Here is a 288,358-nt window from a genome sequence, read left to right as displayed (position 1 = left end):
CTTTCTTTAACAATAAACTTAATGCCTCATATGACATCTTTTTCTATTTTAAAGTTGATAGAGACAGTGAAGTTACCAACACAATATCTGTGTGAGGCTACAAAAACACTGGGAGCCATTAGCAGGATGGGAAGGGCACAGAGCTGCTCCATGTGAGGGTGAGACTGGGTGTTAGGTAACATTTATTTCATGCGAGGGTGGTCAGAATAGGCTTCTATTCTGACCTCTGGAATAGGCTTCCTAGAGAAGTGGTTGATGCCCTGTGCCTGTCAGCATTCAAGAGACATTTGGACAATGTCCTCAATAACATGCTTTAGCTTTTATCTTTTTTAGATGGCCTCTCTCAACTTTTTTTTTTAACGTCTGCCCTGAAGTGACCAGATCTGGGATCAGGGTTTATGAAGATCACTCACAACTAAACTAAATCATTCCATTCCTGAAAGAGAAAATACATATGGTGTTTTCTTACAATACTAATAAAGATAATAATTATTCTTGGCAAACATTCTTAATAGGACCATAAATACATCCCAAAAGTACACCATCAATATTTATGAATATACACAACGAAGTACAGAAATATTTTATTTCCCGATTTCATGCTGATTCAATACATTGCACTGGGATGACACAATATATTTTCTACTGCATTTTGCTAGGATTGTAGTAATTAACATTTGGCTTGTCTTTTTTATTACAGAAGAAGTGGTTAAGTGCATGATAGTGCATGAGATTATTAATGACTACTGAGCTTTAGAACTGCGCACAGTACTGTTCACATTTGAAACACACACCAAATTCTTTATTTGTTCTGGTATTGTATGTATTCAGGTGCTGCTAGTTTTCCATACAGCTCTTCATTCAGTGAAGCTGTGTTCTCTTTCAGCTCTGTCCATGTAACCAAGTTCTAGCTTACCTTCCATAGGGGCTTGCTGAGAGGTGGTGACTCACTGCTCAGTCGGAGTCTCTAGAAATTGGGTCTGCTTCCATTTGCTCCTGTGCAGTGCAGAGTGAGAAGGTATGTCCTCATTTCTTCTCTTGAGTTTAAACAAAGGGCTTTTAAGTTAAATTTTTGGTGTGTTTTTATTGCTTATTAAAAACAAAGAGTTTCTTTAAAATGAGTGGTTAGACCATCAGGAGTTTGAAAATATATCTGAACAGCCAGCACACAGAGCAGGCGTTAGATCCAGTACAGATGGCTTTGGCCTGCCATTTCTAACTGTTTTTAGATACTTAAATTTTGGTCTTGCTGTGTGAGCACGCACAAGAAACAAGTTAGTGGCCACTGTAATGGAATGTGAGTGGAAAAGCGAAAGCCTGCTTTCACCTGCCCTCATCCATACAGAACCTTTTCTGGGAGAGTGAACTAAAGTAATAAGGTAATAAAACAGAGCAAATACCTGGAGCATAATGTCATTTCCCACATAATAAATGACTGCACCGTCTTCCAGTAGTTGAGACTGTGACTTCATGGCCACAGCAGAATAGAATTTGGATGCACAGAAATAAAGTGGGATTGAGAAATGGTTCTCTCTGCTTTCTGGGGAGGAACTCTCCCTGTGGTTTGCCACTTCCTATCTGGGAGAGATCCTCTGCTCCTTTCCTGCTGATTCAGTTGTTGTAAAGAAAATGTGACCTTCTTCTTGATGTTATTCTGTGTTGAAGAAATCCTAGTAGCTTCCATTTTCTCCCTCCATTCCCTTGGGTGAATCAGATGGGCAAAGAATAGCCAACACCCTTAAACTGGTTGTTATAATCAAATTTGTTGTGGTAAATGCTGTGAAATGCTTGGGCAGATCATCCTGGAAAACAACAATTTTCAGAATGCACTGGGAAAGTTGGACTTAATATATATTAATGAAAATAATTGTATAGAAACAGGAACACGTTCCAAATTCTTTCAAAAGGGAATGCAAATGTTTTGCTCTTTGGTTATTGGATTTTGAGCCATCAGACTTCGGGAAGATATTCTTAGGCAGAAGCAACTCAGTGCTGTGGTCCTAAGAGCTTCACCAACACTGAATGTCTCTATACATCTTACCCTGTATCCTCCTGCTCATGGCCCAGGACCCGTTTTCATTGCAGGCAGACCTGGCTGGAGCTATATCAGAGCAAGCACCAATCTTTAGCCCTGCCTGTTAACTCCTCCATTCTGGAGTTCCGTTGCTCTTGCTGCTTCCTAGCACTTTCAAGTCAGGTCCTAACGCTAAACAGCTTAGGGATGATGTAGAAGTTATTCAGAAATCTAAAATACCAATAAAACGTGCAAACAAGCCTCACAGCCATGACCTTACTTGCTTAATAGAAAATGATCTTTGTTCTGAAAGGACTCATGTTGTGTCCTTTACAAACAAATTCCTCTTCTGAAGAATTTTGCTTAAGTCTTTATTTTTAGCTATTTCTGTCTGACTAAAGGATTTTCCCAGTAGATTTGCGCACGCAATAATAATGTTCCAGGGGCTGTATCTTTTGCTCTGAGACAAACAAAATCATTCTGGATTAGGCTGGCTCTGTCCAGTAATACAATAATTCAGTACTCGCTGAACCAAGCAAGTAGTCTGGATGTTTGGTATTTTGGTATGAACTGTTTGGATACTTCCTTTTGTTGTTTTTTTTTTCCTAATGCTTGAAACTCCACATTGAAATTCTCAGGTGTGACTTAATAGGAGAGATGATTTCTATCGGGTTTCCAGGCACGGAAGAGGCAGAGAGATTAATAATTCAAAGATTTCTGCTGCTTTTGGAATTTCAGAAGCCAGGTGCACTGTCCGATATTTTCCAAGAGGTCAAATGCATGTAGTTACTACCAATGAAAGATTTCAGATTTGGTTATTATGACAGCACTTTATACCAAGCGGGCAATAAAAACCTGACAGCTAATGAATATTTACAATGTTGCGTTCAACTGGATTGCACTGCAGTATCTCTAGAATAGCTAGTTGTATACCCTAATAGTATGATCAAGGGCAGTTTTTCTCCACATTGTGGAACTACTCAGGAAAAGGAGCAGTCTAAGTTTGAAGTTCCATGGTGTCTGTCAAAGTCTTCCAAACTGTATTGCTCCCAAATAAAAGAAAATTTTCATCGTGTTTTCAGAGTAACTCTAAGGAAAGGTGGATGGATTGTTCTTGTAGGATGGGAATTCTTGCTCAGAAAAAAGAAGAATCTATTTTTCTTGGTTGTTGAGTCCTACAAGCTTACCTACAGCTGATTAGCTGAAACCGGATTTTTCTACTGAGGCTGAAAATTAGTACAGCAAATATTATGCTTTCTCACAATCTGAAGCTTTTTCTTTTTTTTTTAATAATGGTAACAGCACAATTCTCCAACTTCAACATAGTAGGTAGAAAAAGAAAATCATCTTAAGCTCACTTCATAATTGAAGATTTTAAATGGTATCAGATTCAGAATCCCAGAAACTGCCCAATGTTCTAATAAATATTAATCTGTTCTCTTCCTATAAGTAGGTGACTGTGGTTCTTGATCTCTTGCAGCAGGCACTGAGTTTTTCAGTGCGTTATCTATCTATCTATATAAACGTCTCTTTTGTGGTTAGGGAGCTGGATTTGGTGGCCTTGATAGTCTTGTATACATGTTGTGCTGAATTCCACAAATAAGTTACAGTGGAGAAGCTTCATGCATTTGGTTACAGTGTCTGAAAGCAGAGATTGGAATGTGAGAGAAAACAACCAAAAACAACGAAAAGCTTCTCCATAGAAGAAAGTGAAAAAGATGTTAAAGAAAATAACACTAAGTAGATAAAATGGTAGATAAACAGCAAGAATGCAAACAAAGGCAAAAAAAAAAAAAAAAAAGAAAATTGTCTTCTCTAGTTTTAGACTAAGAAATTATGTACTCTCACCGCATTTTCTATTTCCTTGCCAGGCATTATGCAAATCTGTAACATATGGCAGGGGACTTATCGGATAACCAGCACTACCTGAACCCTGATGCTTCAGTGTGTAGTAGCATACAGATGTTCAAAACTCAAGATTTCCTGGAGCCTTCTGATTTATTATGCTATCCATTTCACTATAGTATATCGAAGGTGTCAGAAGCTAATCTAATTCTATTTTCTGTCACAAAAGAAAATTTCTAAGTGATGGAGAGCATTTTTGAGATTCTTTCTGTTTCTTTGAACATATTGGACCTCTTAAGGCTTAGAAGACCACTTAGGATCTTCTAAGCACTTAAATTTATTTGCATGTTTCTTCTTCCTCTTCTCTAAGACATGTAACCAAATCTGGAAACCGGGTTAGGGGTAGCCCAGTGCCATGCCTAAACACATAAGCTCTGCTCTTAGCTGCGAATTTTGGTTAATGATAGGGCAAGGAACACAAAATTTTTGCAGCAATGGCTACAGCTGTGTTTAAAAAATTAATCTCTATATAACAAAGAGAATGAAGAATATAAATTTGAACTGTAGGGTTGGTTTAGCTGTGGATGTACCTAAAAGGACAAAGTATGGAAGTGAAGATCATCAGTTTGGTCTGTTTTTTTAATCTGAGTCTAATTAAGCTAGATTTCTTGGAAGATGGGGGATTCTTGCAAGATTTCCAGTAATATGTGGGTTTTGGCTCAGGAGGAGAACAGTCTTTCTATGGAAGTTTAAGAAGTAAATTTTAGTTGGAGTCAGAAGCATAGAATGTGATGAGATGCTTGCCAAAAGGGAATCAGAAAAGACTAAAATCTTTGAAATGTTTTTAGGCAGAAAAATGATGATGGGACTTAAGCCACGAAGAAAATTTAAACTGGTTCTTATATTATCTGAACAAGTTTCCTTCCCTCTTGAAGATGATGGTAGTGTCACTACTGCCCATGTTGTGTTTTGAACTGGATCATTAAGTACTATTATAGTTCCAGTACAGCTGTTCAGTGTGAGTATTTTAAATGAAGATTTTGAGAATAAATTTTTCTCTTCCATAACATAATTATATCTTCACTTCCTTGATACGCTTGCTTTTCTCTTGAGCTGTCTTGTATGTTCATTCATGAACACAACCACATCCTTACAGGTGTTAATAGGCCTTTGTATGGGAACTGCTGAATCACAGCCTGATTGATCACCTGAGGTGAGCAATGAGTCAGCCCTGGGAGCACAGGTGAAGACAATTCAGCTGTGCTGCTGGAAGGGGTGGAGCCTGGCTGCACCTCTCCTACACCCGTTTAAGAGCTGGCTGCCAGGGGGGAAGGATCTCTTCTGGAGATCCCTCCTCTGGAGTTTCACAGGGAGCCCAAGATACGGGTAAGCATTCTGTCTATTCTGTTTTGATATAATAACTGCTTTGCCAAACTCTCTGGTATATTTCATAATTATAGTATCTGTACTTTCTTGGATTATACAGCCTTCTTTTGGCTTTCTGGCACTATTCTTCCAGAAAAGATTATGGCTTGTATCTTAGCTTATAATGCTCACTGTGGAAGGGAACTAATTCTCTGTAGAGTGGGACTCTATTGGTGTCATATTGTGGAGAACTTTCTTTGAGATTGCATCAAGGCCTCAGAAGTACTAACTTTTACAGTATTATTATTGAATGTTAGAAGTCTTCTGCTTTACTTGAAGTGATGGGGAGAAAAGTGTTCCTTCTCAGAACTTGGGGCATATCAACAGTATGGAGCGACTAAATCAGTTCAATAGAAATATGGCACAGGGAGTCTTGGTCTTTCCAGGTAGCATTTTGCGTAACTGATGGTCATTGGGATTTTCAGCTTGAAATTTATCTTGGAAGAAAAACTTAGGCAAAAAAAAAATATTCTAAGCTGTATCAGTTTACTTTATTTAGTATCTTGGTTTTTAAGCTAAGGATAAGTATTTTCTTCTCTTGGTTATATGATATGTTATGCTCTGCTCTTCTGTATTTCTTTGACCACTAAATTAGAGTACTTTCAACTGTAAGATGAAATACATTTCTGTCTGCTCTATCCAGTAGGAGAGAAAGCATAAAATGTTCATTACAGCAAAGTTGTATCACTGGAAAATATTTTCCTGGTTTGGAATGGTGTTACAGCACATTGGCTCTGACTGATTGTTTAGTCTTCTTTTAAAAGTAAATATATGGTAAATCTATTTTGGTAAGGCCAAGTAGCTTTTAGCTACCTTTATTATCTATTAATTAGATAATTCTAGGTTTTGATTGTTTTATGAAAATAAAACAAAGGCCTGATGAAGGAGGGGCTTTCATTAGGCCAGTCTTTGGGAGTTTTCCTTTAGTTACTAATGTTAGATAAAGGCAGGTAGATTAAATCAAATGACTGCTGACATCACAGATCACATGGAGTCATGCAGTTCCTTCTGTCATTCTACCAGTTCAGGTCTACCATGACTTTTTCACTCCATAGTGACAAACTGTACTTCAATGTATTGTCTGCTAAAAGTGTGCTTTGTCTAGTTCCCTGAAAGAATAAGCCATAGATAATTACACTGTTCCCAGCCAACTGTGTCCCTGTTCTCTTTTCATTCTTTGTCAGGCTTCAACCAAACTTACTTGAGATGACCAAGATTATAACAACAATCAGAAAAGTGACTCAGGAGATTCTTCTTGGATACTTGCTTTATATTTTTCGTTTCATTATAGAAGATTAGAAACCTCATTCAAAAGAAAAACTCGGAGTTAGGAGCACAAGGAGCACTCCTGTAAGAAATTAAACTTCATTAGTGCTGGTTCTCACACCACTGGTTCTTAAGAAAGAACAAGCCAAGGACTGATATTTGTTTTTGTTTTCTTCTTGACTAAGATCAGAACTATTGAGAAACAAGCAACACAGCTAAGAGAAGTTTCTTGTCTTGCTAAGGAGAGCTAAGACCATCGTACTACTCACATTTATATTTTTAAATTCTTAATGAATAAAGATGTCTGGATTTTCATGAATTTGCGCATTACCTCAAAATTATGCATCCAGAGAGGTGAATTGTACATGCTTTGAGACTGAGATGTTTTCCTTCTCACAAATACTATTTTCCTTCATTTTGTGAGATGTTAATTTATGTATTAATTCATGTAGTAGCAGAATTGCCAGGACAAAAGACTCTGCAGCCCTCCCCCAGTTTTTTTTTTTCCCCATGCTATGCATATTTTCTAATACTGGATTTAGCATGATAAATTCCCCTAATGGCTTTGACACAATCCTAGCACAAAAATAGCTTTCATCACTGTGCAGTCCAATATAAACAGCCCTGGAAAACACCTTCCAGACTTCCAGCAGTCACTTGATATTCCCTTTGGACAACATTTTTGCTTTACTGGAGTTGCAGAGAATCTACGAATTCATCATTTACTTGTTTGAATCTTGCACTGTACCTTTAACCCTGCAAGTAATAATATTCCCTCTGCAAAGTGTGGTTACTGCTATAAGCATGACTTAAGCAAGCAAGATTTTCACTCCCCTCCTTCCCCCAGCACTATATAGTTTCTTACCCAGGCTATCCTGGATTTTTGTACAGTCTTGTCCTTATCTCTCTTAAATTAACAGGCCCTTCACTGATGTTGTAGTCCTAAACTAAGTGTGTATGCAAGCATTCTTGAACTGCATGTAAATTCAAGTTTTGATTCTGAAACAAAACAAGATCTTTTATGGAGATTTCATTCTTGGGAATAAATTTAAAAGTGGTTAGAGATCAAACATACAGATTGTTAGTCTCCTTTGTATAAGCTCTTTGCATGTTATGAATATTAAGACTTCCTCCCTTTCCATTTATTTCCTTTCTCCTGATGTCTTTTGCGGTGTTGAAGACCTACTGGAATTAATAAAAGAAAAGAAATAATGATGAGAGAATCTGAAAAATTAAACTTTCATACCTTTTAAATGAAATATCTTCTGTTGCCATAAACTGGTCAGGTACCTTTTTCTTGTCTATGACTCAATCTGGAATTTATGTTTTAAGTATTTTTTGTTGCAGTCTTGTTTCTGATCTGGCATTCTTTCTGTACAAGGGCTTTAAAAAGATGTAAAATTAACACAGTAAAATGAAGTGCTGAACTCGTACCATTGAAAAACTAAGCTGTTACACAACCACGTAAATCATATCTCAAGATGAAGACCAAAAATTACATTAGTCGAATTTACAATTTCTTGTTCATTATTATTTCACTGCTAAAAAGATTTGGATGAAGGTGTTGGAGTTGTTACTATCTTCTGAGGAAAATTACATTTTTAACACAAAACCAGACAGAAATCGTCACAAGGTAACGATGTTGCATTTGAAATGATTTTTCCATAATGGGAGGGACTATCTTTTAGTATATACCTTGTCTTAGGTACTATGGCAAAGAACACCCATCTCCCTTTTGACTGTGTCTGTTAGCATATGAGTAAAATACTTCCTATCATGTTTGGTCTCAGTGCTGCCTAATTATCTGGAAATGCAGCTAGATAATTGCATTCTACAACTGCGTAGGAGAATTTTCAATCCCATTTTAGGTGTATAGAAAGAGTGGATTATTTAACATCCTGAGTTTGTTGTTGGTTCCTATCGCAACTCCTCAACAAAAAAGTAAACAAACAAAAAGGCCACAAAGAGAGCTTGAAGAGGTGTTGGGTGGGGATATACAGGATTTTAGAAAACTGGGCATGTAGTGGGAAAAAATTGCATGGCTGCTAGCTAGCTCTCATTATAATTTCTGATAGGCTGGCTGCTATAAGGCTTCTTTAAATTCTAGAGTCTGTCACCTGTCCCCAGTTTAACAGTTAATATTTTACCTGCTGAAACATTAAGTCTAGGCTCTTGTGCTTTTAACTGCCCTTTCACTCCCTACTAGTCACTCCTGATTTAAAAAAAAAAAAAAAAGCAAAACAAACAAACAAACGAAAAAACAGAACTAGGAGTCCCTGTTATAATTCAAAGCTAAAACCATCAACTGCAAACATTTTCTGCTGTGTCATTTTATTTGTTTGTTTTTAACATACAGTAGGAGCTGGTGAAGGAGTAATCACCAAAATACTTATCTAGATCTTAGGATATCTGAGAGAAATTTTTCTTTTTTTACTGCCTAGAAAGGCATTCTTGGAAGCCTGGTGAAGCCTTGGTAATTGACGGCCAGCAGAGATAAGAACTGTCCTTGCCCCAGATCTTCAGCTACATGGAGCCCCATTTAACCCCAAATCTATTGATAGAAGAATGACTTGTGAACAGCTATGGAGAATAAAGGAAAGTAATTGCAGTAGCCCAAGCTTTGACAGGCTGGACAAATATTTATTTGCACAGCGCAGCCAACAAGCTGCAAATTGAGAACTAAATAGTTTAGCATTATGGAATAAAAGATAACTTCTTCAGTATCAAGATGAGTTTTGGTTTTGCTAACTATCTACATTTGTGTTTCTGTGAAACTGGTCAGTGCTTTTAAGAGATCACAAGGTAGCAGGGTCTTAATTCTCAGTGCTTTGATTTGGTAGCTGAAGTTAGTAAAAAGGTATAGGTAAAATTGGGACCTGATGGCAATTATGTACAGACAGGTTTGGATAAGCAGAAATATACTCTAAAAATGTAAGGGTTATGCAATTTCCAGCTTTGGCAGCTTTTTTTTTTTTTTTAACTTAATTAGCAATGGTGGAAGGCTGAACATGAACTGTAGTTGTTACTGTGTTGTTTCTTCCTTGATGCGTTGAGATACCTTCATTCTTTGAGGAATGCTTTGTTCCTGTGTTTCTGTGGACTGAGAATTTCTCAAGGAAGAACAGGTCCTGTACTATCATATCTTTGGCATAAACTGTGTTGCTGTCTGTCATAGAGCAGCAAGACCATTTATGGCCAAAATCTTTATTGAGATAAAACCTTCAGAGGTAGCCAAGGCAAATCAATAGGGATGACAAATGTCATAGTGCGGGGCTTGGTTCGACTGATAATCACTGTATAGCTATAAAATGGCAAATACAGTGTAACAGTTTTTTTCCCCTTCACCTTCTTCAGTTCCCTTCCCTGAAGCTGTCTCTTGATAAGAGTATTACATAAGTCTTACTCTTCTTTGTGAGCTGGGTCTCTGTGTTTCAGAAGCTCAGTTCCATGAGTCACTGCCAAATAGAGGGCTGCAAAGAGAACCTCATATTCCTGTATTGTGGTATGGCAGTCATTCTCAAACTGCACAAGCTAGAGCAAAAGTTACTCGGGAAAATATCTTCTTCTAAAACTTATAAAGTAAAATACAGGCCAATTAAGAAATATCAAATATAATTTATATTAAGTTGGTTGTGGGAGGGCTTTAAAGCTGCAGAAACCATGCTATCTATTTCTTATGGATTGAGTTGGAATGAGACTAGAGACTGTCACCCTTGAGTGAACCTAACTGTGTGAACCTTTCCACCAACAGTGTTCAAATACTTCTTTTTTTTTTCTTCAGCAATAATTAAAGTAACAGAGTAGGTCTGGGCTGTGGAAGCTCAGGAAGCCTCAGCTGCATCATTTGTCAGTTCTCATTGCAGAAATTCTCACACAATCAGAGAAGTATTGGCTGGAACGGGCATCTGGAGGTAATTTACTCCAGCACTCTATTTAAAACAAGAGCTATCACTTTCACTGAATCACTACATCCATCACCAGCTATCACTGATTATCACCAAGAGTGGAGCTATGGCCTTGCTTAATTCAGCGTTGTAAGCGTCCAGGGTAGGAGAGTCCAACCACTGTCTGCCTAGCTGATTTCAGCACTGCGCTATTCTCTAGTGAAGAAGTTCTTCCTAATTTTCAAGCTGGACCTTCCAAATCAAACCACATGTCCTTTGCCCCTAGTTATGAATGTTATCCAGAGAATTCTTAGTTATCTTTGTACCTTACCTTCACATAGTCATAAATTGTTATTTGATCACCCTTTATTCTCCCCTTCATTATACAACAGCTCCCTTTGTTTTTTCTCAGAGTTCTTGAGCTCTGTGACTCTGGCCAATTTTATAGAACCCTGATAAACTCATCATATACACTTTTAAAAGGGATGTTAAAATGAAAAATCCCACACTAACTTAAAGTCAAGACTACAGATGAAACGCTGGATAATATTAGTTCCCATTGACTCCTTGATCTACTTTACTTCTGCTTGCATTTGAAGCAAAGAGAGATCCTTCCCAGAAATGGACTGTTTTCTTGAGAATTCGCACATAAGCCTGTGGAAAGGGTATGTTGAATAGCAGCATCAGAGTAATGCTAGAATTGTTTATTGGAGGAAATACAGAAGTATATTATATTGCTATTATTTCCTTGTTGTAGAAACTGTGCATATGTAAATGGAACATAAGATGCTGTGTTTGCATGCTTCATAGAAAGTTTTTAGTATCTTTAGTTGTTTCTGCTATCCTGCAGCTTGCCTGGGAAATGAAACCTTGTCCATGTGACTTTTTTGATTGCTTAAAGAGATGTACTACATCTGAATTCTGAGAGTTGATCCTAAGTTCTACTCCTGTGCATTGCAGATCATCTCTCCAATATGGACTGGATTCTGTGAACGTTGCAGGGAGGAAAAGTTGACTTATAATACTCAACAGATGGCTTCAGCCCACACTATACTCTTAGAAGAGGCATTTTCTCTGATGCTTTCTTACAGGCTGATCTACTTTAGCTACTCAGAAAACAGCTGTGATAGTTCTTAAACACTATTTACTGATTGAAACCATGTAATATTATTAGAAACCTTTGTAAGTACTATAAAAATAACAAGGTTGAGTGATCTAGCATCTTTGTGTAACAGCTGGTATTCTAGTACAATTCACTGACCTATGTTTTTCAGCTGTAAATTGGGATTAAAAGAGGAAAAAAAAAATGAGTACAACAGTGGGAACTATTCCAAGAGTAGCGATAAAGATCTCCTTCCTTGTCTGGAATTGCCCTTTAAGCCCTAGACTCTTAATCAGCAGCAAAAGGAAGCAAAAGCTTCCTTCCCTGACTGGACCTGATTCCAACTAAGGTGTGAGAGTGTCTTTCACAAAATACTCCCATCGCAATCTGTGTAAGAGCTGCCTTAAGGAAAAAAATACTGCCTTGGTCTTTGGCTTCCTTCAGTTGTTAGACCAAATAATAAGAGAGCAGCACCCTTTCTGATGGTCATTTCACTGAGATAAAGCAGCTTCAGCAGTGTGTGTTCTGCTTTGCCAGATACAGTTTTCTTATTAAGATGATGACATTCATGCAGGTAATCTAGATTTAAAAAGTGAAATCTATTCATTTTTATAGGAAAATAGTCCAAGTGAAGTTTGCTGGTTGGTTAATTTCTTGAAGCATCTGATTCATTGGGAAGTTTTCCAATATCAAATTTGCTAGAGAATTAGAAAAATTGCCCTACAATAGATTTCATATCATGTCATGGGATATATCAGAGTTCAATTTGATGAAAATCATATAAAAGGCACAAACTTATAATTTCTTTGCTAGGGACAAAGAATGAACAAAGAAGATCTGAAAACTGAGGTATATCCATACCTCTCTAATGAGAAATAACCTTTGGCCTTCCCGATGCTAACATAGCCCAAAGACAGAGAAGCATAATGAAGATGATGATGGTGTGAGGAACAATAATGTGTGAGGAATTGGTCTTCATGAAGGAAGTAGAGGAAGAATGACAAGAACTGAGATCAGATACAGCAGCAGAAGTTAGTCAGCTGTTAAGTTAGGACAGAAGATGTTATGTTTCGAGTGTGTAGGGTAGGAGGTTGTTTAAATACTCTTCTGAAAACAAAACAATTGAGTTAAAATGTATATAAGTGATCCAGGCTAAATGAATAAAGACTAGACGTTATCTGCTATGGCTTCTGCATATTAATATTCAGGGGAACTTTGCAGTGTCAGTGGAAAAAATTTGGAGGCTTTCAAAAAGTCTCTTTAACCACTTCTGTGAATCCTGCCTAGTGCTGACAACAGGTTTAGATTAGCACTTGAGAAGTTTCATGAAGTCTCCTACGGAGAATGTTTTAGTGGCTTATATAGGACAATCATTACTTGGGATATAATGAGATGGTCTGTAGATCTACATGAAGAGCTTTGAACACATAGCAAAAAGCTTTAATATTTAGCAGTTGCATTTTGAAAAATTTACTTAGGACTGCACATTGACCAAACAATTGCACAGAATAAGAGGTGCCCAATAAGAGTCTGGTAAGACTGTAGTAAGTATTGATCCTGCTTTTTTTTTTTTTTTTCCCATCAGTCACTCAGCTCAGAACTAGAGTCATGAATAGATTTCCCTGGAGGAAAAACGCAGTTTTGTTTTGTTTGCTGTCTTTGCTACTTGTATGACCTTCTTTGGGTTCTAATATCTGTCATGTGGAAGACAAAAGAGCTATAGTCTCTGATGTATGACCAGTGAGATAAGAACCGTAGTCATATCCATAAGAGCCGGAGAATGGAGTTGTATCCTACTTCAAGTACTTCTATCTGGGGCACACTTGAATATTACACTGAATTCATTTGGCTGCTGAGTACCTCAGCCCTGCCTGTGAAGCCTCTTTTCCTGTTCAAGTTTGCTAGCTTTGATGTTCTTATCTATGGAACTTCTAAAAGGTAAAGTCTGCCCAGAAAAGTTCAACATCTGAGATTAAGTGTGAATGTAAGAACAGTAAAAATACCCTCTTTTTCATGGAACAGTTCCAGCGGTCTTCAGAGTAGCTATTTTTGTCTTGCAAATATGGGTGAAAGTGGTGGACTTGTTTGCACAGTCTGCATTTTTGTTCCTGACAAATTCTTTTAGCTTGCAGTTGTTATTCAGGTTAAGTGCTGGTAAAAACACTTTATTTAAATATTAATTGGGCAGAGTCCAAAGAATACATTTCAAGCAGAAGAAGCTGACACTTTAAGATCCTGACCCAAATAAAATATTTAAATTGTGTTTGTCAGTGTAATATGGAAAGATTTTTAACTTTGCAGTGAAAACTCGGACAGAAAATGTATTCACATGATGGGAACAAATTTGGTATAACTGAGATGCTGATGTTCATTATTCTGGCCGTGCCATGTATGATACTTTAGGCAGACTGCACTGTTCAGCATCAACAGAGTGCAGAAGTAAACCTTTTCACATCTGCTTGTGTTTGTCCTTCAGCTTTAAACCAATGGCCAAATTACAGAAATGGGGTGTTTGAAAGCTCTTTGGAGTCGATGAAGAAAATGCAGTGAAATAATGAGTGAGCAGGGCAGTTTTCAGCAGGAAACAGAAGGTTTTATAGGTGGCTGTGGGATATTTCTTATTTTTGGTTGTGCTTTTTGGGTCAGTAGGAAGGAGCCAAGATTAGAGTTCCAGTGGGCAATGAGTTCTGGTCAGTGCAGGAGAAATGCTGACAGTGAGGTTTACTTACACAAGTGGAATGTTTTGGTGTTAAAATCAAGGTTGGGCGTATGGATACAGACATCACTAGGAAGGAATGTGAACTATTCAGATTGCTAGAGGTTATGAGAGAAATTAATAAAGGGCAATAATGTGATTGGTCATGTGTTTGCTCTCAAAGTATATTTTCCCAAGACAGCGTTACTCTGCATTCATCCTCCTTCCCATGGTGATGAGTGCCCATGATTATTTTGACTCCGCAATGTTCAGTGTGATGCAGGGCTTGATTCATAGCAAAAATAATCCACTGAGGGTTCTTGTACCCATGTGTTCAGCTTTCATTCATTAGTTTTGGATTTGCAAGGCTTTTCAGGGGAGCAGAACAACATACAACAAAATGAAATGGAGGCTCCTCTGTTTGTCCATGCTTTTTGAAATTACCTTTCAGAACAAAACACCTATTTGCCACTTTCTACATGGAAAATAATGGATCACACAGACGTCACTGGATGTGACGGAGGGAGCTGGGAGAGATGGTTTATAGAGGTGGCAATGCAGCTCCTTGAATTCATTTTTAGTGACTTGATCCCAGGCTAAATAAAGAGGGTCTTCTTTATTATAGGCTTTTCTGGCACTGGAAAAGGGTTAGTTGTGTTCTACTGACAGTTCAGTAGGGTTTTATATAAGCTCCTATTTAGCAAATGCTCATCTTTGCTAAGTGCTACTGAGATTGAATTTCTTTTGAGTATATAAGAAAAGTTCTTTAAGCGTTAGCTTAATTAATGCTGTTGTTTCTATGTCTGATACCAGAGAAAAATACATCTGTTTCCATAAAAAATAAAGCAAGTTAGATAAAAATAGAGGAGACAAGGAAAAAAAAAAAAAGAGGAAAGAATTGGGGAGTGACAGGGATCAGAGTGGGGCGAAAGAACAGTAAAGGAAGGGACAAGGGAAGATGTGGATATGAGCAAGCAGGCAAGAGTAGCTGCAAGGTAGTGCAGGAGAAAGAAGGCAGTAGGGAATGTGAGGAACTAGCAACAGAATTATGCTGTTGCTCTTTGTGAAATGTTTTGGCAACAGCCATGTGTGTCTCCTCTGATGATCTGCCTGAACAGAGAAGAGCATTTGGCTGTGAAAGTCACTGAGGTCTGTGTGATGATATGAAAATTCCAGATCTGCTTATAGGTACTGCTAGGATTTTCATTTATAAGATTTGGAAAATGCTATTAAGAATACTGCACATAAATACTACTAAATCTGTAAAATCAAGCTGTCTTCAACCAATCCCAGAAATATTATTGTATCTCCTATTTTAACATGATAATCTAATTTGGATACGTGATCATATTTTCTAAATAGAACATAACATGATTTTTTTTCCCCCTTCCATGACTCTACAGGTTTTCCTAATGCAAGTTATACGTTAGTGACTTTCAGAGGTTTTCAATATATTGAGAACTATTAGTAGAACCTACTGTAGACATTCTAGGCATTTTTAGAAGGCTAATAATTTCTCCAACCATCATGTAAATCTGAGCCGAATTTCTCAATTTTTTAATTTTTTTATTTTTTGTACTAAAGACAAAGCTCTATTTGAATCACAAGACCAATGTTCTCAGTGTGAAATAAATTAGAATTCCTTCATTTTCCTCACAGGGTTCAACTTTGAAAAAGAGAAGTCTTAAAAAAATAAATCTCTCTTGTTAAAAAATGGTTCTTATAAAAGTTATTTTGATCTTTTCAAACTACCATGTCTTGCAGACACACCACAAGATCTGGACAGCTTGTAGGGATTTAGTAAAGTCTCAGCTTAAATAAGAGGTAAAGAATGCTTAATGTCTCAGCTTTCTGACAAATTACTGTATATTTTTAGTGGTTCCCTTTATTTTTACTAATTAAAATTGTGGTTGACGTGCTTCAAATAACATGTACAATATTAATAGAATTGTTTGTGTAGTTTAAAAATGACACCATAATGTAAATGGCAAAAGGATATTGTTCTTAATTACATAAACTATTCTTTAGCTTGAAGGCTTACAATAGTTCTAATATTAGTCCATTGTGGAAATCACTTCTATAAATTTTCACTACCTTTGACTTTCATCAGGCCAAAGTCCTTGAGTAGATCTTAATCACATCACCAATTTTTAAGTGGTCTTGAGATACCTTTAGAAATTATTCCTTTAAAACCCAGTGAGTCCTAACCTGTAATTCTTAATTCATTCCTGTGTAGACACAGACAATGTTGATCCTTAATGGCAACCTAAATATAAATTCATCATCCTTATAGATGTAGAAAGTCCATCCTCACCCTGCACCATCACCACTCATTTAGTGCAGAACTTCAGAAATGGGAAATATATGATAACTTGGTTAAACATAAAGGAAGGCACAGGTTGGCTACTGAAGGACAGCATACTGGAAGCCAGGCAGTTGTGCGTATCACCTTGTTGAATAAGGGTAAATAAGAAGCAGGTATAATTAATCAGCACAATCGGGAGATTGCGATGAAATGTCTTCTCATTTCAATAATTGTATCCGAATGAGGAAAAGAGAAATGTAATTAAACTGAGAGAATTTATTATCCTAAATGCAATTGTGCATGTCAACATAGATTTCAAGAAACAACGAGCAAAAAAAATTCGAATGAATGCTAAATATTTCTTATTTAGAAATAAGAGTGGAAAACGTACCACAGAGGCTGTGGGACCAAATGGTGCTCATAGCGTTAAAAGAACACTGAGACGACGAGACCATTCCTGTGAAGCTAGATGACTTATTTACACAAGCTTCACCTATATTCTAAATTGTAGATTTGTGTTAGATTCCTTTAGATAGGGAGGATATTTCTCAGAGAGTATATCTGATTTTGTGGTAGATATGGGCTTATGGATGTTGCCAATACAAATATTAACAGATTACCAGTGATGGACAGTAGCATGACATTTGTACCCCTATTTTTTTTTTTTCTTACCAGGAAAACATTAAGATGTGAATATTTGGGAATCTATGTGTGAAGAGACAGTGTGTCTGATTGATACAGCCAGGTTTGTTTCCTTTGAAGATTCCTGGGAGTCCAAACAGCTTTGGGGTCAAGGATGACTATATGACAGGAAGTATAAAAGGCCAGTTGCAGCAATGGGGAGAGGTCACAGAAATCTAGGGGTGTTCATGCTCAAAATTGTGCTGCTGAAATAACTGGGAAGGGAAACAAGAGAGAATGAGCAGTCAAGTAAGATGATTTACTGAGGACATGATGTTCAGTTTGTAAGGATGAAGACATACAAAAGATACTGTGAATATTAAAATCAATGTGAGTTGAAAGGGACTGTGTTCTAAAGAAAAAATTATTCAGGGCTGATAATTGGACGAATCACCTCAAATCCCAGACCCTGAACCTGTATGTGCAAGCTTGGAATATTTGAAGTAACAATCCTTTATGCTTGCCTGTTCTCACTCTTCTCTGGCATGTGTTGATTGCCACTGCTGAAGAGAAATTATAAAGGACTTTTGGCCTGAATAGGGTTTGCCCTGAGTATGCTTTATTGTATGCTTTCCTTTGTGACTATTCTTGAAGGAGAAAATATACTGTTGTGATTAAACTCTCTTGTCTGGAGACTTAATTTAATAACCTGCACTGAATCAAATTTATCCTGTGGTTATAAAGGATATTCTTAAAATTACAAAATCATTCAGACAACACTCTTTATTGTGGTCATGTTTGCCTGGGGCTTGAAACTGTGTCTAATGCTCTAAAATTCAAATTACATTCATTATTTAACTGTTGCATAATGATAATTGTTGCAAAAAAAGTAATTCTTTAATCACAGATGAAATTAGATTGACCACATGGAGTTAGACTCTTCTATGTGATTCAGGATCTGCTTAAGAATATAAGCACGTATGCTGATTCATGCTAAAGGTCCATCTAACTTTTTGGCTGTGACAAAAAATAGCAGTGGATACCTGGGTAAAATTATACTAAGGCATAAGTGATGCTACCCTGAAGTAAACGTGTCTGTTCTATGCTAAAATTGTGATTAGAAATTTGTCTGGGTCTTCCTGAATCTGTTTACAATTTTAGATAACATGCTGGTATGGAAATGTCTATACTATGTTTCTAAGCTTGTATGTGGGGACAAGTGATCAATAGGTGGGTTGACAACTGTCTGACTGGCAAAGCTCAGAGAGTTGTGATCAGGAGGAGAGTCTGGTTGAAGGTGCCTAACTATCAGAGTTCCTCAGGGGTTGGTACTGGATCCAGTCTTTTTCATTATCTGCATCAGTGATATAGATGAAAGGATAGAGTCTATCCTCAGCAAGTTTGCTGATGATACAAAACTGGGAGAAGTGGCTGACGCACTGGAAGGCTGTGCTACCATTCAACAAGACCTGAACCGACTGTATAGTTGGGGAGGGAGGAACCTGGTGAGGTTCAACAAGGGCAAATACAGAGTGCTACACCTGCAGAGAAATAACTGCATACATCAGTACAGGTTAGGGGCTGACCTGCTGGAGAGGAGCTCTGTAGAAAAGGACCTGGGTGTCCTGGTGGACAACAGGTTGGCCATGAGCCAGAAGTGTCCTTGTGGCCAAGAAATCAATGGTATCCTGCAGTGTATTAAAAAGAGTGTGGCCAACAGATCAAAGGAGGTTATTTTTTCCTTTCTACTGTGTCCTGGTGAGGCCACATCTAGAGTACTGTGTCCTGTTCTGTGCTCCTCAGTTCAGGAATGGTAGGGAGCTTGTAGAGAGAGTCCAGTGGAGGGCCACAAAGATGAGGGGCATGGAGCATCTCCTTTATGAGGAAAGGCTGAATGACCTGGGCTGTTCAGTCTGGAGAAGAGAAGACTGAGAGGGGATCTCACCAATACTTTTAAATATCTAATGGGTGGGAATCAACTGGGTGGGGCCTGGGTCAGTGGTACCCAGCAAGAGAAAAGGGGATAATGGGCACAAAGTGGTACATAAGAAATTCCATACAAACATGTGGAAACTTCTTTATGATAAGGGTGATAGGCTATAGGAACAGGTTGCCCAGAGAGCTTGAGGAGTCTCCGTCTCTAGAAATATTTAAAACCTATCTGGACACTTTCCTGTGCAACTGTGTTTGTTGCTGATCACCAGACAAGATTTTCAGAAAGCTGTAATGCCTGATCTTGTTACTGAAATAGAAATAGTAGGAATTTTGAGTTCAGATCCTATAAAGTTGTGAATATGAATTTCTCTACATTTATCTGGAAGGTACTTCATCTACTCTATCATCACCCGCTAAAGCTTGTAACTTCTTTCAGTTCCTTTATTGTGCTGAACAACTTGCTTTATAAGGTAATGCTTTGTTTTATACTTCTTGTGGCCTTTCACAGTGACCTTTCCAAGAAGATCATGCATGTTGCGTTTAGAGATCTGCTTTGTGTAAGTCTGCCATGACTCTGCTACTAACGCTATGTTTTCTTAGGGCACTCTGCCAGAGGTATTTCCTCTTTGAACACTGTGCTATCATACAATAAGTACACATGTAGTGTAAAACAGTGCCATTTATCACTGGTTTCATGCTTTGTTTTTCTATAGCAGACCAGCAAATACTCTGAAATACTTTCTTTGTGAGAACTTTGGGACTACATTGCTTATAGCTATGAAGCTTCTGATTGTTTTATTATGGAAGGAAAGCCTCCAATGGGAGTCTTTGATACTTCCCTCTAAAGTTAAATACTTTTTTTGAATAGCATTGCTGGGCAGATCCCTTCAGGATCACAATGTACTGAACTAGGTGCTGCTCAGTAGTGTACTTCTCATTGCTTTCCAATATGTCTTAGTGCGCCACAGTGAACTTTGCAAAGAAAGCAGTATGCAACATGTTCATTATTCCCCTTCAAGAACTCTTATGGTAGGTTAGTTTTTCCATCAGATGAAAATCAATGCTGGTGCAACTGTGGAATCAAATGGAGATTGGCAGCTAAGTTTGCATGCAGTGGAAATATTGTAGTCTGTGGCTGGGACATCAGCCATAGGGTATGGTTTTTGAAGTTAGCCTAAATTTATCTAAACCAACACTACTACAGTCCTCATTTGCAACAATAGCACTCAGGTAATTTCTTGGTGTCAAATCAATCAAAAAAAATCTGGCTGAAAAAAGAGAAAATATCATTTTTATTCTACTGTGGTTTAACTTACTGCTAGATGAAAACATGCTACCGCAAAATGGTAGTAGAAGAGGTCTGGGAACACGTGGCTAGAAAACAAGGCATGTCTAGTAGTTCACCGTTTGTATGTTCCTTTTTCAATACATTCTTGACTGTATGATCTCTGTTTTTACACTGGTTCTTTTCTATCTCCTGCAATTAATTTTTAAATCAACAAAAGAATATTTCTTATTTTGTATATAGGTCATAGAACTAAGTCCTGCTAAATATTACTTTTCTAATCAAGTCATTTCTAAAATTTCCACATAAACAACTGGCAAATACTGTAGTCTCCCACCTGGAAATCATCAGCCTTGAAGGATTTTCCTCTGTACTACTCATGTTTGTGAGTAGTATGCAACATCCAATTTAATTACAGGGTGACTAGCCTTGCCATTTTGATGGTTGTGTCTTGTGAGAGGTATAGCTTGTAGGTAAAGGGAGAACAATTACACCTGTAGATACAGTATTTCCTTATCAGTGCTGATTTTTAAGGGAGAACGGAACAGGTCCACTTTGATTGTAAGGTGAGTTTGGTAGTGCCCAGATTTGAAACATAGCACCATCTGTTTGCTCTGTTTTTGTCTTTGTTGAACTTACTAAATTTGTCATAAGTAAGTCTGGAAAGTGTGGTTAGAAGAGCATTTAGATGATTCATGTTATGGTCACATTGTTTAGCCGCTTATTTTTAGAACTGAAGAACTTAAAAACTGTGCTCTTCTATACCTATAGCTTGGCCTTAATTTCCTTTGCTTTTCTAAACCCATTTGTTTCCTGTGAAGGATGGTGAATTTTCCACTTCGTAAGAATGGTGTTGATAACACGCTTTAACTGAATGCAAGGTACGAGATGCCACGTGGACCCTCAACATGTGGGTTTCCTCGATGGGTCACGGTAAGGCGCAGCAGTAGGGCTCTTCCCCCTTCTCACCTGGGAAGAGTGAATGAATGGCTGTGTGGTGCTGAGCTGCTGCCAGGATTAAACAGCACCTGGAAAATGTATTCTTCTCCATGTTTTCCCAGTTCTAGCATTACTTCAGCTCCATGACATTTCTGACTGAAAGTAATCAGAGTCTCATGAAGTGTGCCTAGCACCACCACTTTTGAGTCATGGGTGTGTAAAGTTATACCACTTCCCTGCATAGTGGGGTGCCACTGTACTAGGCACTGTGCTAGAACTGCTGATGGTCTGATAAGAAGAAAATGAAGTTAGGAATGTTATCTCTCCTCTGAAGAATCTGTACAGCCGCTTAACTTGATATCTAACATTTTTTTCATTTGCCATATGTGGTTTTAGAGTGAGGAATGTGAGGGGTGGTTAGGAAATCAAACAAGCCTGTATGGATTACAAATGCATTCATCCCTGGTGGTGACTGCAGGACCAGAACTTCTAGTCCTGAGCTTTGAAAACGGAATGAACAAAAATCAGTTACAGTAAAATCTGGGCAAACTCCAATTTTGTTTACTTTTTTCTTTAGTATCTGTTTAACAGAGGCCTTGCAGTGTCATCAAGAAATTTCAAGTATGCTTCAAGAATGCTAATTTGTGTAGGCTGTAACATACTGTAAAAACACAACATTCTGAAATTAAAATACAACATTTCTGTGTCAATAACATGAACAATTGAACTCACTTTGAAACTTGCCTCTGATTTGTGCTGTGAATTTCATCTCTGTGAGCTTCACCTCTGGGCACTGAACTATGGAAGCCTTTGTATGATAATGAACACTCTCTATCCAGTCTCTCCATCCCAGCATTTCTGAATAGGATCAAGATTCCTCTTGACCATACTGTTAACATCAACATAAGATGGGCCTTTTTTCCATGAGCCTCTACTTCCAAGATTCCACAACTATTTTTTTTTTCCATCAACAGCAGCTTTTCCCAGCACTCATGAATTTTAGGTTTTCTGTCAAATTTAGCATGCAAACTTTGGTTAGGAGCACTTTTCTTCCTGATGCCGTGTATTAATGCTGCTAGCTAGTGTCAAAGTTTCGCTATTAAAGTACACTGCATTAAGTAACCCAGTAAAGGGTTTTTAATGTTAGTGTTCTGTTATTCACATAAATATGTATGTTGTGGGTGTGATTTTTTTTCAAGCTTGCCACAACAATTCTGGTTTTTGTTTTTTAGTAATGTTGTTTGATTTTTTTTTAGCTATGAAGTACAGGTCTTTTTTTACAACTTTCATAATGCCAGAATAAATATCCATATGAACTTTATCTCCAAATCTGAGGTCAGAAGAGTGGATGATGATTAGATTTATTTACACAGTACTCAGGACTTTCAAGGCTGAGCAAAGTACAATTATGTCTTTGTATGTCACTCAGTGCTTTTCAAAAATTCTGATGTATATTTGGTCAGGTCTTATATTGGGAATACTAACTCTGGCAAATTGTTGAAGAATTCCCAGTGAAATTTTTTAGAAGTTAAAGGGGTTAGAGTCTTAGAGGTTAAAGTTCATGGGGGCGAATGTGTACTTAACCATTTATATTGTGAACTCAGAAAATTCTGTCAAGCACTTATCTATAATTTTTCTTGATTGAGAAAGTTGAGGTTGAAATTACTCATTAGAGAACTTATTTTACTAAAACTGACAGGATCAATTTTGTATATGGCATCACTTGTGTCAGTCTTCACAACAACATACTCCATTTTTTTCCTCACCAAGTTATTGGATAATAGCCCTTACAAAAAGGACCTGGGATGCTAGTGAATGGCAGGCTGGACATAAGCCATCAGTGTGCCCTCATAGCCTAGCAGGCCAACCATACCCTGGACTGCATCAAAAGATGCATGGCCAGCAGATCATGGGATGTGATCCTGCCCCTCTGCTCTGTGCTGGTGAGACCTCACTTGGACTACTGCATCCAGATACAGAGTCCTTGGTACAGGGGCGACATGGACCTGTAGGAGCACAGTCACAAAAGTGATCTGCAGAGTGGAACACAGAGGACACACAGAATACACAGAGTGTCCTCTTCTATGAGGACAGACTGAGAGAGCTGGGGCTGTTCAGATTGGAGAAGAGAAGGCTCTGGGGTGACCTGGTAGCAGCCTTTCAGTACCTAAAGAAGGAGTACAAGAAAAAAGTTTACTGACTCATTAACATGGGCTGTTATGATGGTAAGGGGAAATGGTCTCAAACTTAGAGAAGATTAAGGAAGAAATTTTTTACAGTGAGGATGATGAGGCGCTTGTACAAGCTGCCCAGAGATGGTGGATGCATCATCCCTGGAGATATTCGAGTTCAGTCTGGGTAGGCCTCTGAGCAACATGATCTAGTTGTAGATGCCCCTGTTCATTGCAGGGGAGTTGAATTAGATGACCTTTAAGGGTGCTTTCCAATTCAAATGATTCTACAATGAAGGTACTATCAGTATTTTGCCACCTACTGACAGTATACTTGAGTTTACTTTTCATTAGGGAAGTTTGTTCAAACTTCGTCAATATTACAGAATTATTGTGAAAGCCATAAACCACTTTCTTAGATGCTAAGGAAGCATGAACTTTCTTGCTCTACTCTACTGTTCACTGAATGAGGATAGCACAGCAGGTTGAAGCAGTGCTCTCTTTTATCTTCACTTTCTTCAATGAGAAGTCCAAAAGAGAATGAGACGGATGTCTGCATTGTATCAAAGAGTGGCTTAATGTCTTCATCATGAAATGGAGTATGGTGTAAGGAGTGCTGAGAGCTCAGTATATCAGCTTTGGTAGCAGTGTGATTCCTCTGAAATGACACTGATTGGAAGCAAAACAAGCATATTTCTTGGATATGAAGTTCCCTGGCTCTTGAGCACAGAAATTCTCCAACACATCAGTACGATTTCCTTTTCTAGATAATGCCTGTAGAATACATAGGCACTATTCCATTGTATTCTTATATGCCCTAGTAGAACTTTTCTACAAAATTCTAGGCACCTCAGTCCTAAGGAAAGGCAATTCCATTTGACTAAAGGCAAGGAAGTCAAAGATTGAATTTAATGCAGTTCCTTGCCTACTATAATAGAAGAACGACTTAACAGACATTTCCCATCTCATTCACAGTAAAATAAACCTGAGAAAATGCAAACTCCTTATCTGCATTCTATAAAACTGCTTTAAATTGCTTACCATCATGTCCCACTAACAGACTTAAAGAGTCTCTAACTATTCACTCCTTTGAGAGTTTTGAGCCCTTCCATTGTGTGACACTTTTGGAGACGAGATGACCAGGTGAGGTTGCATCTCTGGTTTATGGGCAGCTGTATCTCTCTGGCACCATTTGCCCACTGCCTTTTACACAGGGTGTCCTGCCAATAGCTTAGCATCTGGCACAGAATGTTGCTGTGTTGTTCTCAAAGGCCAACTGGTAGCCAGCTCCTCTTCCTGCAGTAATTTACAGAGCTGTAGGCAGGGGTACATCTGTAGAAATACCACATTATTCCTTGCAAAGAAGCAAAGTGGAGCCTGTCTTCCCAGCAGGTTTTCAGCTTGAGCTTCAGTGGAGAAAGGTCTGATGTTGCCTGCGATCAGCTAAGGAGAAGTTTCTGAAGGAAAGAGGGAAGAAAGCAGAGGGGACGAACACAGGCCTGATGTAGTGATTGAACAATAGCTCTGCTGTATCTTGCCTTTACACAATCAAGAAAGATGTGAATGTTCTAAACTTTATCTACCAGTCAGTACAAAATTATATTTATCAACGTGTTGTCTCTTTACTGATGTCATCCTAAATTTTCTGACTTCCTTCTTTATTCTTTACTGTCACCTGAAAATATCACTATCTCAGTTTCATTTTCTTCTTCACCACATGCACAATGATAGTAACATAGTAATTATGACACTAAGTGTGGTGTTTGAGACTTTTGTTAGTTCTTTTTCATGATAGAAATTAACCATTTGTCATAATTTCACTTCTCTCCTAGGAACTTTGACCAAAAGCAATACTCTGATTTTCCTTTAATGATTGCTCAACTTCTCACTTGGCATTCATAGCGTTACACTGATAAGTTTAAAAGCTGTAGAGCTTGCGTATCTACTGCATAGCTCATTTCTCTGTTAGAAATGCACTGGAGTGAACAGTAGAAAGAGATGGCTTTCAAAATAGCTGAAGTTGAAAGAAAATTTTTGAAATAGTATTCAATTTTGCTGCACAAGATAAGGCACAGATTTCAAAAAATATTTTGAGTTAAACCATTTTCTTACAGCTTTCAAATCAGGGAGGAAGGAATTTAAATTACTGGGGAAAATAGTAGTGAAATATATGGTCATATTGGCTCTTCTCTGAGTATTACTTTTTGCCCACTGAATGTATGAGCAAAACCCAATTCTTTGAAATTTTTCTCCCATAATATGGAAGTAGTGGACTTTTGGAAAGCTTACTATCTTTCTGAGCTGGCCCTATTACAGAAATGGACTATGGTTTGTATTTTTTTTTTTAATGCCTGAAGTCTTAGTAGTCTTTAAGGAAGACTATTTGAGAACTGTGACATGAGTTACGCGTGAGACTTGACCATTTGTCAATTTAGGTTTATCTTTGTTCTTCGTAAGTTTACTTTAAAAGCTCTCCTATAAGGTTAAAATATGAGTTTCTGTTGCTAAATTTAGAGATACTCTCTGATAGAAATATCAAACACTACACAGCATGAAGGAAAACTTAAGATTTCTTTGTACAGTATTCTTAGTATACAAGGAAAAAAAAGACGAAAGGGAGACAAAAAGAAGAGATGGAAGGAGGGAGGGAGAAACTTTAAATCATTTAGAGAATCACTGTATATTTGTTCCACAAGAAATTCATCTTAAGTGCTACCTAGAGTGGCTAGAGGTGAACGTCCATGCTCACAGGAGCTTGGAGGAAGAAGCATGGAGAAACAGAGCTTGCCACACTCCCAGTATTCCCTGGGCATGCCTTTTGCATCTCTGCTGGCCCTGCAGGTCTGGGCTTCCTCACTCTCTGAACCCTACCTGTAATGACAGAGGTGGATGCAAATTGGGCATTGCTGTTTTGGAGAAGGATGTGTTGAAAGAAATCTTGCAGTATGCCAGAGCTTCGCTTGGCTTTTTTTTTTTTTTTTTTTTCAGACTCCCTTAAACTCATTGAGCAAGTCAGAGGATGACAGAGCCTGGTGCTCCTGGGGCCATGAACCTCCCTGACACCTGCTGGAAGGGAACATGGCAGGACAAGCAGTCCTGGGGATTTCTGGAGAGCATAAGGGACAGTGGGATAGGGCCTGGCTGGGCCAACCAGAGTGCTGTGCTGAGAGATCTGCTGTCCCTGCCAAGGTGACACAGGTGAGCAAGATAGTGATCCATGTCAGCCTTGGCTGTAGTGATGATCCAAAGAGGAGAGAGGAAGGGAGCGGAGGGGAAAGAATAGCAGAGCCCAGATACAGGCATCAGGAAAGCAGCTTGAGGACCGCCCGGGGAGCAGGTACTAGGATCATCCAGAGGCAGCTCTGAAAGGCAAAGGGAAGGAGGTGGACAACAGGTTGGCCATGAGCCAGCAGTGTGCCCTTGTAGCCAAAAAGACCAATGGCATTCTGGGGCACATTAAAAAGAGCGTGTCCAGCAGGTCAAGGGAGGTGATCCTCCCCCTCTACTCTGCCCTGGTAAGGCCTCATCTGGAGTACTGTGTTCAGTTCTGGGCTCCCCAGTACAAAAAAGACAGGGATCTCTTGGAAAGAGTCCAGTGGAGGGCCACAAAGATGGTGAAGGGCCTGGAGCATCTCCCCTATGAAGAAAGGCTGAGTGAACTGGGTCTGTTCAGCCTCAAGAAAAGAAGACTTAGAGGGGACCTGATCCAGGTCTATAAATATCTAAGGTGTAGGGGGCAGAGTGGCGAGGCCGGACTCTTTCCAGCAGTGTATGGAGACAGGACAAGGGGAAACAGCCAGAAACTGGAGCATAGGCAGTTCTACATAAATGTGCACGAGAACTTCTTTACGGTGAGGGTGACAGAGCACTGGAACAGGCTGCCCAGGGAGGCTGTGGAGTCTCCTTCTCTGGGGATATTCAGGACCTGACTGGACACCTACTTGTGTGACCTGGTGTAGGGGAACCTGCTTTGGCAGGGGGTGGACTCGATGATCTCTGGAGGTCCCTTCCAACCCCTATGATCCTGTGATTCTGCAAGACAAGCGTTCAGGTCTTTATGGACCATGTCCTGCAGGTGCAAGAAAGAGCCATCCCAGTACCCAGAAAAGCAAGCAGATGGGTCAGGACTCTGGATTGACTAAGCTGAGAATTACTGCCAAGGCATGCAGAAATGGGATTAGGAAACTCAAAGCCTTTGAATTTTAAAAACTGTTTGTATATCCCACATTCTAAAAACAAAACTTAACATGTTAAATATCAATAATATGTTATCTGACACTTTCTCACCTACATATCAATATGTAGTCCAAAATAAACATTTATGTAAGGGCAGACTTCACATGTATGTTTATCATGTGGCTGTTCTCTGGCTGAAACTTTTAATTCTTAAGGTCATGCAGGTCTTAGAGCTAATACTGTGTTAATCTTGTGATATTATCCAGGACAGGTGAAGCAACAGGTACAATCTAAAGATGTAATACTAGAACTAAAAAAAAAATATTTTCAAATGAAATGTTATGTGTCTGTAAATACAGAGGAAAAACTTGAAAACATTAAAAAATATCTCTGGTAGAGTAGGAGGCTAAAAGAAAAAGGAGTCCAAAATGATTACTCAAGTCTTGAAAGATAATCTTATCACCTGGATTTTTAAGGATGAAAGTTTATGATGAATGGTTTGAGTTGTCTGGTACAAAGCTGGATTGTATCAATGCACAAGCTCTCATTACTTGAAGGGGCATCTGCAGTAAAAGGAAATTTACAAAGCTGAGGTATCCTTTTTAAAGGACCATTAATAACTCTTGTTGAAACACCTTCCAGTTCTCTGTTGCTATTAAGCAACATATCATGTTTGTGGCTGTGACTTAAATATAAAGAAGTTTCAAATATTTTTATGTTTTGCAACAGAAAGAAATCATTCCTTTCATCATAATTAAATAAACTTAAAAGTCCTGTGGAATGCAGGGAAGCTTAGGATTCTTTTAAATACAAGGAAACTGACGCATGACACCATGTCCCAAGCCAAAGTCAGATGGGAATTCCACCGTATTACTGGGATTAGGAGATTGATCACTTAATTCCCAGTTCTGCACTGAAAACAAAGTTATCACTTGCTTCAAAAAAAGAATATATGAGAGAGTGCTTTGACACACAGGATGCTAATGATGTTAGATGATGATCTAAAAGAAGCTGGCAGCGATTTGTTCAAATGGTCCTCTGAACTGATGAAGTTGTGATGTGTCAGAGATTGAGAAAGCTAGACTTCGTCATCCTGCCCACTTCAGGCAGCGTTGCAGGAGGTAAACATTCCCCATCTTTTCGTCATTTATAACCACAGTTCTTGTAGAATTCAGTGACTAGTAGTACTGAGCTGATTCCGACTCAGCAGACATGATACATATTTTCTTCCGCCCTGCAGTTCCTTGCTGGCAAGCTTCACTCATATTTTGCATTGCAAGTTCTGTCTTTCACGTCTCCTAAATAAAACAGTGCCATGTCTGACATGTGCACAAGGGCTGGAAATGGAGCCCCCTTTTTTTTTTATGTTAATGATATGATGACCCTTGTTTTTCCAGCAAAATAAGGCTGCAGTGTTTCTCCCAACTCACCTGTTTTGTACAATGTGTATCCCATCTTAAGCACTTCCTCTGCATTCCCTTTTTAAACGCCATCTGTTCTAAATGAAAACTGATTCGGGATGTTGTTTTTATAATCAGGTTCTCCAATAGTGGGTGTAGATCCTATCGTATGTTTTTCTTTCACTTCTAAAAGGAAATTTCTTCAGGGTCCACCTGGAGAACAGCTGAATAGCAAACCGTTTTCCAAATACATTACTTCCTGCCCAGATTTCCCCACAGAAGTCCTTCAGACCTGCAGGACCCATGTTCAAAAGCACAGTCCTTGTTTGCCCTGTCTCCCAGCTTGTCTTCCTCAAAAAGCAAGGCTAAACTAAAACCCACCACCTGAATGATGTAATAAATATTGCAGGATGTAGGCGAGAGAGGAAGTTCTTCAGACTTCTTTTCATGGCACCAGTGAGCAGGGCAGTAGGGCCTTGAGTAACATCAATCCATGACGTTATTGCCCTACAAATGTTCCTGTGCCCACAGGTACAGTGAGAGCCATGCTTGAAATTCTGAGATCACACAGAGGTGGGCTGGGCAAACTAGAATTAAGTCATGTGTAAACTTTCAGCTCTTCCCTGCACTGTTTCTTCTGCAGGTATCCAAAAAGACACAACCAAATTAATAGCAGTCACAATGCAGGAAACAAAATACAATTTTAAGCTAATTTTGTATTTGCCTAGATTTGAAGGCCTGGGAGCCAGATGAGCTTTTGGTGTGACTCCATATAGCCACAGGAACTTTTGTTTTACCACAAAAATTTGTGTTTTAGAACATATTTCCAATCCATGAAGCTGGTGAGGGAAGTTGTCCGAGAATAGCTAACCTGCCTTGGGTGGTCTGGGTGACTTAGAGTCCTTGCTCTCATGTCTTCATTGTCATGGGAACCTGTTACCCTCTGAGCTGGCTAATCTTGGAAGGAATAGAAATGGGAAGGATGATTCAGTTTCTCCCTTTGAAGCTTTTCTGTGTTAGAATTAAATATTTGTGCAAGCCCAGTTGTGAGGACTGTAACTTAGGATGGTGGAAGCTAAAATTCCACTCCTTTCTTCACAGAAGATTGTGAAAACAGTAGAAGTGAAACATTTCAACATAAGAGTCCAGGGAATTTCCCTCAGCATGGCCTGCAGTGTTGTAGTTAGGTGGCAGAGGTAAGATGAAGGAATAATATGTAACTGAGCCTACCTTATTGACTGATTCACTGTTATTTTCCATCAGTTTGAACAGAAAAATCCCATTCATCTCTACTGGATGTTAATTGTGTTGCTGTATAAAGATGATAGCCAGAGATTGATAGGACCAACCGAGATTAATAAGAGCTGGAGAAAAGGAGGTGTGCTGCTAAGAACAACTAGCAGAAGGCCATCCTGGCAGCTTTGCACCATCTGCAGCAGCTATATTACTGTAAGGCGTTCCCTAAGAAGCCTGTAACTTCCCACCACCTCCAATAGTCTGTTAGCATTGATTTGTTTATGTTGAAGGTTACTTGGAATTAACAGCGGCATAAATTTCCTTAAAATACAAATCTAAGATGGATTGGACCTAGCTCCTAATTTTAACAGAGATTTGCCACAGAACAGGAAGATATACATTATTCTATGTCTGGTAGTGACCAAAGGGAGTTAGTCACAATGCTAGCCCAGCAGACTCAATCCAGGCAAACCTAGATAAAGAAAATCGACCTTAAAGTTCCTTATGAGCCATTTAAGTCTTGACGCAGACAGTATTCAAGCTTGACTATACGGGCACTTGTGTTGAAAGATGTTTGGCAGTCAGAGCATTCCAAGACATGCAAATACATCTGGGATATCTGGATCCAGGCTAAATTGAAACACTTCATGACTTTTTACCTTTGTGTAGACCTGCTTACTCTTCAGTCCTTTATGCTTGACTGTACTTCGCATAAGGAAATGTGTGCACTAGTATAGGATAATCTTGAGAAACAGAATATGATAATGTGGAGAGCAACTTAGTAATTGAAAAGTAGTCATAATAAGACTATGTTCAGTTTAATTTTGCTTATGCCAAAAAAAAACAAGGTGATTGTGAGTCATTACCAGTGTGAACAGAGAAAAGAGAGGCTTTTGAGGAGCACAAGTCAGAGTCATTTTGGTTGCTAATTCTAACTTCCCTTCTAACTTAATTAAACTGTCTTGCATAAAACCATAATATCAATAAATATGTTTATCTGATCATAAGAGTAATATTTTATGTAGGTTTGGATAATTTTATGTTGTTAACAATACAATAAAAGAAGAGATTGTTAAGCTGTGTTTTGGCCTACCGTTACTTTCAAATCTCTGAAAATTAGTCTTTGAACTTAGGAAACACATAATGAGTCGTAACACATAATAAGTCAGCTTCCTGCTGGCTTTGGAAATCCGGCTGGTTTTCGAAATAACATTCTACATTTTATATTTCAGCTCAGTTAATAACTAACTTTACGTATTCAGCATTGCTGTCATTATCTGTTGCTAAAACCTGTCAAGAAGCATCTTTTTTAAAAATTTATTCTTTATTTACCCAACATATCATGCATGTTTGAAAATTCACTTAAAAAACAAACAAACAAAAAAGCATGTGTTTCTATAAGAGCTTACATTACAGGAGATGGATCCACCTGCAGTAGTTCCCTGATTAATGTTTCTGATTTTTCTCTTGTATGTATGGTCCACATGTACACATTTTGCTAAAACAAATTACTCCTTTTTTCTTTTTTTTTTTTTTTTTTTTTTTGTGGTGAATGGTAATCTATTGGTGAATTGGTGAGTGGTGAATGTTTTTTTTTTCTTCATAGGCATCACAATCCAGGCACGCTTTCAAGTGTTATAAACAATATTCATCTTACAGGTCTTACTGAAGCATTAAGTCTCTCACTTTGTAATCTTATTAATTAGCTAATTTTAGTAGGGTAGACTGAATGCCTATTCCCAGTAGAGTTGTCCCCTGACTAAGGCATGAGTCCAGGATGCCTGTGGTACGTGTCCCTTTTTGCCAAATTACCCAACCTCTTTGTGTGTCACTTTTTCCTTAAAATGGGAACAACACATGGAGTACCGAAGCACATTTAATAATAGAAAAAGGCTTTGAGATCTTCTCATAAAAGATTCCCTGCATCCCTTCAGAAAATTATAAAGGTGAGACTTTATAGGATCTTCACTGTGAGTAGTTTAGTTCCAAAAACAAGGAAGAACTCCAGTCTCCTGCATAATGTGAATCAACTTCATTATGTTTTACAAACAGGGCAAAAATCCAACCCTGAAACTACTTAAATACATTATTAGTTCTCATCAAGCTTATTATTATTAAAAGCTTTTTCTCTGTCTACAGAGATACAGCTGGAGATATAGAGATAACTGCCAGAGAATGGGAAAAGCAAAAAATCAGCCCAGACAGCCTCAGTGATGTGGTTGGGCTGTTTCCCACACCTCAGAGTGCATCTTCACAATGGCACTGCAGCGTTCCTGCAGTTTTTCCGCAAACTGCTCACACGTCTCCACACTGGTTCCTTCTGTCCTGCTGCTTGCGTGGGGCTTGCGGAAGTGGGAAAGAGCACTGGCTCCTTCTGCACCTGCCCTCAGTCCATCGAGTTACATTTAACATAAAATCCTAGCTAATTTGGGGGAGAATTTGTATTGAAGTTGCTGTACAAAATGCTTTGATGTGCTGTTCAGCCTGTGTTAGCTGAGAAAGTCAGCTTGACTTGTATACCACACCACTGAAAACTGCCTCATTATTCAAAGCAACATTCTGATGTGTCAGTTCTAAACTGATGTAAATGTTTTAGAGTACCATTAAGCTTCAACAGAAGTTTTGAAGTCTTGAAGAAATAGAAGAAGCAGGAGGATGCCAGCAAGTGTGTGTAATACCAAGATTAATGAGGAATGCAAAGTGTTGGTGAGTTTGATTGCTGACCTGGAGAATGAGAAGCAGAGCAAAAAAGCTGAATGAACAGTGGGGATGGAAGCTCCAAATCCAACATATTTGTCAAGATATGTTAATCATACCCTGCACAGAATACCCAAAGCATCTCTACATTTTAATTTCCCTCTGGGCCAAATCCCGCTGCTATTTTCATAGTAAAGAAAAAAAACTCTATTTCACTGAATGGGAATATTACAATTGCTGCATTCTCATGGGGGAATAGGGAGAAGAATGCAGAAAGACAAATAGTGGTTATGCAAAAGGATGTAAATTTGGTGGTAATTCACTTTCCCATGTTTGGTGGTTTTTTTTTTGTCTGTTTTTGTGTTTTTGCTTTTTTTTTTTTTTTTTTTTGTGGCCATTTGGTATCTAGTGAATATGATTCATACACTTACAGCTTTGGAAAAAATGGGAATAGAATTATTAATTATTAGAAAAACATTTTTTATTGTTTCTGAATTGATCTGTTCCCAAAGTCAAAACTGCTTATTTAATATAATCATAGATTTTCAGTAAGAGGAAAAAAATTGATTTGAGAATTTTATCTTTTTAATAACATTATGCACGATGAATAATTCAGTCCATTTGCAAGAACTTTAAATGAATTTTGACCTCCCAAAAGTAAATTTAAATTTGCTCCTGGCATGAATAAGAAAACAATTAAATTAATATCAAGAAAATCACATTCTGTAATTTAGAGTGGGATCTGGACTTCATTATCCCACACAGCAGATGGATGAGCTTCCTTAACCACCAAACTCTTGGCTTTTTTGGCACACCTTCATCATTTCCACTGACTTTATTCTGCTCAGAAATTTTAATTAAATACATTCCACTGTTCTTCTTTAGTGGATGTCTTACAAAAATCATTTTGTCCAAAGGAGGAGAAAAAAAAAAAAGCACAGTGCCATTTTAAAGCTTCTGGCAGGCTTGTAATCATATGACTAGAACTATTGAAGTGAATCTCTGTTTTAATAACCTGGCGGGTACACCTTCCCTGGATTTTGCCTTTGACTGACTTGCATGGTATTCTTCATATCCCCATAGGAGGTCCTGTGCTGCTCAGCAGTGTTTGGAAAAGCAGCTCGAGGGATAGAATGAACCTCCCACTGCTGGATCCAAAAATCTGCACTTTCCTGAGCAGACCTCAGAAGTAGAATAGCAATGCCATTAGGTATCTCTGGGCAAAATCTTTTTGTGTGTTTGTTTTTAGTGCAAAGCTCCTAGCAGTTCCTTGCACTTAACAGGAGCAACAAGAAGAACTAATACAATACTTGATCTTTTTGTTTAAGTGTTTAGCTATGGGGGTGACATCTGTATTCTAGAGGGATACTGGTAAGGGGTTCTTCCAAGAATTTTACATTAAATTTCAGAGTTACTTATGATTACTTCATGGACTTGGAAGAGCATGCGAATGTCCATGCTGAGCAAAGGCAGTCAGTGGTGGCCTGCTCAGAGTAGTCACATTGGGGATCTGAAAGAACCCTCCTCCTGACACCATAGGGCAGGATATAGTTTTTGGAGACCAGGACCTCTGGGTCCAGAGGAGGGCCACAAAGATGATCAAAGGGTTGGAGCACCTCTTCTACAAAAGCAGTCTGAGGGCCATGGGCTTGTTCAGCCCTGAACAGAGAATGCTTCATGGAAGCTTCACTGCAGCTTGCAGTACATAAAGGGGGGCATAAACAGGTAGGGAGTGATAGGACCAGGGGCAATGATTTTAAACTAAAAGAAGGGAAATTTATATTAGATGTCAGGGAGAAGTTTTTCACTGAGAGGGCAGTGAGACGCTGGCAGAGCTACCTGTAGAAGTTGTGGTGCCCCATCCTTGGAGGTGCTCAAGGCCAGATTGTATGGGGCCCTGGGCAGCTGAGCTGGTGAGTGGCAGCCCTGCCCATGGCATGGGGTTGGGTCTGGCTGGGCTTTGAGCTCCCTTCAAACTCGAGCAAACCACTCTGTGATTCTATCGTATCCCTGTGAATGGTGGAAGCCCCAGCCTAGGGAAGCAGTAAGACAAAACTGCCCAGTGCCATCCCCTTCCCATTCATGAATACTTCACTCCAGCCCATATTATGATTTTAAGGGAGCAAAAGTAAAGGCAGAGTGTTGGAAGAGAACTTTGTCTTCCCCTTCTTAGTGGAAAACTTAGAAACAAACATTGCAAATATGCAAACAACCACTCCCACATTTCAGCCTCAGGTGGCTTGTAACCCCTATCCTTTTGTTTTAATTAAGTGGACAGAATATATTTGGGCTGTACTGATGCATTCAGTTGATTTTAAACTCCGTATTGAAATTCTTATTTCAAAGTAGCAAGAATGCATTTGCCCTTGGGTATGAAAGCTGTTGCATCCTGTTGTAGTGGGAGATAAAATAGAGCAAAGAGATTGTCTTAAATACTTCTGAAACCCTTTGATTAATAACCTGATTTAGTTTTAAGGCTGACATGCCAAATTCTAACTTAAGGTCTGTTGCGAGGGATAGCTGACTGCGAAGGAGATTAATGGATGCCTGTGATCTGCTTGCTTCGTTCTTCAGAGTCTTTAAGTTGAGAAATTGAAATTTGGAGGAATTTTCCAGATGTGGGCAGAAGGAAAGCAGACTCCTGCTTTCCCTGCAGTACTTTCACAGTGGCTTGCAAGGTTCTTAGAGACTTCTGTGTTTGATTTATTATTATTTCATCTTCTGTATTTCACTTATTACTCTTGCTTGTGTACTTACCCAACTCCGTTTTCTTGCTTCAACAGTGATGGATCATTGCCTGTCTTCTGAGTTAAACAACAGTTTTACTGCTTTAGAACTTGCAAGTGAAAAATAGTAAGTTTGACACATACAGAATCCTTGTATCAACAAATAAATAACAAGGTTGCTAGTTATTCAGAGAGCATCTGATGAATGCTCCAGTTTAGACAGCATAGGTGAACAATTTTTCCTCTGTACCATCTTTACTTTAGTAATTGTACGTGGGAGAATTTATCTGGGATAGTTTAGAAGTTGACTGACTCTTTACTTCTTGATATTTCATAAATGCTGACACAGATACTCCTCAACTGCTCCAGAATCTCTTCTTAGGCTGATCACTAGCTCTGTTGGTTAGGGGGAAGGCAAGATGACTCCAAGTTTAATCCTGGGGAACGCTACAGTTGGTAGTCTCCTCAACAACAACAACAACAACAAAAAAAAAGCAGTGTAACTAATGCCAGGGGAGTGGGGAGAAAAATCTTACTGCATTTCCAACTGTAGTCTTATTATAAAGCCAAAAAACCAGCAATTGTGTTTGCTGAAAATAGCAACAAGTTAAGTAATGTTAACAGATGCTGTTGTTCTGTTGCCTCTGCCTTTGTGAGATCTCAGGGGGGTGACTTCTCTCAAAAGGCACTTGATAAAGAAGTTTGATTTATGTTTGAAATTTTTATATATCCAAAAAATTAGTTGTGTATTGAAAATCAATACTTAGTGTAATTAAAACTACCAAAACTACCAAAACTACTATCTTGAACTTCAAGAGGGCGGACTTTGACCTGCTCAGGACGCTTGTAGCGCGGGTCCCTTGGGAGTTGCTCCTCAAGGGTAAAGGGGTCCAGGAAGCCTGGACGCTCCTCAAAGTGGAAATCTTAAAGGCGCAAAAACAGGCTGTCCCTGAATACCGTAAGGCAAGCCGTAGGGGGAGAAGACCGGTGTGGATGAGCCGGGAATTACTGTCAAGACTCAGGAAGAAAAAGAGAGTCTATGTCCTGTGGAAGAAGGGACAGGCTACTAGGGGAGATTACAAGGAAGTTGCAAAGGTATGCAGGGAGGAAGTCCGGAAGGCGAAAGCCCATCTTGAACTTAGATTGGCCACTGCAGTAAAGCAGAATAAGAAATCCTTTTACAAATATATCAATGACAAGAGAAAACCCAAGGATAATCTCTCTGTCCTTTAATTGATGCGGCGGGGAATGTGACCACAGATGACAAGGAGAAGGCTGAGGTCCTCAACGCCTTCTTTACATCTGCCTTTAATAGTCAGACCAGCTATCTTCAGGGTACTTTGTGCCCTGATCTGGATATCTGGGCTGACATGCAGCGTATCTCCCCGGAGATCGAGATGGAGACAGTTAGAGAGCTCCTCCTCCATCTGGACAGTCACAAGTCCATGGGACCGGATGGGCTTCATCCTAGGGTGCTGAGGGAGTTGGCGGGGGTGATCGCTAAGCCGCTCTCGGCTATCTACCAGCACTCCTGGTTGACTGGAGATGTTCCAGAGGATTGGAGGCTTGCTGATGTGACTCCCATCTACAAGAAGGGCTGTAAGGAGGATCCGGCGAACTACAGGCCTGTCAGCCTGACATCAGTGCCAGGGAAGGTCATGGAACAAATCCTCCTGGGAGAGATCACACAGCTTGTCCACGGGATCAGGCCCAGCCAACACAGGTTCATGAAAGGCAGGTCGTGTTTGACCAACCTCATCTCCTTCTATGACTGGGTGACCAAACTGGTAGATGAGGGAAAGGCAGTTGATGTAGTCTACCTAGACTTCAGCAAAGCCTTTGACATGGTCTCACACAGTATCCTTCTGCGGAAACTGGCTGCCCATGGCCTGGGCAGTTTTACCCTCCATTGGATAAGGAACTGGCTGGAGGGCCGTGCTCAACGGGTGGTGGTCAATGGAGTGAAGTCCAGCTGGAGACCTGTTACAAGTGGTGTCCCCCAGGGGTCGGTACTGGGGCCCATCCTGTTTAATGTCTTCACTGACGACTTAGATGAAGGGATTGAGTGTACCCTGAGTAAGTTTGCAGATGACACCAAGTTGGGAGGTTGTGTCGATCTGCCTGAGGGCAGGGAGGCCCTGCAGAGGGATCTAGATAAGCTGGATCGCTGGGCTGAGATGAATGGGATGAGGTTTAACAAGGCCAAGTGTCGGGTTCTGCACTTTGGCCACAACAACCCCAGGCAGCGTTACAGGCTTGGGGATGAGTGGTTGGATGATTGTGAAGAGGAAAGGGACCTGGGGGTGTTGGTTGCTGCTCGGCTGAACATGAGCCGACAGTGTGCCCAGGTGGCCAAGAGGGCCAGCGGCATCCTGGCCTGCATTAGAAATAGTGTGGCCAGCAGGAGCAGGGAGGTGATCATCCCCCTGTACTCAGCACTGGTGAGGCCGCACCTCGAGTATTGTGTTCAGTTTTGGGCCCCTCACTACAAGAAAGACATTGAGGCCCTGGAGCGTGTCCAGAGAAGGGCAGCGAAACTGGTGAGGGGTCTGGAGCACAAGTCTTACGAGGAGTGGCTGAGGGAACTGGGATTGTTCAGTCTGGAGAAGAGGAGGCTCAGGGGAGACCTCATTGCACTCTACAACTTCCTGAAGGGAGGTTGTGGTGCAAAAGGGTCTGGCCTCTTCTCCCAGGCAAATAGTAGGACCCGAGGAAATGGCAAGAAGTTATACCAGAGGAGGTTTAGGTTGGATATTAGGAGAAACTTTTTCTCTCAAAGGGTGGTCAGGCACTGGAATGGCCTGCCCAGGGAGGTGGTGGAGTTGCCGTCCCTGGTAGTGTTCAAGAGGCGCCTGGATGAGGAGCTACGAGAGATAGTTTAGTAGCTTGTGGCACTGATAGGAATGGGAGGGTGGTTGGACTGGATGATCTTGCAGGTCGTTTCCAACCTTGTGATTCTGTGATTCTGTGTGATTCTGTGAAATGGTTGGGCTCTTTTTTCAGTGAGGTGAGCTGGCTCTTGTTTGAAAAGTGAATGTGATGGCTGGAAAATCTTGACAGATGGAGCTTGGCAGTGGTCAGCAGAGGGCTTTTAGCAACTTAGCTGCTTTATAGGTGTATTGAGGAGTTGGATAAACTCTTTTCAATATCTTATAAGCATTGTTTGTATGTAAGATGGACTGTTTATGTATTTTTCTGTGCTTCTTTCCCTTCTTTTTCCCCTGCCTTACAGGAAATGCAGGGTTCTTGTCAGAATTCATACATCAGTAAACTTTAATGCAGGCTTTACCCCCTTTTGGGCTTCCCACCACAGACCTCCTAGATACCTTAAACCTGGTGGTTGCTTGCACTGCCATAAACATCTGGCAGAGCAGTCTGCTGAAGGCGAGCCTTTGCTGTGTGATGACAAAATTAAGGGCTGCACAAATGGATAAAATTAAGGTTGCCTGGGTTACCTTCAGGCATTTCCTGTCTGTTCCTTGCTTAGCTCTGCAAACTTGTTGCTTGTTCATTTTGGTGCAGCATCTGCATGTATGTAAGCTTCAGGACTTTAACAGCGCAAACAGAGCTGTGTGCTGAAGTGAGAGATCTTGTCACAGCCCCAAGGGTAATTCTCTTACCATTCTTCATGTGACAGCTTCCCAACTGCTCTCACTAGGGATGAGAAGCTGGTGTGGTGTACTTGGGAGGCTTAGCATACTGTGACGCTTCAGATGTGTTTCGGAGCCTGACAATTGTTTCTCTCTGTCTTTGCTTAGGTTGAGCTGAAGGAAAAGATTCTAGCTCTTAAACGCTTGTTAGAGACACCTTTACAAAGGTAATCTTTATTCTGAGGATCCAGCAATGGATGTAGAGACACAGCACAGAAGGCCTGATCCTCCCACGCATCTTTCTAAATCCTGTGGGATTCAAGCAGGTTGGGCAGCAGGCCAGGATAGCTTCTTAGTGAGTTGTCTAAGGTCAAGATGGAAATCACTGGGAAAATCAGAAGGAGAACTCAGGTACCCACAGCTCACGTTACACAGAAATTCTGCAAGATGCTGAGGCCTTCTTAAGGTCAAGCAGTTCACAAAGTGCAGTATCTCTCTGCACCATATAAATGCATGTGTCATGCCAAATTTGACGAGTTGTTGAGAATATTATAAACACCATATTGCATTAAAGAAAGGCTTAAATTTCTGCAGTCTCATGGAAAACAGTGTTATGAACCACACAAAAAGATCAAATTAATAGCTTTCATTCAAGACTTTCCTGATCTAGAGATCATATTTGTTATTTGTGTATATTTTTACACATATTTACAGTGTTTGAAATTGAAGATGACACGCAGGAAGAGGGGCTGACAGATTTTTTCTAACATGCACATTTATAAAGGTGACTATAATTCCTCTTTCATAGGCCCTCCTGACACTGTCATCACTTAGGGACTGTGATTTTGCCTTGTCTATGTCAGTGTACAGTGCTTTTTAATAGATATGGCTTCCACATATTTATCAATTTCTTCTATTGGAAAGGTAGGGATGATACTACAGTCAAGAAAAAATGAAGACAATATAGCACATGGCCATCTTAGGAGGAGTTTTAGTATTGCATTTGGTGACTTGACTTTAGTTGGCTATGTAAATAGTGAGTTAGTTTAGGTTTTATATGCTATACATCAAGAAAATCCTTTCTGAAAACCTAAATCATAATAATAATTAAAAAAAAAGGCAACAACTGTTTGTGTAAATGCAGGATACAAGTTAGACCGTGACTTTATATTCCTGTGACCAGTCATACTCTGGAGGAAATAATTCACTGGAATTAGGTTACTCTCTTACGCCAGTTCGTCTTCTTCCTACTAGAAAAAATCATCTGCAGATAAGCTGGTGGTGAAAAGAGAATGCCATCAGTACAGGGAAATTGCCTGAGCTGCGCTAATCCGCTTTGGCTAAGGGGGAATGTCCAGCAGGCTGTTTGTTATGTGGATGTTTACAGTCTCAACAAGTGCTTTCTATGAAAGGTTACTACTGCAAATCCAATGGATGTGGCTTCCACCTTAAAACGATGGTCTGCGTGTTCTTTGAAGTGCTTTTCCACATCAGGTTTCAAAATGAGGCCGAAGGTCTTCTGCTCTGCACAGGCCTTCTCTGCTGTTTAATCACTGCTAATCACACTGAAACATAGCTCGTGTCACGAGCATTCATTTCACTTTGTGAAATCCTGGACATGTGAGCACAGACTTTGATGATGTGCAGTGTCTCTGCACTAATTGCAAGGGAATTCCAGGAGTAAATTTAATTTGTTCCCTGGCTATGATCATACACAGCTGTCATAGTTCTGCACCTGTATAATCTGCTTTCAAGAGCCAAATTCTACAAGTTTCAGCTTTTTGCAGCTCTGGATTTGGGGGCTTCATTGCTAGCCATTAGATTTATTTAACCCTTAGTAGCTATTAAATTTACTCAACCTTGTCAGCGTGGAAATGTGCAACATTTTCTGAAAGAAACACAAATTTTAAGTTGTGAGCACTGGGGAGGACAGACCAAGAAGCAGCTCACCCAGGTGAAAAGTATCTAAACGGTATCCTTTCATTTGTGGACATTTCATCAAAGTGCATGAGGGTTTTAAGTGATATGGTTGAGTCACGCTGATATGACATGCAGAGTGCATTGTGTTTTGAGTCTGTTTGGCTGGCTAGCAGTGGGAGTCTTGGAGGAGCAATGGCTTGCTGGCACTGGGCTACACTTACCAGCATACTGACCGGTGACACGTCCCTCTTGCACAGAGATTTTGGGCAGGAAAATACAAAATATATCATTCAAAAGGGCTGAACTTAAGAATGACTTGGCTTGTTTTCTCCTTTGAATAAGGCACAAATCTTCTGTCACAGGGCTGTGGATAACCAGAGTGGGACAGACAGTCAGTGCCTCCTAGGAATTTGCATCAATATGAAAAAGAAGTGGCAGGGCACGAGATTTACCATGCCCCAGATATACCATTCCTGCACCCAGAAAGAAGCACAGCCTCATTCTCTGATAGGTTAAGCCAGTCCTCTGACCTGTAAACTGGTCTGTCATGAGTTGTCCTGTGTTTACTTTTCCTGATGTTTCTGCAAGGTGCAGTTCAAATAGTGATAAAGTAAAATAAAATAAAGAATTGGACTCATGAGCCTTAGAAGTACAGCTCAGCCAGTGATTATAGCTGCCACTCAAAGCAAAGTTGCTCAGTATGACAGGATCTGAAGAAACATGAAAAGGAGAGAATGATGGGGCAGGATGAGTTGAGAGAAGGGAATCTAGGCAAGGAGGTGTAAAGGTATTAATATTTCCTCACATACATCTTGCATGTAAAATTACAAGTGAGGTGGAAGTTACAGATCTGTAATTCCACTGGGATTTTAGTGGATCAGACTCCTGTGGTTTATGACATTACCTGAATCTTTCGATAGAAATGCAGCCCTATAATTCACAGCTGGTTGTAATTCATTCATAATATAAACCTGTCAAGAGCTTTCAGTGATACCATAAACTATAACAGCACTGTTCAAAATTTGAAATAAAGATTTTGACATTGTTTATAATTGGACAAGGAACTGACATCCACTTATTTTCATAATTTATGAGGAAAATGAAAAGCTGTACTTAGATGTTACGTGCATATGTCCAGTATATTCCTTTGATTGTGACTGTCATTTATTAAGAGATCATCCTGTGCTAATTCAGAAACTTCCTTTTTTTTTTTTTTTTCTGGCATAGATTTGTGTGTTTCATATCATAGACTATTGCATCTCAACTCTGCATCATGGTGTTTTGAAGCATCACATACATACATAGTCCAGCATACTATGGTACTTATATATAACAAACATTAAAGATATCGGTCACGCTAGCTGTCATCCAGCAATAAGTAAAAGCAGTAAACAACTGCTCTGGGAATAGGCCAGTGGGTATTTTGTTTTCCCTGAGCTAAATCAATAACAGCTTGTTTGCTGTATGTCTTGTCATCTTCCCCAGAGTCAGTAGTGTGCTTTATTGACCTTAATAACTACTGTAATAAATCCAGTAGAAATGAAAAAAGCTCTGTTTTGTAATGAAAATCTGTAGCTTATCTGTCATGCTGTCCCATGTAAAGAGCTGTGTTCAGTCTGCCCTATTCCCCAGGACTCTGACATTAGATATACTGCAAGATTATTAACTACCACAGAGCTTTATGTGAAATTCATCTTAACAGTTTTTCTATGCAGTGGTATTTCCTCTAATCTCAGCTTTGATCTTTAATTGATTGAATTTTGTTCGCATCTGTCCGATATTTTTATGACTTCTTTAACTGAGTAGACTTATGATTACAGGAGTCAGCTTTCTATGTAAGTAAAATTAATTGATCACAAAGTGTTGTGATCCGAGACCAGTTTCTCCATTCCTGCTGTGTAAGTTTTAGCCCAGGAATCAGCTCTAAAGTGTACATTTTCCCTCACTGGCTAACAAAAGTACCTAAAGCCATTGATTTTCAGAGATCTTTTAAAGCCTAGTTTACCTTCAGAAATATTTGGACTCTGAATCATTGGTGATAAGTATGGCAGTACTAGTATTATAAGGAGAACACTTAAGGGTTCTTTCAGAATTTATTGATTTATTGTCAGCATTTTGCCCATTTCACCCTGGTTTAGTAGGAACAGAGACCATCTGCTGAATTTATATAAGCCCTGTACTTAAACACATAGTAAAAATCCAGTGGTGTTTGACAGTCACTACTGGAGTCACCTATTCATGGCTTTAGACCTTGTTCTCTTTACCCTCAGTGTAGACTGTGATGTTCCTGACAAAGCATAGCTCTCTCAGGAAACACCAGATGCTTTCCAAGCTACATGTGTGCTCATAAGCTACTGTCAAGACTACTGTCAGGTACTGACTCTTCGTGGCAGGATTCCAAATTTTAAAAATGGATTATATTTGTGATTTGGATTGTACCTTTTTCAGTGAAAATGCCTTAAAAAATGCTTTATTTGGAAAGATCTTAATAACTAAACAAATGCTAGATTCTGAGTTAAGAAACAGTTTGCAGATATGAATTTCTCCATTGCATAATGTCAAGCTAAAGTCAGGGTAATTAGACATAATGTGCCCTTTTTGGTTCCTGTTTTATCATGGTAAGCATAAAGACTGACTGCAAAAGGTCCTGTGAGATTGCTGTGAGTTCTAATGCTGTTCTGTCAGCATTTCAAATTTTGTTACAGAGCAACGTATAGATAAGTCTAATGCTCAAGTCAAAGCAATTTGACAATAAACTTTTACAAAATGAAGACAACAGTCCTTTTGTTGGCCTGTTTCTCAAGATGAGAATGCTTTAGTCTGCATGCTGTTTCCTGCTGCCAATATTTGTTGGAATATCAATTATGCCTTTGTGAATTTTTTAGGAGTAGTGTAAGACTGGAAGAAGGAAACCTCATGAATGGATCTGATGTAGTTTGGACAAAAGATGCTGGGGGAGGACTACAGAGGAAGAAGTGGTCAGTGTGAGCGTCCTGATCATGCCATCCATTGTATAGTCTGGGTAAATTAAGGTCACTCTGAAAGCATCTCCCATTCCTCCAAAACCAAAAAGAAACCCATTCTGAGTAAGAGTTTTAAAGCAGTGGAGAAGCTTTTTAGCTACAAGACTCCCTCAATTTGTACAGCCTTGTATTGAAGACATGCTCTTACAGACTAATCCATTCCCTCGGTGTGCCAAGATAGCATTTCACTTTGCACTGAAACTGCACTGTTATGCTGCACAGGTAAAAACGCTGCTTGAAGAGCTGAAATGGGTGCAGAAGGATACCAGAGTACATCCAGCATCCCACAGCACAGTTCAAAACCTTTCCCTGCAAGGGTTCTCTAAGCTGCAGCCTAGAAAACGGGTGAAGTGAAGGACGGGGAAGTGAAATGAAAAACTTTTCCACATCTATGGAGCAGAGTGCACCAATTAGCAGTTGCAGTGTGAGACTCAAGCAGCAGTTCCTGGGTTCCTTGGTTTTATCACTAACAGTAATTAGATGTTTCAGGCAAGGCCACTGGCACCCAATTCAGTTCAGTGAAGAGTGAGCACAAGCTCATCTTCATGTACCCGAGGGAACATGCCAAATAAGACACGTAATGTGGTGTGTGTGTCTGTGAGCCACTGCTCTGACTGCTCACTGAAACATGTGCACAGGGCTCCCCAGCTTAGCCAGGTGACTCCAAACATCCAGCAGTAGTTTGGAAACCAGCAGCAACAAAAATGTAGAGGTGAACATGGGAGGAAAAAGAAGTAAACCATATGAGGGCCCATACAGTTTCCTAGCTAGTGAGCATCTTGAGGGAACATTTTACTGCATACATTACTAATTTGCTCTATAGAACCCTGCTCTTTTCAAACTGAGATAACATATTACAATACTGAAACATTTTTGTTTTCAAAGTTCAATTGTGTCCTTTTAGAATCACTTAGACTGTTGAAGAATGATTAACTGTTTCTTTACAGCCAAGTGTAAAATTAAAAATACATATTTTCTGCATGGAAAAATGTATTTGAAGCTGGTTTGCTCTCTTACTGAGGTCAGGGCAAGTATTGGGAAAACAGAAAAGGAATTCTTACTGGGGAATTCTGACAAGGAAAGTCCTTTATTGCCTTGTCGTTCCTATTCACCAGGTATATAGCACAGCATGAAGGCAGAGGATGGCTCACAAATGCTGGCTCATTTCAAGAGTGTCACACAGTGGAAATGTTAGGAAGGTTCTGGCTGCTAGAAGTTCCCAGTAAACACCAAGCACAGTGGTATAAGGTGACTTTCAGTAGTAAATTTGAATTATTTATCTCTGTTCCCTAAGGGCATGTGCTTTCAAAACAGTAATCCTGCTACATGAGTACTAGGAAAACCTGGATTTCTAATCAAGCTAAAAAGCACAAGCATGAACACAGCATGAGGCAGGAGATGTGCAGCCATTTAATGTATCACTTCCTAGGAATTAAAAAATGATAGCTTGTTCTGCTTTTACAGAGCACCAGCTTAGGTTCTTTGCTACCCATCCTTCATGGGGTCATAGAATCATAGAATCCTTTGAATTAGAAGGGATCTTTAAAGGTCATCTAGTGCAGCTCCCCTGCAGTGAACAGAGACATCCACAGCTTTATCAGGTGCTTGGAGCCTGGTCTAGCCTGGCCTTGAGTATCTCCAGGGACAGGCCTTCCACATCTCTGGGCAACCTGTTCCAGTGCCTCACTACCTTTGTTGTTAAAGTCAGCTTGATCTGGAAGCTTCCTTATGTAAGGAAAACTTCCCTGGTTCCAAAATTATTGGCTCAGAATGGGTCCCAAACCACAAGCACTTCAGTCATCGAATGAGTCAGTATCCTCTGAGGATGTTATTAATAGCAGGAAAGACAAAACACACAGCTTTAATTTAGCCCACATTTCAGGACACAACAACACCCAGCTTAGTCTTTTGATGTTGTTTTTCTTTTTATGTTTACTTTTTCCTGAGAAGGGGTTCACCTACTTTTCTGAAAACAAGAGGAAACCTTCTCCCATCACATGTAGCAAACATCTAGACAAAAGCAGATTCATTTAACCTTCAAAGCGGAACTGCTTATCTGTTTTCAACTCATGAAGTTTAGTTTTAGCCATGCATTTTTATTTTTAGTCCAGACAAAAAGATCCTTCAGGTTTGCTATCTTTTCCTTCAGAAAGGAAACTGAAGTTTGTTGCTGTGTTATCAACTTCAACTTTATAACTTAGCCTAGATCGGGCTTTAGAAACTGCCTCACTTTGACAAGGCAGAGCCATTCTGCCAAGTTACTGTTCACAAGCTGAATGGCTGCAGTACTTTACCTGTACACTGAGCAAGGGCTTGATTGACTTCCTGAAGGTTTTACTCTGGTAACGGGAAGAAGCAACACTGTTATCCTGTTCATCTTCAAGATGTCAGTGAGTTATTCTGCCAGGTCTTCCTTTAGATGATTTCCCTCCATCTCATCTGATTCAACTAGGATTGTCATGTGAGTATGTTGGCCATTGCTTCCTCTCTAAAAAGGTTTCCATTTGGTTTTGAAGCCCTTAAACTTGAAATTTTCAAGGTGGTGACGCACTGGAACAGGTTGCCCAAGGATGGATGCCCCATCCCTGGAGGCATTCAAGGCCAGGCTGGATGTGGCTCTGGGCAGCCTGGCCTGGTGGTTGGCGACCCTGCACATAGCAGGGGGGTTGAAACCAGATGGTCATTGTGGTCCTTTTCAACCCAGGCCATTCTAGGATTCCATGTTTCTATGAAACATAGTTTGTGCTGAGTGTAGAAGAAATAAGCTGTGTTGTAGAGCTTCTAGGAGACTTTGGGAAGCTTTTGAGTAAAAGTCTCTTCCAAAGACATAGGAATTTTCTAGCAGAAAAATTTACTGCTATAATAACTGAAGCAGAAAACACACATACACCAACGTGCTGTGTTTAAACTTCTGCCCACAAGCACAACAAAATTTTCCATTTGTGGTTAGAAATAGACAAAATGAGGCCATTAGTCAGTATATTCCACTGTAACTGTAATTCCACCTATTTGTAGCAACTGGGCAGGAGAGCCTGGTAGTCCACTTGACTGGATGTGCCATCACTGGTGTCACTGTTTCGAAAAAGAATTTGCAGAGTTCAAAATGCAAGTTATTTCCCTGTTTCTCTTTGACAGCCCATTGGAATTAAGAGACTCAATACCACAAAATCATTTAAAAATACATACTTTGCTACCTTGTTTGGTAGTGTAATGTTAGCAATTGTATCTGTAGAAATGTTTTCTACTTTATTTTTTTCTATTTCCAGTTTGCTGCTGCATCCTGTGCAAATCCTGTAATTCATAGAGTAAGAAAAGAATGAGCCTTGCCACAGTTTTATGGGTGTTAGGGGAATGGTTCACAGTTGAGCAATCCAGATAAGGTTCAAGGGAAATAGAAGATACGCTGTCGTATATGTTTTAACGAGCCTGAAGCTAAACATCACGACAATGTCTTTCAGTCTATTAATTGTCATGTGTTGCAAGTAAACACAAACATCAAATACTGCTTCAGACAGACTGCATGCCAAGAATGTAGGTAGTGCTGTGCTTGCTTCCCAGCTTCTCTAACGTCTCAGGCTGAAGTGCGTAGTATCTCTGTACACAAAACAAAGGTTTTCCTATTTCTAAGTAGGGACATAAACTACCTCAACAGCCTTTGATTCTATTCTGGGGCAGCAAACTGATGTAAGCCAGGAATTTTGCTTTTGTTTGTACTAAAGGAATTGCAGGTTTATTTGATTGAATGCATCCAATAAATAAGCAAACCTATAAAGTTACAGTTCCACAGAAACACTTCCTAAAATTATCCATGGATAATATGCTAGAGCAAAACAAAAGTATTTAGGCAAAGAAAATAAGCTACCAAAAATGAATGTATCACATTAATGTAATGACAGAAGTTTTGAGAGGATTTCAAGCAAAATTTAGGTTATAAATGTAGCTAGAAAAAGATACAATGAACAAATTTCATTTTATTATTAAATTCAAATCTCTTTTTAAGAACACACCCTTCTAGAATGTGTAGATCTGCAGCATTCATAAGTCTGAATTGCTGTGATTTTAGCTTTGTCAAGGTTTGTGAGAAATAATGTCTGCTTTAAAATGAACATTGTTTTCTCTTGTGCTATGATAAGATTTCTTGATTTCAAATGCAGGAAGCAATCTGGGGTCAAGGGAGAGTATTCTACTTAGCATGGCAGATGCACAGAAAGAACTTCTAGCAGAAGAATATTGATGGATAGTATTAATTATCCTGCAGGCTGATCATGACTAAATATTTGGAAGGCATAAACATTCCCTAAAGCACAAGGGAAAGTGAAGGCTGTTCCTCAGGGCTCTCTGAAGCTGTGATCAGGTATGGAAAATAAATGTGAAGAGCAGTGCAGAGCACCCTTGTCTTTGTATCTCTCTCAGTTGCAACATTTGCTTGCAAAGTACATTTCTAAACCTACTCAGGGAGTAGTTCATAATTAAAACTTTTTTTCTGTCAAAGCTCTTCCAAGAAATAAAAACTAGAACCCAAGCCAAAATAAAATGCTTGAATCAGTTTCCCTGTCCCACTTGCTGCACTGACCCATGGTGGCACAATGGCCAAGCTGTACAAGCAAATAGTGCAGAGGAATAGGAGCGTATCCACAGGGTGAAATCATGCTGAGGACCCATTGTCTACACTAAGTGCATTCCAGGAGTCTGCATTTCACACTGGCTCTAATCTGGCCCTCTGTTCTGAATACCTTTTTTGTTGCTAGAAGAGTGTTTCTGGAGCATATCTTTTAGCTTAATTTCAGAGGGAAGCTGGCGTGCATGTTTTGGGACTGCTCCCCACCATGAATCTAAGCAGGAAAAGTGGGAGGGATCTGGTGTCAACCTACAGCGCTATGGTAGGCTTACTCTTTGCACTTACTATGGCAGAGGGAGTAATAAGAAGTGGAGATAAAGAATGGACACTATTTAAACCAACCTGACACCACAAGTGCAAAGGAAACCTCAGATTTATACTTGCTGATTGAACAACTACAGTAGTGTATGTTATGATTGGCATTTGCTGCAGTTTGCTGCCTTTGCACCAAAGATTTTTCCTTCCATTGCACTGCCAGTAACAAGAAAAGTGTGGGTGTTCCTTGTTTGTCTCAGGAGAAATGTGGATGACCTACATTAAATTGCTAGAGGGAGTGTTTTGAAGCAACCTAGCTTGCTCAGCCCTGAAACAGCAAAAGGTGCCCTCATATTTCCCATCTCTGGGCTCTGCTTGGATGGAGGTAACCTTCAGAGAGGGGCAACAATATTTCACACAGGTTTAGCTACTTGGTAAATAAACAGCTGCATAAGCTGTGACTGAGGCTTTTGAATCACAAGTTGCCATTAAACACATGGCTTTAAACAAGTTTCTTAGGAGAAGGCAAGGGAAATATACTTGTAAGCTGATTCTTAAGGAGATAAGAAAAACTTTGATTGCTTTTTTTTTAACATTTTTCTTGTGTCTTCTTTGCATCTTTATCTCCTACCTGATTCCAACAGCTTTTGTCTTTCAATCCTCTCTTTTTCTTTCAGTAGATGCCTTTTTGGGATAAACAAATACAAATGTACAATACACAGTGATATCTTCTGTAAAAACTGTATACCAAGCTGATGCACAGAATCAAAATGAATAGGTTGCAAGAAAGACTGTAAGGCAAGAAGTGCTGAACTGAGAGATGTTGGTGAGGAAGAAATACAGCAGTGACCTTAAATGGGACGAGTGAGATGAGGTGCATGAGGCTAGAACAGCAAAGAGGGACAGAAGCTGAATCTGGGGAATAGCCAGCCTCCGTGAATAGTAATACTGCCAGAAGTTCCCCAAGGGAAGCAACGTCTAGGAGAATTGTAGAATTCAGGATCATAGAGATCTAGAAAACTGTCCATCTTGTTATGTCTGTTACTAATGCAGGATCTCTAAAGTAGAGATGGTGAAAAACTGTGTAAAACAATCCAAGCATGTTGTGGAGTGACAATACTAAACAAGCAAGCCAACAGAAGAGAGATAAAATCACTGGCAGGTCAACATGCACTTAATGCCTTTTGCCAGGCCCCAGACTGACAGGGTTAAATGGTTAAATGCATTGTTATATGGAAATCCAGCTCCAGGAAAACAAGGAATGAGCTTGTGATTTTGGCTATGTGTTCAGCTCAGAAGTACAGAAGGTATTGCATCCATGGTGTCTGTGACTGCTGCGGGACGTTTCCAGAGTTGTTATTTTTTTCTGATCCAGGACTTCCTCCAAATACTTGTGCTGAAACTACAGCCAGGGGAATTATGGTGTAAAAAAGGTCAAAGTGATGGAAGAAGCTGATGGAAGATCCGTAAAAAGGAGGGAGGCTGAAGCCAGGAAAATTTCTTCCAGCTTTTTTTGCTCATTCCTGTTGGAAGCTTGTTTACATAAAAAGGAAATGTTTAAATGACTCACTGTCACAGTAGCTATAAACGAAGCTGTTACAAAAATCTGCCAGCTTTTCACTTCTTATTTATTACTTCTAGATATTAATAACTAATGTTCTTATATGAGCATGAATAATTAGTTTGATCCATTGCTTGGCACACCTAAGGGCTAGGTTTGTCCTGGCATGATATAGCTCCACATAACAGGACCTAACGCTTAAATTTTGAACAATCATAGAATCATAGAATTCTTAGAATTGGAAGGGACCTTTAAAGGTCATCTAATTCAGCTTCTCTGCAATGAACAGGGATATCCACAGGTAGATCAGGTCATTCAGTGCCTGGTCCAGCCTGGCCTTGAATGTCTTTAGGGATGGGGCATTCACCACATCTCAGGTCAACCTGTTCACCCTCGAGCCACCCCCTGGGGCAGCCTCATCACCCTCACTGTAAAATACTTTTGCCTCTTATCTAACAAAAATCTCTGCTTTTTAAGTTTGAAAGCATTTTTCCATATCCTATCACTACAGACTCTGCTAGTTAGTCTGTCCCCTTCTTTCCTGTAGCCTCTCTTTAGGTACTGAAAGGCCGCTATCAGGTCACCTCACAGCCTTCTCTTCTCCAGGCTGAACAGCCTCAGCTTTTTCAAGCTGTCCTCATAGGAGAGGTGTTCCATCCCTTGGATCATTTTTGTGGCCCCTTTCTAGATGTGTCTAACAGATCCATGTTTCTCCTGTACTGAGTACTCCACATCTGGACATAGTAGTCCAGGTGAGGTCTCACCAACACAGAGCAGAGGGGCAGGATCACCTCCCTCACCCTGCTGGCCATACCTCTTTTGATGCAGCTCAGGATACAGTTGACTTTCTGGGCTGTGATGGCACATTGCTGGCTCATGTCCAGCTTGCTACCCACCAGAACCCCAGGTCCTTTTCAGCAGGGCTGTGCTCATCCGTTCATCCTCCAGCTTGTATTGGTAGTAGATGTTTCCTCAACCCGGGTCCACTTCAATTTGTTGAACATTGTGAGGTAGCATATCATGCTCCATGCTAGCAACTTGCATGTGCTTTGTCACCCACTACAGAAATATTGTCAAGACTAGACACTCCACTAGTGTCTTGTCTTTGAACTTTGAGATTTTTTTGGATAATGTCAATGCCAAATATCTTGTATATCACAAGTCAGCTGAAATCTGACAGAAGCTCACAAGGGCAATAGCAGCCCTTGTGAAATAGTAAACAATAGTTAAAAGGCCTCCTTTATTTGGGTTAACCTTAAAGAATAAGGGATTTGTATCAGCAATACAGACTATATGCAAAGCCACTCTGAGTATGCCATAAACAAAGACTCCAAAGGGAAAAATACAAGAGAACATTTTGGAGATAGGATTGAATAAAATGAGACCTTGAGCTGGGAGCAAAGGAATGCAGTGGCTCTCACTGGTGAGAAGAAAACTGTAATTTAGGCTCCTTTTAATTAACAAGACTGAATTAACAGACTCTATCACCATTTAATTATTCAACTGAAAACAATCTGCATGTCCCACTGAAGGGGGGCAGTGCTGTGGGGTAAGGTAGACAACCAAGCAACCAAGTGCCAATACAGGGAAAGGCAAGCTTCTCCAAAGAGCAATGCAGAGGGAAAGCTTTTGTGCAATAAACCTGCCAGGCATGCTAAAGCTAAAATTCACTCTGTTCAGTTATACTACTGTGGAAAAAAGCAGCAGCTGCAAAACTAAAGTAAGCCAGGCAAGAACAAACTATCACATACATACAAAGAAAATACATCATCTTTTTTTTTTTTTTTTTTCTTTTTTTCTTTTTTTTTTTTTTTTCTTTTAAGAAAAGGGAGGTTTATAAAGCTTTTTAGTATAAAGATGGCTCACGTGGTTTTTGCGGTAAGGTTTGGGCAGCTGAATGAGTATTTTCTTATTGAACCAGGGGCAGGATTTGCCAAATGCACAGAAACCATAACTGCACATAAAGAGCTGAAAAAATAGCTGAAAGCTGTGGTAGTACAGGCTGGCAACAGAACAACCTAACTGGTTTCATATATAGAGTGTTACTGGCTGCACCAATGCCTCTGCTGCCCTGCTCCTGGCAAGCCACCGGCAAGTCCCTGCCTGCCCTGCCTGGGGACACTCTACAGTCTCAGCCCTGGGGTGCTGCTGCCCCTGAGGAGCTATGAAAGCTAGCATAGATGAGAACAGGGGAAAATGTTTCTTTTCGGAAATGGATGTCTGAAATTCAACTGAGTGTGTTTGAGGTAGTGAATGAGTTAACGGTTTACTGGGATGCAATTGTATCTATGAACTGTGTAATAAATGCAGGTGTAATAAACCTTTTAAAAAAATTCTACAGATTTGATCTGTGGAAATTCCCAGTGAAGAAACAGGGCTCAGGTGAACCCTCTGATTTACAGGTAACTGAGCTGCAGTCAGTACTTTGTTTTTGCCTCTAGGGCAGAACAGAGCCGCCTGCTATGGGAGATTTTTACTAGTTGATAGCGATGAGCGGTTGAAATCTGTTCTAAATGTCCAGTCTTACAAAAATTGCAGCTGCTAAGATAGCCCAAGATCTTTGGGAGGAAGAAATGCCTGTCTTTTGTGGGACATTTTGGTAGAACATGGGGACTTAAGCTACTATTGGTAGAGGGAAATCTGGTCACGAAAGATGTGTGAAGATGCAAGCCGATCCAAACAGGGCAGCAAATCTCACTGTGTACTACAACAGGCTGGTGGGCTGGCTGAGCATGAAGTGGCCCAGCACATGCCCAGGTTGTAGTGCATGGATCCAGCGGGCTGCTGGGGGCAGGGCCTGCTGAGCAGCCACCCCACCACCAACAACCACACCAAGCAGAGACCTTTGGGGTCAGCGAGGAGGTGGAGCTGAGCGTCTGTCCCTTCCTGACTGAAAACTGAGCCTGCATGTATGTGAGCAGCTTCAAAAGGAAGTAATTTACCTTAGGCACACAATCAGTGAAGGAATTTCCACCGATTAAACAAAAACTGGAGCTGTGCAGCATGGCCAAGTCCCCAGATGTTCATAGATGTATGGAGCTGTGTGAAGCATATCTGTGGGGGTTTCCAAATTCCAAAACAATTGCATAAAATGAGTAGGAAACCAGTTTGGGGTCATTTTCAGAGCTAAGAAAAGTGCTTCAAAACCTCCTTCCTATGAAATACAGATGCTGGAGCTAACAAACCCCGAGCAGGGCTGATTCGAAGAATGGGAGAGGAAGTGGCTCGGTGGAGCAACAGCATGAACTGCTCTTCCCCTTTCCCTCTGCTCCCCAAATCCCTCTTCCGAATCCCCTCCTGCTGACAGCTCTTTGCAGTTGTTCTAAGAAAAATCTTAAGCATTTTGCAGCCTTTTGTAATGCATTCACATCGCAAGAGAATGCCCGTTCTTTCTGTGATACATTTTTAGGCAGCAAAAATTTGGTCTTCTGTAATGTAGTGTGATATTTATTTTTAAAAAAGCACAGGCTGCTCTTATTGGATGGTAGATTCAAAATTCTCTTGAATTTCTGTGGTGCTGTGCTTTGTAGACCTCCATACACAGCAGCTAGATATTGCAGTGCATTCCAATAGCATGGTGTCAAACAAAGTACTCAATGAGAAGTCAAAGTAACTTCATAAATACCCCAGATCTGACTCAGCCCTCCCCAAATTAGGACTTGTCTGAGTGGGAAAGCTTTCTAGAGCAGTGGTTGTGGAAAAAAACTATTCCCTTGGAGCAACTTTGGAAGCACGGTAGCTTGGATGAGAGCTGCAGAGCTTCCACGTAGGGATTTTCACAGTATTAATGGAGTAATCTAGGCTAACTTCACAGTGAGCTGGCACATTCAAGTGGAATCCTCTGCAAAACTTGAACTGTGGAGTGATGCAGGGAGGTGTGCACTGCACACTTGGGTGGAGAGAACCCGGGAGGCTGCAGGGCATCCTTTGGGTTGCCTCACGGCCGGAACAGAAACAAAGAGAACGTTTTCCCCTTAAGCTCGCTTTTATAGCAGCTCTTGTAGCTGCAGCTGTGACACCTTGACAAGCTGAGCTGCACACTCGCGCTTACTTCTGGTATCCAGGGCATCTGCATTAGCACTCCCATGCTGGAGCTCCCAAAGCAGAGCCGGGACCTGCCTGAGAACAAAAGACTGTAATACTGCCTTTACTTTCTTCGTGGCTTAACCTTTTCTGCACGGTACTTCCTGTAAATAAAAATAGGTGTTTTCATAAATGAGTATTTCCCACCAGCTTTGCGGAGACGTGCAAAAGGTGTCCCCAAGCGGAACCCATTGTGCTCCTAGGTAAGTGGCCCGAAGTCTGAGCCGCACTTCTCGGCCGGGACACACCAGGGCTGCTGCGAGATGCGTTCAATACAGAGCACACCCGCCTCAGAGCCCGTGCACAAAATCGCAACAAACTTAAATAAGATCCTGCTGCATACAACGAAAGCCTGCAGGTACACATTCTTTAAAGAGGCTCTAACTTTGTCAGGAACTCCTGCCTGACGCCTGCTTTGCGTTTCAAACCGAGCGATCGAACAGAGCGATTCGTGACTCCGCGCCAGCCCGGGGCTGCGCTCTGGGGGTCGCTGCCCGAGTTGCGGGCGGGGCTCGGCCCCGGCCCCGCCTCTGCCCGTTTCCCTGCCCCGTCGGTTCGGGACGAGGCGGCCCCGGGCGCGGGGCTGGAGCGCGTTGTTGGAGCTGCTGCTTCCTCCTCCTCCTCCAGGCGCGAAGGGGTGGGCGGACAAAGGCTGCGGGCTGCCGCCGGGCTCGGACGCGATGGAGCGGCGCAGCGGCTGAGGCGGCGGAGGGCGGCTCGGTGGCGCCGGGCCGGGCCCGGCACATGGTGCGCGACGGAGTCCCGGCGCTGCGCTCCGCGGGCGGCCCGGGGGGCACCATGGACAACTTCTTGGCGGAGGTGAGCGTGGGGCGGGCGGTGCGCCTCCCGCACGGAGCGGGGAGGCTCGGCGGGACGGGATGTCCTGCGGGGTGCCCTCGGCCGGGGCGCTCCGCTCCCGGGGCTCGGCGCTGAGAGGCCCCGAGACCCCGCTTTGTGAGCCCCTGGGCCGGGGGGCAGCGCAGAGGAGCGCGCGGCGCTACGTGGGGAGCCGGCGGGCACGGCTGCGAGCTGCGGGCAGCTGTGGCCCCAGGGGTGGGGGAGTTTGAGCAGCAAGTTTTAGTGGGCTCTGACCGAAAATGAAATGCTTTTGGAGAATATAATCCGGTGGCGGGCTGCCTGAGCCACGCCGGAACGGAGGCGGTGGAGGAGCGGTGGGAGCGCCCGGGCGGCCCAGCGCCGCCTCCCGGTCCGGCACCGGGGGATCGTCGTGCCTCGACTCGGTGCCCAACGAGAGGTGGGCAGAGCGCTGCTTCTACTCGACGCTGGGCGTGGGAGCCCTGAGGTGGCGGAGCTGCAGGAGAGGGCTGGTGTCAAGCTGCCTGTGCTTGAGGGCCGTTTGTTGGGTGCGTGGTATTAAGTAGATGTAAAATCTTCCGATACAAAGCACAAAGGAGCGGCAGTTCGGTCTTGGAAGTAGCTGGAACTTTGCAGTTACCTCGTGCAACTTTAATGGCTTTAAATTAAAAGAGGGGAGACTTAGGTTAGATTTTAGGCAGAAATTCTTTACTCAGAGGACAGTGAGGTGCTGGCACAGCTGCCCATAAAAGCTGTGGGGCCCCATCCCTGGGGATGCTCACAACCAGGTTGGACAGTTGTGCCCTGTGACCCAGTGGGTTGCAGCCCTGCCCACGGCACAGGGTTGGGGCTGGCTGGGTTAGAGGTCCCTTCCAACCGAAGCTATTCTGTGATTCTGTAGTTCTGTGATCTTCACAATTTTGTTATGCCAGGTGAGGAAACGGAATCAAAGGCACACTGCTGCTTGCTCTTAGCAAACACTACAAGCAGAAGCTTGGCTCTTCGCTGCCTGAGCTGGCTGTTTTATGTGGTAGTGCTTAACTAACTGCAGCAGCCTGCCTTGTAAGTGTAAGGCATTGGGTACAAGTGTGGCTGTGTCCACATGCGTGCAGTGCTTGTGGATCACTGGCACAGCCTGCAGCCGAGCTGGGACTGCCGGTGGATGGTGTGCAGGTGTTTTAATGACATCCCTCAACGAAGCAATCCTGCTGTCAACATTTTAAATGCATGCTAGGCATCTGCTCACCGGGATAGCGATTAAGCTGCAGAACTCTCCTTTGCCCTCGTGGAGCAGCTGCCTAGTGCTCTCTGCATTTCTATAGTCCCACAAGAAAAAACTAAAGAGAAGCGATCTGTTTACCAGAATGGCAATTAGTCACATAAAAGCAACCCGTACACCTTGCTGCTTGTTAGCTCTTCATTTGTCTGACAACAAAAGTTCTGTCAGGTGCAATAAGAGGGAAGAAATGCAGGATTAACTTTCAAGAAGCCGGAGTTAAGCAATAATGGCTTTTTAACCCGTGGAGGATGCAGCCCTCACCTTTCAAAGCTTGCAAGCCATGAGCAGTGTGCCGGCATTAGCTGAGCCCTGCAGAATTAATCTGGGGAGTCATTCGCTCTGACACAAGGTATGGTAGCATGCCCTACATAAAGATGAAGAAGGGAGCTAATGGCTTTGCCTCCCCTGTGAGCCAAAATTACTTGCCCGCAGCAAAAAGCAAGTAAGTTTTGCTGGGCTGTGTTGGTATTTCAGCATATATTTATGTTAATCTGTGGCTGCCGCATGCAAACTTTGATCTTTCTTAAGAACTTTTGCTCCCTTTCAAGGTGTTGATATTACTTTAAAAGATCAGTAAATATAGCACCTTGACTTTAATCTGCATCCAGAGCCCCACCCAGGAGTATAAACATTTTCCTTCCCTCGCATATGGAAATTGCACATGGAGAATATAACGCACAGTGGCAGAAATGCACTGGGCCTGACCCAGCTACCACAGAACAACTGGTGTTGGAGAGGCTGGGCTGAGCTGCTGGCTGCTGGTTGAGTTTGTGCGAGGCTGACATCCTGCAGCTGCTCTTTATGAAAATATTTACTGACTTATCTGAGAGAATTATTGTCCTAATTAAAATAGGTTCTGGTGCTCGCAAGGAAGAGGAAACTGGATGAGAGGAGCAGGTATTGGGGCTGGTCTGCTCTTGCTTGACAGTGACATATGTCTGCTGATACAATTGCCTGTTTGGTGAGAAGCTGCCAAGTGAAAAGGTCTTAAAGAGAATTAACCCGACACTTAGCAGGGAGTGTTGCTTGGTGTTACCAGGGAGCTCTGCTCAGTGCACTGGAGATAGGAGTCGAGTGTGGCTGTTGCATGCAAACAACTAGCAGGTGTTCCAGGGAAAAACCTGCACGTATCTTTTTTTTTTTTTCCTCTGTATTTTTCCATAGCTAAGTGCTGGTTGTACCTACTTATTGTGTGTTATGATGCTCACTGGAACAAAGTTGGAAGATTGCATAAGACCTTGCTTGAGCATATGTATGTGTGAGTTGTAGAGAAAGCATTCCTGTTGGTACTTGCTGCAGTAAATAAGTGGTAAGGCAGCTCCCAGCTCATGCTGCTCAGCTGACACCATCCACAGCACAGCAACCTTTGCTTATGAATCTTGCTATCCCATTTCTACCCATTACTAGTTCCTATCTCTGGCTTTTAGTCTTACTGGGTGACAAGTGGTGCTCTATCTCCAGGTGAACCTTGATGTACATCTCCACACCAGTTCTCTAACTCAGCCGGCCAAACAAGCAAAAATGTAAAAGTTAAAAATTGCTCTCAGTAAAGATTATGGCTCAGTAAGTCAGCCTGGGAATGTAGCTTCCAAAATGCTTTTATTGCTGGAAGATATAAAATGACTTCATAAAATTGCATTTTAAATTCAGAAGAGAAGTTTTTTGAGAGATTACTTAAAAATATCTTGGGCTGCTGACTGATCTGTGCAAGCTTTTGGTGTTTGAAAGGAGATACATGTTGGAATCTGAACTTTTTCAGTGTATTTAGAGTCTTATTTTCATGTCTGAAGTGTTAAAAATGAGATCCCTAGTGAATGACAATACTGAAAATGTGGATGTGTGCAGTAGAGCCATTTGGATGCATTGCTCAAAACAGCCTGAGCAAACAGATCTTGTATGTTTGATAAACAACCAGGTTGCTGTCTTAAAGTAGAAGTTGGGCTTCTGTCTTCATTGGAAAGTGTATCCCTGCTAATAGGGGATGTGTGGCATGAAGGAAGGAGGAAATGCATCACAAGATGAGAAGCAACACAAGGAAATTTCATACAGAAAAGATGGAAGTTCAAACTGCCTTTTCAGCAGCTGAAGTTCCCACGCCGGGAAAGTGGATGGAGAAGTTGAGCAGGCCCTCTTCTCATGGGGGAGCTGCTTTGCTCTGCGTGTACAGCATGTCCCACTGAGCTGTGGTCACTGGCCTGGTTATGGGGATTGACTCCTTAGGGCTGCCAGCACCAGTGTGCAGACTGCAGGAATTGGTTCATGTCATTGCTGCTGAGCTTAGAAGACAGGTTTTTTTCCTGTTATTTATCAAAGCTGAAAGAGTGGGGGGGGAGAAAAGTTCTGTCTCCTGCCTTCTTTCTGGATCCTAGAAGTACAAGGTTTTAAAAGCATCATCATCATAGAGATCCTGCTGATGTTTCTCTCATGTTGTGCACAGGTTTGTTTTTATTTCTAATGATACTGCTGGATTTTTGAGTTCATAAAATCTTAGAATCACAGAACGGTTTTGGTTGGAAGGGACCTCAAGCCCAGCCAGCCTCGTCTGTGCCGTGGGCAGGGCTGCCACTCATCCGGTCAGGCTGCCCAGGGCCCCATCCAGCCTGGCCTTGAGCATCTCCATGGATGGGGTATCACAGCTTCTATGGGCATCCTAACATCTAACCTAAATCTTTCCTCTTTCAGTTTAAAACTGTTTCTCCTTGTCCTATCATTGTCCTATTACAATTAGATTATGTAAAAAGTTGTTCCCCTTTCTGTTTAAAAGCTCCCTTCAAGTACTGGAAGACCACTGTGAGGCCTCCCTGGAGCCTTCTCCAGGCTGAACAACCCAGCTCCTTCAGTCTCTCTGTGAGATAGATGCTTCGGCACTCTCCCCATCTTTGTGGCCTCCTTTGGACTCAAGCCTTTTCAGAGTGGCTTCCTTAAGGTGTGCTTTCCACAGCTGAAAGTGTCTGATAAATACCCTCTTTTGGTGGGGAGGGGTGTTCCCAGCGTATGTCCTGAAGGAGCAAGCGTTAGACCTCCCCCAGTGGGAAGGATATGGGATAGAAATACCTTCTGAGGCTTTGAGCTTAACTTCAGGGAGCTGTCAGGTAGTACCTGCCAGGGCTGAAAGCTCTCACTCTAGATAAGCACCCTGAAGGGAACTTTTCCTGGGTCCAATGGGGAAGAGCCACCATCCTTCATGCGATGACATCAAGCTTAGGTTTCTGAAGGGCTTGAGTGCCATAGCCTCGCCAAAGAGTTGTGCTTTTTTTTGGCTGCTATGTTGGCCACTTTTCAGAAGTTTCTGAGGCGTAAGTACTTCTTTTATTTATTTGTTGTTTCTTAAAGTTTAAAGCTGATAATTGTTTAGCCAGCAATTATTTTTATGTTGATTGGAGAACATTCTGTTTTGAGCAGAATTCATCATTTCAAGACGGCTCAGGGCTACTTTGGGTTAGAAAAAAAAAAAAACAATTTTTTGGTGGGTTTGTTCCTGTAAGTCAGGAAATCATGTTTGGTGTATTGGTAGCCCATCATTTCCACTGCTTGCTACATAATTTCTCATGTGCCTTTCATAAGATGTATTTGTACAACTGAAGTATAATCATAACTGGGCTGGAGCCTAGCAGCCCCGCTGGCACCATGAACATTGTAAAATGACACAAGAATTCTCTTAAAGCTATAAAGCATAGCTGTTGGAATTAGCAATATAGAGGCTTTATGTTGTGCAGAAATAGCTCAGTTTTTTTTTGTTTTTTTTTTTTTTTTGTTTTTTTTTTCTTTTATGTTCAGTCTGACCTCAGCGACAGGAGGGCTGTGAAAACCTCACCACTACAAAAATTATGCTTGCTTCTGTGTACAGTTTTTTACCTTCTGGTGATACCTAATGAAAACAGTTGCATTTTTTTTTTTTTTTCTTTTCCAGAATTAATCTTAATATAGTCTGTATTCTTGATAGTATGTCATGTGTGAACAGTTTTGCTCAGATTTTCCTTCTTAAATATATTTTCACTTAGGATTTCTGTTGTTGTTTTTAAGCAGGGAAAACACTACAGCTGCAGTTGCTTTGCACCTGGATGCAATTTTCAGGTTTTCATTTTGCCGTGTAGAAGCAGGCAGGCTGTGTACTTCTTCAAAAGCTGCCCTTGGTCATAAGGGACCAACTCCATCAGTGTCTACCTCTGGGCCAGTCAGCCTGCTCCCAGTAAGGGCTGCTGGAGGTTTTCTGGGGTCCTCCAGTCTCCAGGCAGCCACAGGAGACCAAATATGGCCAAGGCTCTGGTGAAGATCTGGCATGTGTACTCCTGGCTGTGTGTGTATGAAATCCAGGCAAGGTTTGCTTCTCCGAGTGAAATCCTTATGATCACTGGTGTGTGCCATGGGATTGTCTTACCAGTAAATACCAAGGTTATTTTATCATCTGGAAGACCAACATGCCCCTCCTTTGATGCCCAGAGGAAGAGCTTCCTTCAGTGCATGGTTGAAGAGCTATAGCTCGTTGTCTGGGTTTGCTCTGTGTTGTGCTGATGGAGTTCGTGCAGATTCTATGTGGTTTAAATGCTCCCTTGAGTAACCTGAGAAATCCTGCTTTCTCCCAGTACTTTCTTTGTCCCAGCGTACTGCAAAGGATAGAAGGAAAAAACTGTGGCCTTTCATCAATAATTATACTGTAATCTGGTTTAGTTGTACCACTGGGATGATTTTAGCCGAATCTTGGCTTTTAGCTTGGTGTGAGTCTCTCATGATTCTATTTTTGAGCTTTTACTCATGGAAAATTGGTAGGTCCTCAATGCTGTGTGCCTATATGTAGATATGCATTTCTGTGTGTATTGATGTGGTGTCACTTTATCAGACCAGCCTCTGGTAAGTGAACAGCATGCCTTTTATTTTTATTTTTATTTTTATTTTTATTTTTATTTTTATTTTTATTTTTATTTTTATTTTTATTTTTATTTTTATTTTTATTTTTATTTTTATTTTTATTTTTATTTTTATTTTTATTTCTTTTAATATCAGAAGTGAATATGGGGTATCAACTGAAAGTACCATCCAGCAACAGAAATGTTTTTAGGTATCTCTTGGGTCATTGCAGGTCCAGTGCAGATGCTGGGTTAGGAAGATAATGGTACTATCTCCTACAGTGCACTCTGGCAGAAAGAGCAGTTCCATGCTTTGCATGCACAGTGCAGTAAATACAAGCTGTCTGATTCCATGTATCCTTCTGCAGAGAGCTGGGAAATGTGTCCTCTGGGCAGTTTGATCTCACAAACCCCTTCAGCCACAAGACTGGTATTTCCCCTGGTGAATCATATCTCCCAGCTGAGGTCTGAGTTAGATGTAGCTTTGGGTGGAGCTCTGGTGAAGTGCAAACAGTGAAAAGTCACTGGGAATTAAGACTTACGCTGAGGGGGGAAAAAAGAGAATTACCACCCTTAAGTCACTAATTGTGGCTACAAGCTTGGGGATGTGACCTCAGAACCGGCTAGACTGATTATAACTTCAGGCTTGTGTGAGAGGGTCATGACTTATACATTCCTTCTTCTCTTGATCTTCCTGCTGTTTGTTATTGCATGGCATCTTAATTTACTAGTGAGCCTTGAAAAAGGATGGCTAGGTGTTGGGGAAACAGTTCTGGACAAGTTTTCTTTTGGGGTATTTTGGATTTTGCTTTATTGCTTTCTTTTATTTTTTCATTACTTATGATTTCCTAAGATAGCTTGTGAGGGTCTGAAACTTGAGCATTATCCACTGGTAATATTAATTGTAATGCAGCAATGCAACTCTGTTTTGGACAGCCAACCTGCTAAGAAAAGTTAATTGGATTATCCTTTTGGCTAGAAGACTACTAAGTAGCTCAAACACTCTGTACTTTTAAAGATGTGTCCTTTTAAAAATTTGAATGCAGAACAAGAACTGGTATTCGCTGTTTTCCAGGTCAGTCTTACAAAGTAAACTGTATCCATGCTGAAGAAGAAATGACTGCTTTGTCATTAGAACACTGTATGTTGGAAAAGTATCTACAGAAAAAGATGAAACGGTGGAGTGAAGAGATTGGAGAAGCAGTAGGGTGTTGAGACAGAATGTCCTGTCCAGTCCTAGATTGATTTCTGCGAAGTCCATAATCAGGATGGTACTTCAGGTATAGCTTATGCTGCTTTTTGGTGCCTTATGCTGGATAGAATCATAGAATTGCTCAGGTTGGGAAAAAACCTTAAAGATCAGGTAGATATTGCATGTCCTGCAGCTGCTCTATAGGGTGTTACTCCAGGGACTAACCACCTGATGTGGTGTACTCTCTGATCAGGTGTTATTTTCCTTTGTGACCAAGTGACAAGTTTTTCAGTCTAACCCATGGAATCCTTTCCATTTGACAGAAAAGTTAGATTTTTTTTTTATTTTTTTTTTGCATTGAAATCTCGGATACGAATGGTGCTGGATGAACTTGCTAGTACATGTTTTTCCTTGTTGAACAGCTTACTGGTAACAGACTAATTTTGGTTTGGATTTGAAACCTGGCAGAAATCAGTATGTGGTTTGACTGACCAATATTGTTAACATCTCCATTTTGAGTAAACTCTTCTATGGAGTGGCTTAACACAGTTTCTGTATGAGATCTTGTTATTACTCTTAGCCAATGGCGCTGCGCTTAGTTATTGTGTGCGAAGAAGAAGCAACCATGTTCAACAATTGGAAAAAAAAAAAACGAAACAGAGAACACTCCAGCCCTTTTAAGACTTTGAGGGAAACTTGGCAGTTTACTCTTCTGGATGGAAGGAAGTATTTAAAATTGAAAGGTGATGGTCATTTTTATACTTTTGTGAACTTGCAGTGAAAATTTGGATTACGAGCAATACATCTTAGGTTGGATTTCTCATGCATCTCAGGGGCCTTTCCTCCAGTGGCTAAATTGAAATATCTTGGAGTAGAGCTCAAATCTGGGCATCCATGTGTCTATTAATCTTTCTGGGATTAGTGACATTGACAAGTGAAAGGAAGCACCCAGGAGGATGAACTTTGTCGATATCCTGTGCCATTCTGTATCCTGCTGGACTTCAGAATTGAATAAGCTTCCTGTAGCTGTATGTCAATGCATTTTTCTGCAAATAAAGCACATACGTACATATGCTGCATATGCTTCCTCTGCTTTACTGGCGAATTTTGCCAGGCTTGTAGTGTCAGGCTGTATTTTTGAAAGTATGTAATCCTGATCTTTTGGAGAGCCTTGCTAGAGATTTTTTAGTAAATACTGAGCAAAGATGAATATTGAAGAGTTCTCTTAAATACAATTGTTCTGTGAAATTATTTGGGTTTTGGTTCTGTTATATCCCAAACGGAAGGAAGAAGAAGAGGGGAAAGCTTAGCAGCAGGCCTCAGGAGCTGAGCTGTGTCTTCACAGGTGATCCTGGTAATGGCACGCAAAGGGTAAATCATTGTGTTGGATGGCTCAGGAAATAAAAGGCTACATGCACTTTGATGTGTTAGTGTTGATTCTTCCTATATGTTCCTGGAAACTGTTAATAATCCTTTATTATAGGTGATAGGACAGTGTGTTAATATAAGGCTCTCTCTGTTTTGTTTTGGAGAATGTCCTTGCAGGGGATGCCGCATGCCTCAGCAGAAACGCTTGGTTGTTGGCTTTCCCTTGGGGGCATAGAGCATTCCCACCCTAAACAAGTTTACCCAAGGGCTTTTTCTTATGGCTTGTCTGCCTTTATGCTGGGATTGAGTTGAAGCTGTCATTAACTTCAGCTGGAATTACAAAGCTGAGTGTTTTTGAAAGTTGTAATTGATGTGAGTACTGGAAGTCCCTAGGTCATCTTCCTTCAGAGCCTTGCACACCTTCAGAAGGCTGTAAAGAACTCCATCAGTTCTGCAGCACTTGGAGAAAACATTCTTTTAGCTGTTGATGCAGTGCTGGATTCTGAAAATGGTACTGTTGTCAATATTGCATTTTTTGTGTTGTGCAATTTATAGGTAAATGCTCTTTCTTCCTGAACTCAATATCAGAAATTCAGAATTTATCTGGAAGGATTCTCATGCCTTCCCTTTGCCTTCAGAGAAATTGGCCCTGGTCTTGGCACTAGGAGATATAAGAAGTTTATTCCTTGTTTTCAAAATATATTAATGTTTACAGTGTTAAAAGAAACAGATGATTTGGTCCTATTTTAGTTGCTGCTGTTTAGCGTGTCATCAGAATGTTTACCCAGGTGAAGCTAAATGCATTTGTTGAGAGGTAGAGGATTGTTTTCCTTACAGACGTGTTTATCCTGAGGAAAAGCCAAACTCCTTTGTTCTACAAAGCTGTGCAGTTAGCAGTAGCAGAGGACTACATAAAGAGATCACTTCAGTTTGACCACTTCAGTGGCTCAGAAAAGAACTGTGTATCTTGGTTAGGCTATATTTTTATTTGCTTCAGGAAGAAGCCAAATTGGCAGGGCTGTGGGGTTCACGCCAGGACAAGAAATAGACGGGGATTCTGTAGGTCAGACTTCTTGTCTTGTTGGTCTTTTTTGGATCTCTTCCCCTTATTAAATATAGATGTGGCTGCGGGAATTCAGTTTATCTCCTTATTACAGCTTTCTGGTGATAAGTACAATGAATAGGTTTGTTTACTCTGTGTAATGATTGAGTCTCGTATATTCCTCAGAAGAAAGTCAGCGTGGCTTTTACAGTGGGGCTTTGAAGGATGGCATTTCCTGTTTCTTTTCAAAGAGTATACCAGAACGAATATCTGATAAAGTGAGCTCTTTGTTGTTTAAGCGCTGAGAGTCGCCTTCTGCCATGTGATATTTAGTAATCTATTTTCAGGAATAAACAAATTATTCAGCGCGGCAAATCTATGCTATGAAATATAATGTGTGCAGCAGCCCTCTTTCAACCCTTGCAGTTAGATTTCCAATAGTTTTCACGCCAAATCTGAAAAGTTGGAGCAGATGGCAGATGGGATTTTGACGTAGAGCTGCATAGCATTTGCAGCAAAAGGGCAATTCTCTTGCAGTTTTGAGAGCCTCTCTTCCTAATTTCGGTGTTAATGTGTACCATTTTGCCTGGGTGATTCAGTACTTTAAATGACTCCAGCCTGGGTGCAGTAGTGAACTCCCTGAGTCTTTTATACAAAGCCTGTGAATAAGCATAATTGCAGTGTAATTAAATGCTTGTGTTAAACTTTTACTTTGTAGTCACAGCCTTGTCAGAAGGAAGCCTTCCTATGAGGCAGTTAAGGTGATGCTGTCCATAGCTGGTGGAAGACAGAAAGTGATGCCCAGATCTATGTATTTTTCCCAGGCCTGAGGCACCCAGCACAAGAAAGAGGTGGAACTCTTGGAACAGGTCCAGAAGAGGGCCACTGAGATGATCAGAGAGCTGGAGCACCTCTCCTATGAAGAAGGATTGAGAGAGCTGGGCTAGTTTAGCCTGGAAGAAGAGAAGGCTCTGGGGAGACCTCATTGTGGCCTTCCAGTAACACCCATGAAGTGGGCATGTAAACAGAAGGGGGTACAGCTGTTTGCGAGGGTGGATAGTGATAGGACAAAGGGGAATGGTTTTAAACTGAGACAGGGAGGTTTAGGTTACATATCAGGAGGAAGTTTTTCACACAGAGGGTGGTGACACACTGGAACAGGATGCCCAACGAGGCTGTGGATGCCCCATCCCTGGAGGCATTTAAGGCCAGGCTGGATGTGGCTCTGGGCAGCCTAGTCTATTGGTTGGTGACCCTGCACATAGCAGGGGGTTGAAACTAAATGGTCATTGTGGTTCTTTTCAATCCAGGACATTCTACAATTCTATTATTCCTTTTGGGCTTGGTCCTTTGTCAACAGCCTGTTTCTTAGAGCTCTTCATGTGGTGTTCAATGAAGAATGTTAGTCAGGGGATCCTTTTTATTCATATAGTAACTGGAGACTTACTGTGTTCCAGCTGCTTCTGGAACTGACAAATACAAGCTGTAATAATGAATTCCGAATTCTTGAGCTTATGTGCTACCTGTTGAAATTCTTATCTATCAAGCTTATCTATCAAGCTTGCAAATGCTTGGTTTTGAAAAGTGTGCAGTCCCTTTATGTAGTCTGAGTGGCCATAGTGGGTCAAAGTCACTGCAGAGCTGGTTCCAATGGTATAAATTTTTTTTGAGAAGTTGTGCTTCTTAGGATTGTCCTTTAGAGTCTTTTTCTTCTATTTGTGGTGTTGAATGATGGCATGCTTTTGGATAGCTTTACAGAGGCTTATTGGAGAGATGTGAGGTTATCCTCAAGAAAGTGCTGCAATGAGACCTATGTCCTAAGTGCTCTAAAAATTGCAACTTTAGCGTGTTAGTACTGCTGTATCAGTGATAACAGTACTGGAGCAAGAAATTACTCCTTTTAGTTTTATTGGCACTGAAAGTTTTACTGTTTTCATTGTAATTTGCAATTGTATTTTCCCTTAACTTTGTTCTAGATGCTGTAACAGAGTTACTTGTAAGCAGTGAGTTTAATCCTTGCTTACTCTCTTCAGAAGAGCAGTTGTTGGTGGTGTTTTTTTTTGTTTTGTTTGATTTTTCAATCAAATATTTGCAGTTGTTAGAAGAGGGAGAAATTTTGAGAGTTCTTTGCAGCATGGTGAGTGTTTTGCCAGAGGCCTTTGATCACTGGGAACCTTCTTGTTTGCATCTTCACCTATGGAAAGGTCTCATGATATCTGAAAGCTAGGATGGTCCTTTTGTGTGCTTTAAAAAAGTCTACATTAATAAGGTCAAAGCTGTGGCTTTATAAATGGTCTCTTCTTTTATGGATGTGTGTATTTATTTGGCTTGTTGATTTTATTGAAATCCAGCTGCAATGCTTTGTGCTGGTGGTTCTTTTCTTGTACCAGTGTAGAGGAGAGGTATGCAGAAAAATAGAACCTTTTACTCATTGCCCAAACAGATCTAAAATATGATGTTTATGCTCTTGTTCTTTGCTAATGCTGATGTTAGTCAACTAACATGTTTGTATTTTGCATGTACTTGCTTTCATCTATTATGTTTATGTTAATGATTTGACACAGTTGTGGAAATGACCGCATAACTTGGAGAAACTATGTAACAATGACTTATGTCAGGATTGTTTAAAAACAAAAAAGCAATTGCTTTGCTTAAGTGCTCCTTTTTTTCTGACTTTTTGTAGTTGGAGTTGACTGAAACAATTAAGAAGCCTTACTTTTATTTGTTTTGTTTATTTTTCGAAGCCCTGGAAGTTTGCTGACATCTCGAAAAGCGTACTGAGCAAAAATAACGGAAGAACCTTAGTGGCTGACAGCTTAGTTTCCCTACTGAAAAGGTGACTCATTGGGAAGGAAAAAATAAGTTCAGAAGTGGTAACCATTAGTATCTATAAATAAGTAAAAACAAGTTACTTGTTAGGCTTTCAAATGGATAAGAGAGAGGTTGTTCTATTTTTTCATCTGCAGCATATAGTGAAAACTGAGGTACGCTATGTCACGCCATTTTTCTAGATAGCTTTAAAAATAGCTTCTCTTTTTTTCTGCACAAAGAAAACTGGTCCTTTTCAAGAATACCTGCTTAAGTGCCTATTTTGCTCCACTATGAAATAGATGAAGGAATTTTATGTATCAGTTCATTTCTAGTAGCTTGCGTTCCCAGCAGAAATACTACCAGCTTTGCAACCTCTTGTCTTGCGGCTGGTTTTGTTCCTGCCTGCCTTCAGCTCTCTGGGGATGTGCGCCGAAGCACTGGGGTGGAGGATTGCCATGTGTTAGGCAGTGATCCCCCTGATGGCTGTTCTTGGGCCCCAGCAGTTTGGAAATTGCTTTCAAGGAGATGCAGGTTTTGTCCTTGGGATTTTGTGTTGAACTCCTCCTGAGGATGTCTCAGGGCACCTTACACAGTACAGATCTCTTGATTTCTTCCCCTGCCCTACATACAGTGCTGCTCCCACAAGTCATGTTCTCAGTTTGTAAGTCTTCATTCAACGGATCAGCTGCCTTGTGCCCTAAGTTGTGTTTCAGCATAATTAAGTGAGGAACTTCCGGGCTTGCATGAAGAGCTAAATAATAATTAACCAGTCTTTGATTTCTCTGGTGCGGAGTTAGGGCTTTCATCTTCAGACTTAGGCTTCTTGTCTGTTGACTGACCAAGCATTGATGCTTTTTCAGTCATATCTTCTTCCTCCTTTAGCATTGAGTAGGTCTGTGGGTTTGTCACGCTTCTCATTACGTACATGTTACCTGTTCTTGTTTTGGAATATAATAGTAAAAGTGCTTGTGAAGATGCAGTGGCACTTAGGGATATCCTGAGTCAAATGAAGTTCAGCTTGGCATGTCTTGCTTGCTTCAGCTCCACCTTACAGAAGAGCTCTCATGCAACTTCCTGCAGCATGGGCTGCTACAAAGGTCTCTTCTGAATTGCAGTCATGTGAACTGCTCCCTGCCCTGAGCCTCACATCTCTTATCAGCAGCCGTTGGCAGTGCCCGAACAAGCTGCTGCTGTAGTGCTGCTGGCTGTGCAGGAGGAGGAAGTAGTTGGAGAACTGCATGCGTGTATGTTGGTAGGTTTAAAGGGGCAGCAGATTTCTAGGGTTTCAGTGCTCCAAAGCTAAGTTATGAGATCATGGCTACAGCTAATGAACCCAAAATAAGCAGTAACAGAAAATGCTGGGGTTTAGTTTTATAAAATGTGATGTCTGGACTTGTATAGTATCGGAATGTGTATGTAGTATTTTTTCTGAAGATTTAGCTTCAATTGTTGCTCTGTTTAAGTGAAGAAAGGAGATCTCAATTCAGCATAGCTGATAATCTCTGGGTGAATGTGTGACTTTTCTCTAATTCAGAGATGGATTTATGTGTCTCAATGTACTTCATATTCAGCATGGTCTCAAATCCCTTTTGTTGTGGCTTCTAGCTGGATACAAGTTACTTGGCTTCTTACACAGTCCAGGCTTGCTTTGGGTGACTCAGGGAACCCTCAAAACTTTACCAAACAGTAGCTGATTAAAATGACTAAGGTTCAGTAGGTAATTACTGCTGATCTTGGGACAAATTACATTTGAGTAGTAATGCCCACGATTCAAGAACTCATAACTTTTATAGAGCTACTCTTACACTTGCAGCTAAATGCATACCAAAGTACTCTTCTGCATTACTGCTGTAATTCATAAGCTGATAATGGAATGTGTAGCCCCACATAGTGCCTGCTGCTTTGACTCTTCTAATCAGGAGAACTGATGTGGTTCTGCTGCCATGTTCATACCATCAAGAATTAGGACAGGAAGTCTCCATCACAATTGGCTCTCTGTTTTCCCTGTACAGATGTGGCTTTGTTAGCAAATGACTTGTCTAACTTACTGCCATTTTTTAACCCATGTCAATATTATTGATTTGTATGCTGACTGTAGAACTTCTCTTATTGCAGGCATATTCCTGGAAAGCTAGAATGAGAGTTTTGTTTTTTGATGTTTTTTTTTTTTTTTTCCTCAAACTCATTTCCTTTTGACTAAATTATTAAGCCACCTCCTTACTGGTTTACTGGTGTTCTGCAAGGTGCATATTGAGGGAAGAATGGCTACTACTCCACTGTAGTGGAGATTGTCAGCATTGACTCTAAAGCTCAATACGAGATTTTCTTTTTTTTTTTTTTTTTTTTTTTTTTTTTTTTTTTTTTTTTTAGCATTTTAGGAAGCTAGCCTTAAGAAATGATTGGCTTTAAAGCAGTGAAAAATGTTGATACCGTATTGGCTCATGGAAGACTTAGTTTCAATAATGCTTTTTTTAATTTAGCAGAAAGGAAGTGGAGCAGTATACAGAGTCAGGAGTAGAGGGAGAGGTGTCTTCTGTATTTTGTAACTCGGTTGAAGAAATTGATTTGTTAGTTGTGGGTAAGGGTAATTACATGCCATCCTGTGTATTTCAGGCACCAGATGGTATAATGAAAGCTGCTGTTAGTAGAAAAAGAGTAACCTTAACTTAGAGACATTGTGTGGAAAACTTGTTTGAAGAGGAAGAGGATGTTGGATGTTGCCCTCTCCTTGAAATGAGTAGGAAGAAGTGATGTTATATTTATTATACATTGTTCATTATTGTGTACAGTAGAAGTAATAATTAAGTTTTATAGGGCATGTTCAACGTCTGTGGTGTAGTATTGGCTGTGTTATTCACACATCTGTCTCAAGAATAGAGGGTGTGAATGTGTATGCTGTTAGAATGAATCATTAGCTGCTTGTGCTCTTTATTGAATATTAGAGACTGAGTTTGCTGGGAAAAAAAAAAAAAAAAAAAACAGTTTCTAAAAATTTCATTTTGTGGCAGAAGGACCAGTGGATGTAATCACATATTTAGTTTATGGACACATTAATAGAAATAATCTTAAAAAAAAAAAAAAAAAAAAAAAAAAAAAAAAAAAAATATTGTCCAGGTCTATCCCTCAGATAATACATGTGTTAAGGAACCAGACAAACAAAAAGTTGGCTGAATTTGCATATTACCTCTGAAAATCAGGTGCATTTATGGAATGAGTCCCAATGTGATCTTAAGGAATTCAAACTAAGCATGTATGTCTGCATGCTTTTATATATAGGTACAGATTCTGTCTACAAATAGAAGCTTTCTTATGTGAACATGTGTGGAAATTTAACTCCTAGAAGAAAACTTCAGATACACACATACTGTCATGATAATATAGACAGAAGTTCTGATGGTCATATTTGTGCATGAACATGCTGTTGGCTATCCAGAGATGAAAGGGAGCTTAAAATGTGACCCAAACAATATTTTGTAGGCACTTTGTTTAACAGATCTCAACTAAGTGATAAATGCTCTGTCAAAGTTTAGCTGTGTTTGTCATGTGCACGAGTAGGTAGAATGATGAAAATACAGTCACTTCTTGAAAAGAGGGACAAGTTGATACCTGAAATGACAGGGAAGCTGTAGGAAGAGCAGTCAGCCTGTGAGTAAGAGGGAAGGTGATGTCATGTGAATGCTATCATGGGATTTGGGTAGTTTCACTGCAGGCTCTCTCCAAGTCTTACAGCCTTCAACAAGTTAATGAATCTGTTTTCACCATGGTTCTCTCGTTGCATAAGACAGCTGCAGGATTTTCCATTTCCAGCCTCTGGTTTTAAGCTCCTTTGGGACGGAGATATGGTGCATGAGGTGCTGGCCCTCATGCTGCTGTGGGAGTAAGTAGCAGTATTGCGAACGTGACCAGCACCATTGCTCTTTGAAGAAACAGTAGCTCTTAGAAATTTCTAAATATGAATGGTTTTACTGTTTCTGACAAATGCAGTTCTGAGTATCTGCTCTTCGGCTTTGCAAATAAAGCCTGATCTACCTCCTGAAGTGGTCAAGTGCTTGTTATCTTCCTTGGTGAAGGAGCAAGCGTATAGACCTTGTTTGTATTGTAGTATTTTCTGATGCCGTGTGTGAAACTTGTGTAGAACTCCAAAGTCTCAAAATTTATTTCCTTATAGATGAGGAAATCTTCCTCCCTGTAGAACAGTGTATTTTATATGCTGATTATGGGGCTAAAGGCAGCATGTGCTGTAAGCATAAAGTTCTTCTTCCATTTCATATTACTTATGACTTCTTTGTAAAGCAAAGTGGTTGTGTTTGAAGCCAAATATTTCTGATTGGCCAGAAATATGAAAGAAGGTAATATGGATCTGACAGGGGAGGAACAACACTGCTACTGCAACATTTATTTGCAGTAAAGTGGAAGTAGCTTTTCCTGATTCCTGTTGTCAAAGCATTGAGCAACACTGCAGGGGCTTCAGATTGAGCAGAACTGCCATGCGGGGTTGGATTTTCTGGTAATAATGAACAAGATGGTGTTCTGCTCTGAGATTAATAACAGGCTGTTTTTTTTTGTTGTTGTTGTTGTTGTTTGTTTTTTTTAAGAATAAAAATACATTTTTGACTAAAGCAATCTGAGTAATTAATTAGTATCATGCTTCAAGAGGTTTTATTTTTTTTTTTTTAATGGCACTGCTGTCCGGTATGAACAGGCATCTCACCGGGTAACCAGGCTGGAGCATTTTTCCAAAATGAGGTCTGGGTTTAAGAAGCACTTACTTGCAGGTGTGCGTCCCAATCACATCAGCTGAAATTCTGCACGTGCTCATCTGATGAAAGAGAATTTCTTCAATCCTGTTCTATTCTACAGTGATTTACCCACACACTTTTCCTCCTTTCACAGTTGCACACTTCATCATTTATGGAAAAGTTGTTTTTCATACTTAGATAATTCCATTTTACATAACTTTACCTAATCTATTGAAACAAACAAACAAACAAACAAACAAATGGCTATTCTGTTGACTTATAGTTGTAATAACTGTAAGCAATGAGAATGAATTTATTACTAGTATGAAAAATAGCGAAAGATATTGGCAGTGTTTATGCAAAGGCAGAAATTTATATTTGTTTTAGACTTGTATTCTTTAGTGCCATAAAAATCTGATTGTAAGTATGTAAGGTGAAATATGTTTTAATAGCACTGTGTCAGGCAGCTGTGGAAATTTCCCAGTTTGAGCTTGTGCAGGCATTTCGGTACTATAAGGTCCATACACCTTAAAGTGCCTTTTTTTAAGAGAAGGCACTTATGTGGGCTGTCGAGAATCACCAATACTGCATTTTGAGTATTACACTTGCATTTTAATTTAGGTAACCAGCTAATTTGACTGAAGTTTACTGTGCGGTCACCTTATTTATAAATAACTTTAAGCAACATCCCTGTTGTGGCAAGTTTATAAAGTCCTCCCAGGTTTCACAAACCAGGGAACTGCAGCCTACTGTCGGAGCTGGATGTTTGTGGAATCGTCTGGGTTGACTCTTACGAAGGAATTGACAGGCTTAATTCATCGCCAACTAAAATACATTGCTATGTGAAAAGTTGACACTCTGGACTACGTAGACTTTCAGTGGTAGCTAGTGGAAAAATCTCAGTTCTCTGGGCTCCAGGGACAACCAGTGTGATTTGTGAAAGTCTGCTGTGAGGGTTGTTGCATTGTGGATTCCAACTGGCCTTTTGGGCAGTGTGTGAGGAACTGAGCTATGTAAGCCTACTGGGGCAATTCCCTAACAGGACAAAAGCTTGTCTTTGTCAGACTTGAAGTTGTTGCATGTTGTATGTATGTTGCCCTCATGGAAAGGGATCTGGGGATTCTAGTTGGCAGCAAATTGATTCTGAGGCAGCAGCGTGCCCTGGCAGCCCAGAGAGCCAACCATACCTGGGGTGCACCAGGCCCAGCACTGCCAGCAGGGCAGGGGCAGCGGCTGTCCCCTCTGCAATGTGCTGTGCAGCCTCACCTCCAGCACTGCGTGCGGGTTGGGTGCCACAATGTAGGAAGCACATCAAGCTGTAGAGAGTGTCCAAAGGAGGGCTGTGAGGATGGGGAAGAGTCCTAGAGAGCAAGGTGTGTGAGGAGCAGCTGAGTCCTCTGATTTGCTTAGCACAGAGCAGAGGAGCTGAGGGGAGTCCTGATGGCAGCTGTAGCTCCTCACGGGGAGCGGAGCGGCAGGGCTGAGCTCTGCTCTGTGTGACAGCAACAGGGCTGAGGGAACAGCACAGAGGGGGCAGCTGGGTGTCAAGGAGAAATTCCTCACCAGAGAGCAGTGGGCACAGCACCAAGTGCTGTGGAGGAGCATTTGGACAGTGCTCTCAGGTATAGGGTTTGAATTTTGTGTGGTGCTATTTGGGGCTGGGAGTTGGACTCAGTGATCCTTATGGGTCCCTTCTAATTCAGGATATGCTTTGATTCTGTGGTTGCCTGTCTGTTGCCTAATAGGGGCCTGTGGTAGTCCAAGGCATTAGATACTCTTCTAAAATAGAGTGTCTAGAAGATGAGGTGGCCATAGTGGAAAGAAATGCCTGCTTCTGGGCACGTTCTCCCCAGGAGCACAACCTCTGCATGTCAGTGCATACTCAGCTCTCCACAAAGATCTTTGGACTTCGCGTGCAAGTACATTTCACATCCTGAGGTCTCAGCTGTCACTGCTTTATTTTCACCAGCCTTGACATCTGTTGGAGTTTCCTTTTGAATATTTCTGTCTAAAAGCAGCTGCACTCTTGCCATGTCTTTCTCTGGTCTCATGTCTATCCCTCTAATCCAGGCAGTGCAGCTTTGCAGTGCAGCTTTGCTCTGTGGGCACTGCCAGACTGGGGGTGGTGTGAATGCCTGTCCACAGTGGTAGGTCCTCATGTGAAAGAAACAGGATCTTCTCCCTGGAATTAGACCAAAACAGTGAGGTTAGTGTCAAGGCCTAAGTTGGTCGCATAGGAGACAATGTGCTCTGATTTTTAGCCTGATCCAGAAGCAGGGAAAAATCTCTACTGCAGGGATGTTCCATTTCTTGTTGAGCTCCAGGGACAGCTTTGGTGTGAGGAGTCTGGATGATGCAGCTCTGGAACAAGTAAAATGTAATTAGTCCTTTGGCCAAGAAAGTCCTTTTCAGTCTACGAGGTGCTCAGCTGTTCAGCCCAATTTCTGTTATGCATTTGCACTTAAGAAATACCAGTCTATAGCAGTCTCAGCCCAGATACATTTGCTTGACTCATTGTTCATCTCAGGATAAAGGCTCATTTTGCCAGGTGTTAATGCTTCAAATTGCTTCTGTTTGGTTAATATCTCCTAATTGCTTTGTAGTTTAGTTTCAGATTAAATCTTCCATCAGCCTGCAAAATGAAGCAACACATACATGTTAAACTGCAGAAACAACTGGTCTTTGTTGATGTTTTTTATACTAGGTTGGAGTAGATGTTTTTTTCTTTTAACAGCTACCAGCTTGTGTAAACATGCATCAAAAAATTACAATCAGCACCAGAGTGATGCAGGAAACATTCATTCCTGCTTTTAAAAATAAAATAAAATGGAAAAGGATGAGGAACGTGAATGCGTCAAATCTCTAGGTGTGCCTGCAAGTGAGGAAATGAAAGCTGAAGTGCAGATTTGTAGCTGCTTTGAAAAGATGCTCTGAGCCAAAAGGGAAGGTGTGGTGGTGTACATCCCAGGAAATCTGTGGGCTGCTTTCAGATATATCCTGCCTTGGGGGTTTCTCTATAGATGCGAGATGGGAAGTGCTACGGCATTATGAAGTTCATGCCAACATGCAGTGTGAAAGTATCAATGACAGCAGAAGGGTTGTGGAATTTCTGTGCATTGATACAAATACCTGCTCCTTTTCTGTTCGGTGTTTTTTGTTGTTGTTGTGGTTTGTTTATTTTGGAAAGCTGTTCCCTTCTGGCAGCTTACTAGTGAAAAAACTAAAAAGGAGTAAATTTTTCTTAAATGTAATTTCTACGAAAATTGAAGAAGGAAAAAATGCCTTGCTCTGTAGATGCTTTATTTTGTATTGTCACAACTGCAGAAAAATCAAAGCACATGCTAATAACAGTAGGATTACTGGAAGGAAACATATCTGGTCAGAGTGAATGAGTGGACTAAGCAAAAGCTGGAGATTGCTTTTCAGGGGGCTGTGACCTTGAGGGGCTGGATATAATGAATGCAGTGTTTCAGGCTGCCTTTTTACCTTGCAACTACTGCATGCCATTGGTATTCATCAGCATGGGTGAGGCACTGCAGTGGAAAGCTTCCCAAAGCATCATCTCACCTCTGAGAGGAGCTGATAAAATGCAAAACTTCAATGCTCTTGCAGGATCAGTATATTTATTTGAACTTAATGGCTAACTTTATCTAAAATATACATGTTGTTGCTGAATGTTCCTTTAGTATAGAATCCCAGGGTTTCTGCTAAGCTTCATTTTCTATGTTTGTTCACACGCATATGAAGTACTAACAGCATGCTTTGGTGCCACATAACCTCTAACAATGCTGGGGTTAGCTCTGGTTTTTGGGCTTAAACCATTGAATAACTGAATGGGAGAATGTACTTAGGTTTGGTTTCTTCTCCTCTTCTGCATCCTAATCCTCCCCGTCCCCAGAGATCCCTGTTTTGCTTCTTCATTGGGTGTTTTCACCTATCACCAAAATAGTTGTTTTCAAATGCCTCTTGCGATTGATTTTTTTTTAATAAGGACATTCAGGTAGTTTGAGAAGTAACTTGTGAGTGGCTAGTTCATATTTAGTGACATTTTGCTCTTTGTTTCAGGGTTGGTAGATGAGGGCATATTTCTATCCTATTTAAAAGTTATTTGGAAGTTGAATTAGAATATAGGTTTTTATCCTCTACAATTTAAGATATTGTCTTTATGTTTCAGAGGAGTGAGGGGTTCTTGCACATTGAAGTGCAATCAAGCCATATATAACTCACATCTCACTTCATGGTTGAGTCTCTCCTTGAGTTTCTCACTTGGGAAAAAAGGAAGAGTCTTAGTAATCACTGGAGAGGGAGGCCATGGTCAGAGCAGCTACCGACAGATAGTTCTTCTGCCTGATCTGGGTAAGTCTATAACACCATATGCCAAGGATGTCAGTGAGGAAAAGTTGAGAAGCATGGAGCTGTTTAGTCTGCAGAAGGCTGAGAGGGGATCTTAACAGTGCTTATAAAGAGTCAAGTGAGTGGGGCCAGGTTCTTTTTGGTGGTGCCAAAGGAGAGTACAGGGAGCAATGGGCACAAACTAGAGCACAGAAAAGAAAGTTCTGTCTGAACTTGAGGAAAAACTTCTTTACTTTGAGAGTGGCAAAGTGCTGTAACAGGCTGCCCACAGCACTTGTGGAGTATCCTCTGGAGAACCCACCCGGATGCTTTCTTGTATAACTTACTCTAGGGAACCTGCTTTGATAGGAGATTGGGATCTCCAGAAGTCCCTTCTAACCTCTATGATTCTGTGATACTATGATAACGTATACCCTGACTGCTGTGACAGGTGCTTGCTTCTGTCCTGTTACTTGAAGTTCCCATAACACTCCAGCAAACACTCTTGTACCTTTCTTTGTAGAACTATCGTAGCACATGCTACTTAGGAGGATTTAATTAGAAAGCTGTTGTCTGTAATTAGAAAACATCTTTTTTGCTGTACAGCAATGAACTTCTAGAAGTTGGAGGGCAAAAGGTGCTCAGTATCATGTGCCATAAAAAGCACAAGCATCTTCCTGAGTTACCTCTGAAGAAGGAAGAGACGTACTGCTTTGATTGTCCTTCAGCAAAGTGTTGTGAGGTGTCTTCCATGAAGCTTCCTGCATGTGAAAAGCCGACTTGGTATGGCTGATGCTCACTGGTACAGCACTGACCCTCAACACTGTGAGCTCCCTGGTGTGTACCCTCCGCACATGGCTTCATCCCCAAAGCCTGAGTAGCTGGCTGCTATATGCATGTTTCTGTTTTGATGCTTGGGAATATGCCTGTGCTCTGCCTTTTAATAATAACATATGCCATTATTTTTTGCTTAATTGGTTGTGTTTTCATCAGGTGATCTCCAGACAGGTGATTTGCAGTTGCTCAGTGATTGTTGTGGTTTGCAGCATACAAATTAGTGTGGGAAGCAGCTAACATGAGCCTTGCAGTTGTAGGCTTCAGGGGCAGGATCTGCTTTTTCTATGCTTGCCTGGAGTGCAGAAGATGAGGAGGAAGAACATGGAGGAGTGCAGGGCTGCCCTTCCTTGAGATGTTCATGTGTTGCTCTAATGAGGGATCATCCTGTATTCTAAGCCTGCTCGTGAAAGCCTGGCACAACAGTTGGGCTCTGTATGTAGAGATGTGCACAGATTTTAAGATTCCTTTTTAATTAATTATTTTTTAAGAATTTTAAGGGTGCTTACATCCTGAATTTGTAGCACTGGTTCCCAGTCACCTCCAGGTGTTTCATAAACCATGCTGGACTTCTCGTTGTCTTGGTTTGATAACATCCACCTGGGTTTCCAAAATCAGCCTCAGCTCTGCTGCTGCCAAATCACTGAAGCCAGTTGATGCAGTCCAGAAAACCACATTTTCCTAGCTGGGTGTAGACAGGGCAAATGCTTATTTTTCACTCATCACATGTACATGGAGTCAACTAGGCTGTAGGGTGATCTAAGCTGTTGGACTCGATGTGGTGAAAAGATATTTCTCCTAGATTCAGAACATTGCCTCTGATATATTATAGCGAATACAGGTAGGGTCGAGTGAGTGGTGAGCTCAGGTGAATGTTACTGGGAATTGCAGCCAGGGGGTGGAGGACCTGAGTTCTGTCTACAGAGCTTGGGGCAGCCCAGATCTGCCAACCACTGATAGCTGAGGCCTTGCTGGGATTTTCTCCCAAGCCTGAGTTCAGCCAGCTGGGTGGGACTTTGAAAGGCAAGGGTGACATGGTGCTTAGGAGGTGTGGCTGAACAGACCCAGCAGCACAGTCTCATTTACCAGCTGTTGTCCAGACTTCTTAAGATTAATTTTAATGTTATTGTGAGGATATTATATATTTCATGTTTAGGAACCAAATAATGGAAAGCAAATTACATATACTACTTCTTCTTAAGACAGTGATGTGTATCCTGGGAAGTCTGTCATTTGCCTGGCTGTTACTGCCTCCTGTTCCACTGTGAATGGTGATAGAAAAATTTAGGATGGCCCCAAGCTCTTTTCTTCTATGTTGCTTACATCTCCCCTCTGGTCACCAACAACTGCCTCCTCTTCTAGTTCATTTCTCATCCTTCTGAATGACTTATCTTCCTTATTGAGTTCTAACAGCTCACTTTCTCCCCCCTCCCAAGCTAAGATGCAGTGCAGAGTACTGGAGGCACTGTTGTGCTCAGGGCCATCTGTTCTGCTGAGGATTTACAGAGGGACTTGAAACTGCATGTCTGCTAGACAAAAGTTGCTGTACGTGTTCCCCTCTTCCCAAAATCTCGATGCTGGATTTTCTTCTGCTATGATAGCGCTACTGTTTCCTACTTGTCATCCTCGGGAGCTGACAACCACATCTTCAGAGCTTTGTGAATGAACTTAGTTGCTATTTGGCTTTTCATCTAGTGGTGTTGCTTATTCAAGCTAAGCAGCAGAAGGTGGGATGAAGCATGCCTGTCCACCTGCATGTATGAAGGTTCATCTCTGCTCTGTCTGTGTGGAGAATAGCTGGAAACTGTATGTTGTTGTGTTTTGTTTGTTTGTTTAAAGCTTTTTTGTCTAAAGTGGTCATCATGCAGGAAGTGATGGCGATTTGAAGGCCTGGGGATGGTAACAATGTATTTCAGTTTGTTGTCAAGTCAGTAACAGTAATAATATCTGTTTTAATCCAGTTACTTTTAAAGTGGCACTCTATTGCTGGTGTTGCACTGTCTCCAGTTACTGCAACAGAAGGAGATGGATTCTGTTCAAGGTTAATCAACAGCTGCTGCCCAGACCTCAGGAGCTGGAGCTGCTGCTTTGATCTGTTGTGGGGGTGGAGAGGCAACAGAAACACCAAGCTTTCAGGAGATTTTGTTCTGCACGAAACTGTCCTACACTGACCTTATATCCCCTGGAAACTTCTTTGTGGCTTTGTTCTGCTTTAAAACAGTAAAGCACAGCAGTATGGCCTAGGAGGCAGAGCCAAATTCATTGACAGGAAGGTGTTGGTAATTTATTCCTCTTCTCTCTGAGGAAATTACACTTACTGCCTTCTAAAAATGAATTTTATTGCATTCAGCCAGATTCAGTATTTACTAAGATTTTAGTGTGTAGTCATTTTGGGTAGTTGAGACACGGGATTAGATTAAATGCTCAAATACATTCCAGAAGTGTGCTTTCACTCATTCTCTGCAGAGACAGGATTTCAGTAGTCCTTCTCCATCACTTCTTCTGCCTTTCCTGAGGAAAAATGATGGTTTTACTGCACTCCATAGTGGGACGCAGAATGTCTGGAGAGAGAGAGAACTCATTAGTTAACTTAAAGTGACTTTTGAAATATTCATTTATTTCTGTCTCTCAGGGTGTGTGGCAGCAGAGTGCACAGACTTTAGTAATAATTCTGGTACTTCAGCCACTCCTGAAATCCAGTGCTGGGGAATCTTTTTTTTTTGGTGAGCCTGAAAAGCCTGAACTGGGAAACATGGACACTGCAGAGAAGGGGACCTAGATCCAGAGCAGTATTCTGAATTACACATTAATATGCTGGACAAAAGGCCATGTTTGTTTCTCTGGGTTTTCTGTTTGGGAGGCTGAATGCCTCATGAGTTAAGGTCAGTAAGAGAGATCCTACTTACAGTGAACTTTGAGTTTGCCAGTGAATAGTCTAGCCGGGCATGCACTGAGCATATTAGGATTTTTGGGTGCAATGAAGGGCAAATTTTCAGAAGTAACAGAGTTCATTAATACCAAATTAGTAAGGTTATATTTTTGTCAAGATAGCTTTTTTTTCCTTCTTGCTGTGGCCCTCCTAGTGATTGGTTTATGTATTTGTAAACAGGAAGAATGAAGATAAATGTCTAGCTTGTGGAAGATAACCAAGACCACATTAAAAAACAATGTCTAGCTTGCCCTAGTTAATAACATCTCTTCCTCCTTAGAATTTAGGTTTGGAGCCAACCTACTGTAGTGCATAAATGAAGGGTTCTCTAAATAGGTATTGACTGTTGTTCCCTTTGCTTTGTCACAGCTTAATAGCAAATACTTTTTGAATGGAGATGTGACAATAACTTATATTCGTTCTTCTTATTTTAAGGCAGTTTTGGCTACTTTGAATTCAATTGCTTTGATGGGAGAACTGAATTTTACAATACAATATGTGAGTGAGTAGCATTTTGTCTTGGATGAGAACAGTTATTAGGCAATATATCCTTGTTCATCCGTATGTATATACACACTATACCTATGCACTTACAGCAGTTTTGTGGCTGTTGTTCATTTGTTGTTCATAGTTTTGTGGCTATTGCACGGCTCATTGGCTGCATCTCCAGTGGGTTCAGAAGAAGTTCTGGCTTGGAAGTCATTCCTCGCTTCCAGGCCTCTGGTTCTGAGAAGTCTCAGAACTTTATTTCACTGAATCCTTTTTTATTATTTGCTTTTTGAAGTAAAGTCAAAGTGAAGATGCAGACATGTTTCAGAGGTGTTGACACCTTCCTAGAAGACGCTGCAGGAGATAGCAGGCGTTTCAAGCCACTTATCTCTTGCGCTTGGTCAGGAATTGTGAAATGAAAGTGCATCTGAATTCTGTGATCAAAGTTGGAATATTTTTTTTTAGATCTGAAGACTGTTAAATGCTAAGTCTTGTCTGTAAATTAACAAGTAATGAGGATTTTGTTCTCAAGATTGTCACTTGCCTGCAGCAAACGTGCTTCTGAGGGACTGTAGTGCAGTTGCGGAGCTAACTGGGCATGGAAGGCGACTGTAACTTCCTGCTAGATCTTTTGCCAAGACCTTAATTTTCCGTCTCCCAGACTGGGAGGTCCCACAATCCATCCTGAAACGCATAGACGTTTTATTGTTGAGCTACCTCACCACAGCACAGGTTGTATTTGCATTTCAGATGCCCCAGGCTCCGCAAACTGCATTGTTCCAGCCTCTCTGAATAGTGGCCATTGACCCCTAACAATGTACATTTGTTTAAATCAAACTGTTCCATGCTTGCTTATTTTAGGGATAGGCCAGCCAACTGAATGCTTCTGTTCAGGCCTCTCTGTTGGCTTCAGAGCCAGAAAATTGCAGAATTCATTATTTAATTTCACTATAGAAAACACTGTCCTCCTTATGAGGGGCTATTTTGAATGCTGAGGTTTTGGCAAATATTGTTGTGGTTTAATGTTTATAAGCTTTTTCATTGCCCTTGAAAGCATAAACTTCATGTTACTTGAGCTCAGAGAATTTGCAAATAATAAACCAGCTGAAAAATGGAATATTGGTTGTCCTGAAGCGCTTTTGGACAAATAGGATTGTTGTGGCATATTTGTGTATTTAGATGGGTCAAATTCAGAGGTGAAGACAGACTGGTAGGAATGCTGGAAGCCCTGCAGCAAGCTGCTGAAACTTTCCTCTGGGAGGTGGGAGGCCAGGGCCAAGTCCCCTTGGCTGTGCTGCCTCAGGAGTGTTACTGTGGGTGTTACTGATGTATGTGTGGGTGAAACAATGGGGCTGAGGACATGGAGATGGCACTGCTAGGGATGCTTTGGTGGTTTAGCCAAGTTAGCACGAGAGAAGAACCTTTTGCTCTCTGCCCTGGCAGGCTGTGGTAGATGCTGCTTGGTGCTGAAGATCACAGAATCATTTAGGTTGGAAAAGACCTGGAAGATCAGAGGGTCCAACCATCACCTCATGCTACAAGGCCACCACTAAAACATGTCCCTAAGTACCACATCCATGTATCTCTGAAATACCTTTACAGACAGTGACTCCACCACCTCCCTGGTTAGCCTGTTCACCACTCCTGAGGTACACATAGGACATTTCTGTTCATTGGCTTTGCCAGGAAGGAGCCAGGGAGGCCAGAGAGCAAACCCTCCCTACAGAGCAAGATGCTTGCTGGCCCTCGGGCTCCTGTGCCTGACTGAGCGTACACTGAGGGCACTGGGGAAGGTGCCCTTGAGTGCCTCAGTCTTGCTATAAACCTGCAAACCATCTGGCTCAAAGTTTTGGAAGTAAAATGGCAAACAAACACAGTTTGACAAAAGATGGAGTGGGAGGAGATATCACAGATGCTCTTATTTGATTTTCTGTGTGACTGAGCTCTTGCCGTTCAGAGAAACCCAGCAGCAAAAGTTTTTGTATTCTTTGTGAGCATTACTGTTTCTCAGTGCTGATGTTCTCCCAGCATGGAAACAAGAATGATATTTATTCAATGTTAAGTGTATACAGCTTGTAATGTGGCTGAACTCTGTGGTATGAGTTACATGAGCCATGTAACAGAAATAAACTATGCTTGTCTTAATTGTTCATTAAGAATTTGCACTCATAACAGCTTTTAAAAGGCTTAAATCTAGTTCTAATTAAAATCTAAATCAAATTCAGGTAAAGATGATCTTTGGAGGTTGACATGCAAGATTAATTATTAGAATTGTTGTTTGTTTTTTGATAATGATCATACAGACTAAGTCTCAACCTTCTGATTATCAGGGTACATCCTAGCCCACCTCTATCACACCTTTGCCCCTTTTCTTCAAATTCTCTGGAGAGAATTTGTCTGTTCTGGTGGGGAGGAGACACAAAACCTTCTCTCTACATATAAACCCTAAAATACTGTGTTTCTGATATGGAGCCTGCTGTGTCTGTGCAGAGAACAGGTGTACAGTCTGGATTTGAGGTTCATACCACTGGGGTGTTGCAGCTGAATAGCTTTGGGTGTTTCTCCTTGAGGGTTGTAGATAGCTGGTTTAAAAACTAAAGTAGTTTGTGCCTGCCCTGTCTTGACTTTGGTGGCTTGCTGATTGTATCTGTGTTGCCTCTTTGGATCTAAAAACCAAATACTATTTCTCTGTAGCTTTACTTGTTGGTGATTTTATGAAATCCTGAGTTCTTGTGCAGCCATCAGAGCAGGGCAGGATAAAGAGCAAAGAGTTGAGAGACAATATGAAAGGTGATAGAGGTGAAGTGCTGTGATCCTAACAGAGGTTGAAAATAAGCAGGTAGCGAGCTTGCTGGCTTAGAGGAGCATCTTTTAAACAGTGAGTGTAAATTTAAACCCTGCTTTGTCATTTTACGTGTGCTAACATGAAGCACGTGGCCATAACTCACTGAATGAGCTCCTGCTGTTCATGCTGGCATTTAGGCACTTCTGTTTGAAAAAGCAAACAAACAAAAGTACTTCAGTGTAGTTCTCCTGTGCTTACTGTTTCAGTAGAAGATGACAAGTACTTACTGAAAGATTACTTTCTCTCGCTTGCTTATTTAGATTTTATTCTTACATGTTCTCCTTTTATTTGGTAAGTATTTCCGAAGAAAAAATGCCGAGTGAAATTCTTTCTCCGGTTTTCAGTTATGCCATTGTAACTTTATTTTGTTTTATTTTAGGGGTCTCGAGTCTGGTTGCGAGAAAATAATCAGCATTATCCAAGTACTGTTCATTCCTGTGCGGAAGGAGTCATCGTGTTCAGGACAGACTATGGCCAGGTATGGGCATTGTTCATGTTTGCTTTTACCACTTTTTGGAAGAGAAACTGTTCTCCTTAATGGTGAGGACATAGGGGAACATGAAATTTAAGGTTTGTGAATGACTTGAACTTGGAACTTTGGTTTTAAGAGCTCTTTCCATTGTATATCTGGTTCGCTGGTGTAAACGTGTCTAACGAAACTGAAGGAGGGCTGCCAGTTTGTGAGCCTTTCTCAGCACAGATCATTGGTTTCTTAATGTGCTGGCCTTGGGTGACCTTTCCAGGGCTGTGCATCTTCACAGAGAGAAGCATCATCATGCCAAGGTACAGTGGGAAAAGTGAGGCAGACCTCCTGCAGTAACATCAGGGCAGCACGTTTTGTGCAACTCTGCCAATCCTTACCACGTGAGAAATCGTGAGGGAAGGAGACCATTCCTCTGCTCAGTACCTTTTGTTTTGTTTTAACTGCTTTCTGCCTGCCAAGTACTCATGGCTCCTGTCTTTCTAGAGAAATGGGAATGGATCCAGCAGCTCCATCCTGTTTGCTCAGGTTACCTCAGCAATTGCAGGTGGTGTGTGCCTGCTAGGTGAGCACATCACTGGCAGGGCCTGGCTGCCAGCTGCAGAAAGAGGTCAATGGACAGCTCGTATTTTTTTTTGTCTGTCTTTTTTTTTCTTCATCTCTTCAGCCTGAAGAAGGCAGAACCAGCCCTACTGGTTGCTGACAGCATGGAAGTGCTCCGCTTCCTCACTTGCTGTCTTCATATATCTATTTATTCTACTCCACAAGGCCACAGTGTATCAGACTTCCCTTCTTAGGGCTTTCTTGAAAAAATTTCAGTAGAATTTAAGTTTTACATTAAGATTTAGTTATAAACATTAACACTGACATGAACATCAGCATCAGGAGAATACTGTCTTTGACTTTTGGGGGATGTGTTTTTTTTCACCCTCCTCAGTTTTGCTTCCATATTTATTTGCACTGGATGGAGGTAGCTTCAGGTAACGAATGAGGCTGATAGAAGTTTAATAGGATGGAAAACATTGCCTTTTCTTGCTGTCTTCATGTAATGTTTTTTTCTTGCTGTCTTCATGTAATGTTTTTTCTGAGTGAACAAGGTGGAAAAGCATGTCTGTCAGGGTACCCTTTCTATTTATTTTTTTTTCTTTTTTTCAAGTTTTTCTGCAAGCAGGAAAGGAACCAGACAGAATTGCTGAATGCTTTTTGATGGGCAAGATATAAGCTAAATTGCTTCTACCCTGGCAGTGTAGGACAGTAAGAAACATGAGACTAATGGGGTCTGAAACAGAGAAAATGAAAGTGCAGAGTAGCAGAGACAAGGTTATAATCAAGCACCCATGTCTTGTCATGCCTTTGGTGGCAAAATGTGATTATGCTCTACAGCTGTGGGGAGGCAGAGAGGTGAAGAGACTGGCTCTCAAGGGGTGAGTGAAGAAGACAGGATTGTTAGTCACATTAAACATCTGAAGGGTGTTTTGGCTGAGGCAGGAGGGCAGATGAAGAAGGTAATTCACAATGCTATCAAGTGAACGAAAGATGGATGTTGATAGAGGCATTCCTGACTGGTAGCAGTACTGGAAAGTGTTGAATTAAGATGCTCATTTTTGTGTGAGTGGGATGGACGAGTAGTGAAAGCCACACTGTAGGAAACTGAAAGAACAGCACAGCCTACTTCAGGTCACCAGGTGTCCTGGACTGGTGACTCAAAGGCGTGTGGTACAGGAGAGGTTGCACGCAAAACTAGGCTAAGATGAGTGACTAGGTGCAAAGCTTCCTTAGAAGAAAACAAGAAGACCCTGTTTGTACTGGTGTGTTTTCAGCAGGATGCACGTTAAATTGTATGTTTGCTTTTTCAGATTTGGGGATTTGTGTATTCATAATTTACCCTTGACTTGGTCTGCTGAAATTTGAGGCCCAGTGAAGTGCTGATGCTGAGACCATCTCCTCAGTTATTTGTTTAAAGTGGAATAAAGAAGAGTCTGTCATGTTAAAGCATCACAGTTGTATGTTGTTTGCAGAGTAGGAAGATTGCCATCTGTGTTGTTACAATAGCATATGCTCCAAGCCATGTGTAGCACTGAGCATTTCATTTAAGGGTAAATCCTATCCAGCCTCTAGTAAGAGTGACACAAAAGCTCAGGAGAGGCTACCTGGAATTTTTCAGAGTTTTGTAGTCTCAGCTGACTGCGAAGAACCTGGCTTTTAGAAGTGTTTTCAGCTTGGCAGACCTACTTACAGGAACTGCAGGTTCAGTTCTAAAATGAACAGCTTACTCTGGTGCCCTAACATGCAATGGCAGAGCTAGAATTGGCATCAGAGAGTGGAAAAGTTGCTTGCTGGCAGCCTTGTATATATGTATTACGTGTATTGTTTGTAATGCAGGCTGAAAATTCAGGTAATTTGGAAAGACATAAACCACCACTGTTACATAATCCAACTGATTCCATTTCCTCAGAAAAGCCTAATGCTGTAAACATCACATGAAAGAAACCCAACATTTTCAGTTTGTCCCGCTTGTTTTAAGAGCAGGTGTTACACTGTGCTGAGGAACAGCTGGGATGTAGAGAACAGCTGTCAGAATCAGTGCGTAACACCTCTGTCACCAGTGGGTCTGAGCTTACTGTGCTCCAGCAAAGGGCAGATCAGCAGTTCACTGCATTTATTATTTGAATCTTTTTCAAGACTTATGTTTTCAGAAGTGCACTCTAAGGAGATGTGTTGGTTGGTGTCAGTGCCAATTCATGTTGTTTATCCAGCTGCTTTCTGGCGTCCTTTGGAATGTCTTGCCTGTGCTGCTTAGCTAACTGCGTACTGCAAAAGGTAGAAAATAAGAGGAATACTTTAGGTAATGCCTGACAATACCTCTAATGGCTTGATGATGTTCTGCAAAACTGTATTTCATTTTGAAGAAGGAGGCAGGGTGGGTAAGGGAAGAGACATCAATGGGGGGGATGGTGGTTTTTCAAGTGTGGTCAGTGCCTTGATTCCCAGACTGTTCTGAGAACTGCAGCTGTTGTAGCCAAGTCTAATGACAAACTGATGAAAGTGTTGCGACCTTATCAAAGCACAGCACTGTAGTTAATCTCCTACTGAGTAACTTCTGTTAGGATTTGCAGTGCTCACCTTTCAGCTGAGTATGTTGCATGCATTCTCAAGGCAGACTTGGCAGGGCAATGAGACTTGGAAGGCAAGTTTACCAGTTGTGCTCAGTTTCAGGTGTTTGCTCACATTAGTTTGAAAAATAATGTGAAAAAAACATAGTAATATACATTACTGATTAATTTCTTCTATCCATTTTACTCTGAATGGTGGAAATAATGTTGCAGCAAAAAAACCTGTGGCATTCAGTCACATTGTGCAGGAGCGCTGGTTGTAAGTAATGCTGCTGAATGTGAATACTGATGTGTAGATTATGCCATACTCTTCAGAGCTGTAACAAGTTGCATATCAGGTTTTGGATCTGTTCTTGATAATCACATGCTAATAAAATTATTCATTGAGCAAGACTAATTATTCTAGTGGCATCTGCATGTTCACATTAAGTGGTTCATTTGTTAATTATTGTTAAAGACTGCTGTGATTCTGTTTTCTGCTGCCATCATCCTCTGTGATTTGATGGGGCTGGTGGAATAGCATGAATATCTTTCACTTTGTAAGCATCTCTTGCTTTCTGTAAGAGAAGACTACTGCAGTAATTTGCTGTTTGGCAGGATGGTTGTTTTGTCTTTTAAATTTTTTGTTCCACTCACGTGTATGAAGGTGAAAAAAGTGCTTCAAGTTTTGGAAATGCCATGCCAGCGAATGCCTCAAGTATGTTAGTGCAGTCTATGAATACCCAGATAAAAAATAAAAACAACAGCAAAAGACAACCCTATCTTTCCTTGCGTGTGTGTATATATTTTTAAGATGGCATTACAGATCTTGTTTAATCTTTGTGTGTAGTTTTCTTATTTCTTTTGGGGGGGGTTAAAATGATTTCTTTTTTAAGGATGTGTTTACAGTAAAGCAGACATTTCCTTGTTGCCGTAACATGTAAGTTTTTAATGAAACTATGTGAGCTTTTAAGGTACTCAAGTGAATGTTAAAGAAAATGCTGAAAGCCCTGCTGTTATTTCTTGCTTTGTCTGGATGACTTGTATGTATGTGCTCAGTAGAGCCTCAGTGGTTCTAAAGGGGGGAGAAAACTTTCCAGTTTTTTTCCTTTTTCAAATAACATGAACTTTATTACAGATAGAAATCCTATCATTTACCCTTATATGAAGAAGGACTATACTGTCCTGCTGTATAGATGCTCTTGAAACTATCCCCAGTGATAAGCGTAGATATTAAATACAGACAGCTTGGGATATGTGAAATCTATCAGGAGAACTTTCTCAAGTTGTATGGCATTAATGCCAAGAATGTCTTTTTTGTCTCATAATTAGGAGTATTTTTTCCTCTGTACATTCAAATAGGTAGAAAAATAGCATCAACAAATGTATAACCACCATTCCCTTTGCTTGAGGAATAATTGTGGTTTGTGTAAGGAGTGCTGCATCAAAGATAGAGAATTTTTGGACTTCTCAGAGTAGCACCTCACTGCACACATTCTAAATAACACCACTTTTCTTCAGTGGAAATTTACTGTAAATCTACAACATCGTGTGTGTAGAAAAAATCTGCTATGAAGAAATTCATACATGGAAAGTGAAAGTTCAACTAATTGCTGCAAACCATGTAGAGCCTGACATTGAAATTTAGGAACTCTTAATTGCATACTTGCTTAGTTGACTGAGAGGAACTTTTAAATCAAACATGTTATAAATAGAAGCAGCTGAGCTGTAGTATCCTAAAAGTGTAGGTTCTTTAGAAACAGATGTCAGATTTCACTGCTAGAGATTTTGTCAGTTCAAACAGCTTTCTGTGAACTTGCTTTACATAGAAGCCCTTCACGGGGTGGTGTTATGTCAGCAAAGGCAGCACTGCTCAATGTCCTCCACTTCAAATAACAGGCACCTGTAAATGGTTTGATCAGTAACAAAGGTATTTTTTCCTTTGTGTTTAACTTAATATGGCTCTTCTTGGGCATTTGTGCATTGCAGGAAATGGAGAGTCTACAGATGTTTCTTGTTAAACATGACTTGGGTATGTTTTCTATGGTTTTCACTTTTTTTTTTTTTTTTCTTTCCTTTTGGTTTTAGGGCTAGGACAGTTTCTCCTCAGAGGAGTTAAGATTTGGGAATTGCTTAGGAATTGTTTGAGCTTTTTTTTTTTTTTTTTTTTTTTTTTTTTTTTGATGGTTCAGTGAAGGGTAAATAGAGTTCTGTTAAATTTACCTGGTGATTATATGAAAAGGGAAAAAAAAAAAAGCAGCAAAAAAAAACAAACAAAAACCACCCCAGAAACCTGCAGGAAAATGATTAAGCACTTCTCACAAGTACTCCTTTCTTTGCCTTGTGTCCTTTCTCACCCCTACTTGGGACCCTTGAGCTAGTTTTTAGGACTGTGAGTAGTCCTTTCAAACAAGAGTCTTCCGTTCATATTCATGGGGCATGAATGACACCACTGAAGTTACTTGGCTTAAGCTGCTGAAGTCAGTAGGAGTGTGTATCAGTAAGCGCTGTGTTTGGATGCGTAGGTTCGTGGGATCAGGCATCTGACAAGTAAATCCTTTTGGACAAGGATTTTCTTAGTTATCACTGAAAGACGCTGTACTTGCTTCTAGCTCTTCCTTGTGAAGACTTGACTACATTTCCAAACAGGATTGTCTTTTCTATTTATTTATTCATTTTTTTTTACCTTTCTCTGAATTCAATGTCTATTGCCCTTGAAATACACTCTTACAAGAGCCCATTTTAAATAAGTCCTTTGTGCTTTTCCTTGTGTTTACAGCCTTTTAATTAAAATACACAAATACATATAGTGGTCTCGTCTGTGTTTGGTGTTAAATGAATTCATCTCTTTCTGAAACTTATGAAAAATGTTGTGCTTTTTAATTAAATGGCACTCAGAGTTGCAGCTACTCTTACTGTGCGCATTTGGGAAGCAGGTCCCCTGTCTCTAAGCGTGGGGTGAATTCCAAATTCAGCAGCTTTAAATCAGGAAATCAGATTCCATCTGTCTAAACATCATGAAGTTCATATTATTCTGTAGTTAGTTATATTTGGCTCAGCTGTAATAATTCTCTTGATTATTTCTGATATACTTAAAGAGCTTGGTGCTCTGGCTATCTGCATGCTGGCTTTCTAGGTTATTTGTGGGCAGGAGCAGTGTAGTTGCTGTTTCTTAAGGGGCTGTGCATGGGAATTAGGGGTGGTGTGGGGTTAGCCATACTGTCTCTTGATTCTTTGGGTTTATCTTCTATGGGTGTTTACATCTTCATGCAGGACGTCAAGGTTAAGCCTCTCCTGCTGCAAGCATCTGTCAACACACGTGTAAACATGGCTCGTGGCAGACGTGAGGCTTGGCCTTGGGGAGGCCAACTGCCTCACATGGCTCCTTCCATCCATCTGTCCTCCCGATATCCCCACTGATCCAGCAGCGGGGCCTGCCTGACTGCTGAGCAGTGTCCCTCCCACATCTCCTTTCCTACCAGGAGCATCCTGGGCTGCAGCTGAAGCCCACAGAGGCAACTCTGCTTCCAGGAAGGATTCAGTGTCACTGTAGGGCCTCACAGTCCTGTTTCTGTCAAAAGAAATGCTGCCTTGAAGCCCCAAATGTTACTTAGAAATATTTCATCAGTGACTCAAACTAAATCACTCATAAATCGAACAATTGTTTTTCTGATGTTTCTCATTTTTTTTGTTATACTTTCTAAGTACCGGCTAATTGGAGAAATCGCTACTTTGAGTCTCTTAAATTCTCCAAATTATAGGAGAATCTCTTTTCTACTGTAGCACACAAACATTAAAACAACACTTCATTGAGCTGGAAAAAAAAAAAAAAAGCAATATCTTTAGTAGGAAAGCTTTTTTCCAATGTCAGGAGTTAATTCAACTTGTCTTTTTATCTGCTTTCTATCAAAAGTAACATCTTTAGATAGCAGTTATTCTCACAGTATTTTTTAAAGGGTAATGGGGAATTCTCTTTCTGTGTGTGTTTTTGTCTGAACTACTGTGTATTTATTGCATGAAAATACAGACCTGGTTATGAAATGTCTTCTGAGATGTGTTGCACATGTGCTGTCCTTACGTTTTTTCCTGTTACTGCCCTTTCTGCCAAAACCACTATCAGTCTGATTAATTCCAGGAAAGGGAAAGTTTTAATCCTGCAATGAGATACTTTATTTTAAAGGTTGAATTAAAAAAAAAAAAAAAAAAACTGGCTGCCAGATCAAGCTGATTGTAGGGTTTTTTTTTCCAGAATTAACATTCGAGTTACCAGTGCACAGCCACTTTTTGTCAGAACTTAGGGAGTTTGAAAGAAAGCAGCTTAGAGATTTTTAATGCGCACATGATGAGGGCAGGAAGGCTAAGCAGTGGCCATAAATAACTTGTTTAATGTTGGGTTTTCAAGGGTTTTGTTCAGTGTTTCCTAAACATAATGGGACTGCTTGTTTTAACTAAACTGAAATTAATTTGTTTGGCATTAGTAAGGCTGCTGTTAAGTGCTTTACTAACAATGTAAATTAAATCTCTATGAACAAAAGCATTTATCTCTGCACAGAGTTGCTTTCTGCTTTCATAAGATCTGATTCAAGGCAGTTAATATCCAAGCTGCTGACAAAGGGTTATGTCTTGTGTCCCCATCGCTTGCTGTGGCCACGTCATCAGCTGTGGCTACATATACAGTTAAGATGTCAGTCTTCTCTCTTGCTTTCTGCATAGAAAATCCAAACCATCTGTGCCTTGTTGGGCTGTTATTGTGCTCCATTAAAGATAAAAAAAAAACTGCTTTTGTTTTAAGATTAAAGCAGATGTACACAAGCTGCCATATTAATTTCTTTCGTAAGAGAACACAATTCAGCTGTTCACAAAGCGTGGAAAGAAGTTCAGGCTGCCATGTGCCAAAAAGCAACAACAACACCAAATCCAGTGCCGTGATAATAAGCTTGTCACTTCCATTTTTTTTGTTGTTATTGAATTCCCATGGATTGGAACAGATTTTGTCACTCACTGCTGCTGGTGCTTCAGGAACATGTGGTCTGAGTTAAGCAAACACTGGGGTGCAGTACTCAGTTTTGTGAGAGTGACATTTTGTACCTCAAGGTGCAGATGAATGGTGGCTGAACACTGAGAATTGTACATGGAAAAGGCTTTCACCAACATGGCCATGAACTTACCTGCGTGAACTGCTGAACAAAATCATCAAGTATTTGGGTACTCTATCCTACTTATTTAAAACAAGTTTTGTTTTGTTTTGTTTTTTTCTTTAAAAAAAAAAAAAAAAAAAAGTCAGAATGACTGGGTAATTTTGAAAGGGATTTCAGTCACTGAGTGCTTGTGGAAAAAAATTGTAGTGTGTGAGCAACCATTTTCAAGCATAATGACAGACCTGAGAAAAGATTGTCCCTGCGTGCTCCCAAAGCTGCTGGCTAGGGAAGCAAACACAATCAGTAATCTTGACATGTGGCTGTCTGATGCTGCAGGCTACTCTGTAGTGGGATCATGGACCTGTTAGCTACTATCCTGTGAGCAGAATAAATGAAGTGCCGTTGGCAGTGCTTGTTTCTCCAGTAACTGGCCTCAAAAAAAAAAAAAAAAAAAAAAGAATCTAGAAGAAAGTAGAAGCCAAAGGGTCCTTTGTATGTGCTGTGTCCACTTTGTGTGTGGATCTACTTTGTGTTGGCTTTGGCATAGCATCCAGTTCTTTATATCATCATCTTGTGGAACATCACTAAAAAGCCATCATTCAGTGGCATCAGTGAGTCAATTTAGGGGAAGAAAAATCTTGTATTATGGAATTTTGAAAAAGCAACAAAGCAAAATAAACCATCAGGCAGATGCTTGGAGTACTGTGTTGGTTGCATTGGTGCTCTTGGTGCATGTAGTACTCAGCAGGTATCATGAAGTGGTGGTATTTACTTGGTAGGGAGGCAGCCCATGGCCTCTAGCAGGATATCTGGGGAAGGTTGCAATGCCATTTTTGTAGGTGAAAAGTTCATTTGATCTTTCCCTTGTAGTCCCTTGAGTAGAACTTGACATATTCATTACCGTTTTACATCAAATAAATCCTTAAAAGTCTGTATGTCCAGATATCGTTTTCTGCACAAGTTAACTTTCAAGCAAACTAAACCTGTGCAATCAAGTTGTGGTTCTGATGTTGGATCAGTTTCAAGGTTTGATGCCCAAAACATGCTTCATTTAAAGATGAAATAGTTTTTGGAGAACTCCACATTCTGTTTTGACCATGTCCAGAACTTTCTGTTTTCAGGGCAGCTAGCAGAAATGCAGGAACATGTAAGAGAGATGGAGCATGTTTTGCATTCAGGAGTTTCAAAATGTATTCTTAAAAATTTCAAAGCAACTTTTTTGAAAGGACCAAGCTTTCTCACGAGAAGGATATCTGAGCAAGATTTCCCCTAAAGCATTTTTGCAATGCAGTAATAAACTCCTTCAGTATTAGTTGCAAAAGGAACTTAAAGTACCCTTTATAGTGGTGCTTTTATGTTCGCTGAAGGAAGGGGGAGGGGAAAATGTTAGCATAGGTCATGTGCTTCTGCCTCATATGGCACGCTCTATTTTGTAAAACAAGTAAGTTCCTGTTGAGTATAAACTTGATGGAATTGAGAGATGATTTAAGGAGGTTTATCTATTCAAGCTGTCTTAACTAAGGAGAATTAAAAAATATATATATCGTGGGGTAAGTGTTGTATTGTGATAGCCAGGGAATGCTGTAGTGCCTCTTTGCACCATAAGTTATGCGGAGTGCAACCTGTGGCAGAGAGGTGACTGGGGCACACAGATGAGGAGAGGTGTGTACAAGGGAAGGGGAGGGGCTGGAGATGTTGTGGTCAGGCTTCTTCATGCTCCTCGAGGAGCTACAGCACCTGGCCCAGGCTGACCATGATGAAGGGCACTCAATAAATGTCATCAGAGCAGAAAGCCTCAGTAAATCTTCTCCGAGTAACAAAGAATACAAGGGAGACGGACTTTTCATCCTCCTTTCACATACTGGGATTTGCGCTAATGTAGCTCACGGTGGGGAAGCAAGGGGAGGTTCTGCCCAGCAGCAGCTGAGGCTCACGGTGAGCAGGCAGGCTGTCCCGAGGTGTTTGGCTGCCAAATATCTGAGGTGCTACTGAGCGCTCACTGTGGGATTTTTCTGCAGTGATTTATAGCTTTGTCGAACTGATGGCTTTTACAGCAAAGATAACATCTTGCTTCTTGAGGAGGTCATTCACTTTCTGAATGAAACATACCTTCTCCAAAGAAAAGGCTGGTGGAACGTTCAGGTATTGAATCGCCGCAATTAATGTAGCTGGAGCGAGACAAAAATGCTAATTTACCTGTGATGATAGACTTAAAATAAGCTAAACTGAAAGTATATCCATCGTTAGTAAGCTGTGTGCCTGCCATTGAGTGCTTCATCTGGAGTTGTCCAAATGCAGCAGAACTGTAAGCCACTGAAAGCAGATTTAGGAAAGGAATATTTAGCAATGTTAATAACCAGAAATGCCACGTAAACCTGTAATGAAAATAATGATATGTCTTTTACTGCTGATTACTTCTTTTGAAAGTGCGCTTTTCACTAGCATCAGCAAGGAGTTCTAATTAAAGGTAAATAATAAAATCTGTTCCATTATTAATGCTGCTTTCAGGAGGCGTTTAATATACACTGAAATTTGATGGCCAGACTTCGTTGCCATTATCTTTGCATCATCACTGGCTTAAATGCAATTAGAGAAGGTATCTGTCACTGCAAGATTTGCCCAGGAAATACAAAGTTCTGACAAGGATAATTCAAGGTCTGCTAGGCATTTGAGATATGGTAATGGTTTTCACATGTGCTCTGGGAAAGGAAGAATAAAGAAAGGAGAAAAACGCTATATTTTTGCATGATTGGGAAAGCAAAGGAAGCGTGACAAAGACTTGGTAAGTTCAGAATATGAGCACGTACATTTAAGAGTTAGAACGTTACTGCTGCATAGAGCCTGCGTGTGACTGGAAAACTGACACAGGAGGTAAGGGCTGCATCCAGCCCAGGCAGAATGCAAAGTGGGGGGAAGGAGGGGGACTGCTGTGGGCCCAGATTTTCTTAACATTGCCTTCTGTTTTCTTCTGGTTGCTTCTCTGGGTGTTTTTTTACTTTGGATTTCAGATGTGTGACAGTGTTAACAGATCAGACCAGAGAGGCACATTCAATTACTCCAAATGGAGTTGTTAATCCCACGATGCCTACAAAGTGTGCATTAAATAGATTTGTTCAAATGCTTTCTAAAAGTAGCAGAGCTATTCCAATGCAGTGCAATATCTCAGTGCCTCTATAATAGGTTGATGCTGCTCTTCTGAAAAGCAGTACGTCATCTGTATGTGTGTTGTGTAGGTGAGATGAGGAGATGTCCATGTGCACACACAGGTGCACTCCTGTACAATTAGTCTGCCACATCCCAAATACATGGGATTTGAAATGTATGCATTGTATGCACATCCATTTCTGCAGGAGAAATCCCAGGCAGCAATGTAGAGGTCTACAAAATTTTCTAAACAAAGTCTTGGTTTTTTCCAGCCAATTCACACTAAAGTTATCTTAAACCCCTGGACCTCAGCTAAAGAAATCATGATTAGGGAGAACAGCATTCGCCTTTGATATTGATAAGCTCTGCAATCAATCAGGGTTTGAAAAGTCCTTGAGCATCGCTACCTGAATCAATGCTGTTTGAGTATGAAATCCCTCCATCTGACTCTCTACAAGCTGAACAAACTGTTTACTGTACCCAATCTCCTCAGCTGATGAGGCAGCTTGGAGTAGACAAAGATTTAGACACTACAAACATTGAGTTGCTGAAGCTGCTCTCTAGCCGTGCATTTTTGCATGACTTTTAACCTATGCACAGTGTGATGTGGTCATCAGTTACAGTGTGGACATTATGTAAATATTAGGTAGCCTATCAGATGTGGTTCAGGGCTGCAGTTACAAGCAGTGCTTCCTCCGTTTGTGCATTAAAGTGGAAAGAAATGGTTGATTAGCAGTGGGTAACTGATTAGGGAACTGTGGGCAAACATTACCACACTTAGGCTTGCAAAACATGTTTGCCTTTGAAGTGATATCAACTGAAAACAGTAGCTACAAAAGCTGCTTTTCTTGAGAAGTTTCTGAATGGAGAGTGGATTTATTCTTTATAGTGGAAGATGAATTAGCTTTACATTTGGTACTTGGTTTTAGATTTTTTTTTTTCTCAAGTTGCAATCTTAAGCTCTTACTATGAGTTTTTAACGATGAGGCTTTTTCACATGAAGAAGTCTCATCAGCATCATTTCCTTGCATGGCACTGCTCTTAAATTTCTTTCTAATTTGCATTTAGACTTAACATCCAGGACTGTGCTGTTACTTCTGCAAGAGTTCAGGTGCACAGTGATGCTGAGTAGCAGGCCTTCCATTTGCACCAGGACACAACTGAAGCTGGCCTCCTTTTTCATGCCATTCTTTGCATAAACTTTCCTTTCTGGTAGGCACATGGGCAAATAATATACAAGTTGCATAAGGGAAAAAAACTATCCTCTGAATATCCAGGCTTGCTAACCAATCCAAAGCACATCTGCTTTTTGGAAAGGTTTGTGAGATGATCAAAAGCAGAAAAAAGTCTGGTTACTAACCCAGTAGTTTCATCTACTGCTATAATTAAGCTCTGGGGCACTTGTGGCAGCATTGAATCTCAGTTTTGCATGAAGCCAGTTTGCAGCCTGGCAGGAACTGTCCCTTGACATGAGTTTTCTGAGCCTACTCAGCGCAGCGCCCGCTTTCAGTATATGGGTTCACTCCTTCTGCCTGCCAGCAACACCCCCAGCATCCCCATCTGGTTCTTGAATTACACAGGCACCGGCTTAACACCTCTCTGAGTAACAGTTCTTTGCAGTACGTGGGTAAATATTTACATGTCTTTCCCTCCCACTTGGTGGAATACTCTGGTTTTGTACAGTACAAAGTGCTTTGTATGGAAGGGGAAAAAAAAAAACAACAACATTGTTCTACAGTTTAGTTTTGTGGGGGTGTTATGTTTATTTAACAAAGGCCAAACACGACGCTGCATATGTTAAGCAGCAAAGCCCTGCTTTCATTCAGGGCTGGTGGATTTATGGAGAGGTGATGGACTGCAAGGTCACACAGGGAGTTGGTGTTGAACCTCAGTCTTGGGTCCTGCTGACTCCAGTGCTTTATTTCATAGTCAGGCCATACAGCTTTGTCTTTGCAAATGACTGCAGCAAATAAAGCATACTTACTCCTGGCTCTTCTACTCCACAGTTAATTTAAATAAACAAATGTTGTGGGGGCTGTTCTGCTCATTTATCTCGGTATTGATAGGCTGAGACTTGTCTCGGCAGTTAGTGAGGAATTCTGGAAAGGATTGTGGTAGTTTGTTTTGATGCTTCAGAAAGATTTGGGTGCATTAAGGTACATATTAAATCCAAATAAATTTGAGTGTTGGCTATTGCTGCTTATATTCACTGCAGAACGGTGGTGTGTGCAGATGCCAATTTGCTTTGCTACTCCACCATGCCATTGGCCATTTGCCTTTATGCAACAGATTGAGGGAATTGTAGTGCTGAATCAATTGAAAACTCACGGCAGGACTGGGCCAGTGTCCTCTTCTATTGTAGGTGACACGGTGAGCAGAGGAACTGGAGCCATCAGTGGCTTGATCTGTGCTCACACAGGAGCAAGATCCTCCTTGGCATACAGTAGCAACTACAGAGAAAAATTGGTCTGGGTAAAACTTCTTGATGCTTTCCTTTATGTGACTGTAATGTCTGCTGGGTGGGATACATGCTGCTAGAAAAGCTGGCTGTTGGTCCTGTGGGTTTGCAGAAGAGAGGGGTTCCTCGGCTTTTCAGAGCATGCCAGGTTTTTTATGCTTGAAACTTTAACTTCTACCAGAGTTTTTGGCCATGGCTTTCAGCCAGGAGCACTGCAGGAGACTTGGTGGCAGAGACAGAAATAAACTCACAAATGCTATCCACTAATTGCTAGTTCAGAAATTTAAAAAGTAATCTGCATTTCTGTATAGGGAAAAAAAAAATAGTGGTCCAACACCTGAAAAGCATTTCGTGTCTGTGTTAGCATGGATTTGGCCATGGCAGAACATGCAGTTATGCTGCCCTGGCACATTAGTTGAGGCCGCAGCCACCCGGTGGTGTCACTTGAATGATTTGTTAGCACTGCATCTGGCTGCCGTCCGCATTTCCCTTTGTGCAGCTTCACCTGACTTTATAGCTAGCTCTCTTTGTTCAAATGTTCACAGTCCTGTGAGTATAACATGGAAAACTTAGCAATGAAGTTAGTTTTTACTGATTTTATTTTTTAATTTTACTTCTTACGTTTTCTGCAATCTGCATTTTGAGCAGGCATTGGTTTTAATTTAATTTCCTCATTAAACTATGCTATTGCTAATTTCCAGTATTAAAAGTTTCTTTTGTTATGCATCAAGTATAGTGTTCCAAAGGCTTTATTTTCCAAGTTACTTTTTGTTTTGTTCTCTACAAACAGGTGAAAATAGATATATTCTGTTCATTTCTTTTATGACAGCTACATTTTGGTGTTGGTTTGAATCTCTCCGATCAGCATCTGTCTGCAGAATTTATGCCACGTCAAAGTATGCTCTCAATGTCAGTTGCAAGGTAGAAATAAAATTTCTAGCTTTATGCATTTAGTAGTAAAACAACAGAGATCTTATCACTTGTAAGAGATGCATATTGCTAGGCTCAGCTGAAAACTTGATGTGTGGTAGGAAATCAAGCTAATACTTGCTCCATCCATTAAAAGGAGCTAACACAGCAAGAGGCCAGGATAATGAGAAGAATATAAACGGAGCAATGAATTTTACTGTTAGGCTGTAGTTTTGAAAGCTCATTATTGAACAACAGGTTTGTGAAGAGGCATGAAAGAGAAGCCAGTTCGTACCGTTAGAGTACAAATGACATTTGAACTGTATTTTAAAAGGTCTTGAATCTCTTTTGATCTATGTGGTAGAAGTAAAATTCTGAGTTTTGGTCTTTGAGCTCATGGAAAACTCAGTTTCTGGGAGTAGAAATTTGATATCTTAAGGCCTGTCTTTCACTACTTGCTTTCAGACTCAAAATTGTTATACGGATAAAAAACTCCAACGACGCCATGTTGTTGAGATGAAAAGAAACCAGACAAAACAACAACCCCAAAGTGTCATCTTTACTTTTTCATTCTGCTTGAGAAGTGTTGCAACTTTTCTTACCGTAAATAAAAACAAGACTATAGTCATGAGAGATTTTCCATAATAGCAAATATTAATGAATATAACACTTTATAGTTTGTAAGGAGCTTTTCTTCACCAGAAGAACTGTTTTCAGAAGTCTCCCAGCAGAACTGCTAGCCACCACTGTAACAATGCTGAGCACCTGAATGTGCAGCAATGCTCTGGGCAGTGTGTGCTCTGTGTTTGAATGAGGAATGCGCTTACACATGCACGTTGAGAGCTTGGTTTGGTCAGAGACTGCCGTGGGCTTCTGTGAAGTTGGGATTGTCCAGCCAGGGTGGAAGTTGTGTATTGTTAAAGATGACAATCCATTGGATGTTGTTGCTTCAGTAGCCAGAATATACATTCATCACAGCCCCTTCCCATTGGAAAGAAATATTTGGTGGCTGCTGATCTGGATGTGCTTCTTTGCCCTGCGATCCAGCAGCAGTTGTGGAAATGCTTGTTTGAGCTTGTATCAGCAACACATCTTTGGTGATATTGAATTTGAGGTGGCATCAATGTCTTGTCAACATGTGAAATTCCCTTGTGTTTTTGAAGACTGTTCTGTGCCGTTCCTCCTTGGGAGGTTGCTCTGAGTGCATGTGCATTCCTGGTTTGAACTATGAAATGTTCATTCACTGCATTCAGTATTGGGCTTGTGAAGTTCTGTGCTGCAAGTGGCTGTTTCTCCAGCAGTTCAAACCTCCTACAGATTGCCTGGTTGGTTAGACTTTGTTACCTCACAGTTTGACAAAATACTTCAGAGGTAAGCTCCTTCTCACCAGGTCAGATACATAAACAGGTGCCTGTGTTCTTGACCTGTGTGAAGAATCCTTGTGAAGAATCCTCATGTTTGGGGAAAACAAAACAAAGGAGTACCTTTTATATTGATTTTATGCTGAAGTTACATTGCAACCCAATGTATCTCCTTGCATGACCTGAAGAAAGCTACCGCCAAATTGTGATTGGAACTGTTTTAGCTACAGCAATACGAATTCTGACATTAGCATTTTGTTTTGATACAGAAAGTCTTTCTTTCCCTTCCCTGCAATATCTTCCCAACATTTTTCTTTGACTTTCTGGGAGTACTTTACAAAGTTCAAATAAAAATATCTTTGTGGGCACTGATACCATCATAACTCCATCTGATGTAGCACAGTGGTTTGACTGCAGTGGTGCGACTTTATCAGTAGAAGGACACCCTCGTAGTTAGTTACTGGATTTTGCTGAGGCAAAGCTGTTCTGAGTTGCACTGCAACTGTGAAAAAAAAGTCCTGTGGGATCCAAGGTCTCAGGGCCTGCCAGCATGGTTTCGGTCGCACATGGGAAAGGGTCAAGTGATTTCGGTAACAGCTGAGGCAATGTAGTTGGATAGGGTTCGACCACTCAGTTGCTGGCAGTACAGTAAAGCGAAGGACCACTGGGCTGTTGGAGCCTACAGCACCAAGGGAATCGTTTCTGAGTTTTATTACATCTGTGTGAGTTTTATAAGGATTGAATTGTGCCCCAAAGGGCCTCAAAGAAGATTTTGGCAGACGTGCTAGCACTTCTCAGTTGAGGGGACAGGCGGCTAACCCTGGAACAAGTAACCCTAGAAGCCCTGTGAGGAAAAGAAAATTCACCCAAAAAGCATGCTCTGTGCTGAGGTTGAGGCCTCAGCTAGGAAAATTTGTGTTGTGAATCAGAGCTACCTCAGCAAGATCCAGTGCAGACCTGCCCTGGCAGCAGAGCCTCTAATGCCGACAAGTCAGTGCCCTCAGAGACCAGTGCCTGCTCATGTTCTGTCCACATCAGAGCATGTCTGAGGTGCCTCAGTGGCCTTGCTGTGAGTTCAACAAATGGAGGGGTCCAAGAAAAGTGTGTGTTCAGCTTTGTTATCTGATCCCATCTATTAGAAGGACTGTACACCCTGCACGTGTTTTCTTTGACTTGTCCTCTACAGAAGGGCTTTTGGTAGGCCAGCTACATCCATCCGGGTGACAACAACTTCCCTTGCTGGTGCTGGAGCTACACAAGTGTGTTGTGTGTGTCCCTGCCTGGCGAGGTGAAGCTCTCTGTGGTAGACGTGGTCTGGTGGTGTGGTGAGAATGTTCCGTTTCTGTGCAACCTCTTGATAAAGGTGCCTATTTTGGTCCTAGGAAATCAGTTAAATCAAAACTTGTAAATAGTGGTAACTGAAATCAGGCACTCTAATTTAAATAACAATGAGCCTGCATAGCTTATTTTTAAAGATGATAAGTCTTGTTTTTGCCGTGTACAGTTCAGTGTTTCATGCTAAGATTTTTTGCATCTAAATTCTAAGCATTGAGCTTGAGCCGTACATCTCCTTTTAGATCTTCTTCTTCCTCTGAAAATTTCAGCTGCAGTGAAATCCAAGTAATGTAAAACCATGGGGAATGTGTTGTAACATTGCACATTGGAAAATTCTATTAACATCTGTAAATGTGCTGCAAGTGGGTATTCCACAGGTATGTTCCTGTGGGGTGTTTTTTCCTTCCCATACTGTATTGTGAATTCCAGAATTGAACATTTCCAAACAAAAACAGTTATTTTCTGATAATACAGGAGTCTTTTGAGAATGACTTAGTACAGATTAATTTTCAAACCATGCAAGAAACAAGCATGGTTTTCTTGCACCAACATGTCTTCTGAACTAAATGAGATGGTTATTCGTCACTGGTACTGAACTTTTGTTGATAAAGTTGACTGCAGAGGTCTTTGCCTGCTTTGCTTGCTCGTCCACAGCTTGTTTATCTGTGTGAATGTTAATGGAAAAATGCAGAAAGAGATTGGCACAGAGAATTTTGTTTCAGGCTATTGTAATGCAGAGTGACAGATAAATAGTTTGTCTTATACATGAATAGTTGATAACATTTTGCTGTGCTGACCTAAAGGAATATATACACACATACATGTTTATAGGTATATTTACATATGTATGTGCTTATACATACATCAGTTCTTTTAGAAATTCATCTCTTTCGAAGGTTAAATAGTTGTATATGCGCTTGCATTAGCATATAAGAAACTTGCTTTTAGTGCTGTATCTGATTCATGTTTTGATGGTGAAAGAACTTGCTGTACAGATCCTAAGGCTTTTTTGTATCATGACATTTTCCGTATTTTGCGGTTGATTTAGAGTCAATCTTTAGTTACAAGTCACCTGGTGGAGAGTCAGCTCAATACTACAACTACTTTGTCATGTCTCCTCACCAGGCCTTTAAAGAAAAAGTACAGAGGTAATTGGAACTGCAGATCTGAAGTCCCTTTCTTGTTAACCAGGAGCATGAGCCTCTGTTGAATTGGCTTCTGTTTGCCTGTTTCGTAGCTTCAGGCAGTGTTTGGGGCAATAAAATACTTCCAAATGAAATACTTAGTGGAGATGAATATTTTTCCTCTCATTTGGAATTACTTTCATGTTTGTATCCTGGCTGTAGCCAGCTTAACCGCTTACTTGGAGGCAAGAGTCTGGCCTTCAAGTAAGACTATTTGAGTTTTTAGAAGACTTTTTTTAGAGTGCACCCATGCTGTCCATGTTGGTGTAGTGGGAACCAGTCTTGCAATGCTGTATCCACAGATATGCTTTCTGAATTTTGGTTTTATGAGACATTGTTCCTTGCTGGTGAGAATGTGTTTGCACTAATGCCTGCATGACCTTAATGATATTAAGCAGGATTGCAGTCCTGGGGCCATGCTGCAGTATGGTTATTGGGCAGTACCTCTGTGCTCTGAATGTGACGGTCCAGGAGTGTCCTCCTGCAGTCCTTATCTCCACACACACCATTCCCTGTATGCTGAATACTCTTCAGCATCGCTGATGCTGGGGACACTAGGCTTTGGGCAGATGAGGCGGAGAACCACTCACAACATTGCTCAACTCAGGTTTTGGAAAATCAGTGGGACAAGGGTTGAGGGCCATTAATAGTATACAAAAGAAAAAAGAAAAAAAAATGTTTGCCAGGGAAAAGGCTTCTAGGTCATAAATGAAAGCTCCTTTAAGGATGAAGAAAAGAATTTTGTAATATTTCAGGGCTGAAGCTTTACTAAATGGGGATTGAATTTAGATGTGTCTGTTTTCTCAGTTATATGGCTGCTCAATTGAAAATAATATAATGGTCTCTCTAGCTTCGTATTCTTTGACTGTAAGATTGAAACATGCCCTTGTAAATGTTTCTAGAAACTTCTGCTTTAATCCCAGAGACTAAAGCTACTTGTAACAAATCCTTGCCTTGTCAGAAGAGTAGAGAGTTGGTGCATGGAGCTGAGTGATTGTGTTGTGACAGTGTCTCTTTTGTAAATCTGTGTCTTGGTTCTGAAACATGCATAGGTCAGGCAGGAATAGGGAGAAACAGCTTTAATTAGCTGAGGTAAATACTCTCAGGGTAGCATGACATTAGGTAGTGCTCTGTGTAGCTAAGCTAAGTGATTCTTTAATGCATTCTTTTTCCTTGAATCTGACTTTCAAAAAATCCTCCTACAGAACAAATAAAGTTACAGTTCTTTGCATTACTTCAGTGGGCAAATACACCCATCAGCTTTTAACTTATGTAGATAAAAACATTCAGAGCAACTCTGTTATTTTTTTTCTTCTACATCCTTTGCAGCACAAATTGTTTCTCTTTTTTCTTGCCTTAAAATGAGTTAAAAAAAAAAAAAAAAAAAAAAAAAAAAAAAAAAAGAATCTTTGCTGGCTTTGCATTCCACCAGAATTGTGAACAACAGTGTATTGAATTTTGCTGATTGCTTGCAATTTTCAGTGAGCTCTAGCTGTTAGAGGAGTAGGGCCGGGATGTGCTCTCTTCAGTGCAGGGACTTGCTGTTGCCTGGAGTTCAACAGGGTTTTCCAAGAGTTATTTATTACCAGCTCACCTTGGTCCCCTGTGGATGTGTTGCTATATTCCCCACTCTCTGTCTCTCTCACGTAAAGGATTGCGCACTCTAAGTGTCTGTAGTAAGAGTAAATAGTTTGTATGCTAGCAGGAAGACTGCACCCTTGACAAGATTGTGCATGTAATAAGCCAAGCCTGTTCTGGAAGGTAAGAGGGGTGGTGTCTTTAGGGGAAGAGAACACTGATCTTACTATGGGGAAAAAAGCAGCCCTACCTCACTTGCAGGGGAGCTTTTTCCCATTAATCTCTGTAGCTGTGTTTTAAAACGTGACATTTATCAGAAAACATTGTAAAATAAACCTGTTTGGATAGGTGAGTGTATCATGGGAGTGTGTGTAGAAGGCATTACTACTCACTAATAGGAAAGTTTGCATTACCCATGAATCTCCCAACCCCTTGTTCCCAAGCAAGTAGTCAGAGAAGGTGGTCTAATTTTCATCCGCTTCTCCTTTCTTTAAAAAATTATTAGTAGCACACTGGGCTAATCTCAATATATTTCCTGTTACTGGGTAGCTACTCTTTTTGCCTAGACTTGAGCTTTTAGAGGGTGCTTGAGGCTTGTCAAGACAAATTCAAAACCAAATTGTATTCTTACAAACAAAGAAGAATGCTTGGTGTATTTTTCTTTGCAGCAAAAGGTTGTTTTTTTTTTTTTTCTTCTTTCTAGAACTACAAAGACCATGGTTAAATACAAAGATATCAAGTAACCTTCTAAATATAAGGCATCTTCCTTGTCTGTCTCCTTCATCGTTATGTCACAACTATGGAAGTACTACCCTGGGAGCTATGAATTGCTCTTTGCCTGTTTCATTTTGAACCAGTTGTAACTGAGCTTGTCCAACATACACATACAAGCTATCTGATATGTAATTTTCTTTTCAAACGCAAAGACAGGTTAGCTGTGAGAAATCAAATTGTGCACATTTTAGTTAGTGGGCAACCTTCCTGTGTTAAATTTGTCCTTTTGTTTCTTGCAAGGCAAAAGGTTCGTAGTTCAAATGTAAGCCAACCAGTTTGTACGCTGATTTTTATGGGAGTGACTTGGAGAACAGTCTGTCAAACTTTTACAGCCACAAGCAACTACTTTTCCTTATCTGCATATAATGCATGTTCTCACGCAATATCCATGTCACAAAGTAAAACTTATGACACTACTTTGGAATCTGTTACATCTTTTGACCACTCCATGTGCTGTACTTGTTGATTCATGCCCTGGAATGACTGAGTTCTAGCAGTGCCGCTTACTTAGTCCTCTCTCGGTTTTTTGTTTTGTTTTGTTTTGGGTTTTTTTTTTTTTTTTTAATTATCTGAAGGTTTCATGTTTAACAAGCACAAGCTCTTCACAGGTGCAAAGGTGCAATGAAATGAGATTCTTACCTGCGTAGTAACAGGAAATTAAGAGAAATACATGCAGTTTTCTCAAAGGATGTAAAAAGGGGAAGTTGTAGTGAGTCTAGGAAAGACAAAAGAAAAGCTCTTTTACACCATGCATCTCTTATTCCTCTTTGAGTCTGGTTTGTTCTTTATACTTATAATGGAACCAAGCTTTATAGACAAAATAATATTTTTCACCAAAGCAGACAGTGAAAGTACTACTGCATTGTAATTATTTGTACCTCAGTATCTCCAGAAGATCTTTCCTTCTTTGTACCAGAAATGTAAAATTTTATAGCAAAAAAAAGTAGCCTTTTTTTTTTTTTTTTTTTTTTTTTTAGTCGTCTTATTTCACTGTCTCCCTCTCACTTTGCTGTGGTTTCATGATGATTGGACGCTGTGAAACACTGAGCTGTGTTTGTTGATCTGAAGCCAGAGCTGTTCTTAGGCAGAGGAGGGCTGGAAGACTTCAGCTGTATTGTGTGTGTATGTATGTGTGGTGTGTGTGTGTCCATCCCAACACACACACACACACACTTTAAAATAAACAAACAGCTGAGGAAAAAATGGAGTCACAAGAAGAAAATGTGCAGAGCTGGCAGCTGAGCTGTTGGTAGCAGCCCCCTGAGAGGCGTGGGGCAATGCAATCCCACTCAGCCTTTCAGCGTGTGGGTGGTGGTTTTACAATTGTATGGAAAGGCCCTTGGCCGGCCGGCTGGCTGCTGTTGGAAGATGCATGCAGCTTTGTTTCACACTTGTCCAGACCTGTTCAGGCCTGTCCTGTAGCAGGCTTTCTTCCTGCCACAGCTAGCTGTCTTTTGGGGATGGTGGGTCAGCCCTCATTGTGCTGATTGAACATGGTCTTGCTGTTTCACAATTACTCCTGCTTCTGACCCCCTTTCCCCACCTTATCCCAGTCCCTGTGATTCCTGCTGGGTCTGGGGAGCAGCTGAGGGACCCCTGTCCCTGGGAGCACTGGGTACCACAAAGAGGTTGTTGTGATCCATAGTGTCCCAGCATCTAGGAAGACTGTTCTACTGTGGTGCAGAGCTGAAGCAGAACTGCTTCTCTCCATTTCATCTGTGCTGTGGCAGAGTCAGTTTCCACTGTGCTACACATCATAGAATCACCAAGGTTGGAAAAGACCTTCAAGATCATCCTAGTCAAACTGTCCACCTATCACCAATATTTCCCTATTAAACCATGTCCCTTAGTACAGCATCTAAACGTTTCTTGAATGCCTCCAGGGATGGTGACTTCACTACCTCCTTGGCCAGAGCCTTCTTCTGTCACTGCCTCCTAGTCCCCTTGTGTCACTGATGCTGGCCTTACTGCTGGACCATGCAATGCGAGCAGTGAAGTCACCAGTGATCTCTTATTATATCCAAGCTAGTTCCAGACAGGAACTTCGGTGTCCTTGTACCATGCATACCAGTGTCCTGCTTCATGTACCGTGCTTAGAAGGAACTCTACTGGCAGTGTATGGAGCCAGGTGAGATTTAGCCCCAGTGCAATATGTCTTAAACTTCTTTTGGCCCAAGGCTGTGCTGTTCTCACCAATGCTTGTACAGCCTTTGTTGGCTATGTCAGTGACATTAGTTAATTTTTACTTTGAGTGAGCTGCCTGCACCTGTTTTTTGATGTGACAGTATTTTCGTTCGTGGACTTCATAGGCATTGATACACAACCTAAGTAAAGGTTGTATTGCTAACACTGCTAACAAGAAAAAAAACAAGTTTCTGATAGCTGGAGCACATGCTTGGGTGGAAGAAACTGTACTGTTGTGAGACCCAGAGCTAATTTGAACAGGTTGAAAGGCAGCTTTGAAGACCCACTGAGGGGTGATCTGTTGCTTCCTACCCTGTAATTAATTGCCTCTGTGTCAGAATGGGGCACACAGAAAAAAAGGGGTCACCCCTTCCCCATGTCATCTGAGGACATCTTCCCATTGTCTTCAGCCAGAGCTGGAAAGATTCCTGATTGTTGTTTAATTGGATTAATGAATATAGTAATGGAAGGACTGGCCTTGCTGTGTTCTCCTCAGGCAGCGCTTTCCTGAAAGGCTGACAAATTCTTTCGAGATGGGTATTCATGATAAAAGTTAACTTTGAAATAGAGTAGCCTTGTGAACAAAGCTACTGTAAAAACTGCACTGTATGCTGAGGGAACATGCCACGTGTTACATTCACCTACTTGTAATTCTGCTTTGAACATTCTCCATTATGCATTATGTGTCATCCTGTACATGTTTGCTTTCATATAGATGTGCTTAGAAGCTCCTTGCATTCAGAGCTTGAATTCTTCCCCTTTACACTCCCACATCTTCACATATTAGTTAGCATTATATACTTTGCTTTTTGGAGAAAGAGAATTGAATAGAGAGCTAACGGTCTAAAAAGAAGTCCTTCAATGAAGAGGCTTTGGGCTGTGAATAAAATATGCTCTTGACTCTGTAGTTAGCAGTTATAACCGTGTCAAAACCTCTCACCACAGATGACCTGCAGGAACAACAGGTAAACAGTGGCACAGTGAAAAGACTCTTCTTTTAGAAAATGAGGGTGACAGGGACTAGTATGGGAGCCAGGATTTGTGTGTCATTTGAATCATTTATCACCCAGTCCCTGCTTTCAGGAATAACAACAGTAACCACTGGCAGGGGCATAGGACATGGAAAGGAGAGCGGAGAATCTGTTGCCAGTAAGATGGGGATTCTGGCTTGTCTTTGCAAAACAGTTGGCTATATAATATAAAAAGTTCGAAAGTTAGCTTTAAAAAAAGAGTAGAAGGGATCTGTGGATTTCGTTGTCTGTTAAAATGAGTAGCTCATGCATCACTTTGGATTTACCATTTCAGAATCTCTATGAACTTATACAGAGCTTTGTACTAATCCTTCATATTCTTTTTTTTTTTCCTCATAGCACAAAAATAAAACAAAACCTCGCAATTCTTTTATTTGAACAAGCAAAAGTAATGCTAGGCTGTTATCTACATTTCACCGGAGTGGGATCAAATGATCTTGGAAATTAGTCCCTCAAAGAGGATTTCAGAGCTCTACAAACTTACTGTCGTGTTAACCTTTTGACTATTCTGCTTCTTTGGAAAGCTGTCAGTACAGAAGAACCTAAAAGGCAGCTTTTAAATTAAGAAGGAAAGGTAACACTGAAACAGACCCATTCTTGTTGTGAACAAAAAGTCATTTGATTTTAAGTTATTTGATTATAATTAAATATTATTGCTGTGAAGTGAAAGGTATTTATAATAGGAGAAACCAAGCCAAGTTTTGGAGAAACTTAAATAAAGTGGCAACATACTTCAATTACAAGAGTTTTATAATTAATGTTGTCTGGAGATCTGAAAGCTAAAATTGTGTATGAGTCTCTGTGCTTGTGCAAGTTGCAAAGTCTTTAGATCATAAAAATTCACATAGAATACGTAACTCAGTAGACATTTTTTACTTCAACACTGGATTCAGGAAAAATATCAGTGTTTTATTTCTTTGTATTGTTTTATTTGACTGATGGTTTAGGACACCTCACTTAACATTTATTTTTTCTGTTTTATTAAGAACTGTACTTCATTACTTGGCAGCACTGGTGTTGCCATTTTTTCACAATCCTTAATGTTACGTCCTTGTTTAGGTGTTGTCTGCGCTGAAGAGCAGTCAGTTAACTGAAAGCTTGACTGCTGCAGCAGTCTCAGTGGGAGTACCTGAGCCCATCAGGTATTGTCTTTTTTCTGCAGGAGGAACAGATGCAGGATGCCTCCAGCATCAGATGCTACAAGAACATCTTTGTTTTTATAGCTGATGCAGTAGCAGGGTTTCCTTTGCTTATCCTTTTTTTGGATGTCAGGGAGAAGTCTTTACAGAGTGGTGAGGTACTGGAACAGGCTGCCCAGAGAGGTTGTGGATTCCCCATCCCTAGAGGTGTTCAAGGCCAGGTTGGATGGGGCCCTGGGTAGCCTGGTCTTATATTAGATCTGGAGGTTGGAGGCCCTGCCTGCAGCAGGGGGGTTGGAACTTGATGATCCTCAGGGTTCCTTCCAACCCACGCTATTCTATGATTCTCCTTCATTAATTTTGTCCCAGGTGTGCTGGCTCTGCTTCTTTGCTACCTGGGGCAGCAGAGCCAGGTTAGTGTTTGTGAGTGGAAGTTGGATGGTAGTGGTTGGGGTGCCCTGATAGCCTTGTTCCCAGAGAATTTCTCCACATGCACTCCACCTGTCATCCTCCTTTGCTGTACTGCCTTCACCCACAGCTTTAGTGGCATTATCAAAGGACATGGGACATGGTGAACAGAAGGCAAGGTCTCTGCAGGGTTTGGAGGCTGTCTGCATATACAGGTCAATTCATATGAGCATGGTGCAAAGAGGAACGGAGAGAACTGAGGCTGAAAGGTTTGTGCAGACATTGCTCTGATTTTGTTCTCCTAGAGGACCTTGTCAGGGTGTAACCTTCTTCAGTGAGCCTTCATCCAGGGCAAGGCTGACTTTGCATGAATGGCCCCTTCGAACTCGAGCTGCCAAATAAATGTTGCCTCTGATTTTATTACTGCAACATTACACAAAGACTGTTCATATTCCAGACTCAGAGGCAGTCTAATCAGCTGCCTGCAGGTTTTTTATTATTTTTTGGAAGAAAAATGGCCTATTGAGATGAATTGCTGTGTGACTCAAAAAAGCTGGTGGAATTTGCAGGCTGCTTTTTGAATAGAGTTGTTTCAATTCTTGATAGCAGGGCATTTTATTCAAATTCTGTCTTGTTCATTCAATTGCAAATAATCATTGTTTATCTCGTCTAAATCATTGAATAAATATGAATTTAAAATTGGGAGTTTCACTCCATCTCTAAATGGTGTTGACAGTCAAGATAATGCTTTCAGTGCCTTCCATTGTCTGGAAATGCACTTTCTGTTGCGTGGCAAATGATGGATAAGGGGTGACAGAGGGATTTCCTTTGTTGCTGGGTTTTTGGTGTTTGGATGTTCTTAGGTTTTCTGAGAGGGAACATTTTGGTTTTCTCCTTTGAGAAGGAAATAGCAGTTTTCATCTACTTTTCCTTGGAGCTAGTTCAGGTGGTTCATGCTGGAAGCAAGGGGAGAAACATTGCTACCTCTTTTTTGTGGGTGCTGCTTCCAGTGGGATGCTTTTGTAGTGCTGATTCGGGGCATTTTAATACCCCCCCAAACCATACCCCAAACCGTATCAGAGTTTGGTCTGGACCTTTCTTTGTTCCTCTAGTAGGTGCTTGGATCTTGTTGACCTGCTGTCCAGCGAGGATCCTAAGTCATATCTTATAGTCTGTCTTCTGCCTATTTTTTTTTGGTTACGTGCTCTCAAACGCCTGGGAACTTGCAATCCTTTCAGTTCTCGGTTTGCAGGCAGAAAGGGGTACTTTTCCATACTGAAGCACGGTGTGGTGATGTGCCAGGAATGCTTCAGGTTTTCTGCAGCACTACGGTATTTATAGGTGGGTGGACTTTTTAAAAATGAAGCTTTGTGGTGTCTTCATATGCAGAGAACTGTAGGTCATGCAAGGTCATTTGTGAAGAAATTAAAGATGCGCTTTTTGTCTCGTCAGAATTAGCGTGGACAGCCTAGAAGCTTACTGTAGTATAATCTGGGTAAAATCAATGTGTTTAATTTGAATTAAATTTTTTCATTGTCTGTATAGGCAAGCTCAATTGAAGGGTCATGAGCACTGAACCTGTAATTGGGAGCTTGTTTGTACTTGATAGTAGAGCTTGTCTGCAAAAGGTCTTGAAATAGTGCTTGCAGAATAGGCATTAGGTGAGAAGTCTTGACCAGACAAGCTAACTGATCTCAGTGAACATGTAGGGAAAGAGCAAAGAAGAGCTCTACCACAGTGACAGCAGTGCTCACTGGCCCGGCAGCATGCTTCTCCACACTCTGGAGTTCAGAAGCAGAAAGGGATGATTCTGTGAGAAAAATTTTCTGTGAGAAAAAGGTTTAGAAGAGGAGGAACTAAGGCTAAAAATTGGGTGGACCTGAAGTGAGCAAAGAGTGAAAGCAAAACAGGTAATTATGCAGAACTGTGTGTTACTCATCTGATGTGATAGATCCAATAATGGGCAGAGCGAGTATCCAGGCATAGAATCACAGAATTGCTCAGATTGGAAAAGACCTTAAAGATTATCAGGTCCAACTGCAGCCTATCCATCTACCCTAACAACCCTCTGCTAAATCATGTCCCTGAGCACCACATCCAAATGGGTTTTAAACACATCCAAGGATGCTGACTCAACCACCTCCCTGGCATCTCAGTTGGAAAGGAAGATGGGGAATGGAGTGATTCCTAGGGTAGGCAGGGAGGAATTCTGTAAAGTGGGAACAAAAAGAAACTGATTCTCAGTAACATGTGTACGGGATATTTGCCTGAAGGAAAGGCTGTTGGTGTTACAGTATCAGTTTAGTTGGTAATATTCTTTTTCTTGATATAAGAGACCTATTTAATTTTTCTCCATTGTATAATAGATAATAAACTTCTTCATGACTTTCTCTTGTTTTGAGAAAGATTAAATTATATTGTATCAAAGCAAGCCTTGTGCACTAGTACATCTTGTTGCTTGATAGATTGTTTTGGGACAACAGGATCAATGTCTAAGGTCAGCTATTACAGAGAAACATTAAGTTATTGGATAGAAGCATTACTTGGGTTGCACTGTTATCTTGCTGATAGTAGAACGACCATGTTAATTTGCTTTACATTTGGTATTAAGCTGCTTTTGATTTGTGTGAGCACTTCCTTGTCCTGTATCTAAAGCATACACTTAGACAGTAGCTCTCGTCACGAAAAAAATGTAAACCACTAGATTTTTATTTTTGTTTTCAATCTCTGGGTCCTTGAGCTTTTAATGATTTATTTTCTCGTTGGAATGCTGCATTCCGCAATTTATAATGTGAGCTGAAGTCCTCTTGTTTCTGCTTGGAGTCATGTATAAAGAGATCTTGCAAGATTTATTGCATTCTTCTAACTTCTAAACACAAGGGAAATACTGGTGGTCCTCAATACAGACTAACAGCAGAGCATGAACAAAGCCAGTATTTTTAACTGACTGTTTCTGTGTACTGAAGGTGTAGGTAGGCTCATTTCTGCCTTCAAATAAAAATCTTACTGAAATCTCTCTAAAATGATGAAGATTCTGTCATAACTCAAATACTTACTTGTTGAGTAGGAACATTTTAGCATACTTTTGGCTGTCTTCCCATCCAGTATTCTTCATCAGCATCATACTAAACACGCAGCTGTCACGTGCAAAACACCCTGAGAGACGTGATGGTGTGTTGGCTGTGTACAGGCTGGGAAGCCATGAGTGTGACTTGTTGTTTTTGCAAGAAATGAGGATTGTGCGCTTTTTGATATGCTTTAACTAAGCACTTAATTCAGCATTATCATAAATTCACTTGACTCAGCTGTTGCAAATTCCCCTGATACTGATTAATGCCCTTATTCAAGCAGGTATTTTTGTCACTCGGCATCATGTCATGAAATAAAACAGTGAGAGAGAAAGCTTGTGTGCTCCTGTCATTGAGTGCCTGCTCTAGCTTTCTTTCCTGGTGTTAATAAATTGCATTTACAAATTAAATCTTTTCTCCAAATGTGATTTTCATTAGATTTTGAGCTAAGGACTGGTTTCTAGATATTGTTTTGTGGTATTCCCCTTTAAGGGAATACTGGAAAGACTTATTTTTTCTCACACAATATTGCCTGCACAGGATAAAAATGTCATTTTCAATGCAAAGAAGTGAGAAATGGTAAGGTTTATTTCATGTTGATTTTATTGCTTTTCTAAAAACATAAATGAAATAAATTTAATTGCAGTCATATGCCTCAAACTCTTGATTTGTTGATTGCTTGTTTTCTTGATGTATTTCTCCAGTAAGTTCATGGGTAGATTTAAGAGTATATTCATGTAAAATAATTGAATATAAAGACACAGATTTACCTAATAAATACTTGTACATTGTGGATTACAGTATGGCATTGCTGATGCAACAGTATTTATGAATATATGCAATATGTAATGCAGAAAAGGTACAGTAAAATGATATTTTTATTTAATAAAGCCACTATTTTCATCGTCTGCCTGTGTCTTAAAATGATCTAAGAGCTGTTGGCTTTCTAGATAGGGTCCCATATGAAATGGTTTATTCTAAGACATTCTGTCTCTTTGGAACAAGACCCTTTGCAAAACCTCAGCCACCAAAAACCCCTTTGCTCAGTGTTTACCTACAGTCTCATCCTCAATCCTGCTATGCTCTTGGAAGTTCTGCAGCTTTCTGCCGTGCATCAGAGAGGTGTCTTACCGGTCTTCAGCAAAGAAAAGGCACTGTCAGATGTCCAGTGTGCACAATGCAGGTCATGCTCACGTCCTGGAAGTTCTTGTGTGCTGCCAAGGGTTCCTTCTAACTTTTTTCTTTGGCTCTACGTGAAGGGCTGATGTTCTGATTGTAAGATGATTACTTTGTTTTTTCTGCTTGTCATCCTTTCTCATCTGGGTAATATTTTTGGAAGCATGAGTGCAGTTCTCACTCTAGGGCCTGTCATTTTGTCTTCTTAGATCTTATGAATGCTGCAGGAAGCATGGTTATGGAGCAGGTGGATCTTGACACTGCTCTGAGTATGGCCCTGTTAAAGCAAGGCTGATAAAATATACCATGTTTTGGAGACAAGTGAATTGAGTGAATAATTCTGCTGAGTTCTAAATAAGCATGAATTGGAGCATGGGGATGTCTCATCAGAGTTTGAAAACGGCTTTCAAAACCATGCCAGTGTGTCTTCTTTTCACATTTTCTGCATGTGACCCTATTTCTAACGTTCATTCATGTATTTCTGTACTCAGTTACTGTCTGTTCAATCTATCTTTGTTATTACTAGAGGAAGTAATCTGGTTCAACAGCACAATTGCTGTCTTTCAATCTTCAGTACTGTTAGTAAAGACTGTTCCTCTAGCCTGCAGGTATGGTTGCTCTTTCAGCAAGCTGTTGATATTTGGGCATTTGATAGTTCCTGTCTACCTTATTTTAGAATCCTACAGCAGCTGTGAGAGCCTTTCTTTTTGTCACCTGGGGCCCATTCATTGTCTGGGCTTTCAGGTGAGTAATTGAAAGCGGTTGAGTCTGTTTTTGGTGTGTTCATCACAGTGGTAAGGTAAGGCACGGTAAGGATACTCAAGCAGATTAGACATGTTCTTTCCTCATGAAGTACTGTTTCTTGGAGTTCAGCTAGATTTGCTGTTTAGTCTTATGTTTCTTGAGTTTGTTCCTACTGTTGTTGCTGTTTGCATTGCTCCTTCCTATCTCAACCTCTAATTTTCATTTCCACAGTAACTTTGACAGTTCTTATTTTGCATCCTCTCTTAGGGTTTAATTTATAGTTTTCCATATATTCAGCATGTTTGTTATCTTGGACCATTTATATCTTGAAAGGAAAGCATTTTTTGCTGAATTCTTATTTGTTTTAGATTTTGTTCCAAGTTTCCTGCATGCTTTTCTTGACCTTCCCCAAATGCTGGCAATATCCTTGAGGGTGGACACTCCTATGCTCTGCCAGCATGGTCTTTGTAAAGTTCAGGAGACAACTTGGTTATCTTCCTTTTCTGCACACTGACCCCATTGAATGGCTCTCAGCTTTCATTTCCTGGGGATTTCATCTGCTGTAATATTTCATAGTGTGACCTTCTAATTAGTAGCATTAAAGTTCAAGGCAGCCTTTTCACGTATGTGTCCTAACAAAGGCATGAGTCAAGATGAAAAAAACAAGGCAAGCTTTTCAGGGCTTGAGCAGTGGGGCTACCAAGAGCCTATTTGAAAGACATGAGATCTATCATATGATTTTGCTGCCCTTATCTAATGGCTTTGATGGTAGATGACTTTGCTGAAGTTTTACAGTGGAATTAGGGAATCTGAAGGATACGTGGTTCTGGTGAAAATAAAACATGGGGAAGGGACTGTTGTTCTTTCTGGTCTTGGCGACAGCCACTGAGCCCAGTTAGTGTCTTTTCTAGATGGCTGATAGGGAAGCATAAAGGAACGTTTAAGAGTCAGCTCGCAGAGACATTTCCACATCTAAACAAGAATGCAATGTGTGAAAGAGCTGGAAGTATGAGAAAGATGTGCCTAAGCAAGAGAAAACTGTGGTTTTGAATACAAAGGATGAATCTATGAAGATCATCTTAAGTCATCCTACCATGTGCAGGTCAATTGTCCTGTTATTTTCCTTGGAGAATTTTCTGTCAGTAAATTAGCTTAGTGATGTGCAGAATGCTCTGCATACCCTATTAACCTCTGCGTCATTTATCAAAGACTAGATATCACAAACATGAAAATCCTCCTCCTAGAAATAATGTTTTGTTTCCTTTCTCTGTTCATGTGACCTGTGTGTCCCATTGATGTGTGCACAGCCTTTTAGCAGTTGTTTGAAATTTGTTCCCTGTATCTTCTTTTTACCCCAGTATACTTTCTTGTGGAATGAATGGCAGCTCTAACTGTTCAAATGTCTGTGCCAACATTTGATATATTCAGTCTGGGATAGGATCTCAGTGAACAGATTTCATCAGGCAATTCTCCTCAGTCAGCTGGTGGGTTATCCTACCCAAAGCTTCAGTGTTAGGTCTGTTCTGCATTCTGCCTGTTGCTCCTTCTTATTTGTTTCTTCTTCTCATTTGTCTCAGCAAGACAGGCAAAATCATGCAGCAGTAAGTGTTAAGAATCTGTTTGCCTGAATGTTGGTCTTTGATTAGGCTGCTGCCCTTGTTCAGTCTTTCATTAGCAGCAGCATACATATGTTTTTGTTTGGAAAAACATTTGATGGGTTTTCCTTTCCTGAGCAGAACTGTTCCTTTCCATTTTGCTGCGTAATCCCCTGCCTGCATGGGCAGTCCTGCAGTGCTCATAAACAGCTGGGCTGCTGCTTATTGCACTCCTTCAGTTGGTTTTATAAATATTATTTCAAAGGATTTGGGAAGGTTTGTTTTCTTGGTGTTCCTCCTTATTAAAATATTTGCATTAACACCCTGACCTAATTTTTAGTTTGCAGTGATGACCTTTGCAGGGACTAGTGTTGCCAAAGTAGCATTGCCTGTGAGATGCAGACATATGTCTATAAGGATTAGTTGTCAAGATGTAAATTAACAGGAAATGGGAAGCTGTATTGCTGAGCAATTGGCTTATAAACTTCAGCGATGTCAGTGTTCCTGAAAGTTTGTTTAAGTAGTTTGGGGATATGTACAACTATTGAGCGTACTTTCCATGGCTTTACAAAAGATATATAAAAGTGTTCTATGACAGAGTATTTGAGTTATGGCTTTTAAAGGGCTTTTACTGTTCATTTGTAGCATGCCTCTGAAATTTATCTTAGAAGTACATTAATTAGAAATTAGCGCAGCCATTTGCTTTGAAATACTTGCTGTATGGTGAACTTAATGTGCTAATTACATTAAGAAGCATGACCTAACCTGGTGGCGGTCCTTATCAGAGGCCTGGATGGAAACATTTAACATTTAGGTTGTTTTCAAATGAAATGCTAACACTGGTAGCCTGTTTGCAGCTTAAAACATTCTTCTTCAAAGAAATTTGAGTTTAAGTGAGGTGTACTGTAAGGAGTGGAAGACTACCTTGTGTTGGTTGGCCTTAGATTTTTGGACGATGATTATCTGCTTGTTTTATTTTTCATCTAATAAGGTATTACAGTAGTCCATTGTAAAACCAGATTTCTTTTGCCTAGAGAAAAACCTCAGACCTCAGTGTATTGTCAGTATGTGATAATTTCATACGACCCCTTTACATGTATTTGGGGCTTTAATTATTGTGAAAGAAGTGCAAGAAGAAGGTATGAATGGCAAGCTATATCATTTTGCAAGTCTGATCACTGATGAGTTGTATAGGGAATAGGAGTTTATATAAAAGCTCCTTCCTCAGATAAGAGTTTTTGACAATGTTCTCTAATTATTATTTATTTTTTAACTCTTTCAGGTATTCACCTATAAACAGAGCACCATCACTCATCAAAAAGTAACGCCTATGCATCAGACAAGTGTGGAGAGTGTGGAAGACATGGCAGCACTAGTAGATCTCCATGAAGGCTCCATTATGCATAACTTATTCCAACGATATCAGCAAGATAAAATCTATGTAAGTTTCTTCTAAATTTAAGAAAAATATCTAGAGGCAATGTTTTCGTTTGTCTAACTGCTGTGTGTTTTGCAGTTCTGTAATATCTTCCTTCTTAATGTTCTCCAGTTCTTTGTGCATTTTTAGAGAGTTGAAGCATGCCTTGTCCTAGGGACTTCTTACCAACAGTAGTAGAAGGAGGAGGTAGCTTGGGGATGTCAAGGTACTCCCTGGCAAGCCTCAGAAAACCACTATACTACATATGCTTTTTTACACTTACATTGACAAGGTTGTGTGTAGGAGTCTTGTTTTTTCTCACCTCCTTTAGCCTACCTCTTCCAACGTTGTATGCTACGTACATGACTGGAAATAATGCAGTGGGGTTTAATCTGCAACTGTCATTTGGAGGTCCAAGGTCCAGTTGTGGCCAACATCACAGTTATAATAGAAAGGGAATGGTATTATGCTCATTCAAGCTGAGAACCTATGCCTTTAAATACAGATAGAGTTTTGGGCATGTGAAAGCAGGCAGCCATTTAGGAATTTCAGAAACTAAGAATTAGTCAATATAGAACTCTTTTTCTCAGATCTGTAATGAAGGTTAGATTGTGATTAGGTTAACCTGCTCTTTAAATAATTTATTAGTCTTGGTTGGATTAGGTACTAATCTTCCTTGAATCTAGAAGCCCGCTTAATGTGAGAGAAATAAAGGAAATAGAAGTAGCTGTTCCGGGTTGTGAAATCTCACTTTTCAGTTGTTCAGTGGTTGCTTTTTTGATGTTGTTTGTTTGTTTTTAATAATACTTCACAGAAAAAAAAAGAAAAAAAAGAAAAAAAAAGTTTGAATAGTCTTTTTGGATCCTTGCTTTGGCCATATACATGCTTTATTTTAAACTTCATCTATTAAGTTCAGCTTGTTTATTTTTAAGCATAAGCAAATCTTAACGTAAAATGTTTTCTTTATTTACAAATTTATTTATGACAAAAAGAAAGGGCATAAGGAAGCTCTCTTTCTTTTTAAGTTACCTCTAAAGGGACTTGTACTGGGAGCCCTACATTTGGAGGTAGTTCTCTTTATAACAGTCTTTATAATTTTTTCTTCTGAAAATAAATTGACTATTTTTACTTTGAGAAGAAAAAGTAGACAAAAAATGAACAGCATATGTGAGCAACCCTGCAGGAAAAAAGGAGAACATTTGAGAAAAGTTTGCTCTTCTACTAGCATTGTTAGATTAGACCATAACACTTAGTATGAGTGAAAATTTAATTTAGAAAGAAAAGTCTTCTGAGCAATTGGATGTACTGAGGTGTGGGATGTGGATGTTAGCCTTTCCTCTTCAATCAAGTGTGAGTGTAGAAGGGTGATGTTCTGAAAAAGTGAAGCATATCCTTGTTCTGAAGAGGCGTGTCTTAGTTTATTTCCCAGCTTGTCACAACAAGTTTAGGATATTCTGACACTTGGTGCTCAATGTGGTGTATGTTTCTAGACAAACAGGTTTGTTTGCTGTTAGTGATGGCAGATCTTCAGTTGCCGCTGAATATTTATTGTCCTTTCAGTTTTGCAAATTTTACTTCTGTTTGGTATAACTAACCTGAAAATTGATTGAGTAAAGGTGATTGGTGAAAAACAGGTGTATTTTGAACTGCATATGAAAGAGTCTCTGTTGTCCTGTATATGTAACCAGGAAAGGTATAAAAAGCATCTTCTCTTTCCTAGTTGGTACCTCCAGTCTTGCTTTTCCAATAGCAGTAAATTAGTGAGACAGAACTCCAGGAACAGAAACCCTGAGAAAAGTAGATTAAATAGTTGACATAATTTTATGAGAACTTTATCCGTTTATCAGCATATGTTTTAGGAAGAAGCATTCTGGGACTGGAAGGTGCATTAGCTTTACCTCTGTTAAACACATAATTGTAGCCTGCTGAAGAAATGATTTTCCTCATCTTTCTTCATTGGGACTAGACTAATTCTTATACAGGACAGTGGAACCCATTGCATGCCAGAAGCAAAACATTCCAGATTGAACTTTGTCTCCTCTGGCCAGTAATTGCTACATCACTGAAGTGCACACACTGTGTCTTGTATCCACATAAACACCTTACTTGTATCTGTCCCTTGTACAGTAGAGATAAATTAGGAACACCCTACTGTACTTTGAGCAGAGGAGCTAGTCATCCCCGTGGGAAGATTTCCCTCCGTCACTCAATAAAACCAACCTATAAATGTCACATGCTGCTTTTACAGATGCTTATCATTGTCTCTCTGTGTGCTTCAGCCCTGTTCACCTCCTTGCCCACCTCACGACCGAGGGAAAAAGTATACTTTGTGGCTTTTTAATTTACTAGTAGTAATACGAACATATTTGTTTAATTCTTGAGTTTAGCAATGAAGAATGCATTGTTTAGGGTATAAGTTTGGAGGTTTGTTTTTCCAAACAAGTACAAAAAATGATATGAAGTGCAATACATTAACTTGTGGTGTAAACCATTTCTTTGAACTTTTTTAGAAATACAAAAGAAACAATTTAAAAGAAATTTAAACAGTTGCTTTTCCAGGAAGACATTATTTATTCAAGTCTTCCCCTGTTGTGTATTTGATGAGCTGTTTATCCAGCAATGAGCATCTCAGTAAATATCTTCAGATGTTAGAGTTCAAGTTTACTTTTCTTTACTTAATAACATTTTTCCCTCTTCATCTCACATAATCATACCCATACTCCTAAACTCCTTGCTATTTCCTAATTAATAGTATAAAATATATTTGCTATAGATGTCAAAGATTGTCAAACTAGTCAGTGACTTTCTTTCCTGCCGCCAACAGCTCCAGCTATAAAGGTCAACACAGACTTTTCTTCCCTTTTTTTGTGGGATGTTGGGCTTGGCTTATTGATTTGGTCTACAGACTGTTCATAGCATAAATGATGCCTGGCTTTGTACTTAACAAGCTGAGATAAGTAGCTGAATCTGTGTTGTTGGTAAGAAGGTAAATGACAAAATTTGTTCTAATCTGCAGTCATCTTTTTGTATCAGCACCAAGTCTGTCAACTAATTGTGATATTTTCTGCCTGTTTTTCTGTTTAATAACAAAATAAAAGTGCATGCTGTCTCCTTTTACTCTGTGAGACACACAGGCTGTATATGCTCCTCCTAGATAGAATCAGAGAATCTTTAAGGTTGGAAAGACCAGTAAGACCATCTAGTCCAACCATCAACCCATCACTGCCATACTGCTAAATTGTGTCTCTCAGTTCCACATCTACACATTTCTTGAACACCTGCAGAGACAGTTGCTCTGTCTCCTCCCTGGGCAGACTGTTCCAATGCCTTACAACTTTTTTTGTGAAGAATTTTTTCTTGATATCCAACCCAAACCTTCTACGGCACAACTTAAAGCCATTACTTCTAATCCTATCAGCATAACCTGGGAGAAGAGGCTGACCTCCACCTTGCTACAACCTTCTTTCAGGGAGTTGTAGAGAGCGATAAGATCTCCTCAAAGCAGGCTCCTGTCTAGAATTTTTTTTCTTAGGTTTCTTGATTAATACTGCTTTTATCTAAGAGCTTGCTTCTGGGTCACCCCTGGAAAAGAACAAACTTAGTATGCCAGTAATGGGATCCTGGAGGGGTTCTGTTGCTACTCCCTCTCTCATTTCATTTGAAGGAACAGCTTGAGTGGGGGACGTCCAGCTTTTAGACAAGTTTTAGTTCCTGTATTTGAATGCTCAGATTAGCTTGTGTGCTAGGCTGATGTGTGGAGAAATATAGAAAGATAAATATCAGTGCTAAAAGTGGAAGGTGCCCAAATTGGAAAATGGAGCCTTTTGTGAAGGCGAGCAAGATATTTCCTTGCCTCTGAAGCCAAGCCAGCACTGGGCACATGGTGTAGAGAGGGGAAGTGCTGCGGCAGCTGTTCTTGTCGCCATTCAAAGGAGACTTGTTCCTAAGCTGTTGATTCAAGTTTACTTTTAGTTAAATACACATCGTGAGAGAGACTGACTTTGTCTTGGAGACGATGCCATGAACCACATCGTGTGTGGATTGTACTACAGGACACATAAATTATAGTGTCCGAGCTGGCTGCGGGAGGAGCTGCAGTTCTCTTGTCTCTGTGGCCAGTGGTTAGGAGCTGGCGTAGGCAAGTGAATTAAAGAAGAGCAGATCAGAGAGCTGGAGTTTTTGCTGAGGCAAAAGTAGGCCTGAAAATAACTGCAGCTACTTCACGGACTGCCCTACAGATATTTCCAGTGCCAAATCAGCCCTTATTTGCCCATGTTCAGGCAACAAACAAGTTCCAAAGCACTTCACAGAATCACAGAATTGTAGGGGCTGGAAGAGGCCTCCAGGGATCATCGAGTCCAACTCCCCTGCCAAAGAAGGTTCCCTATTCCAGGTTGCACAGGAGTGTGTCCAGGCAGATCTTGAACGTCTCCAAAGAAGGAGAATCCACAACCTCCCTGGGCAGTCTGTTCCAGTGCTCTGTCACCCTCACTGTGAAGAAGTTCTTTCACGTATTGGTGCGGAACTTCCTATGCTCACATTTGTGGCCATTTCCCCTTGTTCTTTCCCCACAGATCACTGGAAAGAGGTTGGTGTACCTTTGACTCCCACACTTATGATATTTATAAACATTAATAAGATCCCCTCTCATTTTTCTTTTCTCAAGGCTGAACAGACTCAGGTCGCTCAGCCTTTCCTCATGGTAGAGAAGCTCCTGGCCTTTATCATCTTTGTGGTCCTCTGCTGGACTCTTTCCAGGAGATCTATGGGGTTTTTTTGTACTTGGTAGCCCAGAACTGGACACAGCACTTCAGGTGAGGCCTGACCAGGGTAAAGTAGAGGAGGATCACTTCTCTTGACCTGCTGGCCTTGCTCCTTTTAATGCACCCCAGGATCCCACTGGCCTTCTTGGCCACCAGGGCACACTGCTGTCTCATGGCACTTTACATCCTTTTTCTTGCTGAGTTAAGCTCTAAAGTACCAGGTGGACCCATTTCCCTTAGAAGTGGTGTTTGTTCGAGAAGTGCCATTTTATTTAGAGTGGAAAAGTGCCCTCTTCCCAGAGGGATGTGCTGGGTCTGGCAGCCTCCGATGGGCTGGGGCAGAGCCTCTTGGAGCAAGAGAGAAGCGTGTGGTGGCCAAGAAGGGTGAGGGAACATAGCCTATTTTTGCTCTGTTTCAAATTAGGATTGCAGTTTGCCCACCAATAATCACAACCATCTGTTCAGTATATGTATTTGTATAAAAACTTCTGTACCAGCCACGTAGGCATGTAGTGCTGTAGAAGCCATGTGCACATCAGAGGAGGATGGTGGTAGTTAGGAGCTCAGGGGCTGGCTCTCTTTGACTCTTCAGATGATGCAGCAAACATGATGTAACTTGTATGAGAAAAGAAAATCTCTCTAATTCTTAAAACAAACAAACAAAAAACATGGTGTTAAACTGGAAGAGTTGCCTTCTGACAAAGTGGCTCGCGGAATTTCTGTCTACTTTATTACCCCGAGTGCTCATTTATCTGTGCTTAAAAGGTATATTAATTTATTTATACATCAATTTTTAAAATCTATTTGTGTTAATTTGCCTTAGCAGCGTGTTGTTTGTTAAATCATCTAATTATTACATGTTTATCTCCCTTGCAGTCATGAGAATGCCCTGAGGGGATCCAGTTGTTGTTTGTGCAGTGTTTATCAATAGTCACTGTCGGGTTTTTTGTGTGTGATTTTTTTTTTTTTTTTTTTTTTTTTTTAATTCTGTTTGCAGATCGAGACACTTTAGCATCCAGGTCAGTTGCTGTCCTGTGACTTGTTTGTCTAGGGTTTTGCATACTCATTTGCTTTTCAGTAAAGTAAAAGTATTTCAGATGCAGTGCAGTTGCTCTGTCAGAAGTGCCATGTCAACAGGAAGCGGATGCTGGTACTTATACTGGTAAAATCTTAGGCATGCTGAGGTACAGGATAATTAAATAAAGCAAGACAGATGTGATTTGTGGAATTTGAAAGCACTGCTGTATGGATGTCCTCTACTGTGGTTACAGGTTTTAGGTGGAGGCAGACAGACAAAAGACTAGTAAAAGATAGTAGCCCAAATGTGTTTTATTAAAAAGATGAAAACTGCTCTGATTGCTTTCTTAAGGAGAAGAACCATGATGCACTTCCTGCAGAAAATGGACCTTAAACAAAAGTGTATCAAGTGCCTATACACTGGGCAGCTGAATAACTCTGTAGCATGGGCCATTGACTAAGGAAGAGAAATGGCAGTTTAAGCCACCTAGTAAGCAGTACTTCTGTCTCATTTTTAGTAATGTTGTTAATTAACAAGATTAATTTTTGAGAAGAGGCCGAAGCGTTTCCTTGCTTTCACACAAACTGTGTTAGTAGTAGTAGCTCATTCACTTCGAAGCAGGTTTATATTAGTAGTCATACAGTTATAGAATTATAGAATGGCTTAGGTTGGACAGGACCTTAAAGACCATCCAGTTCCAATCCCCTGATGGGAGCAGAGTTGCAGCCCAGCAGATCAGGCTGCCCAGGGCCTCATTCAGTCTGGCTTTGAATGCTTCCAGGAATGGGGCTCCCACAGCTTCTCTAGGCAGCTGTGCCAGTGCCTCAACACATCCCTGAGTGAAAAATTTTCCAATAACATCTGATCTATATCTCCCCTTTAACGTACATTTGGGCCAAATCCATTGTTATTTCACTGCCTTTTAGAACTCAATTTATTTTAGTTTTGTCTACAAGCTTGCAGTAGTTGCACAGTTCAAAGTGTTTGGTACGCCAAGCAGTTCCAAGTAATAATTTTACAGGATCTACTGTTTGGTCACTGAGGAAACTACCGATTATTTAATTGCTATACTTTTACAGTAGAGGAATTTAGAAGTCATGTTGATGAATTTCAGTGGGTTCTGTTAGGTTGTATCCTGTACTAGCGCAGAAATGGGGTAATTGTCTCGACCAGCTCCTTCAGTGAAGGTGCACAAAACAGAGTTCAGTTGCAAAGACTGCATGAAAAATGCCTGTAGATAGCTGCTTAACTTCCATAATTAACATGTTATGCTTACACACAGCAGATAATGTTTTGAAAATGTAGTTCAAAGTGAGTTCCTGTCTCCAAGCATTAATTACAACTTCCATTTCACATCTGTTGTTGGAGAGCAGTAGACAAAATCTATAGAAACGCAGCAGGGTTTTAATTGGAAATCTAGTGGAATCTATTTCTGGTAATCATTATTTCTAAAAATGGTCAGTTAAGTAGATCAACAACTGTCTGCCCAAGTACCATTATTTTTGTTATTTTTTTTTCTTTTGTGTACATACTAGAGGAAGAACATAGCTGTAATGACAGGAGTAAAAGTAAACAAATCCCATCAGTTGGTTAACCAAGTTTTCTTCTTCGTTTTGGATTACTTCTTTCTGCTGACTTGCTACATTGCTGCTAATAATAATAATAAAAAATGATGTTTGCCTGACCTCATTAATGAAAATACTGAGGATTTTTAAGGCGCATGTATTCAGATCTTAGCAGATGTTTTAGTCTGGGATGTTTTGGTGAACATGATATTACTTAAAAGGGAAGTACTCAGAAAGATCTGTGTAATTGCAGATGCTATCATGTATGCAAGCACTACACGAGCGATTTGCTGTTAGGTTGATTTTTGTTATGGTTTGTAGCCAATCAGGTACTTGTTGGTAACTTACTGTATGTATGTGCTGCTGTAAGGATCTTATCAGCTGTCATCACTGGGCTGTTTCAGTGAGGGGTGAGGAGGAGGAAGTCAGAATTCTGTTAAAACATCAAAAAGCCTTGCTCTTTGTGTCTGCTGTATGCCACTATTTTTTTTTTTTTTTTTTTTTTTTTTTTACATTTGGTCAGTTGATAGAAGAATAAGTAATACATGCATACATGCATAGTCATGCATGTCAAGCATAGTCATGCATGTCAAGTATAGTCATGCATGTACGCATAGTACATGCATAGTCAGCATTCCTGTTGAATTCTGTGGCTTTTAAACCTACTTACTGATAACCACTGAAAATGGTGAAGTAGAAATTTATAATCTTGTACAGGCTTTAGCATTGGTAATTGCACTGCTGTTGTTTTCTTAGATGTGAAAGACAGCTTTTTGCATTGGTTTTTTCACATTTTCATTGAATGTCACTGGTAACTGTACAAGCTGAGAAGAACAGAAAGTAGACAAATTTTTTTAATTCTTATTTTTTAGCAATCAGAACTTTTGTAAATGGTACCGGGCAGTTTTGCATGCATATTTGTATTGCTGGCAGATAAATTTGGTCTCCTTTCTTCAAGGTCTGTTGCTCTCAAACATGTACAAAGGAGGGCAGGAATTTGAATTCCGAAACTTAAGCCACTTGTCTGTCACCAGCACATGTTTTCTTTGCATGAATTGGGCTTTGACTGTAAAGTGAGCTGCACAAAATTTACTGCTTATGTTTCACAGGCCAACCGCCTCATTCACATATTCCAGTAGTTTAAAAATAGAAAGGCTATGAACAACCAATTTAAGTTCAGACTGAATTAATTTTATAGCCGTTGTCTACCTGTGTAAGTGGACTGTTGATTTGTAGTCAGACCGTTGCTTTCATTTGAAAGGATGTAATCCCTTTTTCACAGTTTCAACTGTTTCCTTTTGATGTCTGTCAGCATTTCCATTCAAGTACCAGTGGGGTCCAGAAGTTCCCTGTAGCAGATTTTTGGCTGCTACTACTGTTTGCTATCTTAGTGCTGATTTCTAGGCCCCTGGCTATTTGACAGCAGTTCAGTAGCATTCAACAAATTACCTGGAATTCAGTTATTCTCATTTTAATTTCTCTTTTCATGCTCTATTATGGCATAATTTGTGCTCTTCCTGCTTGCTGCCATAAAGAGCTCTTTCTATACAAAAGGTTTTAAAACATAAAAGGATCATGGAAGTTTTGAAAATCTAGATAGGTACCAGTATGGAATATATTTACAGGCAGAATGACATAGGTCTCCAAATTTATATCTTAAAAATATTTCTCCTGTCTTCGAGAGATACTAATTACCATTGACCAGAGTTTTTATTTTCATTTGCATGTGTTTTATCTGAAAAGCCTCTTTATCTTGCTGAGATTTTTGATGGGGAAGAAGAACATTTCTGTCCCTTGCTTGAGGGTTAATTAGACCTTCAGACAGCTTTGAAAAAATCATTTGAGCATTGTACAATAACAAAGCAGGAAGAACCAATTTGTGGCCACGGGCCATTTGAAATGAAAAGCCATGGGGTCTCCACTCTGTATGGAGCCTTTTCTCATTTGAACTAGAGATCTCTTCATTAGAGCTAAGCTGTTCACTTGTGCACACAGATTGTATCTCAGGCTGTAGCAAACCTACAGTCACATTCTGTATTGAAGCACATGAAAATGGCAAAAATCAATGTCTCATCCTGATCGATCACATTATTCTATTCAGGAGGTCACCTCTTCACTTGGCTGTGGTGAAGAAAGATTCTTGCATAGGCAGTAGATGTTTTATGTAAAGTCTATGCATTATATCACTAAAAATGATTATCCTGACACCCAGTAGATAGGTGGTAGAGATTCTCTTCTATTAGTCCCTAGAAAATGTGATAAAAACAAGGAGACTCCATCCATTTGAAACTGAGACACAAAACTACTGGTAAAGCTGGTGACGTTCTTAAGTCAGGAAAGGTGTCTGTCTGATATCAGTATTATGTTCTTGTACATCAGAGTACTATTATTTTTTACCTTTGGGTACCTCTTGTATCAGTTTTTCTTTACAGTAGTTTCACATTCTCCAGTTGGCTTTTGTCTTTTTTGGCTTTGAGGTGAGTTTTTTTCTTCTTTGACACTTTGAATATACTTGGGCATTTCTTCAAAGCCAATTCAATTCTCGTACCCTCCAGTAAAAGTCTGGAGATTCTGTAGTTCTGTACAGATTCTGAATAAAATTTGAGAAGTTACTCAAGTATCTCTGCCATCACAGAATTGTCTGTTTCACGGGAGAAATTTAATGGAAAAGCAAGGCGAGATTAAGTTAGGAATGGGTCTCTTAGTCTGTGGAGGGCTCGCAGTGTCCTTCACCTTCCCTGAGACTTTCCTTGAGTAAAGCTGAACGATACAGTTGCCTCTGCACACTGTTCCACTATTTTCGTTGATCACTAAGGTGATCAAAACCTTCTTGTTACTTTTAAGAAATAAAAAGATTTGTAAGCTTTAATTAGCTGTCTATAAAACAAGGACACTATAAATGCGCAAGGTTAAAACTTAGGGGAGTGTAGCATTCGCTTAACATAGTTTAGAATTAAAAGGTAACTGGACTGTAAAGCACCACTGTGTTCCTGAAGTGATAACATAGCCTTAGTGCTTGGAGTGGGTTGGAAACAGGGCAGCATTGCTTAAAGCTCAGTACTAAGGGAAGCTTAAGATCATATCAGTTGAATCGAAGGGTGAACACAATGGAAAAGATTCATCTAAATGAGGATTCTGTTGTCCAACAGATGATCTCTCATAATTTGAAATCACGTACAAATGTTCTGAAGCTATCCAAAATCTGGCTGCAAGCTGTGCCAATGAAAACGAGCATAAAGCCTGACTTTGAAAATGCTGAAATGGCTGATATTCCACAAATCTGATATGTTCTTAGTACAGGAAGTGAAGAAACCATAAGGAAGGTGGCTGGTAGGAGAGGCTGAGGGGTTGTGTAGTGAAGCCTGAGAGTGAAGTTGAAGAATGTGATTGTGTGTGAGAAGAGGCTTGCAGGAAACTGTGAGAGGGAGAACATCTAGCACATGGGTTCTGAATGTAGGCAGCTGCCTGTTGGCACTTGAACTTAGTGATATTCTCTGTCTTGTTCTGGTTCCCTTCAAAAGGTTTTCTCCTCAGGATGCTGAGTCTCATATTTGTAGCATGTCCTTTGTGTTTACAAACATGTCATTTTGCAGTCAGTTCCATAGCTGACTTTGAGAAGAAGAAAGAAAAACTTTTGACATGATGATGTGTGCATTGACAAGGAGTGCAACAATGGGGGAAAGAAAAGCTGTTGTAAATTTGGGCTGTTGGAAACCCACCATGAGTCACCAGACATGGTGAGGGTTGCAGAAGCCCAAGTATGTAGGGATGATTACAGAGTATGACATTTCCCTCACACAAATGGCTTGATTGGTTGGAAACATCTAAACTTGTAGTCTAGTCATTCAGCTTGATTATGGCTTTTAAGAAAGAAATTTGGCTTCAGACATTTTAACTTATAATTTAAGAAGAAAACTGGATTCCATCCCAGTGAAATGAACACGACACTAGCTGAAATATGAGGCATTCTCACCACAGAGAGTATAAATCAAGATCCTACCATGAATAAGAGCATTAATTATCATCCTTCTTATGACATGCTTGTGCCCCTTCTACTCCCTCCCCCAAAAAGCACACCAAAATGTGGTCCAGTTTTCTTTCTCCTTTCTATGCTGACGTGTATATGGTGGCTGATCTAGTTAACTTAGCTTCAGCATATGTGCAGCCATCAGTACAATTAATCGTTTTACCTAGGAGAACTGGAAGCAATGGAGACAGTGTCTACAGCATTGGGAAATGCTTCCATTTGCAGAGTTGGCACCCTGAAACCTTGAAATTCAGTGTTGAAAAGCTACAGAAGTGTGACAGCTGTGTTGTGGTCTTTCAAGAACTGTCTGGATTTTGCACGTGCTGTGAAAGCACAAGCATTGTAATTGGGTGTTGCTACTGTAACCTTGATGATTTAAAGGTTTGAGACTAGTGTGGAACAGAGATAATCTTTCAACATATGCTATTGAATAAATTGTCAGGTTGATACTCCATCAACAACCAAACATGACACAACCAATCAGTCCTTGTCAGAGAGAGGATCCATTCCTTCAGTGACTCCAGCAGTCAGGAGTTGCTCAAAAACAATCCAGAAACATAATTTTTGATGTGTCTGTAAATGTAATTTTGTTTTTTTGTAATAAGCATAGATGTTTTTTTTGTTCCCAAAGGAGAAAGTATTGAAAGTACAGTGAAAAGAGAGTTGGTCCGGACAAAGTAGTAGCTTAGTGTTAATGTGTATATCTGTTACAAAACATCTTAATTCTGTATTTGATCAGTTCCAGCATTTCTAGTATCAAAAAAAGAAAAATAGTAAAGAATGTATTTATATTTGGTGTTAGTGAAGGAGCACAGTGATTGAAATTGAGGAGTGTAGTCTTCTTATGCCTGTTTCAATGGTGCAGCCAGTTTTAGCTTCAGATGAGTTTCAAATTGTTGATCAAAGACTGGGAGCAACATGTAATGCCCTTCAGCAGAGTCTTCCTACCGTCTTGTCCACCCTTCCTGGAGCACCACATGCTAAACTTGAAATAAATCCTTTTCTTTTTATTTATTTATTTAAGAATAAAAAAATCGGATGCTAAAAGTCTGGGAATTACAGAGAAGTACCTTGATGCAGAGGGGGAGCAGAGGTTATGAGAAAAACTGCATGTGATAAAACTGATGACCTTAGATGGGAAAAGCATGCCTGGGTAAGACACGGAGATCATTAAAGAATCCTTGGGAATAGGAAAGCTATTGTGGTGTAATCCTGGTCTTGGCATAATGGTGAAGGAGTGGAAGGTGGATGGTTGCTGGGCATGGAGCAAAAGGCTGATAAGATATACGTGAAAGAGATCGCGTGAAGGGGAAAAGATCAATGGTGGTCCTGATCTATAGAGGGTGTTAGATTTATAGGATTAATGAAGTGATTGGGTAGTAGGGCAGCTTTCTTATCTGTTGTTTTTGTGTGTAGAGATCCTGAAAAAAACTTTTAAGGGAAATTTCTTACTTTCTCCTTTTACTTAGAAGGCCTGAATCCTGTGATGCCACCGTCTTACTGAAAGTGTGGCTGAGAAGACAGGGTTTGAATTTCTAATTTTGAAAGTTTTCTTAGAGGACCAGCAAACAATCTCATTTCCTCTTTTTGTGTTAAAATGCAGAGCAGAAGTGTTCTGGGAAATCATAGAATCATAAAATCATAAGATGGTCTGGATTGAAAGGGACGACAGTGATCATCTAGTGTAAAATCTGTAAAACTTCAGTAAAAAATTTGAATGCAGAAAAGGAGGACAACATTTAATTGCTTAATTAATTAAAGCATGATTCAGACTAAATTGCTCAATTTTAATTATTTTTGGATACAAATTTATTTATTACTGGTAATCATTATTATAATGAGTTGTTGCCGGTTTAGTCTATAACAGAAGAAAGCAGGCTTGTGATATAAACCCTACACAGGGCTTCGAAATTCCCCTCAGACTTTTTCAACAGGAAATCTTCAGAAATTCTGTCTGCTTCCTTGTGCTCTGGCAGACACCTGAATATTTCTCCTATTCATAACTGCTTTGGAGTTTGAACTGCTTTCGTTAAAATAAGCAATTATTGACTGCAAGAATTAGATTAGAAACTGCAAGGAGCAAAGAGCAAAAAAAAAAAAACCAAAAAAAATTCACTCCCTTTTAAGCAAAGTGAGAGTGAAAATACCTTCTCTGCAATTTCATCTGAACAGCTGCTCTATGATGTTAGCATAATAAAGTAATTCTGACTTCCTGTTTCTGAGTGAACTGCTCTAATTTGCAGTATGGATGATGCCTGGTGCAGGAATAGCTCAGGAGATAACTTGGCAGCCCTGCCTATTTTTTTGTGTCTTAGCACCAGTTTAAGTTGCTGCTAAGATGCTTGCACTTATAAAACTGGAAAGCCTAACCTGAAAACAAGCAGTCAGATTGGGAGGCTGATCAGGGCTTCCAGGGGGACAGAAGGCAGAGCCCTGTGCAGGGACAAGTGAGGTGAGCAGCCAGCAGCTGTGCCGTGTGTAGGTGACCATCTGACCATGCCTCAGTCCCTGACTGCAGGGCTTGTAGAGATGCCAGAGGGAAGGTGGTAGGTGGAGGATCGACTTAAAATAAAAATTTAATATGCAGGTTGCTCCGAAATTAATGCTGCCTCCTTATTTTCATGGACATATTATCTGTGTTCATATGTTTGGAGGGGGGTTATTTCCTTGTTTGCCATGGCATCTCTTACCGTAGTGTGCATCAAGTTATTATGCTTACTTTTTAATAAGGCTTCAGTCAAACATCTAAATAAGGTAAAGATGTGTAGTGGCCTGTTGCATTGGTTGTACTTGCACTATATTCATGTAAATAAATTTTTAAAAACACAGCAAAGAAAACAAACAAAACTTCTTAAAATTTTTCCCATGCAATCTGTGCTGAAATATTTATTGAACTGAGGAAGTTTGTTCAAGAGGGGATGATCCCAAGAAATTAAGTGGTTGTCTTAGTGCTGCAATTGCCCTGTGATACGATCTTGTGTTGAAATGGTATCTTTCCTCTAGCTGAAACCTTATGAGCTATTGCACAGCATAGCAGTTTTTATAAAGCACATGGACTGAAAGCTCTTAGTTCAGTAAAATGTACTGGAGTGAGGAGGAGTATTCCCATTTCATCTAATAAAATCGTCGTAATTTCAAGGACATTTCTGTATTCCCTTAGCTCTACTGCTGCTCAGCTGCTTGTGTTGGGCTTGGCAGAAGATGAGCAGATGGATAATGGGAAATAAAACAGCAGGGTAATGGTGAGATAGGAGAGCTGATACACCGTGATAATTACATATTAATTAAGGGGAAGAGGAGGGAGGGGGCAGGTAGGTGGAAAATGTAAATGCTCTGGGGACATGGAATAGCTTGAAAGAGAGGAGAGGAAGATGTGAGGGAGCTGATAGCCAGAGCCTTGGCAAGTGTACCCATGGAGACTTTGCTGAAGAAGGTGCTGAAGTGGAGGCTGGAGCCCTGTCTGGGTAAGGTGAATGAAGAGAGCGCCGCCAGTCCTGCTGTGAACTTCATAGCTGATTCCTGGTGGTGATGACAGGATTATCTGTTGACAAAGCATCTGTCTGTGTATGGGGACCACGTTATGGAGCAGCAGCCCAGATCTTTGCAAGTGCACAGTAGGGTTGTTGGAGCCGGGTGTTAGTTTCTGGCATGTAACCCCAGAATGAGTACTTAACAAAATGACATTGTTGTCACAGTGGGAACCCCTCCCACACACACCTTATGATAGATCAGTCCATTTTGCATGCCCCATAAATGCACTGGAAATTCTGCAGATAATGTGCTTAATGTTATCTCCTGCCTCACTTAATAGGATTTTAGTTGAAGAATGTGGTCAATTGGCTAGAGAATAACTGTGAAGCAGGTGGAAAAGATAGAAAACAAACAGCAGTGCAAATAGACTGTTACACGTGATTATGTGTTACCTCAGCTCAATTAGTTATTGCAGTAGACACAAGCTATTACCTGGGTGGCTTTAACTGATGTGCTTTATAATTGCAATGGGATAGAAATGAATGCCTCCTCAATTGCCATTGTGCTTCAAAGCAGTAGTCAATTTTTGTGTACATCCAGGGTTTTGTCAACATCTGCCAATTCGCGTGTTTTCCTTAGGGCCTGTTACCCTGTAATTGGGCTGGTGTCTGCCATGTTGTCTGATGCTTATTTTCATCCTTCTGCTGCTCTTATTCAAAGGGGAAAATTACTTTCTGCCCTTATCCAAACTCCATGAAGAGTGATACACTTTTAGAAACGTGTTTGTTTTCCTTGATTTTTGAGGTTTATGATTCTGTTCTACCTCACATCTAGTAACAGCTCTGGTTTGTGTGCTTGCAGACATACATTGGTTCCATAGTGGCTTCTGTGAACCCTTACAAGACCATCCCAGGCCTGTATGACTGTGCTGCCATGGAGAAATACAGCAAGCACCACATGGGTGAGATTGCACCTCACATCTTTGCTGTGGCAAACGAGTGCTACCGCTGCCTCTGGAAGCGTCATGACAACCAGTGTATCCTCATCAGGTAAATGGCTGCTGCTGTGATTATACCTTGTTATCCCTGACACTGAACCTTCCAAGAGTTAGAAACAAATATTTGGACTGAACAGAGAGGAAAATTCTACAAGAAAGCAGGCTTTCAATCATCAGAGTTTTGGAAGAGAGCTTTGAAGTATGTATCATGTTAGACTTTTAAAACACATCCATGTGCAGTTCAGTAATTTGTCTCCACTAGATGCCTGGTCTTGTATCTAGAGGGGAAAAAAAAAAAAAGAAAAAAGACCTACACCAGTCTCAAGAAATGCTGTAAATAACAGCAGCAAAAGAAGAAACCATCCCCATTTCAGCTGCATGATTGTGCCTGATTATTTTTCCTTTCTTAATCTTGTCCTGCTTTAATGTAATGACAGTTTAATAGCTTCCCATTTGATCCACTACATCACTGGTATTCAGGATCTTGCTGCTGCTGAATGTGCACTAAGAACAGTTGGCATTTCATTAGCTTTTAGCAGCTTTCAGCTCCTCTTGAAGAGCAGTGAACAGAGCTCTTTGCCTGGTGTGGCTCATTGTTCCCAGCCTGTCAGCTCTGCTGCATTGGTGCACACATGCATGGAGACACTGAAGTCTTGCTTGCCAGGTAAGCAGGACCAGCTTGGAGGCAATCGCAGCATGGCACCTTCAGGCTCAATAAAGGAGCTGATGCACAATGCAGGGAGAGCTTTTTGTTTTTCCTCCTTCTCCCCTTTAAAGTATTTCTGTGCCTGTTTGCTCTTTGTGTCCAACAGCCTACAGCACAAGTAAATGTGATTGGTGTGGGAGCTGAACACAAGGTGACATAATATTAATCCTCCCTGGGAGCCCATGCAACAGTAGTAGGATCAAAGCACTAATGGCCATCAGGACAGAGAGAGGATGAGGCAAAGTGGGAGCAGCACATTTTGTAATAGGCAGTTTCCATCACCATTTAAAATTACAGAAAGAAATTGCAAGGTTTCCTAAGAAGAGGATTTGGTGCATGTAGTTCAGCACACAAGCCATTGTTAGAAATGTGGATGAGGTGCATGCGACACAGCTAGCTCTGTTTTTGACTAGCTGAAAGCTCTTGGCTCATAGACCCTGCATGCCCTCTCCTCTGGGCAGGTCCTGCCTGGTGATGACAAAGACACGGGTGAACTGAGCTGTGTGTGCTTTTCTAGCTTTTTTTAAATTGTATTTTTTTTTTATTTTACTTTAATTTTTTAATTTCATATGTAGTTCTATACATACAAAGTTTTAATCTTGATCATGTGAAAAAAGCTAGCGTGGAGTCATGATTCCATGGTGTAATGTCAGGTTGTTACCTGTGAGCAATTCGCATACTCAAATTTGGGGGTCTGAAATCATGTCTGGTGCCTAGCAGGTGGCCATTGTTATCTTTATTAATTTCATTCTGTTCTAGCCTACATATTTACCTTTCCTTCCAGTTCCCCACAAGCTGCCAAGAGAAAAGCAGGTTGTGTCCTAAAAAGGAAACAAGCAGAAGTCTCTAATGTTCCAGAGGAGTCTCAAACAGTCTCTGTAAACCTTGGTACAGATAAACCATAATATGGAGGAGTTTTGCCTTAGCAGACTCTTTTAAAATAGCTTACTGTAGCCTGAGTTAAAGCAGGGATTTGTAAAAGTTCAGTGTTTCAGGCAAGTTTTCAAGGCTGTTTTCATATTACAAGGTTGCTTTTAGTTTCTACAAAATATGAAGGAAGATACAATTCAAAACAAGCAATTAAAAGTAAAATCTACTTTTCTAGAACAGCGATATCTGCTCTATCTTTAAATGACTCTGGGCAGTTTGTTTGTTTGTTTGTTTTGTTTTGTTTTGTTTTTTAAATAACTAATGGTTTTCAGTGGCTCTGCTGAGGTTAAGGAAAACTCCCATGCTTGCATTCTTAGTCTGGGGCTTCAGGAGTGAAGACACAGCAACTTGGTAGTCATCTTCCACATTCCGTTCGTGCCTGTATAATTTACTGGTTTAGATTAAGGTGTTCAAACAAGTCACTCTCAGGTGTTCCTGCTTATTTCTGGCGTTTGAAATAGTGGTGCTGTGAAGCTCTTCAATGTCTGAAATTGGGTAAATGTCTTTGTCTTATATTTCACGTAACAGATAGAACAGTTCATTAAGTCAAACTGCCTGAACACTGCAGGGATAACCAAAACTTATTAAGGGCATTGTTTCAAAGGGAGAATTTTGTTCCACCACAAAAACACATTAAACAGTAACATCAGTTAAAATTAATCGATTATTAGAGTAACTTTCACATTCTGATATCTACCTGCTGCTGTTACTGGGATCTGAAGACCCAGTAACTCATCTAGCAGCCCAATTAAGTGAAGCTCAGAATGCTTTTTTTGTGATCCTCTGGACTTGAAGTGCCCCCTGCTGGCAGTCAGATTAAATTCCCTTTTGTTTTGGAGCTTCTTAGAGATGTAGCACTGAATTTAAAAAACAAACAAACAAAAAAAAACTGTGACAAAGGTTCTAGACTGTTAAAACACCTGGAATATTTTTCTGTATGAATAAGATGAGAGGGATAATAAGAAAAGAATCTGATTCAACAGCTTGTTTCAGGGAAAAAAAACATAATATGGTTTGAGTCAGCAGTAGTGACTCAATACATTTTTTTGGTATATTGAGCAAAGGTTAAAAAGGAGGAGATTACAGAAGAGATAATATTAAACGGAGCCATCTGTAGGTGCTTATTTATTATTCTGTGTTACACAGGCTTATTCCAATTCATGATAATGCTGCATAAAAAAGACATTGCAGCCTAAATGTCAACAGAATGGCATATTGAAGAAACTGAAGAAAGTGTGCACAGCCTGGGCATTGTAATATTAACACAGTTGTGAAATGGTGTTTTCATTCTCCAAGACATAAGATGTTGTATTTCAGTAAAGAAAATGAAAAAAATGTCTATATTGAATAACGTTTAATTTCACATTGATCTCAATTTCATTTAAAACAAAAACAAAAGCCTGCCACAGTTAACTTTAGCACTACAACAGACACATTAAAAAACTGTTATGTCTTTTGATTTTTTCAGCTGACATGGTTGCTATTCATGGACAGTGAAATGTCATGCCCATCAGCTGGGCTGAAGGGCTGGTAGGAAGCCTGGGTGCCTTGGTAGGAGCAGAAGGAGTCTCTCTTGTTTAAAGAATAGCTAAGCAGCTTGTCCTGGTCAAAAGCAGGGGCTGAGTTCACCTGTGATTAGCTGGCATTTTCATAAGTTGGGACTAAATTCAAGCCCCCATACCCCACTGTTGTAAGAACAGAAAAATAGGTTGTATTTTTAATACTTTATTTAAGATGGCTTAATCCATACAGAAATGAGCAAAAATATTGTCTCTGATATAATAGTACTTCCACTTAAAAGCACTCAGAATTGCAGAACAGTACAAGGAACAGCAAGAGTCACCCTGAATTACATTCAGCTTGATGCCACGAGTGGGAAATCACAGTGTGACAGCAGTTTGTTCTCTCTGTTATCATTTGATGGCCTGACATTTTTCTTGTTGTTCTTCAGCTTGAAGATAAACATAAAACAAACTGTTCTTTGGATGAGACCCAGGCTTGTGAAGGGAAGGCTCTCTTATGAGACTGACACACCAAAATTCACATGTGCGTTTGAAGAACAATATTTGCTGAGGGGGGCTATTCTGTCTGTGTCCATCTGTCTCTGGAGATTTAAAGCTGAAGGACAGAAATGAGAAGTGATTTAGAGTTATGTGGATACAGCCACACTTGCATTATGTTCTTCAGAATGAGAAGTCTCTCCTTGTGACCCCTCTTCCATTGCGGCAGTTCAAAGTTCAGACTATTGCGCCCTTGGTGAGATTCTCAGTGTAGAACAAATCATGGAGGAAGGTTAAAAATCTCTTTAGTGAGGGCCTTGTGGGTTCCTGTCACACAATATATTCAGAATACTGAGTGCAGTGATGTGAAACAAGCTGGACATTAAATTCATGAGATAAAAAGCTGCTGTAAAGATTTGACTGTGTACTAAAAAAAGCGCCTTTTTTTATGGCCCTTGACAGCATCTTTTTAGGCATAGGTCTTCTAAGGAATCTGAAAGACTGATCCAACTTAATCTGCTGTTAGTCTAGTGCTGTAGGATTGTATAAGAAGCTTCAGAGTTTAGTGTGCTTGTTCTTGATCTTCATTTCATTAAGAATGTGTTTTATAAACCATTTTACAAAGAAAGCTGCAGAGGCAATTTGATGAACATAAAATAATGAGTCCCAAGCTGAAAAGCACCATGCCAGAGAGCTAAATGTGTCAAAGAACCCATCCACTTAATGCTCAGTAGTGGTCATAAAACTAAATAGAATCAAATACTTACTAAAAAATGGAGGACAAAATAGAGATCATTGAGTAAACGTATTCTTTGCTCATGTATCGAGTACTGCGTACAAGCCCTTTTCCTTTTGATTTAGATATATGTCCAATTTTGTGGAACTAGATGTAGTTTCCAGGAGAGAAAAAAAAAGTTGTAATCAAAAGTATTGCATGACTGCATGTGGAAATGGCTAGAAACCAATGAAATAAAAATCCATTGTGGTTAAAAGACACACAGAAACCATGTCTAGATCTGGAACCACCTTCTAGATCTGGAACCTTCTGAGCAGCAAATGTCTGGAAGATGGAGGAACATAGAGGGGAAATTCTGGGCACCTGTGTAATGGTGGCTAGCAGAGGTCTAGAGTGGGCAGGTAGATCATTGTCCTGACTCAGTGCTGAGCCTGGTACATTCTAAGCACAAAAACAAAAGCACGTAATCATGCAGATACCAACTGCGCTAGAAGTGTTTCCCATCACCTTTGGATGTAACTGTCAAAACACTTTCTGCCACTTCTCTTTCAGTGGTGAAAGTGGTGCTGGTAAGACAGAAAGCACTAAGCTGATTCTCAAGTTCTTGTCTGCAATGAGCCAACATTCGCTGGAGATGTCTTGCAGAGAGAAGACCTCCTGTGTGGAGCAAGCCATTCTTGAGAGCAGGTAAGCAGGTACTCCCTTTGTACCAGGGCACATTGCCCTGGGTGGTGAATGAAGGTCTTATTAACAGAGGTGTGACAATTTTAGAAGATGAAAAAAATTAAAGCTTGGTTTAATGGAAAAACATGATTTTATTCTTTATTTGTACCAAGGGCCCTATTGCTGTTTTACATACACGTATTAAGGTGTGGTGAGGTTAAGAAAAAGTTGGTTGGATCAAAATCCTGTGAAGATCTCTAAGTGCATCAAGCAGCTGTGAAAGACTGGAGAAATTTCTGCCCCTTCAAACTGCCCCCCCCCTCCTCCCCACCCAACCCCCAGCCATATATGCCTTTTAATGCCCTTAAAATCACCTCATGAATGTGGTAACCTTCCTTTCTTCCTATGTAGATTTGTGTGAATTATTACTAGTGTTGTCTGAAAAGACTGAATAGCTGAGAAGTGATTTAAAGACAGTCTCTCTACATGTGCAGTATAATATATACGTTCACTGCTTTTATAGTGGTCAGCACTGCTGACATAAAAAATATTTTTTCCAACAGGCAAAGTTTTGTCATTGAAATAAAAGAGCTTACAATATAAAGATGTAGGTGCGTGTAGTAGACAATAAGATGACTATTGGAAGATGGGCAAAATTCCATTAAACAGAAGTACCCAGATGCTCTAGAGAGACATGATCACATTGGGATGAAGCAGAAAGATTCATGGTCTGGAGATGGATGATTTAGTAGCAGTTTTCATTTTTGTTCAGAGCTGAATTCAGGTAATCAGAGAGGGAAATGGGTGATGGGAGGAAGAAACGATTCGTTTATACAGCCTGAGGATATGGTAGAGCAAGATACAGCATGGTGAGGATAAACTATGTGAGCAGTAAAGGGAAGATAAGGAGGACTGATAAGACAGATGAGTAAATGCATCAGATAAGTTGGACACTGCACAAGCATAAAGAAGTTCTCTGTGTTCAAATGCAATACCACATGGTTCTAAGCTATTTAACAACAAAGACAATTTGAGATGCTGTTACTTTTGTTTATCATGCTTCATCTCATCTTTATCTTTTTACTGACTGTATCTTTGTGTACATTTTTTTAATTTCCTTATTACAAGCCCTATTTTTCCTACACCTGTATAACAATTTGCATGAATTGAGATTTCTTATTTTTATGATTTGAGTACTATAATGAAAGCCATGTGCATCTTTTGCACAATTACTGATTAAGCTGACAAGTAGTTTAGGACTGTCAGCCTTCTTGTTCTTGAATAATTGCATCTCTTGATAGAAAATTGAGATACCCATTGCTAATAAATTACGGATAGTACTGAGGATGTTGTCTGTGGCTGAGGAGGGTGTTAGAAGTAGGCTTTACAGAGTGCTATTTTGTTCGCCAGCCTCCTGTGAAACTCATGTCATTCTGGTCACACATTAACACCTTTGTCATTCTTCTGTATTTTCACAGTCCAATTATGGAAGCTTTTGGCAATGCGAAGACTGTTTACAACAGCAACTCAAGTCGCTTTGGGAAGTTTATTCAGCTGAACATCTGTCAGAAAGGAAACATTCAGGGAGGAAGAATTATAGATTGTATCCTTGTTTGGTGATTTGCCTCCGTTTGCAATCTCCTCTATGGAGGGCTGAGAGAGAAGTGACTTACACTTTTCTGTCTTTTTACCCTATTTTGAAATACACACAATTAAATTGACCTCATCTAGGTTGGGAAAAGGAAGTAGTAACACGAAATTCGGTATGAGTTTGTGCAAACACACCCATGTGTTTGTGTCAGGGTGGGATGTGTAGACTCTTGGAGGATCAGGATTTTATGTTGCTGCTGCTAGCATGATTCGTGCACATGCTTCTACGTAGTGAGCTAATAGAGCCTTAGGCCTTAGTTCTTGGGATAAGTTGAGTTATCCCAAGCTCTTTCCTTCATTCATTATATCTGAACATACATTTCTGAGTTCTGGAAAAGTACTTAAAAGAGCAGAGCTGCTGAATTTCTACATTGTGAGTGTGGGTGGGTCATGTGCTTGGGTTTGCCTTGCAACTGGCAAAACTGAGCTATGAGCCAATTCCAGAAGCATGTGAAGATAAGAACATACCCAAGGATGTTCCACCCAGGGACCAAATTTCATCCTGAAAGGTACTCCAAAACTTTACATGAAAGTTAAAGTAAAGGAAAGCAGATGCTGTTTAAAATGTAAGAAGTTGCAAGTCCAGTTCTGATGGGATGGAGGAGAAGAGGTGATTACATTGGGAATACACTGACATTATAACTGTTGTAATATTACTGTTGTTGCTACTTTGTTCATCTATTGTAGCAATAGACATGTAATAAGAAGAGACTGTGATGATCTTCCTATCATCCCAGATGAAAGAATTAAATTTATACATAGCTTGTGCATTAATTTCTTTTTGTTTTATTCCTTGACCACAGTTTTTGTTCTTGGCTGTAGATTTATTGGAAAAAGTAAGTTGACATTTGCTTACTCTCAGTTAATTTTGTTTGATATTTTGTTTGAAACTGTAGATTAAGAATGTTCATCTTAAAATACTGAAATATAAACTATTTTTTACTTTGACAGAATCGTGTAGTAAGACAAAATCCTGGGGAAAGAAATTATCATATATTCTATGCTCTGCTGGCAGGGATTGAAGAGAGGGAGAAAGGTGAGTGGCAAAGCTCAAATCCCACAACTGTAGTGGCTCTATATTAGCAGTCAGCCACAGCGACAGCAGCAGAAACCTAATAAGCTAAGAGAGGAAATAGATTATTTATCCAGCTGGAATTTATGGGGTGTGAATCTGAGCTCTACTTAATAAAGTCACCTGCTTAGTTGAGAAATGTCACCGAGCTGTGGGTAATTTTTCTCTCAGCTTCTGCTGTGGCCCCGGGAAAACTACCTGGGGACAAACATGCTTCACTCTGTTCAAGCTGAATATTTTTGCCAGTACTGAATAACTCCACAGCAACAAAGAGGAGAATCCTGGTTCCTCTAATCTTCTCTCATAAAGAATAAATCCACTGAACAAAAGAAATGACATTTGTGTATGTGCAAATTTGCCTAAAGCTGTGTCAGTATCTCCCTTTGGGCCTGATGCCTTTGCACGCTAAAAAGTAGAATTATCTCTATCGTACAGCTAAATAAAACGAAACACAGCAAAATAAAACGCCATGTTTGATTTTAATTTAGAATTTTGATCATACATTGTCATAATTCTGAGCAAATAAATTGTGAACTGTGTAGTTCTGACATACTAATCTGCAGAGAGCTTTTGCTTGGAGGTATTTTTTTTCACTCTTCCTCTTTTCTCCCCTCATCAGATGCTTTTTACTTATCTGTACCGGAGAACTACCACTACCTGAATCAGTCTGGGTGTATAGTGGATAAGACAATCAGTGACAAGGATTCTTTCAAAGAAGTCATTGTGAGTTGTTTCACTAATTCTTTAAAAAACGTTAGAGGTGCAGACACCTGGGGCCAACTGATGGAGTAGAGAACAAAGGCTTCCTGTACTTACCTGTGCTCTCTCTGACATTCTGCTTCTGTCTGAAGCTCTCCCATTGAGGACTATGCTGAGAGGACTTAAGTTTTCTGATAACACATTAGTGTCACTTTGAGCCCATCTCTACCTTTCCTCCAGCATTTGATTTTTAATTCTACCATTTCCAAATAGATTATGATTAAGTAACATGATTATGTTTGGGAAATAAAATACTATCAGTTGAGAAGACAGTAGGGCTTTTACATATCTTTGCAACTCTGCACCTGCCCAACTGTGGGACATTTACAGGAGTTTGGAATAATGAACTTACTAAATTTGTACCAAAATTATCCATATGCCTTGCTGGAGAAGCATGTCATGAGGTAAACATGAACTGCGATCCCTTTGTCAGAGCAGCCTGTATCTTCCATGAAACAAAGCATTACAAGCAGAGGTGTGAGCAGACAGCAGAGTTCTGGATCCTGCCTTTAAACCTGACTCATTCCAAACATCCTCTAACAACAGAGTCGCCCTTTGTTCTTCATTATAAAAGCTCACAAAATAAAGTAGTAGATTTCCTGTCCCTCCTTTGCCTTCCTTCAGTATAAATAGAACTGCTATATCTACAGTGAAATGGACAGTTATGTTTATAAAAAGGCTTATTTTATGTCTGCTACTTACGTGAAATTGTTCACGTAAAACTGTCATAAAACTGTCAGAACAGACAGCAACTGGGGAGTAGCCAGCCTATTCTGTAGAAAAGGATTTGTTTTATTAGATTGTTTTATATTACAGGTATGTCTGTTTCCACTGCTTTTTCACTCCAAAGCTTTATATGGATCTTGTGGAAAATGCAATCATATGGAGTAATTTACAGGATAGAAATGAGAAAGATGTAAATTCAGATTGAAAGACAAATGCTGATGAAGGCTTCCTCTGAACGGCTTTATGCCTTATACCCATGCTAATGTCAGCAATTAGCCACAGCAATTAAAGTGTACTGACAGTATATTTGCTAATTGCTTGCCAAATCACTGAGGTTATGTGTAGTAGGTTTTAAAAATCAATACGAATGAATGCTTTTATGCCCTTCCTGAATGATATTTGCTTAGCTACTTCACCTTTTTTGCCAAATTGAAAAATTAACGTGTATTGGAAGCAGTAGCTGTGTTTACTATGAGACTTCCTGATTTGGAGGGTAGCTGTAGGAAGTGTTCCCTACACTATAATCACATAGCTTAAGTAGATTAGCTTAACATTTAGTTTGTGCTAATCACACAAGGCTGGGTGGAGTATGAAATTAAGTTGGCAGGTGGAGTTTTTGTGCTGTCTGAAACGTGGACACGCTTTGAGCACAGCATGATGCTGCTCAGCTGCTTTCCTGGAGCAGGAGGTGGGCAGAAACCTTGTCATTCTCACTTGCCTATTGTTTCCAATTCCATTCATCCACTTTGTTGCAATTTAGGTCCTGGAAACATTACTTAGTATAAACTTCTTTTGCCCCCCTCTGCTTTCTTTATTGACACTTTCCTGGAGACAAGATGATTCTCAAGTCCCCGCACATCAGACATTCTTTCCTTTGTATGTCTTTTTGTAGGAGACAGGAAGGAGCTGCACAGTGGGCATGGGGATGAATTCATAGTGCTGCTGCCTTTCTTAGAGCTCTGTTGTGAAAGTTCTTCTATACAAAGTACATCTTCAGCCTCTGCACTTTTACTTGCAGCATGAATCAGGTTTTCCATTTGTAACCAATCGTTTATGAAAAATGAAGTTATCACATCATCTGTCTATCTGCAGTGACCATAACTTGATGTGCCTTTACTGTAAGGGTGAAAAGCCATGATCTGGTCTTAAAGAGAATCCTAGAGTAACCAAGGTTGGAAAAGACCTGCAAGATCATCCAGTCCTACTGTCCACCTATCATCAATATTTCTCACTAAACTGTGTTCTTCAACACAACGTTTAAACATTCCTTGAACATCTCCAGGGTCGATGAATCCACCACCTCCCTGGGCAGCCCATTCCAGTGCCTGATCACTGTTTCAGAGGAGCATATTAGACCCAAGTTTGGGAATTTCTGGTAGTTAATTTTTGGCTGAAGGCAAAGGAATTAACTCCTGCTAGTCTACTCTCAGTACTGACTGGGCCTGGCAGCACCGTTGGTGGGTTTGTCTTTGTCCCCATTATTCAGTCAGTGTGCATTCTTTTTTTTAAGAACTCCTCATGTCATTCCAGACTGCAATGGAAGTGATGCAGTTCAGCAAGGAGGAAGTGCGAGAAGTTTTGAGGCTGCTGGCTGGCATTTTGCATCTAGGAAACATTGAGTTTATCACTGCTGGTGGGGCGCAGGTGTCCTTTAAAACAGGTGAGAAGGCTGCACTTCCTCGTAGTATGTCAGTTCTTCTTGAGGTTATGAAACTTATATTCATTGCTAGTATATCAGACCATATCAAAGACATTGAAAGGGTCTTATGGCATTTTAGCATCTGTAAATGTCAATTGAAGTGTTGGTTTTGCTTTTTAACAGATGAATCAGATAACTGAGATCTAGCATCCAACAATGAAGGTTAGGGAATACCTTGAGTGTATATTATTCCATTAATACCAGTGAAATTCCACTTCAATTGCTTGCTTGAAATTATATTTTTGCATTAGAAAAATACTAAAACTTGAGTGTAAAAATGTGTTCCTCAACTAGAAACATTTAAGGAAATACTGGGCTTATGAACATTTCAAATATTTGTTCATATATAGCAATAAAAAAATAATATTTTGTGCTGTTTTACATATCACAGAAAAACTGCAAATTAAAATATAAATGTAAGGAAAAAAAATTCATTGGTCTTTTTTATTCTCATCATCCCAAAGAAAGCAGAAACACATTCGTGTGGAAACTGATTTACTTTTTGTATATGGAAAAGTATATTGATGTAAGAAGACTGTTGGAATTCTTGTTACGTAGCAGTTAGAGGAAAAATATGTGACTTAATTGTGATGAATTTCTGCTACTGAATTCCTTCAGCTGTTCAATCTATAATACTGTGCCTTACGTATTCAAGAGCATGCTTGTATTTGTCTCCTTTTGGCAGCTCTGGGTAGATCTGCAGAACTGCTGGGGTTGGACTCCACACAGTTAACTGAAGCATTGACGCAGAGGTCAATGATACTCAGGGGAGAAGAAATCCTAACACCTCTTAGTATACAACAGGTAAAAGCACCTGTGTTTTGATGTGTTTCTATGGCCTTTTAAATATATGGATCTATTTTCTATCAGAGTTAAATCTTTGGTTGCTCAGGAACAGCAGCTTAGCTCATACATTAACATTGCTATCAAAAATTCTGTTCAGGTTTTTGGGAAAGGTTTAATTGGACTTCTAGAAATCTCAATGGATCCTATTCTATCATTCTTGCCTAGGCTTTTAGCTTGGCTCTTGTAACTGTTATTGTCTAGTTGCTTAACATTTTTTCCAAATGGTGATCACATAGACTAACATCCATTATGGATGTTTGTATTTGGTGTTTAGAACATTTTTATTAAAAATACTTTTGTTATTTATAAGAAATGAATTAGACAGATATATGTCAAAATATGCTTGCTAGTGGAAGGGGGCAAAATAATGTGTTATTTCCTACCCTTTTCTTTTCTTCAACCCCAGTTTAAGCCTATAGTTTTCTAATTTTTGTCTGCTTTAGTTTTGAAATGCAATTTTAGAGCCATGTAGATTAAATATGCTACAACTTACCCTGTTAAAGCTTAATTGAGGAATCTTGGTGTCTATTAAGACAATTACTGTCAAGGTACACAGGAATATAAAACCGCTTGCATTACAGCTTGTGTTGTGCTGTGCAGAGGACGCTGGCTGGCTGTCTGCTAAGTGATGAATGAGGTATTGTGTTGTTTTTATTGCAGGCAATAGATAGCAGAGATTCTATGGCTATGGCACTTTATTCTCAGTGTTTTGCTTGGGTCATTAAGAAAATCAACAGCAGAATCAGAAGCAAGGAGGACTTCAAGTCCATTGGAATTTTGGACATATTTGGATTTGAAAACTTCGAGGTACACTTCAGAAGTTTCTTCAGATGGATTGTCTGATACTGATGCTTCGTTGTTCTGTATATGTTTGTCATTTTCACTGGAATTTGTTTATTAAATGTGTTATGACTTAGTTCATTGTTTGCAAGTAAAACACTTAGTATGTGCATCTCTTAAAATTGCTTGTCTTTTTAGGTAAACCGTTTTGAACAGTTCAATATTAACTATGCAAATGAAAAGCTCCAGGAGTATTTCAATAAGCACATTTTTTCTTTGGAGCAACTGGAATACAGCAGGTAAGAGTTGCAGGTAAAATTTGAAAGAGTTTTGGAAACAAAAATATTCACCTGAAATTTGGGTTACCTATCTTGTTCTGTGGCTGTATGTTTTTTTAAAAGCAAGCTGATATCACATTAGTTTGCAAGACAAACCCATAATCTCCTCCCATTTGTATATTTAAAATCTTTTCCCTGTAGTTATCAATAAAAAGGCTCTCCTTATTTTCCTTAGGGAAGGGCTAGTTTGGGAGGATATTGACTGGACAGACAATGGTGAATGCTTGGATCTTATTGAAAAGGTAATAAAGTATTTGATATCAGTACCTGATTCTAGGTTGTGCTCTTAAGTAATGTTTTTAAAACACTTCTTGACAACAAAAAACAATTGTAGATGATAGCAGCTCTTGTATGTTTAAGTAGTGAACCTTTGATGTGATTTTTTTAAAAATTTTTTTTTTTTTTTTGCTTCGTCTGTAATTTGACTTGTGTTAGTACTAAAAAAACACATAGAAGAGAAAGGGTTTCTGCATGATTATTAATAGGAATATTAGCAACAAAGGGCATCTGAGATCTAAGATCACTGCCAAGAAATGGCTGAATTCCATCTGATGTCCAAGCCTAAGTTACATATAGTTTGTTTGTGTTCACTTCTGGCAGCAGTACAAGAAAGCAGCATGAATTTATCTCTGTAGTGGAGTGAATGGCTTTTTGAGTTCAAGTGATCACAGAACTGTGGTGGTGGGCAGAAAATGCATCTGTCCAGATGTGACAGCCATTAGGACAGTGGAGTTTGGCAGAGCCCCTTCTGGTCTGACGGGACGTAACTTATTAAAATGTGCACCTGAAGAACTGTGTTCTTCTGAGAGGCTGTATCAACCTAAAACTTGCTGGACATATAATTAACTGCAAAGTAGCTTACTTTGCTTACTGCCTATGCTAGTACAAGAAGTAGGGAACATCAAAGGAAATTATGCAGAGACATATGCAAAACAAAGGGAGGGTCTGATTTGCATGGTGCATAGTTAAGCTGGGCATCTCTTGCTATGCTCTTGGCACTGTGGGTGCTAGAAGTTCTCATTGGTTCAAGTAAGTAGATAAACTCTTGAAAGAAAGAATGTTGAACAACTCAGACTTGGGGAGCTCCTACGTTACCGATCACCAGAGATCCTGGAGGCTGGAGCTGTATTCTGGGCCAATGTCACTGTATATACCTAAATACTCCCTACATCAAGAAGACTGTGGCTTCTTCCAGTACCTTCTTTTTTCTTTATTTTGCCTGCATATCTTATACTATCTGCTTCAAAAGGAAAGTTGCCAGGAGAATAGAATTGTAGTCTTCTAGAGACTGGGTTTTTAGTCGTGTACTTTCGGTTTTGTGTTTCTCTGCGAACAGTAACTTCAAGAACGTTGTAATTTTTCCAAACTGAGGACAAGGTCTGTATCCGTGTAACTCATGCCTATTTTTTTTGCTGTTCTAGAAACTTGGCCTGCTGGCACTCATCAATGAAGAGAGCCATTTCCCTCAAGCTACTGACTCCACTTTACTGGAGAAGCTGAATGCCCAGCACGCTGTATGTGATGTTTTGCTGATGTGTCCTGTGTGCAGTATGGAGGCTCCTTCTGCTTTTGTAGAAGACTGTGGTTTAAATATGGTTCATAATTATAGAGGATATCTTGGAAAGGATCCTACTTGCATGGCAGGCCACATCGTTTGCTTTGAGGACTGAGTCAGTTATCTTCTTAATGTCCAGTCCCATCTTGCTACTGTCCAGTTAGAGTTCCATATTGGTGAACAGGTCAAATTCTGCTCCTAGGTCAATGACAGCCTGCAGTAACCCAATTTTCCTAGATTTTTTATTTCCCTTGATTTAATGAAGTAACCACAGTGATGTCATTTACCAAAGGGTTGCTGTTCTCTCCGTACAGATCAGTATTACCTTTAGTTGTAATCCCGGAAATATTTTCAAGAATTTTGGTGGTTCAGGCATATGTCTACTGATCTTTGTAACTGCTGGTTTAAGGCAGAGCCTTCCTTCTCAAAATGCCTTTAATAGGTGGGTTTGCCAGATGGTTTCAGCTTTAGTATAATGCTTTTGTAGATGCTATAAATCTGTTGTTTTTATTGCATTTGGAGCATCCCAGATTAACAGATCCTATTATTATAAGATGGTTGCTTACTTTTGCAGTACAAATCTTCTGGGAAGTTTGCAGAAAGACAATGTTTTGTTTAAATTTGGGTTTAGAAGATAATATTATTCTATTCCCTGACTCTCTCAAAATATTTTTCTCTTTTCTTTTTCCTCCAATTAGAACAATCCTTTTTATGTAAAACCACGAGTTGCTGTTCACAACTTTGGAGTGAAGCACTATGCTGGGGAGGTAATTTTATTTGCTGAAATTATTCCAAACAGAGCTTTCATTAACTTAATTTTACCCTGAGGCTGCTGAAAATTAACTAAAGCAGTCTGTTCCCTCAGTGCTTTTTACAGTAGCACCATTGTGAGAGCTGCTCGACTGCTTGGCTTGTGTTTGAATCAGCTCTGTTTCCTGCTAGGTCCAGTATGATGTCCGGGGGATCTTGGAGAAGAACAGAGATACATTCAGAGATGATCTCCTGAACTTGCTTCGTGAAAGCAGGTACATTTCTGTGATTATTTATTTTTTTTAGGATATCATGTTAAAAGGCATCATACCAGCTAGCTGTGCTTGGAGTTGACTATGCTAAATGTTGCATAATACTGCGGAGTTGAAATCTCTCACTGAGTCAGGCTTTCCCACATTGTGCAGTACTTTGTTCCTGTTCAGTACAGAGGGGTGCTAGACAGCCAACTTGCTACTAGATAAGTAAGGATACTGAAAGTAGCTGATGATTTTTGACTGTTTCAGGATGCCTCGCAGGCAGGTGATTGCATGATTTTTGTTTCACATATAGCTCAATTTCCTCGTATTTCTGGCATTTCCTAGTTTGGTTGAAAGCTTAGTGTTCAGGACCTACCACATTGCAAATTAATTGCAATAGTTTAAAAGGAAAGATTTCCAAAACTAGTTTATATTACTGGAATTTTACTCTTGGATGTCTTTGCTACTCGTGTGCCTCCTGTCATTTTGTTGTGTTAGGTCTCAAGATCCTTGGAGCTATTGGGAATAGGTGAACGGTTGGACTGGATGATCTTTTAGGTCTTTTCCAACCTTGGTGATTCTATGATTCTATGATCACTACTTTGTGAGCTGGAGCAGGACCACATGCCTTTCTGTAAGGATTTGGTTTAGATTCCACAGAGGGCTCCCAGGAGAAGAGGGATTGGAGCCCGGGTTGTTTCTGTTCTCAGCTGCTACCTTAGTCCATCCAGTTGTCCTGCTTTGCTCTGGGAATTGTTTGTAAATCCCTCAGCTCTTCTGTGCAGGAGAAACAGTTAGTGAGAATTTTTTCACTGCGTTCCTTGTTCTGCTTTTGTGATGTGTCTGACATGAAAGCCATCGACTGAAGTATGTAGGTAGAAGTAGCAAATGAGTTAAAGATACACAACCCGGTTTTGCTCTTGCACCAATGTCTGTCTGGAGTTAAAGGATCTGTTTTTCTGTAGTAGTGGCAGGAGGGGGATACCAAACTGATAGTGTGAAGAATGGCATTTACAGCTAGCATCTGAAAGTGAAGCTCGTGTGGGTAGCTATTTTGTGTTGTGGTCCATAACAAACAGGAATTCTTGGATTTCTGTGGTCCTTAGGTACTTGTATCGTACTTGTTACGGTCATTTGGAGTTTTGTTTGAGTGAACGGAGTAAAATGCAGCAAAGACTCTTCACTCTTCATTTCCCTAATTGTGTGCTGGGAAAGAAGAAGGAAGAACCTCTTTGTTATGCTTTGGTTTAGGTTGTTGGTTGTTTTTTTTTTGGCTCCCCTGAATAAATTCTGCAAAGGTAGAGTCTAAGTTTTGGAGAAAATTGATCAGCATTGTTTGCATGGAAGATCTCCTTTCAAAGAGACAGAGCTTACTCCGCATTTTATAGTTGTAAATCTTATACACTTATTTTTCCTTCCTGTTTCAGTCTTGATTTCATCTATGATCTATTTGAACACGTTTCAAGTCGCAACAATCAAGACACTCTTAAATGCGGAAGCAAGCACAGAAAACCCACTGTCAGTCTACAGTTCAAGGTTAGTTATTGTGTCATCTCTGCTCTGTATCTAATCAGTGACAGATAAACCCCATTCAGTAAAGAACAATTGCGGATCAAAATAGGTGAAAATTCAGCATCAAAGCGCTGCTATCTCTTTTATGACGCTGTACTAAGTAATCAACTGAAGGGGCATACTAGCTAGCTTCATGCAGAAGTCAACGTTCTCATCCCCCCCATCCACATGAAACTCCAGTTGCTTTCCACTTGCTTACCTGTCCTTATTGTAAAGCTCTCCTGTGAAGTTCGTCACTGGTCTTGTTTTTTTCTAATTCAAAACCAACCACAGAGTGGCACAAAGCCTTGCAGCAGTGCCTGTGTGCAACGGAAAATAAGCTCTGAGTAAATATCTTATTAAAGTGTTGCACTTCTTTTTAACTTAGTTTGAAAAACATTTTTATTAAAAACTTTTTTTGAGTCTTTATAGCTTTGCCATCAAGAATGGCACGAAATTGAAATCCAGCATAAGGTCTATCTGCAAAGAATTTAAAAGATTGGCACAAACCCCTCCTTAAATTACATGAGTACAAGTCTGGATTAGTTGTCTTTCATTCTGCTTAAATTAATATACATTTGTACTCTTCATTCACTTTTTTTTTTTTAAAGAGTGCAGACTCAATCCCCTTGAGGGCAGATTTTATCCTAACAGATTATTGCTGACTGTTGGACAGAACAGCAAGTAATGCATGCTGAGATGCACACGGTGTATTTTATTAAAAACACTGATGTTGTATACCCCGCACATATCTCTGTGCTATCACTGCTTGTCTCACAGAGTACTCATTTCTTGTGATGGGGTGGTATTTTTTGATATCTCTTCAGGATAAGGGAAGATACTGTTTCCACATAGTTTTTTGGTTCTGTGCAAAGTAGATTTACAGACAGTACTACATAGAAATTGATCATATTTTTGCTTTGTCTTTACAAGGAGTAGTATACAGCATTCCATTTCATCTTCATCGGCATCCATGGACAGCATAAAGCATGATAAAATATGATGTGAAAACATGATTGTCTCTTATCCAAAGCTACTCTAATTGACCATTAACTGGTCAACATGCTTTACAAGAAGTTGACTTTCATACTTTCCCCAAAGGATCTGTTTGGGCATTTTTCCATGTTTTAAAGCCTTCTAGGGGTTAGTACATCTTATTTCAGTTGAATGAAACTGAATAAAACTGTGAAGGCAAAGTTCAAGCCGATTACCATGCTGTTCTTCATTTGACAGCCGTGATGGGGAGCAGTGCCACGGGGTGCATGTAGAATAGCTGAAGTTGGCTATCACCTGTTTCAGCCTATTGCTTAAAGCAGAGCTTACTTCAGATTGGTACATCATCTGACACTGACTTAAAGGTGTGCAGAACTTTGTAAAATCTGGCTACCTATATCAAAGACAGCTGTGAAAACATAGCAACTCATTTTTGTTTAGACTGACCAAGTTTCTAATCTGTGCAAGTCGTAGCCACTGTTGCTAGAAGTCTAAGAATTGACTTAGTTGTCCATAGATACAGTAATGTTCATGCAGGCTTGTACATGAGAAGCCTTTACTTTTTAAAGCTGTAAATATTTGTCCTTGCACTAGAATATTTGCCTTTGTATCTTCTTGCTGTTTAATATTTGCTGCCCTTGAGTCCTGGTCTGGAGGCCAGCAAAGGCAAACAAGGCAGACAACTATCATTTGTGTCTCCATTCACTTCACCATTTGCTCCCTTGACTCTGTAGCAGATACTTTGCACATCCACAACTTTGCCTTTTGCCTTTATCACTTCACATTTAATTATCAAGAAAGCCCTTGGTTTGCAGATTAAAGCAAGAATTTGTTGCAACACACTGCCCTTGGCAGTTTCACTCAAGAACATATGGTAGGATACACAGTTGCTCCTTTAAAAAGTGAATTTTCTGCCTCTGTGGCAGCTTGCTCTGTATTCTCTCTGCTGCCTGGCACACAGCACTACCTTTGAGGGATAAAGCATTATCATTGCTACTTTTCAGGTCCATTTAGAGCCTGGGCTCTGTTCAGTCATTTGTATTTCTGCAAAGTAAATATAAAACTTCAGTTTTAAATGGTATGTGTATTTAATAATACAGAGTGGGGCAAGTTGGAATAAGATATGGAATGATGGCTCAGGAGGGAAAGGAGTGGATGTGTAATTAAAATAATAATCATAAAAGGACTGAGGGATTTTTGATTTTTATCTTCCATTTGAGGTTAAGATAACTGAGAGCCTAATGTGTGTTGGGTCATACAGAGTTCCAAAACTCGGAGTATTTTATTTTTCCTGAACCTTGTAATCTATCTTTCTATTACTAAACTCAGTTAACTATCAAATGAAGTAACTGTGGAACTGCTTAATGCTGCAAGTCTTTCATTAAGAGATGTTTTCTTTGCCACCGTATTCTTTACTCAATTTTTGTAAACTTAGGGCATTTATTTGAAAAATAAGCGCTGATAAAATAATGACTACTGTATCCTAAAGTCTTTTTTCAAAAATGTTTTGGATTCTTGTTGGATTACATTTACTGCCAGTGTCCTTTTAGCAATAAAGAGTGACGCTGTATAAGAGAGGGGAACTCTGTGTGCGCAAAATGATTGAAGGCAAAATGGAAAATGAATGGTTATGGGGTGGCTGGAAGGAAAAGAGGAATCCTGCTTTTTGTAGCTATTTAATTCCACCTTAAACCCCCTTGTCCTGCTTTGTGACCTGCTTGAGTATTGCAGATTGGGAGTACAGATCCTAAGTGTTAAACACTCATTCAAAGTTAATTGGAACAGCAATTTTCCAGCTTGATGTTTCCTTATGAACAGCTTCCTTCATATCCATCTGTGTATCTTATTCACTGTAGGGCACTGATGACGGCTTTAATCAGAAGGGCCAGTAAAAGAAACAAGCGTGCATGTATTTGTTCTGTGTGTTCGTTGTCTAATGACTTGGCTTACATAATAGTGCAATTTCTGGTGAGAACCACTAGGTGTAGCAGTAGATACTCTCTGCTCAGCTAAGCTATAAGAGCTTGTGCCGGGGTATTTCACTTGTACAAAAAGCCCACTCGTGAAGTACTGTCTTTGTGTTTTAGGAATCACTTCATTCCTTAATGGCAACGCTGAGTTCTTCAAATCCTTTCTTTGTTCGGTGCATCAAACCCAATGTGCAGAAGGTAAGATTTAAAATTTCTCCCATCTTTTCTTTGTGTACCAGGCCAAATCTTTTACTAAGTGTGTGGTTATGTATGGCTGCGTGAAGCAGACAGTAGCGTTCCTCACTAACTTTGTAAAAGAATCTTCCAAGTAAAGACATTGGAAGAAAGTTTTTGAATTTTGCAGCCTCTGTTTCTGGGCACCGTTTTAATAGTCATTGTTTAAAACTCTCTGATGTGTATTAAAAAGTTACAAAATGCTGCACGTTTGACGACTTTGTGAGAGCTTACTTAGGAAAAAAATGTCAAAAATACAACCTCAGTTTTAAATCATTAGAGGAAGCAAATGATTGTACTAATAGAAAAACAGGTATCACTGACTTGCTGTTATCAAAGTTAGTCTTTCAATGTATGGACAATTGTAGGCATTCTATGCTATGTTCTCTTATAGAACTATGTTTTAAAGGGACACTTGGAAACTGAATCGTACTATATCAATTTGCAGATAATGAAAGACAATGTCAAGGCTTGGATGTGCTGGAGGTCTCTGCAGGAAATAAAGAGATAATAGGATAGCAATTCTGGCTTTATTGGCTGTTGTTCAGCATAGTCTGCATGTGTCAAAAATGCAACAAGTTCTATGGTTTTCGTATTGTAACTTAGAAATAGGTGACTTTGCTATAAATCTAGTTTATATTCTACATTCCTTGGGATATCTGGTTAATTAGCGCACACACACACAAAAAAAAAAAAAAAACAACACACCTCAAATCAGATAAATATCATTCCAGCTGTTTTGGATTATCTGGATGGTACATCCCTGACTTTACATTCTGTTTTTAACTCTGCTTTTGCACTGTTCCTTGTAGTGTGTCAAATAACATACAGGTTGTTCGCGTCTTAGCAAGTGGGAGCAGCCAGGAGGTCAACAGAACCTATTTTATGTGTTTGGAAGTATTTGATGCTCTGAGTACGCTTTGCTTTGCAGTCTCTAGACCCCATGGATGACAGAGCCTCTGCTGGCAGCTGCGGTCAGTGAGCACCTGTCATAGAATAATAGAATTATTTGAGTTGGAAATGACTTTTAAAGATCATCCAGTCCAACTCCCCTGCAGTGAACGGGGACACACACAGCTAGATCAGGTTGCTCAGAGCCTCATCCAGCCTGACCTTGAATGTCTCCAGGGGTGGGGCACCCAGTTTCAATGCCTTTTCACCCTTATTGTGAAAAAATTCTTTCCTTATATCCATTCTAAATCTTCCCTCTTTTAGTTTGAAACCATTTCCCTGTGTGCTATCACAACAGGGCCTGCTATAGAGTCTGTCCCCTTCTTTCGTACAGCCTCTCTTTAGATACTGAAAGGCCACTCTCAGATCTCCCCTGGAGCCTTCTCTTCTCCAGGCTGAACAGCCTCAGCTCTCTCACGTTGTCCTTACAGGAGAGGTGTTCCATTCCTTAGATCCTTTTCGTAGCCCTCCTCTGGACACACACTAACAAGTCCACATCTCTCCTGTACTGAGGACTCCACCTGTGGACGCAGTACTCCAGATGAGGTCTCGCCAGTGCAGAGCAGAGGGGCAGGGTCAGCTCCCTCAGTCTGCCAACCACACATCTTTTGATGCAGCCCAGCATACAGTTGGCTTTCTGGGCTGCTAGGGCACACTGTTGGCTCATGTCCAGCTTGCCATCCACCACTACCCCCAAGGGATGTGTGCAACAACATCTCTGATCACCGAGGGAATGCACTTTTGAAAAGCCTGTTCTCCCTTCTCCCATTTCTTTCTGCAAGCCCCACAACCCTTATAAAGCCCTCCTGCTGCCATTGGAGTATAAGAATTAGTACAGTAATTTGCATTCTTTTTCTTGTTTGTCCATTTGCATCCAAGATAGACTGATCTCCACAGTGCCAAAGTCACAAGGATTTGCCATGGTTGATGCAAGTTGTGTTTCTATAGCAAGAAAGTAGCTTCTCACTCCCATACTCCTTGTTCTCACACTCTTTTCCCACTGAAATGCTCCATCCCCAATGAATTTGGCATACACTACTGTATTTGCACATACTTTTTACTAGCATTAAAACAAAGTTTTCACACAGTTAGCAGCTGTGAAAATGGAAGCTTTAAAGAAGTCTGAGACTGCTTCATTCTCAGAAACCACGTGTAAGTGTAGGATTCTGTGCAGGAAAATATTGTAAAGCACCATCTACAGGAATTTCTCCAAGTATGTACAAGCATATCAATGAAATCTTATGCAAAAATGGTTGTCCTTGTTCTCAATTAATTTGCAGATTAATTGGATTTGATGGCTTTAACAAATAAATAAAAGGCTATTTGAAGAACTAGATTGATGCCAGAGTAGGGAAACGGTCATGCATTTTACCTGTTGGAGCTGGTGCAGTACCAACTCCATTTCCATTTCCATTTGGTGGGAAATTAGAAGGAAAGCCATACATAATACTTGTGAATGGTATTTTTTACTCAAGGAATTGTTCTCAAAATGCATTTTCGTGATTTGCCATTTTGTCTGCTGGGCACTGCTGTCTGTTCCTTCTGTCTACCAACATGGAGATTTTTAATGCCATCTGGTGAATTAGTTGGTATTAGTCGGTAGTATTCAGCTCCTGCTGAACAGTTCTGCTGTAGAAGCAGGGCTGTGAACAGCATTTGTCTCTTCTGTAGCTTGGCTGGATTCCGTGGAGACACGTCACATTAGAGTTAAAACTGTCACAGTTTCTCCTGTCATATGACTAATTGCTTTTTTTTTCCAGCTGTACAAAGGAAAACAAGGTGGATCAGTCTGCATAGCTCTGAGCTGGCACAGCTCAGAGAGATGTTAGCAGTATAAGAGGTATCAGGGATTATCACATATGTGACTCACTGAGCAAGGTTGGATAGAAATACACTGCTTGAAACATCCAGATGAAGCCCTGAAAGAGAGAAGTTAGGACTGAAAAAGGCTAGAATCTTTACTGAGCATTTTTCAGCATGCTTTCTGTCCACTGCAGTAGCAGTCACATGAAATGCTAAAATGTCATCCTTCAAGAAGTATTTAAATAAAATAAATGCTCGAGAATTAGCAAATGATGTGAAAGAAAAGTCCACCATAGCTGCTTTTTTTGAAAAGTGTGGCATTAAAAGAGAGCTGGACAAGAAAAACTCTAAAAGGAGACAGATTGAGTTGTGTCATGAAGAGCCTGTCAAGCTACTTGTTACGCTCTTGATTGGATATTAATAGGTGACACCCATCAGTGAGCGTCCCTTATAATTCTGGAGAGGAGGAGGTGGAGGTGCCCAAGAGCTGTTTCGCTCTGGAAGTATGTTTGAATTCTGTAGGTGAATGAGGATAAGCAAATGGAAGGTGTTCAAAGCTTTGAAAAGCAAAATATGCAGCTGACAGTTCTTCCTCTGCTCTTCTACTCATTAAAGTTTATTCATGTTAAATAAGAGATGTGATAATTTACGGTAATTATTTGATTTTTAGTTGATCAAAAGTTTAATTTTCAAATATGTTACAGTGGCAAGCAAAAATAATTCAGCATATGCAGTAGACTACTAAATATTTACATATCAAAGCAGGATCTACACTCATTAGAGCAATTTCCTAAAGAGAGCGCATAGAGTCCATGACCTTTTGTCACAAGACATTTCTGCAGTTAGGCCTCAGACAGAAGAACAGAGGACCCATTAATCTTTGGGAGACCCCTAAACAATCAATCTGTGTGTTTTCGCAGTTTCCAGTCTCTTCTGAACTAGCCATAACTTGGAAACTTTTCCACTTGGAATGGTTAACGAGTGTTTTCTGCTAATGAAGCCCCTTCTTCATTTCCCTGAACTTCAGTGCAGCATTCAGAACTATGTATCATTTCATCCTTCTGAACTTTGACACAACTTTCTCTGCTGTTTTTTTCCTCGTGTTTCTTTTCATGCCTCCTTTTCTATCTGATGATTCATCCCTGCAACCTTGTCTTTCTGTTCTCCATCTGTCTTTTTGGGGCATATTAAATAATTTTTTTAAAAGTCTTTCTAAAACAAGCTACATCCATATTTCTTCCAAGTTTGCTTCTATTAAATAAAAAATTGTTAACCCTTGGGGCTACTTAGAAGTCTGTTCAGGATAAATTTAAGATCTTCATTTTCTTTGCAAGCTCTTCCAGAGGCAAAAATTCTCCTATTGGTCAGAAGGAGCCAATCTTGGCAGTTGGCTTAATTGCCTTCTCAAGTTCCCTTCTCCATTCAGAATTTTTCATCTGACTCTTAACATTGGTATAATCACTGTAAGTGGCCCCTACTTCCAACATCTGCATTTTTCTCTTGGACAGCCCTATCTGGGCTAATCTTTTTTAAAACTTTGATTATTACAGCTCGCGTCTGTAATTTCCTGGCCTTGAGAATTCAACACATTCAGAAGCTGTTGTTTTCTCACGCACTTAGACAGGCATATTCACTTGTCTTTGGTTAAAGAAACAGACCCAGCTCTTAGTCCAGTCCAGTTTGGTCCTAGTGGACAAACTCCTGGCTTCGTTAGAATTGGTATGAAATTTCTGATGTAGGTAAGAATTTCATTTTTTGTGTTTTGGAAACCTGTGTTGGAGTGGGTTGCTTGAACTTTTGAATTGCTGGGCTTCTATTCATCTCACTTTCTACTCATGTATTGTTGCTCTTGTTCCTCTGTTGCAGTGACAGTCTGGCCACTGGCAAGATGCAAGCCTTCTTTGAAGCATGTGATCTCTGAAAGGACAATTATTTTTCTTTGCAATTATTTTACATATACATTTTTATATATATTTATATATATATAATCTTAAAATGTAATTAGATAAGGTAAAGAAATGAGACAAAATTAAGCCTGTTTTGTAAACCTACTGCAAAAGTAGGTACAAAAAGTTCGTAATGGATTCTGTGAAGATTCATTTTACTTAGGAGTCCTATCATCATAGTGTCTATTCATTCTGAAAAAGTCAGTGTCCAGGTGCTAAGATTGCTAACAGTGCTTCTGAGGCCAGAGCCATTTAAAAGGATCAAGGTAAGGCTGTTGGCACCTGCAATGCACTTTGAGATATAGGTCATTAAAGAGCCATGAGACACTGGAATAGCAAGCAGCATGTCCTCTAGTACGAAGTAAGATATAAACATATTCACTTGGCGTCTGAATGAAAATTGTGCTCTTAAAATAGCTCTGAATCATTAAAAATGTAAGTATAGCATGATAACAGCCTAAACTCCAATTAGAAGTACAGCTCAGATACAGAGAAACAGTGAGAGAACAGCTTGGTCCTATCTGCACGGATGATTGTACATGGGGTGTGGAGCCTGTAGAAGTTCAGTGAATGCAGTGTGTGAACTGGTTGTCAGGCTGGAATTAGAATATTGTCCTACATACAGCCGTGACTGTGTGAATTACTGAGTTTACTTTGTAAGGAGGTTTTTGCAGAAATAAGCATGAGGACAGAACTAATACAGTGCCACTGCAGCAGGAGCAGCCTCAAGATGTAGGGAGGACTCTGAGCTTTAAGGCCATTCTACTAAACTTTCAGCACAGAACTGCTAGCTATCTTTGTTTTACAAGTCTTTATTTAAACAAAAATATATCCTCAATACAGTGGCCCAGCTTCAGATTTTTGTGCACATCCCACTGCAGTTGTGCCCAAACACATGCTCTATATACCAGCCTTGGTCAGTCAGCAGACTCTGGGTCTCTTTTCTGGAGCGTAGGTGCCTTTGTGGCTTTTCTAAGGAGGCTGAGCCCAGCACTTAAAAGCTAAAATGTGTTAGACTATAAATGGAGGTATCTTTATGGTTTACTGACTCAGCTGTAGAGCCCTGGGGTAGGCTTCTGCAGGAAAGCTACAGTGTTCTCTGGTGCTGGGAGCTGGCACATTGTGGGGTACCTCCATTAAAAAGGGAGAAGAGAAATCCTGATCATCATCTGTACATCTTCTCTGTAATACTTTGAAAATAAAGGCAATAAGTTATGTGGCCCAGGTACAACTAAAGGGTGTGTGCGGCGCTGTCTGTAGAAAGTTAAGGTCTGGTATTATTCATTTGCAGGTGTGGAAGCAGCTCATGTATTAGAGATCCTTGCTGCCTAATTTAAAAATCTGTCTTTAATCACAGTTGTTCTCAATAAATATTTGTCTTAAGTAGGCTTTCTGACTGCCAATTACTGCTGTCATTGGTGCTCAAGGAAGCAGAGCCGCAGGCTCTGAGCGTGGATCTGACTTGCTGAGGCAGTCTGGTATGGCTCCCAGCACTGCTGTGCAGGCTCATCCTGCTGAGGAGCACAGCCATTTCCCAAATCAGAGCATGTTCCCTGCTTTTACATCGCTTGCCACAAGCGCATGGGGCCAAACACAAGCTATCCTTGGTGCTTTAACTAGCTCATAAGGCTTTATTCTTCCCCAGGAAGGCACAGTCATAAGGTATGGCATCACGCCCAGCTGACGCTGCTTAATTCAGCTACCTGGATCTTGTCGCCTTGGGTTTTATAGAATTACATAGCTTCAAATCAAGACTTGTGGAATATGTCCCAGCTGCATCATTTCCTGGCATATCACTTGAGTAATTAGGCCAGGCACTAGAAGAGTCCTGAGGTGAAAGTGTTATCAGAGAGTGGGTGTAAGGAAAGCTCACAAAGCGCCAGCAGTAATGTTACGTGTAGTTCTGAATCCACAGAACAAGACAGTTCCTGCAAGGAGTTTTGTGCTGTACAGGCATAGCCCAGCCTTTCTGTTGTCTCCGAGCTGTGTGCCAGCAGTGCTGCCTGGGGTGTCCTTTGTCCCTGTCCTACCGCACAGCTGCTTGCTAGCCTCAAGTAGGTCATTCCTCTTACGAGGCTACATCTGACAGGTGTGTCTTCTTCAGCAAGGTTTGCTGTCGGTTAAGCAGGGCTGACTAGCATCCCTTTCCAAAGTGCATTGGAGTTTATCTTTCAGTCAGCATGGTAAGGATAGAAAACTAGGATGGCGTTGCCTGGGAGGAAGCAGCTGCTGTGTTGCAAAGATCGCATCAAATCCCAGGCAAACAGATTTTGGCATGTTTTGCAGCACGTATCTGCACAAGTCACCAGGTTTCATTTAAAGACGGTTTGGTAGGAGTCTGTCTACAAGCAGTGGGGGACGTTTTCAGATTTCAGACGGTAACCCTGGTGGTGTGCTCCCATGAGTGGTGTGGGGGCCTGCAGGTGAGCAAGCACTGCTTTGGGGAAGCAACGTCCAGAACAGTTCAATAGACAAGTGAAATGGCATTTTTCAAGTGCATTTCTTGCTGTGTTGTTAATTCTTTCTGAACTGCTACTTGTGAAGTGAGAAGAACTTAGACTGCTGCAGTAACAGTCAGTCTCACCTATCTTATTCTGTATTTTACACTACCTAGTGGGCGTTTGCTTTATTAATTTTTTCCTGTGATTTGTACACAGATCGGCATTTGCAGAACTGCAGCTGCTGACCACAAGTCTGGAGTAGTTGTTTTTTCATATATACCAAGCAAAGAGCTTGGCTTTTCTTCCTCCTTGTGCACTGCAGCAAGCCTTTGAATTGTAAGCATTGTCATGCAAATACGTGCATGCAGAAACTGTGTACTTCATCGGGCTTTGGGAGTTCTCTTTTTTAACTGCAACAACAACAAAAATCCCCCCACATCTCCAGGTTGCAATTTACATTCAAATCCTGTGCGGTGTGTTCTCATGGTAACTTCTACAAGGGAATATGTACAGCCAATGATAAATAGCCACCGTTAAAGCTCCAGAAGTGAAGCTGGGGTAGAGACTATTGTTCTCTAGCAAAAACTTTAGATTCGTAACTCCCTTGCTGAACTGTGTCTTAGGGCATTTTGTCATTTTATCTCTTAAGGTTTAGGAATTTGGCCGTGAAATGTATTTACATTCTTGATGCTTATAAAGTGAGATTAGCCCCGCTGTCCTGTTAGTCAGGAATATCTACAGCGGTTGCTGCAGAGCCAACCCTCGCCAGGCTTGACTTCCTTTGAGTGCAGCAGGAATGAATTAAGCAAGTACAGCCAAAGATATCACATGAAAGACTTGAAATACGAGTGAGCTGAAGAAAGCCCTGGTCTGTGTGTGTGTGTGCATAGCTGCAGCTGCTAAAGATTCAGTTTTTCACAATGGGGGAACGCTGAAGGGTGAAAAAGTCTTAAAAGGTAAGGAGTTTAATTTGTGCATTTATTTGTGTTCTGGTTTTGTTGTATTTTTTTTTTTAATTTCAATCTTGCATGCTTGAAGCTGTGGTGGACTTGCAGAAAGAGAAAAGGAAGCTGAGTTTGGCAGAGCAAGTTGTATGGAAAATGTTTCTGGTCTTGTATTTTCTTTTAAGGAGGCTGAGTGCTTGCAGAATTGGATTTATGAACAGATGACTAAACTACTGGTCTAATCATAATTTCAAACACCAGAAGAGCTTTCCTTCCAAGCAGTCTGCTTTAATAAAACATGCTCTCTCTTTAAGTTAAAGGAGTTATTGTTAGCAGAGTAAGAAAAAAGTCATCAGAGCTAGAGCTGAGTGTGTATGCAGTGGGGGGATGATGTGAGCTGTACTGGTGGTCTGCTTTGGGGCAGAAAGATCTTTTCTGCTGTTCAGCAATTTGTGATGTAGATTCAGGAGAACTAGCTATGTAAAGCTGAGGAAAGTAGTACTCCTGCAATTCATTAAGGTGTAAGGCAAGGCTGTAGTTTGGCTTTGATTACACTATGGAAAGTGGCAGTGTGCATTTGAGTGTGAGGAAGTCCAGCAAGAGACCAGCAGCATCCAGAAGTCTAAATTAATGTTTTCGTGCTTCCAATGAAACTTGATGGAACACTTTTGAGACAGTAATTCTTTCACTGTAGAAACACAAGAAACAGAGTATGATTAAAATATGTATAACTATAGTAATGGGAAAGATATAACAGCAGTATACTTTGTGTTTGCTTTGTGTTAGTTGCCCCCTCCTGCCCCTTGTGAGACAAATGCCCCAGCCCAGCAGGGAAAATAGCTCTGTTCTGGGATCTGCATTTTACTCTTTCTTTCTCACTTAAAGAACTCGCCTCTGCAAACATTAGAATTCAGCCACAGGGTTGAAAATTAGAATAAAGCTGCTTGAGAGAACCTGTTAGGAAGGGAATGGGTTGGATCCTGCATCGTTGAAGACCATGGGAGTTTTATTCTGGTCTCGAGCAACCCTGGATTTGCCTTGCAAATCTAGATGGAGGTGATACGATCTGATAAAGTGTATGTGGAACTGGGAAAAGGGATTCTCATTAGTCCTGATGGCTCTTCTCTCTCTGGTGTGAAGATATGTCCTTTCAAACCTCAGGTTGTAACAGCGGTGGTTGATCAAAAATTAGGTATTTTTGTTGTGTGGAACATGAATTAAATGGACTTAATAATTTTTTCTTCTAAAACTGCATAGCTTCAAAAAGGTAACACTGATTTCGTTTCTTAGTAGCTTATTCAAAAACTTGTATTTACAACCTGTGCACCTTGTGACATAAATAGAAGCATAAAAATCTTTTTTTTCTAACGCAGCAGGATTGCTGATAGAAAGCAGCTGAAAGCTGTAGCACTGTCTCAGCTATTCAAATCATTGTCAGAGGCATCCTCAGAGCACAAAATTTATGTTAAGAGCAGAATGTAATGCTGTTTAATAGTGGATTTGGGTTAGTTCTTAAATTTTTTTTTTCTATTTAACTGTATCTGTGTGCATGTATATATGTGAAACCTCTTAATTTAATCAAAGGTGCTGCAAACTGAGACTTCATGGGAGAAAAACTCTTTGTGATAGATTTGTGAGGACTAACTACGCTCCAGAACATGTGCAATCACCTCACAACATAATTTAAGCGGGAAATATTTCCCAAGAGGGCATCAAATCTGCTTTTTTTTGTTGCCTACTTTACACTCAGTATGTCTTATTTAGTGGTTTTTGGCACTTCATAAGTCTAAACAATAAGATGTGTCCATTCCTTGCACTGTTGCTATGTTGCAGGATGTCTGCTGAGTTGTGTCTGTATGATGGCAATCAGCCTGATCTACCGGAAGCTTGGGGTGAAGGCATGATGATGTTTGAGGTTGCTTCTGTTGGTCTTTCTCCTCCAAGCTCCTGATGAGCTGCCCGTTCCAGCAGTAGTGAGCTGGACAGCAGGCCAGGGCTCCTTGGAGCTTGGCTATGGAGGTGGTAGGAAGCTAAACTCTATTGCTTCCCTGGACACTGTTCATTTTGTTGTTCAATCCCGTGCATGGGGTAAGTATACACTTCATTTAGGCATTCCGTTCTGTGAAGTTCCAGGTTTTCTGTGCACAAGCCAAGAAATGCTTGGCACTGTGTAAATCATACAGGCCACTGAGAAGTTTCCAGTTTTGGCTGCCACCTCGGAGCGTCTCACGCACCTGTGAGCATTGCACAATGTTTAGTGTAGAAAAGGCAAGTTTGTTGCCAAACTCTCAGTGCTGTGCTGTATTTTCAGAGTTAACAGGATGAGATATATCACGGCGTTTTTGAAACTTACTCTCTGTAAACCTTAAATTTTAGGTATCTATTTTGTAGGGTTGTTGGAGAGCTCAAACATCTTAGGGTCAAGCAAAGATAAAGTAGATTAAGAGAAGGAACCCGCTTTCAGAAAGCCAGATGAATGCCAAAGCCTCAGTGCCATTGGCTTTCTCACATGAGGGGCTGCCCCAGATTCAGCACAAAAAGAACATTTGCCAGTCAAACAATTTGTGTGTCTTTAGCCAAAAAGAGATCGTGTCCAGCATTTGAGTTATGTTACCATTAACTGAGTAGTCTTTCAAAGGCAGAAATTTTGATTTTTGTTTAAAGCGGCCCAGCACTTAAATTTGTTACAGAAGCTGTTCATGTAATCAGACAATTCACATAGCAAACAAAATCCAGTTTAGAAAAGCTGATTCTACCCTCATGATTCCTTTCTGACTCAAACATGTAGGCGTTATGCTTTGTTGTATACTTAATGTCAGCCTAGGAATTTATCAGAGGAGAAAATGCTGTGTAGACATCGAAAATTGCTGTTTCTCTGTGACCACTGCCATGTACAACCTAGAGCACCTGAGATCAGCCAAGTCCTTAAAGGGCATGTGCATCTCATTGGCTTCAATGAGCTCTAAGTGCACGCCAGAAGCTTTGCTTTAGTTATTTATGCTGCTCTGGATGTGCAGTCCTGCACGTAATAGAGTCCCTATAACCACAATGCCTCTTGTCACACCGCTTTGGAGAAGAGTGAGGTGGATGTGCAGCTCTCTTACACTTGTCTACCCAGACTGAAGTTGCTAGTCATCTGCACAGAGGCAGAAGGAATTTTTTTTACATCTCTTGTTCCACTGATGTGCAGTCTACAGTGCTACCCTGGAAAACATAGTTTGGGTATGCCAGCAATGAAAATGCATCTTAGCAGTTAGGGAGTCTCAATATTGTATTTTCCAGATTTTCCAGAGAGAAGATGGATAGAGGAAATTTCAGTTCTAAATGACAGAAAGAGCCTTAATTAAATGTAACACAGCAGATTGTAAAATTCTAAGTTAGGGCAGAGTTTTTCTCCACAGGATTGTTAAAAAATAGATGGAGTCAACAAAACATGTGCTTCATGTAAGAAGAAGCACTAATAAAAGTGCTTAGCAAGACAAAAGGCCATTGATAAGCATCCCTGAATTTAAAATTTGCATGCTTACTGGAGATGAACAGTGGCATCTCAGTGAAATCACTGAAGTGGTTGAAGGTTAAATTAATTAGATGCACATGTCATTTTTACCATATATTGCACCTCATTCTGTGTGTATGTGTACACACACAGATCACTTGATTTTATTTCATGTGGCATATTGGTGTTAAGAGAGATGATTGCCATCAGACTGGGGGAACTCTGGAACATGCTAGTAAAGCAAAGCCAGTTTAGTCTGTAGTTAACACTTGTTTCACAAGTACGTGGGAAGTGGCACAAACAGTTAAGTTGGTGCCATTTTTTTGTGAGAGGAAAATATACAGTGTCTTTGATTGCAAGTGTTAGTGCTTGCCGATGTATAATCTATGGCAATGAAATCAAACTGGTTGGTTGTTTCTTTGGGTGTTTTTTGTTTGGCTGCCAACTGACATTATTAGCAGTGGTTGTAGGGAGTATGGGTAGCTTCTACCCGATCTCCTGCTGCTGAAGTTGAGTTATTTGTGCCTTCAGCCTGGCCATGGTGGCAGCAGAAGTGGCTGTGATCTGCAAGGAGATGTGGGGGAAAGAGCTTCTCCATCTTCTGTTTAGGTAACATATAAAGAAATCAGTAAAGGGCTTTTTGTTTGTTCTAAGGGAAAAAAAAATCTGAATTATTAGATAAATCTAATTTGATTTTGATGTTGTTTTCCAAAACATCAAAGAACTCATGTAGGAGAGTTTCCAACTCTTAATTAAAGAGGGGGCATCTGTTGTATTATAACAAAGGAGTCCAAGAAGAATGTATTTGTTGCCTTTTTCTGTGATACGCACATATAGAAGAACAAACAACTGCCTTTGTTTTCTGTCCTTTCTTTCAAACATACACCATTCTCTTGGCCTTGGTATCTTGTTGTCTAGCTGGTTGTAGATCCACGGGGCAAGTCCTGAATTTATAGTATAAAAAAGCACGAGGATAGAAGAGAAGAAGCACGAAGGACCAAACTCTAAGAAAAATACCAAAGTTAGACTGATGCTATCTGAGACATGCTGAGATGAAAGTGGGAATAATTAGCATAGTGACTATATGGGATTAAGCTGGGTCATTTATCTGAGCCATCACACAACTCTTGATGTCAGCCAGACAGATGTCTCTGCTAATCTTAGGGATTTTCACGACTTTCTGTAAACTTTGATTTCCCTTCTGTAGACTTAAAAAGTATCAGAACTGCAGTCTTACAAGTTTCTTCCTGCTTTTAAAGCTTTAAGTGGGTCTTGAGACCTCTGCAAGTCTACAGGACCACTGTGAATCTGCTTAAGCATAGCCCTGTAAGCCCCTGGATGTCCCAGGCATTCCAGATGGAAGTGTGCCCTTGATGATGATGCAAAACAGCAATTGCCATGGAGAGATGAAGGAGTTCTTTGGTGCAGAGTGGTGCACAGTGGTCCTGGGGCAGCTGGGTGGTGCTTGTCCCTCAGGCTGCTGGGTCGCACGCCACTGCAGCCTGTAGTGAGAGCCAGGGCTGCACACTGAATGGAGCCCTGTGCCTTTGCCGAGATGGGAATAATCTGCCCTTTCAGTGCTGCCTGACCTCTGGTTTCCCAGCAACTCGAAGCTGCTCAGTAGAATATTCTGCGGTGTTCCTAATTTACTCATGTAAGGTATTGGCTATGATTGAAGCCTGGCTAATTTCTCATAATGACTTTCACACAGAAGACTTGATACATGAGGAAGTGAACGGACTCCTCAGGAGATATTTTTTTAATTCCTGTCTTTTCTTCAAAGTAGGAAGTGTGCTCTAAAGTTTACTTGCTTGAGAAAGCAGCACAGCTGTGCATTACGTCAGCTCTGTTTTATAGCTGCCTTCTATGGTCTACTGAGGGAATAAACTGCATTCAGGCACAAAACACATCAGAGAAAGAGAAACTGCTTGTGGCCACAGTACTGAAAAAGGATGTGATCAAGTGCTTAACTTTGCTTGAGTCCGGTTTTTGGTACTGAACTAAGAAGTTGCTAACTGTCATGGCACTCCATGCTTAATTAAAGATAACTCAAACTTTTTTTTATTAAACCTTGAAGTTTTTGGAGTTATGATTTATTATTGCTGCAGGGTTTTTCCTTTTTTTAACACTGGAGTTGATAATGTTAAGGGTTTTTTTTGTTAATTTGTGACATTTATGTAAAGGCTTTGTAATGACTTAATCTAAGCTAGTGCACAATTCTACAGCCTGACTCTTTGTAGACAGTCAGCCACAGTAGAAGCTCAGCCACACTTCCCTTGCTGGCCTGTCAAATACTTGCATAAGAAATGAACTTGCTTCTGCCCCATGAAGCTTTTGTGTGGGATGCACAGCTCTGGATGATAACGTGCGCTGCAGGTCAGTAGCTGTGTCTCCTTCCTATCTTTGATGCAAAGTCAATCTTTGGGAGTTCCAGTACCAAAGGTTAAAGCAGCCAGCACTAAGCTTTCCCAAATAAATAAATCATTGTTTTATCCACAAATGAAAGGGAGCTGCTGAGATCATTTAGTCTAACCAGCTGCATGGCAAGCAGTCAGGAAAACCACCTGCTGGAAGAAGGAAGACACCCAGTACTCCCTTTGTGCTTGGTGGTTTTAGAGGGTCCAGCAGCAGAAATGAGCTGCTCCAATGAATGCAGACAGTGAAAAAAAATGTTGTGCCTTCTCATTTGAATGTCTTCCCTTGATTTTCATGCTCATGATATGTTTATCTGCTATGTTTTAGAAACTGCTGTTGAAGGTATGCTCTTGGTTTAGGTACTTGCAGAGTACCATCAAGGGCTCACAGTCCTCTCACTGGTAAGCTCCTCAAGGTCCTCAAGACTCTTACTGCTTTTTTTTGGTCTGGTCTTTACTCTCACGGCCCTTCCCTAAATGCTTTCCAGTTACGCATCCTCCTTTATTGTACTTCAGGTTTAGATGCGGTATTTCAGTAGCAGTTACACAGATGAAAAACAAAGGTTAGCCCACGCACAGAAGGCTTTCACGTCCTAAATGGAATTCAGGCATGCGGTCCTGAGGGAATAGTGCGTGACCAGACCAAGAGAAAGTGGCAGGTCAGTGCCTGAGGACTGAAACACAGAGCAGTGCCATTTGGACTGATGGTTCCTCTTCTGCTTGCCTTGTGCTTTATGAGCTGGCATCTTTTGTCCTTCAGATGAGTGCCATGTCAGCTCCTATGTCTTCTTCTCTTGTGTGGCGTTGCAGTCCGAGAAAGGGCTGCTTGATTTTCTGTCATTGAGGGTAAGCAAGGAGAAATGCAACCGTGGCAACAAGTTATCCGTAGTACTATTTCAGAATGTACTGCTGAAGTGATACCGTATTAGCATTTCAGCCAGAACTGGCCACTTGAAGGGCTTCAGGTATTGAAGCACCAGATGGCTTGTGGTAATACTGCAGTGGACATTAGAAGTAGACAGCGTGAGGTTCTTAAAATGGTAGTTCCAAGACAATGTTTTACAACTATGTCAGGTTTCGGCCATGCAAGATGAAATTCATCTCAAGTATTTTTGTCCTAATTTCCTACTTCCTGATAAATCTTTGGGTCTTTCAGCAATAAAAGCAAGATACTAAGAAATAGCCAATCACGGGATCATAGGGGTTGGAAGGGACCTCTGGAGATCATTTAGTTCGACTCCCATTATCTGTGTCATGCAAACAAGAAGAAATCACGTTACAGAAAGCATCCTAAAATGTGTTTTACTGCTTTTAGATACAGAAAGGAACTTATTTGACCAGCCTACCAATATGGTGGCAAATAAAAAAAAAAAAAAACAAAAAACCTGTAGGTCATAGTTGAAAAGTCTGGTGTGGAGGAATAGTAGTATGATGAAAGTGCTAAAAAAAGAACATGGGTGTAGTTTTAGTCTGTGCTGGTTGTGTGGAGTCCCTGCTGACCTGGAGGGTCAGGATTTCACCTTGTGCAATTGGCTTGTATGCAGCCTCAGCAGATGTGGAGCAGTGCGTGACACAGGCAGGTGGCTTTGTTCTCTTGACCATTGTAACAAACTGGTGTTGACTGCCTTGACATAGGGTTGGTAAGGCAGGACAGCTGTCTTTGTAATTAGTACATCTCAGTATGTCCCTCCATGGTGTGTAGCTATCAGGCAGTCTGATTGATTCTCTTCAGGAGAAGCCTGCTGACCGATCACAATGTGAGGAGAATGAAGCCAGATTGGGGTTTAGTCTGCAGGGATTGGAGGCTTTAATTAGGCAGACCTCAGATGAAATGGCAATGGATTATTCACAGGTGGGGAAGGAGGGCCCGTGAAGAATTCCAGCTGAGTCTCTGCTGTGAGTTGTACCTTCTGTCAGTGCCCTGAGACTGCCAGAGCTGCTCCAAATCTTAAATCCCTCTTTTCCCAAATGCTCTTAATCGTCTGTTTCACATGGATGGTCCTGTAGGCAAACGGCCTGTGTGACCTGCTGTGCATTTCAATGGACTCTAAATAATGTATTCAAGCAACAAAGGCTCACTTCAGCTAAAAACTTAGCCCCTGCATACATAGTTCTAAACCGAGTAGGTTAGATATCAGATAACTTAGATGTCTCCAGTATTTAAGTGTGTGCCTTTAACGATCTGTTCCTATTCCACGAGGTTTTAATTATTGTACAAGAAATTATACACCATAATCATGAGAAATTAGTTTTGCTCTAGGATTTTAAATTGCCACTGTTGAGAGAAGTGGACTAATCCTGTCTTCAGATACTTTCAGAAAGGAAGGTTTGCAGGGAGGCTGCTGTGTGTTTACTCAGGGTAGAGTTTGGTTCATACAAACCAATCAGAAAGAAAATTACTCTGAAATACAAGACAACAGTGACACAGGCTAGTTTAAATAGCTCCAGGATTGCAAGGGCATTGAGTACTGCTGGTGAAAGCATGAAATCACAGCAAGCAAGTCAGAAGCATTTGAGCAGCTTTCCTCCAATTATCAAGCTAGATCCAGTTCTTATCTTTGCTACAGACTGGCAAGACCTGAAATATGACATCTTTGTCAGTGGTCCTGACTCAGTCATGTCTTGACCCGGTTGAAATCCTAAACACTGGTGCCAAAGGGTCACTTTGGTAACATACTGCTGCATAGCAATGACTGCTTTCATTAAAATATCCCTGAGATGCCCCCACTTGTACTGTAAAGCTGGATGACAGGCAGAAGATAGATACTTTAATTTATTTAGGAATTTATTAATTCTCCACCTTTGGCTGTTTTGAAATGATAAACAAACTCTAAAATTGCTGTGTTCCATCCACACAGCAGCGTTTTTTAACACCTGCATCTCTAACCTATAGCGTTAGAGTTCAGTTTGTCACTTAAACTGAGCTGTTCTGGGCTGGAAGATGAAGCATGCAGGCCAGATGCAGTAGCTGGAATTGAAGAGAAGATCAACTAATCATGTAAACACTTGCTGTTGGTAAATGCAGCACTTGCATGTTCAGACCTGCAGAGATTATATAAATGAAGCAGTATATCGTTATTGAGTGAGCAGTGAAATCTGGCCTGGAGTCTGCAGGGGAGTGTTTGAGGTGTAAGGATTGATTTAACAATGCCCATGCTCTTTACAAGCTACCACCAGCATTGTTGGTACTTTTTATAGGATTTTCATGCTTTTTGTCGATATCCAGAGAATTTCAGAATGCAAAATATTCACTGTTATTTAATGTTTATCCAAATATTCCTACTGCCATGCACTGGAAATACGAAGAAAACTTTTTAGCTGTGACATGTTCTTAGTTTTTATTCTCCTGTACTCTTACAGCACTTGTCTATATAGCCACAAATGCTCTGGGATAGGAAGGGAACATTTTCAAAAATAGAGCCATCATCAAATGTGCTGCTGTTTGACCTGAATCTTTTCTGGTTACAGCTGTATGCACACTTGAGAAGACCACAGAGGGTTTATTTTCTTTATCTTTCTTTGAAATGCACCTGCTCTCAGATGACTGAGACTGACACTCCAGGTACAGGGAGGTTTTCATGATCATTGTGCTGTCACTGTAGTGGTTATGGCGTTGAAACACTGTTGTGTAAGAGAATGCCATCAAAGTTGATGGAGCAAGCACCTGAACGACGTGTGGCTGGAGAAACTGGGGGTAGAGAGGTGGTTTGTTCAAGGCAGGATAGTGACCAACATAGCACTGCAGCTCAAGTCTCTTGAATTAACAGGGAGAATGCCCTAGCCACTGCCCATCCTGCCTTTGCAATTTGTTTTCCTATTGAGACCACAGGCATTTTGTCAGGTTGTTTGAGTCCTTGGCACAAGTAGAGGCTGCCGGGTTGCGTGGACGGTTAAGAACCACTAAGGGTCATGTGGTTTAAAAAGCCAAACGATGGGCATGAAGAAATGTTCTTATCAGTTCAGAGAGACCGTGAATTGTAATTCACACATTTCACATTCATCTGGGAGAAAAGCTTAACATTAGTTTTCACCTGTAGAGTTGGTGATTGAGATCAGAGAAATATGGGGGACTGTTTCAGAAAGATCTGGTTGAATGGGTCCCCTTGTGCAGACAGGATAATTTTATTTCTGAAAAAGACATCAGTGCAATTTGGGATGCAGAAGGCAACTGCAAAGCAGGGGAAGACTTCATTCTAGAAGTGAAGGAGAACAGAATTGAAGAAAAGTGAGAAAAGTTACAGGTTTTCAAATAAAAAATTACTTTTCATATCCTTGTATTAATTGTTCATCTTTACCAACTCTGTATCTGTCTTCCACACTTGCATAAGCACAGAAAATCATAACTTGTAAGATATGGCATTGAACTGATGCCATCCTACACACATTGTCAAAGAGAAATCTGTAAACAAGAGCCTGTGAGGGCTTTTTGTTTGTTTGTTTGCTTTTCCTATTCTTTTTTTTTTTTTTTTTTTTTTCTTCTGATCTCTTTCTCTGTGAAGTTCCTCCTACCTAAGCAAAATCCATCATTATTGTGGCTGTACTGAGGCAGCCAGTAGTTCTGGGATGGAAAAGGATGTCTGACTGGTGAAAGCCAGGTGTGCTCTTTGTTTGAATGGAGAAAACAACCTGCAGAACAACAAAAGCTATATACATCTTATTCACTTTCAGCCTCCACTGATGGAGCTGCCCAGGGTAAGGGGATGCTTTTTTATTTTTTCTGACCTCCATCAGACTTTAATCTAAGGAACTATTTTATAGTTAAAATTATGCATAGAAATCAGATGTCTGTCCTAATGGTTTCTTCTAATTGTTGACATTAGACAGCAGCTTTGCCCTTCAGGAGGCTCACAGGTTATCAGAGCAGTTACTTAGCAGTTTATGGAGCCAGTCTCACCTGCACAGGTTCCAGGTCCCATTAAAGCCTTGATTCTAGTGCCATACAGTGCAAATTCATGGAAGACTTTGGGATGATCAATGGGTTGGAGCACTTCCCCTGTGAGGACAGGCTCTGAGGGACCTTACAGCAGCCTTCCAGTACCTGAAGAGGCCTACAGGAAAGCTGGGAAGGGACCTTTTATAAGGGCATATAGTGACACAATGACGGGAAATGGCTTTAAACTAGAAGAGTGTAGATTTAGACTAGATATTAAGAGGAAATTCTTTCCTGTGAGGGTGGTGAGACGCTGGAACAGGTTGCCCAGTGAGGCTGTGGATGCCCCATCCCTGGAAGCACTCAAGGCCAGGCTGGATGGGCTTTGAGCAACCTGGTGCAGAGGGAGGTGTCCCTGCCTATAGCAGGGGGTTGGAACTAGATGATCTTAAAAGTCCTTTCCAACTGAAACCATCCTAGGGTTCTTTGATTCTGGAAATGAGAAATTACAATTTGTGCTATAAAACAGTGTACCACTCTTTAAAAAAATAATTTTAAAGAAACTTTTATCATGTTGAACAGTCTTAAATCGTAGGTATCAAAAGCCTAAGAAATTCTACGTACATGTTGGTCAGTGCCCGAATGTGACTGTGACCCACGAGAGTGGCCCTTGCCTTTTGATTTTGTGTGTCAGAGTTGTTTAGTGCTGCCATTCCTTGGTTAAAGGGAAATATGTATGAAAACAAAATTGACTTGAAGCTTTCTGCCTCTGTCAAAAATTTTGAAAGCAATCGGTCAAGTTCCTTCTCTTTTATAAGGCCTTCTCTTTTATAAGGTTGATCTGCACAGCAAACAATTCTAATTTTTACTATGAAAAACTGTGAATTTGATAGTGTTTTATAATCAGATAGGATTTTGCTTTATGGTATCTGGATTTTTTCTACAAAATACAATTTCTTCCAAAGTGTTTGTCTGTGAAACAAATCCTCTTTGCAACAACACTGATAAATGCTTATCAGACCTCCATGTTACCTGAGTACAAACCTGAAAATTAATGTAATTATCCCAGGAATTCTGAAGACACAAGACTGTCCCTCAGCTCCTTGGGTAAATACCCTTTGCATAGCTATTTAATGCTGCTCCAGGCTTTGTGGCTGTTACGAATGTAGTTGCAGCCCATTTTAGTGTGTTGTGTTATGGTTCCCTCCCTGACCTGCTGTAGCTCTCCTTATTGCTGAAGTATCTGTGATGGCTCAGCCAAAACCCTCCAGGTGATGAGAGATCTGTATCTTCTGGTAACTCCAGAATGAGAATTGTAGGAGTCCAGCATATTGCTTACCCCTGCCTCCAGGTTTTTGCACAGCAGCCAAATTTATTGGGGATGTAATTCCAGTGATACACCAGGGCAAGATTTGACCCTCCCATTTAATACCACCATGTCTATCAGTACTTAAAAATAATTACTTAGGAAAGTGAAGGGACATGCTTATGTAATTAAAATTGCAATGGTCCCTATGTTGCCCTGCTGATACCATGTTAATATCTCTTGCAGTGTATCATGCTTTTCTTAAAAAAGTGCCGGCTTCTGATATCTCAGCTGCTGGTGACCAAACAGTGCTGTGCCTTACTTTTGTATTCACAAGAAAAAAGTCTTGAAAATGTTTCTTCTTCCCTTGTGAATCAGAATGTGGGTGGAAATGAGTTTAAAACAAAAAAAGAAAAAAAAAAAAGAAAAACCCAAAAAGGAAACAAGAGCATTCAAACCAGCAGTGTGGCTGACTTTTGACTTGTGAGGTGCCAGGGGCTGGTGATAAAAGGATTATGTAGTGGAGCAGCCAGCTGGCTCTCTGAGCTCCTTGGGCAGGAACAGACATCTGCAGTGTCACTGAAATTCTCCCTGACTCTGATGTATCCACTCCATTCACACATCTGCCTTGCCACACTGAGAATATGAATTTGTTTGCAAGTCTGGTGGGTAGTGTTACCCTTTGAGCCAACAAGAGTATGGGTAGAAGAATCAAAAGCAGATATTGAAAAAGCTGTATTGACATGTGTCAGTCTGTGACACAAATCAGACGTGACTTGTACAATCAATATCCTGTTCTGATGGTTACTGTGTGCATCTGTGCTCAGTCCTTTCCCTTTGGGAAGCATTGGTGACCTGTGCAGAGGCAGGCTGTGTGTTCCTGCAGTTGGATGGTGGGTTTGCAAGGCTGGTTCCCTCGCACGCCTGTGCCATGGGGAGGGCAGTTACAGAGAGCATTGGCAATTCCAGTCGTGACAGTATCAGGGCTTTCAATGTAAGAATCCATGCGTGTGTGCAGTACAGTGCAAAGATTTGACTTGCATATCTGACTGTTGTTGGCAAAATCCAGATTAAACACAGTATCAAGAAAAAAAGTGTGTGTTTTCATCGCTCACAAAGGCATTTCCTCCCCTAGAACATTAATGTATATATGTGCAGGCACAGAAATAAAACGATAAATCACATTACAGAGGCAGGCTGATGGAGCTGGGGTTGTCTCTGGAGAAGGCTAGATCCAGAGAGACCTTCTTGTGACCTTCCTGTACTTAAAGGATGATTATAACCAAGAGGAGGTCCAACTTTTTACACAGCCTGATAGAAATGGCAAGGAGGAAACTTAAAGAGGGGAGATTTAAGTTAGATGTTAGGAAGAAATTCTTTCTCAGAGCATGGTGAAGCACTGACGCAGACTGCTCAGAGAAGCTGTGAGTGCCCCTTCCATGGGTTGAAGGCCGTGTTGGATGGGGCCCTGAGCAGCCTCGTCTAGTGGGTGGCAGCCCTGCCCATGGCAAAGGTCTGGGGCTGGAGGGTCTTTAAGAAAGTCTTTTTCAGCCCAAGCAATTCTGTGATTTGCAGCAGAACCCTAAACCTAGTGGCAGCCAGTGTGGTAAAGAGTTGACACCTCTCCAGGACTTCCTTGGATGCCATGCATGTAACTCAGAAGTGGGCAGCAGTAGCTTTTGATGTCAGAATTTCTCCATGTCCTCATCCACCTGGGTCAGGTTGCATCAGGTCCTGCAGCACCAACTGCCCCGGGCAGAGCAGGGCTCACCACTGGAACTGGCTGCTTTTTCAAAACCACAAATTATGTGCATTTTTGTTCAGTGCTTTGGACTGCAGAGGAAGGGTCAGAACACAGTAATTTTCCATATGACTTTCAGCTCCTGTTCCAAAGGAAGAGGCTGGAGAATTCTGCTGCAGGAGTGGTGAGGGCTGGGGACATGTTTGTCACTGCAGCTCAATACTGGAGAAGTAGTTCGTCTCTCACTGCTCCAAGAAAAGATCAATGACAGGAAGAATCACAGTGCCTTGTTTTAGATGTTCTGACTCTTAAAGGAGGGGGTTAGAAGCAGATGCATCAATATTTTAGAAGCTACTTAGCTAGAAAATGAGAGTTAACATCACTAGCATCACTAGCATTCTGTTTTATGTCTAAGCACATGAAAAAATTTGGAATATTTTTAATTAACTTTTGAGTCTGTCTTCTCATGAAATTACTTCCGATAAGTTCAGATTTCAGGGAGTCACTTATTTGCCAGGTTGAAAAAGAAGCATGATGAAAGCCAGTTTATAAATAATAGGAGAGTCCTCTGATTTAGAGTTGCTCAGGGCTTGATCTTGTTCTCATTTCTGTCAGCTGAAGCTCTTGCACTGGCTGCGCTGGGAACCTCTTCACTTTTACATAAACCAGTGACTGTGAGATCCTGCCTTCCGAACTTTCACTTGCAAAGTACTAAAGGCTGCCCTCTAATCCTGCAAATGGCTGTCCAGGAGGGTAAACCCGTGTGCTTGAGTGGACCTTTGGGCTTGTGAATCACAGCGCATTTACATGAGGTGTTACTTCAGTGTCGGGACTGTCAGCATTTTGCAGGTGGTGATTAGCACTGTCTTGAGCTGCTTTGTGTGGTGGTGGCTGGCGCTGCCTTATCTCAAGACATGGCTGAAGCACGGGGCAACCTGAGGGCTTTGGAGATGAGACTGGAAGGCTCCAGAGAGCAGGAGCAGAGCTGGTCTGCACTTGAAGGTTTCCCTGACAGAGTGGCTTGGGCTGTCTTTTTTTCTCAATTAAAAATGATCCCAGAAGAATGACGTGCAAACCAAGGGAAACTTAGAGAAGCAGATTTTTTTGTTTGGATGGGTTTTTTTCTTGTTGTTTTGGGGGCTCTCTTGTTTGGTTGGTTGGTTTTTTGGTTATTTAGAGATGAAAACATTTCTGATGCTTAGAAGTTTTTTCAAATACTTGCTTGTTTCAGATGCCAGATCAGTTTGATCAGACAGTGGTGCTCAACCAACTGCGCTACTCTGGGATGCTGGAGACTGTGAGGATTCGGAGGGCTGGCTTCCCAGTCCGAAGGCCCTTCCAAGACTTTTATAAAAGGTAAAAGCAGCGACGTGTGCACTTCAGGTGTGAGTTGTGGCTATCAATCAATGTTCTCATGTAGAGGAATACTGTAAAAATCTAATATTAAAAAAATAGAGTAAAAACAGAATGTTTCTTAAATGAAGCAATAAATACTTTTTGATTGCCAGGTATAAAGTTCTCATGAGAAACTTAACTCTGCCCGAAGACTTAAATGAGAGATGTGCCATCCTTCTTCGTCTGTATGACAACACAAGTACTGAATGGCAGCTTGGAAAAAATAAGGTAAAGTAATCCAACCGCACGTGTTGTGGCTGCTGCTTATACAAGGTTGAAGGGATTTTGACTGCACAGCTGCAGAAGTGTAGCTGTAATGGTGATTACATTTGGCTTTAAAGGAAGCTGAGCATGTTTGTTGATGCTCTAGAGACTCCTGTAAGTAATTTGTAGTTGTGCTAAGGAATTCGCTGTCTGAGGCACTTGAACCTACATGCCACTTATAGAGGAAGAGCCCACTTGGGTGGACTCACAGGCAGGAGCAGTGGTGAGGATCGGAACGTACAGCATGGTTGCTGAATGTTGGAATTCCGAGAAGTCCCCAGCCCTTGAGGCAGTGCTCTGTTCTACCAGGAGCTGCGTTCATTGCAGTGAACTCACCTACCTGGTTCCTGCTCCACAGGGGAAGTCACACAGAGAGGGACTGTAGCCAGTGTTGGTACAGCAGAGCTGAGCTCCACATGTGCTTGCTTGTCCTAGTCTAGGAGTTCTCAGAGGCACCTCAGAGACTCCATATGTGTCCCGCCAGACAACCTGAACTTTGCTGCCACTGTTTTTTTTAAAGAATTTCACATTGTTTTTATTAGAAGAACGTAACTGTGAGTAATGAAACAATCCAGGTGTTTCAGCATGCTCGTTTGGTAAGTTAGAAGGTTCTCCAGTACAGGATCTGAGATTTCCTGACTATTAACACATGGTACAAAGGCCTGAGAGTGGATTACAAACAGCATTCCTTGGCATGTGTGAGGTGTCTCAGGGATTATACTGGGAGGTATGATTTGATCATTTTAAAGTTATTTTGGGACATGAAATCTGAGATATTCTGATTGTAACTGAAATCATTTTTCAACCCATTTTTATAGACTGTGGCGAGCAAATCATACAGTGATAGCAGACAAAGCTAGATGTTGGTTCCTCTTATTGCAGATGTAGCAATCCTTATGCACAGACTCTGGACAAGGCTTTAGCATGTTAGCATAATAACATCTATGAGGACCCCAAATTGTTTTAAGCAACTGCTTGGCAGGATGTCAGCAGGAACCAGAGCTCTCTTGTAACCTCCCATACTGAGGACTGGGATAATTGCCCCCAGAGCTGTGTGTGCATTTTTAAGAGTCTTCATAAATAGCTTATTGTTGGAGAGAACAAGGGAGCATTGGTTTCAGACTGAGCATACTATGGGGCACTTTGTGATTTAAGAGGAGTAGTAACAACATTGCTGTGATTCAGCTTGAGTGTGAAATTTTCTTGTTTTCACATCACAGGCTGCATTGCACCTGCTCAGGAAAATGTGTTAGCCGGTGCATAGTATGTGCTTAACATCTTAACATTTTGGTTCAGGAAGTAGCTGAATGCCTTTCTGAATCAGAATTTTGGGATGTTCTTAAAGCCAGTGTGTGGAGAGCAAAGGAAGATTGCCCAGTGAGAGAAAGAAAAGGCTTCTTCCTTCACAGCCTATTTTATACGTGAACTAAAAGCTATGTATTTAAAGAGCTGCTCAGTGCAACTCAGGTAGCGGAACTTTGGGACTCTCTGTAGAACTGTATGTGTTCATTAGCGTTTGATAATTAGTTGCAAAATCAAGTCCCTTTCTACATTTAAAACTCAGAACTGTGCCTTTCATCAGTTTTGTGATAGGCCTTTGTACTCCTAAACTACTCAAACCAGCCAAACAAACAAGAGCCAAAACAGAAATAGTTGATGAATGTGTCCATCGCCCTGTGAGCTCAGAAGCAGTCTGTCTGCAGGATGCTGGTTAGCTGTGAGGGATACCTGGCCCTTGTGTGTACCAGCACAGCAGTTCTGCACCTGTAAGTACAAGAGCAGGCAGCCTGAATATGGAACCAGTCTCATTTCAGTGTACTTCTGCAGGTTTATACCAGTGACATTGGAAGGAATGACGATAGCAAGAGGTTAAAGAAGCTCTATTCGTAATGTAAAACAGCTGAATTCTCAGGGCAGTCTTTCTGCTCCCCAAATTCCCTGCTCTGAGTGTCCCTGCTGCAGCAGGGCTTGGACTGCATGGATCCAGGAGGTCCCCTCCAGCCTCTGCTATGCTGTGATTCTGTGAAATCAGGAAGTTCATACTAAGCCCTACAGCTTTTTGGCCCATGTTACTCTTTGATGGCAAAGCCTGGTAATGAATCTGTTAATTATATTTAGTGTACTCAATCTTTTCCAACTGAAATCCAAAGTCAGAAGATCATCTGCAGGTATTTTCCTTCAAAATAAATATGTTTTCTGTTAAGGAAATGCTGTGCTTGACTCTGAATTCAGGCTTACTGCTGAGAATGGCTCTGTGAGCATGGCTGTCCTTGATCTATGTCACTATCCACAAGTTAAGCCAGAATTTTTCTTGTGTAGGTTTTCCTCCGGGAGTCCTTGGAACACAAGTTAGAGAAACAGCGAGAGGTGGAAGTCACCAAGGCAGCAATGATTATCCGAGCACACATCTTAGGTTACGCAGCCCGGTGAGTGACTGGATGGGAACGACACTAATTAAGCTTTTGTACAAATGGGTGGTAAAATTCCTTGGACACAATTCTTCACTTTTTGTAGGAACCAGGCATCCGAATCCTGTAAGTGGCTTTTGAAGATAACATCTGATATCCTTAGCAGACTCATGAATTTAAAAAAAAGATGGAGTTAGAGTTATTTTGATATAATGAATAGGACAGTACGGAAGACTGGAGGTCAGCCATCCTTGTAATGGTATCTTGGTATGAAATAAGTGGCAGAAAATCTAGCACGATGATACCTAATGGGGCTGCCCCCAAATTATGCATATTTATCTTTGCTTTTTCATGATAGAGAGCAAATACAACTAGTCAGTTTGGTTCTTTAAGAACTAAACATTAGGTAAGTGATTAATGTTTCATTTGTTTACTCAGCTTCCTGCATTATGTATTAGGTGGAGTTTCTCATCCCATCTGTTTATTTCTCTGCTTTTTCTACAAATCAGCTGAGGACAGTTTGAGGAAACTTGTTTGCATGATGTAGTCTTCTCCTTATATTCTGACTAATATGTTGCTCAAGAACTGTATTCATTTTTAATGACAGAGCTACCTGTGCATGATCTTTCTTTTCAGAGATGTTGGACAGATACCTATGAGTATCTTCTCTGCATGCATACACGCATGTACAAGCTGTACTTGGTAGCATTTTCTTGTCAAGGGCACAAGAACATGTAAGACAGGTAGTGTGCATTTCCTTAACGAAAATACAGATTGCTCTGTCATGGAAATGAGGGCATCTCTTCCCTTTCCTGGGGAAGAGAATGTGAATTAGAATGGAGAAACCACCAGAGAGGCAGAAAAAATAAACTGCTTCACTACTGTGCCTCATTATTGCAGGTCACTATGACTATGATAGGACTTCTCATAACTGCTCATTAATCCTTTGTTTCCTTATAAATTTACTCTATTCTGTGATGTTTTTGTCCTTTTTTGTTTTGGTTTTTTTTTCCAGAAAGAGGTATAGAAAGGTTCTATACTATGTGGTTGTGATACAGAAGAACTACAGAGCATTCTCTGTTAGGAGAAGGTTCCTTTGCCTGAAGAAGGCAGCCATTGTTCTTCAGAAGCAGCGGCGAGGCCAGATTGCTCGACGTGTTTTCAGGGAAAGGCTAGAGGAGAAGCGGAGACAAGAGGAAGAAAGAAGAAAAGAGGAAGAGGAAAGGTGCAGTATGCTCCCTTGCATCACACTCCATTCCATATTAGGTTGTACTCTGAATAGACTTTCTTGCAGGTAAAGCCAATTGATTTTGGAATTCTGTGCTTCTTTTGATTTTAAAAAAAAAGTAGTTACATATTCACAGACATATTCTTTGTGACCTTATTTTTGGCTGTCTTTCCTGTGGCAGATGATTGAAAACTGAGCTATTGCCCTAGCACAGGATTTGATTATCATGTGTTGAGATTGATTTGCTAACTATTTTCTTCCCTCACTTTTAGGGAAAGACAAAGGCAAGAAGCAGAGCGTCTTGCTCAGCAGGTAAATGATATTCTTAATACTTGCAGCCATCCTGTTTATTTGAGTATCTCAACCCAACCATTAAAAAAAAATAAAAGACATCTGTGGTGTTTAAACAGAACTTTTTGTTAGCAGATAAAACCAAAGGAAACTTGATACAGTTGTTTGCATGGGAATTTCTTTCACCTCATGCTTCATTTAATTTCTGGCAAAGACAGAACTTTCTTCACATTCCTGAGCTTTTCAGTATTTCTGAGTAAATGCAATCACTCTTTTATTTTTCTTTTTCTTTCGTTTTCTTTCTGATGTAGGGACAAGGGTTCTTTTAAATAAATAGCATGATCAGAGTATAGTGCTTACAAACTACAAAATAGTCTTGCATTGAGGAGACAGTATTGTATTTTCTTCTGTTTTGAATGCAGGCTGAAGAGGAGAGAAAGAAACAGGAACTGGCTGCCATTCAGAAAGCCCAGAAGGAAGTGGAGCTGAAGCAAGAGGTGGAGAGGCAGAAAGAAAGCAGGCAGGTAGAAGAGATCTTGCGTTTGGAAAAAGAAATTGAAGACCTGCAGCGTGTGAAGAAGCAGCAGGAGCTGTCTTTGACTGAGGCTTCATTACAGAGGCTGCAGCAACTCCGAGATGAGGAACTCAGGCGGCTCGAGGACGAAGCTTGTCGAGCAGCCCAGGAGTTCCTGGAATCTCTGAACTTTGCTGAGATCGATGAATGTGTCCGAAACATTGAGAGGTCGCTCTCTGTGGGCAGTGGATATCCTGCTGAGCTCACTGAACAAACTGGAAATGCCTGCAGTGAAAAGCCCAATTTTAACTTCAGCCAGCCATATCCCGAGGAGGAGGTAGATGAGGGCTTTGAAGCTGATGATGATGCATTTAAGGATTCGCCCAATCCAAGTGAGCACGGCCATTCTGATCAGAGGACCAGTGGCATCAGAACAAGCGATGATTCCTCAGAAGAGGATCCGTATATGAATGATACTGTGGTGCCAACAATTCCTGCTGCTAGCAACACCATGCTTATACCTCCTACACATGATACAGTCAGTCTCCACAACTCTTCAAGTGGTGAATCTACATACTGCATGCCAGAAAATGTATCGTGCAGACCACCGGACTCTGTGGAACTTATTTCTCCAGATGGAGATTATGATTACGACCAAGATGATTACGAAGATGGTGCTATTACTTCTGGTAGCAGTGTGACCTTTTCTAATTCGCACAGTAGCCAGTGGTCACCGGACTATCGGTGCTCAGTGGGGACATACAATAGCTCTGGAGCATACAGGTTTAGTTCTGAAGGAGCTCAGTCTTCTGTAAGTATCATTCCTTGTATTATCTAATAATTGATTTATGCTTTCTGATTTTTTTCCATTGTACAACCATGCAGTCACTGTAGCTGTTATTAGAAATGCTTGTATTACATAATTCAACTTATTTACGCTGCATATGGGCATAGTTAAGTGTTGACTGCAATTCTAGCATTATGCAAGGGTATGGTTCTGTGTAGTTTAATGCAGAACTGCGTATTATTGTATGAAGATCTCAGTGCCTGGCCGTGGATGCAGTTCATAAGCAAAATTTTGTGTGTCCATTGGAGTGGGAGGATTGGGTAGCATTGTGGGGAACTGATTTTGGAAAAGGCAGATTCAGTTCTGCATGTGAGTAAGAACGGTTGAATAAACTGCTTGCAGAAATCTCCATTTTGTCAGATGTATTTGAGATTAGTTCAAGGGTAAATTTCAGATGATGGCAAACAGTAGAATTACTGAAGCAGTTAATTGAAGGGCTCTTTTTTCAGTGCTGTTCACTGAATTGACAGTTTGCTCTCATGAATATTTTTGGAAGAATATGATTTCTTCCGCCACTCATGAAATACTTCAGTGAAACTGGGTGTCTGGGAAAGTGAAAACATATTTCAGCAACACTGACTTCTTTAGAAGGAAGATGTTAGCACTAAAATATCTGCTACAGCTCAGGTAATAAAAGCCAAAGAAATTGTGTTCATTCAATACATCATAAAATATTTTAGCTGAAGACTTCTAAACCTGTTTTTTCTAAGCTCTTTCCTGAGAAATCATTTTACTTTTGTTCCTTTCTTTCATAGTTTGAAGACAGCGAAGAAGATTTTGACTCCAGGTTTGACACAGACGATGAACTTTCCTACCGGAGGGATTCTGTCTATAGCTGTGTTAGCCTGCCCTACTTTCACAGCTTTCTGTACATGAAAGGTACTGGGTGAACAAGAATTTGTTAAACACACAAACTAATCAGAAATATTTAATAAACCTTGTATGCTAATTCCTGTAGACTTCAGCTATTTTCAAAATTTTGGAAGGCTGATGGAAAAGTCAGGAGAGAGCTGCTCTCAAATGAAGTTCCTTGCAGTGCCTTACATCTGGCAATGAAACATCAAAATTTTTTGGCTGCCTCTGTTTCGTTTTATATCCTTGAAGGCTTGTAAACAATGGAATATCCAATACAAACCTAGCAAAATATCTTGCAAAGTCAAATGGTAACAAATTTTGAAGAAAGCTTATTCCTGCTATCAAAACCTTGTACCAGGGGCAGTGTTCTCTGCTGCAAACCAGTTTTACTGATTTCAGTAAACTTTCCTTTGGGTTCTAAAAGAAAGAAAGGAAGTGTATGCATAGCAAAGGGACATAAGAGACTCTACAAGAATATACTGAGGAGTTTTCTGGTTAAGATTCTTGGACTTGTAATGATCAACGCAAAATTATAATGTAGGTGAAATCTCGTATCGTTCTCATCACTAGCATAACTTAATTTGTTGGAGTAGGAGTAGGGATGAACAGGTGCATGGGTACACTGATGTGAAAAGTGATGTATGCTGTCATTGCTAGCATGGTTCTTACCCTCTGACACAGTTGGCAATAAGGATTGACAAGAATATACTGGTTTGGTTGAGTTCTTTTGTAGCTCAGGTAACAACAATGCAAGCTGTATTGTGTAATTAAACAAAATCACAGAAAGTTTATGCACAGCATTGCTACACTTTGGTATGACCAAGCTCACACTGGCATATGTCCCTCTTAAAGTGTGGTTCTTGTAGGTTTTTCCAAATTTTCTGGTTTTGAGTTGAACATTTACCTCCTAATAACCATAGATACTGAAGAAAACTTTATTGTAAGTTATTATATGTAGGTACTGTATATGTGTGTATCAATATACACTGTATATTTGTATACATTTGTTACATTATTTTTGTAGTATATCTATTATTATAATTTGTAATTTAAGATTCTTTAGATTATCAACTATATGGTAGCTTTAAGGATATGCAAGAATTAGATCTTTCATTTCATGTCTTGCAGCAGAGACTCATTTCAACTGCAGTACGTTGGCCAGCATCTCCTAGTGTTGGTTTGGTCACAGCTTCTGTTTTATAATGTAATTGTTTGTCTTAACTATGCATGAACCCACATCTATCCCTTTTTGCCAGGTGGCTTAATAAACACATGGAAACGACGCTGGTGTGTCCTGAAAGATGAGACCTTCCTGTGGTTTCGCTCCAAGCAGGAAGCACTCAAGCAGGGTTGGCTTCACAAAAAGGGGGGCGGATCATCTACTCTTTCCAGAAGGAACTGGAAGAAACGATGGTTTGTTCTCAGGCAGTCCAGGTTGATGTACTTCGAAAATGACAGTGAAGAAAAGTTAAAGGGTTCTATTGATGTCAGAACAGCAAAGTAGGTTTATATATGTTTATATACTACATGATATCCTACTAAATACTTCTTGGGAGTTATCTGGGAATACACTGAGTGCTCTGCCTTCTAACTGTAGAAATGGAAGCATGAGTGTGTTTGATGAAGATCTTGAAAGCAAGTGTTGTCCTTACTTGGCTCTCTTTTAAGTCATGGAGTGCTGCAGTTAAGGCAGTGCCAAGTACTTCAGAAAGCTGCTGTTGTAGTGAACTCGTCTGTGCCTTCTCCCAGACAAGAAGCCCTACTTAGTCTGTAATGATTCTCAGGGCAACTCAGAGCACGATGCCAAGTCTGTAGCTGGAGGCAAACACAAATGGAGAGGGTGGAATTAATAGGCAATGAATATATATTTAAGTTAGCATGAGTCAAAGCTATATGTTTGGTAGATATTTATGATTTTTTACGTTTGAAATAATTAGGGTAGTTCTACATGAAGGTCTTCAAGATGCATATATGCATTTCAGAAATTTAGAATTGCTGAATCAAACTTCACAATTTCTGTCTTGCTAACAGAAGTTTCTTATGCCTTAAAATTCTATGCTTTATATAGCATGCATCAAAAAGGTTTTTTAAGGGATAGTATTTTTACTTTTAAACAGTCAACATATTTTATGATTCAGTGGATCTAATTTAAAAATTAGAGCTTGCTAATATTGATAGTCTTGTTTCTGTATAAGGATACATAAGCTTTCCTCCTTGGTACAGAAAATAGAAATGGCTGTAACACTTGATTCCAGTCAGCATCTTGTAAACTGCAGCCGTGCATTTTATTTTTGTCTACCAGAAATAAATTGGAAGTGAGTTTAATCTTTTATTTGGAAGTCTTGGTTGAGCCTGATTCAGGCAGGACAACGCAAATAGTTTCAACGGGCATCCTGACTTGCTCTTGTAAAAACAGCGCGCTACTGGCTCTCAAGAAACTCTGAATAGAGAGTAAATTTCCTACCGCTATTGTTTTTGGTTGAAATTGAATTGTTTCTGTCCCGTATGCCATAACGTGTATTTAGTCCTTTTTCTAATGTGCTCAAGCCAAATTTTGTTGTCACTGCATGGTTTCATCAGCTGTTCCCTGGGGAAGCTCTCTGCTGAACGTTCCTTTAAAAGAGCCAGATAATGGTTGTTGATCCTAATTTGAACTGAAAGTTGAGTCAAAGATTTGTACATAAAACAGCTGGAAGAAAGGGCACTTGTATTTAAGGTTATGTATGTTAGCACAAATAGGCGGTAGCTTTTCTATGTAATTTGAATACTGATTATATTCTTAACGTACCACGTGAGATACATTTCAGCATTCCGTATTAGCCTCCCATTCCAATGTTATTAATATGGTGCTGCTTCACTTAAAATACACAACGCGGAAGTACTGGAGGAAGGAAGACAAATTAAGGAAAACAATACAGAAAAATAACATTTTATTTCTTTTTAATCCTCAGGAGCTTTCCCTTAAGCACTCCAAAAATCACCTGAATTCAGTTATTTTTGCCTGGTTTGATAATGCTTTTTCTTTAGCTTGTGTTACAACAATAGAGTAGCCAACTTTGTATAGTGGCACTCATAATAGCTTCATTATTTGAGTATAGTTGTAGTTTGGTGTATAAATACTGCCTGATATCTCAAACTAATCAGGTGCAACAATTCTGATTGCTGTTGTTTCCAATGTCTGTGAGTCTCTCAGCTCAATAGCATTTCCAAAATGTGTTGGCAGTGTCTAATGCGCAGTCTTGTCATTTGCTTCTTTTCAGAGAGATTGTTGATAATACAGGCAAAGAAAATGGTATTGATCTAATAATGGGTGATAGGACCTATCACTTGATTGCTGAGTCTCCTGAGGATGCAAGGTATGGAAATCATCAGGCTTTTTTGTTCTGCTTTTTAGCTTCCATGCCATTCTGACTTGTGCTTATCGTTTTATTAGCCTGCTATCACCAAATAGCCAGAGTGTGTTAAACACATTGCACTGAACACTTTTTCCAAGGGCCTGCTGATATAAGAAAATCTCATGGCAGAATATGGCAGACTCAGACTCTCAGTGAGTCAGACTCAGTGAAAATTTCCCTAGAAGCTGGCTGTGTGCTTTCCCTGTTTTTAGACACTTAATGAAATACAATATGTATGTAGAGAAGTAATAACTGGCTTTTAATGATTTTCTTTTGCATTATCCTGCTGCATTTAGCTGCATAGATTAAATCAATATTTAAGATTCCTCTCAGTTACCTGAAATAAAGTACCATTTAGAGGTGAGATCTGTCTACCTAAGCAGAGCCTAAGTATTTTTCACATAAAAGTTGCCGTGGGATCATTAGATTTTAGGATGAATGCATATTCAGGAACAAGGGGAGCATACAACAGTGTTGGCTTTTCTACCAATTCAAAAAAAGACCTTACTTTTGCTGCTACCATATCAAATGGTAGGGTAGGGCTGCTAGGTGAGGAGCAGGCTTAACTTGTCAGATCAGTTCTAGTGTATATCTAATAAATAAATAAAGTAATCCCCACACTATTTGTTTTGAGATAATAACATGCTTGCCTATAAAATCAAACATTTGAATGAAGTTAACTTAGTAATCAAATCTTATTACCCATTGTGTTGCTGCCCGAAGGCCTGAGCACAGAATGCCTATGCCAACATTACTTGAGCTAGTTTTGTTCTGAAGCCTTGAAAGTTGCTTCGTTTTTCATCTTTTTTTTTTTTTTTTTAAATTAGAATACCTTCAGGTATCATATTGCCCTGAATAAAAATTCATCAATGCTTACAAGGCAGTCATTGATTCATTTTTCCGCATCCTTAAAACCACACTTAAAAAAGTAATTCAGCACTCATTATGATTCTTGTGTGATGTGAGTAAATTTTAAAGGGAAAGATTAGCTAAAGTCTTACCTATTAGACACGTGTACATAACCCAGTAACTGCTTTGTAGGGATCAGTAAGGAATTGCCAGAATGAAGACTTGTGTCTGCTGTAATGAATCTCTTTTTTCCTAAGTGTGGAGGAGACACTGTATGCTATTTTTGTGTACAGTACACATAATACACCATCTAGATTAAATTATGTTTTAGCAATGTGTTCCATGTTTTCTTTTTTTCATATTGATCTTAGAAAACTTTAATGTGAGAGATGTGCAAGGATTTCCAGATGGGCTCAACTCAAAGCCTTGTTAATGTTTGGCAGTGTTAAAAGTACAAAATTATTGGACTGTGTTAGTTCTGGATCTGCTATGGAAAAAAATTTTCTGCACATGGGCTAGATGATCATCTGAGGTTGCTTTTGGTTCATATGAAAGGAAGGGAAAAGAAAAAAACCTGAACCCTTCCCAAAAGGGAATTACTTTTTCAATCATGATCACGGCGTACTTGAGAAGTAATGTTTCAGGGGTTAGCCACTGTTTCAAAACCCTTGTCTGTCTTTGTCCTTATTCCTGAGTTCTGCTACTCAGCTGAAAGCCAAGGGATGTCCCAGGGGGAAGAAAGTTATAGGAGAGTAAAATCTGCCTTTGTCTTTTTGCCAAGAGCTGTGATGGATTTATTTTTCATTGCTTAGACAAAGATTACACAATGACATTAGGAAACCTCCAAATTGTCCTTTAAAATTGAATAATAAATTATAACTAATTGTGCATACAGTGCTATGAAGGCCTTTTTGTCATTTATATCAAGACTGACATTTAAATACATTTGCAGTTCCTGAGCCTAATGGAAAAGCTGAATTTAATTTGTGGGAATCTTCAGGTAGATGAGTCTTTAGTTTCTTTGACTGATAGCTCTTTCTCTTCAGACAACTTTCTCCTCATTTTGAGGGGTCTTCAGTAACCTTGTCTCACATAAGTAAGTAAGTGTAAAGCCTTTCTGTGCATATCTCCAAGTCTTAACAAATGAATCAAAACTAAAAACATTCTCATTTTTTCTCCTACAGTCAGGCACTCCGAATCTTCCTTTTTCTTTCCTTTTCTTTATACTTTGTGTTATTCCTAATGAAAACATATTCTGTTGGAAAGGACTTGGGATGATAATGGCAGTGATGGAACCTTTTGACAGACTACACATTTTCTCAAACAATTTTGGCAGTTCAGTTTCGAGATGTCTACATTATGGAAACCAGTTGCTTCTGAATGCTGGAGTTAAGGAGGCAGCATTTCAGTTTCATAGGCATAATTCTTTGACTACAATAGCAGGTAGTTTTACATTTAAGGCCATTAGTTTTGCATTTGTTTTCTCAACCTGGTGATGGTGAACCCTCTGCACAGAAGTGAGTACTGAGTTTTAAAGGTTGGGCTTTTGAGTCCTTTGAAAACTCAGCCTCAGGTAGTTTTCATTGGAATGGCAAATTCGTATCTCAAACAGTGGCATTCAGGAACCTGCTGAACAAGTCAAGCTCTGCCCTCAAATTTCTTTCAGTGGAATTGCTTAGAGCAGTTGAGCTTTATCGTATGCAAATGCCAGAATGGTAGAGATTTCCCAGAAGCAGAAGGTGTGGTTGGAATTAAATCCCTCTGCAACTGCTGCTCAGCACCGAGGCCAGAGTACTGGGAATCTCTCTCCCAGTTTTCCTGTTGTGGAAATGTAAGGCTACTGGAGTGGTGCAAATTGGTTCTGGTTCAACCGCATGGGTCCTTCCAGCTGCTGGATTTTCCGATGCTCCATTGGGAACAAGAACTGTAGAGGTAGTTCCTTGGGGTTTCTGTTCTTTTTCCTCTCTGGACTGTAAGGACATGCTGTCCTCTTGGCCTTTGCAGAGGTATTGTAAGTATTGTGTAAGTTGTCACGCTATCAGAGTAGCAGAATTTATAATCTGAAGGTTGGATTTTCCATTGAAGGCTTTGTATGTAGCTAGCAGTGGTTGGGTTTTTTTCCAGATGAAATGTGTATAATGTGTTACTAATGCTTGCTTAACCCTCAGATGTTTCAGTGTGCTCAGTGCCACTTTTCTGCCACATCTTATGCAAGGTATTTCTCTTCAGGAGGAAGGGTATGACATGAATTTGGATAGGAGATCTGGAGGGGCTTGTTTGTATCCAGTAGTACCTGAACTGACATAAAGCTTTGCTGCTTGTATGCATGTTGACAAAAGGAATCTTAAGCAATTTCAAAAACCAGCAGAACCTGCTAGATCTCTGCAGAACAATGGTGACAAAAGGCATGTGCACAAGGGATGTGTTTCTTACACTACTGCCTTTCTCTCCACAGCCAGTGGTTTAGCGTTCTGAGTCAAGTCCATGCATCCACTGAGCAAGAGATCCGAGAGATGCATGATGAGCAGGCAAACCCACAAAATGCGGTGGTAAGTCAACATCTGACGAAATTTTCAGAGCAAATATTTTCAGAAAACAAGGGACACTGGTGGCCGCAGCTTCTGACAGTCACCACCTAATTTCCTTAAATGCAACGTAGCCCGGACACTGGCTAGAGGCTGTGTGCCGTAGGCCCTGTGCCTGTACACCAGGACAGGCTGATTTTCCTTCCCATCCATGTCATTCACCTCAATGGAAAATGAGCATTGGTTTCTTTTTTTTCTTTTGGTTCAGTTATTTGCCACACCATAGTGTACAGTTGAGTTTGGAGCCTTGCAAAGATCCAGTTAATGAGCAAATTAAAAAACAAAGAGTAAAAGAATTGAGATTACTTTGGTCTTGCATTTGTCATTCTTTACAACTTCACGATTTAGGTGATAAATTTGGAAGCTACTCTTGGGCAAAGGAAACTAAAACTTCTTCAAAAGAATGCCATTTATATTGGGTGGCACTTTTTGGACAAAACTTCAGGCAGATTTGGGAACGTAGTAGAGGAAGAGCAGTTTCTGAGCTGCCTCTGGCTTAACTGGAGATAATCTTTTACTGAATGAGTCTCCGAGTCTTCTCTCTTAAATGGTTAGGAGAAATTGATGCCCAAATCTGCAGCTCATTTTGCTTGATCAAGGCTGCTGTTTCTTTCACATGTTTCTGAATAAAGTACTGTGAGTAATGTAATAGTAAATGTCTTCCTCCTTTTCTGCTTGGATATTTGTTTATAGGGTACGCTCGATGTAGGACTAATTGATTCTGTCTGTGCTGCTGACAATCCAGATAGGTAAGTCAGAACCATGCCTAGTGACTTTCTTCTTCTCCTTCTCCTTTCACTAGTCAAAATCAGGTGCTTTAAACTTTAATCTATATATTCTGCTGACCAACCATACATTCAAATGATTCATTATTTTGTCTACCTTTTGACAGTATCAAACACTGTGTTGAAACAGGAAAGGTAAGAGTGGTGTTCTGCATGGGGGCTTCACTAGGTTCACTGGCATTGCTCCGTATATTCAGCAGTTTTGTTACCAAGGTAGTCCAAAAGCAGAATATTTCTTTCACTTACACAAAGTAACACAGCTGAAAGGCGTATTTTTGAGTCCTTTTGTAGAATTATGGAATCATAGAACCACAAGGTTGGAAAGAACCTACAAGATCATCTAGTCCAATCATCCTCCCATTACCACTGCTACCACAGCTACTAAACCATATCTCACAGCTCCTCATCCAGACACCTCTTCAACACTGCCAGGGTCAGCAGCTCCACCACCTCCCTGGGTAGCCATCCCAGGGCCTGACCACTCTCTGAGAGAAAAAGTTCTTCCTTATGTCTAACCTAAACCTCCTCTGGTACAACTTCTGGCCATTTCCTCGGGTTCTGCTGTTGCCTGGGAGAAGAGGCCAAACCCCTCTTCATCACAGCCAAGTTGTAGAGTGCAGTGAGGTTTCCCCTGAGCCTCCTCTTCTCCAGACTAAACAATAGCAATGAGGTAGGCAGAAAATTCTTTTTAACATTTTGCATTTTATCTTCCTTTGCAAGAATGTTGTATTCCACATGGAATAACAATTTCACAGAATTAAATTGTATTTTACAACAAGCAAGATAATGCAGCATTAGAAAACAAACAAACTGAAAAAAAAACAAACGGTATTCTTAATTCCCAAACTAGCAATAGTGTATTGAGAGATAAAATTAATCTGAGTTCAGGTTCTGGCTTGGGTTATAGGATTACTGGCTATGAGGTATATTATTTGCACTGTAAACATTCATTTCAGTCCTCTCATTGCAAATGTGTGAAACAGCTGTCTTTAAGTTACTGGTTTCTCCTTGGCTTACCATAATCCAGATACTACAAGTAACTGTGATACAATCACAGCCCAAGCTTCCTAAATAATAGAACACAGATGTCCAAAGCTTTCAAAATGTTGCTAGTGAGGCATGTCTCACGGTTTTGTTTTTTTCTTGTAATTTTTTTTTTTTTTTCTCTAGAAATGTAAATCGGGGATGGAAAGGTTTTCAATTAGGAAATTAATTTGACTGATGTAGGCAATAAAGTATTTCTATCTTGACTAATATGAAACCACTGGTGCAGCTAAGAAGAGAGAAGCTGAACAAGGAGCTCTTTGAATCCATGCTCAGAAAGATAGATGGGGCTTCTCTCATTTTCCTAAACTGGGGAAAAGGGGACCTGGAAGGTTGGAGACTGTTGGTTGTAACCTCCTTTGATAGCTTAATCTGCTTTAGTTTATACCTTAACTCTATCATTTTTCATGTCTCTTGCTATTGCTTTTCTTTTGGAAAAGCAATATTACATTACGCCGCTTTCTAGAGCATGCTTCACACAGCTCAGTCTAAAGCTGACTTCTCCTCAATGATCAGCAAAATTACTCTGTTCAGTTCACATCTCTGTGTGTTTCCTCATCCGCCACTTCTGAATAATTTACTACTACAGCACCAAAGTGACTGTGACCAAAACACTAAGTTCTGATCTCTCCTTACCCACTTCTGTCACACTGCTGAGTTTTATTAAAGTATATTAAATATTAAATGCTACTGAAATATTCAAAGATACTCCTTCTTTCTATTTTTCTGTATTTGCATAGTTATAACTTATTTACACACATTTCACATTACTTGATTTACTGTAATCTCTCTTCAACCAGTATTCTAATTTTACCTCCTAGTTATTTTGTTTACTTTATATTGACCTCCATCTGTCTTTTAAACAGCACACACTGGTTTTGGACAGTGCCTTCATACTTGGCTGAACCAATCCCACAAACAATTCTAATTGGTTCTAAATTCTACCCAATTACCTTCTCACCAGGACAGTAAAATGGAGATCTATGACTTTATTGTGCATGGGGCAGCCCAGGTTGCATCATTCCCATTCTTTACATCTGATACAGCTCTTTGGAAGTGGATGGATGTGGTCCTGGGCAACCTGCTCTGGGTGTCCCTGCCCGAGCACAGGAGTTGGACCGAGTGACCTCCAAAGGTCTCTTCCAACCTCTGTGATTCTGTGCATTCCGAGATGAAAAGAATTGATGGTAAAGGGTTAAAGCAAGTATTTGTAGGCTGAAAAACCTGCCCCTCTAATCCAGAGAGCCGTCAGCACAGTTTACTCGGGCTAGTTCTTCATGCTTCACTGAATCCCGTGTAGGATTGAATAAAAGCCAAACTCTCATTAAAAATAGATTGTACTGTCTGCAAATTGGGTTGCACTGCATTAAAAATAAAAGAGTCCATGTTCACATGCTGTTTCACTACAGAGCTTTATAAACTGCAATTGGTTTTGGCTAATGGAACCACTGAAGCAGACACTCTAAATAAATCTGACCCTGAAATAAAGTTCTGATTATGATCAAAAGCTGATTAAAGATTGGGGGTTTTGTCACAATGGATTTGAGATATGACAAGTTGCAATTTAAGTTAAACTCTTCCACCACGCAGAGCCCTGGCACTCTGGTGCGAATCTAAGGTAATTGTGTCTTTTTAAATGCACGATATTTTTAGCTGTAGTGCTGCTGAAATAAATGTTACAGAGATGGACAGTATTTATCCGAATACAGAATGCAAACAACGAGTAGTGTTTATGCATATAGCAAGTGAGTTAAACAGTGCATTGATTGTAAAGGCTTCATCAATCTTCATTTGTTTTTGTAGACCCAACTCCTTTGTGATTATTACCGCTAATCGTGTTCTTCACTGTAATGCTGACACACCTGAAGAGATGCATCACTGGATAACGCTGCTTCAGAGGTCAAAGGGGGACACGAGAGTGGAAGGACAAGAATTCATTGTGAGGGGTAAGAACCAAGTTGAATAAAGTGAACAAAGGCCATTAACCAAAAAGGAGATTGTTCCCCCTGTATGGTCTTTGTAGTATGCCAGCACACCATAGTAGTGCTGGAGCCTCATCTTTGTACATGGGCTTCACTCACAAATTAATAGTTATGGTCCTGATGAGCCAAGTAAGAAATCACTGTAATGAGGACAAAATCAGTTTTGTGAGTTGACAAAAGAATTATTCTATCTGTACGCCAAAGTTGAAACATTTTCATATGGATATAATACAGTATTTTCATCATTAAACTGTTTGGTAATTTCAATTGAAGTTGTTTAATATGTTAGCTAAACAATTCACACAATGTTTTTGTTGTTAAAAGAATGTAACTAACTTTTAGCAACTTAATTTGGTCTGACTTTGTTTTTTTTAAAAAAAAAGTTTGATTCAGATTGTGTTTTTCACAGGATGGCTGCACAAAGAAGTGAAAAACAACCCGAAGATGTCTTCATTAAAACTAAAAAAGCGTTGGTTTGTTTTGACGCACAATTCTTTGGACTACTACAAGAGTTCTGAAAAAAATGCTTTGAAATTGGGTACACTGGTCCTAAACAGCCTCTGTTCAGTGGTCCCACCTGATGAAAAAATCTTCAAAGAGACAGGTAATTGTATGCTCTGGTTCAAATGTGCTTTGTTACCTTCTGTCCTACCTACCATATAATAAACAAACACTGTCCAAGATTATTACAGTTGCAGTTTGATAAATCAAGTTTCTAGGCCACTAAGGGATTTTATAAGGACTTAATGGGCAAAAGACCAAAGTAATAATGTACACAGTAGTAAAAGTTGCTCTCACCAACATTCAAGTTATCATAGAGGAGCACTGTTGCTAAGTTAGCTTGAACTCTTACACATCAAATACCTGGAGAAAGACAGATGGGGAGCACTCTCCTCATACATTATTCTGTATGCTGAGGAGCATTGGTGGAGCAAGTATAAGGATGTGCTAACCTATGTGCTACACCTGAGTCAGCTCCCCACTGCATTTTCAGAACTGGTTTTCAGCTCAGATGTGGCTGTTTGCAAATGAGAAGCGACTGTTGACAGACCTCTGTAATCTCACTGGGGTCACCAACACTTCAAAGAGGATTTTGCTAGTGAAAGATGAAATGGATTTTCTTTAATTGAATCTGCTTCATTTAAAAAAAAAAAAAAAAAAAAGCCTATACAATAATACAGAGAGGCAACTGGATTTGAAACACTCTTCTTGTCATAGTTGCCACTTCATTTGTGTAAAATCAATGACTTTTTAATAGAAGTGGTAGCTCATGCATTACACCTGTTAGTGTGTGTGCCGTAGATAATGAAGGACCCATATACAAAATAATCCATTTACAGACAGGACTGGAGAAGCAGGGCCCATCAGCTGTGTCACAGTAGTCCACTGTGTTGTCCTGTGATCACTTTTACTGTGATTACTGGGTGAAGTGGAAGGCCACACAGTGGTGACTGTGTTCTTATTCTTGTGCCTTTTTAAGGAGAAGAAATTCCTTAACAAAACCGCATGTCTGTATTACGGCACTTACTTACAAGTTCTTTGCCTCTTGAAAAGCTGCCAACACGATCCAGAATTCAGCACTCAATGTCCGACGGGACTGCACATGTTTTCAAATAGAAGTTGTGGTATTTTTGCAGATGTAGCTCCTGTGATTAATAGCTTGTATTGCTGTCCTAGGCTACTGGAATGTGACTGTATATGGACGCAAACATTGCTACCGCCTCTATACCAAATTACTTAATGAAGCGACCCGCTGGTCAAGTGCCATCCAGAATGTGATTGACACTAAAGCGCCAATCGATACCCCGACTCAGCAGCTAATTCAGGATATTAAGGTAGGAACAAACAGGTGGGGGTGAGAAAAAAAGGCTCTTAGTTGTGGAATCAGCAATATTCACTCACTTGCTGAAGGAATTTCTATTTAAACAGTGTAACAAAAAAGTATAAAGTGCAGCTTGGACAGGAAAAGAGTTGTTTCGGGGTTGTTTTCTTTTTTTACACGAAAACAGTAAGAAGCCGTACTGGTTTGTGTAGCTTACCAGGTGTTGCTGTACCAGGCAGTAGTGTACAGGGGTTCATGGGTTAGCAGACCTCTTCTGCTCTGTCCCCTCTAAGATGCACACCAGGATGTGTGGGATTGTGTTTAGCTCCTGCGATTGTATTTTTTTCCTTGTATTTCATTTCTTGATATGTGGTAGCTTGGGCTAAGCATGGGTCTGTATGATGAGAAACATATTCAGTTAATGCTTACTGCTTTATGTTGGGGACATTGCATGTTAGCCAGAAGAATCTTCCTGAAGATTTCTGCTTTCAGGAGAGGGGATGATGGTCTTCAGAAGACAAACAGAAAATTTAAAAAAGGCAAGGAGGAGAACTACTAACCTTTTCCTTTCATGAGAGCCTCCCCAATGGAGAAGAATTATCAGGTCTAAATTTCAGGTCTGCGAAGGCTGTTCTTCAGAGCTGTAGAAATATGTGGAAGTTCAGGATTGACAGAAGACGGTGGTTACCCACTTGTCAGACCTGGGCTAAGAAAGTACAGTATTTAGCTGACAAAATGGGTGCATCAGGTTTACAGCAGCTGGTTTTCTGGACTGTCTGGTTTATGATAGTTCCTGTAGATTACAGCTGATCGGTTTTGCTGTATAAATAATTCTAAAATCAAATTGACATCAAGACAAACATCTTGATATAACTCCAGTCATGGAATACTGGAATAAGACAGTTATAAAATGAAAACTTCCGGAAACTGATGAAACTGTATTTTTCTCTCCTGCAGCTCTACTGTGGTTAGTTTTTAATGGCATAGATAAAGTAGGCTTTTGCAAGTACTGAGGTTAGGAGGCAGTGAGCATCCATAGCCTACAGAGTGCCGCAGCAGCCACATCTAGAGTTACTACCAGCTGACACTGGTTACACAGATAACTAATCTTTTCACAGGGAACCTAAGGGCACAAAGCATTGCACTGCTGCTAATGCTAGACCCAAACTCCTTCTTTTCTTACCCCAATAGGAAAACTGCCTGAATGCTGACGTGGTTGAGCAGATCTATAAGAGAAACCCTATTCTCCGTTACACTCATCATCCACTGCACTCGCCATTACTGCCACTGCCATATGGGGACATCAATCTAAACTGTAAGTTTTTCAGTCATACTTTTCCTTATGAAAGACTAAACTGTAGGACACGAGTTTTCAATCTGTGGCAATATTACAGTAATGGTTTATATATATTTTCCAATGAAAAAAGTTTCCTTGTTTTCTTATAGAAGGTAGAGAACATCAGTTTATCTAGCAGAGAACCATGGGCTTGTGATGCTCCTACAGGGGTGTTACAGAAAGGAGGATTGCTGTTGCTGCTGTAATGCTGATTTGTTACTCTCACCTATGCAACTGAGAAGACAGTATGAAAGCCTGGCACTGAAATGAAGAACAGTTCATTCAGTCTCCCTGAATCCCTCTCAAATCATTTTTGTTTCATACCCTGTGAAGGGAATTGCACAGCTTCCAATTCCAAACAAGTGTAAGATTCATCAGTGGTGATGGGAAGTATTGCTTACGTGACAAAAGATGTGAGTGGAAATGATTTGAAAAAGTAGTGGTTTGTTTACTCCTGAAACAGGTATAACCATGTCTTTAAATATCTCTTGTTCAGTCACTAATTTAGAAGTCTGTTTTAAATGAATTGTTCACAGCTATTGATGATGGTGAATTTAATGTCCTTAAGTGGATTTACTTATGTTGCAATTGTGTATTAAACAAGGTATGACTCAGATCAGAAGCTTCATCTCTGGGAGGTGGGTGGGATGTTGACAGCTGGTTAAAAGCTAAGGTTATTCCTGATAACTCATGATATCTTGCTGCTCAAATGACAAGGAGAATTAAAACCTTAGAAGCTTTTCCCTTCTCTTTCCCTTCCTTCTCCTGTCCAGTGGCAAGGCACTATTCTGTTCTTGTCTCCCTAGCTGCTAGTCCCATGCACAAGTTCCTTGTTCCCCATGGACAGAGAAGGCGAGCTTCCTTTGAGGTAGAAGTCTTTCCAAAGTCTTCCATATCGTAAATGGAGCTCCACAGATAGACTGATGGTTGGTTTGTTGCCTTGACTTGCAGTTGAGTTCCATTTACATTCTGTAACAGAATACTGGCTGGTTCGAAGCTTAATATTTGTAACATATGTCTGTACAGTTTTGTGCTTTGAAGTCCAGTAGGCCTAATTGATTCAGACATCAGAGTGATCTCTTCCACCCCTTAAGCCCAAGTACTGCATGGTGCTTTAAAGTATGTTGTGAAAGTTGTGAGCCCATGCTGAATAATCTGCAGTACGAGAACCAATCGCTGCCTTTTCCAGCACTTGAAAAGAAAGTTGCAGTTTCACAGCAGAGATCTTGTCTTATTAGTATTGTTTGGATTTAGCTGAACTTCTACTGCAGTAGACAAAAATGATGTTGTGTATCTTTGTCACTTTGCATAAGGCACTTCTGCTTTACCTCACTTACTATCTGATTAGCTTATCACTTTCCTGTGAGAGTGGCAAAGCAATGCACTCTCGCAGTGTGGATTGCTCTGGAAGGAAGTTTCTCCAAAGAAAACCAACAATCTGATCAAGCAAGACATATATTTTAAGCTAAATTCTCAGAAATTTCAAAATGGTCATTCATGCAATTCAGAATAAATCTTATTAGCAGAATAGCTCATAGAATGAGTTAGCACCATACATTTGAAATGGAAATCATCCTGCATAATAAGGGCTGTAAAGCATCACTGAACAATTCCATGCTGATTCTGAGTGCTCTCCCTTTCATTTCTCAGTCTAAACACTGTTCTCCCCATTTTTTTGTTCGTAGTGCTGAAAGACAAAGGATACACAACTCTGCAAGATGAAGCAATCAAGATATTTAACTCTTTACAACAGCTGGAATCTATGTCTGATCCCATCCCTATAATTCAAGGTATTCTCCAAACAGGACATGATTTACGACCTCTTCGAGATGAGCTCTACTGTCAGCTCATCAAGCAGACCAATAAAGTGCCTAACCCTGGGAGCATGGGGAACCTGTATAGCTGGCAAATACTCACCTGCATGAGTTGCACATTTCTGCCAAGTCGCAGCATCCTCAAATATCTCAAGTTCCATCTCAAAAGGTGAGGAGATTTCAGCTAAAGACCAACCAAGAAAAATGTGTGACTGTTTTTTCCCCACAACACGTAGCCATGCTCAGATGTCTCATAGTGAGACTACAACGTGCAGTCTTGTGGTGAACTGGCTACACTAAAGAATAAATCTGAAAAAACAATTGTAAGATAATTATTGGAGTTGATCTCAGTGCAATTATTCTCATTTGAAGAAGCAACCGAAGTGCACTGAACTGAATGCATTATTTATAATGTTGAGAAAAGGTGGGGAGAAGCTTTCTATAATTGTGTAGAGTTGCTCAGATGATCCACAGGCAGTATGCCCAGGTCTCATTTCTAGCTATCCAAATCAACCTGCTATAATGTTATTCATCCTTCTTACCTTAGTTTTGTGAGGAATGCATTATGAACGTAAAAGACTGCAGCGCTGAAAGATGTACTTGAGGTAAAAGGTCCATTTGCAAATCTCCTTTAAGACATTAACAAGTGTTCAGAAAAAAGATGATCAGGGGGCTAGAGCACCTCCCCTATGAGGACAGGCTGAGGGAGTTGGGCTTGTTCAGCCTGGAGAAGAGAAGGCTGCGGGGCGACCTCATTGCAGCCTATCAATACCTGAAGGGAACCTACACCCAGGAGGGGAGTAAACTCTTCATAAGGGCTGACAATAGCAGGACTAGGGGAAATGGATCCAAGTTGAAGGAGGGAAGATTTAGGTTGGATGTTAGGGGGAAGTTCTTTACGAGGAGAGTGGTTAGGCCCTGGAACGGGCTGCCCAGGGAGGTTGTGGATGCCCCGTCCTTGGACGTGTTCAAGGCCAGGTTGGACGGGGTCCTGGGCAACCTGATCTAAATGTGTATGTTTGGTGGCCCTGCTAGGCAGGGGGGTTGGAACTACATGATCCTTGAGGTCCCTTCCAACCCGGGTGATTCTGTGATTCTGTGATTCTGTGAAGAAACAAGAAACATTTTTGTGAGCCCAGCACGACCCAGAATGTGGAGTTCCTTCTGCTCCAAAGCAGTGGAAGAATGCAAGGAGCGTGTCATTAGGAAAGGCAGTTCGTTGGCAACAAACTGTTTTCAGTAATTTCAAGTAGTATCTGTATATGTGCTAGAACATGGACTAGTGTAAAACACTTTGCTAAACGTAATTATTTTATAAATATCTGTGAAAACCTTGAGTTCAAAACGTGTTTCAAACAAAGTAAGATCAGCGAAATACGTCAATTGCTTTACATAAATATTAGAGTTGAAAAACAAATCAATCTTGATTCACTTCTGTAATTTAACTTAGCTCATAAAATAGTCTTCTCATTAAAAAAAATTCCAGCTATCTGATACAATACTTGTAGGTCTCAACACTATCACTGCACAGTCATTGTAAAGCATTGCTGTAAGCCTGCAAGAATCTTTTTATGCTGTTTGTATAATGAATCTCTGTACTTTTTCATGTACTTACCAGCTTCTCCCAGCTAATAGGGTTTAATTTGTGTTTTATCATTGGAAATATTCAATAATCAGGACTTCATTAAAGTTCATTGTGAATAAATAATATATAATATTATAGTATATATAATAATCACAAATGAGTTCATTGAAGTTGTTGCTGAATATTCAGTAATATTTGGAGAGAATCCTCAAGAATGTCAGGAATGGAAATCAAGTATCCTGAGGGACACTACTGCAAAACTGAGCTGTCAAAATTCTATTTGCTTTTTTTCTGCTGTACCTCAGTGTAGTTTTGTCTTCATTCAGCCACTGTTACTGACAGAAGGGGCATTGATTACAAGATAATTACTATTATCTTGCTGTCAGATCTGAGCCATTACGATGTTCCTGTAGTTACTGATACAAAGGCAGCTGAGTTTTTGCTTTCCATTGGGTTTGTAGAACAAAATGACCATATATGTTTTCCCACAGTGTAAACCACATCAGAACACTTTGCTTGACAGTGAGATGAAGCTTTGAGTGTGTCAATTAACTAGCATACAGAATACAGAGGTCATAGAATCACAGGGGGGTATCTTGTCACTTTCAGGAAAAAAAAAAAAATTCTCAAGTAAGTAAGCAAGTAAGTTTTCTATGTCACAGACTGGCAGCTTAAAGCAGTCTTTGTCTTGCAGGGTTCGTGACCAGTTTCCAGGAACTGAAATGGAGAAATATGCACTTTTTACTTACGAATCTCTGAAGAAAACCAAAAGCAGAGAGTTTGTGCCGTCACGGGATGAAATAGAAGCTCTGATCAGCAGACAGGAAATGACATCTACAGTTTATTGCCATGGTGGTGGCTCCTGTAAGATTACAATCAACTCACACACTACAGCCGGAGAGGTGAGGTGACAGAACAGCTATGGCACACAACCAGTTCCTCTTCACATGACAGTTCCAGCCAGTAGCACCAGTAAACTTCAGAAGCTCCGGGGCTGTCTCCTGCAGTTGAGAGGGCACAGTTGTTCCAGTCAGGGAAGGGGAGGGAAGACTTACAGGTCTTTGTACCCCACCCTGTATATATACATATATATATATATATATATATATATATATATATATATATATATATGCATGCATATATATATAGTGTATATGAACTGTACTTACTCTGCAGAGAAGTATCCAACTGCAGCTCTCTCCTGTAGGACAAACTACAGGAAAGACTTACAACTCAGTTAAGGCCTTACTGGAATAACTTCAGTAGATACCGGTGTGTGTGAGAGCCACGCTGCTTGCTGAAGGTGGACAACTGTATCTGAGTTGTTGAAATACAGTGGTTATATCTGGCCAGGTGATAGCACATACATGTTCTAAAATAATCATCTTTACTCAGGATAAAAGTGGAATTGGAATTATTAATAGTGACAATGAGAATATCTGAGGAGCATTTTTAGACCAACAGAAAACTGAACTCTGAATTTTGTCCTATTATTTGTTTTGCCTCTGTGGTCCCACCTTTCCGTGCTGTGTTCTTCATGTACTGTTCTTCATTAGGTGGTTGAAAAGTTAATTCGTGGTTTGGCCATGGAGGACAGCAGAAATATGTTTGCTTTGTTTGAATACAATGGAACTACTGATAAAGCAATTGAAAGCAGAACCATTGTGGCTGACGTCTTGGCAAAGTTTGAAAAGTGAGTGTGATTCCCTTTCTCTCGCTGTTCTAATAAGTTGCAGTTAATACATTTACAATGGCAGTAATGCTGAATTCTCTTTTTCCTTGCTTGTTTGTGATGACACAGCTGAATTATGCACTTGCCTATTTGTGGAAGGAACAAAAGCATTTCTGTTTTGTTTTGGTGTTTTTTTTTTAAACAAATTAATGAGCTGCTTATTTCCTTGGGTTTGACTTTTCTCAATCTTGACACCAGTAGAGTAATATTTATTACTATTATTTCCACATTTTCCTTTCCAGTACCACAAAACACACCATAGTGTTGCAGTAAGAAAATGTAATGCAAGCCTACATTCCTGTTTGTCATCCTTACACTATATGCATGGCAGTCAGCTTCCTTTACCTATATAATAATGGGGAAAAAAGGATTGGCTAATGAGCAATCACATTTTCAACAGAACTTAATAATGTTGCTTTTGTCAACAGTTGACTGAGTCACAAATGAAAGATTGTCAAAAGAATTTGTGTTAGAGTCAGTTGTCTGAGAAGTTGACCGAGAAACTGAATCAACATTTGTAATTCCTTGATTAGGGATTCCTTAGTTTCTAAATAATATATAGATAAATAGATCCCCAGATCCCAAGAGTGAGGTACACTGACGAAAAGAACTAAGTGCTTTCAACAATACCAGATTGATACAAGGTGCGAGGAAGAAAATTCAGCTAGTGCTTAGATTGTTCAGGTGTCAGCTTAGAAAGGAGTTTGATTACAAAGATCTGATCTCTCTTTCCCTTTTTGCACACACGAGTAGGCTTTCTGCCACTGCTGAAGCTGGGGAGATGCACTGGAAATTCTACTTCAAGCTCTATTGCTTCCTGGACACAGAAAATGTCCCCAAAGATAGTGTGGAATTTGCCTTTATGTTTGAGCAGGTAAGGAGATAGGTTTTATTGTGAAGCACTTTTAAGAGAAGGAAGAAGCAAGAGGTCTAGTCACCACGGGGAATGTTCTGACTGAGCATCTTGTTTAACTAAATGTGCTTCTCAAGCAGCATCAGCTTATGCTGATGTAACTGATGGACCTTGAATTTCCAAAAGATTAAATCGGTTGTGCAGAGATCCAGGATTTGAGACTTGGTTCACAATCACAATCTATGCTACAGACCACAATGAAATATAAACATTTTATTAATTTTATTATTGAAGATGTGCTGTTTTCCCTCAGTCATGTTTATTACAAAGCTGTGGTAGGGCTTTGCTCGTTTGGCTGGAAACATCAGTTTCACAGTCAGATTATTAAATGCAGTAAGTAAAACTAGATAGCCGTTTCTTCCTAATGTATAGTTGCATTGATGACATCCCAAATAAGCACTTTGATCCAGATTTTCTCCCCTTTACACCTTTTTTTTCCTTCTTAGTAATCCAGTTGTTCCTCACATTTGGGTTCTCAAAGAGCTGTACTAGTAACTGCAAATTCCCCTTGAGCAAGATCATCAGTTGCCTTGCAGTTCTTCTGGTAAACCCTGCCTTATCCAGCTGAACAAATCTGGCATGAGAATTTACCACACCTGATTGATGTGATGGATTATTTATTTCAGATCCAGTGTTTGCTTTGCACAAAGTCCTGTTTCTCAGTCTTTTTAGACACTTTGTACATGAAAAGCTATCTTTGTCCCCTCTTCAGGCTCATGAAGCAGTGATTAGAGGACACTATCCTGCTCCTGAAGAAACCCTCCAGGTCCTTGCAGCTTTGCGTCTCCAGTACCTTCAGGGAGATTACACTCTGCATACCACCGTACCGGACCTGGAGGAAGTCTATCCCTTGCAGAAGTTGAAGTCTCGGATTACTCAGTCTACCAAAACATTCACTGCAACAGAGAAGGCTGAGAAGAAACGAGCCAGCTTCCTTGAAGGAACGCTGCGGAGGAGTTTTCGCAGCGGCTCTGTCAGCAAACAGAAGGTTGAGGAGGATCAGATGTTAGACATGTGGGTCAAAGAGGAGATCTCAGCTTCCAGGACTAGTATTATTGACAAATGGAAAAAACTGCAGAGGATGAATCAGGAGCAGGCTATGGCAAAGTATATGGCTTTGATTAAGGAATGGCCTGGCTATGGGTCAACACTGTTTGATGTAGAGGTGAGTAAAATCTTCAGAACGCTGAAAATACAGCTTATACTGTATGGATCGTGATTTCATGACAGTGGTGAAATCATAAATACCATATCACAACACTCAGACAGCTGATACAATAAAATATTATGTATTAAAAGCATACTGCAGTTAGCATGCATTGTAGCCATTTAAATCCACTACTTACCGTAAAATGAGTATTTTATGAGACAGAGGCTGTATAGGTTGGGTACAGGCTTAGGAGAAGCATAGAACACTGCATTCAAAGATGGACCAGCAGTACGCTTTTCTTTTTTTTTTTCCAAAATAGTTACAGACGAGAACCTCAGCAGTAAGTGTGGCGTGGGTACCTCTGTTACCTTCACTTTTAATTTACATTCTTTCCTCTAGTGCAAAGAAGGGGGATTCCCACAAGAGCTGTGGCTCGGAGTCAGCGCTGATGCGGTTTCTGTCTACAAACGTGGGGAAGGGAGGCCTCTGGAAGTGTTTCAGTATGAACACATCTTGTCATTCGGAGCACCGCTTGCCAACACCTACAAGATCGTGGTGGATGAGAGAGAGCTGCTTTTTGAGACTAGTGAGGTAAGAGCAAGAAGGCATTTTCTTCTACTACTCTAGTCTGCCTATTCAGATAGTCAGACTACTTCGTAATTACAGAATTTGCTGCAGATGTTACCAGGTTTTTTAAAGATTCCTGTAAAGCTAAAAGGAAGACATAGCGAGATGGATAGAAATACTCAGCGTTTCTGTTTAGCTGCAAGAGACTTTTGTTGAAAGCTCAACGGTTTTATATTAGTGTATAAAGGAATTCATTCACATAGGATCGCCTCACTCAGGACTCGATGCTCTTTCTATTCTCTTGGCAGGTTGTTGACATTGCAAAGCTGATGAAAGCTTACATCAGTATGATTGTGAAAAAACGCTACAGCACCTCTCGATCAGTGAGTAGCCATGGAAGTCAGGGCAGCTCCAGGTGAAAACAAAACCAGTTCTGCTGTGCTCTAAACAGAACAGATTGCTGCTTGGCCTCAAGATGACCTGGCGATACTGATCACATCTGTTGACAAGCTAACCAAGTACCTGAATTTCCAAGGAAAATACCTTCCAGCCTTCTTTTTAGAAAGACCACAGGGTGAGGAGGGAAAAGTCAGCTGAAATACTCACTGGCAGTTCCACGTACTGGAACTGCTGGCTCGTTGAAAGCTCCCCAACGCATTATTACCTTCAGTTGATGTAACAGATGCCTTAAGACTTGATCCACTGCAACACAAGCAGTATTAAGTGCCTTATGACATTAAACCTGCCTTGTATTGACCTAAAATTGCTGGTAAAAATCAAGGGGAATTTTTTTGCCCTTACAGAACACTGAAAACAAAGTTGTATTCATCCATTCTGCACTAACTTACTGGTCTGCATATATGTGGGAAGAGGGAGGGGAGAAGAGCAAGGTATATTTTTTTTGGAGAGCTGCTGGCAGCCTTCCTGAGAGATGCCAACACTTAGTTTCCCCTTGCCTCCACTGATGTGCACGTTGCACATGCCTATTTGAGCTGTTGGTAAATTTGACTAATTTTATTCTGTATTTCGTAAGTCCTTCAGAGCAAAGGGAATAAGTATGTGCAATGGTGTAAACAGTCTTTCTGTACATTTTAATAGTTCAGAGCTATAGTTGTTACAATTGTATGGTTACTTTATAAGCAGTTTTATTAACAGGTAAATTCCAAAATTTTCTTACATTGATTTTACTGTTGCAAATATATGTTACCATATGAGTAGCAGAAGCCTGCATTCTGTATCTGCTGTATTATAGAGATGTAGCTGAGAATATTTATAGACTACCCTAATACAGAAATACAGTTATCAGTTCCAGTACTCCATCATGTCAGCTTAAGTTTTTAATATTCTCTTTTAAAGGCACCGCTCACTTACAATCGTGGCTGGACTCTCAGAGGTCGGAGCCATTCAGAGTTGAGTAGAGAATGCAAAGATGTACAACGCAACTGCTTTAATATGGAGTTCTCTATTTTTACCTGGTTGCCTAATGAAGGTTCTTGACAGTACCCTGTAAATACTTTGGGGAATATCAGCTAATAGTACGCTGATTTTGGACTTCTATTTTTGTACAGAAATACTGTAATATAAAGCAAAACTTTGATCAAAGGTATCTTTTAATTCACAGGGAAAAAGAAAAAAAAACCTGAAAAATTGTACTGTTATTAAAAAAACTCAGCCTTTAAGGAATTATGCCTACTTACTCGAAAACAGAAAGTCCAGCAATAAAGAAAATGTATGTATTGTCTTTTGTTCTCACTCTGTACAGCATTGGATTTGCAGCAAACCCTTAATTTTGCCAAGCCAAGAACACAGTGTGACTCCATATGTGCTTTTCTTGAAAAACGTGTTTGCGCTGTGTTGAGAAGTTCCCATCTGCTCAAAAAGACCTACTTGATCAAGATACATGTCAGTTATACAAAAACAACAAAAAGGAAGGACTGCTGAGCAATCCCACTCCACAGGCAATATGCAAGTAAAGCTTTTGCTATTTGCATAGCCACAATGTAAGCTAGCTGTTTTTTATTAGCCACCTACAGTACGTGCACATAACATTGGAGGCTACAGGGCTTGCTGCTCTTAGCAAGGCACCCTTGGAGTAACACAAAATATAGTTTTCAGCCATCACAGCAAGAGGATTTAGTTTTGTCCAAGTGCTGCTTATGAACACGCTCAGGTAAGTTCCTGCCACAACAATATTATTGATGGGAGTTTTTATGTTTGTTTGCTTATAAAAGAAAAAGGAGGGGGACATCAGAAGCTGTTCAGTCAAGCCTCAGCATCCACCCAGGTAAATGGCAGGATAAAGTGGCAGCTGAAAAGCAAATGCAATCATGCATCAGCCTATTAGCACACCAGTATCCCAACGCCTTGGAGCTGGCTGTGCCTCAGTCCCACTCATGTCCTCAGGCTTCAGTCTAAGATGCACTTTCCCTCCTAATACAAATACATTCCATTTGTAAGGGTGCCAGAATTCTTAATAATCTTAATTATACAAGTTATGCACAGGAAATTACTACACCCAAGAAGTGTTGCATCAGAAACCTAGGTGCCAAACCCCACATTTCTGAGACGTACAGCTCTAACAGCAGGTACGTGCAGGTTTGTGCCAGTACAAACACCTAACAGACATGCTGCCCAGCGGGAAGGAGACCTTACAGGGACTCAGGAAGAGCAGTGGGAATTTCTTGGATGCAGACAACCTCTAGTTCTCATAGGACATGCACTCCAGATCACCATTTACAGCTCTGCCAATGAAGTATGGAAGAGTACCAAGCAAATAATGAATATAAGTAATTCTGTACATCGCTCAGCCCTAGAAACACTGTGTTTCATTGTCTGCAGATACAAACTGGAGCTGGAACACAGTGGCTGCAAGGTGGGGGAGGTTGCAGAGACAGGTATTTGGAGTATGTCAACAAGACTTTACATCCGTCCTTATTTCTTTCAAACTACAGTTTTTCATTCCAGTTAAATTCACATTGCAAGCAAACACCTACAAAGCTTTTATCTTGAAGGAATCCATGTAGAAAATCTCCTACAACACATTGCAGTGGACACCAGGCCTTTGGTATGACACATCGAGACTGCAAATACTATGGCAGCCATGGGAACCAAGCAGAAGCAGCAGTGATCCAAAGGAATCAACCACTGGCGTGGTTCCAACTGTAGTACAAGCTTATCTGTATCAGAACAGGAAGGTGGAGTCCCTTCTTCATTGCTGCTGTCCAACAGACATTTGATAAGGACAAGCAACATCTACTCAGGCTGTTTCTTAGACATACCAACATCTTCATTCATCGTGGGCAGCCATGAAATGAAAAATGCATGAAACATGAGTGGGTTTGGAGAAAGGGAATACCAATAAAATAAACTCACTCCTCCTTCCTAATATATAGTGATAATTAGCAGTTGCATCATCTTCCAGCCTTCATTTACAAGACTACCCAAGCTGAAACTTTCTTTAAACCAACTTCTCTCAAAAGCATGTTCTTCGTTCCCCTTCATCAGCCTTACAGCATTTTCCAAGATCTGATAAAGAGGATAGAGAAATGGACCTGTGCAGTGTCCTAAACTCCTTACGGTTGCTTTGTAACAACAGTATTCTTATCTACTGCAATTACTTTACCTACCTTACTTGCCTTTTTGATAGTGACATGCCTTTAGTTCTTCATTGGAATTTTATATGCATAAAGATGAAAGGGGAACAAAGTGCCAAATGCAGTCAACTGACAAGCCTTCAACTTACTCCATAGATTCTTAAAATTAGTTCATAAGTAATATTTTTTCATTGTTTTTCACATCTCATTTCACTTACTCCATCCATAAGATCATCTGGTCCTCTCCGCAGAAAGCCACAGTGAATGACAAGCACTTTTCCAGGCCTCCAACTATCTATTCCCAAGTGAAATTCCTTGGTCCTTCCCCAGAGCACACTGACAGTCCCCAGCCTCAGGAAGCCTTAGCAGAGCAGACTTGGCAGCACGCTGCCTGACAGCAGTGGGCAGTGCAGTTCTGGCTATTCACACATTCAATGCATGAAGTCATTACTGACTCTCTCATACACATTCAAACAGCAAATCCATATAAGGGGTTACAGTAATTTGGTCCAGAATTAGATGAAAATCAATTGATGTTATTAAACTTCTACATCATGATTAAACAGGCAAGATATTTTGGAGTTGAACAACACCTATGAATTGTTGCATAATTATTTCATGAGGTGGCTTAAAAGTATGATTTCTAGGCTAAAAACATCTGTTTTAAGTGGTTTCTTAACAGGTTTCAACTGTAGCCTGTGAACATACATTTTCTTCCAGAAAATCCTTTGTCTCGGATCCTAGACAGTTACATCAAAGTATTTTCTTTGATCCAATTGTATTATCCAAGCAATGGTGCAACCCCACATCAACAACTCAGAAAGTGGAAATGTGCATTGTTATGTTAGCTCAGTTCTGTAAAACCAGAAAAGAATACAGCATTTGAGAAAGGAGCATTTACTATTGCTGTCACACATATTAGCCATGTGGAAAGAAGTACTTCATGCAGGGGTGTGAGAGCATCCTGACAGAAGAAAAAACTAAAACTGCCCAATAGGCATACGTGCATCCATTACTTCATAGCTGGGTTACAGTTGGGAGTTCATTGGCATTGAGAAGCAGCATAACCTAGTGGAGAAGGAAAAAACTACCAAGCCTAACAGTTCTGCGTAAGAAACAGCATCAACGTTCACACAATTGTGTCAATTCTTTGTTCTTTTTTTTTTTTTTCTATTGTACTATCTTGTCTTAGCTTACAGGGCCAATGGGTCCAATGAATTCAAGCTGCCCAACGAACATTTCATTGTTACAAGAGAAAAGATGGAGAAGTCTGGACTGGGAAGCTCCAATTTCACTTACTATGCTGTGCATATAAATTTTTCCCATAAATGTACATCTGTGCACACATAATGTTAAAAATACCAAGTATTCATTTCATCCTACCAACAAATATTGTCTACCACAACCCAGCGTAATTACATGTACTCTAAGCTGGCTCATAACCTCAGACAACGAGTCATTTCATTTTAAGGTCGCACACAAGCTTTTGCAAGCACAGACTTCTCTTAAGATTTGTTTTAGAAATCAGCCACGGCTTTGATTTGTAAATTACAAGTTTTTGTGCTTTTCATTATTTATATTGGGAAAGTACCTGGGAAATCTGATTGAGATTGCACCCTGTTTATTATTCTTGGCACCGTGCAAACACACATTATGAGGTCAGTGAAGACTTTAATCTGCAAAAACTTCAATCAAATAGAGAAGACAAAGAGCAGGTCAGGAAGACACAAGGAAGCAATGCAATTTTCCCCTCAGCAGGACAACAGGGATGCTGAAGTTAGAAGGAAGTGAAGCCATCCAGAGGCACCTTGACAAACTCGAAAAGTGAACCCATGTGAACCTAATGAGGTTCAATGTTGGGTCAGTGACCACAGATATCTATACAGACTGGGAGATGAACTCTTTGAGAGTAGCCTTGCAGAGAAGGACCTGGGGGTCCTGGTGGATGAAAAACAGAACGTGAGCCAGCAGTGTGCGCCTGCCTGTCAGAAGGTATCCTGGGTTCTATAAGAAGAGGGGTGCCCAACAGGGACAGGAAGGTGATTGTTCCTCTCTACACTGCCCTCATGAGGCCCCATCTGGGGCACTGCATCCAGGTGTGGGGCCCCCAATACGGGAAAGATGTGGAGTTGTTGGAGGGAGTCCAGAGAAGGGTCACAAAGATGATCAGAGGGCTGGAGCACCTCCCCTACGAAGACAGGCTGAGGGAGCTGGGCTTGTTCAGCCTGGAAAAGAGAATGCTGCAAGGAAACCACCACCACTGCTGATAACAAAGTGTTAGGCTTTGTTTCTTTAAATTATTTTCTTACATAAATTGTCCTTTTTTAGATAAAGAAGGATGAGCAAATTTATTAGCAGGACAGAAATAAAAATTAGTAGGCACTAAGCAGAATACGGTCCTCCTCAATAAGAAGGCCTCATTGACTAATGTTCTTGAAAAATATAACTTCAGACAAGATATGCTATACTGCATTTGACACATAACAGTGCTTCAAGAACAAAGAAGCCAGATGCAAAGCTGATGGCTGAAAGAAACAGCAGAGGGCAGCCTCTGAAAGCATTTCTGGGAGGTGACAGACGTTCTCTCAATTGTGGCTCTGAATTTCCCTGCATTTCCTTCAGCTACTATCAGTTACTACAACTGAAATATATCTGTAGTGAAGCCCAAGACCTGGAATATTAGCTGAATCCTGTGTTTCAGAAGCACATGGCAGGGGATGAAAGTGGAATAGGACATTTAGTGCCTGCCTTTTTAATAGATACACACACTTACATGTAAAATCCTTCAGTAGATGCAACACAGACCTAACTGCGCGGTGCAGTAACGTAGGACAGCAATGAACACATTCCTGCTATCTGTTTTAAGATTATGGCATATTCCATTTAAATAAAAGAATAAATGTTTTGCAATAGAGAGACCTCTTAGATGCTGAAAAGCTCGGAGGGTGGGCATCAAAGGTGAAAAACTCTCCTTACAGGAGAGGCTGAAAGAGCTGGGTTTGTTCACTCTTGAAGACAGAAGGTTCATAGAATCGTAGAACGGTTTGGGTTGGAAGGGACCTTTAAGATCACGCAGTTCCAAATGCTCTGCTATAGGCATGGATATCTCACTCTAGACCAGGTTGCTCAAAGCCCCATCCAGCCTGACCTTAAGTGCTTCCAGGCATTCCAGGAGTGCTTCCACAGCCTCTCTAGGCTATCTGTTCCAGTGTATCACAGAATCATAGAATCATAGAATTGCTCAGGTTGGAAAAGACCTTAAAGATCATCAAGTCCAACCAAAACCTAACCATACTACCCTAACTCTAACAACCCTCCGCTAAATCATGCCTTTGAGCACCACATCCGAACAGTTTTTGAACAAATTCAGGGATGGTGACTCAACCACCTCCCTGGGGAGCCTATTCCAGTGCTTAACAATCCTCACAGTAAAGGATTTCTTCCTGATAGATCTAGTCTAAATCTACCCTCTTCCACTTTAAAGCCATTTCTCCTCATCCTGTTGCTACATGGCCTTATAAGCCTCTTCCCAGCTTTCCTGCAGGCCTCTTCAGGTACTGGAATGCCATCAGAAGATCTTCCCAGCACCTTCCCTTCTCCAGGCTGAAAAGCCCCAGCTCTCTCAGCCTATCCTCGCAGGGGAGGTGCTCCAGCCCTCTGATCATCTTTATGGCCCTCCTCCGGATCTGCCCCAACAGCTCCATGCCCTTCTTGTGTTGGCGGCCCCAGAACTGGAAGCATTACTCCAGATGGGGTCTCACCAGAGTGGAGAAGCAGAATCACCTCGTTTCTTTTGATGCAACCCAGGATATAGTTGACCTTCTGGGCTGTAAGCACACATTGCCGGCTCTTGTTGAATCTTTCTTCAACTGACTCTCCCAAATCCTTCTCCTCAGGGCCAGTTTCTGCCTAATTTGAGACTGCATCAAGCCAGATGCAAGACCTTGCACTTGGTTCATGGGGATCTACTTGTCAAGTATCTTGTGTATGGTTATAGGGCAGACAGTCAGTCCTTCTCTTGGAGGGTGCACAGAAGACAAAAGAGACGTAATTAACAAAAATTACAGAATTAGAAATTTTGAATAGGTAATAAAAGATTCTTCACAATGAAGGGGCCAAACACTGGAGCAGGCAGCCCAGAGCACTGTGCAGTACCTACAACCCTTGGAGATATTCAGAAAAAACATGGGCATGACATGAAGCAACCTGACATGGACAACTACAAAGGTGTTTTGAGTAATTATCCATGTGGGGAGAAAGGTCAGGCCAAACGTCTTCCAGATGTTCCTTCCAAGCTAACTTACTGTTTGAGTCTGTGATGAAACAAAGCAAACAGAAAGCAAGCTTAAAAGGAGACGTATATCTAGACAATAGGTGGACCTATGGAACTCCTTGACACTGTTGCATTCAAGAACATGAATTCAAGGAGCACTTGGAAGAGAAGTGCAGTAGGGAATTACTAAACAGACAAGCTGTGTTTGGCTCAAAGCACTGTCAGAACAGAAGACAGGCTGAGAGAGAGTGAAAGAGATGAACAAAATGTTGTGCTCTGTTGTTCTGTAGTTTGATTTTTGTTGTCTTCATTTCTGAGAAGTGCCTGCTCTTAATAGCTATTAAAAAGAAGCAAACTGGAGAATACAGAACAGACTTTTTAAAAGTCATTTTTTAACTATGTTAAACAATATGTGTAGCGTATCAAGGCTCTTGTTTACCTCTCGAGATCTGTCCTTGTCATTTGGATTAGATTCCGAATTTTTAATAGATCTCAGGAGGTAAACAAGAACCTCAGTCATTTATCTTTTGTCAGATTGTATGCTTATTATACTTTCACTCATTAATAAATGTTCTTTTTTAATTAAAGACGTGTCTTGCTTTTGTCCTTAACCTGATTTTCATTGGTTTTAAAATCATCAATATAACTGGTTGTGACAAACACTTGTAATTACCTAATGGGGCAGCAATTTAGGCTGGAAAGAGATTTTTGACCCTGACATCAGACCAGAAACAGTCCTTAGTTCCACACAATATCTTTTTCCGGATGTGTGATTCGACAACATACTGACACCTCATACAATGGGGAGACAGTGAAAAAGATAGATAGCCATCAAAGCTTTTAAAGTATCAGATTCATTGAGTATGGAATTCAACTGTGACAGCAAGAATTGAGAGTCTTCTTTGGATTCAGTTTATCGTCAGTGGTGAAAGACTATGTTAGTTACAAAGAAAGATTACTCTGTGTACAATTTTTCATAGAAAAAAAAGATTATTTTCAATACATCAGGTCTAAAGGCAGCTCCTAGTAGGTCAGCATCCAGACCAATTCACTACGCTGCACAAAAACTTATTCAGGGGCTAAACTTCAAACTTTTCAAAAAATGTTGTCAGTTTGTCTATAAATATCAAGCTATGCATTTTCCACTGAAGATATTTTTGATTATTGCATATCATTTTGAGCTGGAATCCTGAAATCAACATTGTTACTCCATGCTGACATGAAAATTTTCAGACATATTTCAGAAGCATTAGAAGGCTTTGATAACTGTAAGCTCCTTCCATGCAACCATTTAGAAATCTTTCTCCTCAGGCTTCATCCATCATTCACATCACAGTCCTTGACACCAGAACTGCACTCTCTATTCTAATTCTGCATGCAGCTGTGCACTGGGTACCAATCCTAGATATTTCCTGCACAGATAGCACACAAACCTTTTAAACTCAAGCAGTCAAAACATCAAACTACAGACAGATCAAGGCCAGAGAGCATATTTACTGCCACATTTAACATCTAAAATGCAGTGCTTCACAAATGAATGAGCCATCTTTTCTCTCACACTGATGTTTATACCAGAGTGCTTTCAGTAAGTTCAGTCACATAAATCAAACCAAGCTCAGTCGTATAAATCACACCACTTAACTATCAACAGTGGAAAAGAAAAGCTGTCATCCATCAGTACACGAGGCATGTTTTCCATTAGCTAAATAACAGAAACTATTCTGGAAGATTTTTTCACTAATTTCCATTCATAACCTTTATGGCATAGGTCAGGAAAGCAGAGGCCTGTAGTGCAGAACGGAAGCAATTTTAATCAAGATATGGAAGAGTTGTGTACCTATAGCCTGCCCTGTCCTCTGAAACCACCCTTCATCATTCCTGTTTCCTGGGGAGCAGGGGATCCTTGAACTCCTTGTGTATGATTTAATCAAAGGGACAGTGATGTGATGTCTAAGTGCAGGGGCATTCAATCATATTCCAACCTTTTTAAAAAGCTTTTTAAAATGGAATATCGGACAGGGTTACTTACCTAAAATCTGCCATGGCTGTAATCCGTAGGGCCATAGGACTATAATGCCTTTATCAGCATTTCACAAATTCAACACAAACTAAGAGCTAATGTTGGTTAAACTCAAATTTAAATACTTTAACCCAAGGGTGCTTTCTGTGGCTAACTATCCCACACTCACTTTACAGTGCATGAGGAACACCTGACTTCTATCCCAGCTTATCTCATAGCTGTTTGGAGTCAGTTAGACTTAGATCCTGAATAGGTCAGCCCACAATACCAAAATAACTGAATGCTGGCAAGGGAAAGATAGCTGCTACTGGTTAAGCTGGGGAAGGTTTGATAGTATATTATAGACAGTACTAACCACAACAAGCAGCTTGGCACACACAACGAATCATCCTAAAATGGCTTCAAAGAAGAACTGCTTTTCCTCCTTGACAGAGGTCCCTATTTTTACTCCCACATACTCATAAAATTGCCTCTACTCCCACTCCCCAAAAGAGGCATCCACTGCACCCTACAAACCAGCAGAGGTGCTGGAGCAGCATTAGAGAGCTCAGCAGCTAAACAGCAGCCTGCATCCCTATGAGACAGCTGCCTATTTGCCAGCACTGGAAGGGCACGCTGTCTTGATGAAGTCTTTTTAGGGCAAAGTTCCATCCATCAGCAAAGGGTTGAAGCAAAACAACAAAGTATTTGTTGCTCCAGCCTTGCTGAAGCTCCTTCCCAGGCCTTACTTTTCCATCCATGTGTTGTTGGGTTACAAGGAAAACCTTTCTCTTTCCTTTTACTCTCTCAGACCTTCATAAACAATACCTAATCACTTTCATACACTCACAGGCATGTGGAATCATAAGCAACAGAACTCCCTCCCAAGGTCATCTGCTTAAACCTCACAGTAAATCTGGAAACCCGCATTCAATCACAGCTGAACCTACTCTTCAATCTTTCTTTACCTCAGAGAAATAAAACGTATGTTCACCTCTAAGTGAACAGGGCTACTTTTGCTGCACTGGTCAAGTGAAGGAGGGTGTGTACCCAATTAAGCTTGAAATAGATGTTAATCTACAAACCAAAATTACTGTATTTCTGTGAGTTTTCACTTCAGAAGCCAAGTATTGAATGAGTTACCAGATTTCATGCAGCTTACACTGACAGACACGTTCTTTGAATCCCATGCATGCACTGGTACAGGTTGGGGGATGACCTGCTGGAGAGGAGCTCTGCGAAGAACGACCTGAGTGTCCTGGTGGATGACAGGTTGGCCATGAGCCAGCTGTGTGCCCCTGTGGCCAAAAAGACCAACGGCGTCCTGGGATGCATTAAAAAGAGCGTGGCCAGCAGGTCGAGGGAGGTGATTCTCCCCCTCTACTCTGCCCTGGTGAGGCCTCATCTGGAGTACTGCGTCCAGTTCTGGGCTCCCCAGTACAAAAAAGACAGGGATCTCTTGGAAAGAGTCCAGCGGAGGGCCATGAAGATGGTGAAGGGCCTGGAGCATCTCCCCTATGAGGAAAGGCTGAGTGAACTGGGTCTGTTCAGCCTTGAGAAAAGAAGACTGAGAGGGGACCTGATCCAGGTCTATAAATATCTAAGGTGTGGGGGGCTGAATGGCGAGGCCGGACTCTTTTCAGCAGCGTGTGGAGACAGGACAAGGGGAAACGGCCGGAAACTGCAGCATAGGAAGTTCTGCACAAATGTGCACAAGAACTTCTTTATGGTGAGGGTGATGGAGCACTGGAACAGGCTGCCCAGGGAGGTTATGGAGTCTCCTCCACTGGAGATGTTCAAGACCCGCCTGGACACCTACCTGTGTGACCTGGTGTAGGGAACCTGCTTTGGCAGGGGGGTTGGACTTGATATTCTCTGGAGGTCCCTTCCAACCCCTATGAGACTTTGCCTGTTCAGCAATTGATGCTCTAGGGATGTATCTCAGCAGTTATGCTCTCTGGCGTTTGAAGCTGGCCTCGTCCTGTGTAACAAGATGGAATCACCTCAAGTTGCGCCAGGCGAGGTTCAGCTTGGATATTAGGATAAACTTCTTCTCAGTGAGCGGTGAGAGCAGGGAACGGCTGCACAGGGAGGCGGTGGTGTCACCACCCCTAGGCGTGTTCAAGAAACACGGCGATATGACACTGAGAGACGTGGTTTAGCGGGCATGGTGGGGATGATTTAATGGTTGGACTGGATATTTTAATAGTCTTTTCCAACCTAAACGGCTGTATGACCCGGACGGCAGCAGAGGCCGCGCGTCAGGCTGGCGACTGGAGGCCGGCGGCTAGCGGCCACCCGCCACCCTCAGCCCCGCCCTCCCCACGCACCTGTCACGCGCACGCGCAGCCCCTCGTGACACCTGCCGCGGTGACGTCAGCGCCTCCGATCGGGGTGGGGGCACGGGGAGGGAACGGTTGTCCCGCTCCGCCCCGCCTCCCGCCCGGCCCGGCCCGGCTCGGCCCAGCCCAGCCCGGCCGCCGCCACCCAGCCATGGCGAGCGCGGCGCCCGCGCGGCCGCGGCAGCCGGAGACGGGTGGGGAGAGCGGCGGCGGGAGGGAGCGGCCGGAGAGCCCGCGGGATGCAGCCCCGGCAGAGCTGTCGGGCGGGGCCGGGGCGGCGGCGGCTCTGCTCGGGGAGACGGGTCTGGCGGTGGGCTGCTGCATCGCCGCGGCGCTGAGCTGGGAGCGGCCCCTCCATAGCCTGGGCGGCTTCGTCTGCGCCAACCTGCTCTTCTGGTGAGCGCGCCGGGCGCGGGGGGACGCCCTGCCGGGGGACAGCACGGCCCTCATCCCCGCCCCGGGAGGAGCCTGGGCCGCTCCCGCAGCCCTCGGGTCTCCGAGGGCCCGTCCGCGCCGTCCCCGTCCGCGATCGCGGAGCAGGTGCGGCTGAGCGCTGGGCCTCCGCTGCCGTGCGGTTGTGATGGCTGGCGGTGTGGGGCCCGCGGCCGGCGCCGTGCTGCTGCGGGGTGCCTTCCCTCAGGGCTGGGTTTGATGCGTGTGCTGCTCCCCGTCGGCGGCCCTGATGGAGGGGTGGCGGTGGGAATGTTGCTGCAGAGCACCAAGCCTGCCTTTCCGGCTAAAGTTTTTTTAGCAGGGCGTAGTTTGGTTGACAAAACTCTGGAATTCACAGGCATGGCTTCGTTGTTACATTTGCAGCACATCTTCTGATTATTTTTATAGAGAAAAAAAAAAAAAAAAAAAGCTTGCCTTTCTTTGTGAAATTTCTTCAGAAGTTCCCCATGGCCTTAGAGAGGTTTATGTGTTAGGACTCCGTGTAGTGGTACAGCTGAGATCCTGAGACTGACTCCTGTTAAGGACAGACTGAAGAAGCCGGGGGTGATAGCTTAGAGAAGAGACCTCGTCACAGCCCTCCAGTACTTGAAGGGAGCTGATAAACAGGAGAGAGACTGGCATGGGCAGATAGTGACAGTATAAGGGGAAGCAGTTTAAAAGTAAAAGAGGAGAAACTTAGATTAGATGTCAGGGAGGTTTTTCTCTGAAAGGGCAGTGAGGCACTGGCACAGCTGCCCATAGAAGCTGTGGTGCCCCATCCCTGGAGGCACTCAAGGCCAGGTTGGATAGGGCCCTGGGCAGGCTGACCCAGTGGCTGGCAGCCCTGCCCACGGCATGGGGTTGGGGCTGAGCAGGCTTTGAGGTCCCTTCGGACTTGAATCCTGATTCTGTGAACTTGAACTGTGTTTCCAGTGCTTGAGCTTCCTCCTTTCTTCTCCAATGAACAAGAGGCAAACAAGCAAGTAAGTGGATTAACTGCAAACTCCACCTAGTGCCCCGTAACTCTAGTGATGATCCAGGTCACACAGAATTTTCTGAAGCTTCACACTGCACGAGAAAATATCTGTTCAGATATTTCCAAAGCCACTTCATCTTCTCAAATCCTGGGAGCAGCGTGTGTGTGATGTGTAATCTAAGTTGACTTTTGTTATCAGTCTTGCTCTTAAGTGTCCTTGGTAAGTCCTTTCACTGGGAAATTTATGTGGTTCAGCTCTCAGAGCTCACCTGTTCTGACAGCAATTTGGAGGATTATAATGCTTTGTGTTTCTTTGAAATTGGCTCTCATAAAAACCAAGGGCAGTGTTTAAGTGGTTTCATTTCTGTGCCTCAGTGAGTAATAGCTGCTGGACAATGTTTGCTGTTCTTTTGTCTACGTGTATAGTGCATGCAGTGTATAACGTGTACAGAAACTCTCACTGGTCCTACTGCAACTTGTGGAGTGACTTGTGATTGAAGTTATTTTGTCAGGATTTGTAGCTCACTCTACTTTCTTAGTGTCAAAATGAGTCAGGATGAAACAAAGTGAGTGGAAGGATTGCTTTTATTTTGGTGATATCTCTGTCCCTCCTTGAAAACCTCATTCCTCATGCCAGGGAACCTGAGAGAAAGTGGGGAGTTATGCAGTGAAGTTCTTTGGTTTGAGACTGAAGAACATCAGGAATGATCTCATCAGCAAGCCTCTGAAAGCTGACACTGAAAATTAAACACTGGTTTAAATCTGGTCTCGCATTTCTCTCCCTTGTTATGTTGGCATCATGTATCTGCAGCACAGTGTGCTTGCTGCCTCTGCTTCCCTCTGGAGCTCCAGTCCAGCTGGTCAGCCTGGTTGCTGTGACTCAGCTCCAGCCAGAACACAGTGCTGGGTGTGAGTAGAGCCCAGCTGCCTGCAGAGTCTGGCTTCACAGCACTCAGAGCTGACAGCACTCTGGGCTGGAGGAGCACTGCCAGTTAATGCCTCAGCACTGCTCTCCTGTGCCTGGAATACCCCCCATCCCTCTGCAGAGGTGCTTGTGATCTCAGGGCATAGGGCCTCGGTTCTCCTCAAGATTAAGGGCTCCTCAAGATTGAGAGAAGTGCATAAGGATGGCTGGGGGCTTCTTTTGTTGTATCAGCAGTATTGGTAGTGGAAGGAGGAGGAACAGGTTGTGAAGTTTAATTTCAGTGCTTTGCAATTGTTGGAAGGATAATGATGGTTCCTTCCTCCCACCCATTTAATTCTGGGGGGACAGTGTCTTTCCTCTGTTACTCTAGTTCTTGGATATATGTTTGTTATTCAGAGCCCTTTGTGCACGAACTGTTGCAGTATGAGCTGCTGAGGGTTAGCAATTTCTCTATCATCACAAAACCTTGGTTATATTTGATGGTAACATCTTCCCTCTGAGAAATCTTTCATCCAGATGCTCTATATGAATGCATTTTTGATATTTACTACTGAAATAGCATTCTTGTGGTACAAGAAATTTGCTAATTTAATTTCACCATGTTTTCCAAAGCTCCTTTATTTTGAATATCGCAAATAAATCGTCATGGACTGCTTAACGAGGCATAAAGCGCGTCGTTCTTGTTAGCGACTGATGGATGTTCTTGGACTGCAAATTACTCTGACATTTTTTTTGTTTCCTGGGATTTCACATGCAAAGACTGCACTGAACTCCAGACCCAGCTTATGCAGTTTGCTTTGCTTCTGCTGCAGGTAGTTTGTAAAGTCAAAATGCCACATAAGAAAATAAGGGTGTTTTCTTTTTTTTTTCCATTTTATACAAATAGCATACAAAGAGCAGGCATGCTCTGTGCTGGTGCCACAAGTTTAGTGCAGGCATCTGAAGTGCCAGCTGATAACTTTCAGTCTCAGGACTGATCTTAGACATACATTAACTGTCAATCTTAGGTTTTGGTCTAGAATCTTAGCTAAATTATTACCTTCTGTGTGTATTGGGAGGGGTGGATAGTGCCATTTTTCTGTTTTATTCTCCCAGTGTGTCGTTTTCTTAATGTGTTTTAATACCTACCCAACTTGCTTTGAGACTTGCTGTTGAATTGTTTCTTACTTGAAATCTCTGCTTGGTAATGACAGTGGTTACTGTGGAAAGTTCTCAACTTTTTCATTCCTTAATTTATTCTTGTGAAGTAGAAAAAGCATTCTGGCTCGGCGTGTATTTCAAGCGTTGGCCTGCAAACTGTAAATATTGTCACTGCTTCATCTTGATGGATAACTTACCTTTAAAGCAAGGTGGAGTTGGTGGACTTAGGAATCTCACTTTTATTCTCAGGTAGACTTTAGGGAGCTCACTGCTTACAAAATAAAACTTTCCTCTTGGTCTTGTTTGTATCAGGAAGCATTTCTATGCTGATGATGTTATTCCTAGGAGGCTGATGAGGTGATGGCTGGTGTTGTTCAGTCGGGGGTTGTTTGCCCCCACGTGTTTGTGTGGATCTTTTCTTAACGATGATTCGCTTGGAACTTCTTGTACAAGGAGTACAAGAGGATGTAGCTTTTGCCCATCCAAGCTGTATTACCAACTCTGTATTATCAATGTGCCACCAGAGCATACCTGATCTTTAAGGTATCTTTAAGATCATCCAGTTCCAGCTCCCTTGCTATAGGCAGGGACACCTCCCTCTACACCAGGTTGTTCAAAGCCCCATCCAGCTTGGCCTTGAGTGCTTCCAGGGATGGGGCATCCACAACCTCTCTGGGCAACCTGTTCCGGTGTCTCACCACCCTCACAGTAAAGAATTTCTCCGTGACATCTAATCTAAATCCACCCTCTTCTGATTTAAAGCCCTTTCCTCTCATCCTGTCACTGCCTGTCCTTATAAAAAGTCCCTCTCCAGTCTTCTGTAGGCCTCCTCCAGGTACTGAAAGACTGCCATTAGTAAGAAATTCAGAGACTGTATCAATTATATTGGCTATCTAAATTTGACTTTTGTTTTCACTTAAACATCTCTGGATTTTTGATGAGTCCAGGTCATGAAAGTACAGGTAGTGATGGTAGACTCCTTGTGCCTTGAATTCAGCTTATACTCTTTCAGAACAGTTTCAGCTGTTTTCAAATCCTTTTCTTGTCGAACGGATGCTTTCCCAAAAGCTTCCCATGCTTTCTGAAGTCAAGTTAATGTTCTGATAGCAGTATAAGCTGGGATTGAATTGTAGGGTCTACTTGTTTTGAGTTGGGCGCCTTTAAGCTTATATTTACTTTTCCAACACAGGTTATTAAAATTTTAGAAGGCTTCAAAGGTAAAGTGGAATGGAAGGCTAAATCAATGTAATTATGAAAAAAAGCACCACTATCTCAACAGCTTTTTCGTGACAACTTGCATAGTTTTGGCTGAGAGATTGGTTTACTGGAATAAAAATTGACATTGTTTAAGAGCCAGGCTGCGTTACATAAAAAGCCTGGCCACTTGACAGTATTTTTTGAACCACTCAGCAGAAAACAGGATCAATCAGAAAATAAATCAAGGAGGATAATTGAGGAGCTGAGGGAAAGCAAGCATTACTGAATAATTAAGGACCAAATCCAGGATGAAGACTTTACAGAAGATGGAAATCCTAAAGCAAGCAGAATTGCAACACGGCTTGGGTTTGTAGTTCCCTCATGACACAAAGGCATTCTGTGTGTAACAGTAGTTGTGTCGAGAGAGAAATTATATATATATATATATGTATATATATATATATGTATATATATATATATATGTATATATATATATATATATGTATATATATATATATATATATAGTAGCTCAAGATAACAAGACCCTTAAAATAGCAAGTGTAATCCTGAAAACAATAGAAGTTCTACAGGGATATGCTGTGCTCCATGGGAGATGTTACAGGTCTAATGAGAGCATTAGAGAAAAGGAGATTTAGGGCAGTATGGTGGAGGTGGATTTTTTAACATCAAACTGCTGCTACTGCATGAGAAAATGGGATTAAGAGTTCTTCTGGACTTTCCCAGAGTACAGGTTAATTGAGGTCATCTGGGCATGTTTGTACAAGAATAAAGGAAGCCAGGGTCTTTGATTTTTGTGTTTAATTCAGCATACTTTTAACTCATGGAAACATCTCCTGTTTTCACTAAAGTAATGGTAGCGTTTGATGTCATGATAGACTCAGAAGATGTTTAGGTCACTTAAACATCGTCCGTTTGAATGCTTTTATGTTAAATGCCTATCTGAATGGAATCAGTTATGGTAAATGTGATGTATAAGCCACAAATACAGTTCTAACTACTGCTTTCCCCCAGGAGGTTTTCCTGCAGACAGTGTGAGATAACATTGCAGTGCAGCATTTTGTTATTCATCCTATTTCCCAAATCACCATTCTGCTTGCATATTTACCTCGTATAAGTAAGTTTCTCTGTGATGATTGAATGCAGACTGTTTGAAAGGGGTTTTTAAATCATATTTTTGCTTAGAGAATCATGTTCTTCTCTTTTTTTTTTTTTTTTTTTTTTTTTTTTTTTTCTACCTATATATAAGATGAAAATCTTGTTTCCTGTAGTTGGGGTAGAGAGAATAAGCTATTTGAATTCTTATCCTTTGCCGTAGTGACTTTTAGCTAATAATCGTAATTCTGTAGAAGCATGCAGCAGTCTTTGCCTTTTGTGCTGCTTCTGCAGGTGGCTGCCAAGTGACAACAGCTTGAGTTGGTGGGAATCTTTCTTACAATGAGAGTTACTTTATTACTCCTATGAGGAGTTGGGGGAACTGGGCTTGCTTAGCTTGGAGAAGGCTCCGGAGAGACCTCATTGTGGCCTTCCAGTACTTGAAGGGAGCATATAAACAGGAGGGGGAATGGCTGTTTATGAGGGTGGATAGCGATAGGACAAGGGGGAATAGTTATAAACTGAGACGGGAGGTTTAGGTTAGATATCAGGAGGAAGTTTTTCACTCAGAGGGTGGTGACACACTGGAACAGGTTGCCCAAGGAGGTTGTGGATGCCCCATCCCTGGAGGCATTCAAGGCCAGGCTGGATGTGGCTCTGGGCAGCCTGGTCTGGTGGTTGGCGACCCTGCACATAGCAGGGGGTTGAAACTAAATGATCATTGTGGTCCTTTTCAACCCAGGCCATTTTATGATTCTATAATAAGAGACTGAGAAACTTCGGCTTCTTCAGCCTGGAAAAAATGAAGGCTTTGGGGTAATATGTCAGCAGTTTTCCAGTGTCTGCAAGAGGCTGTAAAGAAGATAGATCCAAGGCTGCTACTGGACTATTGTGGGAAGCTGAGACACCATGGTCATAAAATGACACAGGAGGGAGATCAGCTGTTGCTTCTACAAGATACTGTGTAAATCACCTGTTTGTAGCGTCATAGAAGACTGTAGGTTGGGAAGACAACAGGATTCTTTCTGTAAATAGGTCCAGTTAGGTCAAGTTACTCAGATGGTTTCTTAATCAAATATTAGAGTTCACACTCCCCAGTGATTTGCCCTCTGCTTACTATCTCATTAGTACTTCCATTTGGTTGCTCTAAATGTCAGCCAGAGGACGTCTCACAGGTGAGACCACTGTTGCCCAGGTGAGAGGTCTGAGGCATTTCTAGCTGCCCTAAAACAAGATGACTGCATGTGAATTTTTGTTGTAGTGAAGGCCTTAAATATACTGTATAGAGTATATGATGTTTTGTCAGGTTGGTATGTGTTTTAGAAGTATTCAAACCCTGTTAATTGAAAAAAGAGGAGGAAAAAAACCAAAACAACTAATTCCTAATCATAAGCAAAAGTTCTGCTGTGCCACTGTGACTTTTTGTTAATTTGGTTGCTATGCCTCCTGGTAATTCCTTGAAGAATTTTGAACCCCTACACCATTAGCATAATACGTGGTTTTCAGATCCCAGCATGTTGGACTAACCTTTCAATAAGCTGGAGGTAGACATGTGCCAAAAAATGAGAGAGAACGTTGTCACGTTGTCAGCCAGTGACCCCTAAGGGACTTAAGGGCACAGAATTGTCTGACATAGGCTCCTAGTTTTTCTGATCTGTGTTGCTGGAGCACCTGAGGGCTGACACACAGTGGCTGGGAGTTTGTGTGAGATGGCTTTTGTTGCAAACAGTGCGATCTAAATAACAAGTACTGAAAGAATGGAGGAAAGATTGACAACGGCATTAAGACACCAGAAATCCTTACCCATTTGAAGTTCTCCAAGTATGTGAAGGGACCTCATTTGACTGCTGTGTTAACTGCTCCATACAGATCGCATATTTTTTTCCCCAAAAAGTTATGGAGCAGAAAGGCTGTAGTATCAAGAATGTAGAATGAGATGACTTGGAAACATCTTTTAGACAGGATGCTACCTTGCTAATTCTTGTTTGCTAATCCTTGTCCATGTTAGTGCAACCGTTTTTAACAGCAGGTGACAGCTATGATTGCAGCGAAACTATGAGTATGGCTTAATTGTGACTGTAAAGTAGGTCAAATGCTCTCTGTATTCTTTGGAAGGTAGTAAGCATCTTCTCTTATCTTTGAGAACTAGTAAAATGTGTGTGTGTATCAATGTGCACATGTGCACATGCGTAAATTCCAGTATCGGTGTGTTTCAACCACTGAGGGCTGCCCAGGGTTAACTGTTAAGTTAGAACATGCTATTCAATCCTATAAAATGCTAATCAACAAGCATGGTGAAGATCATATAGGATAGTTGTAGTATTAATTCTGTACAACTTAAAGGTCTGCAATTGTTACAAGTGAAGAAATCACATTAAAAATTATTCATTTTTCTCTACAGTATCACAAGCCCCCTTCTCCTTCATTGTCAGCAAGTTTAGAAAAAAGAAGTAGGTTAGACAAAGTCTTCAGTGCAGTCGAACTTCACCCTTCAACAAAATCAAGGATATTTAAGGATGAAGATTATTATTTGATTTAATGAGAGCTATGTGTGGGCTGTTATGAAAGAGCCTGTAAAGATTTTTCTCTAAACATCTTTACTGGTTTTCTTGAGCTAACTGAAATTGTAGAGTAACTGATTTGAGACTTTTTTTTCCCCCATAGAATATTCTTATTTTTTCGAGTATTTTTATGGTTCAATTCAGAACATAACTATCAGAATGAGCTTATCTGTTGGTATAGGAGATCATATCCTGATCTGGTGAAGGTGCTTGGGCTTTCTGAGTTTCTGTGAACAGTTAAATAAGGAAAGTAGTTTCATGGAGATTTGATGCAATCCAGTTTTCTCAGGCCTGCAAGGAATACGAGAGCAGTTTTCCACAACTATGTGTCTTTAGCTTAGTAGAAACTCCTAGAAGGTAGCTTTCTTTGTATAAAAGCCAAGTGTTCAGAGGGTTTTCCTTGGGGTCCTCCTGTGCCCCATACTTGCTACTTCAATTCTTTTCCCCCTCGTTCCTGCAGAAAAGCTGCCACAGCAACTAATTTTGTGTCCGGTTGTCCTGTTTACAAACCATTTTCATTCTTTGTATGATCCTATTTGTTGTTACTCTTATTTGATCCACTGTCCTGGACAGTAGCTTCTTATTATTTTTGGCTATCCTCAGCTTTCATCATTTATTTGTCTTGAAGTTAATCATTTTTGGTCTTACCTTGTAAAAGATTGTGATGTGCTCAAAAATAATTACTGTTATCAGATCTCTGTAAGGTTCTTGAAACAAGCCGTTAATATGCTTTTCTCATATAATTGAGTGCTAACTATTTTATACATCAGATCCTTTTTTTTCCTGCATGCTATGCCATTTGTCACTAAAACAGAAGTGCTAATGTGGACACCTGTGGCAGCAGTGCATGAGATTATCGATGATCTCTTGTGAGTCTGGGTCTCTTTGACTCAACTGTGCATGTTGTAAAAACTTTCTGTAATGAAGAACAAAAATCACAAAAGCTCATTCTGAGGACAAGTTGGGCTATTGTGCTATGAATGACATGGTTTTACTTCATCTTCCCATTTGAAAGAATCATTTGTATAAGAATCTGCTGTGAAGTTAGGTCCTGTAAGAAACACAAGGAAATGTTTAACTTCTGCTGTGTGTGAATTAAAAAAAAAAAAAATTATGTTAATAAAACCTAAATTGATTTTAAAAGTACTGCTTCTTATGCAGTAATGAAAATACTCTGTTTTGTATATTTCAGCTGTGCTTAGATAAAAGTGCGGAAAAAAATTTACTAAAAACTCAATGTATGGATAAATGGGGAGATCTCATTGCTCTCTATAACTTCCTGAAGGGAGGTTGTAGTGAGCTGGGGGTCGGCCTCTTCTCTCGTGTCATTAGTGATAGGACCAGAGGGAATGGCTTCAAGCTACAGCAGGGGAGATTCAGGCTGGACATGAGGAAGTATTACTTTTCAGAAAGGGTGGTCAGGCACTGGAATGGACTGCCCAGGGAGGTGGTGGAGTCACCGAGCCTGGGGGTGTTCAAGGAAAGACTGGATGTTGTGTTGAGGGACATGGTTTAGTGGGAGCTATTGGGAATAGGTGAACGGTTGGACTGGATGATCTGTTAGGTCTTTTCCAACCTTGGTGATTCTATGATTCTATGATTCTATGAGCCTGTTGTGCTTGGAGCTTTTAGTGTTTGCTTCCTGGGAAAGCACTGCAGGAAGAAACTGAATTTGATTCATGTCAGATTAGTCAATTTTCTCTTTTTATTCTCAATACTAACAACACCTGTAAGCTTTTATGTAATTCCAGTCAGTTCACAAGAATTCAGTGTTTATTTTTTCTTAACATTCCAGGTTTGTTGCATTGACCCCTTGGAGATTGTATCATCTGACCTCTCTCATAATACTTGGACTGCTGGTTCTACAGATAATAAAGGATTTGGTGTTATCTAGGATAAAAGGTAAGGCAGTATAGAGATGTAACTCCTTTCTTTAACACTTGTGTTTTATGGCATATTAGTACATTATTAAACCTACTCTAATATTATGATACTAGGATTATTGCAGAAATACTAGATGTAATCTATGATGATCTGTTACCATTTTCCATGAAGTTCTTCTATGTTTTATAAGCAGGGTGCTGTGAGACTTGTTTCAGCTTGAGTATATCAATCATTCTTGCCTCTCAGCTGCTTGATCTGAAATTACATTGTTTCCCTAAAAGTTCCTGTTTCTTCTGACTATACACTAGATCACTATTGGAAGGTTTGGGAGACCAGATAGGAATCAGTCAACTTTGGAAATAGGTTGCAAAGTGACTTATTTTTTTCACAATTGAAATAAGTGAAAGTTTTTTTTTCCAGTTTCCACTGCAGTGTCCGTGCATAAAAACTCTTATGTGAATAGTACCAAGTTTGAAAGAGATTAATAGTTATTGGCTGATTGTCTGTTCTTTATGTTGTTGTTTGTTTGTTTTTAATTTATTTTGTCTTATACTTCATTACCATCTTGAAAATTCTTTGGCAAAGTGATTGGCATCTCTTGTACTTCATGTTATAGGAACGTTTTTTGAAGTGACATATTGTTTGTTCTTTGATGTTGAATCCCATGCAGGGTGTTTGAAAAATCATTAGGGAATGCAGGAAATAACATCAGAGATGCACAGTATTCCTCTGCAATATGCTGTCTTTTCATTTTTGACTTCCCCAGCCTGTTGTTCCCTGCTAAGTTACAGCAGTTATTCAGAAACTTTTTTGAAATATTGTTCATTGTCACTGCCTTCTCCAGAATCTTAATTGCTGTTCTGCTACCTGCTTGCTTAGAGGGCAACTTAAGAAACTTATCTTAATTAGATTTTCAGACTCAGTGTTGTATAAGTTACCTCTAACATTGAGTAACCCACCAGTCAGAAGGTGGTGATTTACACAAGTTGTCTTTTAGCTGTTACTGCTAACTAATGTTTTTATATTGGCCAAATGCAAGATGTACCAATATTTACCAAGCTGGCAGAGTGGGAATACCAGCCTGCCTTTATCTGGCATTCACTTCAATTTCAATGGGATTATTCAACCGTTCATCGGAGAGGTGAAAGCGGGAAGACCTCTGTTTCCCAGCTTTATGCTCACAGAATGATTATTTTATGCCACTTACGTACAGTGCTGTCAGTGTTTTTTGTTTATTTTTTTTGAACACAAATTTCATGGGTAGCTATTGAACGAATAGAGTAGAATTATTTCTTCTTGTAGTGATTTGAAAATAATTGTCACTCCAAACAGCAAAAGCAGTTCTTCCCAGGATGACAGTTCCAGCTAGCCACTAGATGGCAAGATTAGTACAGGATTGTAAGGAATGTAGACAGTGATTGTCAGTTTGTAGTTGTAAAGCAAGAGCCATGTTGATTATCTCCTCCTCCTGTGTGGAAATGTAGCTAAAATCTATTCATTAATATTTAAACTGGTATGTTAAGTTTACGGAAAAAAAATAAGTTTTCTCACAATTGTTACTCTGGTTTTAACTGTTGTGAAGACTTCCTTAGTCATTTTATCCCAAATTTTCACATTTCTACAAATAAAAAAGAAAAAAACTATGTGTGATTTCTGTTTTACTGCATTGTAAATCATCTTATGTTCTCATTGTTGCAGGTGCACAGCTTTGGAGGAGCATCACTGACAAGTAGGTACATTATTTTTAATATGCTGCTTATTTGATATCATCTTTTCTTATAATTAATCTTTTAATCTTGAATTTAAGAGTGTACTTTCCCTGTAATTAAAATAGAAACTGGATTATTTTAGTATTTTTTCTAAGTTTGTTATTGTTTGTTCCAGTTCTAATAACTCTCCAAATTATTTTTTCTGATTTTAATTGTATTAAAGAATACATCAGTGTGTCAAGTACTTCTAGAAATGCTTTTTCTCAACAGGATTATCATGTTCTGTGGTTTCTGGGAGTCGGTATTTGCTTTTGGTATTCACAACATCATCTAGTGTGGAGGCCCATGGCTGAATTTCATGGTTTGTAAGGGATACACATAGCCTTGTGCTTGTTTGCTACTACATAATTATAGCATCTTAATCCCAGTCTACCTTTTCTTTTTTGGTTGGAAGAATTTGTAAACAATCACACTTTGTTAATACTCTGTAGCAATCTGCATCTTCATAAACTTTAATCCTGTTCTGCGAAGACCACAAATTTAATTATTATGAGAACAGAGGCTCTTTGTAGCTTTGGTGTCTTCATTGTGCCTTTTGTGACTTTTCTTCCATTTCTGTCATGTTGATGATATGGGGACAGAGTTCACAGTTGTTTAGCTTGAAGACCTTGGACTATGCATTAGAATAAAAATGCCCTCATAATAAATCCTAATGTTAGATTGGCTTTTTTAACCTCTACTGAGCACCGAATTGATGTTTACATGGACATATAACAATGGGCACCTTAATGTCTGTGTAGTATTTAAGGTTCCTTTTTCAGGATGAGTCTCTTTGCATTTACCTCTATTTCATGGGAATACTTCTATGTTTACTTCTATTTTCCTGGGCAGCCTGGTCTAGTATTAAATGGGGAGGTTGGTGGCCCTGTCTGTGGCAGGGAGGTTGGATGTTCATGATCCTTGAGGTCCCTTTCAGCCTTGGCCATTCTGTGATTCAGTGATTTGTGTCTTTTGGCAAATATATCGTTGAAGTTCTGCGATTCTTTGCAGTTGATCTTCCTCTTTACTAGAATCATTTAGCATAGTACAGAGACCCATCATACTGCTTACCTCTTGCCCCAGAATTTTACCCAGACAGTTCAAAATTGTATTTTAGTTTTATGTAGGTTGGTCTGAAAGTAATGCCTTCCTTTTATTGCCATGGAAAGTACAAGTGTGAAAAGAGCGCAACACTATTTGATAGAGCAAATTCTCAGCTACAATACACTGTTTTCAGCATAGTCATCACCTTTAGCTATGCATTGTCACTAGTTATCAACAAGAACTCTTCATTTCCTGGTATGGCAGTTGTGCATGGCTGTCCAGAATACGGCTTGTTTTTCAAGTCATTGTTGCCACTGCAGAAACATACCAGTCTCCACCTCACTGTGCTTGCTTCCACTTCTTGGTCTCCATAAACATTCAGCAAGTGTCAGTGAATGTCAATAGGTGTGCTTTTTTTTTTTTTTTTTTTTTTTTGGATGGAGGAATTCCATGATGTACCTTTGCTTCACATGCGCTTTCATGTCAGGCGCCATTTTGTCCAGCTGCCCCTCTGCTGCCATGTGTCACACAGCAACAAAACCTAATGGAATTTTGGTGGGAATGTTCAGCCTCTACTACCGTTCCACCAACATCTGCCTCTAACCTTGTGGGCCAATATCATAAAATAGAAGGATTTACTTTTGAAACAGTCCTTGTAAGCTAACATGAAAATGGTCTTTCATGTCCAAGCCCAAAGAAAACAAAGAGCAGTGAAGCCCCGGCCCCAGTGCTTAAAAACAGTTAATTTCAACCCAGTAACAGGCATTCAGCAAAAAAACAAAGCAAAAAAAAAAAAAAAGACCCCATACTGCACCCACACTGCAAACAAATGCAGTCTTTATGTGAGCACATAACTTAACGTTAGGGTGCAGCAGTTGAAATTTCACTTCTGGTGTTAAGCTCTCAAAGCCACCTTAACACCAGAGGATTGTGAAGTGTCTAAAGAAGCATCTATTTTTAGAGAACGTATGACAGAGTAATACAAAATGTCAGTAAAGACAAATTTGTTCTGTGCAAATGGTCAGAAAATTTAGTGAAGGACATGTATGTGTGCTGTACTGTGCACTAGGGGACAGCAAGCAGAATTTCTTAATCACATCACAAATCTTCTGTACTTTCAAAGAGTCAACGGTACTGCAGATGGACGCTGATATTCATGAAAATTAACCTGGATTTCCTATTAGGCTTTCAGCAAGGTCTCATAAAATGCTCTTACCAAGACCAAGAAGTCATGCAGCGTGAGAGGAAGTCCTTGCAAGTATGAGGGCTGCTCTGAAAGTCATGCCTCCTTTGTAAGGCATTGCTTTTGAAACTTAGTCGCAATTTTAGGATATAGTTTTTGTTTATGTAAGTTTTACAGTAGATGCTCAGAGATTTTTCACAATCCTAAATATGCTGCTTTTTGTAACACAGTGTAACATGATCTTATTTAATTCCTTTTTACCTTTCATGAATTCCTTCTTTTTTTTACCTTTATGTTCCTGATTTTATTTCTCTCTTGACATGATTCTGTGTGATACTCAGTACCATTACAGTGTGATCTCAGGTGCCGCTGTGTCCTAAAGGTGTTGGTTTTTAAGTAGTTACCATGTTTGCTGTTTCTGAGCACAGTCATGTGTTCTTACAACGGAAAAAATAGTGCTTGGTGTTATGCAATTCTGTTTTTAAAACCTAGTATCATTGTGATGTTTCACACATGGTGGCACAGCTTTATGAGGATTTTAGGAGTAAAATGGCATGCTTTAAGGCTTTATGTTTGCAGTTAACCGTTGTGATCATTTGAAATTGGATGATTAATTATCTTTGTTCTGATACTTGCATTTTTTTTTCAACGTTCATCTATATTGCATATCCCTTCTGCTGCAGGTACACTCTAAGCACTGAACTAAGCATTAAGAGTCCTTCAGCAGAGTTACTGTTGATTTGCTGCATTTGCTTTCAGTTCTGCTTTATCTTTATTGAGCACTGCTGACTAGGTAGAGTGACATGGCCTTTCTTCTTTATCATTGCCCTGCTTCCAATGGGAATGCTAGCAGTCTCCCAGTTACAACGTGTCTGTGTAAGGAGACATGGGACTTTTGTTTGTAATAGAGTCTTTTAATATCGTATGGAGTTAAAAATTTTCAAACCAAATAAGGATGAGATCTCATTCTGAACTTTTCTCAGTGCATTCTGTATCTGAACCTACTTCCAGTTGTCTAGGAGGGTTCTCCTGGCTCTGATTTCAAATGAGAAGATGCTTTCCTCCGTGAGTGGTGCTTGCCTGTCAGATGGACTTGCACATTCCCATGTGCTCCCAAGGGAAGGGAAAACTAAGAATACACAGCATCCTGAACAGTATCCGTTGCTGTTCTGTTTTATCAGACCAGTCAAGATTTAGACTTCTGTAAGGAAACAAAGGAATGCTGCAATCGAAAAGGCACGTCTTGGTTGGTGCTTCTAACTAGTAACTGAAGCAGCTTAGTGCTCCATGCTGAAAAACATGAGCTTATTGTGAGACTCTGCTCTGTAGTTAGCCATCCTGGATTTTTCTTAGACAGTACCCCTGCTGGCAGAAGCATACAGACATATGGAAGCTCTTGTCCAGAACTCTCCTGTCTTTTGCCACCCCTGCAGTCCCTCATTCAGACACTTCTTTCCTAAGAGTTTGCTGTGGTGATAGATATGACCTCCCAAAGTGTCAAGATTGCTATTCACTTGCAGGCCAACAAGTGTCATTACTTGATAGGCAACTGTATCCATTTCTGGGCTAGCAGATGCTGCATCCCTTCCTTGGTAAAGCAACTTCAAATTCAGACTGTAACTCTCTAAGCCCTGGGTTCATCTGTTGACCTGCATAAATTTTACACTTGTGTTAACCCAGTGTGTAGAAGTTTGTCTGTATTATAAGGGTTAGAGCACATGTGAAGGTCTATTCTGTACACTGAGAATGTGCTTCATTTATTGTGTCTGAGGCATTACGTACCTCTGATTATCATATGCTTTGCCTGCTGCATTGGTTTAAGATAGCCTGAGATTAATTCAGTGAATGTTTTTGTATCTAGTCTACCTATTTTTCTATGATCAATTGAGAAGAGTGGAAATACTTTGTGAGACACATAACATGATTTGTCTTATCCTAAATGAGATACCTAATCAGCCTACAGGCACGTTATGCCTTAATGGTAACTTTTGTTTCCCTTCAATATGCTGTACACCTAGGTGAGATGACAAGGAGCATAAGGTTTTGTGTCAGTATTTCCTGTTGTTCTAAAGGCTTGTTGATCTTAAGGATGTCATGTTAGAACGATGCATTGCTGTATCTCTTGCAGTAATGTGCTGGAATGCCATACACAGACATAAAAGCTGTAGGGGCTGACAAAGCAAGCCCAGGGACTGGATTTACTTCTACCTCTATGTATGCAGACAGTTTCTCTGAAATGATTATCCCGCACAGTATGATTCTGTCTTCAGATCACTCTTGAGACTTTGAGGATATACTTAATCATATATCAAGATGAGTGTTCTTTCCTTCAGGGTGTTTGTAAAAGATCCATCTGAAGATTAGCAGATTAGGAAATAAGAGGAAATAAGAGATTTCCATTAGGAAATCTAAACAGAATCAAGGTTGTTACAGAAATGCTTTTGTTTTGTGCGTGTTAATTAATCTCCTTGATGCTGAAGGTAATAACAAAGCTAAAGTAAACCAAGGCCAGTCACCTCTGTGTCAGTACTGAAACCGGACTAAGAGTATCAGTTTCTGTTGCTAAAACCTTTGGTCTTGGTTTGATCATCTGGACTAAATCTGTTCTTCACATGGCAGTACTCAGCTGCATTAAGTCTGTTAACAGATTTAAAAAACAAACCAAGAAAACCAACCAAACCAAACAAAAACAGACCCACAACTTAAGGGCACGCAGGCTATAGTCTAAGAAATAAAATTAGGCTTCAGAATGCAAATATTGCCTTTTTTGTTTCAGTGTATTCTGAACGAATCAGGTGTAATCATAGGCTTCCACTCCTAATATTTTATGAAGTGTTCTTTTCTCTTAGCTCGTATGTTTGTAACAGTTTATGTTGAAAAGTATGCATAGCTGAATAAAAGCTAGTCATTATACCTCAAAAAGTTCTGCTTACAAGTATGACTTTCCCAGATGTTCTTCATGTAAGAAGTGGTTTGCATCCTACAGAGAATGGATACATACCTGTGGAACTACAGTCTTAGCAAATGAAAATAGTGTTTTATTTGCATTTCAAACAGATGTTATTTATACAGGAGCTGCTGTTCTGTTCAAATATAAAAAGGTAATTATCTTCTCTTTTAAATAATGCATTGTCAAAATTCAGATAGTAGCTTGCATGTTTTTTTTTTTCCCAAATCACAGAAATTCATTATATGTGAATGGTCAAGCACCTGCAGATTGTATAAAAAAGATAGACGTTATAAAAACTTGAATTTTTGTTTTTATACTGCATGATCTTTTTCCTACTTCCTAGCTGGATGTTTCCAAATTGTTCCTTTTGTTCTCAGGTAGAGTGTTCTCCAGAGTTTATTTTTACATTTGGTAAACTACAAAATCAGCTTTTCCTAATATTTTGTGCATTAAGTTTTCCTACAGAAATGAAAAGTAATACAGATTTAATAGGAAGGTTATAACTTTGGCAGAAGAGTCGCTCTTGAAGTCTGGAAAACATTGAATACATTTTCCTACACATGTCCCTGTTTTTTAGTTGATAGGTTCTTCTTTAAGGGGAGGGGAAACGTAGGAGATGTTGCAACCTTTGCAAATGTTCTCTATCCCTTTGGCAGTGGTTAGGTTATTTGGCTGAGTTTGTTTCTTTGGTTAGTTTTTGTGTGTGTTTTCCAGAAGTAATGCTTGTATCCAACTGATCTCTTCTCACAGTGAAAGTAACTTGAGAACTTTTGAAGTCAGATCCGCATCCTGTGGTTCTCTAGTGCTTTGTCTGCAACGTGATTCTGCCTTAGCCACAACAGGCATTTTCCTCTCTCTCATCTCCAGGAGCAAAACACTTTTCATTATACAGAATGCACGGAATAAATAAGAATAAAAATGCTGGAATTGCCTGGCCACCAAACAAACGTGGCGTACTTCCTTAAGTAAGCCTAACTAGCCTTCTGTCTCTATCAGCTAAAAAATAAAGCTGATGCATTCTTGTGGTGGCAAGAAAGGGAGTAACTTCTGAGAAGTACTGGCTGAAACGAGGGACCAGGGGAATTTTACTGGAGTTTCTTTAACTTTTTTTTTGCTAAGATACATTCCATTACCCCAATTTGATATTTCCTGATTTATGAGTTAGGCTTTCAGAAACTTATGGTTTATGTTGCTTGTCTCATAGCATCCATATATTTCCTACCATGATGCCCCAAACCAAGGCCTTGTCATTGTCAGTTATAAGAAATCAATTATGCTGTATCTTGCAAATACATTCCAGGCATAGATTTATTTTCTCTAAAACTATTGCAAAGAACTCGAGTAGCTTAGATTCTGTTGTGAACATTCTCCTTTTTCTCTATAGTGCTTGTTTTGTATTCTTGTTTTTGCATTCATCCATTTGTCTTATCAAATATCATACTTCCTTGATGAGTTTGACTGGTTGATTGGTTTCCTGGCATATTCCAGTCCAAGCACCTTCTTGAACCCTCATTCTGTCCTCTGTAGTTTCTGCCACTCCTCCCAGGATATTTCCTCTCAGACATTTGAAAGATTAGAACAGATATTGCAGGAAAATACTAAGGACACATCAGCTCATATAACGGGGCGTTTCTGATATCTGCCCTTTGGTATGGCTTTTCAATAGAATGTGTTACCTTGTGGGGATTGCATATGGGCAACACGGTTCTTGGATAAACACTTTACTCCTTCCTTTCCTCTGATAATATTTCTGAACATATTGCCTACTTGTAGTCAAAATTATCAAGGGTTATCTAGAGACTATTGCAAGCTATTTAGAGAGCTCTGACAGATCTACATGTTTACATATCGTTTGATTTTGCAGGACTGAGATACAAAGGAGGAGGTTACCTTTGCTTACTTCTGATTTTTTTTTTTTTTTTTTTTTTTTTTTTTTTTTCCCCCTGTTCTTCTGATAGCGAAAGCGTTTTTGGACAGATCTTTAAATAAAATATAAAGATGCAGAGGAGTAGTTTGCATAGTCTGGTTTGACAGTTGTTTCTTGGTCTCACAACTCCTGTTGACAGGAAATTTCATTAATTGTTTCTAATTGCTGAAACATTCTTTTTTATATCGAATAACGAATGTTATTTTCTGAATAAATCAGGAGAAATAGTGTGGAACAGGAAATTTCACATGGAGGCTTCCAAAAATCCTTATACCTATCATTTTGTCAGTCTGCCTTGTGTTGAAAAATAGGTCATCTGAGCACCAGCACCGTAAGACATGTATGTATTCTTACTGTGCTTAAATAAACTAGATTTTAAATACTTTTATTCATGTGAAGTCACTGCATCAGTGATTGAATGTGTGAAATGAGTACCTAACATAAATACAGTCTTTGCAGACTGCAGGGTATGCTACATCCTGTGCAAATGTGACTCAGTAATTAATTTCCTTTGTTACTCATTGATAGAAATGAACTATTGCACTCAGTTGAAAAAATGCTTGCTTTGTAATGATGAGAGAGTGGAAATACAGCCTTTATTCATCACTTTACATAAGGCTAAGTCAGCCTTTCTTCAGCAATTTATAACATACAGTAAAGTCAGCTCTACTTCATATTTAATTTTTTGAGTAAGTGTGGTGCTATAGTCACCTTTCAATTATTTGTAAGAATGTTTATGGATCTACTGTGCCAAAAAAGCAGTTCTGTTAAAGGTGTCTATGAGTGCAGCTAGGAGACTTTGTACGTTGTGAACCTAAGAAGTGCTAATTCTGAGCTGACCCAATTCTGAGATTGCTGTTTCATTCTCGCTGGCACGTCTCATAATACCCATATTATCACCAGTGAGGAAAAAATGCAACCTCCCAAGTTGTTTTGATTTTTGTATTTTTTACATCAGCTTAATTCCAGAATTAAGAAAACAGAACAGCTTCTAGAAATGGATGAGTTGAAGGAACAGCAATAAAATGAACACAGTCAATTACAGGGAAGAGGTGGGTGAGGAAATGAACCAGAGATTCAGACAGATAAAACTGTTAGAATGGCTAGTTGCTGTGGAGCTCTCCTGTGCCACTTGTCCCTTTCTCCACTTGCACTAGCTCAAAAGCAGATGCCTACATCTACTCTTCTGTCTTAGGCAAGAGCAAGTATGGCGATCCTGCAGTTGAATTTGCTCTCTTGTATAGTGCAAGAATATCCATTGCAAAAACATCCAGTTGCCTGTATTTTGCCAAGTTTTCAGCAAGGGAGTTTGGAGGTTTTCACTTTTTAGTACTTTGATGTTACACACTGACACGGCAATATTATCAGCAGTATTTCTCAGCACGAGAGAAAGCTTTAGAAATCTCACTATAGGGTAAATAAAATGTGCTCTCTCTTGTGCTGGCTTCGTAGGAAGAACTTTAGTCATAGGTGAAAACTGAAAACTTCTCTTAAAATATTGATCTGTCCCATCTTCACGGAATGATTTCTTAAGATTGTGAACATCGCAGTAGGAAAACTGCATCTTGAAAACTGTAGAGAACTGCTGGTGCTGTGTCTTTTTGTATGTTTTGAAGGATCTCTGAAATAGTTATTTACTTTACTTGTTCTGGGGTGCAAGAGCCACTCAAAGAGTGTCAAATGAATAGAAGAAAGGGAAAATACTTCCTGAATTGAAGCCGATGTTGTTCACAGACCATTTTTGAGTAGAACGGCTTTCTGAGAAATACTGAATTCTGTTTGCTAAGTATAGCATCTCTCGCACTTTTCCTACTTATTCAAAATTCCTTGGAAATTATCAGCTTCAAGCACACACTTAAATATGTTGCTGTCAAATTTGAGTATTACTGCACTTGTAGTATATAGTCCTTTGCTTTATTTTATTTTATTTTATTTTTTACTCTTTTCTGTTGATAGAGTTTATTATGGTGTGCTTCAGAGGCAGGGTAGAGAAGAGTAGCTTATTTTGGCCGCTGGCCTAAATAGTATTATAGAAAAACACGCCCGGAGTCGTGAATGAGATGTATTTCCTCTATTAGAAAGTGAAACTTGAAATGAAGTGTACTTGGGGGAAGTGACAAAGCCCCCTCATATCTTAGATAAAGATCCTTCCAGCTGAAAGATCCAGAAGGTTTAAACATACTTTTGTAAAAACATCAGCCAAAAAGTAGTATTCTTTCTTAGACAAATGGACTTCTAGTCAAGTGTTGAACTCAGCCTCAAGTTATAAACTGTCTTTTGAAGGGTTGTAATGTACTTCCTACTAGGCTCAGACAGGGGAATAGATGGATACAACTGCAGCATTCTGTAAGGAAGTGCTTGCAATTCCCTGCTTCAGCTCTCACCCAGAGTATTTATTCTTACACCAAAAAGATATTTGAATGAATAGGATTCAAATAGGATTTTCTAATTTATGGTGGAGATCCATATTGAATGTGTTGCAATTTGTAGGTGTGTGTATGCAGAAGTAGCTGTATATTGATATACAAAAATTAGGTTACTAGTTGGAGCACAGTCTTTTAATTGTTTTGAAGCTGATGTATTCCAAAGCATTGCAGATGCTGTAAATTAGAAGTCAATTTCTGTTGAAGAATATCCTTTTTCAGGGCAGCTCCGAACTCCCAGAGTCAGTAAGGCTATTTCTATTTTAAAGAATCAAAGAGAGCTCAGGCAGATTTAGTAAAACATATCATCCATTTTTCTAGAAAGATGAACCGTAATTGCATGTTGTTGTGTTGTTGAAATGGTTAACAAGCAGCGGTGTTGTGTTAGGATTACAAGGTACCACACCTCATTAAACACAACAGAAAACTGAAATAGCCAAAATATCACTTTTGTGACTCTTTGCAGAGTTACACCATATATTCTGTGTCTGGACAACAGTCCAAATAGGAACAGCCTTTTTGATTGCTAAACAGTTATTGAGCATGCTTGCTTGCCTCAGGGATTTGTTCTGTTTGCAAAAGAAATGCTCTTCTTTTTTTTCTTTCTTTTTTTTTTTTTTTTTTTGCCTCGTATATATTTTTAAGAGGTTCTTTATTACTAGGAAGGGTTCTTTGGAATGATTAACACCTGATCTAGAGAATATCATTGCAGTAAGTGTGAGACAGCTCATGAGGGGGAGACTGCATTTCTGATCACCGTGGAGCTTTGAACAGAGTGATGTATTGCTCATCAGCAGGGTTCACAATACTGACCTTTTTAAAGGGTAGAGAGTAAATGTAAGTGAAAAGATTAATGGCAGTGTTCATGTGCCCTATTCTCTATGTTTATTCCATTGCACATGTAACATTTTCACCATGGATATTTTTATTCTATTCTTACCACTTTCCATTTTAACAGTTGAACAACTGTGAGAGATAACTTGCAATCCTGAAGTCATTTGACTTGTCATCTTAAAGGGTATTTATAAACTATAACATTCAGGGAGCCCCCAGTGTTACTCTAAATAGAGATGCTACTTTTAGGATTCAGAAAAATGGACTGTTTAGTTCTGGAGTTGCTTTTCAGAAACAAGTGACATATTGGAATAAAATCCCATAACAGTTAGCAAGCTTAGCCATATTATATATATTTTGATATAATAATATCAAGACTGCTTGAAAAGCAAATGGTATGGGTTATGCTAAACAAAAATGTGAAAGATACTTTTCTGCTACAAGTGCAATTAGCTTTTTTCTTCATTCAATATTGTTCTAAATTACCCGTTTCCCATAGGAAGAAGTGTTGCCTTTGTTATTTTATTATTTTCAGAGAAAATAAAGGTTTGTTCCCTGTATAAAAAGGCTACCAAATCAAAGCCCTAACTCTGACGTAAGTTTATTTATCATAGGCATTTGCTTGTGCCAGTTGATACCAAACATAATTTTACTTGCCATGTGGATCAGCAAAAGTGATTATGAGAATGTATGTATATAAATGGTTCTGTGCATAAATTGTTCTGTGGGCTGACCCTGAGCATTGATTTCAGCAGTCTTCAGGTTATTCTGCAGACACAGTTTTAGCAAACTTTGAGACACAAATCATTGAATCTGTGCCTCATTTTTCTGCTTAGGAAGTTTGCTTTTCTGTACTATTGTATGTGATTTGATAAACTGGATTATTTAAGTAATATTTTGTACTGCTTTATAATTCAACAGCAAAAACACAGGTTGTAAAGAGTGTAGAATTACGGAGTTTTCCATTAGCAGTAGGCTTCCTAAATGCTGCAAGAATATTTTACAAAGAGAAAATAGGCAGGTCCCCAACAGCCCTTCTGGGTGAACTACTGCCAAATATTCAAATTCTAAATAATTTGAAAGGTGGATGGAAAATTGGAGGGTAAGAAGAGGGGGGAAGGAGGAGGGGGGGCGAAGTCAACTTCAGTTAGTTTGAGAACTCAATAAATGTTTCTTACAACTCTTCTGAGTATTGAAACTAGGCATTTATAAATACATACTGGATGTTGCTGTGGAAGGAAGAGGGCTTTGTTGCACAGAACCTTTAGAACGATGGCAATCAGAAGTAAGACCAGCATAAGTGTAGTTGAGTTTATATAGCAATAAGGTTTTGACCTTTAATTGCATCTGGTTTGCCAAATACAGGCATTAGGTTTCAAACGCATGATGGAAATTATTTACCGAGGACATAAGAACTTATAGTCATTGGCTCTTCTATTTTTTTGATGTTGCAGACGTGTTTGTTGTAACACGTGAGGATGTGTTTCCCAGCGCAACATCTGATTAGTCACTAATTTAGTAAGGAATGTCCTGGCACGCAGTTTTGTCGAAGCATGTGAGCCTATCAGCGGAGTAACGTATTCTTTTAGGTGTTTCAACACACAGTTGAGTAAAACAGCTCAGCTGTTTTGAAACGAGCCTTATGATATTTCTTCCTTGACTCTGCTTTCTTTTTTCTTACTAGCAGGAGAGTTGTTTCACGTTAACTGACCAAAATACATTTGCTGCCTAAATTTTTTTTTTTTTTTGCTTCTATTCCTAAATGCTTTAGTCAGAGTCTAAGTATCAATGGAAATCAGCTCTCAAGCTGCATGTCTGTCTTTTTTACACTAAGGAAAACAGAGGGTGGTATATGTTCATTGTTTCCATTCTCAGGGCAGGTATCTCCTCTCCTGAATACGGGTGGTCAGACTTGCTCAGCTTAACAAAAATTTTCAGAGATAAATGTTTACTGTAGTGCAAAAACTTGAAAGTTCTCTGAAGTCCAATTGTGTGTTGTATTCAAAGCACTGTATGACACACACTTCCTTTTCCCATCTAAGATTTTATATAAGGAGAACAGTACTCTTTAAATTTTTAAGCCTTTTCTAATTAAGAGCTTTGATTAGTAGTACAGTTAAGACATAAGTGACATAGCTGTGGCCATTGACATTACTGTAGTCCAGTATTTTTACTAGTGTCAATAATTGTTAAGAAAATTTCACAATAAATATAAAAATGTCCAGTATGAAAGTAGTAGAAATATTTTAAAATGACGGAAGTATTTAAAAATCTGTTAAAAATTGCAGATGAAAACTGACTGAATGCTGGGTAGAATTTGAAGTAGACCAGCTGAATTTCCAATAGGCATTAGCTGTGTTTCACTCTAAAAGCAAATAAGCAACTCTGCAGTTTGAGAGAGGACTCTGCTGTGTATTAAAAAAGAAAAAGAAAAAGAAAAGAATAATCATATGGAATATAGGAAATAGAGATGAGAATATGTAGTGTTTGAGCTACTGAATGGTCAGATGAGTCCTTCAGCAGTGTGGGGTGGTAGCATTCTGTTAAACGTGTTCGTAAGTCATCCCAAAAAGGCAGATAGCCAGGTGTAAGCAAGTTGTTCAAGGAAATAAGGACAAGAATTTACTTTGAAGAATTTCTGAAGGTCCCTCAATGTTTCTTACACAGCAAAATGGCAAACAAATCTAATGTGCTGCCTCCTAAAAAAAAAAAAAAAAAAAAAAAAAAGTGTGAGAAGTGCAAAAATTCCTGGATAGAACAACAACATTGAGCAAAGACAGGAACTAGCTCCATACTTGTTGGAAAATGAATAATTAAGGAGAAAGATTAATTAAGGAGAAAAAGGGTTCTCTAAGATATCCTAAGAAACATGTCTTTTCTCTCCCAGTATTGGAATGAGGGAACATAAAATAGCAAGCAGGAGGTTAAGAAAATAAATTCAAGAAAGCTTTGGAAATCCTTGACACGGGATTGTTGTGAAAAGTAGATCTATATGTGGACTAAAAGTACAAATTACAGGGCAGTTCTGTGAAGGCTTTTTAAATACAAATTCACCACCTCTGGCTTTGGAAGTCCCTGACCTACAGATTAATGAAGGCTGTGTTTTGTTTTATTGGTGTGTCGTTGCGTATTATCCTGCATCTTATTCTGTTCTTTGGGCATCCTCAGGTATTCAATTTTGGCAACTCTTAAAGACAGAGTACAGGGCTAGACAGACCATAAGCTGACCCAACTTACCTGTTGGGTAGCCTTGTTAAGCATGTTATAACCTTTGACTTTTCATTGACAAAATAAGCAGCTACCTAAATGTCACCAAAAACTTAAATAAATACATCTATTTATTTCTGTATTTAATTTTTGAATGAATTGTAAATAACTGTTGAAGTCTCACAAATGCCAAAAGGGTGTGTGAGATAGCTACTGCTCAGTTTTTGGCTGTGTTCTTACCAACAAATCCATACAAGGTGCATGGTCAAAATGTATCTAAGAACTTGCTTTTATGCATCTGAGTAGAAATGTATATAAATACAAGCATGTGTGTAACTTCTAAGTTTAAAGCCTAATTCTTTAGTATTCTGACAGGAAAGCATACAATTGAAAAGATTTTCTACAGCTTAATGAATTATTTCTTTTGAAATCTATAGACTTCCATGAGAAATGAGGTAGAAATGGGGATAGAAACTGCTATCTTGCCTTGCAAAGCAAGGTGTTCTTTAAAGAGCCCTTATGGTATGGATTTAAATAAAAATGAATGGGAAAAGAACGGGGAAGTTTTCATTCTTTTATGCTTTGGGAGAAAAGTCTTGATAACTGACTTAATTTGGCTTCCTGATAACATTCTCAGCCTCTCAGCAAAATGTCATCCTCATTATGATCTTTTTAAGGCAGGGCTAAGGGTTATCATTTCAGCACTTGTGGCTGAGTGCTCTGGCAGCATTCACACAACTAGCTTGGTATTCTGCTCAACTGCAGATCTGCCTGTGTGCTTGGTTACAAAAAAGCCAGGCTGCAGCTCTGTATTTATCATTGCTCCTGGGCTGAATGTTTCTTGACTTTCATCATCCCCAAAATGGTGTAAGTTTAGGTTTTTGAGGGAGGGTGTCATTGCAGAAGGGGTTGATTTCTCTTGCAATCTTGGCTGTATTTTTTGCATGAAGGCTTTATTGGCCTTCAAAGATGTAAATTTTGCAGTTATTTCACTTAAGAGCTGGATACTAAAAGAGCAGAAGTATTGCTGTTTGACAAATATTTGCTTTGGAGAAACTCCACTAAGAAATTAGGCACCAATCAAGCAAGAATAAAGGTAGTTTTGTTTCCATCAGCGAATCTCAGAATTAACCATCCTATTCAGTCTGCAGTTGTACACATGTGTACATCACATGAAGCATACCATTTCTCAGTCGACTGTATTTCTGATATTATTTCTTATTATTGCCTCTCTTACCCTGAATTACACCCTCTGCAGTGTAATTCAAGAGTATTTTCTTTACATTTTGGTGTTAGCATTTGAAAACTTTACGCGTCTTTTTACTTTTCATCTGGCACAGCTCTGCTGTGGTGAGTGAGGAGTTCCCGTATTTTTCTGTTTTTTTTTTTTTGTTTTTTTTTTTTTTATTGCTCTGCAACCACAAGTGTATCCCTTCTGAAATGACAAGTGGTCTCAGATCTGTTTAAAATGGTAAAAACTTTAATGCTATATTATAAACTTACATGTCCTTGTTTTTATTTTAATACAATAGGTTTGCTAATGTGCTGTTACATATATTGAAGTTGGACAATAGTGATTAGTAGCATACAAATTACTAAGTGATCCATCAGATAAAATCTGGCCTTAAACTGAGTCACAATCTTAATAATTTCTTTTTTTTTTGTCTCTGTTGCTCAGTTTCATAAGTTTGCCACAGTGAGACTAAATAACTCAAATGAAAAAGCTCTTTATAGGGAGAGAATGTTATTATTTTAACTTCAGACATATTAAAGAGTCTTTATCTTCTGTCACATAGTAAACCAATAAATAGGTAGTAAATAGATGAGAAAAATTAGCAGAATGATTTGGGAAGCTGTCTCACTTTCTGTCTCACTTTCATGATGTAGATGTTAAAAAAAGGATGCCCTAAAGGGCAACCAGAAGAACCAAGCTAGCTAAGAAAAAAATCTGGCAGAGAATCTTGAATATTAATCAACAACTTTGGCTCATTGAGCAGAGGCATAAGAATAGGGTTGATGTCAATGGAAATGATCAATATGTAAGTACGTTCTGTGCATCCATTGCAGTACATGGAGTTCTGCAGTGATTCATCCTAAAGTTTGCAGTGTCTGATTGAGGGCTTGTGACCTGAACTTTGATCTAGTTATGGCTTGCAATTGCACTAACCACTCTCTGGGGAGATTTTCTTACGTTGCATCTAAGAATAAATGATATAATTAGATGGACAACTCTTCTTCCTCTTCATTATTGAATACCAATATCAAAACTTGCTCTTAGCAAACTGCTAGCAAATAAACAAAATCGTTTAGATGTAAGCATTTGTTAGTATATGATTTTGAGTGAGTTTTTACTTTCTGAATTTATTTACATAGAAAAATGTCTTCTAAATGTTCTTTTTCTTGGTAGCATACTAGCAGCCTGCTTCTTTCATGTTTTGTGGTGTGTTTAATAGTTACATTATAAGTCAAAAATTCTCAGAGTTGTGCTATCTTTGCATCAACACTTCTAAAAAATACCTAGAAATCTTCACGTGTTCTTAACTATTTTTTAGCCTGTATCGATTGGCCCAGTGCAAGCTGATTTCATTGTTTGGGTATCTTGCTGTTTGGTCTGTGTGCATACGTAGGGTTCGCCTCTTTGCAGGAAGGGAAGAAAACAATTTCTGAGAATAAGCTATTCAGATTGCCAAGAGAAACAGGTGGAGAGGGAGGTCTCAAAATCTTGAGTACTGTATGTGCCTAGCAAAGAATTTGCATTTTAATGTGACTTAACTAAATTACAGATCACGAATGTAGATGAACATAAGTACCTTTGTAGGCCTTTCAGGTTTTAGGGAAATTGGAAATGTGATATATAGTAAAACAGTAATTTCATGAGAGTATGTAAAAAGTCATCTGGGAAAAAAATCAGAAAAGAATATTCAATTGAAAGGTGACATATGATGAATTTTTTTTTCTCCCAAATATGTTTCCTTTATAGTTGTTTAACAGGATCCCATGGTCAAAAAGTCCCAAGGCAGTTGAGATTTTCACCCTTAGTGGTAAGATGTTACACCACTCTGTCTCTAGCTCTTCTCTGTTCGTCACATAAATCTAGCATGACCTATCACATTTGTACAAGAGGAAGATTTGTTACCTTCATGTGACTAAAATGCTTTTTAAATACTGCTGAAGACTTTCTTCTTTTAACTCTCCTTTTTGCTTATGTTAAGAAAAACTTGGAAATAGTCTCATGCACTCTGCTGTGTGCATGCTTTATGATGAACCACTAATATCTCATGACAATTCATTGTTTCTCATACAAGTCAGGTTTTGGTGTTTGTTAAATAGTCATGTTGCTTTCATATCCCATTTTTTGTAGCTCTTTAAAAATACATATTCATATGCTTTGTTCTGCTGAGTAAATATTTTTTGCATGTGTAATATGATCTCATGTTTACCTTTGTGAATGTTGTGTCTTTTTTTTTTTTTTCAGTCAAACCTTAATGTTGATTTTTGTTTTGTTATCCTGAATATGCAGCTTATGATTTTAAAAATGCTGTAACAATTTGTTATTTCATCTAGATATGAAGGAGGAGTCCTGCTTAATAAACAGGATTCCATGAGGAGAAAAAAAAATTCCCGAGTACTTAATTTCTTTACTTTTGTAGTTCTTCTATTGAAAGATCTTTTTCATTTCTAGTCTCATATATAGGGAAGTGCAAAACTCTGCTTTGTGTGTAGATGTCTTAAGTTTTTTTTTTTTCAAAACACTGCTTACCAGATTGAGGTCATACCTGATATAATACTCTAGCAAAGAATTTCATATGTTCAGCAGATCTACCTTGATAATTTTTCATTTGTGCTTGTACGAAAGGCTTACAATCATGCTTGACCAACCTCATCTCCTTCTACGACTGGGTGACCAGACTGGTAGACAAGGGAAAGACTGTTGATGTAATCTACCTAGACTTCAGCAAAGCCTTTGACATGGTATCTCACAGAATTCTCCTGAGGAAACTGGCTGCCCGTAGCCTGGACAGGTATATACCCTTCTTTGAGCAAGAAACTGGCTAGAGGGCTGTGCCTAATGGGTACTGATTAATGGCAGCTGGCAACCTGTTAGAAGTGGTGTCCCACAGGGGTTGTTACTGAGGCCCATCTTGTTTAATATCTTTATTGATGACCTAGATCAGGGCATTGAGTGCACCCTCAGTAAGTTTGCAGATGACGCCAAGTTGAGAGGTGGTGTTGATCTACCTGAAGGTAGGGGGGCCCTTCAGAGGGATCTAGATAAGCTGGTTCACTGGGCTGAGGTGAATGGGAAGAGGTTCAACAAGGCCGAGTGCCAGGTCCTGCACTTTGGCCACAATAACCCCATCCAGCACTACAGGCTTGAGGCTGAGTGGCTGGATGACTGTGAAAAGGAAAGGGACCTGGGGGTGTTGGTTGATGCTCAGCCGAACATGAGCCGGCAGTGTGCCCAGGTGGTCCAATGGCATCCTGGCCTGCATTAGAAATAGTGTGGCCAGCAGGAGCAGGGAGGTGATCATCCCTCTGTACTCAGCACTGGTGAGGCCACACCTTGAGTACTGTGTTCAGTTTTGGGCCCCTCACTACAAAAAAGACATTAAGGCCATGGAGCATGTCCAGAGAAGGGCAACAAAACTGGTGAGGGTCTGGAGCACAAATCCTATGAAGAGCGGCTGAGGAGCTGGGATTGCTTAGTCTGGAGAAGAGAAGCCTCAGGGGAGACCTCATTGGACCTCATTGCACTCTACAACTTCCTTAATGGAGGTTGTGATGAGGAGAGGTTTGGCCTCTTCTCCCAGGCAGTGAACAGGACCCAAGGGAATGGCCACAAGTTGCACCAGAGCAGATTTAGATTAGACTTTTTTTCTCAGAGAGTGGTCAGGCACTGGAATGGCCTGCCCAGGGAGGTGGTGGAGTTGCTGACCCTGGCAGTGTTGGAGGCATCTGGATGAGGAGCTACGAGATATGGTTTAGTAGCTGTGGTAGTAATGGTGATGGAAGGGTGGTTGGACTAGAGGATCTTGTAGGTCCTTTCCAACCTTCTCATTCTATGATTCTACCAAAACAAAGCTAATTAAATACAATAAACGTGGCTGAACAGTTCAATGGATGAGGAACTGATCGCAATACTGTACCCAGGGAGTGGTGGCCATTGGTTCAGTGCCTGCGTGGAGATCAGTGATAAGTGATTATTGAGGATGACACCATGCAGTGTGGTGCAGGTAACGTGCCTGAGGGACAGCATGCCGTTGAGAAAGACCTAAGCAGACTGGAGCTGTGAGCCTAGGCAAGCCTCATGAGGTTCAACGAATCCAAGTACATCTCGCACCTCAGTCATGGCAAACCCCACTCTCAGTACAAGCTGGGGGATGTAATGATAGAGCCCTGCTCTGTGAAAAAGGACATGGGGTACTTGTGGATGGCAAGCTGGATGTGAGTCAGCAGTGTGCCCTCACAGCCTCACAACTGTATCCTGGGCTGCATCAAAAGTATGGCCAGCAGGGTAAAGGAGGTGACCTTGCCCCTCTGCTCTGCACTGGTGAGGTCTCACCTGTACTACTGTATCCAGATGTGGTACAGGAAAGATGTGGGTTTTTTAGAGCACATCCAGAGAAGGGCCAGAAAAAGGATCCGAGGGATGGAACACCTCTCCTATGAGGACAAGGCAGAGAGAGCTGGAGCTGTTCAAACTGGAGAAAAGAAGGCTCCAGGGAGACCTGAGAGTGGCCCTTCACTATCTAAAGAGGGACTATACGAAAGAAGAGATAGACTTATTGACAGGGTCTGTTGTGATAGGACAAGGGGAAATGGTTTCAAATTAAAGGAGAGGAGATTTAGATTGCAGAGAAAGAAAAAGATTTTTATAATAAGGGTGATGAGGCACTGGAACAGGTTGTCCACAGAAGGAAGCCCTGTCTCTGGAAACATTCAAGGTCAGGCTGCACCAGGATCTGAGCAACCTGATCTAGCTGTAGATCATTGTTCATTGCAGGAGTTGGACTAGATGATCTTTAAAGGTTCCTTCCAACTCAATTCTACAATTCTATATCCAGTTTTGAATTGGATTTAGATAGAAAAGATTGGGATTGGTATCATTCAGCGTATTTGGATGTTGAAAATATGTGAAAATTGGGTGTGCATTTCAAATTGATAAAATACTTTCTGGGTTTGTATATAAATGCATAAATGTACAAAAATCCTAAACATGCTTTCAGATTCTTGCTGAAAATAATACCAGCCTGAGCTGTATACAAAAGTGAAAAGCTAGACTTTTCATTTCTTCTGGAAATCTGATCTAAACTGTATTCTTTTTGTAATTTTATTTTTGCTTTGAGTCAGTTGAGGTTGTTTTGTTTGTTTTTTTTTACGTTTTTAAGGGTACAGTACAATGTTCATTATTTTCCATCAATTTTACTAGAAATGAGACTCACCCGCAGTTGAATAATTAGAGCAGGCTCATACACTGAAAGCACCGTCTCACTGTCCTTACAGATGAGGAGAGACACGGAAAGCATCAGGAGTTGTCTAGTTCTGGAGCTGGTGGGCAGCTGAAGCATACTAAAATATTTGTAGGCTTACAGTCCATGTGAAATACTGCCAGATTGTCCCCTTCACATTCCACGTGGATAGTATACTGTCTTTCAATTATGTGCTAAAGTCCTTGAGCATGTCCAGTATGTAAAACAGTGCATCCCACAGCATTTGTGATCCTCTCGGCTACTCAGTAAGGCTGCTTGTCTTGTCTCTGACAAAGACATATACTTACTTTTCTTGATGGTAACTTCCTTTGAAATATTTGATTTCTATCTGTAAAAAGTAAATTTCACGATTTGGTGAGGGCATTTACTTGATGATTACAATACATGTTCAGTCCAAGTCAAAGGCAAGAACAAAATGTCTAGGAATCCTTGATCAACTATTATGTCAAACTAGCATCAGAACTATGTTCCAGAACATCTTTGGGATTATCTTAATAGGCATAGGCAAACAGAACAGTTACCAACTATCAAGAAAGTACTGAGGAAGGTCTACATGAAGTTTCTTTACTTAAAAAAAAAAACAAAAACAGGGTCATGTAGATGAACAGAAGTAAGGCTTGATTCTTAAAGTTCTCCAAATAAAATAAAGAAGATTGTGCTCTGGAAAGCTATGTGTAAAAATACATATACAGTAATTAGTAAAAAATAATACAATAATCGAGGCTGGCAGAGTTTGAGGATCAACTTGCAAAAAGGGTAAAAATGTGATGATTAGTGTACTCAGCAAATATAGTAAACTCCGTAGTCCTGTTAACACATCAGGAGCAGGATATCTTTCAGAGACGCTTTTTTGTGTCAGTAGATGATCAAGTAGAAAAGGAAAATTCAGAGATTTGGCCATTACAGAAGAACTTCATGGATTATCTATTTGTGTTCACCACAGAGGTGGTTTCCACAATACTGACCTTCTTTAAGGGGTATATCAAAGGATGTACAGCAAATTGCAGCCTCTGAAGATGGTAATCAAATAGAACAACAAAAAAAAACAAATACAGTTACAGCTCTGAAGGAATTCCAAGATGAAACAGTTGAACTACCAGCTTTACTATGTAAATTCTATACTGAGACATTAGTGGTTATATGCAATTAAAAAAAAAAAAAAAAAAAAAAAAAAAGGTTTATAGGGGTCACCTGGAGGGAGCTGTGGTCTGTACAAGGCAAATGTGGAATATTGAAAGAAACAAAACAAAAAGATGACTGGTTAAATATAACACTGTTGAGGAAAGGCAGCTCTTTTGGAAATCTTGCTTCTTAACTCTGTTCTTTGAAGTATAAAAACAAGGGAATTTATGTGAAGGGATGACTGATAAAGTCAAAAAAGCATCTGTAAGGGAAGAAGTAATTCCGAATTCCTGAAGAAAATTACTTATTCTGTACTGGCTATTCAGAACATTCAGAAATGAGATATTTGTATCGTAATGAATTATTCTACAAAAATGTCAAATAAGCAATTGGAAAAAAAAAAAAAGGGAAGAAAAAATAGAGCTGCTATGAAAGGTACAGAAACCAAGAACAAAAAAACACTTTTAGCATGATGTAAATCAGTGGTATGTATTCACCTGAAATAACAGCATATGTTTCTGATCTCTACCATCTTACACTGTTTATAGTGTGTGTGTGTGTGTGTGTGTGTATATATATATATATATATGTATAGTATATATAGGGAAGAACAAGGAAAAGAACAGTGAGGATGTTTGATGGCAGGGTACTGCTTGTATGCTAGAAGCAAATAAGCAAAGTATGTCTTTTCAGTCTGGATAGGCTGACAGAAAGCAGAACACAATCAGTAGTATTTCCTTTTGATTTCAAGTCAAGAGTTTTCATATTCCTTTAAGAAGGAGCACAGTCTGGTAGAAGTGTTCACTAAAGAGTGAAGTTGTTGTTCCTTCTGTTTAGGAACCAGTGGAGCCAAGGATAGAAAAATAAAAAGAAAAAAAATGCTGGATGTGAGAACTAAGACATGGCAAGACCAGGATGGAGACTGCTGAGAGGAGCAGGGATTGATTAGTCACATTGGGTGAGATCTTGGAGATGGCAAAAAGGAGTAAAAGGAACATGGAGAACTGAGCAAAGTCCTGTGTGTTTCAGAAACTTGTAGCATGAGCTGCAACTAAGCCAGGAAGTAAGAGCCTCCTTGAAAATGCCCATGAATAGGGGAGAACTTTTCTCTCCTCAGTTCTGTTCTCTCCAGTCACTTGAGTTTTCCATGCTGGAAATGTTTTAAAATGATTTTTAACTATTCTCATACAAGCTCTCTTCTAGGCAATTCCACCTCACAACCTCACCTTAATAGCTGTGAAAAGCTAATGAGAGATTGCTGTTCTTTACCTGTTCTAGACATATTCCTAGAAATCACTTGAAGCTGGAGGTGGCTAGTTCAGAACAGACAAAGTTGGTGATTTTTTTGAATAGAGTGTAAGTAAAGTACAGAAGGCCTTGCTGCACAACTTTACGAAATTCTACCTATTGAAACCTACTGAGGAGAGTTAAAAATCCAGTCTTTGCAGCTGGCTCAGGAGTCTCTTGAGCCATGAGGTGAGGTCTAGAAGAATGTATGGAGAACAGAAATGTGTTTTTTCCCTGAGCTGCAGTTTTGTACTTAGCTGAAAATGCGAGATAGCCTTCGAATAGATTCAGTGCAGTGCTTTTGTTCACCTGCTGCTGTCCCATCCAAGAGTATTGGAAAGTTGTTTTATCTCATACAGTTGTGAAATAGTTTGGAGCCCTATCTGATGGAGGTCTCCAGCTTAGTCAGTACAAGCTCTCATTCCCTTAGGTATGGAAAACTTAAGACTAATAAAAAATTTGTGGTGAATTTTCTAGATAGTTGTCTTTGTGAAACTTCGTAAAATATTTTAGTGTTATTACACTGGAGCAAATTACATCTTCACATGTTCTAAAGTCTGGCTTGCAAAAGCAATGAGCACTAAACTCGGTAGAAGCTAGTCCATGAGTATCAACGTGTCTTATAAATGCTCTGCTTTCGAAGTAACTGACCCTTGACATCTTGGTTAGGTACTCGTTTAGTAGACACTTCTGAACCTAATATTTCCATCAATAAATAAGTAAGGTGATAATATCCTCCTTTCCTCACTGAGGACATGTGAAGAGTTCCAAGGAATCATAAAAGTAAATTATGAACCAGCAGCGTGCCCTGGCAGCCCAGAGAGCCAACCATACCTGGGGTGCACCAGGCCCAGCACTGCCAGCAGGGCGGGGGTAGCGGCTGTCCCCTCTGCAATGTGCTGTGCAGCCTCACCTCCAGCACTGCGTGCGGGTTGGGTGCACATTGTAGGAAGGACATCAAGCTGTAGAGAGTGTCCAAAGGAGGGCTGTGAGGATGGGGAAGGGCCTAGGTGGAAAGACGTGTGAAGAGCAACTGAGGCTCCTGGGTGTGCTCAGCGCAGAGCAGAGGAGCTGAGGGGAGTCCTGATGGCAGCTGCAGCTCCTCACAGGGAGCAGAGGGGCAGAAAAAATGAACAGTCCACAGTAGTACTTTAGCAGCATGGATTGCAGCAAGTTCCAATCCTAAAATACAGGGGTAGACATCTCTTTAGCCTATGAATGTGCTCATGAAATGTATTAAAAGTAGGTGGTGCCTCAGTAAAATGTACGTGGCTATGTAAAAGTGTACCCTAATGCATGTAAAAGAAATTAAAGTTGCACAGGGGGACTTAGTTTTGCTTTCTCTTTCAGTGCTGCAGTTATGCTTTGAACATTGCTTTTGTATGTTTGCGGATTTCATTTATTTGTTTTGATTCTTTTCCTGCTTGGCAGACTTCAGAATTTTGATGTGAAAGTAAAACTGTCACAGATAAGATTTTTGCTGAAGAAGATTTAGAATTGAGTAGTTCTGTTGCTCTGAGTTAATCTAGAAGGAAGTACAGCTGTAATTACCTCAGCTATGCATACAAGTAGGAAAAATAAAAAAGGATGATGGAATAAGTGGGTATAGTTTAGCGTGGAACGTCTCTGTTGAGTAGAACAGGACTTCTATTTATATTTTTATAGAGAACAAATAATTTTAAATATAAAATAAGTTAATATACATTTATACTTAATGAAATTAAGAAGTAGAAAACTTTATTCCTGTTTTTATTCTCCCTCCTTCCTTAAAGTTCAGTACTATTACACTGTTAAGTACATGTCTTAAAAAGACTGAGGAAAGGTGTAGATGGGTTTAGGAAAAGGAGAAAAGAATTAAGGAGAATGCTAGAGAAGAGTAAAGTAAGTTCACAGACACACGGTGTCCCTGAGATCATTTTATTAATTCGAATACTTGCATAGTAAATATAAGTCACACAGTTGAAAGTCGTGGTTTTCTCATTGTGCTGTTTTGGGAATTTTTGAAGTTTTAATCTAGATCTTACAGTTTGTTTTGAAGTCTTTTATATTAACGTAAGAAGAAAGGACGTAGTCCCTCTGTAGTTTTGAAAGTTAAGCAACTTTCCACTGAGTGCTACATAACCTGAAGTGCATCAAGTGCAGTGTACCAAACAGTGGATACTGGCTGGTTGATTATTAATCTGGCATAGCTTTTGTTCCAGCTTTGTTTTTTTCACATTTCCACGACAGTTCCTATTGCTTCACACAGGGCAAGCAGGTCTAGTCTTGCTGAGCTTCGTCATGGGACAAAAAAGATTTCTATGTGAAGATCTTTGGATGTAGTAATTGCTTGACATTATATGAAGAACAGGCCAAGCTGTTTAATGGAAGAAGCAAGCCATGTGAAGGAGCAGCGCTGAACAACAAATATGTGGAGTCTTGGGCTGATGAAGCGCAGATGAGGTGGCTGGTGTGTTGAAATTTAATAGAAATATAGCTGGTATAGCTGGAGTGACAGAATCCTTGTCATGCACACAGCCGAAAGCGATATGAACAAAGTGACTTTGTTAGTTCAGCTTAGGTTGTTCACAAGGGATATTTGGCAGAAAATATTTGGCAGAAAACCTCCTCCTATTGGCATACCTCTTTTTATTTGAGGGCTGCGAGTATAGTTTGCTGGTATCCCCATGACAGCCTGTTTGTTGCAGGCACAGTTAGAATCAGAACTTAAAAGTAATGCAATTAATAGTTACTGAAAACTTGTCTTCCTATTCCTTATTTGAAAAGAATGGCTGAGTTTGTATTTCATCTGTGAATAAGTCAGTGGAGAAAAATTGTGGCTTGCACTTTGCAGAGAATAAAATTTGAACTTTTTACAGTTACAGTAAGCTCTTTATACTTTTAAAAATTACTACTTTTTGAAGTTGAGTGCCATCTAGCTTTGTATAATTTCGGTTTATGTTCACTTGATTCTGAGCAAGTGGGAGACATTGAGGAAGGGTGTCTGTGGAAGGAGAAAAATAAGATGCAATAACTGGGTGGTGATTCTCTCTCACATGACCAAAAGAAAAAAATGTTGTGCTCTTGGCTGTGCCTGCTACTAAACACCCTGTCATAGTGTGCGAGGTGAGTCAGGACTTGTTTATTTATAGCATTGGCCAATCAACGCAGAACGCTCTGAAATTCATTCAAGACAAGCAGACACTTAGGATGTGTTGTAAACATTTGCTCTTTGAGCAAGGAGCACTTTTCTCCGCAGCAGACAGAGCAGTTTCCTCGTTTGGTGCTACTAAAACACAAAGCAGACTAGAAGACCCTTACCTGGATTATCTAGATTGGTTGAAAGAGAGACATAATTTCTTCTTACGTCTGAAATGTCAGACAGTGAGGACCTGGGACAAGATGAAAGGTACTGTAAATGATTTTGATGGCCTTCTCATACAGTGCTGCATAAAGCAAAGCTGTCTGCAATTAATCTCTCCGTGAAGTCCTGTGTTTTCATACTAGGTCAAAGATTAGTTTGCTCTGTGTTACAACAGATCATCTAACTCTTTGAGTGTTTTGCCTGTAATGCTAATCTAATGCTTTGTAAAAGAGAAGAATAAAATATTAGTGTCTACATAATGGTTAAATTGTACATCCTTTGTGTAGTTCTTAAACTAAAGCTAAATGGAATGAAATACTGGGTGATTTCTACGTGTCACTTTTCCCAACCCTGGAACAGCTTACAGGTCTCAAAATGTCAGAGAGGCAAATAAATAGTTTATGTGCAGCCACATACCGACAGAACCGTAATTCATTACTGTGAGATAGGGCACTGTGTCCCTTTGAGGTATGTCAGTCGTTTTGATGTTGAATTTTTATCTGAATTAGTTATAGAAACCACCAACAGGACAAGAAGAAAGTAGATGGCCCAAAAACTTCACAGCAAATTAACTAATATGGTTTTTACAAATGTGTTCTAGCACATTCCTATGGGAATAAATGTGCTAAATATATTCAGCTTAATAGATTTTTAAAAAGATATTTTAAAAGCAAATATTATTTATGTTTGCCTATGATAGACTTTATGATTTAGATTTCTTCGAGTCCAAACAGTCTTTCTGTAATCATGATTTTCACTTTCTTGATGCTACATAAAATGTTGGCTTCAAAACAGTGCTCATAAATATTTAATACCAAAAAGAAAAAAAGTCATATATTTAGAAGTAGGCATTTTTTAGAGGTTAGTTTAAAAAAAAATCTAATATAGATAGGCAAATCTAAGAAATTACAGAAATCAGAAGAGCACATTCTGTTCTGGCTTGGGATTCAACCTCTGTTTCTTATATGTAAATTTAATCATTGAGGATGTTTATGCAATATGTACGTGAATGCATCATTGGAAGATGGGTGAACAACGTTCTGGATGTCTGTTGTAGATGAGTATGTTCAGACATTGTCACCTAACTGGATGAGTGTGGGTGAATGGATCCCCAGTGGCATAATTGGGTCTTTGCAAGGGTGGGGTCACCTACACATTTCCGTTTGCAGGGATCTAGGTTGTGCCCTATATATGGCATGGATTATAAGTAATTGTAGCACAGGGTAGCACATTCTTTTTCCTTTTTAATGAAATGTTGGCTAAATATGTGACAGCTAGCACGGAAGTGTTAATTGCTATTCATTAAAGACTGTTTAGCTGAATCTTCAGCTTATTAAACTATATATTTTTCAATACAGGAAAATAGCAACATGCATGACGCATTGAAGAAAAAAATGGAGGATTCAAATCATAGTCACTTTATTTTTATTTTTCATTTTTATTTTATTTTGAATCAGTTTTATAAAGGATTTGCATCATCTCCTCCTCTGGAAATATTTAATTGAATACAAGATGGGAGGAAATGGTAGCAGCTGAGAAAAATAATATCGTAATTTTGATATATATTTTTTTTAAATGCAGTGTTTATCAGCATGTAAGAAGATGCAATTTCTGTGCAAAGCATGCACACTCTCTCATGTAGAACTTCTTTTGTTCACAATTCTTTTTCTATGAAGGCTTGGAACAGATTTTGGCACTTAAATAAGAGGTGCTGTTAGGCCCAGACCTCTAAGACTTCTTATTCTATGAATCAAAGCTTTTTTATTAATAAAGAAAGACAAATATTTCTTAAGCAGTAACTTGAGAAGTGCGGTAATAGGGCCTGCTCTTCCTGTTTATCGTTTCTGCAACCACCACTATATGAGTTGATCTTGATCCTAGTCTCCCATCCTTTTGTGGCTTTGCTGTTCAGCAGCAAGATTTGAGAAAGTAACCTCATCAAAAGATTCTTATTTTCTTGAATTAATCTGCCTTTGGTAACAAATAAGATACATCTCAAAATCATTTTTACATGGTTGCATCATTTATGTGGTAATGTTTTGTGGAAGTGAGAATATTTTGGTCCAAGTTAAACAGGAAGGAATAAGAGGAAGATCTGTTGGAAGTGTACTAGAATAATACGAGAACTATACTATAGCAGTGCATTTTAGGGTTGCAGAAGAGCTATTAAATGCACAGATACAGATAGTGTAATTTTGAGGGTTCAAAGAATCAATGCTGTTGCTCTGTTTGTTTAAAAAAGGAGGGCACTTGTATTTGTGTAGAAGCTGTAGAGTGAGCTTTGTTCACTGACTGGTTTCGGCTTGCTGCAGTCTTTATATTCCTCGAATACAAATGAATACTTCATATATCTTACCCCTCTTGAGATCGTGTCCCACGTTAGAAAATAGTGTGTCACCAGAGAATTTTATTAACATTGTCATTCAAGGTGTGGCATTGGTCAATAGTCTGTTAGTCATACTGTGAATCTAGAAATATAATAACCAAAGGAATGTATGCACAAATATACTTAATGCTTCTTAGGAAAGATAGTAAAAGGCTTAAGAGTTGTGAAGATCAGGTACCCGCTTCTGCTTTGTTTGTCTATATGATCCCAGGCCAGATGAAAAACAGTGAGCAAGGATGTAGTCAAAGGTCAAGGACTGAAGTAGTTAAGATAACAACAGTATTTTCCCCATTACATGTGAAAGTTGCTGTATTTTTAAAAAACAAAACAAAACAACAGCATAAAAAAAATGACAACTCATTAGGAATCTATTGATGGTCAAGAATGTATAAAAGGCACTGAGAATACAGTTCTTCAGGCATGTACTGAAGTGTAACTAACTGCATTAGAGCAATGTCTTTGTTGTTCTAATTGCTATTATGTGCTTATTATCAAAAAGGATGGTGCACTAAACTTTTAGCCAGGAGTCTTTTCTTACTTGGATTAAAAAAAAAGGCTCTGTTATTTTGACCTGTATTTTGAACCAGCTGTTTCTGAGCTATAATCTCAGTGCATGACCTCTTTCACTGTATACTTGGATTTAAGAAAAAGGGAGATCTGGTTTAAAGTCAAATTGACGTGGTATTTAATGACAGATTTGTAATCACGTAAGAGTAGTTGTGTTTTCTGCTAATGTTAGCAAGTAAAATGGAAAATATTTGATATTGCTTTAATTGTTGAACTTGCTGCACAAATGCAGGCAGTGAGCAGTTAGGAGCTCTCAGTAATGCATCAGAGCAAATGGCCGCTGGCCGCTGGTTCCTACTGTCGTTGGAGCCAACTGAAAACACAATGACTTTCTTCATAGACTTAAAACCACCTTGTGATATCGTCTAAAAAAGTCATTACGATGCTTTTGCAAATTTAAAAGTATTCTTTGTTTGGCAGTTGAAAATGTAATTTTTCTTTCTCATGCAGCTGCTCTGCAACTTAAGGAGTGCTCAGCTCATCTTTCCTAGCTGTTTGACTTTGAGAGGCCTTGAACTAGAAGTATCTTAGCTGAAGAATGTGGAATCTGAAGGAAGAAAATGGGTTGAGTTTGTAAAAAGGGTTAAAAGAATTGACTTTGAGGAGAGACAAACAGATGTAAAAGAATTACTTATAAAATTGGGCAGAGTTATTTAAAGTTCAGCAAACAGAACTTTATGCTCCTGTTGACAGAAACAAAACTTCCTTACTTTTCTAAACGAAAATAGTGCAATGAAAATGCATCTTTTACACCACCAGTTTCTATTACAAATGGGAGGCTGACCTGGAAGATCCCAGCCCTTCTACTCTTTTGCTAGGAATACAGCAGCCCACAAAGAGTAGTAATAGCATTATAGCTTCTACTAAATAGAAAGCGAGTCTGTAATAGTATTTATGTGACTCTGAAAGAGTCATTTTCATGCAAAAGGCATCTGAAGAGTCTGTGCTGATTTAGTAAATCATGACTTTGAACTAACAGCACTCGACCGTCAACTTACATTTCACATTCTGGATGACCTCAAACTGGAGTAGCCAGTATTCTTCTCAGGAGAGCAGGGCGAGAGTGTAGCGTAGGCCAAAGGAAGTGTTTCCCATCAGAGCTGACCTGTCACTTTGCTGAGAGTCAGCATGGAGAAGCTGCACAGGGGAATGCCCCACATGTTAGTAGGAGTATATTTGCTAACTAGCTGGACATTCAGCAAAAAACAACACTTAGGAGGCTGTGCTGTGTTGAAGAATGCTGGGCTCGCCAGTTTGTATCTAATCATTAAGTAAAGAATATAGCTCCTTGACAACACTTTCTAACAGAATCGATGTTACAACTGAATGTGAGAGATAAATGCATCCTCTCCAAATAAAATCTTGGTAGTCATCTGCCTTTTTTTTTTTTCTTTTTTCCTCAGGCAGCCTCTAGGACAAGATGAATTTCCCTATCCCTTTATAGAGTGTATTTTTATAATGATACTATTGCTTTCTTTTTAAGACAAGTTTTTCTTGATGAGCAATATAGAGGGGAAAAAAGATCTTTATTTATGGGATTGGTATGGCTTAGCAACACAGTGGTGACAAGTTGTTCCCACGTGAGCTAAAGAGAACAAATGCTGTCACGACTTTAGTTTAACACGCTGTGCAGGAAGCTGATAGACACAGGGATGAAAGGTTGCATATATTTTGTTTTGTTGACAGTCACATGTGTTGGCCAGTCTGCTGTGCAGGCCGCTGAGAAAAGCACATCCAGGCTTATCACATGCTGGTCATTTAAATATACTTACTGTACAGCAATATTACCAAAAATAGAAATTAAAAGGAGACATGCTATTACTGAAAGCTGTGAAATAAAGCTTTTATAAAGCTGCTTCCAGTACATCTTCCCTTCAAAAAAAAAAAAGTAATAATAGCTATGATTAAAAAGCACAAATTTGGGGTGTCAGCAGAAGACTGATGAATGTTCAGAACAGTTTTGAAGTTTAAGCATCAGTGTTGCATACTGTTGAATTAATGTAGGTCTTAGAAATGATGTATTTGAACTACAAGATAGATGGTAATGACCTTTTTTTTTTTTTTTTTAATAATTGGGAAGTGTTGGTGTAACTCTTCAGGGCTGATTTTTTTTTTTTTTTTAATGAAAATATGATTTTCTACATTTTAAAGATTCCACATGTTCATGATTCTTAGTAGTGAAAGGATGTTCGATGTGGTTGCAGAAAGGATGTATCTGCCACGTTATCACATCACACTAAGCCTTTGCAGTATTTATAGATTAGCAGTGAGAAATAAAGTGCATACAGACATCTGCAAGCTGGAGAGATTTCTCTAAGAAATAGACCTTGTAACAAAAAGTTTTAGGATGAAGGTTCTCGGGGAAGTGTGAGAAGCAGTGTATTTCTAGATGCTTGCTGTTTTCCTCATTCTTTCAATTACAGAAGTAATTCTTCCATGGATCTCTTTGAAGAAAGTAGAATTTTACATGGTGTCATGGTTTACATGGTGTACATGACATGGTTTAAATGATTCATTTAAATTGCAAGTTTTGTTGTCTGTGTCATAGCCACATGACACAAAAATAATTATTTTAGTAGACTTAACTATTACATAGGATCCAGAAGTGGCACAGGTTAAAACACAACTCTACGTAGTAATCACCTTTGAAACTAGCCATATTGGTCATTAAGATGCTGTGCCATGAGTTCAATGGTATTTGCTATTATGTCTTTCCATGCAGCGCACATAGCATTTACAGATTGGGTATACTGTAGTACACTAAGGCCCATCAATATTGCACTGTTTTCTACCACACACTTCAGTGATAGATCTTAGAGATTTTATCATTGGTTCTTAATTCCACTTGTAAGTTGCATTTTTCCTACTGTTATACATTTTGGAGCTCTTTTCATTTTGAGTATATGGTCAACTGAAATGTAAATTGCAGGGCCAGAGGGGCACGTTTAAGTATTCTTCATACACATTGTCTAAATACCATTTAATAACCATTATCTCTGTCCCTGAATAACTTAGAAAACAATTTTTAAAATGCATTTTTGATGTATGCCAGGTATGAAATGTTTCTTTCAAAGAAAGGTAACTGCACCATTATAGTCTTTCCCTTTTGCACTGTGGTGGTTCCTTTCATCCCAGGAGAGAACTCTGAAAGCCCTGAGAAAGTAAACCTTCCTGATCCTGTTTTGCTCACAGTTTATACACTTGATCTAATTTGCTCAAGTTTTATGCTAAACTCCTGGTTGCCTTTGAGGTTTGTCCTTAAATATCATGTTTATAGCAACAGCATTATATCAGATGTTTATGCTCTGATATGACACTAAATGCTCCTTAGAATTAGATTTCTATAAGCTCTAGATAGCAAGTTTTAAAAAAATGCTAAATACAGAATAGTCATATTATCTATATTTTGTTTTATGTATCTTTGGGAATTTAACTTTGAGCTCTTCCACCCTGACAAACAGATTCCAAGTTCCACTTAAAATTACAGAGTCTGCACAGGTTTGAAGTGTGTGCATTTGCAGCAGGGAAATGAAGCAGGTTTGGAAGCACTATAATTATTGACTTCTCTGTTGATGTAGTTGCAATCCTTCAGTTGCTACATCACGGTCTGCTCTGTGCCCACTGCAGTTCTAAGTTGTGTGTATATGTGGGTATATACAAAACCATGTGCATAATTAAAAAAAATCCGGCACATCACGAAGAGATCTTGAAACCAGTAACATGAGAGCTGCTGACCTTTCTGAGAGAAATGTGATGGGGCTTTGCTTGAACAGATGTCTAGATACAAACTGAGAGTATGACACCATCAGTCATATTTAGAGAATGTAATGCCACTGACTCTTCTGGCCAGTGTTTGTGACTGTGATGGGTTGAAGCATCTGGGGAGGGAGGGTGTGTTTTTGTACAGCTACTGGGAAACAGTTTATTTATTTGCTCCATTTTAGGAATGATGTAGTAGTTAGAAGGATATGAATAATTAGTTTTCTCTCTGGATGTCTTCAGTTTTACTGGCAATTCAGGCACAGAAGTGTAGTATTTTATATAAACTCAATATAAATTAGGAGAGTAAAATTTTCCTCTTTCTAAATGGTACACAAACTGTGAAGCTGTTCAGACACAGCTGGCTACTTACATCCTCAGAGAGACAATTTGGAACCTTGGAATTAGAAAATCTATTTTGGCAGGAAGGACAGGGTTCATGTTTAAGTCATTTATTAAAGTACTGTAACTAACATTATGCTGGAGTACTTTCTTCTGTTCTTGGTTGACTGATGTCGTAGTCACACGCTCCACATTTATTATTCACAACACTTTATGGCTCTCTTTTCTTCCATTTTGTTTTTAAACACTAATTTACAGTATGCATTCTTCAGTGCATGTCAGCTTTTCATAGAATCATAAAATGGCTTGGGTTGGAAGGGACCTCAAGGATCATGAATCTCTAACTCCCCTGCCACATGCAGGGCCACCAACCTCCCCATTTAATACTAGACCAGGCTACCCAGGGCCCCATCCAGTCTGGCATTGAACACCTCCAGGGACAGGGCATCCACAACCTCTCTGGGCAGCCTGATCCAGCATGTCACCACTCTCATAGTAAAGAATTTCCCCCTGATATCCAACCTAAATCTTCCCTCCTTCATCTTAAAACCGTTTCCCCTTGTCTTGCCTTTACCTACCCTTATAAAGAGTTTACTCCCTTCCTGTTTGTAGGATCCCTTTAGGTACTGGAAGGCTGCAGTTAGGTCACCCCACTGCCTTCTCCAGGCTGAACAAGCCCAGCTCCCTCATCCTGTCTTCATAGGGGAGGTGCTCCAGCCCTTTGATCATCTTTGTGGCTCTCCTCTGGACCCTCTCCAACAACTCCCTGTCTTTTTTGTACTGGGGGCTCCACACTTGGACGCAGTACTCCAGATGGGGCCTCACAAGAGCAGAGTAGAGAGGAACAATCACCTCCCTGTCCCTGCTGGCCACCCGTCTTCTGATGGAGCCCAGGATACCATTTGCTTTCTGAGCTGCAAGAGCACACTGCTGTAAGAGCACACTTTTGATCTGATGTAGGTTTAGTCTTTATCTTTTTCTGCTAGAGCATTCTGGAAGCTCTGTACTTTTGTGTACATACAAATATACATTGCACCCCTATTTTTCCTTCTCACTCCCTCTGCAGTTATCCCTTAGTTCCATCCTCTGACCTCTGGTGAGCACTGCTACTCACGTTGGCCCAGAGAACAAGGGACCACAGAGTCAGATATTGCTGGGACTGACAACTAATGGAAGATGTGAGCGAAAAGAGGCATCCCGTGCATGACTGTAGTTGCCCAAGATCAGTACAAGACCTATAAACAGTCCCCTGGTATTCGTCATAAAAATAAAATGTGTGGACATAGCAGAACAGGCAGGTTGCTCATGGCTTCTTGTTGATTAATACTACAAGAAACTGACAAATATTATTCTGTGGAGCAAGCTTACTTAGTAGTGGGTCTGTAATGCTTTGAGGCAAACTTCACAATTGTCTCTCCATGCTTGGTTTCATCTTTGTCAGTGCACCACCAGCTGACCACAGACTCAAGGCATCTGGCAGTACATTGTATTGCACTGCAGCTCACACATTCATTTTCTCAGTCTGGTAAAAGAGAGAAGTGGTAGCAAGCAAGGGAAGGAACTCCGGAGAACTTTCCCCATGTGACACTTTTCTGCATAATTTGTGTATTCTAATTGTTACTGTTCTTCTCTTGGTGCCCTGTAGTATTTCTTCCACAATGATCTATATTGGTGATCTTTATATTGGTGGTTAGTATATATGAAGATATTCTGCATTATTATTGCAGCTAATGCCTTCCTTTTTTTTTTTTTTTTTTCTGATTTTGCAATTAACTTTTGACTTTACTAAACTAACTGCCTACAGTTGGCCTGTGTATTTCAGAGCTCTATTTTGAGAGCAGACATCAGTCCTACCCATTTCATCTCTTCCATTAAGTTCCATCTTATTTGCCAACAATTTTAAATAAAGGATAGAGCAAAGTGTATGAAAAGATTTTGTAATTCATAATAATGTCACAATAGTAGTTTTCAATACTAGAATAAACAGGCAAGTCTTAAAATGCATATTAATGCTGTGTTACAAAAGCTGGAAGCATTGTGTCTGTAAGAACAGCCTATCTATGAAATATCATTCTCATAAAACAAACTTCTAGCATAGTACTTAAGTCTCCAACCATCAGTGAGGATGGATGTTGAAAGCAGTACTGTGGATGTGTTGAGTTCTGTGTTACTGTGTTACTAACATTCCTAATTGCTTCTGCTGTGTTTCTGCCGAATCCTCCCTGAGTTATTGAATGCCTTTATATGTCCTCTGTCAGAGGCAAAGACCTGAATGCAGTCCTGCATGGCTGGCAAATGTGTGTTCTCAGTCTTGCAGAAGTCACCTCATGTGAGACACAGGACTCACCATATATATATATATATATATATATATATATATATATATATATATATATATATAGGATCACCCTATGATCTTCAGATACCCCATTTAAAAATGGTTTGATTTTTCTTAAAGGGGAATATTCTCTCTCCGAATATTCTGTAACATGAGAGGTAATCACACTACTGCAATACAGTAGGAAATGCTGTACTGTAATAAGTACTAGAATAGCACCTGGAACGGGACAACAGTTTGCATTTTAACTGGTTTTACACTGTGGCCAAGAAGTTAGTTCTTCTAAAAGCTGTGTTCTTGGTTTCACTACTCATAGCACAGTTTGAATGTGACTCCTTTAATACTATGTATATTCAGTGTAAAATGGCTCCCGAACCTTACCCTGACACACATGGTGCTGTATCACCACCTCGTGGTGAAGTTGTTTTGCAGTAGTTTTGGATGTCATGTGTAAGCAGGAAGAAGGCTTATTCCTGGCTTACAACGAACTATGTAAAAATTCACAAATTTAAGAGCGGACAGCAGATGGACCAAACTGTACAATTCACCAGAAGCCTGCAGCTCTCTTATCCTGCATATTTAGGATAATAGATTTTTTAAGAAAAAGTGGCCTTAGACTCATCAAGCACATTGCTAAATTGGATGTCAGATAGGTTTTCCATTCATTTCAGTCATTTTGGCTGAAATGTTAGCTGCTATTTTGAAGGAAAGCTTAAGAACAGTGTTACTTTTGTGAAACACCGGATTTGAAATTCAGAGTTCAGTTTCTTCTTTTATCACAATTAGTAGAATATGTGGTTTATCCCTGTGGGCTATTCAACTGAAAATGTATTCAACTGAAAATATGTAAATAGGTTTTTTGGTGTTTTGTTTTTTTTTTTCCCATTGGAAAATAAAGTGAAATACATGTTTTGCATATATTTGGCAAGCGTGTGAATGGCTTTGTAATTAATCTATGACCAGGAACCTGAAGCAATCTAAAGCCTTTCTTTACATTTGACAACACAGTGTATTAAACCACGTGGGCTGCATTACTTTATGTGCTCTTGTGATTCACAGATCAAGGTTTCTGCCTCATTCAGGCCACTTGACCATTTTAATTACCATCCCCTCAGTGCTGGGTTAGCACCTTACTTGCTCCCAAAACTGTGTGAAAGTGGCAGCATATAACTTCAGCCCTGCTAGGAGAAGCTTATCTTTTCAGGAAACACCCGCATATCTCTTGTTGTACAGTGCAGCTGTGCATGTAACTCTGAAGCAAATCACACCTTCAATTCCTCTCCCTTTTCTTTCAGCCATTATCTCCTTGGCTTTCTAAGTAAACTCATTTCCCTTGCTAATAGCATCTGCATCATCACAGCTTTTTCTTTATAGACTAAAAAAAAAAAAGAAAATAACATGAGGGAGCAATGTTTTTTAGACATTCTTTTTTAACCTTGGGGTTGTGGGTACGTGCAGGTTTGTAAACTCGCTCCAAGGAATATGTGAAATACTTTTGAGGTCAAAGAAGCCTGTGTTGGTAGGGATCCATCTATCTTCTGAAAAATGCTAGGCATTAAGTAAATGAAAATGCCAATAAGTCTGTCATTTTGGGGAACAAAACTCCAAAATAACTGGGCCGTGAGGCTCAGCAGACTACAGATAGCAGTGCTGTTGTATGCGAACTCATTTCAAGAGTGCCTCACAAAAATACAAGCATATGTCCAAATACTTGGAAATCTCCCTAACTTTCTTTATACCAAGAAGTGAGCAATATTAACAAGTTCATGTTCCGAAATACAATAAAAGATAAACAAGAATGAACATAAATCACGGCTAATGAAGTATGACACAACAGTAGTAGGCCATGTGTGCCTCCTGGAGAGGGGCTAGGCAAAAGCAACCAATCGAATAACTTCCTACTAAGAAAAGCTAAAATTCTTATGGACTCTTATAGTTTGTATAATGTATAAAGAAAAAGTGTGTATAAAATACACTTAGCCTGCAGCATCCATTAGATAGCTGAAGGCTATATCTTTTCAGTGTGGTTAGTTTGGAAGTCAATAGTGCTTCACATATTTTCAGGCAACTTCAGTATTCATATGAGCTACAAATAAAGTTGTTGTGTACTTGTGTTCATTTTACTCAGCTGGGAAGTCATCAGTTCCAGGCAAGACTACAGACCCAGAATAAATCAGTGCCTTTCAGAAGCACTGATGAATTTATTTGTATTTCTTCAAGAAATGTCCCACTTCAAGGAACAAAACCCCGGCAAGGTAAGCACTGGCAAGTTACAAGTGATAATTTGATACAGTTGGTTGCAAAGGTGAGGTAGATTTTAAAAAAGGAAAAAACACAGAGAAAGAGATCAAAATGCATATTATGATACATTCAATCACGAGTTTCTTCTAAGTGCTATCTGTGTGCAGAACACAGGTAGATAGATGATCAGTGAGAAAAGGTGTCCGTGGTAAAGCTTAGCAATAAAGTTCTACTATTTCAGCTGCTGGAACCTCACCAGTCATTCTGTGGAAGGGAGATTTAAATCATGACTATTTTATAAAACTTATAAAAAGCAATCAATCAATCAATCAATACAGCACCATTCAAAAACATGTGTGGGTTTTTTTTTTTCCAAATAATTGTAGTTTGCAGTAAGGGCTGTATTGTACGTATTATATAATAAAAGAGAATTCTTCATATTTTACTGTGATAATTTTTCTTCTATACAGCTTCAGGCATTTGATGCTTTTTTTCTGGAAAAAAATGAGCTGTAGAATGCAGTTCATGAAGAAGCAAGCAAGAGCAGGGTTTATTCTCTCCTAATGGGAAGAGGATGATTATGTAGTTCTAGTCCAATGTGAAAAAGCACTCTTTTTCTAAGAAAAAATGTAAATAAATGTAACAGCAGATAGTAGCAATAGCACTGTGAAAATGTAGATTTTGCTTTTACATTTTTATTGCTAATCATAAAAATGTAGAAAGAGAAGATTAGGGTATTTGTTTTCTTCTCTTTTGATCGCAATTAAAAATGCTACAAAATTCTTCATGAAAGAAATAATGAAGAAATAATAAAGAAATAAAGAAACTGGAAACATGTAGTATTACACAAAAATATTAGGAGTTCAGGCTGAAAATACCAGTGAACAGGAGGATCAAATACATTTGAAAGGTATATAAATTACAAAAAACACATGCAAAAAAATTCTGTGGTTAGGATGATGAGGTGATGTTTAAAAGAAGTTGGAGTATACTGAGGTAAGGAAATGCAATATTGGTATACCCAGAACTGTAATTTTGCCCTGTATTAATGTGATAGAGTAGCTATATCTTTAAGATAGGTCTAATCCTGATATTAAAAAGTTGATTTTAACAGCATGTTTTCCTTTCTTTTTCCAGACTTTGTTCTCTGAGCCGTATCACTATTTTGCAGTTTAATTATAAGCACATTAGCTACGTGCAAAATTTCTTTGAATGAGCAATTTTGTTACAGTTCAACTCTAAAGCAAATGAATTTTTACTGTAAACTTTCAACAGATCAGTTCTGTACTCAATATTGTGCTGTGTAGAAAGATGGCTGGATGTGGCTCTGGGCAGCCTGGACTGGTTGTTGGCAACCCTGCCCATGGCAGGGGGGTTGGAACTAGATGATCACTGTGGTCCTTTTCAACCCAGGCCATTCTATGATTCTGTATATCTCAGTTACAGGAGAGGCTGAATCTCAAATTTTGTATTTAAAATTCAACTCTGTCTTGTCATTATGGGATATTAGGGTGACCAACAAGCATCAGAACATAACAGTTGTATGAAATAATACAGCAGAAATGTACAATTTATAAAAGGATTTCTTGCTTTTTTGGATGCATGCATTGTAAAATTCACCTAGCAATTTGTTTTGTTTCTTGCATATTTAGCATTAAGCCATTTCTGTGTAATGAAGACAAAATAATTTCTCATAATTTTAGTGGTTACTGAGCTTGTGAGTAAAAATACCATGTTTTTTTATCATAGAAAAGGAAATACATTCTGACTAGCAAAAAATGCACTGTTTTATGCTTATTTGCAAAGAAGTGTTAATGCATTTCCTAATTAAAAACAAAATTAAAAAAAAAACCTTCTATTTTCCACTGCATACTAGATTCATTTGGAATGCAACATTCTGGAGAATTTTTCTTTGCAAAATGATGTAAATGTTTATAAAAATGGAAATGCTAATGGCCAATTTTCATGTCTTTGTCAGTTTTGCCTACTCGTCTGCAGTGTATGTACATTTTTCACTGTCTTGGGAAGTTACATTCCTGGAGTTGTCCTCTCCTATGTCTTGTGTAAGTATGGTCTCTTTTCCAATCACAGTTTATGAATGTGATTTGTTCATTGTTTGGTCTCTGTATAGAGACTATGTTTTATTGATAGTTACACATACATGCATATATACACATGTATATGTGCATACACAGATGTAGATTCTGACAAATGTCATTTGCTCTTTGGAAGACAGCTTACAGGTTTTTTCAGCTTGTTGATTCTGCCATAATGTTACATAGCCATGCATCTCAAATAGGGATGTCAAAATCAGACTAAATCAAGATGATGATAAATGTTATAGTGATCGTAAATTGTCCCTTGCTGGAACTAAGAAGGGTGTCATTTGGTGTGAATACCATGGTATTGTTTTGTGGTGAGTTGGAGTGGCTCCCAGAAGATGGATTTATTAAGAGTTTGTCAGACATGGGCATTTCAATGTGGGCTATCCTACGCAAAATTAATTATATTGTGTAGAATTAATAATACAAAGCATTGTTGAATCTTTAGTTATTAACTTTTTATAAAGCAATATTTCAGTGCATTTTCTCTTTCTGTCCTTATCACAGTATTGTGTGCCTTTTTATGTCCCTTCCTCAAGTGCAATGAATTTGGACAGAAATTATGCAACAAAGTTAAGTCTGTTCTGATGAAACTAGATTTTGGAATAATGGAATACATCAACCAGAAGAAAAAAGAGAGATCTGGTGAGTAATTAAGTGCAGTCCCAAGTAATGCATTTCTGTATGCAGATGTGCCACCTTGTTCGCCTTTCAAATAGTTTGACTTGTCCTGTGAAGCCAAATGTAAAGGTGTTTCTTACTTTGAACCTGGCTGTCATTAGCTTAATGAATGGTAATATATGTCAAGCATCTTGGTATAGTGACAAAAAAAAAGAAAAAAAAGAAAAAAAAGATCTAATGGAAGGAAGCAAGGCAGGACTGATGGTTCTCTTCATATGTGATTAGCTATACTGCTTGTAGATCTTCAGAAAAAAAGCCTACTTGATATAAAGTATGAAATGTCTATTTCTATTCAGATAAGGCAAACTCATCCAGGAGAGAGAATCACTCAAGAGCACAAAACTGTACATCACAGGATTTTCACTAAGAGACTGAGCTCTGTTCTAGCATCTGTATCTGCCTTGTTTTACTCCCAGCAGCAACGAGAAAAATGAAATGTTTTCTTCCCCAAATACTCAGTAAGCATTTAAGAATTATAGTAGGCCATTAGCTTGAAATTATTCAAAGTTTTTAGTCAGACCAGGGAGAAGTCAGCTTAAAATAAAATCTCACCTATCTCACTTGAAATCCTTACAACCTCAAAAACCTTTGGATTTTAAGTTATAAAGCAATTTCAGGAAAAAATATTTTAAGTGGATGAGGTTGTCTTAAGCTTATTTTTGTAAGCACTGGTTCTGATCGTTAAAACTTCATAGTTGTAGTCACTGTTCACAGGTAGCCTAAACTTTTTAGTCAGCATTATCTCAGTAGATTTCATATCTGCTTTAAAATATATATTTCTTGCAGCAGTTAATTGTATAATTTCCTGTTCCTAAACACAGTGAGAGGAACCAGCTGCATTTTTTGTTTCTCTCACAGACAATGGAATAGTTGTTGGAAATAAGGAATAATGCATTGAAAATTGAATTGTTTCTTTCATGCATTGTTCCACCTTGTTCTAGTTTTAAGTGAATCTGGCAGAGAGAGCGATTAAGCTGTTGTTTCATAAATTTCATAAGCCAGTGCTGGAAAAATGGGCCAGTTTAGAGTTGTTCTTTCCTGCCTCTCATCCTGGAATTTAATTTAACCCAGGCAAGCTCCCTGTATTGCTTAACCACCTGGCTTCAGTTCTTGAGTTCACACATCCTTGTACTGGCACAAGAGAAGAAGCAGCAAGTTGCAAAAACAGTCAACCAACAGTAACATGACTGTGCTTTCCAGTGATGCTGGCTTATATTAGTTCAAAATATTCACCAGATTATTCTCAGACAGAGAGGAAATTAGGTGAAAATTGTGTTTCTGTTCATCTTCTAGGAGCAACATTCTGCCAAACATCACAGGATGCTTTGTATGCATGTTTGCATAGAAATGTTATGAATGCAGAGTAACTGGGTGTTAAAAAAAAAAAAAAAAAAAAAAAAGGAATGAATACTTCATGCAGTTATCCAGAAAACTGTATGTTTTCAGGTAAAAGTAAAGTAATGTGCTGGCGTAACTACACTGCCTGCTTTAACAGTATGTTGCAATTGCAGCTTGTACTGGCAGCATAGTTTAAAAAACAAATGTATATTATTGAGGACACATTATGTTAATGTGACCCAACAGAGGCTTCTGAAGGAAGTATAATACAGGTAAATAAATGTGTTTGAATGCATTTCAGAGCAGCGTTCTCTCTCCTGCCTGCACAATATATTTTAATAGATAGCTGTTCTTTTTCTCAGCCTTTTTTCTCACCTCCATAGCTTGTTACATAAATGATACCTGTATCAATAGGTGAAAGTTTGCTGTGCTACCTAAATTGTGTGATAGAGAGCACACACACAGTCTGGAAGTCCATTGTCATGAGTAGGATAATTTCTTTTTTTCTTTCAGAAACGGCAAAAACAAAAGCCACAGAAGATGACAGTGAATTAGACATATCAGCCCTGTGTCCTAAGGTGACTTTTTTCAGTCAGCCATATCTTCTTTTTAAAATCTATATAGATAATATCTAGACTACTATCTAGATCAGTGTGTTTATTTTGTACTGGCTGTAGAATGATTAAACTAGACTTTCATAGCAAGGGCAAGCTGTTTGTATTTGCAGAAGTGAAATTGCAGCTAATTTTTAAGAATTAAAATATAAAAGGGAAATGCATAGAAGCTCTACATAATTTGTCAGATAATTGTTTAATCATTTGTCAGATCGTTTTCAATGATAGTATAAATCAATATATTATCTACAAATATTTTTCCAAGTATGTAAGAGAACAGTCTAATACCTCTTTTTTTCTCTCAATATGTATGGCAGACAACTTTTCCATTATAATCAGAACATCAGTTGTTAAAAAGGCAATTAGATTTCTAGAAATTCTGACACAGTATTGGATTGATTATGTGTAGAGCCTGACTCTGACAGTGATCACCTTGAAGGAGTTTTAATATTCTCAAATATATGTATAATAGGATAAAAAATTGTAGCAGACATAATTGAACATTGATAAATTCTTACAGGATAAGGAGTTAAGATTTGGCTGTGTTTCAGATATCTTGTGGAAGATGTTTTTGTTTTCATTCAATGCCTTTCTTTATGCATATTTTGTATTTGCAAGCTTACTTTGATTTCATTACAGTAAGATATTACATTAATGAGTAATTGGAATCTCCTGTGCTTTAGCCGAATATATTCATGAATTAAGAAGAGGGATGGTTCATCTCTAAGTCTTCTGTAGTATTATTTTAATATTTCTACCATTAAACTTAAATAAGAGACAATGTATAGTGCTGTGATATGCAGGATACTTCTCTTTCAATATCTAAACATTGGCTTCCTGTAGCGTGAATGTTTGAATTTGTATGTAGGTGAGTCCTGCAGTTGTTGCCAAAGAGCTGTCAGTGTCTGACACAGATGTATCAGAAGTATCTTGGACCGATAATGGGACCTTTAACTTATCCGAGGGGTATTCCCCACAGACAGACACATCTGATGGTATGTAACAGCTCCATCTCTTTTATCAGCAAATTGCAATCTTGTAAGTTACCTGAAAACTATTGGAGAATTTGAGCACAGAAGTGTTCAGCCTTTTTTGGTTTGTTTTCATTTGTTTGCTTATTTGTTTGTTTTTCAATACTGAATTTAAATTTCATTCCAGTGTTTGTTTTGGATACAACTTCTGTAAGAGCTGTCTTCATCTTAAAAATAATGAAGTACATCACTAGGCATCTAAATACATAAGTAGCAGTGAGTAAAACAGATGCATCCAAATATTTGCCAGATCTCTGCCACCAGACCTATTAAGCAAGTAAACATTTTAAGTTAGTATCAGTTCTTTTAGGAAAGAAGTGTGTACTTTGAATGGCTGAGATCCTCAAGCATTTGTCCTGATCTAGTCTGGAACTTGAAGCTCATGCTTTTTACAGACCAAGCATTCAGTTGTACTAAGCCAGAATAAATGCCAAGAACATCGGTAGTTTGGTGTAAACCTTTGTGCAGATTTGTTGCTCTGCTGATCTTGCACCTTTCTTCTAAGAAGTTCACTGAAAATGGCAAATGATATTACATAGCCCCATTATAAAGGCCAAATTAATAACGTAAATTATTTTGCTAATATTTCGAGTTGTAAATGGCCTGCATTGCATGATCATAAACTTGTAAATTGGAATGTCTTCAAAGCTGCTGTCTGTCTCATTGCCCCCATCTAGTACTGCTGCACTGGTTATTCCATCCCAGTTGCAAGACTGCACATTTCCAGACTTCATAACATTCCCTTTCAGCCCATTCATTTCTCCAACCTGATGAGGTTTCTCACCTCCAGAATATTAATTGCATCTGCCCCAGACCAGTTTCTTTCTGTCCATCGATTTGCTCAAGAGTGCACTCCAACCCATCATCCACATCATTAATGAAAACTTTGAACAGTGTTGGCTGCAGTGCCTTTCAGAGGCACTACCACTAATTGGCATCCAGTTGGATTTTGTGTCACTAATCACAGCTCCGTAAGCCTTGCGGTTGAGCCAGTTTTCCATGCACCAAGCAGTTCACCTACCCAGTTCACTCACCAATTATGCTGTAAGGAAATGTGGGAGAGCGTGTTAAAGGCCATGCTAAGCGAAAAATAAAAAACATCCACTCTTCTGCCCTGCGGAGCACTTCAGCAAACTGGACGTACACACAAGCATGAGACCAGATTGGATGAATCCAAGGACTGGCACATTTCTTCTCAAAGCTCTCTGCATTTGAGCTGCCACTTTACATAGCCCTTCCTCATCACCTTTCCAGCCTCTTTTTCCAAAAGGAAATGAAGAAAATGATGTATCAGAGCTTTAGGATTTGCTTCCTTAGCCCTTATGAAAGCTCATATTGCTTGTTTTTATAGAAAGTAAGTTCAAATTGAATATTGTTTGCTTTCTCATTCAAACATTGCCTAGTAGTACTAGCCCGAAGTATTCCCTTCAGGGGAATACTCATTCAGGTGTATTCCACAAGCCATGCATTGCAGTCAGTATGCTTTACAGATTTCTAAAAACATGCCATTAAAGCAGTCATTAAAATCTAATTTTTTACTAGTTTGCACTCTGCTTTTATCCACTTGAATACGTGAAACTATACCAGTCACCTGTAGTTTCCATTTTTCTGTTCCCTACTTAGCACAAGTCTTTACTTTGTTTTTTCATCTTTGTTTAAACATTCTATTAAAAGTTTATTACACTTTTAAAAGAATTATTGAAAATCTGTAATTTCTAATTTGTAAATTTGTAATTTACACATATTGTAATTTACATGTATTTGAAGAAGAAGACTTTAAAAACTTGTTACAATATAATAGCTGGGACTTTAGGTGTTTGTTGTATTTAGAACTGGCTGCAATGAACATTTGCATGGGTTCTTTCATATACAGCCAGATATCACTTTAAAATGGTATTTTCTTCAAACAGTACTGAAAGGAGTTGTTCTCAAGCAGTTTTCCAAATCTCCGCATAAATATTGCAAAATGACTTTGGGCAGAAAATTTTAATGTTGTGGGCTCACTGAAATGGGAAATTTCAGTTAAGTTTAACTTCAGCTAAGTTTATTTTTATTTATTTATTTATATAAGTTTTTTTTTTTTTGTTCCTTTGTTTTACATTTTGATCATTTTTAATGGGATTAGTATGATTTCCTCACACTGTACGAATTCAGATTCAAAGTCAGGTTGATATCAGGCAGTACAGAGTAGGTTGTTATTTTATTTTAGATGTAAGATAAAGTTCCACTATGTTAACACTACAGAAGATTATGGAGTAATAAATGTATTCAAAGGAAAATTTACAGATTGCATTTTTAAATACGGCTGCATTTTGGGGGAAGCCTTTCTTGTTTGCTAACAGTTTCCCTCTGTTAATCCGGTGATAGATTTTGACCGACCTAGTGATCACGAAGAAGCTTTCGCTAGAGATCTCTCAGAATTCCCTTCTTTAGAAAATGGTGCAGGAACAAATGACGACGATGACTCGAGCATCGGTATGCCCATCCAGCAAAACAGAAAGAAAGAACAAATGTCTTTAAAGGCGGAGCATTCTTCCAGACAGAGTAAAGAGAGACCGTCCACCGCAGGGCTCTCCTTGCCTTTGACCAGTGACCAAACCTTTAATTTAATGAGCGGTATTGCTGGGGATGTCATCGCCGCCGCGGTATCTGCTGCCATCAAAGACCAGCTGCAGTCTGTGCAGCCAGCTCCCTCACGCGCGGTGCCCAGCCTGAGTGAGGAGACAGACACCGAGGAAGCCGATGATTTTGAACTGCTCGACCAGTCTGAGCTTGAGCAGATTGAGAAAGAACTGGGACTTTCACAAGGCCAAGAAGCAGAATCCCAGGAAAAAAAGAAGTCTTCGGGCTTCCTTTCACATCTGCTTGGAAATCATTAACCTGGGAATTGCAGCTGGTGACATAAAGGAAATGAAACATAAAACACACACAAAATCAAATGCAAAAAAAGGAAAATTCTGAGCTGTAAGCTTTAACTATCACTTTAGATGTGTTGTAATAATTTCCCTTATGCAGAGTGAATTAACTGGATAAATATCAGCTGATACTGATAGTTTAATGTTTCTGGTAGTTATACCTCACTGTAATAGCATGGAAATGAATTATCTATCCACTGTTCGGTCGCAGATGTGTGTCGGAGGTCAGCTATTCGAAAGGATTGGGGGAGAGTTTTTTTTACCTTATGCCAAACATGCATTTTGGGGTCCTGAGCCAAACTTTCAACATCGGCAATTGATTTACTCATAGTTGCCAACCATGCAATACAAGTAATGGTTAACACAGCAAGGATGAGTTATCAGAGGATCGCAGTGAGATTAACTAAATCTCACCTCCTTCAGTCATGGCAGGAAGTATGAATCCCTGCAGTTACTGATATGTATTGTGTATCTCCTACCTAAGAATGCATTAACCAGAAGAAGTCTGGTTTAAATGTGTGTGCAGCACTATTGGAGAACTTGATTTAACACTTAAAAAACTTTGAGTTATATTGGATATGGTGATGCATTTCCACATTCTTTGCTGTTTTAGGCTTGTAGAGTTGTGAAGTGGCACGCTATGTGACTGACCACCTGCTGTGTTCCTTCAGAGTCTGGCCCTTGGCAGTATTGCCTGTGTAAAGTCAGCCAATACATTTTTATAGATGAGTTACTGTGTAATCTGAACAGCCCTTTGGGGAGCAGGTGGGATTGTTATTGTTTGGACTAGGGAAGATAAAAAAGTTAGAGGTGAAGAGAAGGGCTTTTTTAGCTGCCACTTGCATAATTCCAAATGTTGTGGGGTTTGTTTCTGTTTTGTTTGTTCATTTGGATTTGTTTTTCCCTGTAACAACTGCCATCACTTTCAACAAAAGTTGTACAAGCTGGATCTTGTGAGATACTTAAAGTACTTAGTGATTTGCTATGGAAGACACTCAGAGTCTTTTTCCTGGCATGTAATTTAAAACACTCAAACAAAAATGAACGTGTTTCAGTGATTGACCATTTTAAACTCCACACGTGCTCAGTGAATGGCATGGGATCTTAAGCAGGTTACTCGTTTAACTTTTCCTAGGGCTTCTTTGTTCACCTTTAACAAAATCAAGTTGTAATACCACGCAACAGTAATCAAAGACATAGGAAGAAGTAAAGTTCATTTTTTTACTGTGACATAAACTGTTAGCAAAGTGGAGGGACCATGTCAGCTGCTACTACTGAAGTGATTTTCCATTTGCTGGCATTTTAAGAGGCGAATACTGTCATCTAGGACCCTCAGAAAGTTCAGCAACAGAGTATAACAATTTCTACTAATGTGTATGTGTAGGTAAACCTGTGTTTGAAGTTAACTCCATTCTAATTACTTTTTCTTTTCTTGAGGTGAAAAGGTAGGCAGGTGGCCAAACAGATTGTAGCTAAAGGAAAGATGCTGGGAATTTTTGACACTAGCTTCATCGTCACTTGTGCTTTTGTGTCAGTAATGCATATTGACTGTGTTTGCTGTCTTTTACCAGTAAAAAAGTGAGCCTGTGCCTTCATTATCAAATGCATTTTGAATTAAGTGGATGCTGGATATAGATCACCCAAGTTGCTGATTTAAAATTATAGCATCTTACCATTAAAAGCGAGTTTCTGAAAATTATTTAAAAAACATGGCCACGTCGCTTTCACACTTTTAATTGTTCAGTTTCCTTTTCAGCTTCCCTCAGCCTGTCCTTCCCATTTGGAAAAATAGAAACAAAGGAAGCTTTTTCTGGTAAATCACAAAGTTTAAAGGCCGTTTATGTTTCTTAGACAAGAACATTATGTCCTTGCTGCGTGTACAGGGCAGTAGGTACAGTGAGAAGCCTACAACTTCCAGGATGCTGATGGAACTTTGCGGAGCTCCTAGACAAGGTGTGCTCTCTGAACAGGGGTGCTGGTGCCCTGGGAAATGACAGGCTGCAGGACAGGGGAGGCTGGGGAGGCAGCAGTCCTTTGTAAGCTTGGCTGGAGTGGGTGGGTGAGAGTGGCTGTCAGCGATGGCATTGCAACAGCGTGCACTTTACTGTCATTTTATGAAGAATACTTGTGGTCGTGAAAGTACCTAACGCTGGGCTCTCTTCTAGGAGAATAAATTAGATCAAGGAGGATAAGCCGTTGGAGGAGTTTATTGGACTTTTTGTAAATGATCCATTTTCTGGTTTCAACACAGATCAGTTTTTCTCCACTGAAGTGCGAGTCTCAGTTTTCTTACAGAAACTAATAGCAAAACTTTGCAAGCAAATCATTAAAGACTAGGGACATTGTTGCTTATTTGAGTGTCTGGAATTTATCTGTTCTCATGGTAATTGATTATATAGTATTTTTTATGCAAGCCCCTAAGAACTGTGTAATGGGAAGGAGATCATCTTGTAGCATGTGATATCCCTTCTAAAGTAGAGGAAAGATGTTTATTTTCTGTGGAATGTCTCTGCTCCCAAACAAGGGCTGTAGGAAACCCTCTGCTCAGTACATTCCACAAGAGTTGGATAGCAGAATGCAAAGGAAATATTTCTCTCTTCTGTAAGCCCTTCCATCCTATTTAGTTGGAAATAACTTCAGAAGCCTTCATTAAGCTGTATTCTAGCAGCAGCAACATAGCCATTATGTACAACTCTGGTCACACCAACTGCCCATGGTTCAACTTGTCTCCTTGCTAACCTTTGCCATCGTCTTCTCATCTTCCAAAATGAAATACAAGGGCAGGGAGAAGGTCCAGTGAGCACGAGGAGGTGTGTGGCTTTGAAGCCTGTGTTTGTGATGCTAAAGGCCGGCTTTTGGGCGCTTTCCAGGCCAACGCCAGCACAGTCAGGCTGAGGAGCATGGAGGCAAGCTCACACTGAGTTCAAAGCACTGGGATTTGCTCACACGGAGCCCTAACACCACTTGAAAACCTACCCACATGTTCCTACACCTCAGTATCAGGCTGGGCTGTCAGCATTGAAACAGGGCTTAATGCACGTGAAGTGCAGGGCGTGAGCACCTCCCTGCACCACGCGCTGTCCTGCTGGCCCCGCTGGGCACTGACCCACTGCTCTCCCGCTGAAAGCAGCACAGGAGGGGAACTCATTTGGCCCGAAGCGATCGGATCACAAACCGCTCTTGTTCTCTGGTTTGGTTTGCGCTTTTCCAGACTCCATCTCAGCACTCTGTGCACACTTCCCCCGCAGTCCCAGTGTGTGTTGGCAGCACTCCGGTGCACGGCACCCTGTGAGCAGCACCTCCATAGTGGGGAACCAGAAACTGGAGCGTTACAAATCGTCTGTATTTACAGTACTTCACAGCACTTTACCTAGCTTGATTACTATTTTGTAAACATGGAATTATTATATTGATTGTTTGTAAGACCATTTAATAAATACGTGTTAGTTTTTATCTTTCATTATATCTAATTGTATGTCTGTTCTCAAGATAGGAAAAAAGACAAAAAGATGGTGAGAAAAGCCTTCGGTCGACTTTTTGCCGCACTTTGTTTATTCCTTTCCTTTCCCTGATGTGAACCAGCGCTTGGCGGTGTGTCGGGTCACTCTGAATAAACGTTGATCTCAGCTCTCGGCCACCGATTGCCGATGTGGCGTTATTTCCCCGGGGCGGCGCGCTTGGGGCCGGCCTCCACGCAGGCAGGGGGCGCCAGAGGAGGCGGGGCGGGGCCCTGCCGGACGGAAGCGGCCGGCCCGCAGCTCGGACTTCCTGCGCGGCGCGGCGCGGCGCGGCGCGGCGGCTCCACGCCTTCAGGTCAGCCGGCACACGGCGCGGCTCTCTCGTGTCTCTAGGCGACAGGTGCATGCTCCGGGAGGGGGGTGGCGGGCTGCCGCGGGGCACGGTCCGCCCTGGCTGGGGAGGAGGCGAGACCTGGCACAGCCAAGCGGATCCCGAGCCGGAGTCGGGCTGCTGCGGTCGCGGCTCGCTGCGGGTCGGACCTGAGTCGGCTCCCAGAGCCGCCAGGGCTCTCGGCTCTTTTTTTTTTTTATTATTTTTTTATTTTTTTTTATTTATTTTTTTTTCGTTTCTCTTCCGCGTTTGAGCTGTGCTGACGCTGCTGGTTCGAACGCTGAACCGAATAGCAGCCGGGCCTTATCGCCTCGTACCCGCCTGGCGAGAGCAGGGCCGGGTCCATCCTCGGCCTTCCGAAGGGAGGCGGTCACCCCGGCAGGCGTGGCTCTGCGTCACCCCGTTTATGGCAGTAAAATACGGGTATACGTGCAGGTGGGGGAGGTGCTCCGGAGGTTGGGGTCCTTCAGCGGCAGACAGTATGTTTGTAAGCAATCAAGTAGGAATCCGCTTCTTGAAAACTGCTGTTTCAGACAGCAGCTCTCCATTCGCTTGTCCGTCACTGAGGAGTCTCCCTTTTGGCAGCTGCTGTTTTTCTCCCTGCTGTCAGACCCCTCTCCTCCTCACACGCCAATTCTTTTGTTTCTCAGATTAACCATGTGGAGTAGCTTTGGCAGTCTCCAATGTGAACACATTGCTTGGCTGTTTGCTTCTTTTACTGTGTTCAAGAGATTCCATCATTTTTTCTCTTACGTGTCACTAAGTACTGAAAAGGAAGGCGGTGCACGGGTTTAGGGAGAAGAACAGAAGTTGGAAGTCTCTGCCCTCGTGGTCTCCAAACTGATGGCTCTGCAGGACAAAGAATGTTGTGAACAGTGCACACACCACTCCAGGATAGCTTGAAACCTTTTTATTTTTGAAAGGAATAATTTTTTCTTCTGTCAGGCAGAAGTTCTTTACCAAGAGAGTGGTGAGGTGCTGGAACAGGCTGCCCAGAGAGATTGTGGATGCCCCATCCGTGGAGGTGTTCAGGGCCAGGTTGGAAGGGGCTCTGGGCAGTCTGGTCTAGTATTACATGTGGAGGTTCGTGGCCCTGCATGTGGCAGGGGCAGGAGGGTTGGAGCTTCATGATCCTTGAGGTCCCTTCCAACCGAGGCATTCTGTGATTCTGTGAAGGCTGTGGGAAGTGGAAAACCAGTGTCAAAGCAGGATTTCCCTTTTCTGTTTACTATGAAGTAATTGCAAGTCTCTTCAAAAGCTTGTAGGTAACGGATTGCAAGCTCGATAGGAACTTTTCACTTAAGGTAAGAAGGGCTGTCAAAGTACTGCTTTTAGGGCAGAAAGCCCTATTTTTGATCTGTCTGAGCCCTGGCAAGCGCAGCGTGTGCTGAGTCCAGAGCTGGGCTGCTCCAGTGCCACTGTGGTACCAGAAATCTCTGATAACTACCTGATCCTCTTCATAGGCACAGTTATCACCAATGTTAGCAAATGGCACGATATCTCTTACGCTGCCTTACTTGGGTGCTGTCCAGATGATGTCGGGTTGATTTTGTTGTTGTTGTTTATTGGTGTGATTTTATTTATTTTTTTTCTGTTTTAGCTTTCCAGTAATGGCGACCTACACGTGCATCACTTGCCGTGTGGCTTTCAAGGACGCTGACATCCAGCGTGCCCATTACAAAACCGACTGGCACCGCTACAACCTGAAGCGCAAGGTTGCTGACATGCCTCCTGTCACCGCTGAGAACTTCCAGGAGAGAGTCTTAGCACAAAGGGCTGTGGCTGAGGAGCGGGACAAAGTCACTGCCACCTACTGCACGGTTTGCAGCAAGAGATTCTCCACCTTCAACGCCTATGAGAATCACTTGAAGTCCAAGAAGCACCTGGAGCTGGAGAAGAAAGCTGTTCAAGCCATCAGCAAGAAGGTGAAAATATTAAATGAGAAGAACCTGGAAAAGGGGCTCGCCGTGGAGAGTGTAGACAAAGATGAAATGAATGCAGCTATACAGCAAGCCATCAGAGCTCAGCCATCCTCATCTCCAAAGAAGGCGCCCTTACCTCCTAACCATGCAAGCAGCTCTCCAGTTCCTATGGAAAGCGCCAGTCCATTGCACAGTAAAGAACGAACTGAGAAGCCTCCGCGGCTACAATGGTTTGAACAGCAAGCAAAGAAGCTGGCAAAACAGGAAGCAGAGGAAGAAGAGGATTCAGAAGAAGGTAAGGCGGTAAGCATGCTGTCAGTGGATAGCTTGGGGTAAGCTGTGGAGCTGTTTGTTTTGTGCAAAAGCTGCCTTTCATTTCCTTTAGAGGTGTGGCTGTTTTCATCACAGATGACCTTTCTGGTAAGTTTTCATTTTAACAGAGCGTTTCAGGTCAGTTCACGCTTGCAGGCAGAGGCTTTTTATTGCAGTGTCTGAAGAACCAGCCACACAAGACACTAATGCATGTGAAGGCTGAATGTAAAGGCTGTTAACAATACAAGCACCATCTTCTGTGTAAAGTTCCAGGAGAATTCCAGGGCTAACACAGGTTACCCTAAAACTGAAAAAAAATCTAGTGCTGTTTATTACTTTTGTACCATGGTTCACTTTCCTGCTCTGTTGAAGGGGGCTTGGAGTGCAGGTTTTGTTCTTCACTGCCTATCAAGATCAGAGGAGGAAATTTGCTCCTTAGCCTGTCGTGGGGTGGCACGGCTTCTCAGCACATTGGTATCTATAATAAAAATAGCTGAGGAAATGTCACCCTTACTGCCCCTTCTGCTCCCTCACCCTCCCCACCTGTGTGTACAGCTCTGCTGAGGCCAGCCTGGAAGGCAGGCAACTGAAATAAGCAGAGCTGCAAAACTCCCAGGAAAAAAAGAGGGTAGTTTTAACCTGGACGCTGCCAGTGCTGTAATTTGCAGTGCAGCTTGCAAATGCATCTATTACAGCATTAGAATGAGATGATTAAACTGTGTCAGTAGTTGTGGACAGGAGTGAATGCAGTGGGAGCATGCTATTCCAGCTTCAGTATTGGAATGTAGATGAAGCATAGTCTTCTCCTGGTGGTTGTAAATATCTGTCATATTTGGCGGTGGCTTTGTGCATTTACAAAAGGTCAAAATAAAGAAGTTAAGAAATAGTACTACTATGGGGAATTCAAGCCCTTCCTGATGATCTTTGAACCTCTGGGGAATCTGCAGTTGCTTGTAGTCTGTGTTGAGCATGGCAGTAGTTTTGCAAGCATGTCAACTTGTTAGTAAATCCTGGGTAACTCTGGTAACTCTCTTTTTGTTAAGGATGGATGTGTGAATGGGAGGTGTTTGGTGCTAAGTCGCTGCTGGAAATGAACATTTTTATGTTTGTGACAGAGCTGTATTGTTTTTAATGAGGCATGCATGTGTCCTTGTGCTGTAGCAAATCAAATGTAAGGCTTTAAAACTGCAGTAAAGCATTAATTGTTGAGAAAATGGAGGGAAAAAAACTTCTTTATGAGCAGTCTTGAGTTTTGCTGTATGTTTTTACAAAAGGAAATGTTTTACTGCCAGTGATATAATCTTGTGCCTGGAAATAAGCATGTGGCACTTCTTGGAAAGAGTAGAGAACAGTATGTTCAATTACAACTCATTTTTAACTTAATTGGTAACTACCGTGCTTGGAAGAAATAAGTAAATAAATATTTCTTAACCTTCCATTTCAAAGGCTGGGAAGACATGGATTCTGATGAAGACTTCGGCTCTGAAGAAGAGATGGAAGGCATGGGAGAAGAGGAGGAGAAGCAAGCAGAAGCTGAAAGCACTTGTGCCATTGGGGCCATACCGGTCACAGACTGCTTGTTCTGTTCCCACCATTCCAGAACTCTCACGAAGAATGTGGCCCATATGACAAAAGTTCACAGTTTCTTCATTCCAGACATAGAGTACCTTGTGGATCTCAGAGGACTAATAAAGTACTTGGGTATGCCTGTAAATATCCTCTGATTTTAACTGGGGTAATTAAAGACTTACTGCTTATTTTTGCTTGGATGCAGCTTAAAGTGTGTTTGGACATTGCTTGTTTGGATTTTATTTTTTTTTTCTTGCACATCAAGAGGCTGTCTAGTTTAGCTTTTTGTTATAGGGTTTGCTAGGGAGGGTGAGAGGAAAACTGTACTGTGCAAGCATGTGGTAAGACCCTGTAGGTCTTATATGGTGTTCTAATGCTGAAGATGTTTTTCAGCTAACACAAAACTGAGGATGAAACTCAATTGCTGAAGTGTGCATTTGAACTGTTTTGTACTGGGGGAGGTTCTGAATATCTAGTGAGTTGTAAATGACTCATCCATTGGCAGTACCAGTGAGTAAAAGCTAAAAGCTGTGCAGAAAATGTCTTCCTTGAAGTCTTGATGAGAATAAATTAGTTTGGATGTATTGCATAGAAGGATGTATTGGAGGTATGAAATGTTTTATTGAGAATACATGGTGATCCATACCTTGTCATATGAATTCTTTCAATGTTAAGGCTTTGTCCCTTATGCCATATGATCTAGGCATAGGAACAGCAGGAAATGAAGGACTCAAGGCTCTTCCTCTGTCTCCCTGCCTTCAAGCTGAGAAGCTTACATCACAGAGCTGTTAATTACTGAGTAGACAGGCTCTGTTCAGACTAATAAGTGTCACTTTTTTTTCTGCAGGAGAGAAAATTGGTGTTGGGAAAATCTGCATCTGGTGCAATGAAAAGGGAAAGTCCTTCTACTCTACGGAAGCAGTACAGGCTCACATGAATGATAAAAGCCACTGTAAGCTCTTCACAGATGGAGATGCAGCTTTGGAATTCGCAGACTTCTATGATTTTAGGTAAGGACGCTTTTCAGTTGAACTTTTCATCAGAATCTCCTACTAATATTTAAAATTTAGTCCTGTTCCTGATTTAGATGCTTAGTTTGTGTTGGTGCTTTGCCACCTTTCTAGATTAGTTTAACAATGTGATTGATTCTTCTGTCTGCTGTAGGCATATTAATGCCTACATTAAAATACGTTTTCAATTCTGTTTTGTCTATTTGTTGTTACTGTTTAGATTTCAATGATCAAAAAAGATCATAAAGGGATATAAATGCAATTTCTGTTACCTTTTAGGTAGATTTTGGGCTTACAACGTACTCAGGATTTTTTTCTTTTACACAGTTGGATTTGAACAGGATTGTTATGGTGTAGAGGCCTCTTGTTGAACTTCTTTTGGTTATCCTCAGCTGTGATCATTTTGGTCAAAAATGGCCTCTGTTGTGGTGAAGTGCTCCCATTCATTAGTTGTGCAGAACGGATGGCTTTTCAGAATAAAGAGCTGTTAAGCGTGTAGTAACAGAGCCATACTGGTCTGTAGAACTTTGTGGAGGAAGGGATGACTGTCATCAGCCTTTGCTCAGGAGATGATATTACTGGATAGAACGCTCAAACCATGGTTGATGAAATATGACAGTACTTGGGACTTGCTGTAGCTGTGGGTGGTGGATCTTTTGTGTATTGGGTGTGGATAACTGTGGCTACTTGCCACGTATAAAACATACACTACTGCTGCTCCCCAGGAGCAGTTACCCTGATCACAACGAAGGGCAAGACATGGAGGTGCCTGCAGAGCTCCCAGCTGAGAGAGAATTGGAATACGATGATGACACCATGGAGCTGATCCTCCCTTCAGGTAGCACAGCATTTCTCAGCATTTGTCCTTCACACAGTTTTCGTAATATTCTTGATGATCATTTGTCAGAAGCAGCATCATTATGCTTAATCTTTCCTCCTTTGAATAGGTGCGAGAGTGGGTCATCGTTCTTTAATGAGATACTACAAGCAGCGGTTTGGTCTGTCAAGAACGGTGGCTGTTTCTAAAAATAAGAAAGCAGTGGGTCGGGTGTTGCAGCAGTACAGAGCTTTGGGCTGGACAAGCCAGACAGGTAAGTGACGTGTTGAGGTTTTGGCAGAAAAAATGAAAAAAACCTTGCCAGTATGGGGAGAAAACGTGCTGACTTAATTGCAGAACTCTAATCTGTCTTTGTAAGTAGTGACCCTGCAAATGCGTATCTGTCTTTCTCTTCTCCTTCCTCCCTGAAGGGGCAGTCTTTGCTCAGAAGCGTGATATGCAGTACTTGCAGAGGATGAAGTCCAAGTGGATGCTCAAGATGGGAATGAGTAACAACGCTACAAAGCAGATGCATTTCCGGCCACAAGTTAGATTTTGAGTACCCCGAAGAACTGCTGCAACAGATTTTGGGAAGGGGGGTTTGGTGTTTCTGACCTGCGGATTCTGTTATTAAACTGGACTCGGTTTGTAACAGGTGTCAGTGTGCTGGCATGTTTCCCTGTCTATGAGATGATGTCTTGCAGGATGCCTCTCTTCTGTTGAAATGATGGTTCACCTAACTTAAAGTGTATTTAATGAAATATATGGCAGAGTAATAACCACAATGAACGAGGATGTGTGCATCCCATCTTGCTGCCCATCTTTGTGAAATACCTTTCTGTAGGGCAGCTGACATTGTCATTTGTATGAATATCTTGAGTTTCCAGTTCTGTGAAACAACTGAGGCCAGAATAAGATCCTCAATCTGAGAGTCAGTGTATTAAAGGTATGTATTTGTTGTGCTAGACATCGACTAGCTGGGTCTCTGGGACTTCTGTCCGGCACCAGCAAGGTGAAAATTTGAGAGCAGAGATTCTGGGAAGGTTGAGTGATAATTATTTGAAGAAATACACTTATGGAGAACACAATTGCACGATGAATTTTGCATCTGGAAGTTGACTTTACTTGTTTAATGCTCCAGCTCAAGGCTTGATTAATAACTTACGGTGCAATTGGTTTACATTGAAGTTCAGGAATTTTTGTTACCTAAAAACTGCTCAGAATTACCATAACGTGCAGGTGAATGTCAATCTGAACTTCTGATGATTTGTTAAAAATTTCCTAATAAAAACTGTCATTAATACTAATATCAGCTTCTGTTTTTCCCATTGAGTACTTCTGTTTCTTATGATCTTGCTGAAGTAAAGTGACTTGAGATATGTACTGGGTGAAATGGGGCGTTCTTCTTGCCAGAACTGTTCTTTGCCACTTGAGCAAATGACCTGTTACAGACCAGTGTAGAGAAAACTTGCTTGTTAAAGAGCTCAGGCATTGGTGCTAGCACTGATCCTGGTGTTGTAGATATTAAAGGCTTCAGTGACCTTACCAAGTTTTTGTGAAGAGGTGGGCAGTATGAGGCTTTTGCTTCATAGGTAGTTGTACTAAGCGTAGCTTAGTGTGGTTGCTGATGCCTTTGAGGTGTGTATTGAAGTGTATTTGAGGAGGGTGGGCAGAAATAATGGGACAACTGATGAGATGATACACAACTTTGAGTCCACAAGGTTCAGGCTGAAGGCGCGTAGATTTTGCTGCCCTCCTTAATGTGAACGGGCAACCAGAGGAAAGTGCTGTTGTCGGTGCAGACTCATCCCCAGCATCCCGTTGCTTAGGAAAGGATGGGGATCTGAGTGCCCTCAACAGTCTGGTTTGGAAAGGTATGCAATGTGAGAAACGGTGGTTGTTTGCCAAGTCACAGGGAAGATGAAATAGGCAGTGTGTAATGTATCTGCCTGTGGCTCTGTTCTGTACTTCCTATTGTGACTTAGAATAAAATGGAGCAATAACAGGGAAACATACTGATACATTGAAGGAGGAGGGTAGTAGCTCTGTTTAATTCCAAGATGAAAACAGGTGCCTTGGAAAACCAGCAGAGGGCATAGGGTAGCCTTTTCCAGTCTTGCATTTACTATGAAAAGGAAGTGTAGTATGAATACATTCACACAGAGTACTGATAGAGCAAGGGAGCAAAGTTCAACACAAGTAATATCTTCATTTTGGTCCAGGGAGAGCACTGTTAGTAAAGGACAGTAGGAACAAGTATGCAGATTATCTGCAGTATTCAGCAACAGGCTGCAGTTGCAGGTACTCCAGCTTTGTCAAAACGTCTGAGAACATTTTTATTAAATGTGCTTCATAGTATTACTACTTGTTTGGTCAGCTACCTAGCCTGAAAATTGTACAATGGATAGCTGAGAGCAGCTTTTTGTTCCTTGCCACAGAAGGAACTAGATTTCCAGCTGTGCCATAGCCTTCCACTTGTACTCTCCTGATCTGACCTTGTGCTTTCTGGCTGTTACTGGCAGAATGAGAAGAGAATGATCTTATCCCTTTTCAAGCTGGTGCATCAGTGGTGGGAAGAGGAAAGGCATTTCAGTTTGGGGAAGGTTGGATGTTCTGCTGCTTGTCCTGTAATAACCGCGCATTGAAGTGGTCTTGATGCTGCATCAAGTGTTGCAGGATAAATCAGCACAATGAAAGAACTGTTGAAGCTCCTACAGTACATCTGCCATCTCC

The 288,358-nt window shown here is 40.2% G+C and overlaps 3 protein-coding genes across 4 annotated transcripts; all 3 read left to right on the top strand.

Annotated features, from left to right (window-relative positions):
* Window positions 1-55,516: 55,516 nt before the first annotated feature.
* On the top strand, window positions 55,517-206,256 carry MYO10 (myosin X; the record flags this gene model as incomplete). The annotated part of the gene is made up of 41 exons (XM_079533292.1): window positions 55,517-55,591; window positions 84,672-84,770; window positions 118,374-118,532; window positions 134,214-134,401; window positions 139,274-139,408; window positions 140,863-140,987; window positions 141,857-141,870; window positions 141,986-142,070; window positions 142,726-142,829; window positions 145,122-145,251; window positions 145,976-146,094; window positions 146,797-146,943; window positions 147,115-147,215; window positions 147,430-147,496; window positions 148,676-148,768; window positions 149,508-149,576; window positions 149,752-149,834; window positions 151,244-151,352; window positions 154,448-154,528; window positions 177,708-177,832; window positions 177,985-178,099; window positions 180,455-180,561; window positions 181,559-181,768; window positions 182,044-182,083; window positions 182,485-183,387; window positions 184,179-184,302; window positions 185,535-185,778; window positions 187,539-187,634; window positions 190,978-191,071; window positions 191,801-191,856; window positions 194,740-194,882; window positions 195,328-195,522; window positions 196,596-196,753; window positions 197,932-198,055; window positions 199,762-200,059; window positions 202,170-202,377; window positions 203,032-203,168; window positions 203,961-204,081; window positions 204,833-205,285; window positions 205,670-205,861; window positions 206,146-206,256. 41 exons carry the CDS (start codon window positions 55,517-55,519, stop codon window positions 206,254-206,256), a joined length of 6,237 nt encoding a protein of 2,078 aa, XP_079389418.1.
* An 11,939-nt stretch (window positions 206,257-218,195) lies between these two features.
* On the top strand, window positions 218,196-276,110 carry RETREG1 (reticulophagy regulator 1; the record flags this gene model as incomplete). 2 transcript variants are annotated; one of them, XM_079533188.1, is made up of 9 exons in its annotated part: window positions 218,196-218,440; window positions 228,185-228,291; window positions 229,972-230,002; window positions 267,353-267,479; window positions 269,444-269,528; window positions 270,075-270,212; window positions 272,100-272,164; window positions 273,069-273,195; window positions 275,599-276,110. In XM_079533188.1, 9 exons carry the CDS (start codon window positions 218,196-218,198, stop codon window positions 276,108-276,110), a joined length of 1,437 nt encoding a protein of 478 aa, XP_079389314.1. The 2 variants fall into 2 exon arrangements, with proteins under 2 accessions (XP_079389314.1, XP_079389315.1); XM_079533189.1 differs by lacking the exons at window positions 218,196-218,440; window positions 228,185-228,291; window positions 229,972-230,002 and adding an exon at window positions 255,843-255,877.
* Window positions 276,111-281,605: 5,495 nt separating this feature from the next.
* On the top strand, window positions 281,606-286,249 carry ZNF622 (zinc finger protein 622; the record flags this gene model as incomplete). Its single annotated transcript, XM_079533504.1, has 6 exons — window positions 281,606-282,212; window positions 283,676-283,930; window positions 284,646-284,808; window positions 285,534-285,646; window positions 285,756-285,899; window positions 286,057-286,249. 6 exons carry the CDS (start codon window positions 281,606-281,608, stop codon window positions 286,182-286,184), a joined length of 1,410 nt encoding a protein of 469 aa, XP_079389630.1. The 3' UTR covers window positions 286,185-286,249.
* Between the last annotated feature and the right edge of the window lie 2,109 nt (window positions 286,250-288,358).

The sequence above is a fragment of the Tetrao urogallus genome (genome assembly GCF_951394365.1).
Source record: "Tetrao urogallus genome assembly, chromosome: 3".
Taxonomy (NCBI): Eukaryota; Metazoa; Chordata; class Aves; order Galliformes; family Phasianidae; genus Tetrao; species Tetrao urogallus.
Note: the sequence above shows the minus strand (reverse complement) of the source record. Positions and strands in the feature narration are given on the sequence as shown.